This window comes from Triplophysa dalaica, chromosome 14, assembly GCF_015846415.1.
Source record: "Triplophysa dalaica isolate WHDGS20190420 chromosome 14, ASM1584641v1, whole genome shotgun sequence".
Taxonomy (NCBI): domain Eukaryota; kingdom Metazoa; phylum Chordata; class Actinopteri; order Cypriniformes; family Nemacheilidae; genus Triplophysa; species Triplophysa dalaica.
In genome coordinates, this window is record NC_079555.1 from 18,806,076 (window position 1) to 19,094,433 (window position 288,358).

A 288,358-nucleotide genomic window follows, 5' to 3' on the forward strand; every position below is an offset into this window, starting at 1 on the left:
ATTTGGCTTGCAGCTTCAGGATGAGACAAGTCTCTGTGGGTGGTAAACAAATTATTAATGTATATGCCCAGCAGGCTGCAATGTCTGTGCTAGGGAGGACACAAATTTTTTTCAAAAAAAGTTCATATGCAAAAGCCTCTAAGTGCCATCTGAAATATTATTCTAAAACGAGCATTTTAGCATGCTTGTAAATGTTGTTCCAATAATTTCACTCTAATAGCAATGAATAGGTTATTTTCGTTACCATTCAAGTGAAATAACTAAACATTAAGGGACTGTGTCTGTCAACCAAGATGTTTCTGCTGTCTTTTGCTGTTTTTTTTTTAATTGTTTCCAATGGAAACGCAGCGTTTAAAAAAATGGCAACAGCTGGCATTCTTTTCCGCAGGCTCAGCGCTGGTGCTCAGAGTACCATAGTATCCAACCGATCGCTTAGAAAAGAAACCCGGTTCAAGTGCCCACAACTGTTTTTTCAGTAGCATAAAAACACCTCTGTAGATTTGGAGCATCACATAGAATCCTGATAAAAACACCCATTTTAAAAGAAAGTTTTAAATGGTGCCTAGATGCTTTTGCATCTAGACTTAACTGATCATAACTTTTCTTCTCTAGTCTTTGTTTATGTGGATGAAAATAGGGGTATTTCCGTTTTCTAGCTGTAATATGGAGGGGATTACTGCAGTCTGCCCTTTTAGAACTGCTCTATGGCTGCCTGCAGAGCAATGATCCAGTATCTCTCTTTGACCAGGACCTCTATTCTTTAAAATGATTCACTTGCCACAAGGCAACTAGGACCTCATGATTGGATGCGCTTGTAACAGTCGACTGTAACTTTTGCGTGACTCAATTATCCCTGTGACTAGGATTCTGGACACCAGATATTAAGCTTTAGGGCTTCTTCAGGGTCGAACACTCAGACACAATCCTGTAGTGAGTATAGTAACAATCTTGTTGCGTTGCGTTTTTGCGTTTAACTTTGGCATGAAAATGTAGATACACAAATATGAACGCTATACCATACATACATAAACAATTTTGTTTAAAGGTCTCATGAACTGGCCTTGTTTATTGTTTTATACTTTTATATGAGGTCTAGTTATGACGTTTGTGTGATTTTTACATTAAAAAACATCAAAATAAAGAAGAGCAAGGGCCATTTTCTACACTGGATTTGAGGCCAGCTCTGCAAACGCTCAGTTTTAATGGGCGTGCCGCATTGAACACTTTATAAGTAAACTCCCACTGCTTTGATTGGATAGCAGTTTGCGTAGTGGGACTTATTTCCCGGATGTGATGGCAAGGCATTGCGTATAGTTTGTATAGCCTATAGTTGTATGGTGTTTAATGATATATGACCGTACCTGTCAGTATTTGAGACCCGTGATCGCGAACCGGACAAAAGATCACCGCAATCGTTGGTCTCAAATCTTACGAGAGTTTCCATGATAAATAAAATAACTTTTAAAATAACTTTTGGATATCAACCAGCACCCGAAATAATACCAAAACACTTTAAAACAGCCTCCATTATTCGCAAACGGTGGATAAACCTTGAAAATTGATATATGAGCCCGCCAAATCGCAGAGATGCCGATTCGCACGAGTTTACAATTACAGTTAACCTATGTAATTAATAGAAAATTACTTTTAGTAATACTAATAACGTGCTAATAGTAGTACGCAGATCTAGCGATCTCTAACAAAGCAATAGTATTGTATAGTACAACAATGTTTTACTCACATAAGATTGCTGCACCATTCCTATCGGATCCAATATTGACAACACAACACAGCACTGCTTATTAATTTTTGTCATTCTTCAAATCCAGTGTCGATTTCTGCCTTGTTCACGAAGGAATCCTCTGCGAAATGAAACAAACAAACGCTCCATGTTTTTCCCACATGAGCTGGAACGTCTTTAGCAATGCGTGGTTAAAGTTTATTTATAATGTCGGAATCCGAAGGAAGGTTATGCAGCGACTGTATTCTTCCACAACCATGGGTTGCACAATATGTAGCTATATTTATATATATATATATATTTTATTTTTTTTCTCTTCTGAAATGACTGTAACAATTGCATACAGCCGTGCTTTAAGTGCTACTTATGAGTTGCACGGTATTTGTCAAGTGCTGAAGTGTCACCTGACTATACAAAAGCTCGTAATTGTAACAACCACTTGTTTTCAACATGTTTAGGCTAATTATTTTCACCCAATGTTCACTATTGTTTAATCATATCTCACACGTTTTAATTATTTCTTGTGCTATAATATAATATGTTTTATAATATATACTATAATATGTTGTCCATCTGTAGATAGGACTTATGTAATTGTGCACTGTCTTTTACAAGTTCCAGGTGAAAAACAAATTAAAATCACCCAAAACTATTTTGATTCAATGTTTGAGAGGCAGTTTCATTTGCCACTGGAAGGAATGGAGAGTTATTTTGAAACCCTTTTAAAAAGGGCTAATATACGCGTTGCTCTTCGCACAGTATACACACTGCACACGGAGTATGAGTGAATCAGGCATTAAACTGGCACTGCACTACTGAAGTTTGACAACAAGCTTCATTATTAAGATGTCATTAATGAGAAGCGTTAGGGTATGTCTTTGTCTGCCAACACGACAAAGATACCGATTTTTCTTAGTTTCAAAGTTCATTTAAGTATTTTATTTAACTGTAACTTTAAATGTACACAATAGGTCCTTAGGCCAGCGGTTCCCAATCCTGGTGCTCGCGACCCCCTGCTCTGCATATTTTGTTTGCTTCTCCTACCGCTTCGGAGGTTTGTTTAATACGCCCATAAGAGCCCTGCGAAGTAAACATCACTAGATATTCTGCCATAAATCCCGTTCGAAATGTGGATAATGTTGCGCAAATCTCAAAATTACGGTTAAATTACCCTTCAATCTTCCGTAGTAAGTTTTGTTCTTCGTGTTCTTAAATTAACGTCAGCCGATTTCATGTGTGCAGGGAGTAGAGAGCAATGAACACAGTTCAGGGAACACGTCAATCGGAACGCGGTTCATTCATTAAGCTCTCTTCTAATGAGCTAGAGATTTAAATCAGGTGTGTTAAACAAGAGAGATACACAAAATATGCAGAGCGGTGGGTCGCGAGGACCAGGATTGAGAACCGCTGCCTTAGGCTATAATAACATACCAGGTTATAATAAGGGTATCAGCCCAGCACAGTTTTGAACCGTTTTTTTGACTGTGCAGGAACGCTTCATTGTCCAACACTTGCTAAAACGGAATGCAACTTCTTTAGCTAGCTTCGCTACCTATGTACAAAGTAGATGGGAACTAGAAAGGGGCAGTATAACGCCATATTAAGAGACTACGTTTATAACTCGAAGGTGACACAGTTTCAGGCTCAGATAGCCCATAACAACTTGGCTGCATGTTTCCTTTTCAACATTTCGATGTCCCCTTTAAGGAAGTACAGTACAGTGGTTTGGTTGCCTCACAAGGTAAAACTCCTGTTCAAGGCATGAGTGCCAATTTTAATTATTCAATATGTAATTTTTAATGTGCCATTTGTCACGTTTAATTAATAAACAATCAATTTATATATTTAATGTTTGCTATAGTGTGATTACTACTAGGCTACTAGGTTTAGTGTAATGGTGCATTAAGCTGAATTGTTTTGTTTGTGGTAAATTTTGTAAAAAATATACAAAAGGAGGATACAGGAGAGAGGATACGAGGAAGCATATTGACAAGCATGGACACCCCAGCAGATTGGGAAAGGTTTGGTTGAGTCGAAGTCTATCTGTCTGCATCCTAAGAGACGTCTCATTGCCCTATGTGGTTTTCTCTGACTCCACCTTTGGGACTGGACGCCATGGTACAGACATGGCCAAGACGGCATCTGTATGATTTTCCCCCAATCGCTCTGCTTCTGGGAGTTCTATAGAGGGTTCGACAGGAGTCTCGTACTAATTGGCCTTTTGAGGCTAGCCCTGGTATGTTTTTTTAGACTTTCTTACTCTCCTGGAAGGTCAACCATGTGAGATTCCCCTCAGGAGGGACCTTCTGACTCAAGCCGGGGGCACGATATATCACCCCGCCCAGAAGTATGGAAACTCTTGTCTTGGCCGACTAGGGGGTTGAATTGTTTAATCAGGGTCTCTCTACTGAAATTGTTAACACCATCCATAACTCTGGAGCTCACTCCACCAGTAAATTTTATGCCTTCAAGGGAAGATTGAGGATTAGGCCTCCTTTTCAGGTTAGAGTTCCAGAAAGGGATCTAGCCGTGGATTACCGGGGGGTCCTTTAAACCCATTGAGTCCAGCTCGGACAAACAGTTGTCCCTTGGGAGCCATTACCTCTCTTAGGAGGGTAGGCGACCTTCAAGCTTTATCGTTTTCTCTGCGTGTTTGGAGTTCGCTCCAGGCAGGAGTAAGGCACGGGTATGTTTCAAAGGTACTTAGTAATGTGGACAGGACCTGAGTTCTTCAGGCCTTTAATCCTCTCGGGTCAGCAGATACCAAATGTTTAATTTATTATGCCCTGTCAGGGCGTAAGAAGAGTATGTATGAAGATCTTCTTTAAGGTGAAAATCTGACCATCTGTTGGTATGTTTTGGACCTCAAAGTAGAGGTCTGCCGGCCTCAAAGCAGACCATTGGCAAATGGATCGTAATTTCTTTACCTTACGAGGTACATGGATGACCTTCACCTCTGCTAATTAGGGCACATTTAAACACACACTCAGCTTCCTCACAGGCCCTTCTGTCAGGGGCTTCTATACAGGATGTTTGTGAGGTTGCGGGCTGGTCTTCTCTGCATACTTTTATTAGGTACTACAGTCTGGACCTCTCTTCCTTACCTGGATCCCAGGTTCTTTTGAGCTGAGATGTGTGTAGACACATTCACACTTGGACAGACACCATTCATTATAGTGTAGTGGCCATTTCATTCCACATAGACTCATTCATTGATGCAGTATAGAGTTCCCTCGAAAGGGAACCTCTCAGGTTAGGACTGTTACTGTAAGTCCCTGAGATAGAGAACGAGACATTGCTCCTCCTTGCCATAACTCCTTGTGCCTGAAACATTTTCTTCTATTTGTTTTACAGAAGCTGATTTGCATTGCGTCCACATCCTATTTGTACCCTCCGGTATCCTTGTCTCTCGTGACGTCATCGCTGCGCGACTACAAATTGTTCAAGAAAAGCAGAACTTCAAATTAAAATACTGCATGCATTACATCTGGATTATGTTATTTTTTGTGATTGGTAATTTTATTTAATATTCTTGGTGCTGACATACTGTATATTGTCTTGGTAAGGTTAATTGTAAAAAAAAGTATGGATGAGTAGTGCATGTGGTTGAAATAACCACAACTCTAACATATACTAGAACAACTCTAAAACATCTAAGTGCCTAGTAGGCTTGTGTCTGAGTGTTTGTTCAGAGAGCCGGGCAAACTAGTAAATGATTTACTGAGATGTGTAAATCCCCTCTGACACCAGATAGAATTTTAGGAAAACCACCCAACACAATTTTGAATGCTGTTGGTTAATTGGAATGGCCCACTTCTCATTTCCCCTTGTGCTGGTATTTCTATCCAAAATGCTGCTATTTTAGTCTCTAAAACAACCAAACCTGTAAACCGTTTTTTTCTTTTGACTGGCCAATCGCTCTGAACAATTTCAGCTAAGCATAAGCATGCACCTTTCGATAGGTTTCCATTTTACATTATCCACAAAACCCAATTTGCATTTGTTTCCAGGAGTTGCTTCCATATTTCCTGCCTCTAGTAAGCTGTGGCTCCAGTGAGAGCATAATCAGTGTGGTCAAAGCATAATTTGCAGGGTGTGTGAGCTCATGCTAGTATACTGGCTTTGGCTGACTTGGTCTTTCATAGATTTGCAAATCCAAAAGTAGAGAAAGGTGTCAAGGGAATGGTCCTCCGACTATTTTTTGAGTTTTTCATGCATTTCATGCAACTTCAAGCTCACTTCATCCCTCGTTTTAACCCTGAAAGACAACACATTTGGTGACAGCTCAGTTGCAACTGACCAAGATGATTGAATTCCAATTGTTCTTAAAGAATAAAGAAATATTTCATAAAGAAATATAATATGCTCTTCCCTAAAATAACATATAATAATATATCTTCCCAAAAAAGGAAAAGTTTGCACAAAAATAATAATTTCTTATGTTCTTCCAGACCAGTGTGACTTCTATGATATACAAAATTGTATATTCTGAAGAAGATTCAGTCCTTATGACCCGTGCTCTATATTTTATGTATTCTAATGCCACTTGATAGCTTAATAACTAAAATACAAGGCATTGTTCACTAATAGAATATTAGTATAGAAATAAAGAAGTTGAAATAAAATTGTTCTCTCCTCCACAATCCCTGCAATTTATTTTTGTGTGTCTAATAATTAAATGATGCCAGGGAATTATACAAATTCAGAAATACAAATTGAAATTTGTGAGCTGTGGTGTCAGATATCTTCATGATAAATAAGAAAATAACTTTAGCAAATCTATTGTATGACTTGTAATATACAGTTAATAAGTCCTGTTTGCTACTAATAGTGTACACGTATGTTGCCACTTTTGACAAAAGCATAAGTACAGCATCTTAAAAATATTTTAATATATCTAGAGATATTTATACATGGCTTTTACTTTTAGTAATGTCTTATCATCTTTTACGTTTGAAAGTGGGGCAATCTTCACTAAATAAAATTGTACAGCCTTATCTTGAATAGCTGGCATCGTTATTCAGTTCTTTATATTGTTTCATTTTGCTGTATTTGTATGCATTGATAAGTGTTTATGGTTGTGTATTATGGTATAAACTAACTGTACATGCATAACCTAAGGTGCAAACATATTTTTCATTCCATAATATATGTCTCTGGCAAATTTACGATCCAGATCGATGGCTTGACACCAGCTGAAAATACACATATGAATGAAATTTGACCATAACACAAAGTATATGTGGTTGTGCTAATAAAAATGTTGTATATAATGGCTCAGATTATCAGGAGGATGTCACTTATTGTACATAGCTGCTGTGTGTAGCACAAGTGAATCAAAGTCACTAATGTACTGATCACGATAACATGCAATAACATGTCTTTCACCTGAAGAGAATAGATTGTTTCCAGTAGCAGAATAACATCCGTTTCACAAGATTGTCTTTTTCCTGATGTTGTTATTTGAAATGTTTATTAGTAGAAAATAGAAGCTACAATTGAGGAAAAAGGGGACTGTGAAAGAAATTGGCTATCAAGAACAGTGCCAGGGTCAACGGGGGAATTACTATGGATCTGTAGGATTCTCGTTGCATCTTCAGAAAATTTTAAATCTTGTGCTTTGTGGAAGGCCTTGTGCTGTGAGACGCCCTTCACCTGCCGCCATGATATCTGCAGTGAGAGAAAGAGAGGAAAACAAAACAAAAAAGAGAGATGTGATAGAAGTAGGGCATGGGTCATAGACTGATTCCTATGTTCCCCAAACAACCTAAGAAGTTTGTTTGTCTGTGATGTAAAGTGAGTCATGGCTGTTTCGGTGATGGTTTGTCCAGAAGACAAGAGATGGTGACCAACCTTTGAATTTGAACTGGCTGTCATAGATTAATAATGACAGCGATCTCCGCTTGGGGTAATACCATTTTCAGATTCAATTAAATCCATTGCAGAATGTTCATATGTGTATGAACCTATGAACATTCTCAGGTGGATTTAATTAATCATGTGAAAAATGTGGTCTTTACACTCCTGAGAGGTTATATGTTGGGCTTTCAAAAGGAATCCTTAAAATACACAGAACTGTATGTTGCAACAAAATGTTCCTTGTTCTTTATACTATACATAGTACATCAAAACCAAAAGCTGTTGTTTAAATGGCAAACACAAAAATCTTTGTGTGTACCTGAAACAACTTTTACAAACACCTCTCATACAACTAGCTTCAACCACTCTTTGGTTGTCTTGGCAATATGTTTTGGGTCTTTGTTATTTTATAGGCACATCCACGACCCATCTTCAGTGATCTTGTTAGGAGGAGAAGGTTCTCGTCCAAGATTTTACGGTGCATGGGCCTGTCCCTCAGCCCCCTCAATGCGGTAAAGTCATCATGTACCCGTAGCAAAGAAAAAGCCCTAAAGCATAATGTTTCCAACACTGTGCTTCTCTGTAGGGTTGGTGTTCTTCTGGTCATAGTCAGCATTTCTCTCCCTTCAAAAACAGGAGTTAATTTTGGTCTCACAGCAGTGCCAGCACTTTCGCCAAAGCCTTTTCTGAATTATTTTGATGTTTATTGTCAAACTTCAGATTAGCCAGGGCCCTCTTGGGCAGGAGGACCTTGTGGGTGCTTCAGGATTGTAGCAAACGAATGGTTTGCTTGCTAACTGTGGTCCTGTCTTGAAAACAAGCTTCTTCCATGTAGTTTTGGGCTGATCTTTAACCTTTCTCATGACCATCTTTACACCCCTGGGGAAACCTTGCAGGGAGCTCCAGTCCAAGGGCATTTGATAGTTATTTTGTATTTATTGTACTTCCAAATAATCGCACCAACAGTTGTCTCCTTCTCACCAAGCTTCATTCTGTAGCCAATTCAATTTTGTGCAGTTCTACAATCTTGTCGCTGACATCCTTTAAAACCTATTTGGTCTGGACCATGGTGGTGGAGAGGTTGAAATGAAAGATACAGATTCTGTTGGCTGGCATCTCTTATATACATATCAAGCTGACTTATATGTACTTCCTTAAAGTGACAGGACTAATCTGCGGTCCATATAGGGACATAACCAATCTGTGGAGCCAGAAATCTTGCTAGTTGGTAGGGGAATAAATACTTATTTTAGTGAATCAATTTATAACCTTTATAACATTTTTTCCTCAGTTTTTTTATATTCTGTCTCTTTCTGTTAAAATAAACCTACTATAAAAATTATAGACCCTTCATTTCTTCGAAAGCAGGCAAATAAAAATCAGCAGGGGATCAAATAATTATTTCTCACACTGTAACAGTAAACGTTATGATTGTCTTGTGCATTTCAACTCACTGCTCCCGTGTAACTGTAAAAACGTATGCAGCACCATTTGACTTCTAATGCCCAAGGAGAGGCAAGTGCATTGTGTTGGGTTGCTAAGACCTTTCTGGTCAGAGAAATAAATTCATGTTAGAAACTTGAATTAGTTTGTGCCAGAATAGTTTGTTCAGAAAATATCTGTTGAATATGTTTAAAAGATCAATAACTTAAAACTAACTGTAAAACATTGTGGCAGCCACCATTAAATAGACTTACAACTAAGTCATGTTTTATATCCTATATAAGCATTCATAAAACTGGGCTACAGTTCTCAGCAACCTCTTTGCAAAGGAGTTGTCAATGATTTTATGATACATGCCTGTCTGGTTGCCAAAGTAGTGCTGCAGCAATAGTGCATCATGACAGTAGGCATTGCATTGGAAAGGGACTGCACGAAGAATCACTTGTGTTAACTGTTTCTGCGCTCACTTGGATCAAATCCAGGGTCAGTTTTCAAACACTGGGAGTTATTTTTAGTGTCATAAAAGCCTATTAATCTTATTATGGTCACATGACTTTTTTGCCCATCCACAATGTTTACTTTGTAACCATCCGACTCAGATGCGGACTACAATAGCTTGTGCATGTGCTATTGGCTGTATCTCTCATATTATATGGAAGGAGGGTAAGATAATTCCTTTACCCAAAGACACAAAATCAACTTTCTGTGGTTCAAATAGTAGGCCTATAAGCATTTTGCCTATTCTAGGTAAATTATTGGAAAAGATTGTATTTGAGTAAGTGCGAGATTATTTTTCTAACAATGATTTGACTACGATGTTTCAGCATGCTTATAGGTATGGTCATTCCACCTGCACTGCAATGACACAAATGTCGGATAGCTGGCTAACATCAGTTGATAATTCAATGCTAGCGGGTACACTATTACTGGACTTTAGTGCGGCCTTCGATGTGATCGACCATGAAATTTTGATTTCCAAACTTATTAGTTATGGTTTCACTTCCTCAGCAATCAAGTGGTTTAAGAGCTATTTGTCGGAGAGGTCGCAAAGAGTTTATTTTAATGGTGCATTATCTTGTAGCAAGTCTTTGGATTGTGGTGTTCCTCAAGGAAGTTGCCTAGTACCTTTGTTATTTGCAATTTTTGTAAATGATATGCCGTATATACTCAGTAAGGCTACATTGACTATGTTTGCTGACGATACTACTCTTTATTATGCAGCTCCTACATGTTTAGAGCTTAATCAGGTTCTGTCTTGTGAGATTAGCAAATTGTATAACTGGATCAAAACAAATAAACTTGTTCTAAATATTTCAAAAACTATGAGTATAATATTTGGTTCTAAATATAGATTATCGGATAATCCTAAAATCACTTTACAAGTAAATGGTCAAAATATACAGCAAGTAAAAAAGGTAAAGCTTCTTGGACTTTGGTTGGATTCCACACTGTCATGGTCTGATCACATTAATACAGTTGTGGCTAAAATGGGTAGAGCTGTTGCAGTTGTGCGTAAATGTGCACAGTTTCTAAATCCACAGCTGTTTAGGCATGTTGTTTGTACATTGGTTTTGTGTCATTTAGATTACTGTTCTGTTGTATGGTCTGCTGCATCAAGTAGTCATTTAAAAAAAATACAAGTGGCTCAAAACAAGGCTGCAAGACTGGTTCTTGGTTGTGCTTCGAGAACCAATGTTGCAGAGATGCATGTACATCTTGCTTGGCTGATGGTCAAGCATAGACTATCTGTTAATATGTTAGTATATCCCAGCATCCACCACCAGTGTATCCTTGAGCAAGACACTTTACTCCATGTTGCTCCAGGGGGATTGTCCCTGTAATAAGTGCACTGTAAGTCGCTTTGGATAAAAGCATCTGCCAAACGACTAAATTATTAAATTAATTATAATTATAAATTATAGTATACCTTCATGGAATTATTACCATTCGGACTCCTAAATTTTTTTATGATAATATAATTTACTATTCAGATATGCATTTATATTATACAAGAGGGGCGAATAGTCGACAGATCTCTTTACCCCTACCTAAATCTGACTCCATGAAGAGGACCGTGTTTTAAAGGTCAATTGTGTTTTGGAACAATCTTCCAGTTTGGGTTTGGGAAATTAAGGGAAAAACTGGTTTTAAAAAAAGACTAAGAATGTATTTGTTGTTAACATCATAACATTGTTTGGATTGGTTAACTGTTTTCGGCCAATGACCCAGCATCAGAATGGACTGGTCTGAAGTCTGTAGAGATTCTGAATGTGTTTTACTGCCGATTTGAAAAGACCAGACTCACACTCCACACCCTCTATGATCTGCACTTCACACATTAACCCACCTGTGCAACGCCACCTCCTGCCTCCCCACCATTTAACCTACACTTAAGGTATGTGTAGAGGATGTGAACCGGGTCTTCAAGAAGCAGAAGATGAAGAAAGCTCCAGGCCCAGATGATGTTTCACCAGTCTATTTAAAAGTCTGCGCCAACCAACTGACCCCGATCTTCAACAGATCTCTGGAGCTGTGTGAAGTTTCCCACTGCTTCAAATGCTTCACTATCATTCCCCTCCCCAAAAATCCTAAATCACTGAACTTAACAACTACAGACTGTGGTTATGAAGTAATTTGAGAGACTGGTCCTGGCCTACCTGAAGGACATCACTTGACCCTTGCTGGATCCTCTTCAGTTTGCCCTGCATAGTCAACATGATATAGTCAACATGGGGCTGCATTATGTTCTACTACACCTTGATAGACCTTGGATTTATGCAAGGTTCTAAATTGTGGACTTCAGTTCGGTCTTTAATACCATCATGTCTGACCATCTCTCAGACAAACTGACCCAAACTCTCTGTGCCGACCCCAATCTGCCAAAGGATCACTAACTTCCTAACAGACAGGCAGCAAGTAGTGAAGCTGGGTAAACTCACATCCAGGACTCTCCCAATCAGCACTGGTGCCCCTAAGGGATGTGTGCTCTCCTCAAAGCTCTTCTCCCCCTACACAAACGATCGCACTGCAAAAGACATCTCTGTCAAGATCTTTTTGCAGATGACACTACCATAATTGGCCTCATCCACAATGGAAAATTGCTGTCTGGTGCAATCAGTTTCCTGGGCACTACCATCTCTCAGGACCTAAAGTGGAACACTCACATAGACCTCATCGCTAAAAAAAGGACAGCAGGGGTTGTATTTCCTTCACCAGCTAAGGAAATTCAACATGCCACAGGAGCTGCTCACACAGTTCTACTCAGTCATCATCAAGTCTGACCTGTGCTCATCCATAACTTTCTGGTTTTCGTTCAGCTACTAAATCAGACATTAAGAGACTACAACAAACAGTCAGGCTGCTGAGAGGATTATTGGTGTCCCTGCCCAACCTCCAAGATCTTTACACCTCCAGAAAGAGAAAAAGGGGTAAGAAAATTTTTTTGGACCCCACTCACACAGCTCACTCCCTGTTGCAATCTGGCGGGCGCTACAGCGCACTGCCTACCAGAACAGCCAAACACAAGAACAGTTTTTTCCTAAGGCTATACTCAGCCTGAACAAACAAAAGAGCTTACTACACACTTTGATTATGTGATACTTAATAGTTGAATAACTTCACATGTATTCTGGTGGTAATTTTTAAGTATATGGGAGGCTAATGTATATTCAGTGTGATATTCACTAGACTGTTTTTTTTTCTATATGAATGTCAGCCTCCATATGAATGTTAACCGTATTTTTTTGTATTTTATTTGTACTTTTCTTTTTTTGTCTTGATCAGATAATCCACACTGCTTTTGAGAAAATGACTATTACTTTGGAACTGTGAACATTTACTGTTTTTTTTCTTACTACCCCCTTTCACGCCAAATAAGGATAAAGGGAAATTTTTATTATCTTTTTTTGTAATTTCTTTACTCCCATCGACCGCTGTCCTTTCCTGAGATAGCAGTCAGAATAAATTCCCCACAGTAAATTGTATCCTGTGTTGTTCATACAACCCTTGGCCACAATTTTGTACCAGGAGTGGGGTATTTGACGTCAGGAGCATATAGCTTTTTAATAAAAAAAATACGGTAGAGGTGAAGATAGGTGCCTCTGGGCTCCGGAGTGTAGGCTGACTTCCTGAGTGCAGTTGTCCAGCATATGTCTGCTGGAGGTGACCTGGCATGGTGAAGGAAATTGCAAGAAAGGAAGAAGAGTGCCTTGTTTTCCCTGGATTCCACAGAGTTGCTGCTCGTGAAGCCATCTTTTAGGAGAAACAAGACACAGAAGTATTACACAAACACTTGAATACATACCTTGTGGCTGCCAAATAGACACAAACTGAGTGAAAGACGCAGTTTGTTGTTTGTTTAATACGACCTCATGAAGAGTTACTAAGCTGTCAAGGGTCTTACTTTTTTTATTTAAGTAACTTGTATATTGCAAATAAGTCACAGTCAGATGTCCCAGTTTTACAAGAGTATGATGACGTGAAAGAGGTGGTATGCGGAGCTAAACCGAAAGCATGAAGAAACAATGCAGCAATAGAAGAAGAGAAGAGCAGAGAACCAACAAAGTGTTATATTTCATCAACGAGAGAACGTCACATCCACCCATTCACTGGAGACAAAGATGGGAAGGATGTTGATGAGCTTATTGAAGAGGCAGAGAGGGTTATACTCGTTTGAAATCAGCCCACAGAGGACCAGTAAGACTTTGTCCTTTCACATCTAAAGGGTGCAGCTTCAGAAGTCGGATTACGAAGGGGAAATGAACCAAAACAACCATGCAAGCTTTTTGTGTATCTGAGAGCAGCATTCCGAGATAAGCACAGCATATTTCAGTTGTTGCAAACCTACTAAAGGTCTTTGGCTGATTTTGAGGCTTCGATTATGTTTTTTGAAACAAAAAACTTGTTATATTTCACATATTTCAACTCTATTGTTCATCGCTGTCCCACTTTTCACAAAACGCCTGGATTTCTTTTTCTAGATTTACTAGCAACGCTCTGATTGGTAAAGCTGAGCAGGTCTTTCGTGATTGGGTTCCGCTTCTCAGGCTGTTGTGATTGGTCGGTGACCCTCTCACGTGTATTCAAAAAATTTGGCAAATACCAATGGCTTCAACTTCACTTTATCAGTTAAAAACATGCGGATTGATCGAAGTGTAACGGAGGTCTATTTATGCATCAGAAAACGTCAATCAATGTTAAAGATTGCAATTTTTTTCCTTCTATGGCGAGGGAAATGATACCGGACCGAATGGTGTCAGACCGGTTATATTAAATAATGATAATACCGGTCCATGCTCCCGATATGCTCCATATCTCCGTGAGATATGCGGTGTGCGCACAGCTGATTCCAACTATCACTCAAGCCACCGGCACCGCCTCATGGCTCTCGTCCTGCCTTCCTCACCACACTGTTATTTGACCATTAGTTATCTTAGAATGTGTATAGCAAATTCTTATAATAGCTGTAGGACTGTGATGAAAGTGAAAGTTGTTTAGCATGTAGATCAATCAAATGTTTACAATCTCTGATAACCGAACACTACTCCAGCTGCTCTTCCTCTTCTCTAAAGAAGACATCACACTTTTTCTTGCCGTATTCCTTTGGGAAGAGGTTATTACAAGACCTCGGAATGGTGATATCATGTACCCGGGAAGAAGAGGGCTGTTGTCCGATCCAGCCATTCTCTGTAGTCCTTGAAAAGCGAATTCTGTTAAAGACAATATCTCGGCACTGAACATGGAGCTTTATCATTTTGCAGGTATTATGTATGCTCTTACAGCAAAATTACACACTAACTAAAGCTTGAAAAATGGGATCGCGGCGAACGTGCACTTTAAAGCCATTAACAAATGGAAGATGAGGATATTTGTCCCTTCTCTCATGCTTTGTCCCAGATTCGGAACACTATTCTGAAACAGTCACCAAACGCGAGCTTTGCGATTCTAGACCAATTCATTGAGGGCCTTAAAGGACCATGCCTTAGGAGAGAACTTCTTAAGCTGGTTGGAGACAAGCCAAAGTCTACACTTATTGAAGTTTGGAAGGAAGGCCTCGTGTGGTCTTTAGAAGATCCAATATCTCGTGTCACAAAAGCGGTCAATTGTCCAAATGTTATGTCTGAACTAGCTGAAGCTCAGTGCACTGCAAGATGTCTTGAAAATTGTAGGAAAACATGGAAAGGCTTTTGGTCTGTCCCCCGGATTAGCAAACATAAAATAATGCGGAAACCTCTTGAAAGTCATTACATAAAATTTAAACAAATTAAACATGAACAAAATTCAGATAATGAACTGTTACGACTCGGATTTCTTAATATTAGATCTCTCTCAAATAAAGCATTTTGTGAACTGTCATCCTCTGTTTGACAGAAACATGGCTAAAACCAGATGATAATATTACTTTAAATGAATCTGTCCCCCAAGATTATTATTATAAACATGAGCCTCAATTAAAAGGCTGAGGGGAAATGTTGCAGCACTTTACAATAATTATTTTAGCATTGACTCAACTCAACTTTATTTATATAGCGCTTTTTACCATTTTCATTGTTACAAATAGCTGTACACATTGACTATACATTGACACATTGACTATAAGTAAAACAACTAAGGTCATATAAATGTAAAAACAAGAAAAAGGTGAAAACACAAAAGACAGACATATAAATGCTCCACACACAGAATATGCATACATACTTACACACATTAACATAGACGCACACACGCAAACACACTCGCATACACGCACAGTAAAAGCACACATTTGAGATAACCACAGGTCAAATATTAAACGGACTATAAATTCCTACCTGCAATTTTAATTATGTAAAACTTCAGAATAATAAAGCAGCCCCCCCCTGGCTAGGCAAATAGTGCAAAACAGTATGCAAAACTCAGAGAACCCAAAACTGCAATCGAGAAAAAAAACTCAGGAGAACCCAGGCCCAACCAGGGGATTCCTGTTCCCCTCTGGCAAGCACAAGCTCAACAGTGCTTGCACAACAAGGCTAAATAAAAAATAAATAAACTTACTAATGAGGTCAATAATAGATTTAAGATTATCATTAACAGTCTTATAGCATTTGAAATTTTGTAGTGAAATCCTGTCAAGTCGCCGCGTCCTTTATCCAGCTCTATCATCTCAGCTCTTGTCAGGTGACCGCTTCCCATTCTCAGCACTGCCATCAGGTCTGGGTAACTTTTTTAACGCATTAACGCATTCACGTCATGTTTTACCCATATTTCAAACCCCGCCTCGTTCATTCCGCGTGGCTGACACTAGAGACCGAAGAAGGTGTCCGAAGAACCCGTTGGCCCTCTTGATGGACTGTTCGAGTATGAAAAAGACAAAGATGGAACAGTAAACAAACATGCTGTGGTTTGCTCACACTGCAGGCAGGACTTTTCGTTTCACCGAAGTAACTCATCTTAAGTATCATCTTAACGCCAAGCATTCGTTTTTGTGGCTTCAACTTAAGGTGTTAAGCCTGGCATGCGGCAGACCATGCCAAGATCTGATGGTTGAGCAGAGAATGGGAAGCGGCGACCTGACAAGAGCTGAGATGATAGAGTTGGATAAAGAAGGACACTGCGACTTGACACGTCCTCACTTCAAAATTTCAAATGCTATTAGATTATTAATGATAATCTTAAATCTAAGTCTAAAACAAGCCAGTAGGTACCGCTGAACAGTTTATGGAATTCAAATTGTGCTATGAATAGCGCTAATAATTCTTGAGGCTGCTGTTTAAAGGTCGCATTTCAGCAGGGTATGGTAACTGTAGAGAGATTAAAAGTAGGGAAGGAAGGAAGCGGGAACCGGCAGACATTTGAACATTTTAATCAAATAATAACAGCCGGCGGCCCCTCTCGAACCACGGTCTCGCCCCGCCTAGTCCACTACATACCCCATCACCCCTCACAGGCCGGGGGTACCCCCAAGACTGTGCATGCTCCCTCCCCCTCCCTCGGGGAGGGGGGAAGGGGGGTATGGAGCGACGAGACGAGACAACGGAGACGGGAGCCCTCGGAGTGAGCAGAAAGAGAGAGGGGAGAGAGGAAAAAAATATATATAGTCCGGTTCTCCTACATGCTGCCGCTCGGTCCTCAACCAGCCGGGGTACTCTCCTTCGCTGTGCCTTGCGGTGGCCCTGGGGCTTCGGTGGACGGCTTGACCGTCCACCCCCTGGCGGCCGGCGGTGGCTCCTCCTTTAACGAGGAGTAAGGGCGGGTTCCCCGTCCCCTGCTCCTCCCCCTTGGGCGGGCAGATGCAGGCTCCGGCCTCTGGCAGCCGTTGGCCACACTCGGCACTCCCGCCCCCTGCTCCTCCCCCTCGGGGGAAGGACGCAGGATCCGGCCTCTGGTAGACGGCGGCAACTCCCCCTCTCCCGATTGGACGAAAGACACCCCACCTCGACCCAGGGGCGCGGCAGCAAAGGTCGCCGTCACACCGTGCTTTGCCGGTGGCCGCACTGTCCGCGCTGCCCGGACTCTCCGGCACCGCGAGGCCACTCGGCGGTGAGGACTCTCCGACAGCATGTCTCTCCTTCCTCCCCGGGTTTCGGCACCCATGTAGAGAGATTCAAAGTAGGGAAGGAAGGGGGCAGGAACCGGCAGACACTTAAACATTTTAATCAAATAATAACAGCCGGCGGCCCCTCACGGCCAACCGCCGGCGAACAAAACAAATCACGGAAGTAAAACACAAGAACATAAATACAAACGTAAAACATGTTCGGGCCCGGGCCTCTCTCTTCGAAGGTCCAGTTGCTCGTTCTCTTTTATGCTCCCGATCTCCTACTACGTGATTCAAGACCGATGCGCGCACAGCTGGCGCTCATTTACAATTACTCACCGGTCTCGAACCACGGTCTCGCCCCTCCTACTCCACTACAGTAACATAATAAATAACGCGAGCGCTTTTGCCCTTCTTGATCAAGCAGTGTTACGCCACGTCTCATCGCGACTCAACAAAGACAATAAACCCAAAATAAATACCAACTAAAAAGACATTGTGAACACAACATTTGTTTCCTCTAGTTGGAACATTATTACTGATTAATAGGACTTGTACACCTGAGCAGTATACAGAGCTGAGAGATTTTCTAATGCAATATCTTGATGTGTTTGTGATTGAGGATGGACCTTGGTTTTACTGATAAGATGCAACATGAAATCCATTTGACTGATGACCTCCCAGTGACACATCGTTATAGACGTATCCCACCCACTTAATACAAGGAAGTAACTTATAAAAAAGGAGTGATCAAGGAAATCACCAGAGCCTATGCCTCACCCATCGTTCTACTAATGAAAAAAGATGTCAGCCTTCGAATATGTGTTGACTATAGACAGCTCAACTCCAAGATCAGCCAAGATGCTTTTACCTTAACTAGGATCGATTTGAGTTTTGACACACTCCAGGGAGCAAAATCTTACCATTAGGTTGCAGTTCATGATCGGGATAGGCATAAGACAGCCTTTACAACTCCACTTAGGATTTATGAATACTGTCTCATGAACTTCGGGGTCTGTAATGAGGTGGTGAAGCACTGGAAAGTCCAAACCTCAGTTAAGGAATTGCACTCTTTTTAAGGCTTCTATAGTTATTACAAACGAAATAACTGAACCCCTTCAAGAATATGTGTGTTACACAGCTTGGCAACGTGAAGAAGGAATTTAGGGCATTGTGGTCAACTGAATGTCAGTTGGAATTTGAGATGCTGATATACAAGATAACTTCTGCTTCCATGTTGGGGTATGCAGATTTTACCCCTCCGTTCATCCAAGAGACTGATGTTAGTCATAAAGGCCTGGGTGCAATCCTGTACTAACAGCAGGGGGAGGGTAAAGGCTGGGTTACACTCGACGCATCCGCTAGTCTGCTTGGGTGTGCGCGCCAAATATGACGTCATTGCGGTGTTAGCAGAAGTTCGCTTTGGTTGAGCGCATTTTGCGTGGCGGTGTGCACAACATTTTTTTGTGACTCCATCGAACAGTTCACGCGGCGCCGCAGTCAACATGAACAGCTTTGAAGAGATTTTGGCTGAACAGGTACACCTGTAAGTAGTACATTTAGCAGTCTGCATTATGCAGTGAAATGAAAGAGTGAACAAAAAGTTTGATGTAAAAATGTATTAAATCAACTAACAATAGTTTGAAATGCATTTCCTCGCCCATCACATGCATCTGCTTCACAAGAGCGATGTATTCCTCCATCTCAACGTTTTGGGGCATGCTGTGGGCGATCGTTCCATCTCCTTTTTCGCCATTTTTTTTATAGTAGCAACAACACAAAATCTCCTACGTTTCCTTGTCGAGCAGCTGCTCACGAGACGGCATCTAAAATTCCTACTTCTCTGCGGATTTTATAACGGGTATAATAACACCACTCGCGTCCTAAAAAGAGAAACGCGTAAACTGGAGCGAAAATGGAAACAAACCCAATTAGAGGTCTTTAAAATTGCATGGAAAGAGAGTGCAAGCTGTTACAAAAAGGCACTAAAAGCAGCAAAAGCCGAGCACTTCCGTAACCTCATAGAAAATATCAAAAACAATCCAAGGTTTTTATTTAGTACAATTGCTAAATTAACAAACAAACAGACTCCACCTGACCTGGGTATTCCGCCGCACCTTGGTAGCAATGAATTCATGAAATTTTTTACCGAGAAAATCGAAATAATACGAGACAACATAGCTAAAACCAAACCTCCAAGTTTGTCGGAAGAATTTCAATTTCAAATTTCAACCGTCACCCAAAAAGAAAAGCTAGAGTGTTTTTCTCCTATAAATCAGGAAGATTTAATTAAAATTATTGCAACATCCAAACCGACGACATGCTTATTAGACCCCATTCCGACTACTTTATTAAAAGAGTTACTACCTGCTGTAATTGAGCCCATTTGTAACATAATCAACTCGTCTATTAATCTAGGACATGTCCCAGGACCCTTTAAGATGGCTGTAATCAAGCCTCTTATCAAAAAAAACAAACTTAGACCCAAATGAACTTGGAAGCTATAGACCGATTTCAAATCTCCCGTACTTGTCTAAAATACTAGAAAAAGTAGTGTCAACTCAACTGTGTACCTTCCTACAAAATAATGACATGCACGAAAAGTTTCAGTCTGGCTTTAGACCGCATCACAGCACTGAAACTGCGCTCGTTAGAATTACAAATGACCTTCTTATTGCTTCAGATAAAGGTAACATCTCACTATTAGTCCTGCTTGACCTTAGTGCTGCTTTCGATACTGTAGATCATAAAATACTACTAGATCGTTTACACCATTATATCGGTATTCAGGGACAGGCACTGCAATGGTTCAGATCTTACTTAACAGACCGATATCAATACGTCCATTTAAATGGGAAATCGTCAAATCTTACGCAAGTCAATTATGGATTACCTCAGGGATCGGTTTTAGGACCCTTGCTTTTCTCCATATACATGCTGCCCCTCGGCAACATTATTAGAAAACATGGAATTAGCTTCCACTGTTATGCAGATGATACTCAGCTATATATCTCATCAAGACCAAATGATTCCTTTAAGCTATCCAAACTGGCAGAGTGCATCGAGGACATAAAACATTGGATGACTAGTAATTTCCTCCTTTTAAACTCTAGCAAAACAGAAATATTACTTATAGCACCAAAATCAAGTAAACAGAATATCTCCGATTACAGCCTGCAAATTGAAAGCTGCACTGTTACTCCAACAAATACAGTTAAAGACCTAGGCGTTATATTAGACGGCAACCTGTCATTTAAAAATCACATCTCAAATATCACAAAAACAGCCTTCTTCCACCTTAGAAATGTTGCCAAATTACGAAATAGTTTATGTGTTGCAGACGCAGAAAAGCTTATTCATGCATTTGTGACCTCACGGCTTGACTATTGTAATGCTCTACTTAGTGGTTGTCCTGTATCATCGATAAACAAACTACAGTTAGTTCAGAATGCAGCTGCCAGAGTTCTTACTAGGTCAAGAAAATACTCAACTCAACTCAACTCAACTTTATTTATATAGCGCTTTTTACAATTTTCATTGTTACAAAGCAGCTGTACATGAGACACATTTAATACAAGTATGAATTCTAAAGCAGCCCCCCCGGCCAGGCAGATAGTGCAAAACAATATGCAAACGGTGGTGAGGAACCCAAAACTCCCATCGAGAAAAAAAACCTCAGGGGAACCCAGGCCCAACCAGGGGATTCCAGTTCCCCTCTGGCAAAAGCTGCTGCCTCTGCACAAGCTCATCAGTGCTTGCACAACAAGGCTTAATAAAAATATAAAAATTAAAGATTATCATTAACAATCTAATAGCATTTGAAATGTTGTAGAAAAAAACAAAGTTGTCGCGTCCTTTATCCAGCTCTATCCTCTTAGCACTTGTCAGGTCACCGCTTCCCATTCTCAGCTCTGCCATCAGGTCTGGGCATGAACTGCATCCTGCGGTAACCTTGGAACAAAGAGACAAGACTGGCTGAGAGTAGAGTAGTGTTCTGCACTCTTTGATGCAACAAGTACATCATTTGTTGTTGGATGTGTTCCTGGTTCCGGTTGATCTAAATAATGCAGCCTAAATCCTCTGAGGATTAATATTATGGAGGTGTAGTGTATGCAAGATTAAAAAGATGAGTCTTTAGTCTAGATTTAAACTGACAGAGTGTGTCTGCCTCCCGGACCGTGCAGGGAAGAATATTCCAAAGTTTAGGCGCTAGATAAGAAAAGGATCTACCACCTGCACTTGATTTTGAAATTCTAGGTATTACCAACTGACAGGACCCCTTAGAACGTAATGTACGTGGTGGTCTGTAATACAATAGAAGTTCATTCAAATACTGCGGCGCTAGACCATGTAGGGCTTTATAGGTAATAAGCAAGATCTTAAAGTTAATGCGATGCTTTATAGGTAACCAGTGCAAGGTTGACAGAACCGGGGTTATATGCTCATACTTTTTTGTACGTGTAAGAACTCGAGCTGCCGCGTTTTGAACCAGTTGCAGTTTTTGTAATAGGCCCGCAGGGCAACCACCTAGAAGTGCATTACAGTAATCTAGTCTTGATGTCATGAATGCATGAATTAATTTCTCTGCATCTGACAGTGACAGCATATGACGTAATTTAGATATATTCTTAAGATGGAAAAATGCAATTTTACAGGTGTTTGCGACATGGCTTTCAAATGAGAGAGTACTGTCAAATACAACGCCAAGATTCTTAGCTGATGACGAGGATTTTATGGAGCATCCGTCAATCGTTAAGCAGTATTCTTGGTTGTTACGCATAGCAGTTTTCGGTCCAGTAAGTAACACTTCTGTTTTGTCCGAGTTTAGTAGTAAAAAATTGTTACTCATCCACATTTTTAAGTCAACTATGCAATCCTTTATTCGATGAAACTGCTGGGTTTCATGAGGCATCGAGGAAATATAAAGTTGAGTATCATCAGCATAACAGTGAAAGCTAATTCCGTGTCGCTTTATTATATCTCCTAGAGGTAGCATGTATAATGCGAAGAGCAGGGGTCCCAAGACTGAGCCCTGTGGTACACCGTACTGGACTTGTGATTTGCGGGACACCTCATTGTTTATTGCTACAAATTGAAAACGGTCGGATAAATAAGACTTAAACCATTTCAATGCTATTCCGTTAATGCCGACGTAATTTTCGAGTCTATGTAGAAGTATGCTGTGGTCAATGGTGTCAAATGCAGCACTGAGGTCTAGCAGCACCAATAACGAAATACAGCCACGGTCAGACGCTAAAAGCAGATCATTTGTAACTCTGATCAAAGCAGTCTCTGTACTGTGACATGCTCGAAATCCAGACTGGAATTCATCATTAATGTCATTCCTTTGGAGGAAGGAGCATAATTGAGTTGAAACTACTTTTTCCAGAACTTTAGATATAAAAGGTAAATTCGATATAGGCCTGTAATTCCCTAGTTCTTTGGGGTCGAGTTTGGTTTTTTTTAAAAGAGGCCTTATAACAGCCACCTTAAATGCTTTAGGCACATGTCCTAATGTCAGAGATGAGTTAATAATACTAAGAAGAGGATCTATAATTTCGGGGAGCATTTCTTTCAGTAGTTTTGTAGGTATAGGGTCTAGCATGCATGTTGATGATTTAGATGATTTAATGATTTTAGACAGTTCATCGTGATCTACTGTAGAAAATAATTGCAATTTCTCCTTAGGGGTGCTGTAGTTAGTTTGTTCAGCGGATTTCACTACAGGTTGCATTGTTATAATTTTTTCTCTTATATCTTGGATTTTACTTGTGAAGTAGTTCATAAATTCATCACTGTTATGCTGATAATCAGAATCTGACGTCGATGACGACTTATTTTTTGTTAATTTAGCCACGGTGTTAAATAAGAACCTAGGGTTGTGATGGTTTTCCTCTATTAGTGTTGAAAAGTAGGCGGATCTAGACGTTTTTATTGCATTCCTGTAATTTCGAGTACTATCCTTCCATGCTATACGAAATACCTCTAAATTCGTTTTCTTAAAGTTGCGCTCCATTTTACGGGATGCTTTTTTTAGAGTCTGAGTGTGTTCATTATACCACGGTGTTGGGCTGCTATTTTTAATTTTCTTTAAACGCAGAGGAGCAACTGTGTCTAATATTTCCGAGAAAGTAGAGTTAAAATTTTCAATAGTAGTGTCAAAATCGTCAACGTTATTACTCATGCTGGATATTTTAGACAATTCAGGCAGATTATCGAGAAACGCATCTTTGGTAGTTGAAGTAATCGTTCTACCATATTTGTAACAAGGAGTTTGATTTGCAGCCGTAGGCCATTGAAGCAAACATAATATCAGATAATGATCCGAAATATCTTCACTCTGCTGAACGATTTTAACATCGTCCACATTTATACCATAAGAAAGTATTAAATCTAAAGTATGATTACGAAGGTGAGTGGGTCCTGACACATGTTGACTAACGCCCATGGAGTTAAGAGTGTCTTTGAAAGCCAGTCCCAAGGCATCTGTATCATTGTCTACATGGATATTAAAGTCACCGACGACAAGGACTCTATCTGCGGCCAGTACTAGTTCTGATAAGAACCCACCAAAATCTTTAATAAAATCTGTGTGGTGCCCTGGAGGCCTATATACAATAGCTAGAATAAATTTTAAAAATGTTTTGTCCTTAGTATTAGGTGTCGATACGTGAAGTACCATGACTTCGAAAGAACTGTACTTAAAATTAGACTTCTGAGAGGTAATAAAAGAATTCTTGTAAAGTGCAGCGACACCTCCCCCTCTACCTTTTAGACGAGGCTCGTGTTTATAGTAATAATCATGGGGAACGGATTCATTTAGAGTAATAAAATCATCTGGCTTTAGCCATGTTTCTGTCAAACAAAGCATGTCTATTTTATGATCGGTTATCAAATCGTTAACAAAAAGTGCTTTATTTGAGAGAGATCTAATATTAAGCAATCCGAGTCGTAACAGCTGATTATCTGTATTTTGTTCATGTTTGATTTGTTTAACGTTTATTAAATTACTTTCAAGAGGTTTACGCAATATCTTATGTTTGCTAATCCGGGGGACAGACACAGTCTCTATTTTATGTTGTTTGTAAGAAGGGATTATTACATTAAATACGATCACATAACCCCAGTTTTATCATCGCTTCACTGGCTACCCATGAAGTATCGCATTGATTTTAAAATTATTTTAATTACTTACAAAGCCCTGAACGGTTTAGCACCTACTTACTTAACCGAGCTTTTATCACGTTACAACCCATCACGCTCGCTGAGATCTCAAAACTTAGGACTTTTGACAACACCTAGAATAACAAAATCCACCAAAGGTGGACGAGCTTTCTCATACGTAGCACCTAAACTCTGGAATAGCCTTCCTGATACTATTCGAGGGTCAGACACACTCTCCCAATTTAAATCTAGATTAAAGATACATCTTTTCAGCCAAGCTTTCACTTAATGCATAGTTAATGAACAGCAGCTACACTAATTATTCTCTTTATTCTCTTTCCGCCTCTGCCTCGGGATGCCCATCCCGAGGTAGGAAGAAGTTCCACCATGTCCAGGCGACCGACAGATGCCCATCCCCAATTTGAGATTACACCAGATACAACTGCAGACTGACTGACCCTCCCAGCTCCATCTAAGGCATTTCCACCAGCTGCCAAGAGAAATATGACCATCGGACCATCCCAGCTCAGACCACTACATCCCCAACCAAGAGCAAAGACGGACTATTGTCTTATTAATGCTGATGTTACAATATTTGGTATTAAATGCTAAACCTAAACCACACGTCAGCAGTCTGAGTGCAGTTATGACACGTCAGAGGGGATCTGGCCCTCCCGGTTGAGCCTGGTTTCTCCCGAGGTTTTTTTCTCCATTAATCAATCATTGGAGTTTGGGTTCCTCGCCACAGCAGGGCAGTGTTGGCCTGCTCACCGGGAGACTGCATTCATTCATTTATTTATTTATTTAGAAATTAGATGTTATTTATTAGAATGAACTTACTCGTTGTATAAATACCATGCACTGTGCTGTGTTTTAACTTTTCAGTTTTTCCTGTTTGCCCCTGTAAAGCTGCTTTGAAACAATACACATTGTGAAAAGCGCTATATAAATAAACTTGAATTGAATTGAATTTTCAGGATGCTTTTTTTTTTCGCCCCCTGTCGTTTCAAAGAATATCTCAACGCCAAACCCATCAAGCATAAATGCCTAGTCCATTTGGGGAGGTGCGCGTGCAGTCAGCGGAGGCTCGCGAAGCGGAAACAGGAAAACAGAGTATAGCGGAAGCGGAAACAGAGTATAAAAGAGGCTTAAGAGGGTTATTGCATTTGCTAGTAGGAGATTTTGGAAAGCTTAAAGGAACGATCGGAACTAAAGCAGCATGAAGCTTGAGCTGTTGGCCCTCAAGTGGGCTATTGCTGAATTTTTTTGTGGTTTTCCGGTAAGTTTCAATTTCGTGGATGTCACGGACAACGACCCTCTGTGCCTTCTCAAAACAGCCAAGCTAGGTGTAGTTGAGCAAAGGTGGGTTGACGGTGTTTGACTTTGAGGTGAAATACCGGGCAGGTCTACATACTGCAGCTGCGGATGCTCTCTCTCAACAGCCTTCAGCAGGGGAGCCTGGAATGTGGAGGTGAGTCAGGGAATAATCAAGGAAGTACACATACTCTGCCAGGTTATACTCTATCTGAACTGGCAAACTTCCAGAAGAACAATCCTAAGATTAGTTTGTTTAGAACCTGGGAGTTTAAAAGAATGCTTTCCCATGATGAAAGATCTCACCTCTCAAAGTCTACATTATCCGTGTTAAAACAGTGAAACTCATCTATGAGCTGGATGGTTTGCTTTATCGCAAAGTGAATGACCAAAATCATGGTGAAAGTCGCTACTGCTCTTACCTGCCTGTCTGAAGCAACCCGTCCTCGATAGTGTGCACGGAAATATGGGAAATCAGTTTGTTAAAGCGATGTTGCTTCTGGGTGGGTATGTACCATGAAGTGGGGCAGTGGTTCAAAAAATATCAGAGATGCAACTTAACAAATATACCATAGCCAAGGATACGCGCCCCTATGAAGCCCTTTCTAGCGTCAAGACCCCTTGAAGTCGTTGCGATTGACTTAACTGTGCTTGAACCTTCCTTTGATGGTCGGGAAAATTTGTTTATTTGTGAAGGATGTCTTTACAAAATTCACACAGGCATTTCCAGAGAGGATCAGAGAGCACACTATCACCAAACGTTTGTTTAGTGAATGGTTCTTGAAATATTCAGATACCTGAAAGATTCCATTGTGATCAGGTGAAAAGTTTTGAATGTGAAGTGATTGCTGAGCTATGCACATTGTGTGGTGTAAAGAAAACCCACACCCTAAAGGCCTCAGGGATATTCTCAATGTGAGCGTTTCAACCGTACAATCTATAATGTCCTACCTCTTTTTTCCTACTGAAAAGAAAAGGCGTTGGCCTGACCACCTGGTCAAGTTGCTTTATGCTTATAATGCCTCTCCAGATGCGACCACAGGGTACTTACCGTAATTGTTGATTTCTTAGCCAGAGATGGACGATATCTGTACACCTACAACACCAGAACAAGTGAAAGAGTCTGAGCGAATGGGAGTGTACTCTGGTCCTGATATTGTTGTGCTAGAGGAAGACAGAGATGAAGAAGAGAATGGGCTCTGCTGCAGAGGTTGGAACACAGATAGCTCTACCACAGCAAAGTTCAGAAAGTACTGAACAGCAGAATGGTGAATTTGAGCAGGTTGCTTCTGACATCAGTTCTGCTCTTAGATTGGAGGAAACAGTTTTGATGAGGCCTGTGCCTATCCCTAGCCGAACAAAAAGGGCCAAAGCTGCTGTACACACTAACCCTTTAAACAAGACCAGGTCAGTGTGTAATGCAGTCTCACTCAGTCCTGAAGTACTCTCGCAGGTGATAACCACTTTAGGGTGTTTTATTCAGGGAGGCTGTTAAAGAAGTAAAAAATATATATAAGGTCATTGCGGACAATGACATTTACCAGGGGAGTGTAGCAAAGTGAGATTAATTTATGTTAAATGGTATTAATCTGCCGAGATTGATTGTAAAAAAGAAATTGGTCACGGCCCCTATATGAATAGTGTTGCGTCATCTCCCTGTTCCAGCACCCTTGCATGTGAGTCGATTTGGGAGACAAGGGAGAGTGTTATGCACCTTAGAGCTCCAGATTGTATCATTGTCAAAGGTTTCTGGGGTAAATATACATTCTTTAGTAAACAAGTGGATGAAGGTATGTGTTTTAACATTATGTTAATATCAAAATTATTGCGTGAATCATCTTTCAGGATTCATGTGCTTGCATGTTTAGTGAATCTGGACTGATTTTGTGTTTGGACACGTGCCAGTATGCAGATATGTGGATTAAATATTAATTGCATTTTTTTCTATTCAAAGTCCAATGTGTCTCTCAGTTAGATTTAAATAATTTACACTTAAACTTAATGTGCCTGTTAAATGTATGCATTCTTTAAAGTTATATTCCTGCAGATAAAGGGGTTGTGGTGATGTGATACCTAATAGCTTTCCTGTAGCTCAGTGGTTAGAGCATTGCATTGGTCGTGGGTTCGATCCCAGGGGATTGCACAAATTTAGAAAAGAAAAATGTATATTATAATGCCATGTAAGCCGCTTTGGATAAAAGAATTTGTCAAATGCATAAATATAAATGATATAGTTTATTAACTTCACATGTATTCTGGTGGTAATTTTACAGTATATGGGAGTCTAATGTATATTCAGTGTGATATTCACTTGAATGTTTTTCTTTCCATTTGAATGTAATAATTAATATAATTTAGTCATTTTGCAGACGCTTTTATCCAAAGCGACTTACAGTGCACTTATTACATGTTAGCCTCTACCGTATTTATTTGTATTTAATTTGTACTTTTCTTTTTTTGTCTTGATTAGATTGTCAACTCTGCTTTTGAGCAAAGGACTGTTACTTATACCAATGGTCAGAACTGTTAACATTTACTGTTTTATGTTCTTACTAACCCCTTTTCATGCCAAACAAGGGAAAAGGGGAAATTTAATTGTCTTTTTTTGTAATTTCTTTACTCCTATCAACCCTGTCCTTTCCTGAGATAGTAGTTTGAATAATTTCCCCACAGCTTATTTTATCCTGTGTTGTTCCTGACAAGCCCTTGGCCACACGTATATAACAGTAAAAATGAGACATCAAACACAAGATCAGATATATAAATACACAGGGACAGTAGGTGACGGAATGTCCTCTTGACACAGCCAGTCTGTCTACCATAATAGCAGAATGCATTCATAAAGCGTTTGTTCAAGGTAAACATGCATTAAATTATAGCTTGAAAATACTGTCTTCAAGACTATTTAAGGCATCATCATCAACCATTATTGTATACTTTATACATTATGAGAGTATACTTATAAACACAATAAGATGCTTGCGGTTTTGGTAATTTATTCTATACTAGATCACTGAGGTAAATCAACATCAAAAAATCAAAATCTGGATGGAATGCATTTTATAATGGCTTAAAACATTGTGTATATATAAATTTGCAATAATTTTAGTTATTAATATGTATGTTTGTCTTGTTTCTGATCAACAATATTAAAATGTAGGAAAATACGCCAAATAGCATATTAATTTACTTTGTTTATTATTTTAGCATTATTTGTATATATTTTTTTATCATACAGCACCTTATATTCACTTAAGAACTGATTAGTGTTTTGGTGTTCAGTTTGGCTACCTGCGAGTGCAACCATTTTACATAATTGAACAAGAACATGGCCGTCTCCTTAGGTTAAAAGGAATATTACTTATTACTTCGTTTTTTTAAAGAAATTAAAAATTTGATGTGTTTCTAACGACAAATGATAGTAGTGTAAGGATGTAACAACGTATTAAGCCATACAACTCTCTATACCCTGGGTTTCTTTTAACGTACTGAAATATATAACCATGATGTGTATCTCTCTGATTTTATCTAAAACATCATTATTTGTTTTCTGAAGATCCTGGGAGGTCTTAAAACTTGTTAAACATCATGTGGGTCAGTAAAAAATAACCCAATTTTGATTTTGAGATTAAATTTTCCTTTGTTTCTACATAGAAGTTCATTATAAAGAAACCACATAATACGGCTAAAGGCAGCGACAAACTGAGATCATATAACGTTCCGTAATCATGTTTATGTTTGATATCAGTGATAAACAAATGTATTTGTTTAATTTTACAGTACTTTCATGTACACACTGAAATTAATAATTTATCTTATTTTACTTGTGCGACTCTAGATCTTAAGAATAGTTAAGAAGATACCTCAACATAGATTCAAAATGTATTCCCTGTATCAAGAGAGCCATCTTTGTGATGCTGATCTCAGTTATTGTCCCGTGTGACTATGAATCGAGTTGTTTTAATGTGACCCATGAACTGGATATTTCCATTAAATTAGGATTTTTGTTTTTAGAACTGGTGATAAGAAATGCACTGTAATGTAGAAAGGGTTCTTTGAGAGACTCCTAACCTAGCATCTGAGCTTGCTGTCTCATTAATAATTGACAACATCAAACCAATCGGAACAATTTGCTCCCCACAAAGTGAAGTGCTCGAGCAGGCTGGAAGTGCTTAATCATTAATGAGGCAATTAGCTGAAACTGTTACACCTGGACCGAGTCGTTTGCAGGAATGGCCCCTTGTTTGATGCTCCACCCCAGGACTCTGGGATATTAACTGACAGAGTCTTAGAAGGGTCATCTATTGACCAGCGGAATGGTGATGCCACAGAAAGTTTCACATAAAATCTGTGTGCTAATCTAAAGTTTCATAACTCCGTTGGAAGAGCATCATGTCAGTAGCACAAGAATAATTGGTACCAGAGACCTCAAATTATGATCAAATGTATACTATACCTTGAATGAACTGTAAGGGTGTTTTCACACTTGGGGCCTCTTTAAAATAACCAAACTCAGAACCCTTTAAGTGGACCAAGAGGTGGACTAAATGAAAAAGGGCCGTGTTCTTTCTATGTTCACACTGTCTCTGTCCCTGACAGATGACTTGGATACTTTTTGGTCCACTTAAGCAGTAATAGGTACTCAGACATCTTTATGTTCACTGTTTTTTGGGGACTGATTCGATTAACATTTACCCTGGTTTTATTATTGTAAATATAGTATAAATTAAAATACAGTACACGTTAGCAGTCAGTAAGAGTTTTATTTTTATCTTACTTATCTTATATATTTACTTTTGTACTGTGGTGATGCGATCGCCCGATCTACCTATGCTTGATGAAATGGTACGGTCCAGGAGTATAAAAGTAGGCAGCACTGGTAGGCCAGATAGGTGTGTCCTACAGGACTTCAGGAAGTGTCGTCATTTCCGGTGGGTTGGGCTACACGTCTAGCAGGTAAGAGCTACCAGTGGCAGTTAAAGTATAGAGATTTAATGTCGAACAGGGTAAATGGAGATTCATTTAATTACAGTGTGGCTGAGGAGTACTGCGGGCACTTTTGAATGGCTGGTTATTTTTCGGCGAGCTATTAGACAAGTTCCGCGTCCAGTGCGTGGTGCATTACGGGTTATTGGCTGCAGGTTTGTTACTCTCTTTCACGTGTGGGGTTATGGGAACGTATTTTCCCTCTAATTCATTCGTTTGTTATATTCTTGCAGTGACTTGGGGTGTTGGAGGTGTTGCAGCAGGCTGAACCGGCGCCATTTAAAGGTTGAATCTATGTCAGTTAAATGCTGAACCTACGCTATTAGAAGGCTGAACTGGCTTCATTTGAAGACTGTGATTCTCCCTTATGGAGTAGCGCTATCATATTATCTGCACGTACAATGACTGTCTGAACTGGAGTGTTTCTGGACGGGAGATCAACAGTGTCACCACTATCCGTGCTGCTTTGTTCATTTACCTTCCCTCTCGTCTAACTTCGTAGCGGATGCCTGAAGCGGGTTGTATTCCTGACTGGAGACAGACAGCGTTACGATTGTTTGCATGGATTTGTTCAATTTACCTGCTTTCTCATCTAGCTTCGTAGCGGATGCCTGAACCGGGTTATTCCCGGACGAAGTGGACAGTTCGCTGCTTTTCGGGTTGATTCACGTGATCTCTCTCTCTCTCTGCCGCGCCTGAGACCGTGTCTTTGTTCCGGGTTTTAGGCGAGTGATACTCTTACTTAAGGGACAGAAACTTCTAGAAATTACTAATTATTTTGTTTCCCTCGACGTGCCTATGTGAAGCGTTCCTCTTCTGGTAAGCCACCTGGTTACAGCTTAGAGCAGCCAATGGACTGGAAATCCCTTATATAGGGTATATGGAATTGGACGTGGAACTGTGTGATCGCGTGGTATCAGGGTGTGGCATATTGGTGGTGCGTGATCCACCTGGGGGTAATTCTAGTGTTCCCGGGATTTTGGGAATGAATGTTCTTGGTCGCTGTTATCGTGAGCTTTTCGGGCAGTATGGACCGACCTTATTTGAGCTCCCATTAGTGACCCAAGACATGGGAATCTCTCGGGCCTTTCAAGCTTGTCAAAAGGTAGATAGCGTTTTGACGTATGGGGGCAATGTAAGAGTCCGCGGGCATCGGGTTTGCCGCGTTCCAGGGGGCACTATGAAGTTTGTAACAGCCACATGCTCATCCATGTTTAGAGATAAGATTGTGTTATTCGAGCCCCTTGACACTGGTCTTCCAGCTGGCTTATTGGCCTCTCCGTCGTTAGTGTATGTCGACAGTGGTATGGTTTGGGTGCCTGTTGTCAATGTGGGTGTGCTCGATGCCGTTTTATACCCTAAAACCATCCTTGGGAAGTTGCGGGAAGTGTATCTCGTGGATTCACCTGCTGGACTGACCGAGATATCTGCGGTTCCTGCTATCACAGTGACCTGTGATATGATGGCAGCCTCTGAAGCAGAACAGGTCAAGAACATAAAACTGTCAGGGCTGTCGGACGAGGAACAGGGGAAGGTTAGGGCTCTCCTTCGGGAATTCCAGGTGGTGTTCTCTGCTGGGGAGGGAGACTTGGGTTGTACCGACCTCCTGTCCCACGAAATTCCTTTAGTAGACGAGACACCTGTTCGACAACGCTATAGACGGATTCCTCCATCTGAATATGAGTTGGTGAAGACTCATATTGGCCAGCTTTTAGACACCCAAGTGATCCGGGAAAGTTGTAGTCCGTATGCCTCCCCACTAGTATTGGTTAAGAAGAAAGACGGTGGCCTACGCATGTGCGTGGACTACCGTCAACTCAATGCTAAAACCCGAAAAGACTCATTTCCGCTGCCTCGAATCGACGAGACATTGGATTCATTGACAGGGGCTCGCTGGTTCACTACGTTAGATCTGGCCAGCGGATATAATCAAGTCCCTGTTGCAGAGGCTGATCGCTATAAAACGGCTTTTTGTACACCTTTTGGTTTGTATGAATGGAACCGTATGCCTTTCGGTTTATGTAATACACCAGGCACCTTCCAGAGGTTGATGCAGCGGCTCTTTGGCGACCAGCAACATCAGTCTCTGCTGCTGTATCTGGACGATATTATTGTCTATTCCTTATCGGTGCAACACCATTTACAGAGGTTGAGGATGGCGTTGGAACGTTTGCGGGCTGCTAATCTCAAGGTAAACTTGACCAAGTGTGCATTCTTTAGAGAAAAGGTACAGTACTTGGGACATGTAATATCCCCCCAAGGAGTGGCGACAGACCCAGGAAAGGTTGAGGTTGTAGCTCAGTGGCCACGCCCTAAGACTGTGTCTGAGCTACGGACCTTCCTTGGCTTTGGTAGTTACTATCGGCGATTTGTGGAAGGGTTTGCTCAGATGGCAGCACCGTTGCACCGGCTGGTAGCTGAGGTAGGACAAGGGAAGAAGAGAGCTAAGACACAGGAGTTGGAGGCGTTATGGTCCGAAAAGTGTGAACAGGCATTCCGGTCCCTGAAACAGAAGCTTGCCACCACGCCAGTCCTGGCATATGCTGATTTTAAGTTACCGTTTATCTTGGAGATCGATGCCAGCTATGTAGGGTTAGGCGCAGTACTGTCTCAAGAGATTGATGGCAAGCTGAGACCGGTGGCTTATGCCAGCCGGAGCCTGCGTCCAGCAGAGCGTAACACTGCTACCTATAGTTCTATGCGGCTTGAGTTTTTGGCTCTAAAATGGACCATGGCCGAAAAGTTTCGTGAGTACCTGTTGGGCCATCGTTGTATCGTTCGTACAGACAATAACCCTCTTAGTCACTTGGCGACCGCTAAGTTGGGTGCCACCGAACAGCGATGGGCGGCCGAACTAGCGGCCTTTGATTTCGAAGTACAGTACCGATCCGGGAGATCTAATCAGAATGCGGATGCGTTATCACGCATGACTTGTGAGGAACATTACGGGGAAAGGGATAACTCGTTGGGAACATTAGTTCCTGAACTGCTTAGGCGGGCTGGAGTGGTGGATCAGGCAGGCTCCACCACTGTGAGGGCCATGCAGGCGATGCCAAATCGATCTTACCCAGAGTTGGCGCGATTACAGGAAGAGGATCCCATTATTAGTACAGCTTTTAAGTTTTGGCGTCAAGGGCAAGGCCCAGGGCCCCAAGAACGACGACAGTTACCCAAGCCAGTGTTGGTGTTGCTCCGGCAATGGGAGCGGTTGGAGGAACTGGGGGGCCTATTATATCGACGGGTTTGTAGTCCTGATGGTGGTGCAAAGGTGTTGCAGCTGGTCCTGCCTGTTGTGTTACAGACTGAAGTGTGGACCCAATTGCATCAGTGTCATGGGCACCAAGGCACCGAGCGCACCCTGGAACTGGTACGACAGCGGTGCTACTGGCCTGGAATGTCGGCCGATGTAGCCCGTTGGATACAGCAATGTGAGCGGTGTCAGCAAGCCAAAGAGGCTGCCCCAGTCCCCAGAAGCTACATGGCTCACCTGTTGGCTTCCCGTCCAAATGAGATAGTGGCCATTGACTTTACGGTCCTAGAGCCTTCGCGTTCGGTGCACGAAAACGTGTTGATAATGACAGACATCTTTAGTAAATTCACAGTGGCAATCCCTACACGGGACCAGCAGGCGGCAACTGTGGCTCGCGTCCTAGTGGACGAATGGTTCTTTAAGTTTGGGGTCCCGGGCCGTATCCATTCGGACCAGGGCCGTAACTTCGAATCCCATCTTATCCAGCAGTTGTGTTCCCTTTACCAGGTCGGAAAGTCCCGTACTACCGCATACCATCCAGCTGGTAACGGTCAGTGCGAACGGTTTAACCGTACCCTGCACAATCTGTTGCGGACTTTGCCCACTGGAAGGAAGAGGGATTGGGCCTCTTGTTTGTCCCAGGTGGTATTTTGTTATAATACCACCCCCCATCAAGCCACCGGGGAGAGCCCTTATTTTTTGATGTTTGGGCAAGAGCCTAGACTGCCTGTGGATTTCCTGCTTGGTCGAGTGCGAGAGCCAGTGGCCGGTGAAGTCCATCACTGGATGGAAGAGCATCAGGCTCGCCTTAAAGTGGCCTTTGAAGGTGCCCACGAGCGGTTGCAGGCTGCAGCCCAGCATCGCAAGGCGAAGCATGATCAACGGGTAAAAGGGCAACCGCTAGAAGAGGGCCAACGGGTTTATTTGCGAGAACATGGGTTCTCCGGGCGGCATAAGATCCAGGATCTTTGGAGCTCGGTTGTCTATCAGGTAGTTCGAGTGCCACGAGAAGGGGGGTCGGTGTATACGGTAGCACCAGTGCACGATCTCACTAACGTCCGTAATGTTCATCGGTTGTCCTTAAAACCCAGAGTTCAACGGGAGCCCGTTTTGACCGAGTCCCTTAAGGATGGGCCGGTGTGGCCAGTACCTTCAGTGAGGGAGGAAGACTTGGAGGAGATGGAGGATGGGGATTTAGCCTTGGTGGTGACCCAGGCCCCATCAGCAATTCCAGAGGTAAGGGTGAGTCCCGAGGCACCGGGGGGTGCAATTGGGGGAAGTGAGAGGAGTGTAAGCTTACCTGTGGACTTGGGATCTGGTACTATCGGACCGTCTAGTATATCCGAAAGGATCGTTAGACCCAGACGTGCTAGGGCCGGGCAACATACGAATTTGCACCACTTACCACGGCCAGTAGGGGCTGAGGCTCATCAGATTTCTGCCAGGTTTACCTCAGAGCTTAACCATGCTATGGCTTGGTTCAGACCTTAAAATTACGTTGTCCATCGTCGGGACTACGATGACTGGTGGGGGGGTAGATTGTGGTGATGCGATCGCCCGATCTACCTATGCTTGATGAAATGGTACGGTCCAGGAGTATAAAAGTAGGCAGCACTGGTAGGCCAGATAGGTGTGTCCTACAGGACTTCAGGAAGTGTCGTCATTTCCGGTGGGTTGGGCTACACGTCTAGCAGGTAAGAGCTGCCAGTGGCAGTTAAAGTATAGAGATTTAATGTCGAACAGGGTAAATGGAGATTCATTTAATTACAGTGTGGCTGAGGAGTACTGCGGGCACTTTTGAATGGCTGGTTATTTTTCGGCGAGCTATTAGACAAGTTCCGGGTCCAGTGCGTGGTGCATTACGGGTTATTGGCTGCAGGTTTGTTACTCTCTTTCACGTGTGGGGTTATGGGAACGTATTTTCCCTCTAATTCATTCGTTTGTTATATTCTTGCAGTGACTTGGGGTGTTGGAGGTGTTGCAGCAGGCTGAACCGGCGCCATTTAAAGGTTGAATCTATGTCAGTTAAATGCTGAACCTACGCTATTAGAAGGCTGAACTGGCTTCATTTGAAGACTGTGATTCTCCCTTATGGAGTAGCGCTATCATATTATCTGCACGTACAATGACTGTCTGAACTGGAGTGTTTCTGGACGGGAGATCAACAGTGTCACCACTATCCGTGCTGCTTTGTTCATTTACCTTCCCTCTCGTCTAACTTCGTAGCGGATGCCTGAAGCGGGTTGTATTCCTGACCGGAGACAGACAGCGTTACGATTGTTTGCATGGATTTGTTCAATTTACCTGCTTTCTCATCTAGCTTCGTAGCGGATGCCTGAACCGGGTTATTCCCGGACGAAGTGGACAGTTCGCTGCTTTTCGGGTTGATTCACGTGATCTCTCTCTCTCTCTGCCGCCCCTGAGACCGTGTCTTTGTTCCGGGTTTTAGGCGAGTGATACTCTTACTTAAGGTACAGAAACTTCTAGAAATTACTAATTATTTTGTTTCCCTCGACGTGCCTATGTGAAGCGTTCCGCTTCTCGCTTCTGATAAGGCTATAGGTAACGACATTGAACTCTCTTTATTTTTCCTCCCTCTGAGGACTTCGAGAGGTGTGATTACCGGACTAGGGGTGATATGTGAATTATAATCTGCTATTTTGTGGTTAATTTGTTTTGTTTAAAGTGATTTTGTTTTGAATTTGTTTGTTTGTTTTTGTTTGTTTTATTAATTTTCTCCTGTCCTAGAATTGGGGAATTGGTCGCGGCCGAGATCCTCTGTGTGTGGTGCTGTGGTTGGTCTGGTTGCAGTGTTCACAACAGAGATGTTTTGGCGTGTGGTGACGTGAGTGAGCACAATGGTTGCTGAGTGTTTGGATCCATCGGACGCCTTTTTCCCAATTCTGGGCTGGAGGATTTATGTTTGAGTGTTTTTAGTATTAATAATTTGATGGCATGAGTTAAGGCTTTAAATTAAATGTTAACTGGTATTTTATATTGACTGTGAAATAAATGGTTTGCCATCTCCCTTTTTGTCTGTATCCGTCCCAGCCAATAATGAATCTGTGAGCTTTGTGGTGTTTATTACTTGTGGGTCCCTGGACCTGATCCGGGGTGGCGTAGTCATTTTTTTATTTATATCTCTTTGCATCGCATGCCCTCGTCACAGTACTTATCAGGAGAAAGAGAGCGAGAGAGAAAGAATTGAACAGGAACAGCAAGGGAGCCGAGAGCGGTTTGTGTTCACAAAGCATGTTTTTAGCGAGATGGTCTCGGTTCAGTTCTCCTCCAAGGGGTCTGAGATCATTTACAGTGTTCACATATGTGCCAAAAATGCAGCGAACCGTGCTCAGACCCTGAAAAGTGTAAAAACGTTCCTAGTCACATGTGTGTGCCAGATAAATGTAAAGCTAAATTTTTATCATTTAATTTAGAAAAAAGAGTGGGTGAGGTACCATGTGAAATTTCACATGTTACGTATTTCAAACACAGATTTTGATTGATTTTTTTACGTCAGCAAGAGGGTCCCATAATTTAAAACATAACTGTAATTCATAATAGCTGCTTGCACAAATTATATAAATTCATATGTTTATTCACGGTTACATTAACTTTCGCATGATCTTGGATTGTTTGTTTTTTAGACACCTATCCTGGACTTGCTGTATGTTTCTTAGCATATTTCATGTAAACAGGATTAGATAGCCCCCATGTCATGTCCACTTCATTCATAAAAAAGGAAATGGTTAAGCTCAAAAAAGTAGTCTCAAGCCAACTATGCACATTCAAATGAGTTATTTAAAACATAAATTCCAGTACTGGAATTAGTTTAGCTCAAAGGAAGATACGTACAATAATCGTTACATGTTACCGTGTGTATCTTAAGTTTAGTTTAGTGTTATACAAAGTGTTTATAGTTTAGTGAGTCTCGTGTCCCTGTTTGAGTTTATTGTTATCCTGTCTCGTTTTCCCCCTTGTGGGTTTTGTTTTGCCTTTTTGTTCAGTCTTTGTTCATTAAATACCCTGTTTAACCTCGTCCTTGTGTCCTGTCTGCACTTGGATCCTCCCGGTATAGTTCATGACAGCATGTACTCTTCAGGTACAAAAATGAACTTTTTAAAAGGATCCTTCACCAGTCACAGATGTTGTACCTTTTTTGCTGAGAGTGTTCTCGTATCCCATTTGTACGAACAACAAGAAACCTTGGAGTAGTCTTTGAAGACCAGCTGACCTTCAGGGATCACAAGACAATGCGGTCATGCTTTTAAAATGACATTAGGTTGAATAATTGATGACAGAATTTTCATTTTGGGGTAAACAATTATTTTAATACTGTAAGAATGGGCTGCTTTTAACAGAAAAAACATTTCTTTTTTTTAAAGAATTTGATGGGTTCTTATCTTTTCAGAACTAGTACTGGCCGCAGATAGAGTCCTTGTCGTTGGTGACTTTAACATCCATGTATATAACAATACAGATTAGGAATGGCCTTCAAAAACACAACATGTGTCAGGACCCACTCACCTTTGAAACCATACTTTAGAAATAATACTGTTTTACGGTATAAATGTGGAAATATCTTCAGCAGAATGAAGACATTTCGGATCATTATCTGGTGTTATGTTTGCTTCACTGGGCTACGGATGCTAATCAAACTCCATGTTACAAATATGGTAGAACATGTACTTCAACTACCAAAAATGCATTTCTTGATAATCTGCCAGAATTGTCTCAAATCTCTAGCATGAAAAATAATGGTGAAGATCTTGACATTACTATTGAAAATTTTAACTACACATTCTCAGAAACACTAGGCACAGTTTCTCCTCTGCATTTAAAGAAGATAAAAAAAGGCAGCCCAACACGTGGTATAATGAACACACTCAGGATCTACATAAAGCGACCCGGAAAATGGAGCGCAATTTTAAGAAAACCATTTTCTAGGTATTTCGTACAGCATGGAAGGATTGTACTCGAAAATACAGGAAAGCCAAGTTATAACAATGCAACTTGAAGTGAAACCCGATGAACAAACTAACTACAGCGCCCCTAAGGAGACATGGCAATTATTTTCTTAATCAACAACATGCATGCTAGACCCATTACCGACCAAAACTACTGAAAGAGATGCTCCCTGAAATTATGGATCCTCTTCTTAGTATTATTAACCCATCTCTGACATTAGGACATATGCCTAACGCATTTAAGGTGGCTGATATAAGGCCCCTTGTCAAAAAAAACCAACTCGATCCTAGAGAACTAGGGAATTACAGGCCTATATTGAATTTACCTTTCATATGTAAAGTTCTGGAAAAAGTAATTTCAACTCAATTATGATCCTTCCTCCAAATGAATGACATTAATGAAGAATTCCAGTTTGGATACGGGCATGTCACAGTAAAGAGACTGCTTTGATCAGAGTTACAAATTATCTGCTTTGATCAGAGTTACAAATAATCTGCTTTTTGCATCTGACCGAGGTTGTATATCGTTATTGGTGCTGCTAGACCTTAGTGCTGCATTGGACACCATTGACCACGGCACACTCCTACATATACTCGTAAATGATGTCAGCATTAATGGAATAGCATTGCAATGGTTTAAGTCTTATTAAACCGACCATTTTCAATTTGTAGCAATAAACAATGAGGTGTCACGCAAATCGCAAGTCCAGTATGGTGTACCACAGGGCTCAGTCTTAGGGCCTCTGCTTTTCGCATTATACATTTTACAACTAGGAGATGTAATAAAGTGAAACGGAATTAGCTTTCACTGTAATGCTGATGGTACTCAACTTTATGATTCCTCGAAGCCTCATGAAGCACAGCATATGGACGAAAATGTTGAAAATCATTTTAACAGATGTTTAAAAACCATTAGATAGCCTTCATAAATTTGTCAGACAACCTTTATTATTTATGGGATTATATTGAAAGAAATAAGACCTGCAACAAATGTTTCTTCCGTAATGTGACTGAAACAGACTATTCAACAAGAATGTATGAAACATTGGGTGGAAGAAATGGCTGTTACAAAACACAACAGACTCAAACCTACATAACATGTTCAGTACATTTGTTTCTACATTTTACTTGGGATGTTTGGCCCTGAACCTTTTCAAGCAGCCAGCGCTCCCCCTGAAACAATTTCAGAGGCTCCTCGGACACATGGCGTCCTCGGCGGGGGTGATACCCCTTGGGTTGATGCACATGAGAACGCTCCAACACTGTCTACAGAGTCAACTCCCATGGAGAGCGTGGCACATTGGCAGCAGGTGACAAGCCTCTCTGCACAATGCACCCTTACCCCTTGGTCTTTAATGACCTTTCTGCGGACAGGGATCCCCCTTGGGCAGGTTGCAAGGCATGTTGTGGTGTAAACAGACGCCTCCCTGCAGGGTTTGGATGCCGTATGCAATGGGGAGGCAGTGTCGGGGTGATAGACGGGCCCCCACCTGCGATGGCATATCAACTGAGGTTTTGACTGTGCTACTTGCACTGAAGAGGCTACGACCTCTCATGCAGGGCAATGCTACGTCGCACAGCACAACTGCCGTGGCGTATATCAACCACCATTCGCTGACAGCAGATAACACGACCGAGGCCTCCTCCTGTGGAGTCAACAAGTGATCAGCTCCCTGCGAGCCACACATATCCCAGACGACCTGAACCACACAGCCGACATGCTCTCTCGTTAGTCGACGCCTCACGGAGTGATGCTCCTTGTTCAAGGCTCTCCTCGGCATGGATGCTATAGTGCACAGCTGGCCGCAGGAAGTACGCCTCCCCCCAGTGAGCCTTATTTCACAGGTTCTGTGCAAGGTCATGGAAGAGGAGCATGAAGTCCTCCTAATTGGGCCATATTGGCCCAACTGGGTTTGGTTCTCGGAGCTAATACTCCTGACTGGCCGATTACACTGACGAAGGACTACGGTGGTTTAGTCGATCACTCAGACAAGGTCTAGATGAGCAGAGCAGCCCTGCCCCCTTAGGCTGGTTACTAGTTGAGTTACCTATTCATAGCTCTAACTGGACCTAGTACTCCAGACGTAGTAATCCCCCAGCAGGGCGGTTCCGTCTGATGTATCCTCATGATTGGTTCCCACCTTGGCAACCCATGATCTTCCCTAGGTGGACCTCCACCTTTCGGTAAACTCCTTCAATACGCACATTCCTCCCATGAGTTCCCCCCTTAAATGTCGAGACCATGTTGGTATCTATACTAAATTCCTCCCTATGTTAGGAAGTGCTCTCTGTAGCGTGTCCCCCATTTGAGGAAGTAACGCTTACCCAGTAGCCTTATGGTACCGGGCGGCATCTCGCTGTTAGAGAAACAAGGCCGCCGCCTGTGAGGGCCAAAGGCAGGGGCTTCCCACCTTTTCGAAAAGCTCTGGGACCCCCTACCTATCCACTGCTAGGTTGCAATTTCATGGTAGCGCTCATGTCAGACAGGTCTCAGGGTCCTCAGCCCAAAGGTGAATGAATGCAGCACGCCGTTTACGTTTTATACCCGGATATCCAGGGGCGGAGTCCGGCATGCAAATTTAATTCACCAATTTCATTGGCCTTTTCTAAACTAGTCAGAAGTTGATAGGTTCTTAAGACAAACCCCATTTGTCGATTCGACACAACGTCTCATTCCCTCCATCAGGGAACTTAGGTTACATCCATAACCAAGAGGTTATAAGCTTTATCAGTAAGGTAAAGATGTGTTTTGTAGCTATTTTCCATATAAATCTCCAAATTTGGTTATTAATAATTATTCTTTATTCATTAAATATCACCGCCTGAAAAGTAACGAGTAACTAGTACTCTTAGTAGTTTTTTAGGTTAAGAGAGAAATTTTTACTTTTACTCAATTACTTTTTTAACACCATTACTTTTACTTGTAATTGAGTACAATTTCAGAAATGTAACAGTACTTCTACTTAATTACACATTTCCAGTACTCTTTACTGCTTAAACACACCATCAGTCTATCAAAAGACAGCAATCTCGCTTGTTTTCTCGGTCAGTCTTTTAGAACAACTCACATGCCTTCAAGTAACCCACCCTCCCTAGGGCAAGAAAACACCCTTGACTGTACATTATACACAGACTCAACGTCCCCTGACAAAATGCTCCTGATCATTTTGACAGAATCACTGGATGAGCAGCAGGTAATACATCAATCCAGCATGCCAAAAACAAAGACAATGATTTGGGAAACTGTTATTAGATACACAGTACTTGTATGAGAGTTGAAATCTGTTAGAAAGAACAAACTGGAATGTGAACTTGTCATATAACATATGGGCGGTTTCCCAGACAGAGATGAGATTATGTCAGGACCAAGCCTTAGTTACATCTGGACGTTTAATAAAATGTCTGAGCCCTTTTTGAGCCTACACATTACAACGCATATTGGAACTAAAATGGCGGTTACTCATGAATTCTTTGGAATACAGAATACAATTGGTCTTGTTTGAAAAAAAGAAAAGTAGCTGATTATTGCTATAAAAAAATATCACACACACACAAATTTTTATTTAAAGGCATGTTGTTAGGTTTATTGTAAAAAACTAAAAAAATACATTAAAAAAATATGGGTCGCAAAAGGATAACAAAAAATCTAAGTACACTCTTTTATGTTGTACACTCATTTCTTTTATAAAAAAGAATCAATTACTCTCCCTACATAAACTATTTTAAAAAACACCAAAGAAATCTGTATTCTAGAATCCTATAAATTACCAATGATAAATAGTTTGTCATGGTTCAATTAGAAATTACATGCACAAGATTGACACAAACTTAGGTGTCCCGTATACAGAACGGGTAACAGTTAAAAGGCTACGTAGTTTTAGAAACATGCCTTATAAAAATAATTTCTTGCGTGCATTTTGAGACAAAACCATGGCACTGTATTTTAAGATGTGTCAGAGCAGGGGTGCATTTCCCAAAAGCATCGATAGCCAACTATGGTCGCAAGTTCTGTAGTTACAGTATAGTTCAATTGTTTATGTGTTTTCTGAAACCATCGTTCCAACAATCAATTGCAAGCAGCATGGCAAAGTCGCATGGTTGTAACTACAGGTCTAGAGCTGTGGTCAGAAGCATAGTTCCTTGATATTATGACATGTACATGCATAATGCTTTTGATCAAAGTAAGCAAGCAACATTCAGTGCATATAACATATCCGTCATTTTGAATATATACAAATTAAATACTACATCTTTTAGTTTGTCAAGAAAATCGAAGTCTTGTTTTTTGGAAAAGTGTAAGTGCTCAAGTAAGCTGGGGAATGACGGGGGGGGGGAACTTATGAATTCATTCAATATTGTGAAATAAAACAACAGAGAGAAAAAATGCGATAGCAAAAATAGTTTTCAGATGCAGTTTACGTTATATACAGCAAAAATGACATTAAATCATTCTGAACAGATTAATTAGTAGATTGTATTACTCCACCCCCTACAGTATGTGATATCATCAACTAACTTGTTTAACCAACTTGGTTCAAACGACAGAAGTGCGACAAAGTTCCTGTGTTTTCGGGAAACAGTCGTGCGTAGCTAGTTAGTTTCTCAAACGATGCATTGCACTTCGTTGGTTAACCAAGTTTTGTCGTTGTTCAGGCTGAATATACAATTAAAAAAGACTGCACAGAGGACCTGCATTACAAACATACACAGCATTCACATACATTTTGCTTCGGGTCTCTCACGCTGGTGCATCGGATGCGTGTTTTTGTGTGCAATCACATAAAGGCAATTTTATGTTGAATTACAGTAAGTTTAAAGACATTGTAAGAAAGGCATTGGTCACTGTGAAAAGGGACAGTCCCATGTTACCATGAGCGGACGTGACACTGATACCACACTTCCTGCTGTGGAACAGACTGTTTCAAACCGAATGTCATACTCTGTAAGCCAAATATTTTCAGCTTTTAACCAATTGCATTCATAGCATAACAAAGCTAAATGCTAAATTGTTTCTTGAGTTTTATCTTCAAAATGTAAATACAAAAATAGTTATGTAATGGGAAGTTTAATTCCAGATTACCTTCTGTTACAACTACGTTTTACAGCTCTCTGACGTGTTGGTAATGTCAAATGTGTGAGTGACAAACTGTCAGTCCCTGTGAGTTTTAATACATAATTCTGATGAAGACAGAACAAACTGCAAATTAGCATGAGATAATTTAGCATATGCACAGTGTTTAAGAACATCAACAGATACTATAGAAAACAGTACACTCACTGTGTTTGCATGTATTTATGATCAATATAAAGTATAATATACTGTAGAACTAACTCTTTTCTCACACTTTTAGTCAGTTTGCATAACTGGTCCCACTTTTATTTTTTACATGCATTTTTTTTAGATAGGTGATGTAAAGCATAATAAATTACGGTGAACATCATGTAATTATATACATATATATATATATATATATATATATATATATATATATATACACTCTTCAAACATATAACAACCAAAAAGTGCCCAAGAACTTTGGCCTTATTTTGCACTGTATATTGTGTTATCACTTGTTATCTACAGGATTTCAATGCATACATTTTCAAGCATTCAGAGTTTGGAAAGATTTAGAAAAGGAGAAAGAGTAAGATGACAGACATTTTCTTCCATAATTTTGTGTTATTTTAAAAGTGTGTCCTTAGAGATGTCTACTTTTGTTCCTGATCCACTCGTCCTGTGTCAGTTACCTTTAGAGACATGTATTTGCCAATTACATCCTGCATTTATAGAAAGGCATGTTTGCCATTGCAATTCATCTACAGTTAGAACCAAAACAAAGGCTATTAACAATATATACAGTTGAAAGAAAAAGTATGTGAACCCTTTGGGCTTACTTGGATTTCTTCATAAATTGGTCATAAAATGTGTTCTGATCTTCATCTAAGTCACAACAATAGAGAAACACAGTCTGCTTAAACTAATACCGCACAAACATTATACGTTTTCATGTTTTGATTGAACACAACATGTAAACATTCATAGTGCAGGGTGGAAAAAGTATGTGAAACCCTAGGCTAATGACTTCTCCAAGAGCTAATTGGAGCCAGGAGTCAGCCAACCTGGGGTCCAATCAATGTGATGAGATTGGATGTGTTGATTAAAGCTGGCCTGTCCAATAAAAAACACACCAGTTTTGAGTTTGCTGTTCTGAAGAAGCGTTGTCTGATGTGAACCATGCCTCGCACAAAAGAGCTCTCAGAAGACCTACGATCAAGAATTGTTGACTTACATAAAGCTGGAAAGGGCTACAAAAGTATATCTAAAAGCCTTAATGTCCATGTGTCCACGGTAAGACAGATTGTCTACAAATGCAGAAAGTTCAGCACTGTTGCTACACTCCCTAGGCGTGGTCGTCCTGAAAAGATGACTGCAAGAGCACAGCGCAGAATGCTCAATGAGGTGAAGAAGAATCTTAGAGTGTCAGCTAAACACTTACAGAAATCTCTGGCACATGCTAACATTTTTGTTGACAAATCTACAATAAGGAAAACATTAAACAAGAATGGACTTCATGGGAGGACACCATGGAGGAAGCCGCTGCTGTCCAAAAAAAACATTGCAGCACGTTTGAAGTTTGCAAAAGAGCACCTGGATGTTTCACAGCACTACTGGCAAAACATTCTGTGGACAGATGAAACAAAAATTGAGTTGTTTGGAAAGAACACACAACGCTATGTGTGGAGAACAAAAGGCAAAGCACACCAACATCAAAACCTCATCCCTACTATGAAATATGGTGGAGGGGGCATTTATGGTTTGGGGCTGCTTTGCCGCGGATGGATTACTGTCATCGATGGAAAAATGAATTCCAAAGTTTATCAAGACATTTTGCAGGAAAACTTAAGACCATCTGTCCGCCAACTGAAGTTTAACAGAGGATGGACGATGCAACAGGACAACGACCCAAAGCATAGAAGTAAATCAACAACAGAATGGCTTCAACAGAAGAAAATACCCCTTCTGGAGTGGCCCAGTCAGAGTCCTGACCTCAACCCGATTGAGATGCTGTGGCATGACTTCAAGAGAGCGATTCACACCAGACATCCCATGAATATTGCTGAACTGAAACACTTTTGTAAAGAGGAATGGTCCAAAATTTCTCCTGACCGTTGTGCAGGTCTGATCTGCAACTATAGGTAACGTTTGCTTGAGGTTATTGCTGCCAAAGGAAGGTCAACCAGTTATTAAACCCAAAGGTTTCACATACTTTTTCCACCCTGCACTCTGAATGTTTACATGTTGTGTTCAATAAAAACAAGAAAACGTATAATGTTTGTGCGGTATTAGTTTAAGCAGACTGTGTTTCTCTATTGTTGTGACTTAGATGAAGATCAGAACACATTTTATGACCAATTTATGAAGAAATCCAAGTAAGCCCAAAGGGTTCACATACTTTTTCTTTCAACTGTATATATATATAAATATATATATTAGTGGTGGGCATAGATTTTTTTTTTAATCTAGATTAATCTTGGAATTAATCTAGATTAAAATGGCTCATTTGAATTCTGCCGAAGGCATTCAGAATATGTGTGCTACCCAAATAATGACTAAAAGTAAGTCTTTGAGAATGGGTGTCTCAAGCCAGGTGGTGCATTAGACAAGGGGCTCATCTCCTGTTTCCAAAATGCATCACAAACTGCTTGAGAAAGCTGTTCTACTATGATAATTGGTGATGAAAATAAATTATGTTCAATAAGATGCACTTGTGTTTACTTCCGCATTAGCTAAGGGATGCTTTGTGTTTAGGTGGTAATTGAGACTGGAAGGGCTCCTACAGTACATTTACATTTAGCAGTCGATTTTATTCAAAGGAACTTACAAAGAGTTAGGGAGCAACAAGCGATAAGTCATACAGGAGCCATAATACATTAGGTGCCAATACAAATCTACTGGTTTAAACTACCTGTTGAGAGAAAGTTTTTTTTAAACCAATTCCGCATTGCACAAGGTGCAAACAACCTTAGTCTTGTCGATGCTTCCATTGGGAAGCTTCTTAAAAATAAATGTTCCCTGAAGCAACCCAGCGGCTTCAAAGCTGCATCCATGTTAGCACGTCACGTTTGATGTGGTAATTTCACAGTAACGTTATGTTGTGTTCAGACCAAACGCAAATGGCGCGTCAAGCGCGAGTGATTTACATGTTAAATCAATGCAAAGACGCGATAGACCTACTTGCGGCGCGATGAGGCTAGGTATACATCCGGGCTAAAATATCAAGGTGAAAGTCAGCATAGCTTGCGTAGTACAGACCCAGCTCCCAAACCCAACTTTGAGAATAGATTAACGGCGATAAGAGTCTCACGTTAACGGCCCACCACTAATATATATATATATATATATACGTTTTTTGTTATTATGCATTTATTCTTTTGTTGAAATAATTCAAAATGAACCCATTCAACTGTGACGGAACGAACCACACCTGCTCCAGGCGGGCTTCGAACCTGCACGGGAGTCGGGCGCTCTAGCGAGGAGGCTAAAGACCGCAGTCTCTAGCGTCTGTCGCTAGAGCGTCCTTGAGGCAGAGGAGTGAGGTTTACATACTTGCTCAGCACTTCACTGGCTTGACTCTGTTACACAACCACACCTTTAAATATGTATTTCATAATGAAACTCATTTCACACCATTTTCCAATGTAAGATTCTAGTAATGTGTCATTGGACACATGAGTCATGTATGATTCAGTCATTATCCGAGTGTCTCTATCTGTGACACTTAAAGCCGGCTAAACGTGAGTAAAGCACTTTCATTATGGTCAACACTCAAATGGCATGTTAATATAGTTTTGAATACATTTGTCATGTTTCAGTATCTTCATAAATTGATTTTAGCTGTTTATACTAAAAAGTTCTGTTGTTATGATAAGCAGCTTTTTTCTTCCCAGATGTTACCACATGAGAACATTTTGATATGAGGCGCCGTTTAGGGTCTAAATCAAACTGCGCTCATGAATACATATATAAAAGCGTGCATACACATATATACATTGCTCGCATATACATGTATACTTTTGAATGTTCAAGCAAACACATATGAAAATCATGTGCGCACAAATGTGAAATCCATACCAATACATCTTATGTTAATAATGCATGCATATAAACTTTTTCGCGCATACATATAAACTCTGCGTACATACACATCTATAAAACACTCGCACATACATACAAACTCTGCGTGCATACACATCTATAAAACACTCGCACATACATACAAACTCTGCGTGCATACACATCTATAAAACACTCGTACATACATACAAACTCTGCGTGCATACACATCTATAAAACACTCGTACATACATACAAACTCTGCGTGCATACACATCTATAAAACACTCGTACATACATACAAACTCTGCGTGCATACACATCTATAAAACACTCGTACATACATACAAACTCTGCGTGCATACACATCTATAAAACACTCGCACATACATACAAACTTTGCATGCGTAGTAATTTCATATGTGGATGTGCGTGAACTTTTCAGTGTAACCGGAAGGCATTTCACTGTAACCGGAAAGCATTTCACTGTAACCGGAAGGCATTTCAGTGTAACTGTGTCGCTACCAGATCCGTCCCGGAAACACGATTTGTTCCGCGTGTAACGGCAGGCCAGAGAGTTAGGGTCCAACGGTACCCGGAATTAAACCGCTGGCCGGAGGAGAAGAATGAACACGAGTCCATTAGATAGGCATTTCCAAAACCTTTAATAGCGGTGTTCACCCGCGCTCTTTGAATACACATACAAAAGGAGCGGGTACAGAAAAGGGAAACCAAAAACACTCTGGTACCGTCACAAACAAAGAAAATAATGTACACACGTGGTCAGCGGTAGAGCTAAACACAACCATCACTCTCCGTCACCTCTCTGCAACCACGCGTACTCGCACACGAGCCCGTGCATGCGCATCACAGCATCATCTTAAAGGCACATGCACACTAAAACATTAGGTGGCCGTTACACGCGCATGCGCGAAAGTGCGTCTACTTCCGGCCGAAATAATTTACGGCAAACATGATTTGTTCCGCGCATGCGTGAAACTCCGTCTACTTCTGTTCGAAACCATTTACGGCAGTTTTAATAAAAAAGTTGTTTGTCCATACCGGAAATATTTTTTTAAATAAACTAAAAAAGAGCAATTAACATCAAAAGACATCAAACATATTACAAATGATAATGGTTTGGTGAAACGTACGAGGGATACACAAGGAATCCTGTAAAGAGTGAAAAGAAGTTTTTCTCTAATAATCTTTGTTTCTTTTTATTATATTTTTTGATTCCAAGAAAATACAATATTACAAAATATTATATGTCAGGAGTGAGAAACTGATTTTTATATATAAAAATACTTCTTTATTTATAGAAAAACTATAAAACTTAAAATGAATATGTTTATTAGTGATTCTCTTAAAACCTTTTTTTTGGCAAAATATGTCAAGGTTAATATGTGGCACAAATTGATAACCTAATTAGATTATTGAAATCCTTACATGGTTGCCCTTGACAAGCAGGATTTTCAGAATTCATCCAATTTATTTTTACATTTGTTCCTTATTTTCTTTAGTCATTCACTAAATCTCAACCTCCCACCCAGCCTCTCTCAGTCACACAATCAAACATCTATTCATTTACTTAAATTGCTGATTAAGGAACAGGGCATTGACCTTACTTTTCTAATATTTTAACAAATGTCTGCATTTAAGAAACACACAGAAAAAGTTATTTATGTATTTATTACATTTATTTACACATTTGGTTATTCCAAACAACCACCCAAACCCCACCCACTCAGTCAACCTAACGACGCTCTGAAGGACAGTCAGGAATCTCTCCTTTTAAGATAAATTTCTGAAGTCGTTCATAAAACACAAACGAATCCATAGCGCTGTCAACCATTTTTGTACTCTCCAACATCGCCACTAACAGACTGTCGTAAAACATCTAAGATAACAGGAAGTGGCGCCAATTAGAACGCATCGAGTCGACTGTCGTGGAAATGGGAATTACCGGAAGTAGACGCACTTTCGCGCATGCGCGGAACAAATCGTGTTTCCGGCACGGATCGGGTAGCGACAAACTGGAAGGCATTTCACTGTAACCGGAAGGCATTTCACTGTAAATGGAAATATTCTTCATTTAGATCAGCATGAATCTGAGAGCGACAATAGCCTTGATGTTTATTAGTAGGGCTATTTGCTTGTGCAACCCCGCTAACAATTTTTGGTATTTTTGATATTTCCCTAACGTTAGTTTTTTGTTACCATTTTCTAAGGCTCGTTTTTGGTTCTTCAGGAAAGTTTTATTTACGTTAATAGAACGTAAGTTTATGGTTCCCATAACGTTCTGTTACGTTACTCTAACTTTATTTCCGTAGAGACAACCAAAAACAAAACTTTAAAAAACTTTCTGGGAGAGAAACGTTCCCAGAACGTTAACCTAAAATATTTTCTCGGGTCCGTTTGGCATAACTACACGTCTGTAATGAATAAATCCATGCTGTGTTTTTATCCATCGCTTGTCTAATCTAATTAAAATAAATCATCACACATAAAATGAAAGATCAAATCAATGCATTATATTATTCTTTTCGCCTATTAATTCCCTTTTCATTACTGAAGTAGCTGATTTAAACAGCGCAGTATATAATTTATAATAAAACCACACTGTGTGTAGGTCAACCTCAACATACATTTTAGATATTTAAATAAACTAACCAATGACTTCAACAGAATATTTAAAGCAGATTTTTATTGAGAATATAGAATAATTATTTAATTATCTTCGGTATAACAATATTCTTGTCTCACTAGAGAGGTATAGCGCGGCTCCGTCTTCATATATAACTATCAAAAGCTCCGAGTTTCAACCTTACATCAATTTTTTAAATAAATAATAAACCGCTAAACTAATGTGTTAGTGCGTGAGGTAAAACGAAATGACCACTAATTTTTAAATGACGGGAGTGCGCGGCAAAGCGGAGAATGCACGTGTTCAAGCACACATACATAGTAACAGACAACCACACTTAAGAAATACACAAGGATTTATATAATTGTATTTTCATTTAGCTTAACTAGTTTATTATTTTCAGCCATTAAAGGGCACATTTATTAATTTAATTTAATCAGTATAACATGTGTTAATGTGGTCTTATATTTTCTGTATTGCACATGTCATTGACGTTTATCAGCTTTGACTATTTTTACCATTAAAAATAAACAAAAAAAGAACCTCAAAAGAAATCAGAGAACGCTATTTTCTGGTTGCGTCCGGTGTGGACACCGGAGGCACTTTAAAACGCTATTAAAGAAATCGGCTATATCATCTTCATTGCAACTTGCACAAGCAAGCAAAGCATTAATAAACGTTAAGGAAAATATCGCTTTCAGATGTTGATCTGAATGAAGAAGACTTCCGTATACACTGAAACGCCTTCCGTTTACACTGAAAAGTTCACGCACATCAAATATGAAATTACAATGCATGCAAAGTTTGTATGTATGTGCGAGTGTTTTATAGATGTGTATGTACGCAGAGTTTATATGTATGCGCGAAAAAGTGTATATGCATGCATTATTAACATAAGATGTATTGGTATGGATTCCACATTAGTGCGCACATGATTATCATATGTGTTTGCTTGAACATTCAAAAGTATACATCCATGTATATGCGAGCAATGTATATATGTGTATGCACGCTTTTATATATGTATTCATGAGCGCAGTTTGATTTACACCCTAAACGGCGCCCTTTGAACATGGTTGCTGCTAGTAACAAGTTTAAATAAACCTTCCCATTTTCACTATTTCCTCCCCATGTAACATTTGACTATATTTTTGTGTTTAACTATCACATGTATTTATCATGTATTTTATTATAACAACAAACCATTCTTTCCTTGAATTTATCTTTGATAAGAAAACTAGCATTAGAAAGACATATTTTTATACCATAAGGTATTTAACATCTTACCTTTAAAATGGAATGGACAGTAGCGTCACTTTGTTGACCAGAGAGAGACAGTATTGTACATGTTTGAAACAGTTAATCTGTGGTTTAAGAACAAGTGAGTGGATTATTTGCCTTTTTACTACAATTCCATTATTATAATGATCATACCTAAAATGAATAGTAATATAAAGAAGCACTTTCACAATATATAGAAGACAAAAAAGTAAGAGGGAAAATACTTAAGAAAAATACTGTGTGTGTATGTTGTAACCAGTCAGAGGAGACATTGGTAATGTTACATTTAGAAAACGTCTGCTGAGCTCACCAAGCACTTGCTGTGATCGCTCAGGCGGGGTGAGCAGGAAGGGCAGTACATACAAAGCGCTCTAGTGTTAGCCAGTGTGTAAGAGGAACAGCAAAGGTCAAGGAGATTTCTCTTCCGACATGCACTCCTGACCTCAAGGTCTAAGGGTTAATATCAGAAAATTACTGAACTTACTGACGGTAAGAGTTCAGCGGAAAAATATCCGGTAAATCACGGTAAATGAAAGAGCACTTCAGCTCAGAATGACCATATCATGCTTTAGGTCAAGGTAAACCCCTAGGCAAGCATTAGCATGTTATGTCTATATTTCTTTTATTAAAATACTGTATTCATATTTCAACATAAACACAATTTCAAACATTAATAGAGATACACAATACACAGGTTAACCAGTCATTTGTTATGTTGACTAATAAATGGCAAATTTGTTTATGAAGGCAATCCAGATTAACCAAATTATTTTCTCATTAATTTATTATTCCTAATATAAATTATTTTCTTATTATGACACCTGGAAAATGAAATTAAATGTGAAAAGAATGTTGACCAATGCATTTACTAAATAAATGTAATGCTGTTTACATATATAAAACACACATTCTGCATTTCATAAACATTGAGCTGAACAGTATATGCTGTACATGTCAGATTTGTTCAGATTTAACAAACTGTCCACACATTAACATTATGTATCTATCAAATTTAAATACTAATGAGATAGGAAATCTGACAATCATATTTGGTATGTGAGGAAGACCATATCAGTCCTCACGCTCATCCTTTAACTGCTGCTTCGTTTTTAAAACATTTATTGTGTAATATATATCAGTCTTTGATAAATGCAATGACACTTTCAAGATTTCCTACTTTTACTATCCAGACCACTATGATGTCAAATTGTAGACCATTCATTAGGAGCTTCTCTAGCAAATGAAAATGAACAAATCTGAAATATTTTGATAAGTGAACAGGCAAAATGTGTTGTGGTTTTCAATTCAGTTTACATCAGATGTTGACATAAATTGTCACATAAAAAGTGACAAAAAGTTAAAACACGGATACATATTCACACATACACCCTCACAGCAAACTTCAGGGGCTTTTTCATGGTTTTTAGAAACCGAAATGCTGTTCATACGAGACATGCGTAAAGGCTAAATAATTTCCCCTCATTACCTGCTCTATAATCAGCACAAGAACAATCTACTGTGTCTAGGGTGACCACCTGCTAATAAGCCCAAGGGGGGACAAGGGGTATGTTTCTGAGTGACAATGTGGGACACTGCCTGGCGCGGCGGTGCCCCCACCCCCCGGACAGACTCACTGATAGTGGTTTACCCATTTCTAGCACATACCACCGTACATGGTATATTAATAATGCCCTATTCCCCTAAACATGTGTAATTGCTGATGTATGCTCATAAATAGGCCACCCAATGTATATATTTTTTTAAATTAAGATTCACAATATTTTGAACATTCAATGAATTGACAAATGCACTTCCACTTACGATTTACTTTAGCTATTTTATTTTCCCAGTCTTTCTTGTACCCACACCTTCTCTTTTTAATTAATGGCTCAGACCAGTGGCGTTGCTAGGCCCTTTTTAGGGGAGCTAAAGCCCCCCTAAAGTTCTAGCTCAGCCCCCCCTAAAATATTGTGTGTAATGTAATCTGTACAAGAATTCGAGATCGCTTTATAGCCCCCTTTAAAACTCTTATTATGAAAACGGCGTTAGGCTGCGTTATTTAGCGCATTCTTCAGTTCACACAGTAGCACATTGGAGTTAACGTCATTAGCAGTAACGTTATAAGGTGTGTTCATTAACATGACGTCTGCATTTTTGCCATTCTTTGTTATAAATGCATCTTAATATGATGTGGAAGCGATACAAGACCCTTTCCCATCCACTGTTTAAAAGTTTTATGTGCGTTCACCCCTCGTTAACTATTTGTTAACTTTACCTCAAGCCAAATGAAAGCACCAAACACCAATGACAGCATACTTCCACGATCAAGATGATATTGTAGCGCACAGAAAGTGTCATTAATGATGATGTGCTACAGTTATAGAGAGTTGACGGTAGTTTTGACAGCTCCGGAGAGAGGACGGGCAGAGTTACTGTAGATCAGCCCGGTGCGGCAGTGTTATTCATGGTTCTGAGTTCCGAGGAAATAAAAGTGTACAGAAGCTCTATGTCGTTTATCAGACGCTTCAGTATTTTTATCATTAATTGAAAACATATTGTGGAGGTAATAGATGAACACGCAGTCATGCAGAGAGTGACAGCGCTAGAATGAATTGCAGGGAAACATATTAAGTTATTCTTACTAAATAATAAATCAGCAGTTGATTGTGATATTTATTTTATGGATTTGTGGCTGTTGTCACTTTGAAATATAAATGTTGCAGATTGACCGATTAATGTGATATTCATTTGAATAACAATAATTTGTATTTATGCTTTTCTGCATATTCTTTCTTAATTATTTATTTTAGTAACGTATACAATATGTGGTGATTAGAGTGTGGCTTTCTCTCTATATATACATCCTCATTGGAGGCTGAGCCCCCCTCATATTGAAAACCTAGAATCGCCCCAGGCTCAGACTCATTCTCTTTCTCCATTTTTCAAAATTGGAGCGCGCATCTAAAAGTTCCTTCCCAGTGTGTGAATGTGCGCGCGCTGTCATGACAAAAACAACGGAACAACCTAGTCAGCAGTTCAACTGAGGGGTGGGTGTGGCAACAGTAGCGTGCTGAACTGTCAAGTAATGTTCGTTTGGCTCGAGGATATAGAGCGACCACCTTTTTTTGAGCAAGCTTTGATTATGCGTGACACGCCTCAATTTGCGGGACGCATGAATTGGGCTTCAAACGCTGTGCGCGCACGCGCTACGCGGGACGGGTGGTCACCCTACCTTTGGCTTATTAGCAGGTGGTCACCCTAGGCTCACTGAAGAACTCTGGTAAATTAATTGTAAATAAAAAGAATTTGTAAATAATTGTTTTTGCGTTACCTAATGTAGAAGTCAACGCGGAATCACAAAGGAATGGTATTATCTGGGGACCTCGTGTGATTTAGAAATTACCTCGATTTGGGTAGGGATAATAATTTCAAACAAACAATTGATCTACAGACATATTTATATCCTATGATATCCATCATGTGTTTTTTTACTTATTTTATGCAACATTGTTTATCAAGGAATAATTTAATTGAAATTAAACATATTTTACAACCGCGTGTTCTGTAATAGCGCATATTGTGGTACACAAATGGTTAAGATTCATTATCTTTAAAGAGTCCCGCCGCCGTAGATCACATCGCTTATAGGATTGGCTTCGCCTTTCTTGAGCCCGCCTCTGTAACCAAAGTCGCATTTTGTTTCGCTTTGCCTTCTGTCACTAACGTAAGGCTGCAGCTGATTCGGTTGTATGAACTAAGTGCCAAAGCTTATTTATATTATTAAAGCATCAAAGCTAAGCTATGTCAAGACGCGATGAGCAGGATTATGCAGGTTAAATTACCCGGTAAGAAAACTTTAGTACCAACAGTTTATTGACAAAAGTACGGGACAAGTTGCATCACATATTGATTCAGGAACAGTGTTTTTCCCAATGCATCACCATCCCCTATTAACTGGATGAATTGCAAACTTTAACGTTAGTGTGTCTGTACTTGTTTACCTATTAGGATAACTATATATAGTTGAATAAAATGACAATCGACTGTTTAATTAGCATTTTCCAATTTATGCTACTGTCTAACTGTTAGTTATTAGTTCAGTTGTCTACCAGCTACCAATCAGACGGCTCAACATTTTTTAATTGTGGTTTTAAAACAATAGAGCAGGGAATTTAATTGTACATTGGTTAATTTAGTGCTTGGGTCTGTGCACTAACACAGTTAATTTCAGTAATTAGTTGAAGTATAAAAAATGGACATGGACTTGAAACTCATAGGCTTGTGAACATGTCTGGTATAACGTTAAACACATTTCTGTTTTCTTCCTGCAGCAGCACTAGCAGATAGCAGTCATGAAACGGGTGGGTAGGAGGAGAGAGCTGTCACGATAAAGACCCCTGTAGTTTTCTGGTAAGTTAATTTATAACGCCTGTAGTTTTGCTTTATTGTCTGTAAAAAAGGATGGACGGAGGGTGAGTAGATTAAAAATCAAATTTTCATTTTTGGGTTAACTATACCTATACTAGATGAATTTAAGCGAAAAGACACCTTATCATTTTGATTAGAATTGTAGAAAAAACTACTTTTACAGTTTGTAATTTAAATATCTAACCTACTGATTTTGTTATTTTTATAGGTGACCTGTGGGACAACAATGTGGAATTGTAAATACTGCAGTTTTTGGTCTGAGAAAACAGGAGAAATCCTTAGACATAATTTCTAAAGAATATAGGCAATACAAAGATTGTCCCTTTTCCCTGGCCATACCAAGACTGCTTTGCATATTTCAAAAAAATTCCAAGTGCATCTTTCTAAAATTGTTAAAACGTATCTGAAAATGAGTGTGTGAGCTTACTGTTTTAAGCTTTGCTTCTGACAAACATGTTTATTGTTCTTTTTTTAAGTCTGGTTTAATTGTCATACGGGCAATTTCACTTTTAAATGGCTGATTTCTGAAGAAATCCTTCATCAATTATTTGATCTTAATCGACTTGTTTTAATGGTTTATTATTTAATAAAAGTAAACTCAAAAAAGGTTAATTGAGTTCAGTCTATTTGCCCTTTACGTTATCTGTACTTAAAATTTTAAGTTAACTTAATGTTAAGTCCACATTAACTAAAGTCAATTTAACTAGGTTGTTAATCTCCTCGTTACTCAAATAAAACTGAGAGAATCACTTTCCTCAAATCATTTGAGTAGTCTCAACTCATTGGGGTTTACAGTGTAGGTCTCCTCTCTCATGATCACATGGTTGGCTAATCAGGAGGGTTCCACAGTGAAACTTCCACCTACATAAGAGCTGCTGGCTTCCACTAAATGGTGTCACTCTACCCTCTACCTAGCAAGCTGGCCGCTGTCAACGTAGCAATCCACTTCAGTTTTCGATTCACGTTTGTTGACTTTGGTTATTAGATTACTCAATTCTTACCTCATTTCTCAGATGAGTTTGAGCGTACTCTTTAATGTGGTCTTTGATATTAAACCCTTTTTGTGAATCGTCTGGGGAAAGGAATTAGGCAAGAGTTTTTTTTGTACTAATTTAGTTTTCCATCTGTTAGAGTTAAGGGTAGAAGTGACGGCTACGGTTTTATTTGTGTTATTAATTAGTGTAGTTTATGTTGGGCGACCTATTCACTGAAGCTTTCGATTTTTGTTTCTACCTTTTTGTTTTCATAGTAAGATCATTTGGGAATAATTAGATATGGGGGATTTGCTTTTGATTGTTTCTTTTCTTTGTGGCGTCACAATTTGTTCCTTTCCCTTATGTTGTCCTTGAACATTTGGGAATTCATATTTCACGAAGACATCCCTAGTTACAACAGACAAATAAAACGCGTGAATTAAGCGAATTTAAAGTGCGAATGAGGTGAGTAAACTCAAAATGTTCAATCATCCAACTACGTGGAAATAGCGCGATTCATTTGCACAAGTCGCGTTTATATCGAAAGCCAACAGGATCGCAATAAACACAAAAGAAGATATTCGAAAGAAAGTTAGTAACAGAAAACCGTTCGTCCACATTGACTTTTCTTCATACAATAGAAGTCAATGTGGACCATTGGTAAAAGATGACAGAAATTTTGTTTTGGGGGTGAACTACGGTACCTTTAATCATGACTTGACTGAATTTGACACATTACATACTGCATTAGTTATATGATTTTGTTTTCAGCGGGTTTTTCTTTAATTTCTTTCCATTTTAGTTTTACCACAAAATTTAGCTGGATATGGATTTGAGATGAGACGGGCCTCCGACTTGCCGTAGAGCGCGCAAACCCAGAAGAGGTGGGGCTATGTATATTAGCTAATACATTTGCATTTTGAGTGACGTGTGACGTTAAGTTAACGTCGATCGGTGCACTGTTCTTGCACCGATCGACGTTTCTTAAACGCAGTGCGCCGATCGACGTTAATTTAGCACCCGGCGGCGTTAAGAAATCGCCGTTTTAATGTTAATACGGCGATCCAAAGCATGCTATTTGTGATCCTGTTGGCTTTCGATACATTTGGTGGGAACACTCTATTAGAGCGCCTGCTTCACATGTCGAGCTGATCCTCGATTTGAACCCCCCTCAGAGCAGATTCAGGTAGTACTGGTGACACATGTCGGCACAGTTAGTATTACTATTAGTTTTGCCACACACAACATTTATACAAAACCTTTACACACTATAGATCCTTTCCTTACGGTTTCCCCATTTGGAATCACTTGTAGCACTGACACTGTGTGCCGTTTTTTTTTTTTATTGGTTTCATCTTTGTAGTGAACTGCAAATTGTTTACTGGCACGGTGACTAGCCCATGCCATTTATTTTAGAAAATCCCAAATCATATACAACATATTTCCCTTTACAGTATTTACGCATAGGGTGACAAAATGTAAATAAAAAAAAATAACTTGCGTCACACACCCACTGCCATATGCTTTACATTGCCATACATTAACACTGAACGTGTGAAATGGAATTAAAAGGGGTTCAGATATTACAAGTTAAAGGTTTCCCGTAAGTCTCTGCCAAACTGTCAGCCAGAAGAGAAATGCAAAGGAGCCAATCTGTTTTTCTTTCTATGGGAGTGGAGAACAGAAGCTGGCTGGTGGAGAGGACCTGCCACCCTGTTCTGTCATATGGAAGTCACTCAGCCACAACCGAATACCTAATGACTCGATTTATACCAAACGATTCACCACTCCTCTTAATGATCCTTTCCATATGTACCTCAAACACACAAACATAGCCATCCTTATGTCATTCCAAAGGGCAGGAGGAGTCCGTCTGAGTAAGCTTTTTTGTGACATGTTTTACTATAAAACTTTTGGTATGCTCTAAAATAATTTCCAGTCAGTGCCAGAGCCCCACGATTAGTGCGCCGACATATAGCGCAAGTGCACTCGTGTCGACCTTTGTTCGATTTCTGTCTCGAAAGTCCTTTGATGGTCCCAATCAACTGTCTCTACTCAACGCTTTCCTTTCTATTCTTCACTGTCCTGTCCCAATGAAGGCAAAAAGCCCTTAAAAATATAACTTTAAAATAATTTCCTATCAGAACTAGAATGGTTATAGTCTTGAAATTATAAAACACATACTCTTAGCTACTGGTGCATCTAAAAAAATATATGTTGTGAAAAATAAATTCTCTTAATTTAATCCCAAAAGTGAACGCTTACATATTGCAGTCCTTATTTTTATTCATTTGATTACGGATTACAGGTCATAAAAATGCTGTACCTCAAAATATTAAAATATTTTATTTCAAGTTTAATTTAATACAGCATAGATAATGGGTATCTCATGGTCTAGCTCAATAGGCCTACTTTCAAACAATCATGAGAAGACTGCTGAACTGACAGTTGTCCAGATGAAAACTAAACCTTTCCTATATAAGTGAGAATACATTATTATACCATCACACTTACCACATGATAAATTTAAAATGCTACTCCACACTTGAAAAGCAACATCAGCAAGACATCACCACATACAATTAACTCTTTCACCACCATTGACGAGTTATCTTGTCATTTAAAAATAAACGGTTCCCCCCCAAAGACAAGGTATTACGGCAATCAGTGTTTGTACTGTTATACAGCAGGTGGCACTATTACACACCTTTGGGAAAAAGTACAGAATCCCATAACCTAGAACATGTTTTAGTGGTTTTTAATGATTGTTCTGAGTGTAATCTGGGCGGAATCTTTGACAAAAAACTTTATCTCAGCTGTTTAATCAAAATTATCCATTTTTGTAGAAACCTACCCTCATATATGGAGTGATAAAAAACGAATGAAAACAAATGAAGAAGACAAATGAAGATAGAAGAATACGGTTTCTTTTGTTTAAAAGCTGAGACTCCGTTCTTTCATTTGACATATTGTTTGTCCATATATTTTTTATAGAAATATACTGTAAGCCATTAAATTTGGGTGAAAATGTTAAAAAACGCTGGCGTAGGCTGGCAACTCCCATTGATTTACTGTACTGTCGGCCAGCAGTATTCTACTAGAATTGCCCCAACCCTGTATAAGCACATTTTCAACTTCTTGCAGCATGCGCAGGCTGTGCAGAAAGTGTATGACATCGCAGAAGTGCGACTGCTCCGTGATCTTGAATTACTCTCGTGAGACTTGGAAATCTCACTCGGATAGAGTCTGCATCGATCCAGGAAGTCAACTATACATATCTACTGTAATGGGGTAAACAGCAGACTTTCATTGAAAATATTATTTGAAAGTTTTTTTATGTCATATTTTACGATAGTTTAGGTCATCACAGAGGGCTTAGAGGGCCCTGAGGGTTCTCTACTTGTCAAGCAGGGCTGAACTTGAGAGGGCTTCACAAGGATTGAACTGAACCTGGAGTACGTGCATCAAGTGCAAGTAAATAGGCAACAATTGTCATATTTCTAGCTACTCCTGAACCAGGGCCACTCCTGAACCAGAGAGACTAAAGATACAAAGTGGACTGATCCCCTTTTAAGATGATAGTACATTTAGCATTTCATCCGTAAAACAGGATTCCCAGAATGTGAAGGAAGAGTGTAGAGGCCCAACATCTAAGATGCTTGTCCAGTGTGAAGTTCTTGCAGTCAATGGTGATTTGGGGTGCAATGTCATCTGCTGGTGTTGGTCTCATGTATCTAATCAAGTATAAAGTCAACATGGTCATCTATCAAGATATTTTAGAATGGCTTTTGCCTCTTTTTACTGACAACTTCATGGAGATGCTGATGTCTCCCCCTGATTTCCCTCCAGGACCTAACAGCTGTTTACTGTGCCAAAACTATTACCAACTGGTTTGATGACCATAACAGTCTAAAAGTGGTTAATTGCCCAGCCAACTCGCTTTACCTAATCTCCACAGATAATCTATGGGGTATTGTCAAGAGGTTGATATATTATAATTTTAAGAATCTTTATATATTTAATTTAGATTTAAGATTAAGATTTTTCTTAAAGAAAAACATTAGCAGCTATGTTAGGAGAAGTAAAGAAAGCATGCACTGTAACTTTTGCCTTTTCCAAAGATCAGGTCTAAATGATATGAAAGGGAAAGTGAAGGAAGGATATAAATAGTTTGGGGAAAGAAAGAATGTGCGTCCACAAGTTAAAAAGATTCCCACCTTTCAAATAGGAAACTCAAAGAAACATGAATTTGACACTGTAGATTTTCCATTAGCTGTAAAAAAATGCACTTGTAACTACTTTGCGGGGCTTACTGCTTTTACAAAACGGTTATTCCAAATGGGTAGCAAGGTTTCTTAAAAATAAAGTAAATATGATGTGATGTTAAGGTAACGTAATGCGGTCAGAAGTTATAAATGTTTTTTTTTAACGGCTTGGAACTTGGCTCAACCAATCATCAGAATCAAGCCCCAGAACTGACTGTTTTATAAGAAACAGTTTGGGACTGACCCTCCTGTCAGAAAAGGAAGTAAAATAAAACTCAATACTGTTACACAGTGGATAAATTGTGACCACTAGATTGTACCAGGGTGTGTCCTCCCATCTTTAACAATCTTTATAAAATATTGTCATACATATGTATTTATATATATATAACCATAAATATATACAGTATATATATATATAATATATATATATATATAGAGACATGCTCAAATTTGTTGGTACCCCTCCACAAAAAAAACAAAGAATGCACTTTTTTTCTCTGAAATAACTTGAAACTGACTAAAGTAATTGGCATCCACCATTGTTTATTCCATATTTAAATTTGAATTTGCTTTTGATTTTTTATTCAACATAATACTGTAAATAATTTTTTTTTAAATGATTGAACCCTTTACCTAATATTTTGTTGCACAACATTTAAAGGCAATCACTGCAAGCAAACGTTTTCTGTAGCTCTCAATGAGACTTCTGAACCTGATATCAGATAGTGTGGCCCACTCTTACTGAGCAAACTGCTCCAGCTGTCTCATGTTTGATAAGTGCCTTCTTGAGACTGCAAGTTTCAGCTCTTTCCATAGATGTTTGATAGGATTCAGATCAGGACTCATAGAAGGCCACTTCAGAATAACCCAATGTCTTGTTCTTATCCATTCTTGGGTGATTCTGTGTGTTTTGGGTCATTATCCTGTTGGAGGACCCATGACCTGCGACTGAGACAGAGCATTCTGAAACTGGGCAGTAGTTTTCGCTCCAGAATGTTCTTTGGTTCTTTTTCTACCATTCCCACCATCTTTCTGTTCAATCTGGGGTCGATTTTCCTCTTGCGGCCGTGCCCAGGGATTTTTTTTATTTATTCCATGGACCTTAAACTTCTTAATAATATGTGCAACTGTTGTCACAGGAACGTCGAGCTGCTTGGAGATGGTCTTGTAGCCTTTACCTTTACCATGCTTGTCTATTATTTTCTTTCTGAGCTCCTCAGACAACTCTATCCTTTGCTTTCTCTGGTCCATGTTCAGTGTGGTGCACACAATGACACCAAACAGCACAGTGACTACTTTTCTCCGTTTAAATAGGCTGAATCGCTGATTACAAGATTGTATACATGTGTGATACTTACTAAAGAGACTAATAGTTTAAAATATCACACTAATACACTTATGAATTATCTTTTCTAATGGGTTCAAATACATGTGTCCAGGCTATTTTAGAATTTCTTTGTAAATTAAGATTAATAAATAATTCATCTCTTTCCACAGCTTCTTTGCTTTATTCTATGACATACCATGTAAGTGTACAGTTGAAAGAAAAAGTATGTGAACCCTTTGGGCTTACTTGGATTTCTTCATAAATTGGTCATAAAATGTGTTATGATTAGTGGTGGGCATAGATTAATTTTTGTAATCTAGATTAATCTAGATTAATTTTGGAATTAATCTAGATTAATCTAGATTAAAATGGCTCATTTGAATTCTGCCGAAGGCATTCAGAATATGTGTGCTACCCAAATAATGACTAAAAGTAAGTCTTTGAGAATGGGTGTCTCAAGCCAGGTTGCGCATTAGACCAGGGGCTCATCTCCTGTTTCCAAAATGCATCTCAAATTGCTTGAGAAAGCAGTTCTACTATGATAATTGGTGATGAAAATTAAATTATGTTCAATAAGATGAACTTGTGTTTACTTCCGCATTAGCTAAGGGATGATTTGCGTTTAGGTGGTACTTGAGACTGGAAGAGCTCCTACAGTACATTTACATTTAGTCATTTAGCAGACGCTTTTATCCAAAGCGACTTACAAAGAGTGAGGGAGCAACAAGCGATATGTCATACAGGAGCCATAATACATTAGATCTCAATACAAAGTTACTGGTTTCAACTAAGGCTGGACCACTACCTGTTGAGAGAAAGTGTTTTTTTTTAAAACCAATTCCGCATTGCACAAGGTGCAAACAACCTTAGTCTTGTCGATGTTTCCATTGGGAAGCTTCTTAAAAATAAATATTCCCTGAAGCAAACCCGACCCATAGCTGCATCCATGTTAGCACGTCACGTTTGATGCGGTAATTTCACAGTAACGTTATGTTGTGTTCAGACCAAACGCGAATGGCGTGTCAAGCGCAAGTGCTTTATTTGTTAATGCAAAGAGCCAATAGACCTACCTGCTGCGCGAATCGCGCGAATGAAGCCCTGGTTATGAGATGATGAGGCGGCTTCTGCTTCCGCGAATGACGCAAATCACGCGAGTTGAAAAATCTCGTTCTCGCCCCGTACAGTGCAGTTAAGATGGTATACATCCGCGCTAAAATATCAAGGTGAAAGTCATCATAGCTTGCGTAGTATAGACCCAGCTCCCAACCCAACTTTGAGAATAGATTAACGGCGACATTGTTTTTATCGCGCGATAAAAGTCTCACTGCGTTAACGGCCCACCACTAGTTATGATCTTCATCTAAGTCACAACAATAGAGAAACACAGTCTGCTTAAACTAATACCGCACAAACATTATACGTTTTCATGTTTTTATTGAACACAACATGTAAACATTCATAGTGCAGGGTGGAAAAAGTATGTGAACCTTTGGGTTTAATAACTGGTTGACCCTCCTTTGGCATCAATAACCTCAACCAAACGTTTCCAATAGTTGCAGATCAGACCTGCACAACGGTAAGGAGAAATTTTGGACCATTCCTCTTTACAAAAGTGTTTCAGTTTAGCAATATTCTTGGGATGTCTGGTTTGAATCGGTCTCTTGAGGTCATGCCACAGCATCTCAATCGGGTTGAGGTCAGGACTCTGACTGGGCCACTCCAGAAGGTGTATTTTCTTCTGTTGAGGCCCTTCTGTTGATGATTTACTTCTATGCTTTGGGTCGTTGTCCTTTTGCATTGTCCATCCTCTGTTAAGCTTCAGTTGGCGGACAGATGGTCTTAAGTTTTCCTGCAAAATGTCTTGATAAACTTTGGAATTCATTTTTCCATCGATGACAGTAATCCGTCCAGGGCCTGAGGCAGCAAAGCAGCCACAAACAACTCAATTTTGGTTTCATCTGTCCACAGAATGTTTTGCCAGTAGTGCTGTGGAACATCCAGGTGCTCTCTTGCAAACTTCAAATGTGCTGCAATGTTTTTTTTGGACAGCAGTGGCTTCCTCCGTGGTGTCCTCCCATGAAGTCCATTCTTGTTTAATGTTTTCCTTATTGTAGATTTGTAAACAAAAATGTTAGCATGTGCCAGAGATTTCTGTAAGTGTTTAGCTGACACTCTAGGATTCTTCTTCACCTCATTGAGGATTCTGCGTTGTGCTCTTGCAGTCATCTTTACAGGACGACCACGCCTAGGGAGTGTAGACAATCTACAATCCATTTGTAGACAATCTGTCTTACCATGGACACATGAACATCAAGGCTTTTAGATATACTTTTGTAGCCCTTTCCAGCTTTATGTAAGTCAACAATTCTTGATCGTAGGTCTTCTGAGGGCTCTTTTGTGCGAGGCATGGTTCACATCAGACAACGCTTCTTCGGAACAGCAAACTCAAAACTGGTGTGTGTTTTTTATTGGACAGGCCAGCTTTAATCAACACATCCAATCTCATCACATTGATTGGACCCCAGGTTGGCTGACTCCTGGCTCCAATTAGCTCTTGGAGAAGTCATTAGCCTAGGGTTTCACATACTTTTTCCACCCTGCACTATGAATGTTTACATGTTGTGTTCAATAAAAACCTGAAAACGTATAATGTTTGTGCGGTATTAGTATAAGCAGACTGTGTTTCTCTATTGTTGTGACTTAGATGAAGATCAGAACACATTTTATGACCAATTTATGAAGAAATCCAAGTAAGCCCAAAGGGTTCACATACTTTTTCTTTCAACTGTATATGATACAATAGCATTAAATTTAATCACTCCTCAGGAGGAATGAAAAAAATGTTTAAATGAGCTGTAACCGTACAAACAAATTTGAGTATGTCTGTGTATATGTGTACATATAAGTATATATATATATATATATATATATATATATATATACTTATATGGCAGACAGTCACATGTAGACTTCTATTAGATAATTACAGCCCTTGTACCAATAAGGACAAGATGTCTAAAAGAACCTCTCAGTTACAATTGCAGAGAGAGAGAGAGAGAGAGAAAGAGAGAATCCAAAAAACAATGAAACACTGTTTCCCTTTGTAAACAAAAAGGACATTCGTCACTTACATTCGGATTAATGACGGATACAAATGCATTTACAGCTACAGCTACAATTCAGTGCTACAATGTCACTATACAAGACCCTGATCATGCTGATAAAACTAGAGCTGAAACCAAACGTGTGCACTTCCGACAAGTACTGATGTTGCACTCTGTCGAACACCTTTTCTTGATCTATCAGACCAAATTCACAGCCTAATGAGCTGTAGGTCCAAAACATCCCAAATTAAAAAAAATGTTGTCAGTTATCTTGCTGTCAGGTATGCAATACGTCTGATCAACATAAACTACTTGCTCAATTACTTTTTTCAACCTCATGGCTAAATCCTTTGACAGCGGTTTGTAGTCAGAGCTAAGCAGGGCCACTGGCCGGCAGTTCTTAATCTCCTGTAGGTCTCCTTTCTTAGGAAGGAGGGTGAGGACTGCCCTCCTGCAACTCAGTGGTAAAAGTCCTTTCCTCAAGCTGTCCCTAAGAACAAGCAGCAAATCGTTGCCAATGACAGGCCAGAAAGCCTTGTAAAAGTCCACAGGGAGTCCATCCATGCCTGGAGCCTTGCCACTCTCCAAACTCTGTAAAGCAGAGTGCAATTCAGCTGCTGAAATCACGGCATCTAGCTCTGTGTTAGCCTCATTGGAAACTGTAGGTAAACCCTCAAAGAAGGACTGTGCCACATTTTTAAACTGGGAATGAAATAAAGCACCTTGAGCAGAAAAACCTAACAAGTTAGATAGAGCTGACTTTTAAGATTTGAGAGCTTCAAAATGTTCTCTTTTTCGTGTGAAGCCTGCCAACTCTTGCAGCTTCACTATTTCACTCTCCAGATCCTTTATAGACCTGGTCATGTCTCTTGTGACATTCAGAATATACTGTAAGCATAACTGTTTTATCTTACTCTTCCCTATATCCCACCACTGTTGTAAGTAAATATATTCAGATTTTGTTCTTGCATAACCATTCCAAAAAACCTTAAAAGTATCCTTAAAAACAATGTCAGCAAGCAGGGCCACATTAAAATGCCAATAAGCACTGCTGCATTTCACATCCTTTAAAAATGGAACATTGAACAAGAAAATGATCAAAAATGCCAACAGGATGTATTGAACAGCTTTTAACAGCTTTTAAACATGACACTGATGTTTAAAACAATAAAACCTATCAAGTCTATCTAAAGATAAAGAATTGTCTTTAACATGGGACCAGGTATATTGTCGCTGAGTAGGGTGAAAAAAACTCCAAACATCACATAAATCATTTGATTCAATTAGTTTAATTAAGAACTTCTTATTGGCACCATTTGGTTCTATCAACAGTTGGATTTACAGTACAATTAAAATCACCTCCTATAACCAAATAACCATCACCAGTACAGTTACTTATAACAGAGTTTAAAGCATTTAAAAATATGACCCTTTCACTACCCAAAATTGGAGCATACACATTTAAGAAAGTTATTTTTACACTTTCAAACACTGCTTCAATTTTCAGCAAACGTCCCTTTATGATTTCCTCAGTAATATAAGAGATCGGTAAAAAATCTCTAGAAAATAATACACCAACTCCACTGCTTTTGCTGGTTTTATGACTGAGGACAACCTCCCCGTCCCATTCTTTTTCCAATCTACTTCATTTTCAACTGTACTGTGTGTTTTTTTAGGAAAACCACATTTAGTTTTCTAACTTTAAACAAATTGAAAAGAGAAGCCCTATTTTCGTCCCCTCTTGCACCATTGATGTTTAAAGAGCCTAGCATTATATCACACATATTGCATAAAAAGCTGCAGGTAAGCAAACAAGAGAGGTGAAAACAAAAGAAAAGGAAAGAGAGAGAAAACTTAAGTATTGTTCGCAAATTTTTCTCAAATTTTTGCCAACATTTTTTCTGAGACGGCTCACACTTCTTTCTCAGTAAAAGACATCTCACCAGTAGAGTCTATGAACAACTTCAAATCTGGAAAAAAATTCTCAACCTTAACCGCTCTCGTGCCTTTTGTGAGCTGTAAAAAAGCTTGAATTCTAGTACAAGAGTAAACACTCTCCACTTACACTACACTACCTGTGTATCCTGACTTGTGTCATATTCACTCTCCTGTGTGTCTATACTGTCATCTGAATCAGACAGGATGTCCGTTGGGGTTAACTTTGTCATTTTCGGGACTTGTTCTGTATTCACATTGAATTCCATTTCTTTTCTCTTAACTGCCACTTTGGTCAGATTGTTTTCACTCATGACATTTTCCTCATTAAACAATGCTGACTCTAACCGGAATTTGGCCTACCTTTGGATCGCTTGGTGCTTCCTGTTCGCGTTGTTCATCTGCTACGACCTCCATCAACTCTATCTCCTCATTGATTACATCTTAGTTCTTTTTCTCTTGCGTGCTTTGTGCGGTTTTCTGTGTTTTTTTCCGTAAAGATCCGCTAGTAGTTGGCGCCTCCACCGTACTAGCGTCAACCTGACGTTCAGCTAATCTCTCCGGGCATGAACGAATCAGATGCACTGCAGTTCCGCACCCGATACATTTCATCGTCTCTGATGTAACATGCACAGTATAATCATAGCCATCTATTTTAAACTTCAAAATCAAGTTCAACCCTTCGTTGGTGTTTTTGAGAATCATGAACAATTGTCTTCTGAAAGACATGACATGTTTAAGATGGGGAGACTTACAGCTAAAAGGAACTATCTTAAGTGGAGACACTAGCTGTCCGTGCCTCGCCAGCTCCTTCTCTAAGACTTCGTTCTTTAAGAACGGGGGCACATTAGAAATCATGATCTTTTTTGCCGGATTTACTAAGGCCAATACAGGTATAAATGTACCTCGAATCACAATTCCTTTCTCAATAAGCTCACTCACTTTGTCTACACTATCTAGAAAGATCACTACCACACTATTCATTCTGGAAGCAGATTTAATACTTTCGTATCAAACCAATTCTCCTACAGCAAGACTACAATCCTGAACTGAACATCCGTCCGGCGGAGAAAGTTTGATTGCATGTCAACGAGTCAGGCTAAATTGTTCGCCGGCAACCATCCTAATTGGCCTTGCCGGCACTGAGCCGCAGAGATGGGAACAAGTCACATATGGTCAAGTCCAAGTGTCACCGATGTTAGGGCCGAGGGTCAATAACCACACTCCGGAGGAGCAGACACCAGAGGACACCAAGAGGCGGACAACAAAAAGTGAATTTAAAAGGGTAAGTATTTTATTAATTTAAAACAATAAAAGCAGTGATGCGAATGTTCGTGGCTGGGGCCCAGCGAGGGAAGGGGAACGAGGGGGTTGCCGGTAAGTAATTCTTCGGGGGCTCTTCTTCTCACTGGTTCGAGGGTGAGACCGTGGCTTTCTTCGTCTCCTTGGATGTGCTCGTGAGACAGGCAGACGACAGTGCTCAGACTCGGCTGGTGTGTACGTTCACAGAACAGTCAATAGGAGGACAGCAACTTCTCCTCTTCCCCGAGGGACAGACAATGACGGTGCTCAGGCTCGGCTTGTGTGTACGTTCACAGGACAGTCAATAGGAGGACAGCAACTTCTCCTCTTCCCCGAGGGACAGACAATGACGGTGCTCAGGCTCGGCTTGTGTATGTTCGTAGAACAGTCGGTGGGAGGACAGCAGCTTCACCTCTTCTCCGAGGGACAGACAAATGACGGTGCTCGGGCTCGGCTTACATGTGTGTTCGTAGAACGGTTGGTGGGAGGACAGCAGCTTCAACTCTTCTCCGAGGGACAGACAAATGACGGTGCTCGGGCTCGGCTTGAGTCTCTCGCCACACCGGGCACAAAGGAAAACCTGGACACAGCTTTAGACAGATCAATTTAAAGGAATCTTCATATTCCGACGTCAATTCTCATTCATCTCAGTTTCGGAAGAAACAGTCGTTAGATCTCACCACACTCGTACATAAATCACTCTTAGAAATCCTCACGCGTGTACATTTCACTCTCTCAGACACTGCAAACTCACTTCATCTCCACAGTGATTAGTCGACCCGTTTCTCCTCTCGCTGTAGGGTGAATGACTCCAAGGATGGCGATTTCGGAAGATTGAAATGAAGGGTGCACTTAACTTTTCCTCGGGGTATTTTCTCCAATCCTGCGGTAGTTTCCTCTCCCCCTTTGGCCAGTCACTTCTCTTCTTCTTTGCTGTGTAATCTCCTCACTTACTCCATTGGGCTGCTGTTCATGGTTGCTTCCGAAAACTCACTTAATGAGCATGTCTCGGGAAAACTTCACAATAGCACACCGATCAGACATTCAACCTTCAGCTTTCTCTTGTTACGCCGCTGTCAAGACACACACTTGCCCAGATACACCACCACTGCTTCCCAGAGACACCACTCTTTTATGCACCCTTGTCCTGAGCGCGTGCTTCAATGAAGCGCAGCCTCATTCACTTCAGCTGCCGCTCGTTATGGCCAGCAATCAAGCACAGCCAGAGTTGGGACTAATGAGGGATTTTTGGAATCTCTAGGTTTTTCCACCCGGTGACACAAGCAAGTCTCAAGTCTTAACCATCAAGTCGAGTCCTGATAAGTTTCAAGTCAAGTCAAGTCGCAGTACTAAAATAAAGGTACATTTTTTAGATACATGTTTATTTTTGCACAGAAAAGATGAACTTATATACATACATTATGTATCTTATTCACATTGCTATATATGAATTATATGCATATCTGTGCAACATTAATATCTGAAAATAAAAGTGTTGTTTACACAAAAGAAATCCAGTCTGATATATAATATAATATAATACAATCTAATTCAATTTAATTGAAACGGTCTACACAGAAATGGAAATACTTGTATCTGACAGAATGACTTAAGACTTAAGCATTTATACTGGCTAAGAAGCTTATAAACTAAGAATTGTGACTGAAAATCTGCCTATTGTATGTTTTGAATATATGATGCTGTAATACTTGTGCTGTCCATTAAAGTGCACAGTAGGCCTATAGGGAATTTGCATCTAGTGATGGGAATCCCGTATCATTTTATTGACTTTGATCTTGAATCTTGTTCATCAAAATGAACGGATCTTTTTCATTTCGGCAGAATATAAATAAAATGTATGTTAATATAGCCCAGTGATTAAGTTATGATGCTTAATCGTCATCTCTGCGCTGGACGCGCAATATGCACGTTTCATACGTAATATATAATCTGAGAATATTTGTTTTCTATTTGAACTGGTTTCATTATTTTACAGCACAAAACGTTTTGTTGTTATTGTGAGTATAAAAAAAATGCAGACAGTTAACAGATTCGAACTATGAAATTATTCTCGTCAGTATGACCGAAAAGTTTTTAAAGAGTTTTTTAAGTTCAAGTGATCTTCACCGGCGCCTCCATGTCAGCCGGTCATGCAGTATATAAGCGAGCTGCTATTCAGCTTCCACACACAGTCCACACAAACACTTGAACATGCGCGCATTTAATATAGACATTAGCCTACATGTAATACAGAGAAGCCCTTCTTTATTTTAAGATGATTTTAATGTTTTAAGAACATAAAATTCGGGCTACGCCGTTATAGCCAGATTCCCCAATTCATCTTATTTTGAGGTAAGATGTAGGCCTATCAGTGATGATCGATGATCACATTTCTAATAATAAAAAAACAACATAGGCAAAATTATGACAAACAGAAACAATTAATTCATTACATTAGTAATCGTTTTATTACACTGACTATAAAGAAATTACTTTCTTACCTTTCCTTGTGGTTCTTGTAATGTCGGAGGAAATTCGACGTTGTGGATGTCGCGTCAGAATCCTCGCGTTGCATACTCTGCATCTGGCAAATCTTTTTTTATTTTCACGGTCCAGTTCAAAATCCTTTTAGCCAAACGTGCTCTATCTGTGGAGCTCAACAGCTAGACTGTTGTCTGCCATTGTAACGGCCACAACTGTTTCAAGCCGCCAGGGCATGAGCAGTTTCCTCTCCATCGTAACTGCTCTACAGTAATTGGCCGTTACACCTTTTTGACGCGGTTTGAGTTCGGCTGCGTTAAAGGCACAGGCGCTGTGGTGCTGCTGAGTCACAATAATTATTTTAACTAATTTCATTACTTTACTTTACTTTATTAAATGTTCAAGTCAATGTCGAGTCTTCCATTTAAAGTCAAGTCAAGTCTCAATTCACTTGCTCAAAAGTCAAAGTCAAGTCAATACCTTTTCTTACTTCAATCAAGCAAGTCGCAAGTCCTGAAAATTGTGATCCATCTCTGCTGAGCCGCCGCTCTACACACAAACACACACACACCAAACACTGTTTTGTAAAAAAAAAACACTCACCAATAATAAGAAAATATAATAATAGTGAGAAGAAAAAAAATAGAACTTTGAAAAGACTCGCTCCTAGCCACACTCACCACGCTCACTCCCAACACGCACTCGACAGAGAGAGAGTGAGTGAGTGAGAGAGAGAGAGAGAGGGAGAGAAAGACACTATTCAGATTCCAGTTTATTAAGTAGGCTTTCACCAGCCCTTCTAAATGCTAATATCAACAAAATCACAGTGCACAACCTACGCACGTGAGGATCAGGATAAAAAAGGAAAGTAAAAGGGTTCTGTCCAGACATTATGCCCACTGGGAGCAATTACAAGTTTCACTCGTGCCTCTCTACAAAAATTGCCCCTCCTGGCCCCCAGCCTGGAGTATAGCCGTGCAGCCATATTGGATGTTTCTGCATGGAGGGGTTGGAGCAGCTGCTTTCAGCGGAAAAACAAATAAACAATCGCACAAACATATAAAGAAAAAAAAAACTGGCTAACAAATGCTGTGACAAGACGTTTTTTGTTGCCATCTGCATAAATCAGACATGGATTTTGCCGGACTAGCATTGTGTTGTAAAGAGACGAAAACTTGTGTTGTGCAAATGCAAGTTAGAAAAATCGAGGTTGCTGATGTGAATAAAAGTAGACGTCTTAGATTTGTTTTTATTCAAAACAAGAATTGTCAGACATTTAACTATTCGGCAGATGTTACGCGAATAGTGGTGATATAAGCAGGGTGATGGCTAAAGTGCAAACCCTTTCTGTACCATCAAAGTTGCCTTGTGTGCAAGCAAGTGCCACTAATAGTGCGTATCAGAAATGTGAGCAAAGATAAATCATTTAAAACAATCACAGCAATATTGTGTAAAATACTTAGGATTTTCCTGTTTGTTTCATGGTGACTTTTACTGTCCAAAAATGTTATATAATATAATAATTATATTCAAAAGAGTAAATAGATTATTCCCCAAAAATTGTTTCTCTGTTGTGCTGTATGTTCACATACAGTACATCAGCTAATTTTAGTCTTCACTCCATCACGGTAGGTTCGATTTACATGCACAAATAAGAATAGAAAAATATTCTAAAGGTGACCTGCTGGATTTCATTTCTGAAGTTTGATCTGTCCAAGTAAAAGTGTCCCAAATGGTCAGGTCCGATACCAAACACCTTTCAGGGGGTGATCAGCGGAGGTGAGTGCCGTCCTGTCCTCTCTAACCTTACGGGCCTCCATCTGTGACCTCCACATCAGGGTGAAAAAAAGACTAAATTGACAACTAAATCCAAAAATAAGAATACAATCGCTGTAAAAACAATGTTAAAAAGGTTATACAGTTGAAAGAAAAAGTAAGTGAACCCTTTGGGCTTACTTGGATTTCTTCAAAAATTGGTCATAAAATGTGTTCTGATCTTCATCTAAGTCACAACAATAGAGAAACACAGTCTGCTTAAACTAATACCGCACAAACATTATAAGTTTTCATGTTTTTATTGAACACAACATGTAAACATTCAGAGTGCAGGGTGGAAAAAGTATGTGAAACCTTTGGGTTTAATAACTGGTTGACCCTCCTTTGGCAGCAATAACCTCAACCAAACGTTTCCTATAGTTGCAGATCAGACCTGCACAACGGTCAGGAGAAATTTTGGACCATTCCTCTTTACAAAAGTGTTTCAGTTCAGCAATATTCTTGGGATGTCTGGTTTGAATCGGTCTCTTGAGGTCATGCCACAGCATCTCAATCGGGTTGAGGTCAGGACTCTGACTGGGCCACTCCAGAAGGCGTATTTTCTTCGGTTGAAGCCATTCTGTTGTTGATTTACTTCTATGCTTTGGGTCGTTTTCCTGTTGCATCGTCCATCCTCTGTTAAGCTTCAGTTGGCGGACAGATGGTCTTAAGTTTTCCTGCAAAATGTCTTGATAAACTTTGGAATTCATTTTTCCATCGATGACAGTAATCCGTCCAGGGCCTGAGGCAGCCCCAAACCATGATGCCCCCTCCACCATATTTCACAGTTGGGATGAGGTTTTGATGTTGGTGTGCTGTGCCTTTTGTTCTCCACACATAGCGTTGTGTGTTCTTTCCAAATAACTCAATTTTGGTTTCATCTGTCCACAGAATGTTTTGCCAGTAGTGCTGTGGAACATCCAGGTGCTCTTTTGCAAACTTCAAACGTGCTGCAATGTTTTTTTTTGGACAGCAGTGGCTTCCTCCGTGGTGTCCTCCCATGAAGTTCATTCTTGTTTAATGTTTTCCTTATTGTAGATTTGTCAACAAAAATGTTAGCATGTGCCAGAGATTTCTGTAAGTGTTTAGCTGACACTCTAGGATTCTTCATCACCTCATTGAGCATTCTGCGCTGTGCCCTTGCAGTCATCTTTACAGGACGACCACGCCTAGGGAGTGTAGCAACAGTGCTGAACTTTCTCCATTTGTAGACAATCTGTCTTGCCGTGGACACATGGACATCAAGGCTTTTAGATATACTTTTGTAGCCCTTTCCAGCTTTATGTAAGTCAACAATTCTTGATCGTAGGTCTTCTGAGAGCTCTTTTGTGCGAGGCATGGTTCACATCAGACAACGCTTCTTCAGAACAGCAAACTCAAAACTGGTGTGTGTTTTTTTATTGGACAGGCCAGCTTTAATCAACACATCCAATCTCATCACATTGATTGGAAACCGGGTTGGCTGACTCCTGGCTCCAATTAGCTCTTGGAGAAGTCATTAGCCTAGGGTTTCACATACTTTTTCCACCCTGCACTATGAATGTTTACATGTTGTGTTCAATAAAAACATGAAAACGTATAATGTTTGTGCGGTATTAGTTTAAGCAGACTGTGTTTCTCTATTGTTGTGACTTAGATGAAGATCAGAACACATTTTATGACCAATTTATGAAGAAATCCAAGTAAGCCCAAAGGGTTCACATACTTTTTCTTTCAACTGTATATAATTATACTAATATTTAATTGACTAATTGGTGATTATATATACACTGTGAGAGTTAATTTGACCTTTTTTAACACTGGCGATTTTGCTGTGATATTATTTACAATTTTAAAGATTTTTACTATATATATTTTATTACTTCAGTATGATGCTGATGTATATTTAATTGTTTTGTTTAGTTTCTATAACACAAGAGTAAACACACAGTCTGAGCGCATATGCTTGCCTATGTTAAATGCAAGGCTGGATTTGACAAATTACCACAACACGTATCTGAGGGCTGCTCCGTCTAATTGGGGTGAACTTCAAGAAAAGAAAACAGCTAATTAATATGAACTTAACATTCATGTTTGTTTTGGTGTCAAATTATGAGGTCAGAATCTTCCTATTGCCTATTCCTCATGCAAGACCCCTGCATAGCATAACAAGAGCAAAGAAGCTCAACCTGAAGTGAACAAGAAGCTCCAAATGTCTAAACCAAATATCCAATAGTAATCTAAAATTAAATGAATAGCATCTTTCTTTTGAATATTTGGAAAAACACATACAATGTTGTAGTGCACAACGGTAAGCAGTGCCTGCCATTCGTTGGCCTGTTTTTCATCCATGTTCTGTTTTTGTAAAAGGTTTACTGTACCTAGAGCTACTTTGTGATCTTCATTCCTTTTGGGAGCTTACAGTCAGAAAACCAAACCACATAACGTTGTCTAAAATACAGGTTTTGAGCGATTTAAAGAGCTAGCCATGAGCTTGACTGCTGTGTGAAGGTTGATTGTGGTGCAACGTGTAAAGGTGAGCTCCTCTCATAGGGGATGACAGCTGTGAAATTACTATGGGAAGTGCAGTAAGCCATTTCCTCTCATTCATTTACATGGTCTCTCCAACATTAAATGTCTACAAGAGCACACATACCGAATGTGCCATGGCTGTTGTGAATCACAAATACTACTGACAAAACCTAAAATGTTTTAAGGAAACTTAAAAACAGTGTTGGGTTTGTGTCCCTTAACCTAGTGACCACATATCACAGCTTGTTTCTAGATTTTTGCTTAATGATGAGAAATCAGGTATCTGCATTAGTCTATGTATTATTATCAAATTATTATAAAAAATGGGGTGTGGAGTCAAAGGAAGCACACAGCATTACACTCTAAATAGCCTCCCTTAGATTAAAATCTGTTTAGCAATGCCATTACAACAACACCCTTGCTTTTTTTTCTTAAAACATAAAAATCTAGTTTGCCATTACTATGTATTCGGTAAGTATGAAAGTTTCCTCTTTTATAGCAAATGACAATGAAATTCACTCACTGAAGTTTGTCAGTATAAGGTCTATCAGATAAATGGGATTAAAACCTATTTGTGCTCTTAAACCAGATGTCAATAATAGGTTCTTCAAAGTTGAGCTGAATGAAATGAAGCACAAGCAACCAGTGTCATTGCAACATGCATTCATTCTATGTTATTCACCCTGCAATATTCTGCAACAGCAACACAAAGCATCTCCATTCATGTTCTGTAGAGCCTGATATGGGCTTTTAAAAGCCCTCACTGAATGTAAGAGTTACTTGTGAAAATAAATGTTAATATATTTTTGGTTCCAGCAGCAGGTGTTGTGAATTACTGCAGTGTTAGCAGTAAGGTGATGCCAGCTGTTGTGGCGAATCGGCCTTCCATCGCAGAAAGAAATCTCAGAGACAAGGGTTCCAGGTGCCAAGAGTTTAAACTTTATTTGCCCGGACAAACAAAGTGGGATATTCAGAGTTCATCTGAAGGGATCCAACGAATACATATCTGACTCCATCTTTTATACATTGTTTTCAAGTTGTTATCACAGTTTAAACCAATCATGTGTGCATGACATCGTCTTCTTCCAATCAGGTTTCATATGACATCACTTTTTCATTAGCCCGTCCCTCTGCGCGCATAGTTCCGGCCTACCATATTAGGATTTAATGGTTGCGTGCACCCCTCAAAAACAGGTGCCTCTTTATCTTGACACTTTCCTGGGGGTTTCGGACGATACATGATTTAACCATGTTTCTATCAAAGATGAGCTCATGGTTTAGCGATAATGAGCTACCGGTGTCCTCGGTTGTATGCGATTTAATTAAACTTCTCTACAAAAGTGTATGGGGAGTTCGTCTTAGTGTTATAAGATATTTGGTGTGTGTGCAGATGTTCAAGTGATCAGACTCATAACATTACTTTGTTAAAATGAGCTCACTGTTTTGAGATACCAGCGTCCTTGACTCTATAAGCAAAAAAACCTTATTAAAACTTATTTGTGGTGTACGTGCAGCTTAGATAAGATGCTTGTTGTTCATGCAGGTGTTCATGAGCTCATACTTATACACGAGGCCCAATATTGTTTCATAAGAATTCATGAAACCTATAACTAACTAAATGTATCATTTTATGTAAGAAAACTCAATACTATAATAGAAAAAGTACCATATAATCGCCCTTTGAGGCTGACAAGCCTCACACTGCAACAAAATGGTTTCCGTAAAAAGGAAATTATAGACTAATATAAATCGTAACATCTAAAAAAAATAAAAAATCAATAGTGCTCAAATTGATTAATAATTTGCGTGTGCATTCAGTTAATGATAAAATACTTAAGATAAAGTACAACGTGAGATGAAATGATACGTAGGTTCAAATAATACTTGGGTTACGAGCAAGCAATATATATAAAAATAAAAAATCCTTCTACCCTTCTGTAAATACGTCATAACATGAGTATTTCTGTTTTTAACCCTGTAATATGCATCAATTTTCTTGACCGTTTTTAGTCAATAGTAACTTATGAGTGATCCTTATTCATGCTATGTTGTGATACAACATAAACAATCATCTGACTGTGAATAGTGGCTGCAGCTGTTCGTTGAAATGACTTAATGCATAACGTCAATATAATGCATGCAATAAAGCAAGCCTCAATCAACATCAAATTTTTCATGTTAGTAAACACACTTGTCATCCAGTCCCAATTAAATTCTGAGTCAACCTCAGTTTTGGTGAAAGTCTCAATCATTAAAGAGATGATCTTCATTCCTTGCTGATGAGATGTTCCTTGTTCTCTGGAATATAGGTGCCACAGGTTTCTCCAATTACTGCACAAAGTCCTCCTTTCGCTGCTCTTAACTGGTCCAAGATCAGACGATTTTGCAAAACTGTCCGTCGTATTCCAGGTAGCCCCTCCTTGATGGCTTTCATTAAAATTTTTGTTGTCTTCATATATGATGTAAACTCAACTCTGGTGATCTCAACTCCGTTCATTAAAGAGCTGACTCCTAACATTGGACTAAAATCAGCCTAGACTTTCTCCTCCACAGTCCAGATGTGATGATTCTTTGGCACAGAGCTACCAGGAAAATCAAACAGTCCTCTTCGTGTCTTCTGTTGTCATGTCATTATTTCATGTGGTATGATGATAACTCCACCATGTAACTTTATTAGGGAACACAGTCCTGTCCAGTTCCTCTGTATAAGTACAATCAGTACCCACACAGCCAGTAGTTGTCTTCAATGATTCCAACGCCTTTTCGTCCGGAACATCTATATCATTTTTCTGCCCATCGCTCCTGTTCTTGCTCTTTTTCTCATCCATCTCAGACATGCCTCTCTGGTATTGCGGTTGGTTTTCGTCTCCTCATAGATATGTGAACACTTTTTTCACATGGTTCTTACCAAGTGATGACATCTTGTAGACTAGTTCCTGTAGATTCTTGCCGTTCGGTTCGTCAGTCTCCACCACATGTTTATTGCATGATGATTTTTCTAAGGTAGCGCTGAATTCATCGTTGATCTATCGTTTACTTCGAATTGTTGATCCTTTGCTCGGAACAGAAGTGTAGTGTCACTCAGTTTGTCAAAGTTCTTTCCGGTGTCAATCGTTTCATCAAGCTTCACAGTGTCATTTGGTGCAGTTCAATTCAGGGTTACATTGACCAGGTGTTTGCTAGTCGTGTCAGTAAATCTGGTTCTCTCTAAGATAGTAGCCATTTTCTGTTGTCGGAATAGTCATTCGATGTGGTCGGGAAGACTTGTCAAGATGCTTGGGTCCTTCGCGTTACATCGCCTTATGCATGCGCTGGGACCCACACTCGAACTGGTCCAGATGAAAACCGTCTGGACGATGCTGTCTTCAGATTTAACACTCACTGGCGCCACCACTTGCTGCTATTTAGATCAGGCTCTGCAGCTCACTTGGTTGGCAGCGTCTCATAATTCGGGAAGATACAATGACAAATACACATATGTGCACCAGGTGCATTTACGTAACAGGTTATATCAACAAAATAATAAATGAAAATAACATGTTATATGTTTTAGATGCAAAAACAATAAATAAAACTAAATAAAATACACACATGTGCACCAAGTGCACTCGCATAATAGTGTCTGATTATAGAGCACTAATGATTAACTGAAACATCAAACATTTATACGTGTTGATGTCAAAATAATAAAAAGTTAAACAGAAATCAATCTAACTACTTGCATAACAATGTCTAAGGTAATATCTAAAACTATTCCCACGTATGATTATACAATTCTAAGCTCTTCTCCATTGCTGTCCAAAAAACAATTAGTAATTCATGGGACACTTGTCTTTCTCATCGTATTCCTTACATTTGCTTATAACAGCTAACATATTCATCATGTTTTCTTCAGTATTGTAATATGTACTTAATTCCGTTCTCAATATCATCTGTTTGTCTGTAGCTTTCACCACCATAGCTCTTATAACTGGTAAAAGACAGCAAAATACTACAGAAAATATAGTAAATCCTATTGCTGCAAAAACTCATATCTTAATCAGCCATAAATTCCACGATCCAAAAAATGAGTCCAGCCTTGTTCCAATTTCTTTGTCTTAGCCATCATTGGCTGTTATTTCATTTCTTAAGTTTCTCAATTTTTCCATAGCTTTTGTGAACGACCCATCAGGGGCAGTGTTGTTTGAAATGTATGTACAACAGTCCTCTACAAACATTACGCATACGCCTCCTTTTTCTGCTAAAAGCCAATTCAGTGCTTGTCTATTTTGCCAGGCCATTTTACTTGTTTGTGCCAAACAGTGTTGGTCTTAAATTCTTATCCCCACATATTCAAAAATAATCTGCTCTGGGCACACCCTGCTTTTCATATGGTAAAATTATTTGATATGCTAATGTTTGATTCTCACACTTTGACATACCTATGATTTTTAATTGTCAGTTATTGTGTCTGAGGCAAACCTGTTATTCATATATCTTGCTGTTCCTTTTTCAGCAAACATTTCTTTATTAAGATGCCAAATCGTTACACAATTTCCTGGGAACATGCCCATCTGTGCCTCATTAGATTTACTTATTACTTATTTTATTCAACATTTATTTATCCAGAAATCATTTAATTGAAATTAAGAATCTTTTACAGTCGCATATGGTACACAAATGTTTAAGTTTCATTTTCTGCAATTTGTCGCCAATATGATTGGTTTTGCCTTCTCACTTAAACATTAGTTGTTAACTCTATAAGGATAGCTAAGTATAGTTTAATGTTATGACAACCGATTGTTTCATATTCATTTATTATATACATATTTTACATGCATTTTTCCAATTGATCTAAAGATATTGTCTCTGTCTAACCGTTAGTGATTAGTTCTGCTGTTTAGGGGAATATAAAATATATTTCAGGAACATGATATCAATTTAAAACTAACTAAAGTAAGTCACTTAAAAATGTTCTCAATTTCTTTTGTTTATATCATTTATAATGATTATAGTATGCTATATCTAAACCATAAATGTGCTCATATTGAATTTATCCATACTCTAGATGCCTTTAAACGTACAGTAATACTGAGTGGCTAATTGTATATTATTTTCTATTTCTATGTAAACTGATCTTGCTTTGGACAGCAATAGACAGTGTTTTTAATGTTTTCACTGTTATTGACACAGCGTACAAAACTATAAAAATTATTTGTGGGTGGGTTACTGTCTTTCATACTAGGTCAGTTCCCAACAGCATGTGTCAGTTTGGTGGTGTCCACTTGACAGTTGTGAAGCCGATTGATAGTAAAGCTGACTCAATTGGTCATGCAACCGTTCCAAAAAATGTCCTTCTTAAGAGCCTCTTAAATAACATAATTATCATTAGTCTCCCTGTTTAATACAGTGTCAAGTTTTAAATTTTGTTGGTTTACATATGATGATTCATTAAAGAGAGATTTAGAAAGCGCACCTCTCAGATACGTTTACATAATAGGTGTTTGATTATTATTTAGACCATAAGGTTTACTAAATATCGGCTGTGGAGATTATTTATAAAAATAAAAACAAAATGTTCTTTTCCTTTGCCTATGTTTGTGTTCAAATCCAACCCATTATTATTTCAGGTACACTTTACATTTCTTATTTATCCTAATATATAGTAGTTATACTTCAAAGATCATACAACTAGATCAACTAATTCAAAGATCATTATCACTAGTGAAGCCCATAATTCATTTTAGACTTAATATTAATCATATTAAGCATTATTCATTTATTCTATTATAATCTTATATCAATATATCTTGAGCAATATTTGGGTAATTATGATAATAACTGTGAACCATCTTTCCTGTTGGCCACATATAAATGAAAAGTTTTCGAATAATCTAGATTTGCTTAGTGCTGGAGCCCTTTTTTAGTTCAGTGTTACGGCCTGAAACTTCAGTGGCTCTATTTCTCTCTGCTCGTTGGTTGTAAACAATATCTTACTTTCTCAATTTACATATCTTATTTCTGCATAAACCTGTATTTCTAGGTGACTGATTAATCTGTAGTTTCTCCCTCCACCTCGTGGATAACCTTGTTTTACTCCTTGCAATAAATAGGGTTCTACCAGGTTGTGGATTGGGATTTTTATTTTCAATGAGACACGCTGTAACGCGGTGTCTAGATTGCCAAATCTATTAATTCTATGGAAGCAAACTCCTAAGTAGTTTCTCAATATTCCTACTTTACACAACCTGCCTACTATACCTCTCCAATTTACGTATGGCCACTCTTGCTCAATTTGTTCTAAATTCTGAACTCCCACTAATTCGTTCAAGAAATAATTTTTCTTTTCTTCTGTCAGTGGCTTCTTAATGCCTGCTAAGTCCCTATAAAATGATTCTCTCCAGAAGTGATCACTAACTCCCTTTGTCTCAGTCAATATTCTGGCTACTGTTACTCTCTCAAAATATGATTGTAAGCTTTCCTCATCTAGCAGTTCAATTCTAGCCATATGTTTTTAAAACATCAGTGGAACATGAAAATAATTCACAATCCAGCAATGCTTTTCACTTTTTACTCAATGTAATCCGCTTTTCACTCAATGTAAAATAGTTTTTCACATCAGCACTCTGGTCTCATAAGTCTCTGGTCTCATTCCAGCACACACACACTCAGGCCTTATGGTCTGAGATTTTGATTTTTTCTGGGTATATTCTAGCGACTTTATACCATAAAAGTATCTCACAATTTTTTAAACATATTTATAATCAGCAAAATATATCTTCTATTTTTCCGTTTAAAAATGCTCTTCGTGCTTTACTCAATGCATCTCTCTTTTTTTTTTTTCGGCTGCCGTTAAGTCTCATGTGCTCACAGTGAGCCAAACTCACACACACTCTCCGTCCTTCAAATCTTTATCTGACTCCTCTCCTATCTTTTACATACTCTTGCTTCTCTCATGTGCTCAAATAGTTTTTCTATTAAACCCAAATGCACACCTTATTTTGCATTCATCTTTTTTCTCAAATACTTTTATTACCACATGAAACTTTGACACAGACACACTGCAAATCCTTGCACCTAGTCTCGTAACGCATGCCTCTTTAAACATCAAGACACCTAAAACTCCTTCTTCTCATACATTTTACTGGACAAACATTATACAGCAATTTTTATTTGCTTCATGCACTCTCTCTCTCTCATTCGCTTTGTCAAACACACACATCTGGAGCCTCCTTGCCTCCCACTTTTGCACATACACACACACACAGAGTCTCACAGGCTGAGTTTTTTTTTTTATCTTTCTCCCTCACTCCTGGATTTTTCGATCGTCACAATACAATATACAAAAACATAAAAAATATATCACAACGCGTTCATAACCCCCACGTGACCTGTTTCCTAACAGGATTTTTCACGCTACCTAGCGTGCACACCGCACTTTCAGTGTGACTTGCCCCGAAAAGCAAGCTTTATATCCTCTTGATATCGTCTGCCCCACTGGCAGGAACTTATATACAATTTCTCAACGTACCTACGCGGCACACCGCACTTTGCACATGCACACTTACACTCTCTTATACACACAATCACACACACACATTTCTTGAGATCTGGATACCCTTAAGACTTCGCAAACAAGTGCAATTTCTAACATTAAATTTTGTTCAATTTAGGAGAGGCTTTAAGAGGACAAACGACATTCAGAGTTTACCTTTAGCTGACCGCACAAAACCTATACTATAAAGCAAATATGCTCACCTGTTTTTTCAGCCTCCAGCCCTCTAACCTGGATCACGTCGGGGTCCCCAAATATGTTGTGGCGAATCGGCCTTCCATCGCAGAAAGAAATCTCAGAGACAAGGGTTCCAGGTGCCAAGAGTTTAAACTTTATTTGCCCGGACAAACAAAGTGGGATATTCAGAGTTCATCTGAAGGGATCCAACGAATACATATCTGACTCCATCTTTTATACATTGTTTTCAAGTTGTTATCACAGTTTAAACCAATCATGTGTGCATGACATCGTCTTCTTCCAATCAGGTTTCATATGACATCACTTTTCATTAGCCCGTCCCTCTGCCCGCATAGTTCCGGCCTACCATATTTGGATTTAATGGTTGCGTGCACCCCTCAAAAACAGGTGCCTCTTTATCTTGACACTTTCCTGGGGGTTTCGGACGATACATGATTTAACCATGTTTCTATCAAAGATGAGCTCATGGTTTAGCGATAATGAGCTACCGGTGTCCTCGGTTGTATGCGATTTAATTAAACTTCTCTACAAAAGTGTGTGGGGAGTTTGTCTTAGTGTTAAAAGATATTTGGTGTGTGTGCAGATGTAAGCATTTTATGTAAGAAAACTCAATACTGTAATAGAAAAACCACCATACAGCTTGCAGAAAAAAATATGTTAGCTACTAGCTAGATGTTAGCAGTTTAACCTGCAGCAAGCCCTGGTTCATTCTCTGGGTCACCGTGACATTCTGTGACATTTAGGGATGTAGTTAAAGGATCGAACATCAGATTTACAGTTAGGTCAACCTTTTTTCAGCCAACTTTTCGTTTCCGTAAGTAAATTAAATTCAAAATTCCCAAAGTGTATGAATGGAAACTCCGAATGCTGAACCTGTCCAGATGAAAGCTGCTTTTGCTGTTTAAAAGTGTTGATCATGGAGTGACAAACAGCTAATAAAATATAGTCTGTCCTGGCTCATGTTAATATCTTGCAATTCACTGGATTAACTTCATATAAACCTTGATCATCAAAGAAGCCCATAGAGATGGGGTGCGTTCACCCCAGACAAAACATTGCAAAAAAAACATTGCATCACATATAATCTATATCGTCAATATAAAGTTTCTTGAAGCTTAATGTATTTAACACATCGTAATCCAAGCTTGTCATTTTATGCGCGCAGGTGGATCGACACTGCAGTGCGTTGTTCAAACGCTGCCTGCTGGTCTGTAGGACAATGGACAAACACTATACGAGCTTATGAAATAAACATTTCGTCAACGAATGCCACGATCACTCTTATTTATATTATACAGACATGAACAAGGCCACTGGAATTCTTCCCATACATAATAGACTATGCAGTAATAGTATTTGGCACCTAAGCTGTGTAATGAATTTAGGCTTTTAAAAGTTACTGCCTTCATGCATTAGTACACGTTGTGAATGTTTTACATCAAACGTTTTAAAATATCCCCTCCCAACTGCATAGACGTACCTATTAACTTCTATTTAATCTACATTTTATTTAAACTGGTGCCATCTAAGGCCTTTTTATGCATAACAGGCACACACTAAATCGTGAGCACGCAAAAAGTTTCTCGTGCTCACGCGAAACTTTCACGTGCGCAGGATAAAACTTTCGCGTGCTCACGAGAAACTTTCGCGTGCAAACGAGAAAGTCTTCTGTTTTTTTCCACCAATTTCCCTTCAACGGCTCCGTAGTTTTTCAATAAAAGTCTATATTTCTCCCATTGAATCTGGTCTCATTCATGACAAGAAATAACTTCTACTGCCGTCGCTTTATTAAATAAATGCATATTTACATTCATAAAACTACGTGAAATGTGAAATGGACTGTCAATCTGTTAATATTCATGTACATATCTGTGGTAGGAGTGAGATGTTCTAAAGTATACAGTACAAGAGATATGAATAGAACGTGCCATTATCTGTGGGAAAAATATACTTTTGTGCCTAAATGTTCTTGTACTCCATGTTTAGTACTGGCAAGAGGGCAACAGTTAAAAGAGGTTGTGGCCAATATATATATATATATATCTCACTTCATGTGCTGTGAGATGGTGGGGCTTATGATTTATACATTTTATATTAATTTAATTAGTCAACTAAGACATGCCTTTCACAATAGTGATATGCACAATTAGAAGTAGATGACATAAAAGATAATTTGTACATGTCAGAAGGGAAAATAACTGCATATAGGATAAAATTAGAAAGTACCTGGTAGATAATGTCAGATGATGAGGAGTTGGGAAAGGGTGTGGATTTTTAAGCTTGGCACGACAGAACAGCAGTAGAGGAGCTGTAAGTAGGCAACTTAAATGGGACACAACATATGTGATGGATCAAATTGGTTGGCACTAAGTAGCTGCACTCGATGAGATCAGAGCAAGATTGACTAACGTGGCCTGTCAGAACTTACACTATACGTACGCTTGATACGTGCTGATGTTTCAATGTAATGTAGAGCTTTAGAAAATGTGGAGTTTAAGGGAAATATGTGAACTGTACAGAGGGGCTCATTTTGACATTTCTATTTGTTACAGGATCAAGCAAATCTTTCAATTCAATTCAAGTGTATTGATATAGCGCTTTTCACAATGTGGATTGTTCCAAAGCAGCTTTAGAGAAACAAATAAGAAAAACTGAAAAACACAGAAATGTAAAACACTGCACCATGCCTGTTGTTTATAGAACAAGCAAGATCATTCTAATAAATAATATCTTAAAAAAATATATTTATAATTAATGCAGTCTCCCAGTGAGCGAGCCAACACTGCCCTGCTCTATCGAGGAACCCAAACTCCAATGATTGATTAATCGAGAAAAAAAATACTCTGGAGAAACTAGCCTCAGCCGGGAGGGCCAGATCCCATCTGACCTGTCATGGCTGCACTCGGTGACCCCGACCAAAAGCCACCGAGCAAACATCCACGAAGAAGAGGGAGAGCCCACCACCCGAGACCCATTAAGTCCAATTCGCCGAAACCATGCAGGTCCAGCCTGGTCCCACTCCGTGATCGTTATCAGAAAACAGAGGACAACCAAAAAAATTGTAAAGGCATACTGTAACTTTATTCCTCTTTTGTCCAACATCAACCAGAAGACAAGACCAAAACAGACCCACACAGCCCCAACAGATAAAATCCCCCAAACCACAACGAACGACAAACAACAAACTATTTCACATTAAAATGGTTTCAAAAGCTGCCTTTCTTTCTTTTGCCTGTGTAGACATAAACAGTGCCATTTTCACAAAACATTAATATAGATTAATATTTTAATCAGTGCTACCCTGTAATGGCTTAGTTTTTATTTAATATTTTATAACAGCAGAATTTGAATATTATCCAGTTATTGTTTACATCCAGTACTGGCCAAAAGTTTGGACAAAGATTTTTTTATTATTTCTTTTTACATTTACATTTATCAAGGAATTATAAAACGTATCACAATTTATTAAATTAAGCAGTACAACAGTTATGAACAGTACAACGGTGTCTATATAAATATTCTTGTAAAATCATAGGCATTCATAAGTGATACCTTCTTCATCCTGTATGCAGTGGATATTGTGATCAGACATTTGCCTTTGAAGCTGTATTTCCTTTTAGAATGTATTTGCACTTACATGCAATTTTTCACTTTTTATTTATTTAAATGGTTTATTGGTTATTTTTTTTATAATTTACCAAAATCAGAAAACTACTATCCAAATAGAATGAGCGGCTGCAGGTGACCCCCTAGGACTACAGTACTATATTTACATATATCCTTATTCAACGTGATTAAAGGTACTGATTTATGAAGTTAACAAATTATGAATGTATGTATCTATGGAGAGGGCGTAATACTGGCTAGAGGTTTTCTGAATCAAGTTTTGTTAAAGGAGGATTAGTCTTGGCCATGAGCGGGCTTCGATCCTACGTCGACCCAATCACTATAATATGATGCAGATGATCAGCGTCTCTAACCCTACACCACTGAAACTGATCCATTCCTAGCGTCTTTTATTAATTTATTGTCTCTGCTAAAACAGTCACTAACATGACCAGGCAATAAACAATAAAGATTATAAAACATCTATATCTAATAGTTTATTAGATAAATAGATACATACATAGATAAGTGGATCTTTCGCATGTTACATGCATTGTGATGGCAAGGAGTCAGACATGGAAGGCAACCCCCCTAGGCCTACAGTACTGGTTTAACCCTTCCGCTCAGCAGCCAATGGGAACTCATCATGCTTACACGTTCAAACTGGGAAAGTGGCCGGATGGCTCAAAAACACGCGAAATTGATGTCTGACGTCACGCGTCGAGAACGTGTTGTTTGCACGTCGAGAACGCGTTGTTTGTGCGTAGAGTACGCGTTTTTTGCGCGTAGAGTACGCATTGTTTGCACGTAGAGATCACGTCGATTTCCCACGCGTAGACTGCGCGTACTCTACGCGTTGTTGAGGTGTTAAAATTCGCACGTTTTTGACCCTCTTGGCTTTCCATAGGCAGGCAATAATCTTGGCAACAAACTACAGTGCCGTGTTCTGACGATGCTCACTAAATCATTGGGTGCATCAGAGCCAAATAGCGCATTTCAAAATTAAATTACTTAATCGGAAAATCGGCTTTTAAAATAATGCTGTCAATAATCGAAAAAATGCTTAATAGGCAAAGCAAGGCAAGTTTATTTATATAGCACATTTCATACACAAGGGCAATTCAAAGTGCTTTACATCAAATTATTTAAGATCACAAATACTTTAGATTTTAAGAAACAATAAAACAGCAATAAAATTGATTAAAAATGTGAGTGTATATATAGGAATAAGAGCAAAAATAAAATAAATTAGAAATAGAAGTGCAGTTGATGTAAACCAGCACAGTGCTCAGGTTGTGAATGCACAGCTAAATGAGTGTGTTTTTAATCTGGATTTAAAAGTAGCTACTGTTGGTGAACGTCTGATGTCTTCTGGAAGCAGATTCCATTTACGGGTGGCGTAATGACTAAACGCTGACTCCCCCTGTTTTGAATGAACCCTTGTTGTCTCTAACTGACTTGATCCTGATGATCTGAGAAGTCTGTTTTGTTTATATTCAATAAGCATATCTGAGATGTATTTAGGTCCTAGACCATTAAGTGATTTATAGACAGTTAATAATACTTTGAAGTTGTTTCTAAAACTAAATGGTAACCAGTGTAAGGACCTGAGGATTGGAGTGATATGCTCAGATATTTTGGTTCTGGTCAGAATCCTGGCAGCAGCGTTCTGTATGAGCTGCAGCTGTCTGATGGTCTTTTTGGGAAGACCTGTAAGGAGTCCATTACAGTAATCCACCCTGCTGGTGATGAAAGCATGAACTAGTTTCTCTAAATCTTGGCTTGAGACAAAACATCTGATTCTGGCTATATTTCTGAGATGGTAGTATGCTGATTTGCTTATTGCTTTGACATGACTGCTGAAACTAAGTTCAGACTCCAAAATGACCCCAAGATTTTTTACCTTGCTTTGTGTCTTTAGACCTCTTAAGTCAAGGTATGTGTTTACCTTGTTGGTTTCATCCTTGTTACCAAAAACAATGACTTCAGTTTTGTTTTTATTTACTGAAGTAAGTTTTGACACATCCAGCTGTTAATTTCATCAATGCATTGGCAAAGAGAGTCAATAGGCCTGTAGTCATTGGGTGAGAGGGCTAGATAGATCTGAGTGTCATCTGCATAGCTGTGGTAGGCAATTTGGTACTTTTTCATTATTTGGCCAAGTGGGAGCATATACAAATTGAAGAGGAGCGGAGCAAGAATTGAGCCCTGTGGAACACCACAAGTCATGGGTGTCCAGTCAGATTTATGGTTGCTTATGTTCACATAGTAACCTCTTCCTTTAAGGTATGACCCAAACCATTTAAGGACCAACCCAGAAAGCCCTACCCAGTTTTCGACGTTGATAGTCGGCCAGTTCGATAATCGGTCGACCCCTAGTGCGTAGACTGTATAAAATATGGAGGTAGTGTCTGTGACGTCACCTGTAGGTTTTGGAAGAGTAAAAATTAAGCCTTAAGTAGGCTTAAGAGCTCGTAGACATTTTGGCATTGTGCGTCACTCCAGTCACTCACCTAATTTGCTGAATTTTAAGGCTAAATATAAGTTAAACAGGTGAGTTTAAAAAAATTCGACCTCTTCACAGTGTCATGAAGGATAAAATTAGATATCTAGACCAAAATATTTTTTTGTGCCAGGCTGTTGGGCAATCGTGGCCTAATGGTTAGAGTGACCAGAAGGTTGCCCGTTCGACCTCAGGGCCCGCGGGTAACGATTAAGGTGCCCTTGAGCAAGGCACCTTACCCCTACTTGCTCCCCGGGCGCTGCAGTGATAGCTGCCCACTGCTCGGGGTGCATATGTGTTCACCACTTGCTGTGCGTTTGTTCACTACTCAGTGGATGGGTTAAAAGCAGAGGTCACATTTCGGGTATGGGTCACCATACCTGACAAATAGGTCACTTTCACAATTAGGTCACTTTCACTTAAACGTGTTTTTTACTGCTGTAAAGTTGCCAATTTTACTCTCTTTTGGAAGCAGCCTCTTTCGCCAAGTCGATAGATGTATTTTGTATTGTAACGCGGCATGATTTCAGCCTCTGAGCTCGAGGTCCGCTATTGGCCCCGCTCGATTCACAGTAAGTGTCAGTGTTGCCAAGGTCGCTGTTTTCCCACACCATTGGGCTATTTTGAAATTGCAGTTGCGGGAAAAATTATGGAGCCGCGTGCCGTGGGTTTTTTGGGCTACACAGTTGATTCTTCCAGCTTCCAAATATCACATTTGAGCAGCACTATACGCAGTCTAGAACAACTACAACATTGACGCGCTTGTACACATTATACATACGCAATAATATAACCATGATTATTTCTTGAAAACGCGTTTCTAGTCCATTACTGTGAGAATCTGGATTTCGTCCTGTCCTCTACAAATATTGCATCTGTGTTTAATACAAAGTTCATATATCATATGTATTCATTCCTATTAGTATAAGCTTCTATTCACATAAGATTTGCCTTACTTTCTAGTTGTTTAACCTCGTTAAAAGTTGTATCGTATCTTATGCTGTCTTATGTTCATATAAGTATCTGTTGTTCTCCATCTCAAGGTTCCTAATAATGTCTAGGGACAATTGTTTTGATATTGTAATATTAAATACATGATCATATCTGATTGTTCAGGAGGAATAAGACTAAATAGAAAGTCTGGTGATTTTCCACTCTGGTGGTTTTATATGACACCTCCTGTTTATAAAGCATATAAATATTAGTTCTTAAGTCCTTAATACAATAAACTTTGGACTCTGATTGAACAAGCACTTGTGTCTGTGTCAAACTTTGTCTCCAGGCCTGAAACTCTGTGTGTTCAGTCGATTAGACTCTTCAACCGTAGAATATTGTTTAGACAAGGGGACTTAAGAAGTTTACATTCTTTCAATTACCTTGCGTGGCCTCGAGCACAAATGGGATCTTTTTTAAAGGGACACCTCTAGTTCAAGAGTTCTCAACCTTTTGCAAGCTGGGCCCCCCAAAGCTGGTTCATTGCAGTTGATAGATAGATAGATAGATAGATAGATAGATAGATAGATAGATAGATAGATAGATAGATAGATAGATAGATAGATAGCAGGTAGGTGATGTTAATGTGAGACCTGAGCCTGCTTTGCCTTACAAAGATCCTTAATTCTTGGCTCAATTTTTGATAAACATAGCCTCAAATCATCCTTGATTTGTGCACAATTGCGGTATTTTGATTGCAGTCATTTTTGAGAATCCTGCCTCACACAAATCACCTCAAACAAAACACAAAGTTACAGAGATGCTATGAATCTGACAGCCTTTGAAAAATTCATTAATTCAAAGTAGTAGGCCTATATGTACAATTGTAAGCAAGCAGCTGTGTCCTTTAAAACTCCGTTGTCCATAAGAATGGCAATGTTCCAAAGACATTTTTTTTGTATAATTTGGAAAAACGTTTTATTGATTTGGTGACAAAAGGAAGATGACAGCCAGTGTTTTTTTCAAGTTGGTAAAAACTCTCTATTGTGGCCCTATCTCTCTCTCTCTCTGTCCTAGCATTTTTCACCATCATATCCCCAGCACAGGCATGAGTGCGGTCAAAGAAAGGACCACCACAGGTTCTCCTGCTGACGAGCAAATCAATAGCTGCCACTATCTCCACCCTGTTCAATGTTTGTTCATTTCGGTGAATTAATGCGTCATCTGAATGAAAGTAATACAGGCCGTGCATTTACTTTTAAAGGAGACAGTCTTTTGAACAGTACTGTGACACCGGATTGAATGGCATCAGACCAGTTATATTAATTAACCTTAATAACAGAAGCGTCAGTTTTGCCTTTTTATATTGGACCCGACTTGGATAATAAAACAAGGAGATTGACCAGGAGAAATTTGCAACCAGGACTTCAATGGACGTTTCATAGAAGTGTTTGAGTGTCATCCGCACACAAACACACACAATATAATTGATTTCAGAACAGCTTTCACACCTGATGTTAAAGTCATGCAAGCGGTTATTTGACCGTTGGTTATCTTAGAATGCGTGTAGCTCAATTCTTATTACCAGTTGTGGGATTGTGATGAAAGTGAAAGTAATTAGGCGCAGCTCAGTCAAATGTTTATAATCTCTATTAAACAAAGCAATTCTCCAGCGGCTCTTCTCTGAGGAAGGCCTCTCCCCTTTTTTGGCATATTCCTTTGGGCGGAGGTTATTAAAAACACTCAGAATAGTGACATGTACCCGGGAAGTAGAGGGCCGTAGTCTGATTCCAGCAGTTCTGTGTTGTCATTGAAAAGTGAATTCTATTAACAACAATATCTCGCTTGGCAGTGAACATTGAGCTTCTATAATTTTGCATTGTTTATGCTCTAACAGCAACATTACACATTAACTTAAGGTTGAAAAATTGGATCCCTGGAATGGGGTCTTTAATATTGGATGAGGCTTTGTAATTATGTGATAATTTTTTCTTAGGTCAATGTATGCAGCAATGCGTTGTCCCTTGCACATTTAAACAGTGTAATCTTTAAGCTACATGTGTTGAAACGTCTATAGAGCATTAATTGTTAAACACACTAGTAATGATTGAATCAACAATATACAAGATAAGCTGTAGAATTTGCACAACATAAGCGCAGACATTAAAATGTAAATATCAAGTTATGATAAATTATTAACATTAAAGTCATTATAAATACTTTGTTAATGTAAACAGCCAGTGCCTTACATGTGTAAGCAAATAAATGTGCAATAAAACTGACAGTATGGTTTTGTTGGGTTGCAGGTGTTAAACTTGCAACAAAATGTGTTTTGACATAGGAGGACATATGAATTTGAAAGCAGTGCGCATATCTGACGGTGTCCCTCATGGGTCAGGACCTGCAATGATACAATGGCTTTGTCTGACCTGGACATGTCACAGCAAAGTGGGACATCTGTTCCCAAAAGAGACTCATCCTCACAAAAGGTCAAGGAACAGCCAAAAACACTTTAAAACAGACTGGAAAAGAGGACAAGACAGGGTCAAAATATGAGTAATAATTTGAGATTTTTGGAATTCAATTATTTTCCTTTTGCCCTTTGAATGTTTAGTGTTCATGTCATAGTTTCTAATTTCTAGTCTTAATCTATTTGATTCATTTACAAATAATTTAAACATATTTTTATATATGGTTAGCAGTATTTCATAACATGATTAAAATTAATGTTTAGGTGGTGCAACTATCCAAGGGTTGTAAGAAAAGAAAAGTCAAAAGCAGGCTTACAAAGGTCACGTTTTAATTTGTGCAATAGTTGAACAGTACTGTATGGCGATTGGAAAATTTCTCTGCATACAACTCTACATTGTAGCTGTCTAACATTAACGTGAATGAAGACATGACTGCAGTGCATCCTTTCAGCTGTGTGCACAATTTATTTTGCTCGCACACTTGACATATTGTCAACACAGCTTCAGCCTTGCCAGAAACAACAAAGACAGCTGAGGCTGCACAGCATATTGGGAGTAATTTACATAAGGATAAAAAACTGGGCTGCTGACTCCTTTTCTGGACAGCTCTCACCAATATGAATCCATAATTTTAAATCTTAATTTTAAAACAATCTTTGGAGATTAAAAAGGTGAAGCATTTAAATTGATTTTGGCCTATCAAACTAAAGGCTGTCTGTTGTTGTCTTAAATATAGTTTAAGTTGTAGTGTAGAAGGAAAAAGCTCACAACATCCTATTTCTGCAAGATATTATCCATTATAATTTTTATCATCATAGTCTAAGTGACACTGACATTTCTGAACTTTTTTATGAGTTCATACATTTTAATCATACACATCTGCTTTCTTGCTAGTGATTAGTAGATTTAGCAGGGAGACTTAATTTTTCTTTTTTGGTAATTCTACATTTTTGAGGATTTTTTCACTTGCAGGGACAGCATAAACAACTTTTCCTGCTGCAAATGAAAGCTAATGGTATGGGGGGTGGAGGGATGCCTGAAGACTGTAGTGAGAATGCAGGTACGACAGCTTTGTCTATTTTTAGTGGTCTTCTTGATAATGTGGATGCTGAGATTGCTGATAGCGAAACAGATCAACTCCTCGTCTCGTAATTTGTTAATTAAACGTCATTCACTGAAACACGTCACGATCATGCGCAGTGATCCTCCTTCTGCTCATGTTATTCTCCTCCATCCATTCGCGTATGTGTTACCATTTGCTTTTTATTGGCTGTGAGATTTGTTTAGTTGGGCAGAGTCAGAGAGCCTGGAAGCTAGCGGGTGAGAGCTTACAACACTGAGCTCGTGATTGAGCAGACACCTGATGCTACGCGCTCTAGTGATAAAAAATCCAGAACAGAGAATTGTTGAAAAACTGTTTAACGGTTTACCTCCACAATTCAGTACTTCATCCTTCTGAGTCTTTGTAATGTGTTTCAGCAATTCATTTCCAACATCTATAATGTGTTTAGAAACAATTCTCATAATTATCCTTACCCGGACTTTAACAGACCTGGTTAGATATTTTATTATTTGTAACTAGGGCTGCAACAAATGATTATTTTATTGTCTACTAATCTAACATTTATTTTTTTGATTAGTCGACTAATCTAATAAAGATTTATTGGATAACTTTATTAATCCTTTGGCAAATGGCCGCTTTAATATTTATATTTAGCCAGAGATCTAAATACAGGTTAAAAAGTATAAGCAGTTTGTCCCTTCACTCATCCCATAGTTCAATTGTTTTAACTTTGTTTATTAGTTAGCACAATGTTTAAAAAATTACATGGACGGATTTAGCAGTGTTTTCATAATGCAGTTTTTATTTTCAAGAACCGCATATGGTCACAGTACAGCAAATATTAGAAATAAACTCTATTTCACTCAGTTTATTCAGAGTTGTCAGCAGAACACAACACTCTTTTCATAACACGTTGTTTTGTGAAGGCAGAAAGTGTAACAACAACAGCTAATTTTGGTGTTAAAATATGATTTCGGTTTTAAAAAAGTAATTAGGCAGACTTCCAAAAATACTGTTACATTAGACCAAAAGCAAAAACAATAGGCTACATTACTGACAGACATATGTAGTAGAGTAGGCGGGCGAGACCGTGGTTCGAGTCCGGTGAGTAATTGTGAATGAGCGCCAGCTGTGCGCACACCAGGCTCGAATCACGTAGGAGATAGGGAGCATATAAAAGGAACGAGCGACCGGACCGTCGAAGAGAGAGGACCGGGCCCGAACTTGTGTTATGTTTGTGTTTGTGTTTTGTTCGCCGGCGGTCATCCGTGAGGGGCCGCCGGCTGTTATTATTTGTATTAAATCTTTGTAAAAATGTCTTCCGGTTCCCGACTCCTTCCTTCCCTTTTATGGAGAATTATTACAACATACTTTAAGACTGCAGACCAAGCACTAGCTGTAATGTTGACTCTACTGCATCTAACGTTACCTATCGATGGATCCCTCGTCTCCAGTGAGCGCGTGTACACAAACTGTGAGAAGCAAGCGTTAAATGGAAGATGCAGAGTGGAATTTGCAGACCTTTAGCAGTGTACTCAACTCAACTTTATTTATATAGCGCTTTTTACAATTTTCATTGTTACAAAGCAGCTGTACATGAGACACATTGAAGTATGAATTCTAAAGTGTAGTAAGAGAAAGTTTTTAGAGGGGATGTGAATCCTCTCCATACTACTCCGCTTTGGCTTATTTAAAGAATCACAAACATATAGAAGTGGTAAGTTTGTTTATTATGAAAAAAATAGGAAAATATAAAAATGAAAAAATGTTGGAGAATCAATGAACTGTAAACAATTTACTACAGTTCTGTGAATAATATTTGATCATGTAGTCCATGAAAAAGTAACTAGTCAGATTACGAGTAGTCTAATTACAAATACTTGATATGATAAAATATTGTTACTGAGGTCTTGGAAGAATTGACAGTCGACACATCATCAGTACAACATCTTATCCAAAAATGAATGCAACTTTCAATGAGAACAAAAAAAATTGTAAAAATTACTTTGTAAATCATAATTATAGCTAATTATTTGAGTGTGTGACTGTTTAAGCGCGGCCAAATCAGAAAGGAACAGAATAACATACAAACCAGTATAAATGCAAAGATTACCTTTAGAAAAATGTAACAACTACATTTCAAAAGATTAATTATCAATATACCTAATTTGAATACAAAGAAATTGAAAAAATCTACTATCCACCTTGTGGGATGAGAGATCTTCAGTATTCTCTTTTTTTTCAGTGTTCCCATCTTAAAGGATTATTTAGGCATTTGCAAATTAAAGCCATATGCAACCATTAGAGTGCTCCCACATGAAGGACTGAGTCATATAAAGGTCTGCCTGGCAATTTTCACAAAACGATTTGATACTGATGCTATCATTTAAGGCACATCTAGGGCTGTGTTGGTTATTTGCTAGCAAAACTATGCAAAGCGACCGCAAACTACAATGACTGTCTAAATGTCACCCAACTACATTTAGTTGTATTCTTTCTCTCACTATCTCCTTTCACATTTAATTTTTTCATCCCGCTGTAATGGTCTGTAATGAGGTAGTCTTTATAGCATGTCCATTAGGCAGCTGAACAGCCGGATATTGGCAGGTATAGAGAAAGCATTTCTCAAGTGAAATACTGACCAGTTAAAATGATGGCATCCCTGACAGTAAGTGGCTGTTGTGCACTGCTGGCTAATGACAGGTAGCATGGAACAGTACTTTATAATGATTTATTACTTGACTTTACAAGGGCTTGACAAAATAATAGAAACAAACATTTTCCTAAGGAGTGACTGCCAATCTTGACAGCTCTTGAATTGTGCTATCTTGCACTCAGAAATTTGAAATTGTGTTTCTCACTCAGTAAATAGTAATATTTACAGAAAGAAAAACAGTAGGTTTATGTTCAAGATGGCTAAAAGTAAATGGACAAAAAATATGATGTTTTGTTGCTTTTTATAGTATTTGAACATACGTTTTTCCAAAATTGTATGACCTTCTTTCAGTCGTCAAACACAAGATGAGAAGTTAATGTATAATTAAAGTGGATGGCAGATTAGAGCCTTCAAGCTCCATAGAGCAGCATAAAAGTAAATTTGAGGCTTTGTGTAAATAACAAAATGATAAAAAAAGTTAATTGTCTTCTTATGTTTAAAGGGGTCATATGGCGTGAATCTTTGTTTTTCTGTGTCTTTAGTGTGCTATAAGTTGTCCATGCATGTATTAGACACTTAACATTGCAAAAATTAAAGTGTCAGAACAAAAGATGCATTCTAAATAAGTAAGGTGGGCGTACCTGTTAGTACAATTGCTTTGGAACCTGATATTTTGAATACGGTAAGAAGGGTTACATTTCCGTCACACGCTTGAAGTATTCAACAAATAACTACGCACTGGTTAACTGGCCAATCATAGCACTCCTTGCTTTTCTGAGCTATGAGCTTTGTAAAACATTTGAACATTTCAGAGAGGCAGGGCAAATGAGATAAAAAAATAGACGGTATGTGGAAAATACAGCGTTTTTAACCTTAAATTGTGTATACACATTGCATTACATCTAAAACAATCAATAATATTCGTATTAGCAGTGTCACATGACTCCTTTAACTGCTGAAGTCGCCATTATCTTTCTTTGTATTGAAAAACTGTATGTTCCTGTATGTTTTCCAAGAGTAATAATCCAAAGACACTAAAGCTGGAGATGTAACATTACTGTAGCATTGCAGGCCTTAAACTCTTGATCTACTCTCATATATGTTGAGTCTCAAAGATTCCATTTTCTTTTAAAATTCTCCATCATGTTAACGATTCCTTTCTCCTGGGTGCAATTTTCTGATTTGGCAAACTCTCAACAGATAGCTTGCCTTTCTTCAATAGACTGTCAAGGAAGAGCAATAAAAGCTCTCTGCATGGTAGAACCCTGAACAATGGTGTGCAGATAAACTAAATGGCTTTTTGAGGCATTCTAAGAGTAAGAAAAAAAGACTAAAAGAGAACAAGGAGCAAACAGATATGAGACAGAGTGAGACATCAGATTTATGTCAACTTTGTTACATGACAGTTTTCACCCATTCCACAAAGTCTTGTGCAACCTGACCAATAAATATTGGGAATAAGGTCTAGTCCACACTGCAGCTTAGTTGTCTTTTCTACTAAGCAATTAAAATAACAAGAAGCAAAAATTTGAACTGTAAAAAAAATGTAAACTACACTTACAGACACGAGGTAACAGGAACCAAAACACATCTTGGACAAGATACTGCTTACAACGAGGAATAGCGTACAAGAAACAAGGTAACACGAACAATGAACGAGAACAGGACAATGGACATGAGGATGTTTTAAAGGGGACAAACACAGAATAATTAACGAGGGGCAGGTGTGGGTAATAAAACACTAATGGGAAGGCTAACGAGACAAAAGGGTGGGAAACACCGACGAGATACGAGAAAGCACATGACAGCCAATATATAAGCAAAGCCATGTCTTTCTCACACAAAACCCAAGGCTATGCCATGACTCCACTGCAAGACCAAGAATACACATGACATGATAGCGGAATCATGACATGCCAGTCGAAGTCCAGGAAACAACAAGAGATTGACAGACTTGTGAAAGAAAGGAGGTGCCTTAGAAAGTGGTAGAAGTCCACTGTAGTGGAAAGGAATGGTCTAGACTCTAGAGGTACCACCGGGTGATATTAAACATCACCTTGCAATGCTGCACAAAGCATTAAAAAGCGAACCAGAACTGGCTACTATAGAGATCCTTACAAGTTTGTCAGTAGTCTCTTTAGTGAGGAGAAAACTGTACCCATAGTGGATATTGAGGAACACCGGAGGAAATTGTATTCTAACAATTAGAAACACGTGCCAATCTCTATTACAGAGGACATACCACCAATTCAACTATCAGAGCACCTGATGGACACAAGCCCCCCCAAATGGAGCAAAGTTGAGAGTGCAGTAAAGCGTGCAAGATCAGCATCTTCCGGGGTCTGTGAGAGAGCTGCAGAGAGAAGCAGCACATTAAGTACAAAGTACTGTGGAATTACGAGAATAAAAGAAAACAAACTCTGTTTCCAAAACTTGTCACTGTCATCGACTATTTAAAAAATATAAACATGAACAGTTCATCTGTAAATAAGCACATGTTCTGACTAGACAGAAGCTGTCATCTATCTTGGATCAATGTCAATGAAAATTGTTTTAGAATGTTGGTATTTGCGTTTGTTGGATCAGGTTGAATTAGTCTTTATACAGTAAGGGATTTTTTAATATTAGACTTAGTTTTTTTGATTGAGATTTGACTTTGGATTTCCTTGATAAAGTGTCCCTTACGGAAATTAACCATGTATTTTTGTGGAAAAAGTGTAGTTACCCTGGTTTTTACTACAGTAACCATGTTTTTTGTTTTAACTTTAGTAAAACCACTACTGCGTCTCAATTCACCTACTTATAATACGCATTATGTTTATATTTATTTATTATATTTATATATTTTATCCAAAGCGACTTACAGAGAGTTTAGATAGCAATAAGCGCTATATATATATTAGGTGTGTAACGATACTTCGTGAAACGATATTTCACGATACAAAATTTACGATTTGCATCATAGAGAGATGAGGATATTTTACGATATGATGTTTACTTCTATTCGATGAGCAGTCAAAACGCCACTTATTCTGAGCTAGCGATACTTTGCTTATCTCACATATGCGATAGAAAGAGAATTATTTGGGAGAAGGGGAAGCACAAGACACAATCTGTGTCTACACATTGTTTACAAGGCGTCTTATTTTCCTTCACATTCGCTGGTAAAACACAGCAAACTTGAACCATGACTGCAGGCAAGTCACCCTGAAACCCCGAAAGTCAAGAACAAATGTTTTAATATGTCAATGTTAATTTATCCGCTTACGTGAGCTGCTGCATAACATGATATTAAACATAAAGTCAAAAGAGACCAGCGCTGTTACAATCAGAGAGGTGATGAAGTGAGTCGTAATGTACAGTGGGTATGGAAAGTATTCAGACCCCCTTAAATTTTTCACTCTGTTATATTGCAGCCATTTGCTAAAATCATTTAAGTTCATTTTTTTCCTCATTAATGTACACACAGCACCCCACATTGACAGAAAAACACAGAATTTTTGACATTTTTGCAGATTTATTAAAAAAGAAAAACTGAATTATCACATGGTCCTAAGTATTCAGACCCTTTGCTGTGACACTCATATATTTAACTCAGGTGCTGTCCATTTCTTCTGATCATCCTTGAGATGGTTCTACAGCTTCATTTGAGTCTAGCTGTGTTTTATTATACTGATTGGATTTGATTAGGATTATAGGGATTATTATTAGGACCTGATAGACACACCTGTCTATATAAGACCTTACAGCTCACAGTGCATGTCAGAGCAAATGAGAATCATGAGGTCAAAGGAACTGCCTGAAGAGCTCAGACAGAATTGTGGCAAGGCACAGATCTGGCCAAGGTACAAAAAAATTCTGCTGCACTTAAGGTTCCTAAGAGCACAGTGGCTCCATAATCCTTAAATGGAAGACGTTTGGGACGACCAGAACCCTTCCTAGAGCTGGCCGTCCGGCCAAACTGAGCTATCAGGGGAGAAGAGCCTTGGTGAGAGGGGTAAAGAAAAACCCAAAGATCACTGTGGCAAGCTCCAGAGATGCATTCGGGAGATGGGAGAAAGTTGTAGAAAGTCAACCATCACTACAGCCCTCCACCAGTCGGGGCTTTATGGCAGAGTGGCCCAATGGAAGCCTCTCCTCAGTGAAAGACACGAAATCCCGCATGTAATTTGCTAAAAAACACCCGAAGGACTCTAAGATGGTGACAAATAAGAATCTCTGGTCTGATGAGACCAAGATAGAACTTTTTGGCCTTAATTCTAAGCGGTATGTGTGTATCATGGTGGTGGCAGCATCATGCTGTGGGGGTGTTTTTCAGCTGCAGGGACAGGACGACTGGTTGCAATCGAGGGAAAGATGAATGCGGCCAAGTACAGGGATATCCTGGACGAAAACCTTCTCCAGAGTGCTCCGGACCTCAGACTGGGTCAAAGGTTTACCTTCCAACAAGACAATGATCCTAAGCACACAGCTAAAATAACGAAGGAGTGGCTTCACAATAACTATGTGACTGTTCTTGAATGGCCCAGCCAGAGCCCTGACTTAAACCCAATTGAGCATCTCTGGAGAGACCTAAAGATAGCTGTCCACCAACGTTTACCATCCAACCTGACAGAACTGGAGAGGATCTGCATGGAGGAATGGCAGAGGATCCCCAAATCCAGGTGTGAAAAACTTGTTTCATCTTTCCCAAAAAGACTCATGGCTGTATTAAATCAAAAGGGTGCTTCTACTAAATACTGAGAAAAGGGTCTGAATACTTAAGACCATGTGATATTTCAGTTTTTTTTTTATAAATCTGCAAAAATGTCAACAATTCTGAGTTTTTCTGTGAGTGGAAAAAAATGAACTTAAATGATTTTAGCAAATGGCTGCAATATAACAAAGAGTGAAAAATGTAAGGGGTTCTGAATACTTTCCGTACCCACTGTATATTAAAATATTTAATAACATGCTAAAAACAAGAATGTGATTTGCATGATTTAAGAAATGTAATACCTTATATTTAATTTGTCTTTTTGAAAGATTAGATATTTCTCATTCATTACTGTCTCACGCAAAGGCCGTGCAGCTTCAAAGATACGTGAGCCAAAGCGTTTAAGTGTGAGCTCAGTCAGAGCGTTTAATTGGTTGGATGTACTGGTGACTAGTGGTTTAATTGATTGGTTGGACGCCCTTCACTAAACGAACGAGTCAATTGATTCAAAATGAGAATGATACATGTCGTTCATGGTCTAATATTCTTGGTGTTGCAAACAATGCATTTTATGCATATTAGCAGTAAAATTGACATTGATCTTAATTATAAATTCAGTTAAGATTTAAAATGCAAAATTCTTTAAGTTGTATGTGCAACCAAAAAAGTTACTAAACTGGTAATATTTTTAAAATAAATGTTATTGAATTTCAGTTTAATTTTCTATGTAATGCTTAATGTATACATATATTAATTCAGCAAAGTGTATTAAATTGTTTTAATGTAGTAGAGCATGACTAAACTCCACCCTCTCGCGATGAGTTGTGGGTTGTACCAGCCGTTAAGTGTCCATGGATTCACATTTCAAATTTTCACTGGAAATAGTGAACTATGAGGGTACTTTGAAAATACTAATTTAAGCACACTATGATTTGGGACATTTTAATTGTATTTTCCAATACGGTTTAGGACGGATTTGCAAATTGGGTCACAACCCTTTTTCTTAAACCTTGGTTATTTTTTGTACTGGATCTGTAAATGTCCTACTCTCTGAAAGTTTTGAAGCTCAGGAACCCATTTCTACTCCCTCCCCTCCTTGTCTCCATTTTTTTTTTGATAATCGGACACATTTTTTTTCCCACATGTTCACATTTGTACATATTTGCAAGTCTGCTTTAAAAGCCCTTTTAAGTGTTAATACAATAGACCCAAGGGATAGGGCAGTGGACTCCGACAATCCCTTCATCCAAGGAATGCCCCTGCAGCCCCAGCTTTTGACTCTTCCACCCGCCATAGCACTGGCTGCGCCCCTGCCAGCTAACCACAAAGCATTATAGACTGGATTTTTGTTAAGCTTAAATGGGTGTTCCACTGACGATCAATGATGGGGTCAGATAGAAACGATAGTGCAGCATCAGAGGAGATGGGTAATGCTATACCAGACCAGGAAACAGGCGGGAAGACTAAAGCCCCCGTGCCAAGCAGAAATGCCTAGCTAGAAAAAAGCTGGCTTGGCTGTGTTAAAGGAAACAATAAAATATTAAGGGACACTGGATACCTCGTCTCCTCAGGCTGTAGGCTAGAAAACATAGGGAGATAACTCTGGCCACATGTGTCTGGGGCATTTGTATATGTTTAAGATAAAGGAGAGGTCAGTATAGACTACTGAAGAGGACAGTGGCCATTGTTGCTGCTACTTCTCATTAATGACAAATTCATATTTGCTAGAACCCTTTTACTGGGGCATGACATCTATGTCCGTACGCATCTATGTGTTTCATTGCAACAACTACAGCAGCACACAGCTGCAATCTTATTTTGACTAGATCATTAATGGCCCCTATAGATGGACATAAGCATTTGTTTGCGCAAAGCAGGGAAATGGAAGCTGGTAAGGAGATGATGAGTTTGAGTGAAGTGAAGACTTGATAAACACTACTGTACATCCCCAGCCAGAACCCACTGTTCCCATAAAATAACAGCAATAGTGACAGAAGTTTACATTTAACAGACAGAGGGTTAGTTGTAACACTTGCTAAAAAATATTGTTTGAGAGGTGAATATTGTTTATACATCTGTCTACAATGGATAAATAAATATTCAAAAAACAAACTCTCCCTCATCTAACCTGTTATTGTTCAATACATATGGATATATGTATCCATATATATATATATTATAATAAAAAAAGCTAAATAATTACAATAAAAAATCATCATTGTCAATTTCTTCCCCCAATATTGTAAATTAAGTTATGATTTCAAATAAGGGAATTGACATATTTTTTATCTAATTGCTTTGTATGCATTTTTCACAAAGTCGGGTGGGTTGTAACATTGTGTTAGAACTAACCCCGTAAACTAACTATGTAAACCTCTTTTAACAGCTAACAGCTGTTAACAGCTGCTAGGTTTGGTTGACATGTTTCAATCTGGTGCTACGTATTTACGTAGCAAGACAGTGATTTAGATAATATAAGGTTGGATTTGGTGAATTGCACACCCAGTTTAGAAATCGGAAAAAAAACGTATGATGAAGAAATTTACTTTCTTGCTGCCAACACACGAAAACACATTTCAAAACGTATCACAAATTTACATATGATGTCATATGTCAATTCCTGCGATTCATTAAACATTCGTACGCCGCCACTAAGCTGTGACCCAGTGCGAGTCTTCCACCCCCAAGCGAACATCGAACAAATAAAAAATCATTAAATCATGTGTTTTGTCTGTTTTCATTAGGGTTTCGAGCACGAAGTGCTGAAAACCTATTGTTTTTGTAAGGATTTTTATTCTTCTTCTTATTATTATTTTTCCGCCATAGAACCGGTCGCCCAGCCCAAACCGTAAGTCGTAGAAACTTGAGGCTTGGTCAGTTGGTTGTATCTGTGCAGGCTACTCAGATACAGTGACCCAGCCAAATCGGCCCATAGGTGGCGCTACAGCGATGCTGAATGCGTTTGGGCTCGTTACTCCTAAACCGTTTGTCGCACACCCAAGTGTTTTATATCAGTGTAATCATTGGCTCAAAACTTAAAAAACGTATATCTCCGATTTCATTTCCCGTATGCAAATTTTCCCGCTAATTTGAATTTTATGAAAAAAAAAAAAAAATGAACTAGTCCCTGGATTTTTGCCCGATCGGAACCAAACCAATGCAAATGACTTCTGTGGAGTGTGAATGTAAATAATCATTGAAAAAAAGTTGAAATTTTCTTTCACCGTTGCTTAGGGACGCCAAAACTTAAAATGGGCTTAGCCTATCACATTAAAATGGCCATAAATCCAGAATGGCTTAACATATCATCATGGGGCTCGGAAGATATGTGTAGACCATCACTCCAAGGTCACCTACAAAAGAACGTTACGTTTGGACACTAGGTGGCGCTAAAACATTAAAAAAGGCAAAATGTACATGTATTTTGGTGGCCTAGACAACTTTGTGTCACGTGACATTTGACTAATACACAAACTGTAAGATAGATCTCCTCATTCATAACAACTTTGCCTCTTGAACCATTGATGTCTATCAAATGGTTTGTGAGTTATTGGTGATGATGTATAAAACCTACTTTTGCAAACTAGTTTTAGGACTTTCAAGCAATTAAACAAATTCCACCACAGTACATTTCTTTGGACTCTCTAGGTCAATAATCATCAAAAACATGTTGAGTTTTTTTAGGTTTGTGACCATAACAGGGTGCTTTATGATATTAGCTCGAAACGAGTATGTTGAAGGTCGCTACTCCTTAATAAATAATCCAAATGACTTGCCATTAAGTACTATTATACATAATATGACATATAACAAGCATGCAAAATGTGATTCTCATTGGAAGAGGCATGCCTTCACAGCAGTCAAAAAGGTGAAATATCATTCATTTAAATGACGTTGTTAAACATGTCTTCAAAAAATACATAATTTTCTAATCAAATTGCTAATCAGCCAGTCACATGGCAAAAAAAAGTGAGACACTTGCTGAAGTTCAAACCCAGCATCAAACTGGAGAAAAATAAGTTATTTTGAAGAATGTGCATTGGATTAACAAAAAAGATCTATATATGTGCAATAGAATGTGTTAAAGACACAGGAGTTGCTTTGTTTTACAAATGGCTTTGTTTTTTTATCAATAGACAGCTGCCAAGCCACGCCCATAGCAACCAAACAGATTATTTTAGCAATCGTCTGGCCAGTCCTACATCTCTGCAGTAGAATATCATAGAGACACAGGGCTTGGTTCGTTTCACTTGTGGCTTAGTGTGTTATCAATTGACAGGTGCCATGCCACACCCATAGAAACTAAACAAGTTAACTTAGTGACCATTAGGCTAGATCTATATCTCTGCAATTGAACATCATAGAGACACTGGGGTTGTTTCGTTTGACTTGTGGTTTGATGTGATATTAATTGGCAGGTGCTATTCTTCGCCCATGACATTTTACAGAAACTGTGTTATCCATGCATAATCCATACTATTAATTCATAATTAAATGAACTTGCTACACTTATTTAAGTCCTCAGTTCACATGCATGTAACATCCATACTGTTCAGCAGTTTCAAGGTAATCACGCATGCTCAATCTCATAAGCTTATAGGATCACAAATCAAACATGACCAAAATCCTGATTCACTGTATTGCTGATCCAAAAATTGTTACAACCGATTCTTGACTCAAGAGCAAAAACTGCTCTAACAGTGGCATGTACGTAAAATGCGCTGCAGATCTGTGTTCACAGTGCTAAGACGCAATTAAATTATACATTTTTTTCTAATTTTCTAATGTGTTTTATATTATCAGAATTCTTATATTTAATTAAATTTTCTGTCTTACAAGTGTTTTTATTCGCTTTAAAGTTATACACATTCTCAATATCACCTGCTCATCGTTTCTCAATCAAACACAACCAAAACAAACAACTCTTTCATCTCATCAATTCTAAATCACATGCATCCAAATAAGGGGCCCATTCTTAGTAACTTGCTAACTCAGTTAGCTGGATTTGATCATTGACGATTTTGCACGATCTTGGATCGTTAGGCTCTTCTGCGCTTATCCGGGACTTGATGTCATATTAACGGGTCCGTAAACTTAAACCTGCTCGGGAGCAGGCTAACTTCATGTTAGCAGGATTAGATTACGGCTTTATAAACGAAGGTAATATGGGAAGTTTGTCGCCATGTCCTGTCCATTTTTAGGAGAGCAACCTATTGCTAAAGGTGCAAGGATAATTCGGAGAGCTTTCAGGATTAATCACATATTGCGATATAGACAAGATCCTTCAGCGCAGCGGGACAGTATTAGAAAGATATGGTTTTTCACCTGAGGGTATAATTTATCTAGTTAATTTGTTGGATCCTTATGTGAAAAGTTTAACTCGTCGTAGCCAGGCTTTAACAACAGCACAAACTGTGTGTATTGCCTTGTGCTACTTTGCGAGTGACTCCTTCCTTTACATGGTTGGAGATGCAGAGAACATTGTGAAAAGTGCTGTCTGTCGTGCCATTCGCAAAGTTTACCTAGCACTCAAGCGGTTTTTGGGTGTTTTCTTGGTTTTTCCAAGCCCCTTAAGAGCCCAAATTGTAAAAGAGAGCTTTTTCTCTATTGCAAGTATAATTGATCATAGAGATTATGAAATGACCATGCCAGTAAATATGACACGATTGTCTCCAGGCTTCCCTAATGTGACTGGTGCCATAGACTGCACACACATTGCCATCAAGGCACCCCCAAGCACCAATGAAGGGGATTTTGTGGCACAAAATGGGGTTCACAGTATAAATGTGCAGGTGAGATTCATAACATTTAGTTTGATAATTATTCAAGGGAATGTATTCAATTATAAAACAAATCTCTTAGATGGTGTGTGACTATGTACCATATTATAAATGTGGTAGCGAAATGGCTGGCTCTGTGCACGACTCAAGTATCTTCAGAGAGTCAAGTCAAATGGACTTTACAAACTAACTGGATCACTAATTTTGGGCCTAACAGAACTGCATTTTTCTATTATACAGGTGACTATGATGGAATCCTGCTAGGGGACAAAGGCTATGCCTGCAGGCAGTATTTAATGACACCATTACCTGACACCAACCAACTTTGAATTGGTTTATTTTGTTGTTTTATAGAGAGAAAACAGCTAGTCATGAGTGTGTAAGCATGCAACGCTTCTTTGAGCTGATACTGATCATTTCTATCATTTTTCTGTGTGTGTGGGACTTTGATCCGTCGTGGGTTCGTTGGGGTTTGACTCCTTAGCCTGTTCGTGGATGCATGGCTGCATTGAATGGCGCAAATACTCGAAACCCGCTTAAAGGCTGCTTGCAGCTTTAATTAAAATGGATATTTGTCAAAGAAAGAAGCTATCATCTTGCAAATACGTAAACTAACCCATTGATTATAAATATATTGTTTAGGCATATTGTATTTGTTTAAATGTTTTACTTTTATTAGTGCATTAATCTGTTGTAAATGTGTTAATTAAAATTTAATTCAAGTTTTGTACACCAAAACACCCGTTAACCTTGTAATTTAATGCATTTAAATGATCATATAATTAGGCCTGAAAAGAAAATTTACTTTATTAATGTAATGAAAATAAGAAATTGCATTGCAATCTTTTTTTACATACTTAACGAAAAAAATCAAAAACCAATGTTTCATGTTGATGAAATGTGTATGTATGTGGAGCTGACACAGGAGCAGGCATTCACAACGTATGTGTAAGAAGTTTACGCAAGAGCCGGCATCAATGTCAGCACCACACACATGTGTTACGTGGTCTCATGGATGAATGTTAAAGACTGAAGACAGGAAATTGTTGAATAAAGTTGTGTTCGTTGGTTTCGATTCTGGTCTGCTTACAACGTAAAAATAATTATTGGCAATACATTAAGGTATAATGTGTCAGAGTGAACTATTCCAGAGCACCATGTCATAATGTTCTTTATTAGATGAAGCCATGTGTGTTGAAAATTGTGAGCTTATAACTATACTTAATCTTTCCATGCCATATTTTTTTTTCAAAAATTTCTTGCAATTTTTTCACCCATTGTTCGAAGGTCTAGGAAGTCTAGTGTCTAGTGTATCTATGCCAAACCAGATGGTTGGCTAACTTAAGCATAGAGTGCCTACAGTTCCCTTTCTGACGTAGTGTCGAGAACGACAGATGGGGTTCGCCCTTGAGAACCAATCAACTCTGACTACAATTTTTTCACCCATTGTTCGAAGGTCTAGGAAGTCTAGTGTCTAGTGTATCTATGCCAAACCAGATGGTTGGCTAACTTAAGCATAGAGTGCCTACAGTTCCCTTTCTGACGTAGTGTCGAGAACGACAGATGGGGTTCGCCCTTGAGAACCAATCAACTCTGACTACTATAGAAAAGGCCAATGAAATTTGGTGAATGAAATTTGCATGCCTGGCTCCGCCCCCGGATGTCCGGTATAAGAGGAAGCGACCTTCCCCTGGGCGTCTCGGCAGTTCCGGAGGTGTTAGAGATTTTTTCTAAAAAAGTCCTTTTCAGGACTGACTGAGCATTCTCCAGCGCGGCATGTCCCGCTGTTCTCTTGGGTGCGGCACCCTCATCGAGGAGGGGGATGGACACGATCGCTGCGTTAGGCGTCTGGGCGTCCAGCACGCTGAAGCAGCGTTCGTTGACACATCTGCCCGCACTGCGAGCAGATTGTCATTCAGCCACCATGTTGTCTGCTACCTGGGCTGTGACATCTGTGGCTACGGCCCCGATGACCACCCACGTTAGCAGCGTCAGTGATATGGGGAACTCTGCGAACGTAAACCCGCCAGCCAAGTGCTTACGGGCCAGCTTACGGGCTATTCTGAACGTTCCCCAACCGGCGGTGGTATACCGTCCGGATTCTCACGCACATTCTCGGAAACGATGTGTGACGTACATGAGATGTCACTCGCAGCATCGGAGGGAGACTGGCATCCGACTCTGACGGATCCGAGCTCCACCCCCAGCGGTCGAGTTCAGGAGGAAGCAGAAGTGATGTCATCCATGCTAACGCGGGGATGTGTGGTTCCTGAGGTCGGAGCGCGGTGCAAACCGCGCCCACCCCGGGTGCCATGTTTTTCCCGGAGTTGCATGAGGAGCTGTATAGAACTTGGAACGCTCCACTCACGGAGCGTTCCAGTGAAACCAGCTCCGGCTCCCTTACTTCCCTCGTTGGTGGGGCAGCCAAAGACTACATCGAGATCCCCCGGGTGGAACGGGCGCCTGCGGTGTACCTGTGCCGCAGGTGGCTACCTCCTGGGGGGAATTGCCAACGCCTACCGTCCAAAGCGTGTAGGACTTCAGCATCACTGGTGTTGAAGCCTTACACTGCCGCGGGCCAGGCTGCCTCCTCTCTCTATGCCATGGTCATCCTGCAGGTCCGCCAGGCCAGGGCGTGGAGAGAGCTCAGCGAGGGTAAGGCCGACCCGGGTATAATGCAGGATCTCCGTGCCGCCACTGACAGCGCTCTACGGGCGACTAAGGTGGCGGCGCGGGCCCTGGGTCGGACGATGTCCACGGTAGTGGTCCAGGAGAGACACCCCCGGCTATACCTTTTGCAGAAGAGTGACACCAAGGAAGTCCGCTTTCTTGATGCACTCATCTCGCAGGGTGGGTTGTTGGGAACACCGTCGAGGACTGCACTCAGCAGTTTTTGACGGTGAAGCAGACAGTGGCAATTGGCCAAATTTTTTCACGCTGCGACTCGGCCGCCTACAGGCCTCCGAGATCTCACGTGACGTCTGCTTCCCTGCAACCCAGGACCCCTTTGACATCGGCTCCGGTTCCTGTGCCCCCACAGGCGGCACCCCAGTAGCAGAGGTCGAGAGAGAAACGTCCTTCTCTCGAGAAGGGACACTGACGGGAAGACCCCAGAGAGAACAACATCGGGCCCGAACCCTCATAGCCACAGCTCTGATCTGTCGGTACGGGACGACTCCTGCCTCGTCACCAAAGCCGGGACCTTTTCTGGGCTTGGCGCCCACTTACTCGCAGAGTTTTCTGTTCTCCCCGGTTGTACTTGCAGCCTATCGCACACTCCTCTGGACTGTGCACGGCGAACCGACCTCACGCCCTGGCGAGGCGTGAGGTCGTACACATACGACAGCTGTCACCAGTCTCAAACCGACAGTGCGTGCCATTGTCCCGCCAGGCAGGTAAAAAGGCGGAGCCAACCTTCCCTCCGGGGACCCCCTCGACATGGTTAGCTCCACCAGCCGACGAACCCCCCCATGGGAATGATGAAGCAGACCGTCCCCTTGGTCACCCTGACACAGTCCCTGGGAGCTCGAGAGCTGCCCACACTGTCTCGCTGGCTAATGAGGGCGGTCCGTCTTGGTTACTCGATCCAGTTTGCCAGAGACTCTCCCAAGTTTCATGGCATCATCTCTCCCTCTGTCAGGGACTTCGGGTAGAGGTCACCACCCTTCTGGCAAAACAGGCATCGAGTTCGTCCCTCAAAACCAAGATGTTCAGTGGGTCACGACCCGCACTTTACCGTTCCCAAAGAAGACGGCTGGTTGCCCCCAAAGGTCTGCGTACCCTGAACAGAGCACCTTTACGAGCTGCCATTCAGGGTGCTCACACAGATGCGTCCTGACATCTATCAGGTGTAAGGATTTGTTCGTGGCAATCGACCTGAAGGGCGCTTACTTTCTTGTCTCGATCCACCTCGACACCGGCCGTTCCCACGGTTCGCGTGCGAGAGGCAGGCATATCAGTACAGACTCCTCCCTTTCGGTCTGTCCCTGTCTCCACGGTCTTCACGAAGATCGTGGAAACCGCACTTTCTCCCTGAGGGGAGGAAGGCGAGCGGGTACTAAACTATCTCGGCGACTGGCCTATCTTGGCACACTCGTGAGATCTGTTATGTCCCCAAAGGGACTTGGTGCTCCGGCACCTAGATCGATTGGCACTCGAGGTCAACTAAGAGAGGGGCAAGCTCTCCCCATTGCAGAGTATCCTCTTTCTCGTATGGAACTAAACTCTGTCACCATGTCGGCGCACCTGATGACGGGTGATGACGCCCTGCTTCCGACGCACCATAACCCCAAGTCTTCCATGACTTTTTCAGCGGACTCGGGTCCCTCTGGGCAGGTTATGAGACAGGTCGTGGTGACGACTGACGTCTCCCTGCAGGAGTGCGGTGTGTAACGAGAACGCAGGAGGGGCGTTGGACGAACCCCCGCCTGCGCTGGCATATCAATTGCCAAGAGTTGTGGACTGTGCTACTTGCACTGAGCAGGCTACTGGTCCGAGGACAGCACTACAGCTGTAGCGTACACAGATCGTCAGGGTGGCGTTCGCTCACAGCAGCTAAAACAACTTGCTCGACGCCTCCTCCGCCTCCTCCCGTTCCCTGCAGCCCACACACACCCCGGGCAAACTGAACTAGACAGCCGATGTGCTTTCTCGCCAGTTTATGCCTCATGGAAAGTGGCGACTCCACCCCCGCGCAGTCCAGCTCATTTGGAGGCTGTTCGGGTAGGCCCAGGTAAACCTGTTCGCCTCCCGTAACACCACCATTTGCCCGCTTGGTATTCCCTGCTCTCGGCACGGATATCCTGGCGCACAGCTGACCGTGGGATGGGCGGAAGCACACCTTCCCCCCCAGGAGCCTCCTTGCACAGACGCTGTGCAAGGTCAGGGAGCAGGAGCACCAAGTGTTATTGGTTACACCACACCGGTCTAACTCAATGAGAAAGACCCACTGAGGTGCTCGATCAGGATTGTGTTTTCCTTCTTACGAGACTGGAGACTAACATCTCCTCTCCACACTGAATGTGTATGTAGTCGATATTGAGAGAGAGCTAAGGCCCCGTCTGTGAAAGGTTACCGGTCAGGGCTGTACCCATCTTTCACCAAGAAAGCTCTGGAACCCCCCGACCACCACACTGGATGGTTACAGTTTCGCGAAAGCATCGAGCTGACAAGCCCAGGCTTGTTACCGTCGCTTCGCTAGAGATTGTGACGCTTTCCATAGGCAACCCCATCTGTCGTTCTAGACACAACGTCGAGAGACCGACAAAAAGGGAACATCTTGGTTACGTCTGTAACCTCAGTTCTCTGATGGAGGGAACGAGACGTTGTGTCCCTTATGCCACAAACACGTATCGTATTCTGCTGCAGTCGTGAGAGGCTCTCAGGCTCTTCAGAACAAGAGGTAAATGAATGCTGCACGCCGGCTTCCTTTTATACCGGACATCCAGGGAAGGAGCCCGGCATGCAAATTTCATTCGCCAAATTTCATTGGCCTTTTCTATAGTAATCAGAGTTGATTGGTTCTCAAGGGCGAACCCCATCTGTCGTTCTCGACACAACGTCTCGATCCCTCCATCAGGGAACTGAGGTTACATACGTAACCAAGACGTTTTTTTGTCATTGCCCACTGTTCCAGATGGCTTGACATGTGAGACACTTTTGGCCATTACATTTACATTTAGTCATTTGGCAGACGCTTTTATCCAAAGCGACTTACAGTGCACTTATTACAGGGACAATCCCCCTGGAGCAGCATGGAGTAAAGTGTCTTGCTCAAGGACACACTGGTGGTGGCTGCTGGGATCGAACCAGCAACCTTTGATTTACCAGTTCAGGGGTTTGACCCACTAGACCACCATCTCCAGACCACCATCTCTAGGCCATAAGGGAATACTTATTCAAATTGCCTTTGGAAATTGCCTATCAAGGAATGTACATGTTTTACACATTTCTATCATTATCATTCTCTTAGCAACACATTTAAATGTTTTGGGTTTTTATAATATTCTTGTAAAATGCAACTATTTTATGTCTCTAAAGCTGTATTTAAATGTTGGTAAGGAGGCCCAAGCAGAAACCGTTATACATAATAGTCATAGCTGCCTCTAAAACAAGTAAGAAATGATGAGGATTAATTCAAAATACTGGGTCAATATGGAAAAAAGCTACCAAATGCATGCATATGACATAATACAAATGTCAATCCATGGCATAGATTCAATAAAACAAATCCTGAGCTCTCAGACTAAATAATGCTCTCAAACACTGATTCAGGACAAAATGCCACAATTAGCAATTCTTTCCTGCGTTCATTGTGAAATGCAGTTATAAATAAGACCAAGCAGATTTTTCTACTTTAATTAATTTTTTCAATTAGATTAGGAACATTAAAGGTAATAATGATTTCAGTCTTTGGTCTGATCATTAACAGCACACTCATTCGTGGCTGATATACAGTTGAAAGAAAAAGTATGTGAACCCTTTGGGCTTACTTGGATTTCTTCATAAATTGGTCATAAAATGTGTTCTGATCTTCATCTAAGTCACAACAATAGAGAAACACAGTCTGCTTAAACTAATACCGCACAAACATTATACGTTTTCATGTTTTTATTGAACACAACATGTTAACATTCATAGTGCAGGGTGGAAAAAGTATGTTAACCTTTGGGTTTAATAACTGGTTGACCCTCCTTTGGCAGCATAACCTCAACCAAACGTTTCCTATAGTTGCAGATCAGACCTGCATAACGGTCAGGAGAAATTTTGGACCATTCCTCTTTACAAAAGTGTTTCAGTTCAGCAATATTCTTGGGATGTCTGGTGTGAATCGCTCTCTTGAGTTCATGCCACAGCATCTCAATTGGGTTGAGGTCAGGACTCTGACTGGGCCACTCCAGAAGGCTTATTTTCTTCTGTTGAAGCCATTCTGTTGTTGATTTACTTCTATGCTTTGGGTCGTTGTCCTGTTGCATCGTCCATCCTCTGTTAAGCTTCAGTTGGCAGACAGATGGTCTTAAGTTTTCCTGCAAAATGTCTTGATAAACTTTGGAATTCATTTTTCCATCGATGACAGTAATCCATCCAGGGCCTGAGGCAGCAAAGCAGCCCCAAACCATGATGCCCCCTCCACCATATTTCACAGTTGGGATGAGGTTTTCATGTTGGTGTGCTGTGCCTTTTGTTCTCCACACATAGCGTTGTGTGTTCTTTCCAAACAACTCAATTTTGGTTTTATCTTTTCCACAGAATGTTTTGCCAGTAGTGCTGTGGAACATCCAGGTGCTCTTTTGCAAACTTCAAACGTGCTGCAATGTTTTTTTTGGACAGCAGTGGCTTCCTCCGTGGTGTCCTCCCATGAAGTCCATTCTTGTTTAATGTCTTCCTTATTGTAGATTTGTCAACAAAAATGTTAGCATGTGCCAGAGATTTCTGTAAGTGTTTAGCTGACACTCTTCTTCACCTCATTGAGCATTCTGCGCTGTGCTCTTGCAGTCATCTTTACAGGACGACCACGCCTAGGGAGTGTAGCAACAGTGCTGAACTTTCTCCATTTGTAGAAAATCTGTCTTACCGTGGACACATGGACATCAAGGCTTTTAGATAAACTTTTGTAGCCCTTTCCAGCTTTATGCAAGTCAACAATTCTTGATCGTAGGTCTTCTGAGAGCTCTTTTGTGCGAGGCATGGTTCACATCAGACAACGCTTCTTCAGAACAGCAAACTCAAAACTGGTGTGTGTTTTTTATTGGACAGGCCAGCTTTAATCAACACATCCAATCTCATCACATTGATTGGACCCCAGGTTGGCTGACTCCTGGCTCCAATTAGCTCTTGGAGAAGTCATTAGCCTAGGGTTTCACATACTTTTTCCACCCTGCACTATGAATGTTTACATGTTGTGTTCAATCAAAACATGAAAACGTATAATGTTTGTGCGGTATTAGTTTAAGCAGACTGTGTTTCTCTATTGTTGTGTTTTAGATGAAGATCAGAACACATTTTATGACCAATATATGAAGAAATCCAAGTAAGCCCAAAGGGTTCACATACTTTTCTTTCAACTGTATTTGCGTGCTTCTGTAAATGTATTACACCAGATTAATGAGGGTTGTATCAAAATCTAATTCACCCTGCCAGATTATCCACTTAAGACCTTTATTGGAGACTACATTCTGTTTTAGCATTGTAATTTTGTATCTCAGTGCTCAGTGAGATGGCTTATGAATACAAGTTTGTATTTGCATTTTCTTTGCTGTTGAAGGATTTAATATAGTACAGTTTCAAGGGACAGATGACACAGTCTATAATATGAGAAAATCAAGACAGGCATTTCTGAGAGCTCCTCCGATACCCCAATAGACAGTATTTGAGAGCAGTTGAACTTTTGAAGATTGTATCACATTGTATGTTGCAATCCCAGATGAAATTAAAATGATACATAGGAGGTTTTATTATTGCAATATAGTCTGTTACAGTCACAGAGGCCTTTGGGCCTAATAATCCTTTACAGTGTAATCAATATTTACTTTGGACCTTATAGGGCTTGCCAGTGATGGCTGATATTGAACCACAACACGTCTTTGAAGACAAGTGACTGATCTCGCTTGAGAAACAACCAGTGTTTCCCCGTACGGGAAATGTTCCCTGTTCCAAAGTCGAAGCCCTCTGCATAAAACCAACCCAGTCTCATGTCAGGTTGTGGCATATACACGAAATATAGAATCTTTTGATTTGTGTTTATGGACACAAATGTCTCCCTTTCTTTGTGTCAGTCAGCACAATTTTCAAAATGTCACACAGCTTGACTTTTTTTCACGACTTTCAATACACATACCGCAGGTGTATATAAATGTATATGTTTATAACCTGATATCAATATCACGGTTTGCTCTGTTTCTCTCTGTGTTTTCCCCTGGACTGCATTTCCCATAACGTTCCATGCTCCTGCACCTGTTTCATGTCGGAAACAGTTGCACCTGTCAGCGATCCCCTCATCAAACAAACTGTATACATACTCACTGCACTTCAAGACTGCCCCTGGATTTCTCCGGGCCCAAGCTTCTCGGCCCCTCTGTTCGCAAGCTCGCCTGTCTCTCTGCCCCCGAGCACAGCTTGGTGGACGGGCTGCTGATGGACTTTTACCCCTTCTACCGACCCCTACTACCAGACTGCCACAGACCCCAAGCCCTCTCCAGTTGTCTCCGAGCCAGCTCCAGAGCTCCGGCCCTTCTTTCTTTAGTTTTCCCTCCCCTCAGTTCAGCCATCCCATGACTTCACTTGCGAGGCTTCCCCTGGCTCCTCCTCCGAGGCATTCCCTGGCTCCTCCTCCGAGGCTTCCCCTGTTCTGTTCACTGTGTCCATGTTCCTGTCAGCCTCCACCACACCTGTCATGGTTCCATCTCTTTCTCCCTGGACTGCATTTCCCATCACCTGTTTCATGTCGGCACATTAGGTTACACATAAGCACCATTCACAGTTTTCGCAGGGCATTAGAATTATCTGAAAACCTCCTGTGCTTTATCAGTATTTCATGTGTTGCACAGAATGATTTTACTCAAATTTACTGACTTATTTCCCTGATGTGATGGCAAAGCATTGTGTATAGTTTGTATAGCGGGTAGTTGTATTGTGTTTAATGATAAATGACCGTACCTGTCAGCATTTGAGACCCGTGATCGCAAACCAGACAAAAGATCACGCGGTCTCAAATGTTACTAGAGTTTTCATGATAAATAAACAAACGGGAGCACCCGAAAGAATATCAAAACACTCCGAAACAGCCTCCATTATTCGCAAATGGTGTATAAATCCTTGAAAAACGACATATGAGCCCACCAAATCACAGAGATCCCAATTCGCACAGGCTTAATATTACAGACAACTTCTGCAATTAATACAAATGACTAGAGGTCCCAAGGTGATACTAATCTTGCGCGTATAGTGCTCAGGGCACATCAAGCGTTCACTAACAAAGCAATAGTGACGCATAGTACAATTTTTTTTGCTCATATAAGATTGATGCACCATTCCTATCTGATCCAATATGACAGCACAGCACTGCTTTTTAATTCAACCCGAAAATTAAACAAACTAAGGGTCCATGTTTTTCTCACATGAAATGGAACATCTTTAAAATTAAACTTTAACCACGCATTCCTAATATCTGAATCCGAAAGAAGGTTATGCAGTGACTGTATTCTTCCACAATCAGGGATGGCACTATATTTAGCTATCTTTAATGGCATGTTTGTTTATTGCTTGCTCGCTCTATCTGGTTCCGCACCACTTGTGTTACTTCAATTCTGTCATGCGCGAACCAGTGGGCAGGGCTAGAGAAGTAGTCGTTGATATTTTTCTGTGGAGGCGGTGTTCAACCTATCAATGTCGTCATAAATAGGTGCATTCCAGAACCTGCGGTTCACTGGGCCTGGTGTAAATAATAGATGTAATCTTAGTAACAACAGCGTTTTCAGTTTCTTTTCAGTTATAACAAAAGCTTGGTTCAAAATTGTGATTTTAATTCATGCCTCCTCTAAAAATGCCATTCACCGCGATAGCATTTTTCAAACTTTAGTTAGTGGGTTATATTGCTATTATAGCATAAATAAAAACCTGCAAAAGGATAAAGCTCAAAGTTAAATGCCAAGCAAGATGTTGTCTTTAACAGAATTCCCTTTTCAAGGACTACAGAGAATGGCTGGAATTGACTACAGCCCTCTACTTCCCGGTTACATGATGTCACTATTCCGAGTGCTTTTAATAACCTCCGTCCAAAGGAATATGCCAAAAAAGGGGCGAGGCCTTCATTAGAGAAGAGGCAGAGCCACTGGAGTGGTGTTTGGTTATCAGAGATTGTAAACTTTTGACTGAGCTACGCGCTAAACTACTTTCACTTTCATCATAGTCATACAGGTGGTTATAAAAATTCAGGTACACACATTCTATGATAACCAACGGTCAAATAACAGGTTCCATGACTTTAACATTAGCTGTGAAAGCTGTTCTGTGTAATACACTGATATTGCTTGTGGGCGCATACCTCTAAAACACTTCTATGAAACGTCCCTGTAATGAGGTTCAATTAAAAGGGAGGAAGGAGACAGGAAACATTTAATGAACTAATAAACATTTAAACTAATACTAATAACTAATAACAAAGTAACAAGACAGCCGGCAGCCCCTCACGGACGACTGCCGGCGAATAACACAAATTAAAAGACAGGCCTGGTCCTCTCTCATTGACGGTGCGGTCGCTCGTCCTCTTATGCTCCCAATCTCCTCCGTGATACGAGACCGGTGCTCGTACAGCTGACGCTCATTATCACTCACCGGCCTCGACTTACGGTCTCGTCCTGCCTACTTAACTACATACCCCATCGCCCTCGGGGGGTCCCCCAGTCTCGGTGTAACTTTCCCCTGGGGGTATGCACCGTCGAGATGAGAGAACGGAGACGGGAGCCCTCGGAGCGACCGGAAAGAGAGAGGGGAGAGAGGAAAAAAAAATTATAGTCCGGTTCCCCGACATGCTGCTGCTCGGTCCTCAACCAGCCGGGGTACTCTCCTTGTGATGCCTTGCGGTGGTCCTGGGCACTCGGTGGACAGCTCGACCGTCCGCCCCCTGGCGGGCAGCGGTGGCTCCTCTTTAGCGAGAAGTCGGGGGCGAGTTCCCCGTCCCCTGCTCCTCCCCCTTGGGCGGACGGACGCAGGCTCCGGCCTCTGGCGGACGGTGGTGACTCCCCGCTCCCGCTTGGACGATAGCCACCCCACCTTGACCCAGGAGTGCGACAGCAAAGGTCGCCGTCCCCCCGAAGCTTTGGCGGCCCACGATGGCTCCTCCTCTTCTCCAGAACCACTGCTTCCCAAACTCTCCGGCACCACGAGGGCCGCTTGGCGGCGAGGACTCTCCGATAGCAAAAAGACAGCCGGCAGCCCCTCACGGACGACTGCCGGGGAATAACACAATCACCAACTAAAAGCAAGGCCTGGTCCTCTCTCATTGAAGGTCCGGTAGCTTGTCCTCTTATGCTCCCGATCTCCTCTGTGATATGAGACCGGTGCGCGTACAGCTGACGCTCATTATTACTCACTCACCGGCCTCGACTCACGGTCTCGTCCGGCTGCCGGTCTTTTACTTCTTTGTTATTATTTGTTTATTTCGATTAAACTTTGTTTGAATGTTCGCAGGTTCCTGCCTCCTTCTCCGTATCTCTCACAATGCTAAAGCTTCAAAATACCTGCGATGCATCTCTATTTTTGAAACAGCAGTATCATAGTTCGTTTGAACACTTACATCTACCTTTTTGCAGTGTTTATCTCCTAAATGAATGCGTGCTTTGAATGTCTCAACAAGTTAATGATTCAAAATGGCGAGTTGGCTAATGATTCACTAACTCAGTGGAAAATTGACGCCACCTACTGGCCGTTTTAGTTCTGCATTTAAAGTAAGCCTAATATTTCCCTTTATAAAGATTGCTGTATCAATTAAGTTTGTCCTACATTTGAATTAGTTCCTACGTGCAAAATGATCTAGTGTACTATAGTATTTACTATAGTAAACTACCAAAATTAAAACTAGTGTTTTTAGATACTACAGTATTTGCTACAATTTATCCAATTACTACAGTTAACACAACAACATATTCTAGTGCAAAGTATAATACAGTTTACTATGGTAAATACAAAATGTTTAATCTAAATCTGTGTTTTTTGTAAAAATTTGAATTATATGGCACAACATCGTGATACTACGTGGTATCGAGATACTTCAGCAGGTATAGTATCATAAGACATGTTTATGGTACTGTGTCAAACCTACTATGCACATGCAACATGTACTGCCGTTTGGGTTCGAAAATATTTTCAGAATTAGATTTTTAAGTGGAATGGCATGAATAAAAGTAATATAAGTATAGACATTACCAGCACACTATCGTAATAAAAAAAGACAATGGTGTATTTACTTTTAACTCATTTGAGACACACCTTGAACAGCTCACCTTCTTAAAAATACTACCGCCAGCAGTGCAGTGGGCACAACGATTTATGTGGTAAGTGATCTGACCGTAATTGATTTAAACTGTCAGCACTAACTGGACATCAACCTTGCTATCATATCATGTGCAGGTTTTGTAATTCAAGTGACCGCAGTCTCGTCTTGCTGGTCACCTCTAATCAGACCTGAAACACATGACCCTAGTGCACTATATGAAAATAGTTTTGTGCTTATTTCATTACTCAAAGTGAAGTGGTATCTCACAATGTAATTTTTGCTTTAAAAAAACAATAAATCCACATTGTAAAATATGATTCTGGAGGTTGGTAAATACCAACCATTATAATCAGTTAGATTTTACTGAAGTCTACTAGTTAGCAAGTTTAATAAATATGACATGGGAACATCTTACCCACATTTGTTTAGAGTAATAATTGTAGAATATTCCCGAAATAAGGTCCTTATAAAAACAACACACTAATCTCAGTTAGATTTTATTTAAGGATATCCGTTAAAGTGAAATGTATAAAAATGAAAAGTATATTCTACCTATTTGTTAACATTAATGCAAACTTAAAAATATTACGTAAAATTTACTCTAAATATTATCCCTGGAACTGTATGCATCAACTTAAAGATGATTCAAATCATCGTCTTTCTTTGTACTGGTGTGGGACATGAAAGTGTTGAGGTAACTTTTGTTCAACATGTTGATATTATTTAATGCAAATGTTAAATGTAAATGAATCTGTATATTCATTTAATTGTTGTGTCCAGCAAAAGATTTGTAATTGGCACGCTTCTGTGTTGTCTTGTCAGCACCTCAGCCTGACAGTGCGAGTTACTCTGGCGTAATGCGACACGACACGACACAACAAAAGACGTTAGAAACGCATTAGAAGAACCCATTATAATTTGTATTTTTGTCCACACTGGTAAAGTGTGGTGCGCGTCCGGTGTAGACAAGGTGTAATGGTGGATTCACGTGGTGATACGACACATCAGTAGACCGCAAGTAGCATTCACGTAGCAGTTTTGATCAACATAAATTCACATCAGACCTGAAACATTGTAATATTACAGGTGTGTTATCTTTTTATCTTATTATTAGAAATTATTTAACAGTAAAGAAATGAAACGTTTGTTACTTGTTCAATAAAAAGTAAATGATTCGATCTTCTGTGTCATTGGTAAATTCAACCTCCTCTTAATATGTAATAATACATAAAAAATAAAGTTACATTTTTATTTGGGATTATTTATTATTAATAATAATTAAGTAAATTAATGCTGCCTGGTGTTAAAGAGTTGAAATTAATCAATTTCATTAAGTTAGTTGTGTAATGTATTAGGTAGACTTATTAAATGTAGATACTCATTGCTCAGAGATATAGGGTACAAATTACTCTAACAAAGTTAGTGCAAATTGTTACCTAAATTTTTGTGATTAGATTCTATAGGTTGTTTTTACAATGCAAAATCAAAGCCTACAATTTTTTCCTGTAATCACACAGCAATTATTAAAATTGATTTGTTTCCTAACTCAAAATGTGTGGTGGTACAGTATATGTCTCAAAATGTCGTCTGGTTTATAAAATCAAATAAATCAAATTTCACAAGTCTACAATATTTATGTTATTACACAACAATTGCGAAAATAGTGTTGTGCTTATTTCCCAACTCAAAGTGAGTCTATATTTGTCAAAAAACGTTTTTGACAAATAAGTAGCTCAACATTTATCTCCAACTCAGGGTCTGCTCTGGGCCTGATTATTTTGGTCATTTTGGCCATTTGATTGCAACAGCCTTCACATTTGCCTGTTGAAAAGAAGAAATGGATGAAACTTCTCATGCAGAACATTTTCAAGAAGGGCATGTTTGTAAGTCACTCCATGTTCGTGTCACCGGGTGGCTTGATTGCTGGCCATAACAAGCGGCAGCTGAAGCGAATTAAGCTGCGCTTCATTGAAGCACGCGCTCAGGACGAGGGTGTATAAAAGAGTGGTGTTCTGGGCAAGCAAGGGGTGGTGTATCTGGGCTGGTGTGTGTCTTGACGGCGGCGTAACCGGAGAGAGCTGAAGGTTGGATGTCTGATCGGTGTTCTAGTGGGAAGAGATTACACAGCAGAGGGGAAGGTCGCTGATGTGTTCACGTCAAACTTCTGCAGTCGCCATCCTTGGAGTCATTCACCCTACAGTAAGAGGAGAAACAGGTCGACTAATCACTGTGGATGAAGTGAGTTTGCAGTGTCTGAGAGAGTGAATTACACACGCGTGAGGATTTCTAAGAGTGATTTATGCACGAGTGTGGTGAGGTCTAACGACTGTGTTTCTCCAGAAACTGAGATGAATGACAATTGACGTCTGCATATGAAGATCCTTTTGAATTGATCTGCCTAAAGCTGTGTTCAGGTTTTCCTTTGTGCCCGGAGTGGCGACGGACTCAAGCTGAGCTTGAACACCGCCATTGCCTGTCCCTCGGGGAAGAGGTGAAGCTGTTGTCCTTCCGCCGACTGGTCTACGAACTCACACACCAGCCGAGCCCGAACACCGTCGTTGTCTGTCCCTCGGGGAAGAGGAGAAGTTGCTATCCTCCCCTGGATTGTTCTGTGAACTTACACACCAGCCGAGCCCGAGCACCGTCGTTGTCTGTCCCTCGGGGAAGAGGAGAAGTTGCTGTTCTCCCCTGGATTGTTCTGTGAACTTACACACCAGCCGAGCCCGAACACCGTCGTTGTCTGTCCCTCGGGGAAGAAGAGAAGTTGCTATCCTCCCCTGGACTGTTCTGTGCACTTACACACCAGCTGAGTCTGAGCATTGTCGGCTGCCTGTCTCACGAACACTTCCGAGGAGACGAAGGAAGCCACTGTCTCACCCACGAACATTTGCATCACTGCTTTTATTGTTTTAAGTTAATAAAATACTTACCCTTTTAAATCCACTTCTTGTTGTCCGCCTCTTGGTGTCCTCGGGTGTCTGCTCCTCCGGAGTGTGGTTATTGGCCCTCGGCCCTAACATCGGTGACATCACTTTTGGCGTAGTCGGCAGGGTTACCACTCGGAGTTGAGCGGCCGGAGGACCCAGGATGGCGGACGAGGACTTGCCAGCCGTCCGGCAGCCGATGGCATCTATGTTCATGGGAGTTCCGTGGGCTCAAAAGTATGGTGGATCTGGCTCTGAGTTGAGTTTTTCGGACTGGAGGGCGCAAGTGGAGTACTTGGCCGGACTGCAAGGGCTCAGTGAAGCCCAGAAGATACAGTTTGTCTTGAATTCACTTGAAGGGGAGGCGAAGAGAGAAGTCCGAGCAGCACCTGAAGCCGTCCGAGCCACCACACGGGCCATATTCGAATTTCTGTCTGGGCAATACGGTGATTCGACTCCGGTGGCAGTGTTACGAACGCAGTTTTTCAATTGTAAGCAGGTACCTGGGCAGACACTGCGAGCATTCGCTCTGCGACTACGGGAACTGTTCTCCAGGCTGAAGAATCGAGAACATCATGGACTGGGAGAGGAAGAGACACTGTTAAGAGACCAGTTCCTGTTGGGGTTACGAGAAGGTCCAATACGACAGAGTCTGAGGTTACAGCTTCGAAGGGACGCCACCCTGACATTCGAAGATGTACGTAAGGAGGCCCTAGCCTTGGAACAAGATCACCATCAGACTGTAGAAACACCGGTGTGTATGGCTGCAAGTGGAATGAGTGCCCCAACACAGCCCGAACCGACCGACTGGAAGCGGACCCTACGTGCGGAGTTAATGAAAGACGTCCGAGAAGAAATGGCCGAACTCTCAAAATCCATTCTTGGAGAACTCCGCCGTGGACGGCCAGAGCCCCTGCCCCTACCTCGAGAACGTTCGTATTCTGACGGAGGGAGAGATCCGGGAAGACGCACCAGCCGTCCGTTCAGTTCCAGGTTCCAGTGGGATGAGCAGGGGCGCCCGATCTGCAACACCTGCGGAGAGCCCGGACACTACAGCCGCCAATGCGGTTCCCGACGTAGCTCGCAAGAGGGTTTTTAGAACGACCGGCCACTGTGGGTCAAGTGGTCGGGACCCCCCGGATAGACCCTTGTGTGGACTCAGCTCCACGAGACGGCCTAGTGGGACGCTGTCCCCTCCTGGAGATTAAGATCAATGGCGTTACTGTTCGGTGCCTGGTAGACACAGGGTCCCAGGTCACTATGTTGTCTGAGAGTTTGTCCAAAGATCTGTTTGATGCTCATCACTTACCCGAAGCTGAAGTCCCTTGGCTCACCCTGCGTGGGGCAAATGGCCTGCGCATCCCCTACATCGGATACCAGGTCACCAACTTCGAAATTCACGGCACCACAATCCCGAAGAAGGGGGTAGTGATCGTGCGAGACTCCTGTCTGGGAGAACATCGAGCCCTGTTAGGGATGAATGTCATCATGGACTGTTGGGAGGAACTGTTCCAGGCTGGACCTCTTCGTTACACCTCCACAGCCGAGAAGAAGGAGTGGGAGCGTGTTGTGACTGACTGTCGGCGGGTGCAGGTGGCGATTTTCCAACGCGACCGGGAGGACGTGGGTCGGGTGGCCTGCCGGTATGCTGTTTCTGTCCCTGCCCGGAGCGAAGCTGTGGTCTGGGTTCGGCTGCCAGGTCGGACCTATGGCCCTGAAGATTGCCTCCTTGTTGAACCCCACTGGGAGTGCCAGACTGTTGAAGTCGCTCGGGGGTTAACAGTAGCCCGTCGGGGCCGAGTCGCAGTTAAAGTAAGAAACCCGAATACTTACCCCGTCCATCTGTACCGTCACCAACGACTGACCCGTATCACGCCTGTAGACCCCCACCAGGTGAGGGAGGAGCAGGAGGTCCGCTTCTGCCAAGTGAGCGCCACAGTGGTCGAGGTTGGCCTGGCGGAGAAGGAGTCTCGTCCTGGTTCCACTGCACAGGGCATGCCGGGCTACCTTCAGAGCGAGTCCCTGGAAGGGGAGGGCCTAACGGAAGAACAAACCCGCAAACTCCAGAGTCTACTGGCCAAGTGGCAACACGTCTTCTCCACCCACGACGAAGACTATGGGTGCACCGACATAGTCAAGCACGCCATTCCTACTGGAGACGCCCCACCCAGTCGAGAACGATACCGCCCAGTCCCTCCGACTTTGTATACGGAAGTACGAGCCCTACTGAAAGGAATGTTGGGACGAGGAGTTATCCGGGAGAGCAGCAGCCCATGGGCCGCCCCAATTGTCCTGGTCCGCAAGAAGACAGGCTCTTGGAGGTTTTGTGTAGACTATCGGAAACTGAACTTGGTCACCAAGAAGGATGCCTTTCCCTTGCCCCGGATCGAGGATTCCCTTACGGGACTGACCGGCGCCAGCTGGTACTCTACCCTGGACTTAGCGAGTGGCTACTGGCAGGTGAGGATGGAGGAACAGGACCGCGAGAAGACTGCCTTTACCACCCCCTTCGGCCTATTTGAATGGGATCGTATGCCCTTCGGCCTCTGTAACGCTCCTGCGACCTTCCAGAGGCTCATGCAGCGATGCCTGGGAGGGCAGCTGATGGACTCCGCCTTGGTTTACTTAGACGATGTGATCGTGTACTCCCCTGACTTCAATGGTCACTTGTCACACTTGGAGCAAGTCTTCCGGGCAATGGAACGGTATGGACTGAAGCTCCAGCCCGGGAAATGCCAGCTCCTCAGAAGAGAGGTTCAGTTCCTGGGGCACCGGGTGAGCGCTGCAGGAGTGGCGGTTGATCCGGAGAAGGTGTCTGCAGTGCAGGGCTGGGTCCCTCCGAAGACCGTAAGGCAGGTACGGTCCTTTCTTGGATTCGTCGGCTACTACAGACGCTTCATAAAGGACTTCTCAAAAATTGCAAAACCCCTGAATCAGCTGCTGGCCGGTACCGGTACCTCGCGGAGCCGAAGTTCCCCTACCATCACCTGGAGTCAGGAGTGCGAGACCGCCTTCCACCGACTCAAGCAGGAGTTGTTGCAGGCCCCCATTCTGGCTTACGCCGATTTCACCCAGCCTTTCGTCCTCTACACTGACGCTAGCAATAGCGGGCTGGGAGCCGTACTGGCCCAACGACAAGACGGGACAGAAAGGGTCATTGCCTACGCCAGTCGGAGCCTCCACCCTGCTGAACGGAACGATGCCAATTACAGCTCTTTTAAAATTGAGCTGCTGGCCCTGAAGTGGGCTCTGTGCGAGAAGTTTAAGGATTACCTGTGGGGAGCCGAAGTGCTGGTAGTAACCGACAACAGTCCGCTGGTACACCTGCAGACCGCGAAGCTGGGAGCGGTGGAGCAGCGGTGGGTGGCCCAGCTCGCCAACTTCAACTATCGGCTACAATATCGACCAGGCCGAGAGCACATAAATGCCGATGTCCTGTCCCGATTACCACCAGCTAGGGAAGGGGGAACTTCAGGGCCAGAACCAGAAGAAGGGCTGATGGTGGGAGTGGTGGAAGCACCTGGAGCACGAGCGGAAGGCATACCAGCAAATTGGGGATGGGACCCCCATCGATGGAGGGAACGGCAAGAGCAGGATGAAGGGCTGGCTACCCTGTGGACTTACCTGGAGAGGAACAAATTCCCTGGGGTGGAGGAACGACAGGGACATCCGGTGAGGGTAAAGAAGCTTCTGGGGCAGTGGAAGAGGCTGAAGTTGCGAGATGGTGTGATCTGTAGGTCTGTTCTGGACTCGAGGACCCATGAGATGGTGTCTCAGGTGGTGGTGCCTGAAGCCCAAATTCAGCCGTTGCTCCAGGCCTATCATGACCAGTTAGGACATCAGGGCCAAGAACGGACAGTATCACTACTGCGTCGGCACTTCTTTTGGAGTGGTATGGAAGAGTCGGTGGGGAGGTATGTACAAGGATGCCCCCGTTGCACGCTGTTCAAGTCCCGACGAGACGTGAGGGCCCCTATGGTTCCGGTGCGACCCAGAGCCCCGTTACATATGGTGGCTATGGACTTCCTGACCTTAAGTCGCCCAGCAGACCGCTACCAGAACATCTTGGTAGTGACTGACTTGTTCACTAAGTACGCTTGGGCCATACCAACCTTGGACCAGACCGCCGCCACCACTGCCGGTGCCCAATGGAGACACGTCTTCCAGCCCTTTGGATGTCCCGAGACGCTCCATTCTGACCAAGGGCCGAACTTTGAGTCCCGTGTCATCCAGGAGCTATGCAGTCTGTACGGATGCCGGAAAACCCGCACCACGCCTTATCACCCACAGGGGAACGGAGGGTGCGAACGCTTCAATCAGACGCTCTTGAGTCTACTGGGAACACTAGATGCAGACCATCAAGGTTACTGGACGGACAGCCTGCCGGCTCTGGTGCAGGCCTATAATAACAGCATCCACAGCACAACGGGGTATGCCCCGACTTACCTGATGTTTGGGAGGCATGTGCGCCTGCCCACAGATCTGCTGTTAGGAGCAGTCCCGGCTGAAGCCCCCGCCACCACCACTGAATGGGTACACCGACACCATCGTCAACTCCACTCTGCCTATGACAAGGTAACCAAGCATCTGGAGGCAGCAGCAAAGAAGAACAAGAGATTGTACGACCGCACCGCTCGAGAGGCTCCTTTGTTACCCGGAGAACGGGTACTGGTGCGGGATAACCGGCGCCAGGGGAAGGGTAAACTCAGCGACCGGTGGGAAACCACCCCCTACGTAGTGGAGCAACAGCAAAGGCCTGACCAACCCGTGTACACCATCCGTCCCGAGGGTAAGTCAGGCCCTGTGAGAGTCCTGCACCGAAACCTGCTGCGTCCTTGTCCAAATTACCTGCGACAAGAGACTGCGGCGCCGCCAGCACCTGTGGCCCCTGTACCAACTTGGGTGGGCTGGCCTATGATCCGAAGGGCCCCCACTCCTGAGCCCAGGGAGGGGGAGGCCGAGGCCCCAGCTCGACGCTCCCAACGGGAGACTAGAGGAGTACCCCCTGCAAGATACGGAGAATGGGAGTCGGGACCCCGTTCTCGGGACTAGAACGGATCCGGTGGGGGAGGGTGTCACCGGGTGGCTTGATTGCTGGCCATAACAAGCGGCAGCTGAAGCGAATTAAGCTGCGCTTCATTGAAGCACGCGCTCAGGACGAGGGTGTATAAAAGAGTGGTGTTCTGGGCAAGCAAGGGGTGGTGTATCTGGGCTGGTGTGTGTCTTGACGGCGGCGTAACCGGAGAGAGCTGAAGGTTGGATGTCTGATCGGTGTTCTAGTGGGAAGAGATTACACAGCAGAGGGGAAGGTCGCTGATGTGTTCACGTCAAACTTCTGCAGTCGCCATCCTTGGAGTCATTCACCCTACAGTAAGAGGAGAAACAGGTCGACTAATCACTGTGGATGAAGTGAGTTTGCAGTGTCTGAGAGAGTGAATTACACACGCGTGAGGATTTCTAAGAGTGATTTATGCACGAGTGTGGTGAGGTCTAACGACTGTGTTTCTCCAGAAACTGAGATGAATGACAATTGACGTCTGCATATGAAGATCCTTTTGAATTGATCTGCCTAAAGCTGTGTTCAGGTTTTCCTTTGTGCCCGGAGTGGCGACGGACTCAAGCTGAGCTTGAACACCGCCATTGCCTGTCCCTCGGGGAAGAGGTGAAGCTGTTGTCCTTCCGCCGACTGGTCTACGAACTCACACACCAGCCGAGCCCGAACACCGTCGTTGTCTGTCCCTCGGGGAAGAGGAGAAGTTGCTATCCTCCCCTGGATTGTTCTGTGAACTTACACACCAGCCGAGCCCGAGCACCGTCGTTGTCTGTCCCTCGGGGAAGAGGAGAAGTTGCTGTTCTCCCCTGGATTGTTCTGTGAACTTACACACCAGCCGAGCCCGAACACCGTCGTTGTCTGTCCCTCGGGGAAGAAGAGAAGTTGCTATCCTCCCCTGGACTGTTCTGTGCACTTACACACCAGCTGAGTCTGAGCATTGTCGGCTGCCTGTCTCACGAACACTTCCGAGGAGACGAAGGAAGCCACTGTCTCACCCACGAACATTTGCATCACTGCTTTTATTGTTTTAAGTTAATAAAATACTTACCCTTTTAAATCCACTTCTTGTTGTCCGCCTCTTGGTGTCCTCGGGTGTCTGCTCCTCCGGAGTGTGGTTATTGGCCCTCGGCCCTAACATCGGTGACATTCGCAAGAAGTACATACATAAAACCTCTTGAACTGGGGCATGATAAAAAGACCCTTTGAAACCCAGACAAGTAAGGCCTTGGCAGATGTATAAAGGGGTGGGGGTTGGGCAAGGTTTGCAGTGCCACTTTCTGATAAGGATTGACTAGAACTTGTTTATATGCGGCAATTTGAAAGCTAATTGAAAATTCCTGGCTCGAAGCTGATGCATATCAAAACAGGATTATTTTAGAAATAATCGCCTGCCACCGTTGGTCAGCGGCTAATCTTCACTTTGTTGGAATTCAAATTACTTAGCCGTTTTTACATTGCTACGATAGTGGGGCCTGCGACCGGGGCTATGAAGGGCCTATTTTTTTAGAGTTTATACATTCCAAACAAAAATAATATATGCCAAGCTTCAACCCTACCACAACATTTTTTTTCCTGTATATCTTTCTTTCGTGAAAAATTAGCAGATTTTAACTAATTAAACTCTCTGCTACTTCGGCAGACAGAGGAGTACTGGAAGTCACCGGCACGTTGAGCTGAGAGGAAATGTTGCTGTTAATATTTGATGTTCCTTGTGTTTTGAAGCAGAGTGCATTAACTGTGCATTCTCAGGGCTCCTAGCCCTGCTCTCAGTGTCGCTCTGGCTCATATTCCTGGTGTTTATCACTTCAGCCTATGCTGGCTACAAAGATGACACACTATCCCTTTTCTAGAGCTGTCAATCAGCACAGCAGGGTGCTATAACTTTGCACAGGATGCAGGTATAGTCCTTACGCAGCAGTGACACAGACACTTATGTACACTCAAAACTATCTGGAGTGAGGTTTACTCAAAGAAAAGCTAGGAAACAATTATCACTCAATTTTTTTTTTTAATTTACCAGAACTGTCCAAGTAAAGGCAAACAAAAGTATTAGTAGTAATGGTTCAAGCTAATTTGACTCATCCTTCCTTTGTAAATTATATTTAAGTACTGCTTCTTAATAGAGGTGGGTAAAAATAACTATTCACATATGAATCTCGAATCAGTCCTCTAGGGATTTTTATCGATTCACAGTTTTCAAATAATCAATTTTCTAGTTAATGTAACTACTGTTGATGTGATCGGAAACAAAAAAGGCAGATTTTTTGCGAGAGCGGTACCCGTCCAGTCAAGTGACTGCACAGCTTCAGCTCAGCAACAGCAATGGAGGGGGTAAAAGAAACATACCAGGGCTCCAGACTATAGCTTGAGCTTTGAGGTTTCTCTAAATAACTCTGCTTTTACAGCCGGCTAATGAGAACTCTGCAAACTGCGTGTCTGTGTAAAAGGTGTTTTATTGTGTATGATCTGAATTTGAGGACTGCGCACTTGATATTACTTGCAAGCACATCTGTAGAGACCTTCACAAGGGGTTGTCTGGAGTAACTTTGACTTAAATGACAACAGGGGAGGTTCAAATCTGCGTATAAGTACGAAAAATTTACGCAATTATTTGTGAATGAGACCCAATGCTTTCATCTATTTGGCTGACTTGACTAAGTCTGCTACTGTGGCATAACAGATTACAAGCAGAGTACATTATTGTACTTTTTGAATATTTTGTGTTCATACTATCATATTTGGAAAGGTGGTCCTTGGAATGTTTTTAAACAGTCCTTGGTGGGCCATGAGTTGCAAAAGGTTGAGAACCTCTGCTCTAAAGGATGAGGTATACGGAGGATTCTCATCTTAGAATTAAACAAGACATCCTTCGTAGGACATACTGGCAGAAAAGGAAACAGGAAGTACCATGTTGCTATGACAATGGCTCTTAATAAATCCTTGGTGTTTCGAGTATGACGTCATCACCCAAACGTGAACACTCGTACACCCGAACCAGTGGGCAGCCATCACTGCAGCGCCCAGGTTGCAAGTAGGGGTAAGGTGCCTTGCTCAAGGGCCTTACTCGCTGGCTTTAGAATTGAACCAGCAACCTTCTGGTCATGAGCCCAAATCTCTCTAACCATTAGGCCACGACTGCCCCCTAAAGTAGTTATGTACTCTTTAACGCTTATATGGCTTTGTGGAGTATATGTTACTTGCATGTCAGTTATACAGTTGAAAGAAAAAGTATGTGAAACCCTTTAGGCTTACTTGGATTTCTTCATAAATTGGTCATAAAATGTGTTCTGATCTTCATCTAAGTCACAACAATAGAGAAACACAGTCTGCTTAAACTAATACCGCACAAACATTATACGTTTCATGTTTTTATTGAACACAACATGTAAACATTCATAGTGCAGGGTGGAAAAAGTATGTGAAACCCTAGGCTAATGACTTCTCCAAGAGCTAATTGGAACCAGGAGTCAGCCAACCTGGGGTCCAATCAATGTGATGAGATTGGATGTGTTGATTAAAGCTGGCCTGTCCAATAAAAAAACACACCAGTTTTGAGTTTGCTGTTCTGAAGAAGCGTTGTCTGATGTGAACCATGCCTCGCACAAAAGAGCTCTCAGAAGACCTACGATCAAGAATTGTTGACTGACATAAAGCTGGAAAGGGCTACAAAAGTATATCTAAAAGCCTTGATGTCCATGTGTCCACGGTAAGACAGATTGTCTACAAATGGAGAAAGTTCAGCACTGTTGCTACACTCCCTAGGCGTGGTCGTCCTGTAAAGATGACTGCAAGAGCACAGCGCAGAATGCCCAATGAGGTGAAGAAGAATCCTAGAGTGTCAGCTAAACTCTTACAGAAATCTCTGGCACATGCTAACATTTTTGTTGACAAATCTACAATAAGGAAAACATTAAACAAGAATGGACTTCATGGGAGGACACCACGGAGGAAGCCACTGCTGTCCAACTAAAACATTGCAGCACGTTTGAAGTTTGCAAAAGAGCACCTGGATGTTCCACAGCACTACTGGCAAAACATTCTGTGGACAGATGAAACCAAAATTGAGTTGTTTGGAAAGAACACACAACGCTATGTGTGGAGAACAAAAGGCACAGCACACCAACATCAAAACCTCATCCCAACTGTGAAATATGGTGGAGGGGGCATCATGGTTTGGGGCTGCTTTGCTGCCTCAGGCCCTGGACGGATTACTGTCATCGATGGAAAAATGAATTCCAAAGTTTATCAAGATATTTTGCAGGAAAACTTAAGACCATCTGTCCGCCAACTGAAGCTTAACAGAGGATGGACGATGCAACAGGACAACGACCCAAAGCATAGAAGTAAATCAACAACAGAATGGCTTCAACAGAAGAAAATACGCCTTCTGGAGTGGCCCAGTCAGAGTCCTGACCTCAACCCGATTGAGATGCTGTGGCATGACCTCAAGAGAGCGATTCACACCAGACATCCCAAGAATATTGCTGAACTGAAACCCTTTTGTAAAGAGGAATGGTCCAAAATTTCTCCTGACCGTTGTGCAGGTCTGATCTGCAGCTATAGGAAACGTTTGGTTGAGGTTATTGCTGCCAAAGGAGGGTCAACCAGTTATTAAACCCAAAGGTTCACATACTTTTTCCACCCTGCAGTATGAATGTTTACATGTTGTGTTCAATAAAAACATGAAAACGTATAATGCTTGTGCGGTATTAGTTTAAGCAGACTGTGTTTCTCTATTGTTGTGACTTAGATGAAGATCAGAACACATTTTATGACCAATTTATGAAGAAATCCAAGTAAGCCCAAAGGGTTCACTTACTTTTTCTTTCAACTGTATACGGATTCATTTAATGACAAAACACTAAGTTAATATTACTTGCCATTTTCATTTAAATGTAATTATGTAGTAGATCACACATAATTACAAAGTGACCTAAAGTAACACATTGAATTAAACAAATGAAACTTGTAAAACATACTCAAGTAATGCTAGCTTTATTTACAAGTTCAAAGGTTCATTTTTTTTAACAGTGTACCGGGGGTAAAATGAGTCACAAGACTGCGTTAAAAACCCAATCTAGAATCTAGAAATCAAAACATTACTGCAAAGAATGGTAAAGCCAGGTTTGTGTTTGAAGTAGTGAACACGCTTATGTCTTTTCATAATAATAATAATATATTATTACAATAATAGTATTCACAGATGTTGTTAAAACACTCCTGACAAAAATTTGAAATATCTGTGTCAATTTGTGTCTTTGATAATATTAAAAAGTCAGTATGTAAGAAAGTTAAAAATCAGCTTACAATTACAATTCAGAGTTTTGAAACCAGCTGTTCGTACATGCGATTTTTCTATTTATTTCCCTAAATTTAAACATTTAGATTAATAACAACAGATTAATAAATTAGGGGAACAATTTAGTAAATTGTGCTCACAAACTAGTAAATTGAATGAACAATTATTCTAACCTGCATGTCAGGTAGGAAGCTCCTTACCTCCCATATCTTCTTTATGTGGCTTTATGTGTGTTTTGGGGAGAAAATGTGAAATTATATGTTAATAAATCATAGTGTGCAATGCTTTGCTTATTTGTCATGGCAAACAACAGTACTGTACCTAAAGTATGATGAATCAAACCACAACAAAAGCCACATAAAACAACAAATGCAGGGCGTGAGAACATCAAAAACGCATACTTGTGAAAGATTCTTCACCGTGGTCATTGTAAAATTCAGCACAAATAAAATCCTGCTTGTATATGTTTAAACTCATTGCTAATAGTTGTAGTACTTTTTACCCTGCTGTTAAAAGAATACACATTCCCTATCTTTCTTTAGGTATATATATCTCTCGGGGACAATGACACAGTATTTGAACTTCCATGATACTCTGTTAAATACGATGAAACTAACTTACACAGCTGATGATGATTAATGTGTCTAGATCTATTTCTAAAATCTAAATATCTAAAAGCCCACGAAGTAAAACTTAATTAATTTATTTATTAGATTTCAAGTATAACAATGTGTTTAAATAGAAGATTTACCAAAAATGACCCTAAATTACAAATTATTAATCACGGCTGTGACATTGACAAATTGTCCATCGTCTAACCGAATAAACTCAAACTCCATATTTCAGTTGTTAAGCCATTTCATTGAGTCTGTAAAACACAGTTTCTCTGGCTGACCTCTATCCCTCTTCCTCTGAAAGCTAGAGGTGCAAACCATGATAAATGCTCTCGATGCGTGCTGCAGGCCTTGCTGATTCACAGCAGCTCTAACCACACGGAGGAGAACTGGGGAGTCAAGGCCGCAGTTGCATCACATCCTCTGACTGTGGGTGGCAGAAGGTCACTGCTCTGATACCAGTCATGTTCCTGAGAGCTTATGCAGCTCTCAGAATGACTGACAACTGGAGTCGACTTTGTTCCTGCTCTTTTAGAGCATGATTTGAAAAAAAAACCCACTAACAACAGAAGCAGTTAAAATAAAGCAATTTATGACATTTGTGGTATTTTGTAGATATATGCAGTGTTTATTTCATCATTGCGTGGTATTGTTAAAAGGCATAATATCGTTGTAAAATAAGTTGATTTTTTTAGAGCCGTTTTCAGTTAGTTAGCAGTGATGAAGTAAATTGTCGCATTGAATGTGAATTAGTGGGAGTACGAGGTGATGACGCATGATGTGCTGTAAGAGTAGTTCAGATTTTAGCATGTGTGAATAAGCCACTGGGTGGGAACTCGCGGAACAACACCATCCTACACACTTGTGGTCAAACAGGTACATGTTTACAGGAATTTCAGCCATATGTAAAATTGCGGAAAATAATTGTCTGTTGTTTTGGTGTGTCAGTTGTGACTTTTTCGGCATAGCTACAGCTCAACAAACCGATGTTGTTTTAGTGATCAGTGCATGATTTTTCTAAACTGCTTACTGAACATCCAACATATCATTATGAATTCATATATATATATATATATATATATATATATATATATATAATTAGTGCAATGTTTTTTTTATCTACATTTGCGATAAACAGTACACATGCTACATACCCACAAATAAATTTCCAAATACCCACAAACACTCATCGTTGAGATTTGCTATTTGAATTGTTTACAGTGGTACAAAAGTGTGTCAGCTTTAGTTTCAGTCTAAATGACAAAACAATTTATTGTTTGAAAGGTTTGTGAATGATGAAACATTATTAAAAATGAAAACACATTTGTGTGGACTTAACCTGTGGCTTTCTTGCTTGTGTCACTGTCACCTCCATATTAAGCTATAGGAGAGAAGAAGTACATATTAAAGTCTATCTCTGCTGCTTACTGATATGCATCATGGCTTGAGAGTTTCTTAGAAAATACTTTTGCATAAACAGTTTATGCGAACTGGAGGATGCAGTTTAAATGATATGCTATTTATGAATGAAATTATTTTAGAGAGGAAATGCATGGCAGTAGTGGAAGTATGCAGAAGTGTAGTTAACAGAAATTAAATCTGACCCTCTTTTGAGCAGATAGAGGATAAATTATATCATCAGTGAGCAGTTTCTACCCTGATTTTTAAGCTTACACGACACATACTTCTCACTGTTCAATTTGACAGTACAGCAGTATTATAAGTGTCTGAAGTTTTCAGGCCGCCATAGTATTTCTTGGTCTGTTTAGGGCTACACGCTGTACATGTTTTGTTGTGTTCCCCATAGCAGATGCAACTTTCTCCTCCCTGCCTCACTGTGTTCTCATTGTGTCGAGAGCTGTCTCTTCTGCTTAACCCAACCCTGCTTAATCTGCTCCAATTAATTCATTACACCCATAGAGAAATCAAAAGGTAACATAAAAATCATTCGGCTAAACCAGTGAGATTCATGAAGGTCTGGAAAATTTCTTCGCAGCAAACAGCCAAATAAACATATAATATACATTTCAAAATTGAATGTTGCCTCGCAATGTTTCTAGTAGATATACCTGGCTAATCTGCATGGGAAAACTGACACTTTACTATAAATGGCACGGAATACTATAATTGCATTCAGGGTTTAAAATAAACACTCGCCAACTGGTCAAATACAGGTAAAATTAACTTCTCAAGATATTTTATGCAAGTGTACAGTTGTGAATTGATATATACTGTATAAGGCAGCTTTACCTTGAAGCATCAGCACAAACCTATACACCAGTCACATCCAGGGCTTGACATTAACATGCCAAATGCGGGTAGATTTCATCTGCAGTAGATCGGACTGCCACTCGTCATTTTGGAGGGTAATTTTTTATGTGAAATAATAAACAATGGACAATGCAACTCCCATGAGTACCCCCTCCTCCCAGTGTTTGCTCATAGGAATACGCACTTTAGACATCCCTCGTGAAGTAAACTGAAAATCTGTTGATCATAGCGCCAGGATGTCGACTAAATGGGTGAAGACAGGTTCCCCAAGTTTATTCATGTGTGCTATTAGTATACTTCTTTTAAACTTAAAATAAGAAAGTATATGTTCAGTCTACTTTTTATGTACTTCTAAGAAATATACTTTATGCACTTCTCAAAAATGTACTTAGATTTACTCTCAATTATACTTGATTTTACTGAGAGAAAGGTTTTAGAAGGGCTATATTTGACCAACACTTGAACTTAATCTTTTGATTGAGATATACTCAAGTATACTTTTAAGTATACTTAGCTTTTGCTTGTGGTTACTATTTTGTTTAAGTAGCCTATTTAATACTTTTTTCATAAAGTTAGTGGTGCTATTCTTATTATTCTTTTTTTTTGTTCTGAGCAAAGCCAAGATGCACAACTTGTCCCACACTGTTTGTTGCAGACCCATAAATGAAGTGTAGAATCAAGTGGCTTATTAAAGAGAGGTATGCTATGACTTTTATAAGTGATTGTGTATACAATGATTGTCTTCTATGGGAAAAATTCCATGGAAAAGATCTATCAAGCACAATCATTTTAGCAATCACCCTAGCAACAAGTTCCATAGACTTTTATTCAAAGGGAGGGTGGACTCATTTTACTTAATGTAGCAAAAAGTCCTTTGACTTAATATAGCAAATAGTCAAACACAAACCACCTTTACTATTTTGTAGCCGTGCCCTATCAAGCAGTATCGAGCACCCTAGCAACTCAAGCTCAAAGTGGGATATCTTCAAATCCAAATGACTTTGGGGCTGGTTTATATCTGACAAGCAGCCTTTTGAGTGTCATCATTGGCTACAGCAAAGTAATGTTAATTTCGTTAATGAAAATAATGACGAAAAATATTTGTGAATGACTATTTTCCCTGGACGATGACGAGACGATGACGAAATGTAAAGTAAGACCATTAAACTACAATTAAGACTTTATTGCACGCAATATCGTTGATGAAAAATGATGAGACTAAAATGTAGCTATCAAAATAAAAACTTACACCAAAACTATTTTTTGTCAAAAAAAATATGATACATTTTACAGATATTTGTGAGAGCCTCTGCCTTGCGAGCGTTCATGTTTGTGGTCGCGAGATAACAGGAGTTCAGATTCCCCAAACAGGGATGAAAGGTTACAGAGGTATACATTTTCTACCAGCAGGTAAACTGGCAATCACACGCCAATGCTCACACTGTGGAAGTGCCATTGATGATCTCAAGTCAATAAACAAGGGTTTACCGATCTCCAGCCGATATGTTTTCTCTCATGAGCTGCTCAAGCTGCGTTAATCTCCACTACATTGTTTGTTTGCGATTGTGGTTGCTGAATGAAGACATTCAACCCTTGCGAAAAGTCTGTTCGTGAACAATTCCCGATGGTTCTCCTTCACAGTCAGTCGCGTTGTTTCCGGGGAATTGTCAATATTTTCCAGGCATCAGGAAGATGCCAGTAATTTGCGGGAGAATTAAGGGAGAGGTTGGATGTCTATGAATAGGCCATCTGTGTCATGGTTTCACCTCTCCTTGTCAGGTATTTCTTGGTTTTGAGGTGGAATCATACAGAATCCTTTGTTTCATGTGGGAGAGAGACGATTTTGGCGCTTATTTGCCGCCATACTCTCTCTCTCTCTAGTCTGCGTCATGGTTCCCTACCCTCCTGTTTCCTAGTTTGTGCTAATTATCTTCCCTATAAGAGTCCTCATGTTTCCTTGTCCTGTGCGCGTTCATTGTATGTGATACCTGGTCGTTGTAAGCTGTAGCTGTTTGATGTTGCTGTTTCATGCCTGTTCCATGCTAAGCTGTTGTTCCTGTTTCCTGTTCCCCATGTGTAGTAAGTCTATTTTAGTTAATGTTAGTGTTGTTCTAGTGTTTGCTTTCTTATAGTCTAGTAGGTCAGTGTTCTTGTCCTTATTTAAGATTATTATTTATCCTGTATTGTTTTCCCCATCGTGGGTTTTGTTTTGCCTTTTTGTTCTGTCTTATCTATATATTAAAATTCCTGTTAACCCCGTACCATCTTGTCCTGCCTGTCTCTGCCTAGCAATTGGGTTCTCCCTAGAGTTTCATAACAGAATGAACGCGGCAGACAGAACTCAGCAGGCAGAGAGTTCCACCTCCTTGGTGGCTCTACGTTGCCGCCAAGCGCACATGCTATACGGCCTCCGGCAGAAGGGCGCCGACATCAGGGACTTTGCCTGGGAGTTCCTAGCCTCTGCGGGCAATTCGGGGTTCACCGAGGCGGAACTCAAAGTCATTTTTAACGGCTGCCTCGATGAACCTCTCAAGCCCTCAGATGTAAGGATGCTGCGGTCCCTGGAATTCACCGACCTCCTCCGATATGCTATGCACCGGGAGGAAAGCCGGGACCCAATCTCGCCGGGCACTTCACCACCCCTGGTCCCCACCCCGGAGGACCAGGTCCTGCGGATCGGGTTCGTAGGTCTCTCCTCATCCTCTGCTTCCTCTCCGCCACCCACCAGCTCCGTTGGAAAGCGGGGGAGAAAGAAACTCCGGAGGGCGTCTCGAGTTCCGGAGGTCCCGATTCCGGAGCTATCCAGTCCGGAGCTATCCAGTCTGGAGCTATCCAGTCCGGAGCTATCCATTCCGGAGCCCCCGAGGCCGGAGCTATCCAGCTCGGATGTCCCGAGTCCGGAGCTATCCAGCCCCTAATATTTTTTGGGGGGGCGCCGTGGGGAGGTGACGGTCCGAGCGGCCGCTCCGGCCGCGGATTCCTTCCAGGACCCGGAACCAGGCCTGTTCCAGGAGCCGGAGCCAAGCCCGTTCCAGGAGCCGGAGCCAAGCCCGTTCCAGGAGCCGGAGCCAAGCCCGTTCCAGGAGCAGGAGCCAAGCCTGTTCCAGGAGCCGGAGCCAAGCCCGTTCCAGGAGCCGGAGCCAAGCCCGTTCCAGAAGCCGGAACCAAGCCGGCCGCCCAGCCGCCGTCAAGTCCGGCCGCCCAGCCGCCGATCCAGTCGGTTTTCCAGCCTTGGTCCAGCCCAGCGGTCCTGCAGGGGACTAGGACAGTTCCCCCCAGGACTACCCCTGTCAAGCCTCCTGGGGCTCCGCGCCCTGACGCGTCCCCAGGGGCTAGGACTTCCCCACCCTGCCCTACCCCTTCTGGACTTCCAATGTTTTCTTGTTTGCCCCCACCCCCCCTCCCTTGTTTTTTTTTATTTATTGAGTCACCCCAATCCCCTGATTGTTCTTGCCTGTCTGCCCCTAGTCCTGTTTTCCATGTTTTGTTTAGTCTTGTCTTTGTCCCAGTCTGCCTTGTCTTGTTCGTGCCTTTGAGGAGCATCAGGATGCTGCTCCTTAAGGCGGGGGTTCTGTCATGGTTTCACCTCTCCTTGTCAGGTATTTCTTGGTTTTGAGGTGGAATCATACAGAATCCTTTGTTTCATGTGGGAGAGAGACGATTTTGGCGCTTATTTGCCGTCATGGTTCCCTACCCTCCTGTTTCCTAGTTTGTGCTAATTATCTTCCCTATAAGAGTCCTCATGTTTCCTTGTCCTGTGCGCATTCATTGTATGTGATACCTGGTCGTTGTAAGCTGTAGCTGTTTGATGTTGCTGTTTCATGCCTGTTCCATGCTAAGCTGTTGTTCCTGTTTCCTGTTCCCTGTGTGTAGTAAGTCTAGTTTGGTTAATGTTAGTGTTGTTCTAGTGTTTGCAATTAATGCAATTAATTAACTAAAACCTGTATAGCCATGTTTTTCCATTTTAAGAATATTTCTATACTATGTCATATGCTGTCACAATCAGATGCAGAGAAACTTATTCATGCATTCATGACATCAAAACTAGATTATTGTAACGCACTTTGGCGCGGAGTTGAATGATTGGGCAACAAGAAAAAAGTGGCGCAATGGTGGAAAAGCGTGCTCCGTCAGTTTAAATATAGATTAAAGATGCATCTTGTCAATGTTGCATTCAGTACACTTCCATACTACAATCATCTGAGGGTTTAGGCTACATTTGTTGGATCAACCGGAACCAGGAACACTTCCCATAACAACTGATGTACTTTCTGCATCAAAGAGTGTAGAACAGTGCTCTTAACTAGTGCTCCATACATAGTGACTCCCCCAACTCGTCCCGTGTGATGTATACCTCACTCTACGATTCCCCTGTTGGTGAAAATGTGACCACCACCCGGTGAACTGATCCCTACCCACTTTGGGGCCCAGCACGCATTGTTCTTGTGAGCTCTCCCCCACTGGTGAGACCATCAGGCATCTCCACATGGTTACTTCCCTGTGGCAGGATGTGGTCACAGTAGCGCACTCCTTCAGCTGAAGGAGTAGTGGTTCTGAGTGTTCCCTTACGGTGCCTGGCAGCTGTCCCGCTGCTTGAGAAGGAAAATCACTGCCTGTGACAGCCGACAGTAAGAGCCCTTAAACCTTTTCACAAGCTGAAGCCTTGCTAAAGGCACTGGAAGGTTGCGATTTGTGGAAGCGCAAGTCAGTTTCGCTCCTCTGGAAGTTGTGACGTGGCTCAGCGCTGTGGCGTTTCGTATAGGGACCCCATTCTGTCGACACAATGTCGAGAGACAGACAGAAATTGAACGTTTTGGTAACGACTGTAACTGTCATACCAAGACGTTTCATATAAGCTGTAACTGTTACAGTATATACACTGTATGGGAAAAAAGTATTGGGTTGCCCCCTTTTAATAAACAGGTTTTACTACTTTTGTTATGTCTGTGAGCACAGATCTTAATACTATACAGCTGTAGCATATAATGATATTCTATAAAATTGTGAGGTTTTTAATTTTATAGCAACAGTTTGGGCAGGGTCATTTTCAAATACATCATGACAATACCGCTTTGCAGAAAGCAAGAAATGGTTAATTCAGTCACTAGACTGGTCTGCATAAAGTCCAGACCTGAACCTAACTGAACACCTTTTAGTCAAACACACATCAGCCAAACCCAGTGACTTGTACAGTATATAAAGGTTATAAATTGATTTGCACTTCAGTCAATGAAATAAGTATTCGATCCCCTATCAACCAGCAAGAATTCTGGCTACAATGTGCCTATATGGACAATAGATAGTAAGCAGACAAACTTACAAAATGAGCAGGGGATCAAATAATTATTTCCCTCACGGTATAGCAAGAGGTATTTACAATACTTTCTGAGTGTGTGTCTTGTTACATTGATAGTTTCCCTGTGTATATACCCCATTGTTTGTCATGTGTCTCTGTCCAGTATTGTTATATTGCGATTATGTGTATTCGTTGGTTTGGTGTCATTACAACAGATCATTAGAATTAACATAATTCAGTGCAAGCTTTGAGTTTAGCAGTTCTATACAGCATTATAAACCTCAAAATTAATGGATATATAAAAATCAATTAATTACCCTAAACCTTCCAAAAAGTATCAGCAGATCAGACAGTCTTTGAAATGACTGAACAAGAGATGATATTACATTATAACATTATAGCATTATAGTTTGTCCAAGCAAGCATTTTTTTTTAGTTCCTAATGTACAGATATCATCAAATAAAACATGCCCATCAAAACAACTTCCATAAATTTAACCATTAGACCATTTTCTAAAGATTTGAGCTGCAGTGAAGTACAGACAAGTAATGAATACAGAAAATAATTAGGCTAATATTTACTATGTTTTTCTTAAGACATGTTTGGCTCAGAGGGTATAAACTGTTACCATGCATGTGCACTCTTAATGTACCCGGTATCTGTAAAAACATTGATTGCTTCTTGCAGGGTTTCCTTTCCTATGCCAAATAGCCTGTCAGTCTGAACAAACACTGTGTCCCATATATCTGCCAAAGATTTTAACAGAAGTGAACAACTAGAAAAGCAAGCAATCTCCATCCTGTGGTGGAGATGTGCTCTCTTCACTTAGGAAGAAAGAAGCAGTCGAGAAAGGTAAACATTACATAACTTGAATGAGAAACAACAGGGTCAGTTTTGTACAAGAAAGTCTTACTGTAAAATAACCAGAACTACAGTTTAGAGACATGTTACCTTTAGGATAGGACTAATATTTCCTAAGATGAATACAATGTCTTGTGTTTTATGTGTTTCCTGTCCTTTTGAAATGTTAAATGCAATTATAGGTCTCCTGTGTCACTTTTACGACCATGTACGTTTTTTATTAACAATCTTGGCCGTCGCAGGATGCAGGCATCCTGGCCCTGGAGAACACATGTCAGCCCTGCGGCAGCAAGCCTCGTAAAAGTTTTTAGGTGCAAAGGCTTTGATGCTGTCCTTATGGAGTGTGGCCCATTGCTAGAAGAGATAACCAGAATGCCCCTTTTCTAACCCCCAGGCCTGTTTGCTGCTAACAGGAAGTCATTTATTTTCCATGCCCATTTTGAATAGAAAGACATAGGATTCTGCTGGTGGACTGATGTGGAAATAGGGAAACAATGTTTACTGTAGATGGTGTTCAGTTTCCAACTATAATACTACAAAGGCCTCCCAAACTTATTCCCATGTGACACATATTAATTTTAGTTCTCCAAGACAAGGTTAGCTTACTGATAACGAACCGTGATGTTTGAACCTTTGCCCAATGCGCATGCGCGACTAAATAACAAAGACTTCCTCCTTTCGTTTTGAGCAACATCACATGACATACAATTCCATTACTTTATTTACATTTCTCCTCATCCTCAACGTGACGTCTGACCTGCAACATAGGAGCTTCCGTACAGCAGTCCTTGTCTGCCTCGCTGCCTGTGGTTTCTTTGTATCCTTGCACTTGCACTTTGCTTTAACATAGGTGTATTTTATAAACGTTATTTATCACTGTCTTCGCTAACATATCCTGATATCTCAATAACCCTGTCCTTGTTATTTACTTGAAAATTCCAAACGAAAATTGATAGTTAAATTAATGCCGTCAGCATAGTATCATTCAGTTTACACTGTGGGACATCAGCTAGCCTTCTTGTTCGTCTTGTGTGCTAACTATTTATCTTTTAAGCGTATATAATACAATTCATTTAGCAACCTTGGTAGGTCAGGATTACTCTTTAAACCCGGTGAGTTCTGGCTTCCACTCCTATTATTGTTACTTGCACCTCATGTCATAAGTTAAGCTTAGCCTTCTCTGTCAGCGGCGAGGGTTTTACATATCATATAAATGCAGGGAAATAGTTTGGCTGACAGAGAAGATCTTAGTATCCTCAAATGAGGATTGGAAGTGAGACTTGAATTCTAAGAGTGTAAGGACCATAAAACACTTTGGATGCGAGCATTTTTTTTATTTTTTCGAACAGGTTTGCCCCACTGAGTGGGGCACCGACTGAGAAACCTACTGAAAGTGCCCTAGTTGTCGGTGATTCTATTGTTCCGAAAGTTCACATAGAGGCACCAGCCACCATAATCCAATGTTTATCAGGAGCCAGAGCACCTGACATCAAGTCAAATTTAGATGTGCTGGCTAAGGTTTATCCAAAATTCAGTAAGATTGTTATTCACGTCGGCACAAATGATGTTAGACTCCGTCAATCCGAGATCACAAAAGATCATATTAAAGAGGTGTGTAAGCTAACAAGCACAATGTCAGACAATACATCGACAATAATATTTTCTGCCCCCTCTCCTGCTTGTCGTGTTGATGATATATATAGCAGATTATCATCACTTAATGGCTGGTTGTCAGAGAGGTGCCTGCAGAATAATATAGTTTTTATACATAACTGGAAGAGTTTTTGGGGCAGACCTGGGGCCTCATTTATAAAATTGTGCGTAGAAACCTTCCTAAAAGTGGCCGTACGCTAGAATGCTGAAAAGAGTCTACGCAAACAAAAATTTTGATTTATATAACCATGCGCACGCACACCTGCATGCAATTTTCCCTTTAGAAATCACAGCCTACCTGATAATTTGCGAACGTGAAAAAGTCTCACATACCGCCCCATACTATTTTTTCCCATAAATAGTCAATGCAAAGCACCTCATGAATGCCGATTCGTATATTAATAAGCCTGGCATCCAATCCGCTTGTTAAGCCGGACATCACGCACCATAATGGATGTTTTCTCTTTCCGGGTCCAACTGCTATCAAATGCAATTAAAATATAACCAAAAAATATGTAAAACTGCCCAAAACACCGGATACCATTCTTTTTCTCCGTAACGAGATCATTAATGGCCTCACATGAGAATCACTGAGAGTTACAAATTAATAATTGTTATAATTATTCAAAATCTTTATTATTATAGTTATATTAAAGTTAAAGAAGGTCCCTGCAGCATTTAAATGTTAACAGCATTGATTGATAATTAACGCTGCATAATCCGCATTAAAATCACTTCATTCATTTGCGGTGTCCTTCACCTGAGATCAAATTTGAAGACATAATTATGAAAGACAAATGTTTCTACATTCCGGTTTAGTTATGAACATAATTAGCACTGATAACCAGGACATCAAGAGAAACGTTTGTATGAGAGCTTAATGGCTGTATTTCCAGACTTTGACATTTCAATTTGACATTCAATTTCATGCACTATCTAAGGAAAATATATTTAGTTATTTATTTACACTGTGTTCTGCAGTTATAATTTTTCCTGTAATCCATGCAGTCGGATCATCTCCTCCTCGTGCGGTCATAGTGTGATGGTAAGACAGGGCTTATAAAAATATTTAGATTTTTTACGTTTAAACTGGATTTCCAAGAAGGTGCATGAAACAAATATCACTCAATACAAGCGCAAATAACTCTGCAGATTTAATCTTCGCGATAATGTGGATCTCTAGGCTAAAATAAAATGTGTGTGAAGCATTAATGCTTATAATCGTTTTTATCACACTTACTTTCTGTAATCAAACTTGAGTTCACTAACTCACCATTGGTGTCACCAAACTGCTCTTACTCCAAAATGTCTGTACGCATGGTTCAGAGTTTGCGCGCAGTTGAGCAAATGTTTTCGTCAAGTTTTTTTTATAAATCCCATCTTTTGTGTGGGAAGTGGCGTACGCCTTTTTCAGGGCATGTTTTGTTCGTACGCAACGGTTATAAATGAGGCCCCAGACCTGTTGTAAAGTAAACCTGGGCTGGTGCTGTCCTCCTGTCTAGAAATATGGCACATAGTCTTAATGCTAAATCTTGACTCACTGAGGCCCAGGTCCAGTAGCAGACGGAATAGCATCACCAACTGTCTGCTTAACGTCGCAAAATGCACAATTTGCGATAATCCTTTCTCCCAAACATCATAAAGTAAGGTCTGTCCCCCGGATTAGCAAAAATAAAATAATGTGTAAACCTCTTAAAAGTAATTTAATAAACGTTAAACAAATTACACAAGAAAAAATACAGATAATCAACTGTTATGACTTGGATTGCTAAATATTAGATCTCTCTCTTATAAAGCACTTTTTGTCAACAATATTATAACAGATCTTAATTTTTTTTTTGTCATAATACAGATCATAATACAGACATGATCTGTTTGACAGATGATTATATTACTTTAAATGAGTCTGTCCCCCAAGATTATTATCATAAACATGAGCCTCTTCTAAAAGGCAGATGGGGAGGTGTCGTTGCACTTTACAATAACTCTTTTAGCATTTCCCAGAAGTCTAATTCTAAATACAATTCTTTTGAAGTCATGATACTTCATGAATCAACACCTAATACTAAGGATAAAACATTTTAAAACAGATTTTGTTAAAGAAAATTGGTGGGTTAGATCGATAAACCTCCATTTGTCCCACAGTGGGGAAATTTCGGTGCTATAGAAGCAAAAAAAGTGGAAAAATAGAAACAATAATGATAATAGTAATAATTCATCAAACAAATAGCAGACTAGCGCTAGGATTTACTAAGGGCAGCTCTAATTGTAGAGTCTAACTGCAGTTATGCTCCCTCAGACATTTGGGATGTAACAATCTGTTACTGAAGGAGCTTCTTAGAGATAAGACTGTTTCATAGAGTGGATGGGAGTCGTTCTTAATCAAGGATGCTAATTTATCAGAACTAGTACTGGCCTAAGACAGAGTCCTTGTCGATGTTTACTTAAACATCCATGTAGATAAAAATACAGATTTTTTAGGAATGGCTTTCAAAGACACTCTTAACTCCATGGGGGTTAGACAACATGTGTCAGGACCCAATCACATTCATAATCATACATAATTATTTCTGTCTTACAGTATAAATGTGGACGACGTTAAAATTCTTCAGCAGAGCAAAGACATTTTGGATCATTATCTGGTATTATATTTGCTTCACTAGGCGTAGGATGGCTGCTCGTGAACATCGCTAGGCTCAGCGTCTCTCCAGTTTTAGCAATTATATAGTGTTTTTCTTGCTCATCTCGGACCTGTTCTTTCAGAACAGTTGTGCATTCACATCGTACAACCGGCATGAGCTTTTGGATATCGGTTTGCGCATTCCCGGAAGTTATATCAGCAACATTCAACTCGTTCCTGAGATCGCCAAAACACCCGATGCTACGCACCCCACACGGCCGGGCGGAAGTGCACGCCGGCGGCATCGAGATCGTAAACAAAGGCGGGGGAAGCGCGGAGGGCTAAGAGCTAGGCTAAAGCTAACACCACACCGGCTCTCTTTACCGAGCATTTTCCTTGCTAATGTACGATCATTAGTGAACAAAATGGATGTGATACGACTCCGCATCATCAACAACAAAATACTTTTGAACTGCAATGTCATAATCTTCACGGAAACATTGCTACACAGCGGCATACCGGACAACGCTATTGAGCTAGTGGGCTACAACACACACCGCGCGGATAGAACGGCAGAGTAATCCGGTAAGACAAGAGGAGGTGGATTGTGCATTTATGTCAATAAAGCTTGGCGCACTAACTCTTTTATTGTCGGGAGACACTGCTCGGCTAACCTTGAGTTTTTCATGGTTAAATGTAGACCGTTTTATCTGCCACGGGAATTCACTTCCACCATTATAACGGCAGCTTATATTCCACCGGATGCTGATGCCAAGCTTGCTATGAAAGAACTTCTTGCAGCCATCAGTAAACAACAGACTGCTCACCTGGAGGCTGCATTTATTGTTGCGGGAGATTTTAATCACTCTAACTTAAAGACAGTGCTCCCTAAATTTCACCAGCATGTTTCCTGCCACACAAGAGGAAACAAAACTTTGGATCATGTCTATACAAACATGGCTGAAGCTTACACCGCGACCCCCCTCCCCCACCTGGGTCAATCTGATCACCTTTCTTTGTTCCTCACCCCAAAGTATTCACCTCTCATTAATCATGTGAAGCCATCAGTGAAGACCATCAAGGTGTGGCCTGCGGGGGCAGACTTTACACTCCAGGAAAGGTTTCTACACACAGACTGGAGTATGTTTTCTTCTCAGGCCACCATTGGCTCTCACATGGACATAGACACCTACACCTCCTCTGTATTGGACTACATCAATACCACCATTGATAGTGTCACAGCTCAAAAGCAGATCACCATATACCCGAATCAGAAGCCATGGATGAACAAGGAAGTGCGCCTCCTGTTGAAAGCACGCAACACCGCCTTCAGATCAGGTGATGCACAGGCCTATAGTACTTCCAGGGCAAATCTGAAGAGTGTCATCAAAAAGGCCAAGCACTGCTACAAACTGAAGTTAGAGGAGCATTTGACCAATTCTGACCCTCGACGCATGTGGCAGGGCATCCAGGCCATTAGTGACTACAAAGCCAACCACTCCATCCCCATAGCCACAGATGCTGCCTTTCTGAACGAGCTTAATGACTTTTATGCACACTTTGAGAGAGACAATAAGGAACCCGCCACCAGGCTCACACCTTCTATTGACCACCCAATCATCACACTAAACTCCACAGATGTTTACTTTGCACTAAGCCGGATAAACGCACGCAAGGCTGCTGGTCCTGATGGCATCCCTGGTCGCGTACTCAGGGCATGTGCGGAGCAGCTCGCTGGGTTCTTCACGGATATCTTCAACCTGTCCCTCGCCCAAGCAGTGGTTCCAGCATGTTTCAAATCCACCTCCATTGTGACCATTCCAAAACATTCCAGCCCGACATGCCTGAATGACTACCGCCCTGTAGCACTCACACCCATTGTTATGAAGTGCTTTGAGCGGCTGGTCCTGTCACAACTGAAAGACTCTTTACCATCCACACTGGACCAATACCAATTTGCCTACCGTAGCAATAGGAGCAGAGATGATGCGGTGTCCATGGCACTGCACTCCCTGCTCACACATCTGGATAATAAGGACACTTATGCACGCATGCTGTTTGTAGACTTCAGCTCTGCATTCAATACCGTCATCCCTTCCAAGCTAATCATCAATCTTGGAAACCTAGGCATTAACAATTCAACCTGCAACTGGATTATGGACTGCCTGACCAACAGGCCTCAGCTTGTTAGGTTAGGCCAGATCCGCTCCACCACCATCACCATCAACACTGGTGTACCACAGGGCTGCGTACTGAGCCCCTTTCTCTACTCCCTTTTCACACTCGAATGCAGACCTGTGAATGGACCTAACTCCTTCATCAAGTTCGCAGACGATACAACAGTGATTGGTCTCATCAGCAACAACGATGAGACTGCTTACAGGGAGGAGGTACGGCACCTGGCCACATGGTGCTAAAACAACAACCTGCTCCTTAACACCTCCAAGACAAAGGAGATCATTGTGGACTTCAGGAAGGCGAAAGGAGGCACACACGACCCCATCCACATTAACGGGACAGCTGTTGAACGTGTTTCCAGTTTTAAGTTCCTGGGGACCCATATTTCGGAGGACCTGTCCTGGACCACCAACACCTCATGCCTGGTCAAGAAGGCTCACCAGCGTCTCTTCTTTCTGAGGACACTGAAGAAGAACCAACTGTCTTCAACTATCCTGGTGAACTTCTATCGCTGCACGATAGAGAGCATCCTGACCAACTGTGTCACAGTCTGGTACGGGAACTGTTCTGTTGCTGAGCACAAGGCACTGCAGCGGGTGGTGAAAACAGCCCAGCGCATCACAGGGACTACACTCTCTTCCATTGAGGACATCCAAAAGAAACGCTGTCTGCGTCGAGCTCGCAGCATTCTCAAGGACTCCTCTCACCCCGCTCATAGACTGTTTACTCTCCTGCCTTCCGGTAGGCGCTTCAGGTGCCTCCGGACAAGAACCAGCAGACTAGGAAACAGCTTTTTTCCCAGAGCTGTTTCATTATTGAACTCTGCTCCCCACTGATTCCACTACCCCTCATAACTTTAACTGTAATGCTGCTATTACATTGTTTATATTGCACTACAGGGCTGCCATGCATGACTGAACTGTACACACCAGTACTTCTTGTTATCTGCTCTATCGGACTGTTTACACACACATAGCATCATTTGCACTCTATACTGCTCACTTGCACACCAGGAATATTACACTGAATGCTCATTTGCACTAATGGACTACTCTCATAACTGCATTACCTCATCTACTGCACTGTAACTTTCATAACTGCATTACCTCATCTACTGCACTGTAAATTTCATAACTGCATTACCTCATCTACTGCACTGTTACTTCAATAACTGCACCAACTTCTGTACTGTAACTCTCCACTGTAACTCATCTATTGCATTACTGCATCTATTGCATAACTAACTGCATCTACTCATCTATTGCGCTGTAACTTCAATAACTGCATTAACTCAACTGCTGCACTGTAACCTTAATAACCGCATTAACGCATCTACTGCACTGTAACTTCAATAACTGCACTAACTCATCTACTGCACTGTAACCTTAATAACCGCATTAACGCATCTACTGCACTGTAACTTCAATAACTGAATCAACTCATCTACTGCACTGTAACTTCATTAACTGCACTAACTCATCTACTGCACTGTAAATGTATAACTGCATTTAATCATGTCCTGCACCGTACCTTTAATAACCGCATCAACTCATCTATTGCACTGTAACTTTAATAGCTAATGTCTGTAACTAATGCACACTCAAGTAACTTGCACTATTGTATAGTCTATATTGTTATCTGTTCATAACCACCTGTACATTAATGTTCACAGTATATAGCCTTCTGTTTATATTGTTCATAGTACATACTGACTGTCATGTTTTCATAGTACATGCCCATTGTATAGTATTTTCCTAATATTGTATTCTGTATTTATTCACACTGTATATCCTGCACTTGCTAATTGCACTTCTGGCTAGACCTAAACTACATTTCATTACACTGTACTTGTATATGTGTAATGACAATAAAGTTGAATCTAATCTGAATCTAAAATCTAAACTGGCCAATGGCTGCAAATCAAACTCCTTGTTACAAATATGTTACAACAATAACTTCAACTACCAAAGGTGCATTTCTCGATTATCTGCCTGAATTGTCTCAAATCTCTAGCATGAGTTATAACGTTGAAGATCTTGACATTACCACTGAAAATTTTAACTCCACTTTTTCGGAAACGCTAGACACAGTTGTTCCTCTGCTCTTAAAGAAGATTAAAAATGACAGCCCATCACTGTGGTATAATCAAAACACTCAGACTTTAAAGGAAGCTGCCTGAAAAATGGAGCACATCTTTTAGAAAACTAAAATAGAGGTATTTCGATCAACTAAAATAACAACATGCATAATCGACCCAATACCTACAAATCTACTGAAAAATATGCTCTGAGAAATTGTAGATCCTCTTCTTAGCATTATTAACTCATCACTGACACTAGGACATGTGGCTAAAGCATATAAGGTGGCTGTTATAAAGGCCCCTTATCAAAAAAAAACTTGTCCCTAGAAAACTAGTTAACTACAGACCTATATCGAATCTACCTTTCATATCTAAAGTTCTGGGAAAAGTATTTTTAACTTAATTATGTTCCTTCTTCCAAAGGAATGACTTCAGCCGAATTCCAGTCTGGATTTAGAGCACATCACAGTTCAGAGACTGCAAGATAAGAGTTACAAATGATCTGCTTCTGCCCTATGTTGTATACTGTTATTGGTGCTACAAGATCTCCGTGCTGCATTCGACACCATTAACTACAGCATACTCCTACATAGACTCGAAAATTAGGTTGGCAATAAGGGAATAGCTTTGAAATGGTTAAATCTTATTTATCCAACTGTTTTCAATTTGTAGCAATAAACAATAAGGTGTCATGGAAATCGCAAAAACCAGTACAGTGCACCACAGGGCTCAGTCTTAGGGACTCTGCTCTTTTCATTATACATGCTACCTCTAGGAAATATTATAAAGCGACACAGAGTTCGCTTTCACTGTTATGCTGATGATACTCAACTTTATGTTTTCTTGACACCTCATGAAACACAGCCGTTCAATCGAATAATGAAACTTATAACCGATATAAAAAACTGGATGAGCAACAACTTTTTATAACTGAACTTTGACAAAACAGAAGTGTAAGTTATTGGACCGACAACCGCCAAAATATCAGGATGTGTATCGTATCTTGAACCCAGCATTGAGAAATGTATCGCTACACCCCTAGCTGTTACTATCAGATACAGAGAAGTTAATTCATGCATTCATGGCATCAATATTAGATTATTGTAATGCATTATTAGGTAGTTGCCCTGCAGGCTTTTTACAAAACTTCAACTGGTCCAAAACCCGGCAGCTCAAGTTCTAACACGTTAAAAAAAGATGATAGTATTATCCCGGTTCATTCAACATTGCACTGGTTACCTATTAAGCATTGCAATAACTATATAGGTATAAGCAAGATCGTACAAGCGGTACATAGTTTAGCTCCTCAGTACCTGAGTGAACATCTCTTGTCTTACAGTCCTTCACGTGCATTACGCTCTCAGGCGTCCGTTTATGTGGTAATACCTAGAATTTCAAAATCAAGTGCAGGTGGTAGATCCCTTTCCTATCTAACTCCTAAACTTTGGAACAGTCTTCCCTGTACTGTCTGGGAGGCAGTTTAAATCTAGAATAAAGATGTTTCTTTTAATCTTGCATACACTACACCACTACTACTTCCATAATATAAATCCTCTGAGGGTTTAGGCTGAAATTAGTTAGATCAACCGGAACCAAAAAACACTTCCAAAAACAAATTATGTACTTGTTGCATCAAAGAGTGCTGAACAGAACTCTACTCTAAGCTGTCTTGTCTCATTCTTCCGAGGTTTCAACAGCAAGCAGATTACCACAGTTCAGTTCAAGTTTATTTATATAGCGCTTTTCACAATGTGTATTGTTTCAAAGCAGCTTTACAGGGGCAAACAGGAAAAACAGAAAAGTAAAAAACACAGCACAGTGCATGGTATTTATACAACGAGTAAGTTCATTCTAATAAATAACATCTAATTTCTAAATAAATAAATGAATGAATGCAGTCTCCCGGTGAGCAGGCCAACACTGCCCTGCTGTGGCGAGGAACCCAAACTCCAATGATTGATTAATGGAGAAAAAAACCTCGGGAGAAACCAGGCTCAACCGGGAGGGCCAGATCCCCTCTGACGTGTCATAGCTGCACTCAGACTGGTGACATGTGATTTTAGTTTAGCATTTAATACCAAATATTGTAACTTCAGCATTAATAAGACAAATAGTCCGTCTTTGCTCTTGGTTGGGGATGTAGTGGTCTGAGCTGGGATGGTCCGATGGTCATATTTCTCTTGGCAGCTGGTGGAATTGCCTTAGATGGAGCTGGGATGGTCAGTCAGTCTGCAGCTGTATCTGGTGTAATCTCAAATTGGGGATGGGCATCTGTCGGTCGTCTGGACATGGTGGAACTTCTTCCTACCTCGGGATGGGCATCTGTCGGTCGTCTGGACATGGTGGAACTTCTTCCTACCTCGGGATGGGCATCCCGAGGCAGAGGCGGAAAGAGAATAAAGAGAATAATTAGCGTAGCTGCTGTTCATTAACTATGCATTAAGTGAAAGCTTGGCTGAAAAGATGTGTCTTTAATCTAGATTTAAATTGGGAGAGTGTGTCTGACCCTCGAATAGTATCAGGAAGGCTATTCCAGAGTTTAGGTGCTACGTATGAGAAAGCTCGTCCACCTTTGGTGGATTTTGTTATTCTAGGTATTGTCAAAAGTCCTAAGTTTTGAGATCTCAGCGAGCGTGATGGGTTGTAACGTGATAAAAGCTCGGTTAAGTAAGTAGGTGCTAAACCGTTCAGGGCTTTGTAAGTAATTAAAATAATTTTAAAATCAATGCGATACTTAATGGGTAGCCAGTGAAGCGATGATAAAACTGGGGTTATGTGATCGTATTTTCTTGACCTAGTAAGAACTCTGGCAGCTGCATTCTGAACTAACTGTAGTTTGTTTATCGATGATACAGGACAACCACTAAGTAGAGCATTACAATAGTCAAGCCGTGAGGTCACAAATGCATGAATAAGCTTTTCTGCGTCTGCAACACGTAAACTATTTCGTAATTTGGCAACATTTCTAAGGTGGAAGAAGGCTGTTTTTGTGATATTTGAGATGTGATTTTTAAATGACAGGTTGCCGTCTAATATAACGCCTAGGTCTTTAACTGTATTTGTTGGAGTAACAGTGCAGCTTTCAATTTGCAGGCTGTAATCGGAGATATTCGGTTTACTTAATTTTGGTGCTATAAGTAATATTTCTGTTTTGCTAGAGTTTAAAAGGAGGAAATTACTAGTCATCCAATGTTTTATATCTTCGATGCACTCTGCCAGTTTGGATAGCTTAAAGGAATCATCTGGTCTTGATGAGATATATAGCTGAGTATCATCTGCATAACAGTGGAAGCTAATTCCATGTTTTCTAATAATGTTGCCGAGGGGCAGCATGTATATGGAGAAAAGCAAGGGTCCTAAAACCGATCCCTGAGGTAATCCATAATTGACTTGCGTAAGATTTGACGATTTCCCATTTAAATGGACGTATTGATATCGGTCTGTTAAGTAAGATCTGAACCATTGCAGTGCCTGTCCCTGAATACCGATATAATGGTGTAAACGATCTAGTAGTATTTTATGGTCTACAGTATCGAAAGCAGCACTAAGGTCAAGCAGGACTAAGAGTGAGATGTTTCCTTTATCTGAAGCAATAAGAAGGTCATTTGTAATTCTAACGAGCGCAGTTTCAGTGCTGTGATGCGGTCTAAAGCCAGACTGAAACTTTTCGTGCATGTCATTATTTTGTAGGAAGGTACACAGTTGAGTTGACACTACTTTTTCTAGTATTTTAGACAAGTACGGGAGATTTGAAATCGGTCTATAGCTTCCAAGTTCATTTGGGTCTAAATTTGGTTTTTTGATAAGAGGCTTAATTACAGCCAGTTTAAAGGGTCCTGGGACATGTCCTAGATTAATAGACGAGTTGATTATGTTACAAATGGGCTCAATTACAGCAGGTAGTAACTCTTTTAATAAAGTAGTCGGAATGGGGTCTAATAAGCATGTCGTCGGTTTGGATGTTGCAATAATTTTAATTAAATCTTCCTGATTTATAGGAGAAAAACACTCTAGCTTTTCTTTTTGGGTGACGGTTGAAACTAATTCTTCCGACAAACTTGGAGGTTTGGTTTTAGCTATGTTGTCTCGTATTATTTCGATTTTCTCTGTAAAAAAATTCATGAATTCATTGCTACCAAGGTGCGGCGGAATACCCAGGTCAGGTGGAGTCTGTTTGTTTGTTAGTTTAGCAGTTGTACTAAATAAAAATCTTGGATTGTTTTTGTTATTTTCTATGAGGTTATGGAAGTGCTTGGCTTTTGCCGCTTTTAGTGCCTTTTTGTAACAGCTTGCACTCTCTTTCCATGCAATTTTAAAGACCTCTAATTGGGTTTGTTTCCATTTTTGCTCCAGTTTATGCGTTTCTCTTTTTAGGGCGCGAGTGGTGTTATCATACCATGGTGCTATGTTCTTTTCATTTATCCTTTTTGACTTCTTAGGTGCGACCGCTTCTAATGTATTAGAGAAAATAGTGCCCATGTTGCTGGTCATGTCATCGAGCAATTTTATATTCGTTGGAAAGGTTATTAGAGAAGTCAGATCTGGCAAGTTCTTTACGAAACTATCTTTAGTAGTTGAGGTGATTGTTCTACCTTGTCGATAACGAGATATACAACTGATTTCTGCAGTGCGCAGTGTACATATTATAAGATGGTGATCGGAAACATCGTCGCTTTGAGGTATAATATCGATATTGGTTAGATCGGCTCCGTGAGATATAATCAAGTCTAGGGTATGATTAAGGCGATGAGTAGGTCTATTGATGTATTGTGTTACACCACAAGAGTCTAGTAGTTCTTTAAACGCCACAGCTAATGGATCGTTAGCACTGTCTACGTGGATATTAAAATCTCCAACAATCAGTACTTTATCGACGTTAACCAATAGATCCGATAAGAAGTCTGCGAACTCTATCAGAAAATTAGTGTAAGGCCCAGGGGGTCTATACACAGTAACCAATGTAAGAGAGACCAATGATTTTTTACTTTTGTTTGGAACTGTTATGTTCAACGCAAGCATTTCAAATGATTTAAATGTATGCATTGTTCTCCGAGTAACGGTAAGAAAGTCTCTAAAGATTGTTGCGACACCACCACCTCGACCAACCGGACGTGGCTCATGAATATAACCGTAGCTTGGAGGAGTAGACTCATTTAGACCAAAATAATCATTTGGCTTAAGCCAGGTTTCAGTGAGGCAAAGTATATCAAAACTGTTGTCTGTGATCATTTCATTTACAATAACTGCTTTTGGATTTAGTGATCTAATATTAAGTAGCCCAAACTTTAGGCGTTGGTTTTGCTCATTAAATATATTGTCTTTTGGTTTAATCATGATAAGATTTTTTCTCTGACTTTTAAATAAATTATTATTTGGTTGTATTATTCGGGGGACAGACACAGTCTCTATGCATTTGAAAGCAGTAACATTCTTAACAGTTGGGTGAGAAGAACACAGACTGTAGTTATAATTTGTACTTACTAGTCAAATGGTGCGTAGCAGGTTGCAGTTCATTCCTAGACATTATGGTAGAGTGGAGAATGGGAAGCAGTGACCTGACAAGAGCTGAGATGATAGAGCTGGATAAAGAAGGATGCGGTGACTTGACACATCTTTACTACAAAATTTAAACTGCTACTAGTTGTAGTGACTGGATCATTGAGAAAAGCCTCACTCCCTTTTGTCCTGGTTTCTAGATACCATCATCAAAAGACCATAGCAAACATGGCTCCATGGGGTCTGGTTTAAGGTTTTGAACTCTCACAGAGAGGGTGATAACCATTTGGTTTCTCTGTAGGATATTTATGACTCATAGGCTTCAAATCATTGTTGATAAATTTCTGTGTCATCTCTAACTTAACATCTGAGGCTAACCAGAGAAACTTCTCTGACAAATAGGAACTTATGTGATTTAAACTATCATTTTCTCTAAATGTCTAGGTTGTGTGTTGGCGCTCATGCAATTTTAAGTACTCTGTAACTGTTGAATATACAAGTTTTGATTTAGGGTTCATTTGATGTATTCAAACATTGGAATGATTCACAGTTCAATGCCTTGCATGTTTCATATGTAACTACAACTCTCCGAATTCCCTATATGATGAGCTATGTTATAAAACCATAGCATACCTCATACTATGTCCATAACTAAGTTTAGGTATTAAATGCAAACTGACCATACTGTCAGAGCCATGCAAATGAGACGCCATGACAAACAAAGGAACCTTCTTTGGCCCCTTTATCACTTTCATGGCATTGGCCCGCAGACCATCTGGGGGCAGGGCAGGTATGCATTTACAACACAATCACCGATCCACTTCAGTTAGTTAGGCTCTTGAATTAGGTATTGGAAGGGGAAAGAAAGAGGACAATCTAACGGACACCCCAGCTTGGGTCTCCCCCCTGGGGAGGCCATAGAACCTTAAACTCAGCGTTTCAACAGGACTGCATTCTGAAACCATTCAAGATTTCCATCCACGCGCATACGGATATTGGTCCAACACCGAGATTGCAAGTATCCGTCTCTAAATATAGAGTAGCTGCGTTAAGAGCGTGCCTCTTTGTTAAAGATGATTTTATTGATTTTCAGACATGTTTTAGCTTTCCTGTAGCTCAGTGGTAAGAGCATTGCGTTAACAACGCAAGGTTGTGGGTTCGATCCCAGGGGATTGCAAATACCTATGTAAAATGTATAGGATAAAGCAATGTAAGTCGCTTTGGATAAAAGCGTCTGCCAGTGTCTAAATGTAAATGTAAATGTAAATGTTTTACCTGCCTTGCGGCCATGCCCTCTCACTCTCTCACTCACACTCTCTCTCTCTCTCTCTCTCTCTCTGCGCTTCCTAGCATGGATGTGTTTCATGTATTTGTTTGTTTCATTATGTTTACCATGTAGAGTAGAGTTTAATAAAACCATAAAGGCATTTGTGATGGGTTCTCTGTGTTCACGCTCACAAATGGGTCACTTAAACCGTGTTTCGATCTATGCTACCTCTGCTCTTAATTCTGTTTGGTAAAGTCACGTTACTTATGGTCATGAGATAACGTTAGTGTATAAATCATCAATGCATTTGCTGGACGAATATAGGATTTTTATCACTATACTGCTAATCAGAATTGTAAAATATGTATGTGTAATGACGATTATTATACGTATTTTCCTTTGAGTTGAACTAATTCCTTGACTGAAATTGACGTTTTAAATAACTAATTTCATGTATTTGATCTTGATAGATCTGGTGGAGAATCTTATTTTGGTGAGTTAAACTCATCCTTATTTTAACATGCAGCTAAAATCGTTACATAGTTTACTAATGATAATCTTAAACCGGTGATTTAACTTATTACTAAGTTTTTATTTTTTATTTAGCCTAGTTGTGCAAGCACTGTCGAGCTTGTGCAGAGGCAGCAGCTTTTGCCAGAGGGGAACTGGAATCCCCTGGTTGGGCCTGTGTTCTCCTGTTTTTTTTTTTTCTGTGGAGTTTTGGGTTCCTTGCCACCATTTGCATACTATTGTCGGGGTGCTGCTTAATTTAGCTTAAAGTTTTACTTAATTAATATTACATATAGAAATGTATATTCTGTTTAATATTTGAACTGTGTTTCTCCTTCCCTTATCTTAAATGTGTGCTTTAAATGTTTTGCTTATGTCAATATGTTTTATGTACAGCGGCTTTGTAACAATGTAAATCATAAAAAGCGCTATATAAACAAAGATGACTTGATTTGATTGACATCACAGAACTTTCTTGTCTCATTCTTCCGAGGTTACCACAGCGAGCAGGATGCAGTTCATGCCAAGACATTAGGGTAGAGTGTAGAATGGGAAGCGGCGACCTGCTCCGTCACTGTGATCTTGAATTACTCTATAGAGACTTTAAAATCTCACACGGATAGAGTCCAGGATCCAGGAAATCAAATATACATATCTTATAGGGAAAATTGGCCGACTTTTATTGAAAATAATATTTTAAAGTTTTTAAATTTAACATTTTAAAGTAGTTTAGGTCATGACAGAGGGCCTAGAGGCCCCTGACGGTTCGCTGAAATCATAAAACTCATTAAACTGCTGAAAAATTGTTGTGTAATGAAAAAGTGGTGTAATGGTTTATAAAGCTTGCCAACTTGTCTAACCAACAAGACTTATGTGTTCAAAAAGCTTCATTAGAACAACATTTCTGGTTGACCAGCTTATATTTATGCTGGTCAATACCATGCCTTTTTAGGTTTACCAGGGTTTGCCTCATCACCAGCCAAGCCTGGGGGGTGAGATATTACTATTATCTATATTAGAGATGATTGCCTCTTGAGTTAGACAAGCACTGTAATGGTACTCTAAACTCAACTTAACTAAACTTTATTTATATAGCGCTTTTTACAATTTTCATTGTTATAAAGCAGCTGTTCATGAGACACATTGAACACAAGTATGAATTCGAAAGCAGCCCCCCGGTTGTGAGGAACCCAAAACTCCCATCAAGAAAAAAAACCTCAGGGGAACCCGGGCCCAACCAGGGGATTCCAGTTCCCCTCTGGCAAAAGCTGCTGCCTCTGCACAAGCTCAACAGTGCTTGCAAAACAAGACTTAATAAAATATAAAAATTAAGGATTTAAGATTATCATTAACAATCTAATAGCATTTTAAATGTTTTAGGAAAAACAAAGTTGTCGCGTCCTTGCGCTAGATAAGAAAAGGATCTACCACCTGCACTCGATTTTGAAATTCTAGGTAATACAATAGAAGTTCATTCAAATACTGCGGCGCTAGACCATGTAGGGCTTTATAGGTAATCTATAGGTGATCTTAAAGTTAATGCGATGCTTTATAGGTAACCAGTGCAAGGTTGACAGAACCTGGGTTATATGCTCATACTTTTTTGTACGTGTAAGAACTCGAGCTACCGCGTTTTGAACCAGTTGCAGTTTTTGTAATAGGCCCGCAGGGCAACCACCTAGAAGTGCATTACAGTAATCTAGTCTTGATGTCATGAATGCATGAATTAATTTCTCTGCATTTTACAGTGACAGCATATGACGTAATTTAGATATATTCTTAAAATGGAAAAATGCAATTTTACAGGTGACATGGCTTTCAAATGACAGAGTACTATCGAATACAACACCAAGATTCTTAGCTGATGACGAGGATTTTATGGAGCATCCGTCAATCGTTAAGCAGTATTCTTGGTTGATACGCATTGCAGTTTTCGGTCAAGTAAGTAGCACTTCTGTTTTGTCCGAGTTTAGTAGTAAAAAATTGTTACCCATCCACATTTTTAAGTCAGCTATGCAATCCTTTATTCGATGAAACTGCTGAGTTTCATTAGGCTTAGCGGAAATATAAAGTTGAGTATCATCAGCATAACAGTGAAAGCTAATTCCGTGTCGCTTTATTATATCTCCTAGAGGTAGCATGTATAAAGCGAAGAGCAGAGGCCCCAAGACTGAGCCCTGTGGTACACCGTACTGGACTTGTGATTTGCGGGACACCTCATTGTTTATTGCTACAAATTGAAAACGGTCGGATAAATAAGACTTAAACCATTTCAATGCTATTCCGTTAATGCCGACGTAATTTTCGAGTCTATGTAGAAGAATGCTATGGTCAATGGTGTCAAATGCAGCACTGAGGTCTAGCAGCACCAATAACGAAATACAGCCACGGTCAGACGCTAAAAGCAGCATTCATTTACCTCTTGTTCTGAAGAGCCTGAGAGCCTCTCACAACTACAACAGAAACGATACAAGTTTGTGGCATAAGGGACACAACGTCTCGTTCCCTCCATCAGGGAACTGAGGTTACAGACGTAACCAAGACGTTCCCTTTCTGTCGGTCTCTCGACGTTGTGTCGAGAACGACAGATGGGGTTATCAATGGAAAACGCCACAAACGTGTATCGCGTCACAATCTCAGCGAAGCGACGGTAACAAGCCTGGGCGTGTCAGCTCGAAGCTTTCGTGAAGCTTGTAACCTTCCAGTGTGGTGGTCGGGGGGTTCCAGAGCTTTACGGAGAAAGATGGGAACAGCCCTGACCGGTAACCTATCACGGACGGGGCCTTAGCTCTCTACAGGCGAGAGGCCGTCCGGCTCGGTTTACACCGGGAAAGCGCAACTCTTAATCAGAGAAGCACTGCAGAGGCAACCTCCTACCCGTGGGGAGGAATATGGTGGGGATATATGTATGGTCTCGTCCTAGGAGGAGAACGCATGGAACGTGCGGACTGGATAGTTAACCGCGAGGTGGAGGTCCACCTGGGGAAGCTCATGGGTTACCAAGTGTGGGAACCATTGTCATGAGGGTATGGCAGACGGAACAGCCCTCGGTGGGGGTGTTACTGCGTCTGATTGCACAGGTCCGGTTAGAACTATGTGAGATAGGTCATAAGGTTTCCCGGCCTAAGGGGGAAGGCTGCTCTGCCCAGCCAACCCCCAGGAGTGCTTGCTTAGTGATGGAAGGAATGCCTGTTCTTAACCAGGGTGTGGGTAAGAAAGAAGGCTGGTGAGGTCCCAATTTTCTTAGCCAGAATGGGTAAGAAGAAAAGGGGGTAGATAGCACACTGACCCAACCTCGGGGAGGGTGGGAAGGTGCTTTCGCAGGCATACGCCCTCCCGGATGCCAATCCTACATGTCGCCACATAGGACGTGTGCTGATACCGGGTTTACGCGAAGATTGTAAAACCTTGCGAAGGTGGTGGGCGTAGCCCAACCCGCAGCTCTACAAATGTCTGCCAGAGACGCGCCTCTGGCCAGTGCCCATGAAGTGGCTATACCCCGAGTGGAGTGAGCCGTAACCGCCAATGGGCATGGCAAATTCTGTGATCGGTATGCGGTAGTAATGGCATCTACGATCCAGTGCGCTAGTCTCTGTTTGGAGACAGCCTTCCCCTTCTGCTGTCCTCCGAAACAGACAAAGAGCTGATCAGAACTGGGGAAGTTCTGTGTGCGGTCAAAGTAGAAGCGCAGTGCGCGTACTGGACACAACACGGACCGGGTTGGGTCTTGCTCCCCGGTGGGGAGCGCCTGCAAGTTCACCACTTGGTCCCGAAAGGGAGTAGTGGGAACTTTGGGCACGTATCCGGGCCTGGGTCTCAGGCGAACGTGAGAGTAGCCAGGGCCGAAATCAAGGCAGTCCGGGGACACAGAGAATGCATGGAGGTCCCCTATCCTCTTAAAGGATGCGAGCGCCACAAGAAGAACCGTCTTAGTTGTTAGGTGAGTAACATCGGAAGCTTCAAGGGGCTCAAAGGGAAGCTCGGCTAGGCCCCTCAAGACCACGATAAGGTCCCATGAGGGTATGGAGCGGAGACGAGGGGGGTTGCGTCGTCTTGCGCCCCTTAGGAACCTAGTGACCAGGTCGTGTTGCCCTAGAGACCTTCCGAGCACTGAATCGTGATGAGAGGGAATTGCGGCTACATACACTTTCAGTGTAGAAGGGGAGATGTTAGTCTCCAGTCTCTGTTGTAGAAAGGACAACACGATCCCGACCGAGCATCTCTGTGGGTCTTCTCCTTGGGAGAGACACCAGGATGAGAAGAGGCGCCATTTGTAGGTGTATAACCGCCTAGTGGATGGCGCCCGGGCCTGTAAGATGGTTTCAGTCACAGCGGGGTGTAACCTACTCAGGGTCTCCTCGTCCCGTCCAGAGACCAGACATGGAGGTTCCAGAGGTCTGGCCTGGGATGCCAGAACGTGCCCATCCCCTGAGAGAGCAGGTCCTCTGTCAGGGGAATGGGCCAGGGGGGAGTTGTTGTCAAGAGCATCAGCTCCGAGAACCAAGTGCGGTTGGGCCAGTAGGGCGCAACCATTAACACCTGTTGCTCCTCTTCCCTGACCTTGCACAATGGGTGGTGTCACGGGAGGCAAAGAGGTCTATCTGTGCCTGTCCGTACCGCACCCAAATAAGCTGGACTGCACGAGGGTGGAGTCGCCACTCTCCGCAGGGTGTGTACTGTCGAGAGAGCGCGTCGGCTGTCTCGTTCAGTACGCCTGGGATGTAGGTGGCACGCAGGGAGCGGATCACCTGCTGACTCCACAGGAGGAGGCGTCGGGCAAGTTGTGATAGTTGCCGTGAGCGCACGCCACCCTGGCGATTGATGTACGCTACGGCTGTGGTACTGTCCAGGCGAACCAGTACGTGCTGACCTTGCACTAGAGGCTGGAGCCTTCTCAGTGCAAGCAGTACAGTCCACAACTCTAGGCAATTGATGTGCCAGCGCAGTTGGGGGCCCGTCCAGCACCCCGCTTCCGCGTGCCCGTTGCACACTGCACCCCAACCCTGCAGCGAGGCGTCCGTCGTCACCACGACGTGCCTCGTGGGCAGCCCGAGGGGAACCCCAGCTCGGAGAAAGGTCATGGAAGACCAAGGGGTTAGGGTGCTTCGACATACAGGCGTTACAACCATACGCCTGCTGCCGGTGTGCCACGCCGTCCTCGGAACTCGACTCTGTAGCCAGTGTTGGAGCGGTCTCATGTGCATCAATCCGAGGGGAGTTATTGCCGCGGAAGATGCCATGTGTCCCAGGAGCCTCTGAAATAGTTTCAGGGGGACCGCCGATTGCTTGAACTGGTCCAAGTAATCCAAAACTGAGTGGGCGCGTGCTGCGGGCAGCTGCGCCAACATGGTGACAGAGTTGAGTTCCATACCGAGAAAGAGGATCGTCTGCACTGGGGAGACTTTGCTCTTTTCTCGGTTGACCTGAAGGCCCAATCGATCTAGGTGCCGGAGCACCATGTCCCTCTGTGTACACAACAGATCTCGCGAGTGTGCCAAGATAAGCCAGTCGTCGAGATAGTTGAGTATTCGCACACCTCTCTCCCGGAGTGGAGAGAGGGCGGCCTCCACGATCTTCGTGAAGACTCGTGGAGACAGGGACAGACCGAAGGGGAGGACTTTGTACTGATATGCTCGACCCTCGAAAGCGAACCGTAGGAACGGTCGGTGTCGAGGAAGAATCGAGACATGAAAGTAAGCGTCCTTTAGGTCGATTGCCACGAACCAATCCTGACACCTGATAGATGTCAGGATGCGCTTCTGGGTTAGCATCTTGAAGGGCAGCTTGTGAAGGTGCCTGTTCAGGATACGTAGGTCCAGAATGGGGCGCAACCCTCCGTCTTTCTTTGGAACGATGAAAACCGGGCTGTAAAACCCGCCGAAAACATCTCGGCTAGTGGGACGGACTCGATCGCCTGTTTCGCCAGGAGGGTGGATACCTCTGCCCGAAGCAAGGAGGCGTCTCTGCCTCTGAGAGAGGGGGAGATGATGCCCCGGAACTTGGGAGGGGCCCTGGCGAACTGGATAGAGTAGCCGAGACGGACCGTCCGCATTAGCCATCGAGACAGTGTGGGCAACTTTAGCCAAGCTCCCAGGGACTGTGACAGGGGGACCAAGGGGACGGCCTGTTTCACCATTCCCACGGAGGGTGGTTCGTTGGCGGGTGGAGTCAACCGTGTGTCGCCGGGGCTTCCCCGGAGGGATGGTTGTCTCCACCTGTTTTCCTGCCTGGCGGGACAACGGCACGCACTGTCGGGTCGAGAGTGGTGACAGCTGTCGGATGTGTGCGGCCTCACACCTCGCCAGGGTGTGAGGTCGGATCGCCGAGCACAGTCTGGGGGAGTGTGCGAATGGCTGGGATGAACGCGCGGGGGAAACAACTCTCTTTGTGAGCAAGTGGGCGCCAGGCCCTGATAAGTGCCCGGCTTTGGAAACGAGGCAGGATTCGTCCAATACCGACCTGTCAGAGGTGGAACTGTGACGGTCGGGCCAGATGTTGCTTTCCCTGGCGTCTTCTCGTCAGGGGCGCTTCCTGGAAGGCTGCTGGCGAGGAGGGGGCCTACCCTTCGGAGTCCTCTTCCGGGGTGCAGCCTGGGGGTGCGCCTTAACCGGTGTCGGGTTCGAAGAGGCCCTGGGCTGTCGGGGAGCAGGAGTTGCGCGGGAAGTCGAAGGCCGGGGGGCCGTCGATTCACGGCGCGGTAGAATGTGGCTTATCGCCTCAGTCTGCTCCTTGACCGCCGAGAACTGCTGTGCGAAGCTCTCGACGGTGTCCCCGAACAGCCCACCCTGCAAGATGGGTGCGTCGAGAAAGCGTACTTTTTCGGCGTCACTCATACTCGCAAGGTTAAGCCAGAGGTGTCTCTCCTGGACCACCAGAGTGGACATCGTCCGACCCAGGGCCCGCGCCGTCACTTTAGTCGCCCTTAGAGCGAGGTCAGTGGCGGCGCGGAGTTCCTGCATGACACCCGGGTCGGCCCTACCCTCGTGGAGTTCTCTCAACGCCTTGGCCTGATGGACCTGCAGGATGGCCATGGCGTGGAGAGAGGAGGCAGCCTGGCCCGCAGCACTGTAAGCCTTCACCACCAGGGAAGCAGAAGTTTTACAGGCTTTGGACGGGAGACGAGGTCGGGTCCTCCAGGTGGCAGCCGTTTGCGGGCATAGGTGCACAGCAATGGCACGCTCCACCTGGGGGACTTCGACGTAGCCCCTGGCTGCCCCACCATCGAGGGAGGTGAGGGAGGCGGAGCTGGTCTGCGAGGAACGAGCCGTGAGAGGGGCGCCCCAGGTCTGACACAGCTCCTCATGCACCTCCGGGAAAAATGGAACCGGGGGTGGGCGTGGCTTGACACCACGTTCCGACCCCGGGAACCAAGTATCCAACCGCGAGCGTTGGGGTAGAGGCAATGGCGTACATTGCAGCCCAATGCTGGCGGCAGCCCGGGTTAGCATGACCGACATCTCGACTTCTGCTTCCTCCTGAGCTCTACCCCCCGGGGGGGGAGCTCGGAATCTTCATTGTCGGATGTCGGCATCTCTCCCTCCGATGCTGCGATCGACATCTCATCCGCTCTGCGATCCGTTGCCGAATGCGCAGAGGAGGATCCAGACGGTGTGCCACCGCTGGGTGGGGAATGGTCAAAAGAGCGTGCTGGGGTGCGAGCGGCCCGTGAGCGCTTGGCTGGCGGGTTTGCGTCCGCAGAAGTCCCCAAATCACTAACGCCGCTAACCGGTCCGGAGATCTGGGTTTTAGCCACAGATGTCACGGCCCGGGTAGCAGACGAAATGTTGGCTGGTTCCTGTAGGAAGACAGCCAACCGTGACCGCAACTTTTGCATGACGATCTGCCCGCAGTGCGGGCAAGATGCGTCACTGAACGCTGCCTCGGCGTGCTGGACGCCCAGACACCTAATACAGTGCTCGTGTCTATCCCCCTCCTCGATGAGGGTATCGCACCCAAGAGAACAGCGGGACATGCCACGCTGTAGAGTTGTCAGTCCTGAAAAGGACTTTTGTAGAAATTTTAACTCTGACACCACTGGAGCCGCCGAGACACCCAGGGGAAGATCGCTGCAGGAGGGACGATCCGCTGGGACAGGTCTTAGATCTGGCAGTGTAGTTGTATGTAGAAGAAGATACTTCAGCTTTGTACTCATGAGTCGATGGCTCTGAAGAACAAAAGGTAAATGAATGCTGCACGCCGGCTTCCCTTTATACCGGATATCCGGGGGCGGAGCCCGGCATGCAAATTTCATTCGCCAAATTTCATTGGCCTTTTCTATAGTAGTCAGAGTTGATAGGTTCTCAGGAGCGAACCCCATCTGTCGTTCTCGACACAACGTCGAGAGACCGACAGAAAGGGAACTACTTTTTCCAGAACTTTAGATATAAAAGTAATTTACCAAAGTACATTACAGACATTTTGACAGTGATAGACATTAAGTTACTGTAGTCTATTTGGAACATGAGGAAATTAATGCCAGTCTGAAAAAGAAAATGAATATTTTTTATAGCAAAAGAAAAAAAAGTATTACCAACCAATAAAAGTTAACTAGAGTTAATTGTCTGTGTCTTTATTGTCTGTGTTTTGGGGCCAAATTTACTTACCGCTTGCACCAGTGCAAATGCCTCCTTTGGTGTTAAAAAACTAGGTCAGGATTTACTAAAGACACAGTGGATAAAATAGCACTGAAAATAGTTTTTTTTTTTATTTGCGCTGCTCTTGTTAGATGCGATATGAAAACAACATATAACGCCTGTTATGTGCGCAATGTCATTGTCAACATATAGGGCCTGTAATGTGCGCATTGTCAATAATCACTCCAATTTTTTACTCCTTTCAGCATCTTTTTTAAAATTGCGCTTTCATGCTAATTTCCCGTTTAGTAAATCTGGCCCATGGTGTCAAGAGAGATGTGAAAGTCTCTACTTATTTTGAAAGGGAGCTTTGGAAAAATATGTGTTTGAATAATGCTAAACAGTAGAATAGAAGCAAAAAAATGGCAATGATATTCAGTATTCAGCATAGTGACATCTGAACAATACTCCCCAGAAATGCAAAGCCTTCGGACAGTCTGTTATTATACCACTGGAGCTTTGCTCTCTACTGCCACAGAATGAGGTACTAATAGGCATTTCAAATACTGCTGGGAAAGCTACAAAGTGGCAATGACATGACATCTTGGACTGGAGGCCAACCTGATCACTTATTTTTTGATACGCTGAACAACGCCCCCACAAAAACATAAGATGCAGATAAATACAACTCATGGCAAAACTGTGAGTCTCATTAAAAAATGCAGAGTTGTAGCATCTTGCATGCTACTTTGTTGACGTTTCTATCAAGCCATTCTGCTGGCATCGGACGTTGTGTATACACATATTGAAACTGTTCCTGTGACTGTGGTCTGTATTCCTTGTATTCTCTATATTCTATATTCCTCAGATATTCCTTTAAGGATCGCTGAAGATAAAACTGATCCTCATTGATACAGCAATATCAGCCATGGTCCAATCTAAAGTCAAACTAGAGTTTGGATCGGACAGTCTGTTATTATACCACTGGAGCTTTGCTCTCTACTGCCACAGAATGAGGTACTAATAGGCATTTCAAATACTGCTGGGAAAGCTACAAAGTGGCAATGACATGACATCTTGGACTGGAGGCCAACCTGATCACTTATTTTTTGATACGCTGAACAACGCCCCCACAAAAACATAAGATGCAGATAAATACAACTCATGGCAAAACTGTGAGTCTCATTAAAAAATGCAGAGTTGTAGCATCTTGCATGCTACTTTGTTGACGTTTCTATCAAGCCATTCTTGTGGCATCGGACGTTGTGTATACACATATGGAAACTGTTCCTGTGACTGTGGTCTGTATTCCTTGTATTCTCTATATTCTATATTCCTCAGATATTCCTTTAAGGATCGCTGAAGATAAAACTGATCCTCATTGATACAGCAATATCAGCCATGGTCCAATCTAAAGTCAAACTAGAGTTTATGCTATTACTAGATATAATTATCAAATAAAAAGTAATGCTATTTAAATATTCAACAACGATATACCTATTACGGACCAAAAGAAGCTTGAAATACAGGTAGTACAGCACCATTTTTTTTTTAACAGATTAGTTTTATGTATAAAAACTGCTGCCACAACAGCATCTCCAGGGGCCCGAACAGAAGTCCACAGTGATTATGACTCAACTTTTTGCTGTTTCTTATGATTAACAGGGCTTTGACAGCTAGATCAGCAGTCTTTCGTCAGTCTTTCCGTTAGTGAGGTAAAATCATTGTAACCAATGAACAAAAATGTGAATTGATATTGTTTATTAAAATAATTCCTGGAGCTCTGAAGAGCAAAAGCGATCTTCACTCTACCTTGAGCTTTGTGGAAATAGGGCTCTTGATGAATATTGAGTTAGAAAAAAAGAATGGGCATCTTTAGCAAGAGAGCATCAATCCAGTAAAATAACTGGTCCCACCATTCAATTCATATTATTATGCATAATGTTAAAGTGTCAAATGCACACTGCATTAATTGAAAGACAATTTGGAGTCCCTGGCCTGTCCTTCGCATTATACAAAAATATTGATATCTGTGTGTTTGTATTTACAGGGCATCTAGTAAAAATTCCTTAACAGGAAAAACAATAGTGAAGTGAAAAGACTAAAGACTTTTATAGACTAATCAGAATAACACATAAAGCTGAGTAATTATAGGAAGTGATGATAATATTGTTAAAGCTCTTGTTCTTGTAGAAACATCAGATCTGTGTATTCATGACATATTATATTAATTGTATAGAAAGTGGACTCTTGAAACCATTATTAACTGTATGCAGTATATAACACATGGTGGCATCATACTGTATGCAGTCGATTACTGTATACCATGCATGCAGAAAGTTTACAAATGGTGAATACTGGATTTAAATGACTGTACACAGTCTAATTTCCAAAAATTTTGTCAATATACATTGTATTCACTCTTGAAAAATGTGCAACTATAACATGTATTATGTGTTTATATATTATTCATTATTGCATCTATCTATTATGATTGTATCATGCACATATTCATTTTTATTGTAATATAAAAAAAGGACAAATTCGGATACAGTTAAATAGAGAACCAAAGCCATGTTGACCACAGCATGAATATTCTCTGAATGTCTTAGGATGTGGTTGGCCAAGTAGGCTGTTATCAACAGTATGTGTATAGCCATGCATGTGTTTGTTTTTAATGTTTAAAGACAGTTTGGGTGAGCTGAAAACAGTGGGATATGAATGAAATTAGGCCATTGTAGTTGGCACTACGCTTAAATAATGCATGGATTCTTTTCCTTTATGTCTCCAAATGTTAGCCTATATGTAATGACCTCTGAGCTTTATATCTGAGGCGTCTCGACTGCTCTGTAGCTTTCTGTGTTTGAAGGTAAAAACAACAGGGGAAGGAAAAAGACAGAAGAAAGCTTGAACTGAAGCCTCAACCACATCCTTTAACACATTTGTCAGTAGCGACTGTGGTACCGAACTAAACACGCTCTCACACACACACACACACACACATTTCTTCCTGACAGAAAGTAGATATGTGAGTTCCGGGAAATCAAATTAACATAAGTGCGACTGTCAACAAGCAGAAGATAATCAGTCACCATCTCACACTGAGGGCTGAAAGGAATTGACAAGGTATTGATGAACTTTTGTCGTTGCATGCCATTAATGCACTTCCATACAGTTTGTGACCATAATGAAATAAGTGTTATCATGCAAAGAAGTGCCTCTGAACTGGTGGATCACAGCCTACAACTGGGTTGCAGGTCTGTTCAAAACAATGTGTTTTAGTTAAATTAACTCATGCTGGTGCATAGCTGGGATAGAAAATATTTATATACATATTGGGCCTCATTCATGACACATTGGGCGTAAAGCATACCTTTCCGAAAACTCTCCACTGGATTCACAGATACTTTGTGTGGTCATGTGATCATTCAAAAATAGGGTGTGCTTGCATGCTCATTCATAATAAGCATAATGATATACAGCTACACAAATTACGTGTCTATGAATGATGGAATCTTCTGGACTCAATTCTTAGGTATGACACGATGCATAAGAGACCAATAGGTTTAATCAATGGCGTAGCCAGAAAAGAGACTCTATCTGCCTCCATTTATTGTCAGATGAATGTGCAAAAAAAACAGACTCTGCGTATCACTAGCAATTTAGAATGGACTATTACTAATTACTATTATTAATATAATTGTTTTGTAATTATGATGCATGTAAATCTGCTTTGCAACAACTCAATTTTTTTCGCCACAAAAAACTGAAAGGTTCTTCAGATGTTAAAGGTTAAAGGCCTACAAGACCACCACAGGTTCGGCACACCATATCTTAACTCGCTAATACAGAATTTTGAGCTTGTGCAGCGGCAGCAGCTTTTGCCAGAGGGGAACTGGAATCCCCTGGTTGGGCCTGGGTTCCCCTGAGGTTTTTTTTCTCGATGGGAGTTTTGGGTTCCTCACCACCGTTTGCATATTGTTTTGCACTATCTGCCTGGCCGGGGGGGCTGCTTTAGAATTCATACTTGTATTAAATGTGTCTCATGTACAGCTGCTTTGTAACAATGAAAATTGTAAAAAGCGCTATATAAATAAAGTTGAGTTGAGTTGAGAATTTTGTGCCTGCCAGATCCCTACGCTCTTGCAAACGAACCAAGTCCTGTAGTGCCATCCCAAAAAGAAAAGAAAAAAATTCACACTCACGTACCTTCTCTGGGTCTGTTCCACAATTATAGAATGATCTGCCCGCTGCTACAAGATCGGCAGATTATGTAGCCATCTGAAGAATCGTCTGAAAACACATCTTTTCTGTCAGCACCTGACCGATTAGCTCCATTTTCTACTCTTTCTATCCTTTAAAAAAATTAATCCTTTGTATACTGTGGTAGGCTACACAAGAACTGTTTTTCTGCACTTATGCTATTTGTTGTCCTTATGTTGTTCCAATTGCTTCCATTGTTTACCTCATTTGTAAGTCGCTTTGGATAAAAGCGTCAGGTAATTGACTTAATGTAAATGTTTATGGAACCAAAAGGTTTTTCTATGGCACCCACCAATTTACTACTATTGCAGATAAAATAAATAGGCCTACTAGGGGAGTCAAATGGGGAATGAGTTCAGTTTGGTTTCTGACACTTTTCAAATGTCTTCTTTTGTGTTTAGCAGAACAAAGACATTTATACAGGTTTGAAACAACCTTGGGGTTAGTAAATTACGACAAATTTTCATTTTTGGATGAACTATCGCTTTAAAAAAACAGTACTCTATGAGTAATGTTGGAGATTACTAATGTATTTCTACTAATATACTCAAAATGAACAGATAAAACATTCTAATTTAGTTTTGTTTTTAACATTGTTAAACATTTGAGGTTGATGTCACTGTACACTTTTCAACTGTGCTGCAAGCGTGACAAAGGAAAATCAGCCAACTGTCAAGTGGGCTCTTCTGCATTCTTAAGTGGAAAACAGCTCTTCAAAGACATTGAAACTCCTTTTTGGGCTGGCAAGAACATGATGTCATAAAGGCCTCTAAAGCCTGTTTTACTGAAGCACTTTCACAGACAGACTGTCCTCTTTTGCCACACACTCACTTGAAAAGCAGACAACAACCTCTGTATGAAATGTTGCTTTAAATATGCTCACATCAATGATACTTTTTTGCTGCCTTCCAAGAGAGGTGGGTATCATGCAGGTGCATAAAGCACAATAATAGACAGACTTTATTGCCCGTTAGAGTCTACAGTGCAGTCATTGTTTGGTGCTGACTGCAGGCCAAGACTGGCTAGACACAAATGAATTTAAACTGCCACATTTAACTGCAGAAATCAGGCAAGGTACACACCAATATACTAATGTCTCAAATAGAGAGGCACAGTTGAATTATAGAGGCTGTGCATTAAACTAGAAAGATAGATGATAATAATGATAGGGCAGTGTACTTCATAGGTGATCTGTAATAGTGCACAATCAGAATGAGAATCTTCAGACAGTGCTCAGTATTTTTGTTCTGGTCTGATTCAGCAGAAAAATGACCATCTCAATGGTGTAGTCTAAGGTCTTACACAAACCAAGAACTTCTCACCTAGACGGAGATTGTTTGATCGACATGCAAAGCAACTAGCTGAATTTTTTTTTTTTTTTTTTCAGTTGGAAAACAGTTCAAATGTTACAAATTTTGCTCTAGTAGTTTTCACAGAAGTGTTTGTCAGTGACTGGTCAAGGTTGGCCTTGTGCATCTTATTTCTCATGTGTTTAACTCTGTTCAAGAATAGGCTGTGCATTCCAAATTTAAAAAAACATTCTACTCAGCTACTCGGATAGGTGATACAGGCAGTCATACAGACAAGCCACTGTCTCTGTTATCAGAACACAATTCATAGTTTTGCCTCTTTTGTACAGGAAAGTAATTTCTTTGTTATCCTTAGCCTTTTCCCTTAAAATGATTTGCAACTTTTTATTTAGTATTTAATGAATTGGTAAATTCCTATTAATTCGTACCATGTATGGTTTCACCCCAGTGATGGTTGGATTTAGGGGTAGGGTTACAGGAGTGGTTTCAATATTTCTTTTCGTATAATCCCATTAATTCTCTAGTAAACAAAGTAGCAATCTTTGTGAAATGAGTTTATTCATTCTTTTAAAATATCCTCTTTACTTTAATACATCCAGCTGAAGTAAAGATCCCGGTCAATACAACAGCAGTGACAATAGAGAAAGTCTGAAAGATTTGTATTCACACTTGTATTTAGACCTCTGTAATAAGCATTAACACAAGATTGACACTAATTTACGAAATATTTGAATTAAATCTAATTTGAGACACAGCAGCACACACTCACACTTCCGGCAAACCATCAGGGGCAAAGAGGGCACAGCTGGACAACACAGACAAGGCTTTTTATGACAAATATTGATTCTCTTGCCAGTGTGCGCCGCTAAAACTCTGCCCAGACAGACAACAAAAATAACTGTAACCATATCATAACTTCCTGCGTTAGGGAACTAATCTTCATATATGAGCCAGCGTGGAGGCTATTTCTGTCTATGACGGGCTGAACGCAGGAGATGTGAGCACAAGACCCTTTGCTGAAGGTGTATAAGTGTTTGTGGGAAAGTGTCAAGGCACTGCTGGTTACTGTAAAAAGAGTGTGTAAAGGTCTAGGGGTATGAGGCCAAGCGCTAGTACAAGTCTAATGGACTGCCAACAGGAGCGTGTGTCAGAAAACAGCAGTGTTGATGGATTACATGAAGCAAACAGGAGGGTCGCAGTCTGAAGGAACAGACGAGAAGATTATTGTAGAGAAGCCAAAGGGTTCTCTTATTGCACAGTGTGTCAGAACCTCTCAAAACGAGATAAACAGCTGAAACACAGCTCACACACCAGCCTAGACAACACCTCACATTTTTGGTTCAAGAAAACAGCCTTATGAGTAACTCAACATAATTTTATGCACTTAAAAGCTTTCACACTGATTATTTATAAGCATGGCCTCTACCCTGCCATATGCTACAGATTTCGTTTAATTACGATAATACTGGAGTTTTCATCCAACAAACTCCATTTAAGTAATAACATTTTCTTTCCTTATAATGTTCAGAACATTTTTTCCTCAGACCCATTTAATTAAGTCATGCGTCAGTTAAGCAGCTGTTTGAAATAATTAGTGCATCATGGAGAAATGGATTTGGTAGCCCACAATAAGAGTGGAAAGAATTTTAACCATAACATTATGTATTGACCAAGTTTGTTTGTGTAGAAAAATGAGTACAGATTGTATAAAACAACAATACGTATTCAATAAATATTCAACAAATATGCAGCATTAAGCAAATATCTATTACCTCCATAAAAGCAGAACATGCTTTGAAATGTATTGTTGAACGTTAAATCACCTTGGTTCTAGGTGGTCCTTAAAAAAGGTTCAGATTTTGTAGATGCCACTAGAGTTAATATGATATATAATATATACATATAACTCGGTTTCGAGTTTCTGGATTAAACTTTTTTTTTTAAATGTGTTAGTTCTGGAGCATCATTCCTGTCAAGAACATAGAAAACACTACCCAAACGTAGGTTATGGTTCAGGTAATGGTAGGGTTTTATAGAAATAACACTTTAACAGGAATAGTAGATTTTTCAAGGCCCTATCCCAGTCCGAAAATTAAATGTAACATTGCCCCTTATTCTAAAATCTAATGAGTCAGGTCCTGTTGACCATCAATTGACATGTGACCCACAATCATTATTAGTCAGGGAGATTTTGGCATTGATCAAAAGAACAAAGAGAAGTAAATTGCAGTAAATCTTATAAGAAGCCAAAATGTCACGGTAGGTTCAAATGAGCAAAAAAATTAACAGGTAAGGTTTTTTCTAGCCATAAATATTGGTTATTTTTATGATAAAGAGAGAATGAAACAACATGCTCAAGGTTCAGCCTGACCTTGAAAGCAAGATCAAGAAAAAGCAAAGAGACACAAAGGAACAGAGAAAGCTTTGAAGTGTATGCAAACTGTTCTTGTTATTGAATGTCAGAAAAATCCCTACGGCCTACTCATACCTAACGTACCTTTAACATCAGAGAAACATAATTCAATTGTCACACATCAGATTTAAAGCAAAAGCTTTAGTGACCACTGTGATTTCTGTGGACTGATGTGTGCATTTATTCTGAGGGCATTATTAGACTAAGCACGCTCTTAAAAGCTGCATCCTGTTGTAAACCGCAAAGTGGCCTCACAAAATAAGACTCATTTACGACTGAACATACTCACAGTGTAACAATGACTGTTTACCTTTTATATCAGCTAGAAAATTATATCAGAGGGTTTTCAACACTGTTGATTTATGAAGACACTGTCTGACTATCAAGGGAAACGCTAATTGACAATGTAACAAATTCTTTAAAAAGCTGTTTCGCTTTCATTTTTTAATTTTTTTTGTTAAGTTTAACATGCTATACACATTCTTTTTTTACCATCGACAGAACTCGCAAAACAACATTTTTGTTTATTTTACATTTATAGATTTCCATATTACTCATACGCAAAAATGACAAGGCATAACACTTAGCTCAAAACAACAACTTAACATAGTTACTAAAAATTAGTTGTTCAAAACTTCATAAGTGCACATTTGATCGTTTTTATCTTTCATGACTAATACTGTCCATACGAATCAAGTTTCAGACACAGTCATCCCACCTTCCCGGTGCTACATAAATTTAGAAAATTTTATGACAGTGACAATTGAAAAATACATTTTTAAATATGTGAAACTTTGTACAGCTTTTGTTTATTTGCAATACCGATATATCATAATTAATGATATGAGCTCAAAGTTTACTTTAGTTAAACATACACTAAAATATTGATACTACATGAAAATAAATATTAACACAATAATTAGAACCTATAACTATGAAAAGATTGGGCGAAACAAATTTGTTACAGTGTTGAGTTTATGCGTTATAAAAATTTACACTAGAGTTGTAGTCACAAAATTAACACAAAAACTCTCTCAAGACATGAAATATTAATTAAAAATGTTAATGTCATTTAAAAATCTGGTAACCTTGGTACTAGGAGGTCCTAAAAATGTCCAGCATTTTTTTTCAGACTCCATAGAGTTAATATCTAGTTATCTAGTTTGATATTTTTCATGGTGCTATAAACAAACAATTCACTTGCCAGTTTCTTGTATTGAGTACGCACTAGTGAGAGAGTAACCTGTCTTTGTGAGTCTCTTTTGACACTTGAAACAAGCTGTTATGCACTAGAAACACACGCACACACATAAACTCTGACGTTGGTAAGTATGGTATATGGATATGCATGTTAGGATTCACTAAGTGATTACATAACGTACTTAATCGTGGTATGAACTCCTACAGATAATTATTAGTGTAATATTGGTAATGTACATACAAGTATTTTGTATACACCTGCTTTGCAACATTGTAAACATGTGAAAGGAGCTGAAGAAATAAACTTAAATTCCACTACGTTAACACAATAAATACCTCAAATTTGCTGGTAATGTTTAACAGTGCTGATACACACAGAAACAATGTACTTTTTATGACGAAACCAACAAATAAGAAAAACAATTAGCAGGACTTTTTATGTGCATTAACATCAAAATATTAACATTTAACCAGCACCATGTGGCAGTTTCCAAGTGCTGGCAGAATGCATAAAAACAGAGCCAGGCATCGATTCAAGAAAATCCGATTGCATATTTAGTAGAATATGAAAAAAATATATGATTTCCTGTAAAGAAACATTAAGTAAGTGAAAATTTCTATATTTCTCCACATGTGCATACCTTGATGTATGATGTAGCAAATCCCTGAGATCACAAACGAGACATGATATGAATAAATATGTACGTGTCTTTTATTTGTGACATAAAAATATAAATATAGACTACTAGCAGTGAAATGTAAATCTGGCATAGATTTTTCAAACAATAAATCAAATAGAGAAAGGACATTGTCTATTACATAAAGATAAATCAATATTTTCATCTCTACCTGACAAAAAACAAAACATCTGCTATTGTTATTTTTCTTAAAAAAAATAATGACCAAAACAAGCCTGGAAAACGCCTATTCACTTACAGACCCTTATAACATCACATTGCATAGAGAGGGGCTGCTCTGACAGGTCTTTAAACTGTAGACGCTGGAGATACTCTCAGAGCAGGCTTGGTTATCGGTTTAATATCTGCACACTACAGTGGTGGTGAGCAGCCATCAACATGATTTGTGGTCTGCAGAATGGCATCTCTTTAACCACACTTCAAATTCCCCTGACCCCTTCTTAGAGTAACAAGAGATCACCAGGGCAGCTAAAATACATGGAAGAAATAGATATGATGGACATTATAATGAGCTGAGGAATGTGTTTTTATTGAGATGAAACAAATCTGCTTTCTCTCACTAAATCTCACCTGCTCGAGTGTTGCCAGATTTTCTGTGCTCTAATTATACAGAACACACCCCTATAGTCCTCACATGTGTACCTTTAAAGGGTTTTTGTGCACTGGGTATGCTTTTAAAGTGTTAGGGGGTATATGCACATGTAAATATGTGCTCTCTGCAGTCTTTGTGTGCAGGTTGCCTTGAGTCCTGCAAAAGTGCAATTAATATCTGTACTACGAAATGGTTCGTTACTGTCATGTGCTCATGTGTAAAAGATAAAATGACACTAAAAGGAAAAATCTACAACAAAATGTACAAGTAACATGACTAAGATACTGTACAAGAATTAGATAAACAGCAACAGGTTTTTTCCTGGAAATTTAAAAATATAGATTATAAAAGCAACTTTAGCCAGAAACATATAGTTATTTAGGATGCATTCCTGCATTCCCATTTACAGTAGATGCCTCATTGGCATCTGTCTCTATAGGCTTTATGTATGTCATCCACCCTACCGAGACATTCGGAACAACCACTTAAATGCAAATTGACTGTGCATCTGTAACCATAGCTATGTACATGCATGAATATCTAGTGTTATGCTTTGTTTTTTATTCATATACTGTTGCGCTTTTGACAAAGTTTCATTGTTTTAAAGCAGGTTTCATTCAAAGCAGTTCATTGTTCCAAAGCAGGTCATTGTATGCCCAAATATTCCAATCACTAAACGAACACAATAAAACAAGATAAAGGATAACACAACAATAAAAAGTATCACATATCTATGTGCAATCCCACATTTCTGTGTTAGTAACAAACCTATACACAAGGAAAAAGTTACCATCGAATGTCTCTATATTAAGCAATTTTTACTTTGCCAAGAATGCACACCATCATATGCTGTATAGTCTACCTGCCTTGAACGTGTTTGGAGTTGTGTGCGGTTAGTAGAATATTAATTTTCTATCACCAAAAAGAAGATCCCCTCAGGGAAGCAGGAGTTTCTGCACAGTCTGCAATACGCTGATCTGTGTCTTGAGGTGTTTCTCTGGGCTGCCGGTTGTTATGAAACTTCTGAAAATAAAAGAACTTCTAGATTGGGCTAGTCTTAGAGGATAATGCTAAAATAAAGCCCTGCTTAAATCAAGGAATGGTATAAAAACAACAAAGCACACGTTTTGGGGCATTTAAAAACTGTTTTGAAGAGTGACGCACATATATGTTGGTTCAATGCAGTGTTTTGTTCTTGTTTAATTAGGAAAAATACCTATGGTAGGTTGGTCTTGCTGTGTTAAAAACTGCAATAGTATTACGCAGAGTCGTTCAGGAAAATCCCCTGGGTCTTTTCACTTTCGATTTCTCCATATATCAAACAAAACAAGAAACGGTAGCCTACATATCAAAACATCAATAGCTGTGGATTATGATCCTCCCAAGATGGTTTTGCTTCTGGAGTTTGTCTTAATTGCATAATTTGGAGTCTGGGTTTGGACAATTATATAATGCATTTTAATTGGCATAAAAATAAATGAATGAAATCAAACCAGTATGACCATTCAGAGAAGTTTTACTGGTTTTTAGTTTATTGGCACCCATGAAATCAACATGCCACAAAAGTGTTGGGCTGTCTAGTTATGCACAAAATGGCTTAACTGTGTGTGTGTGTGTGTGTGTCAAAACATATCCTGAAAGAAAGTATAATTTTCCTAAGTAAAATTTACAATTAATGTGTGCTTTACAATTTAACTCCTGTAGCTGCTTCAGTCAAGATGGGAGAAGTATTTAAATCATCCTCGTATGTAACAGCTGCAAATACTCAAAGCCTTTAACTTTTGTGCCGTTTGTGCAAAAACTTGAAAGTTTCTGCTTTCAGCTGTCAAATTCTAATGCTGCTAATGCTCTAATTCTTGAGTTGTGTGACGTGCCATTTATTTTTTTAATATTAAAATAGTTACTGCTTACTAATAGCAGAGCTTCTGCCTGTCAACAGGCTATTTTGCTTGAGAGACTAAACAAATGTGTCAATGGTGGCTTACTGGGATCAAATCATACAGCTTGTTCTTACAGTATGTGCATAAGTCAAAGAGGAGAAGTGAGATGTTTATTTTGCCTGTAGTGTACAACTCACAATCATTCCCTATGCAAAACATGGTGGACAATGTTGGCTATTGGGAAAAACTGTCAACCTGTGAGAAAATACAGAATTAGCAAAACAACAATAAATGGCTCCCCTAACCGCACCCCTAAACGTAACGTCACAGGGGAAGTCAAAACATACCAATGAGGTCGTAGGAAATAGGAATTCACATGAATGAGCCACCTTGTAAAATACATGTGAATTCCCATCAGATTGCGTTGATGAATATTTATACATATGAAAGATATTGCATATTAAAATACAATAGACTGCAAGTCTTGCTGGGTGACACGAAAAAAGTTGTGCTGACTGACACGTAAAAAGGGGGAAATTCGTGTCATTAAATAAAAATTAAAAGATTACAGTTCATGACAATGTCATGAATTTCCATGAGACTATGTTGAACTACATGGGCTTTTTCAGATCTTTAAATAGGATGAAATATGCGCACACATACATATAAACATGACCAGAGATGATAGAAAAACATACCTAGAGCAGGGGTTTTCATTTATGATCTGATGGCCGTAAGACCGCACCGAACACTGTAAGTGTGTGCTAGAAATCTGGAAAGGTGAGAAAACAGTGCACTTGGTATCTTTTTGTCTTTAAACTAGGACTGTCAAAGTTAACGCGTTAAGGCATTCGATTAATATGTTCAGATTATGACATTTGAACACAATTAATGCATCCATTTTTTTCATCCTTTGTCTAGCGTTACATTGTATAATCACACTTTTATTTATGTAAAAGCCTTTAAACTATTTAAGCACAATTCAAATGTCTGCTTTGAAACATCCAGTATAAATAGACACCTTCTAGCTGTGGGATGCAGCACGACGCAACGTGACAGCGGTCCTATCCGGAATAAAGGCTGCATCAATGAATCTCTGCCAGAATATCCATCAGACACCGCACCAGTAGGTTATTAAGTTCTCTTTTGTGCTTGAATGAACTAAAATACACAAGATATTGCCAGAAATCCCATTTTGCCTAGTATTTTAGTATACACAGTCTTCAACGAGTTACAGTAAATCAAATCCTAAATGAATGCAAAGAGTTGTGAAAATGGGAAACGCATAAGATCTGCGTAGAGTGGCATGTCTTAAAGCACATTCTAAAAACCTGATGATGTGACTCTTGTCACCAATGTTAATCAAATAACAAAAGAAAAGTGGAAATCAATGTGTTTTGTACCTTTCATGAGGATTCTTTATTTAATTTTGCATTTAGCAGTAAAGCATGTAAACTGTTTGAGAATATTTAATTTCTGTATATAGTTAGACAGGTTGGTAGGGTAGATGTAAGTATGACATTATGGTGTCATAATAAAATATAAATATATCTACTATAATGTTTGATAGCTCTGTTAATATTGTTTAAAGGCGCGGTATATTACCCATTGTTAATGTTCAAATCACCGAAACAAACACATCCCTACCCCCATCTTTTGCTTTCGTCAGCGCTAGGCTCGACTAATGTCCATCCTGTGCACCTTACTGCTGATTGGCTACAATATCGCTTTTGTACTTGGCTCGACCTTGTCTAAACAAGAGTAATTTGGAAATCGGACACCCGCCTTTAAGTAATGCAAACTGACTATACATTAGTAAGGACAGCAAGTTAAATGGCGATGTGCAAGTGTTCGTAAAATCCTGAATTTTATAACAAAATTTTAAATGAGAGTTTTCATAACGGAATGACTTCATGGTGGCATGAGCTAAGGAATCAGAGGAAACAATAATTTCTATGACCTACAGTTCAAAAGGTATGAGAAAAAATGTGTGTGGAACTTTAAACTGGTGATGGCGCTATGGAGTTTAAGTTAGAGACTACAAATTTTCTGTGGTAAATGATTGTACTGTCCTCTATCATTATGCCACATTTTATAACTTCATTACAATGTATGGTTCTATAGGGTTCCCTAGACTTAATAATATGAAAGAATAATAATATGAAGGAAACTAACTACTACCATTGAGGACTCCGCCCCTTCGGTGTTTGACCCCTAGCTAAAACCTTATTGGTGTATAAAATGTACCAGCCATCTACAGAGACTCAGTGAGGCACAAGCTTTTCCTAACATTCTCTCTTAAATTTCATGAAAAGACAATTTCCTTCTAAATGTCATTACAGTGTTTTCGTACCAGTATTCCAGCAAAGTGGATCCATTAATTGTGGTTGGTTTTGGAGAGATTATTTCCCTCAGTTAAGCAGGCCGTAAAAACACATGGCTGAGAGTGTAATTACAGTCAGAGAGGCAGGAAAATGTATCTGTTGCTAAAACATATTATGAAGCTGGGTGTCGTGCAGAAATTCATTTTCCCTTTTGAAGAGCATTAAACACATGCCACGCGTCAGCTAGCTAAAACAGTGACTGATTTCTAAGTCTCCTCAGACATGGGCGACACATTCACACCGAATTAAAAGTGCATGAAGTGAATAATTAGGCTTAATGTTTCAAACAACAAAAAAAAATTGAGGATATAAAGCAAAGGCTGAGCAATAGGGACTTACATGGAGTTTAAAATTGAAGCAAATCTGCTCTCCACCGGTAAAAGTGCTTTTTCAATCCAAATAAATGCATTGACTGTAAAACTCCTATAATAAATTATTAAACAACAACCCAGAAGGACAATGATACCTAGAAAGAACTGTCCTTTAACAGTCACGTTCATCTCAAAGGCACATATGTATGGTGCAAGCAGTGCTGGAAGAACACACAAACATACATCAGAAGATAAACTTTTTTTAAGCTGCATATGCTATGCTTTATAAAACCTCCAAATGTGAGATGTTTTAGTGAAATGCATGTGAGAAGAAGACTAGACAGGGTGATAGATTCCCAGCAGGAAGCCACAGACAGCTTCAGGAACAGCCCTTGGCAATTAAATATAATACTGCAGGAGAATGTAAACATAACGGACATTATTCCCGCTACCTGTCATTGAATACAGTGGCATTTTAGAGAAGAACCTACAGAGATTTCTGTAAAATTATTACTGTCCTACTGTAGTCTATATGTCTTTATAAGTGTGGGTGTGTGCTATTAACAGTACATGAATATAGCTTATTTGGCATGACAGCGTGGCCAGTGGCCTGTTTTCCTGTATGCCGCTAAAAAGACTCTCACAGCAGACAGCCACTCAGACTCGGCTATTTACAGAACACACACACTGCGTATGTGCACTGGTGCCAGCAAAAGCTGTGCACACACTAGACACGATCATACCATCTGATATTGCAGCAAAATACACCACATCAGACATTGGATAGTCTTTTATTCTGTATAATTTGTGTAGTGTGTAGCCTACATTGTGTATGCATTGTTTTATATTTTATTATAAAGCTTAAACACTTATAATAGATATATTAATAATATAGAAGGGATACTGTGTGACAACTTAACATGCCAATAAACTAAAACATGTTTATTGTATCAGTTTACACATGGTATTGTCAGTAGTAATCATAAACCTGATTTGAAACTGCCCAAATGAGATAATGATGACCACACGTACGTAATATCAGCACCACTGACACATGCAATTTCAGAGCTAACTGTTAATAACACTTACAACCACAGATTGTCACGTTAATGTTGCAGCACATAGCAGCAGCAGAGAAACAGTTTCAAAATACATAAGCACAAGAACTTTTATTACTACTGTCTACTGTGGGCACTGACAGTAGTTTTTATGTTTGTTAGTTTGCTTATTACTTTTAAACAACTTTTACTGTACATACTACCTTACATAGTACAACTTTTGACATAAAAAGAATGACAGCATCACTTTTAAACACTTTGATAGATCGATATGTGTATTTTTGTGTATATGATAATATAATATATCATCAAAATATATATATTTCTCCTGTTAAACACAAAAGAAAATATATTAAAGAACATGGGAAGCTACAAAGTTCTGGGGCACTACTGACTACCATAGTAAAGAAAACAACTTGTCTCTCTCACTCAGTCTGCTGGATGTTTGTTTATCCCGCTGAACTGCGGCAGGCCTACGACTGGAAGGCTGAAACAAATCTTTCTCTGCGCCTATGTGTGGTGACTCGGCTGGAATTAGAAGGCATTTGTAAACATTAGCCAAAGAATATCACTAAAGTGTTTGAGAGCCGCACTGTAAGTGAACTACACTGCAGTGAGAGTAGGTGTTTTACTGCATGATAACCGTGAGGTTGATGGGAGGTTTTCATAGAAGAGCTGCAGTGAGGAGAGACAGACTGTCACATACTAGCAGGAGCAACTTCTTAAGCAGAAGTGTGCTAATAATGAGTTAAACTGCAGGGAGGGAACATCCTCCAACCGTGCAGGGGAGCACGGGCTTGTCTAACAGACCTCCTTTGGCACTCCTGTCAGTAGACCCCAAGATTTGACATGCACAATATATTTCTACTATACAGATTCAAGAGCAATTACCATCCGAACACATGGAAATATTGCAACAAAATGAAAGAAATGTCATATTTCCTAAAGTATGTCATAAAAAGAAGCTAAGCTGCATTTTAAGTCTATAGTTTTTGTAGTTGTTCATTATAAAGCTAATAATAATGAACATAGAAGTAAGCCTGCATTTTAGTTTTATGAAATAAAGAGCATCTACATCCATCCATAGGTATCTCACTGTAGTCCCAATCTGCACAGCTGTCATGGAAATTGATGGTAAAGGCAACTCCAAACTTTGTGGAGGAGCCTTGTAGGCTTCTGAACTGTATAGTATGCTACTTTCTAAAACTGGACTTTATTAAGTAACTCATTTGAACAACTTGACAAACGGTTGCTCACATACGTCACAAAAATAGGTCTCTTCACACGAAGTGCATGGGAGACTTGAGTAACACTCATAGTTTATTACAGTACAGTTTGCGGTTCAAATGTCCCTTAGCGCAGTATGTGATACTAGAATGAGCACATAAAATAAATGCATGACACACACAAGTATTAAAGGAAACAAACACTTTGTATTAATTAAGTGGCATTATTTTCTAGCAACTTACATTTCAGTATTTAAAAAGTTAATATGGGGATTGCCTTCTCTGTGAAGAATACATGAATACTGTAACAGTCTTCTTTCTGAAACAGCCCTTGCATGTGCACCAACGAACGGTCTTATTGCTGTTTAAGGAATAGTTCACTTTAAAATAAAAAATTATGATAATAAACTCACCCACACGTCGTTTAAGCGGTCTGTGTCTTTAATAATTCTGTCGAAAAACAAATTGAAGCATATGAGGCAAGCTTTCCAGGCTTATTATCCATATAAGTAATACTTCAACGGGAAGCTGTTGGTTAAGGTCCAAATTTTAGTTTCATCGTAGCTTCAAAAGGCTCTTCATGACACCAGCCGATGAATAAGGGACTTGTGTAACGAAACAATTAGTCATTGCAAGAAAACAATGAAATTATATACTTTTTAAACAGTGTCTGTCATCATTACTTGGATATAAGACTAGACTTGCAAACTCGGAAGAGGTGAAAAGGTGACACACATGCAATTTAAAGCCCTGTTGGTGGGTGTGTGGGAAACCTCACCTTTTTTTGTTTTTGGTGATTTTACATTCAATTTTTGCATTCTGATACACTTTGACTTGTCACACCAGCCACAATTTACTGGTGAAAATGTATCTGCTTGCACAAGTTTTTCAAGTGAACCAAATGACATCTACTGTAGCAGCAGCTAATCACATGAAGTATGACCAAGCTCATATGCAAATATTAAACATCAAATTGTTATTTTGCGAGTTAAATACAATTTAAGATTTTTTTACTACATTATATCCAGCAAACAAAATGATGTTAACACGTAACTATGGTCAGCACAGTCATTCATTAAAATACAGTGGTTGTTTTTTGCGTGTTCATAGAGAGCAGTTGGTTCCCGTAAAAATGAACAAGTGTTGTTAATTTACTTATCTGAGGCCATCAACTCCTTAGTTATTGAAAGTTCAAAAAGCAGATAAAGAAACATAAAAGTAATCCACACGGCTCCTGGTGAAATATGAATGTGTGATGAAGCAAATTTAAAGGTCTGTGAAATAAGTATTATATATTAGTGGTAATCTCTTTATCCCAGACGACACTTTAATTGTGTTGTGTCCCCTTAAGCACAACAATGACATTAATGCACTCTTAGTGACGCATCCACAGACCAATTGCCTGACGTTATGATGTTGCCTGTTTCTGGGTTCTGAAAGATAAAATATGGCACCTGAGGACTTAGATTTCATAAATCACCACCACCACTCTGCATGTTTCACAAGAATGGTATATTTGGTTTCAAAGGGGCCAATTTTGCAGAAAACTACTAATTCACAGTTATGAAGAATAGGCTAATAAAGGATGTGAAAAGATTAGTATAGACAAACTGTAATGTTTCATCAGTCAGTCGTGTAATCAATGCATTAACATTGTTTTACTGTGCTGTGTTTACTGTTTAGCTGTGGCTCTGATCGTTAACATAAGTGCCATTATCTTAATAACACAAATCAATGCCATTTTGTAACTATACAGTATCTCTGTACAAATCGTCTTCTTTGAGTTAGTTACAGAAATGAAATGTAGTTAAAAGTCTAGTGTTTGCAGAAAGACCAATCACAACTGATTGGGGTGGCCGATCAGTCAGAGCACAGTGGGTTCGTGGAAGGGAGGGGTTTAGAGAACTGAATCTTCGAACTTGGGGTTTTCTATTCCGTTTTTTTATTAGTCGACTCCGATTCCCGACTCCCACTGTTGGAATCGATGGAATAGACTCCTCAATTTCATCTAACGTAATTCAAACAGGGACAGGAACACGAACACGAATATCAAATAACTGAATGCTCAGGTAGGAAACTTTTTGGCAGCAACTAATCGGTGCTTGCTAACACACACATGTGTGCAATGAACACACCATCAACAAGAGTTTATAGTGCTGGATGGGATATTGTTGGCCTTTCTGTAACCAACGTCAATACTAAGGATGGATGCAAACATGTCCACTCCAGTCAGAGATAAAGGAGGTACGAAGTTTACATTAAACTTGATTGGTTTCTAAATGTCATTCGGTTTTATTTGTCTCCAATTAAAACCACCATTTAACCGATTAGAGCCAACGACATCATTAGAGTCTAAATGGAGAAATATAGGAGACTCCAAGGCAGGAGTTGATTTTTGTAACTGACAAAGCAGCATAACCAAAACTTGCTGCATCTAATCCCGTTTTAAAATAGCTATATATTTTTGTTATTGTAGTAATATTGTTCACTTTGTAATGTAATGTTTTCACACCGGTGAATGAAACATGATGTATTAAAACCGATGCAATTGCTTCTGGTCTGTGCATGCTCAAGTGTATTGGAGGAGGCGTGGCTTGGATTGACATTTGCAGGGAAGGGAATTGTATGATTTTTCTACTTCATGGCTGAAGTTAGTATTTTCCAAAAAGCCTACTCCACCTTAATATTGAAAGTGGTCTTTTTTTCCCTTAAAATAACTTCTTTGTAACTTGAATGTAATATAGAAATTGCGAGGTTGGAAGAAAAACCAAACTGGTGGACTACAATGGACTACCAAACTGAAGTTTTTAAAATGATTTATGATATTTCATCTCTATTCATCTCTTTCTTCCTTTTTTTTAATCTGAATAACATTTTTTCCACCACAAAGAACCGTTTATGAAACAGAAAGATGTTAAAGGTTCTTTATGGTCCCAAAAGGTTCTTCCGTGTCATCGAAGAACCTTATGAAGAACCAATTTTTGTTGTGTATTTGTGACTGTTAAAGCTGCCCAAAGTTGGTTTAATTCACACACACAGCTACTCTAATGGAGTTTTAAACACATCGTTTCTTTATTTATGTCACAGATACCCAAATAACCAGTACTATAAAGTTGGAAGCGATCACTTACATTGTTCTCCTCTATATTTGAGTCGGCCCTTTTAGAACACCAAAAGAGTAGGTTTGTAAGTTTGGGGATGTTTGAAGCACATCCTATTTCATTCACAGTTAAGCCTCCTCAACAAACCCTGCTGGGTTCGTGACCCAGAGAAAGCACAAAAGAGCTATTAAATACCAGAGACAGTATCAGAACTTACACTGGTTGCATGACTCCACAGTGTGGCTAACCGACATACACAGACAACAAGCCAATGAAAAGTATGGAGTGAGGGGCTCTGTCTCACTGTGCAAACATATGCCCTGTCCTGCTAAAAGAAAAACTTGACATGAATTTCTCAACTAATGGCTTTTTAGATGGGTGACATGGGGGATATCCTATAATTAAACATGGAAAGAACATTTTTTTGGCTGGCAAACTATTGCTATGAAAAGATAGTTGGAAAGAGAAGGCCAAGATATTATTTGTCCTCCCTTCATCTTACCAGCATACGCACATACACACATACCAGTCATTTAACAGTAAAGAGCCACTGAGCCTTGTAAACACTAGTTTTGTCTGGCCTTAAAACTTGAGGCAGACACTCAGACTCCAACCACTCTACTGCTCACTTTTTTGAGTTGGGAAATGGAAAAAAACAACCACAATTCACGACATGTATATGTGAAAAGCACACAATTCTGGGACAGGGAGACACAACTACATTTCTTACAGTAAAATTGTGAACAGAAAAATTTGATGCCAAGATGTTCTGGGGTGCTGCTTAGTGATTTCTATAGTAGGTTATGGGTCTAGCTTGCATTCCCTTACTGCAAATAGGTACTGGGGCACATTCATTCTTCTTAAAGGGATAATTCGCCCAAAAATTAAAATACTGTTATCATTTACCCATCCTCTTGTCATTTCAAACATGCAAGACTTACTTTCTTAAGCTGAACACAAATGAAGATATTGCGAAGAATGTTGCTAACCGGCACCCATTCACTCCCATTGGTGTTGTGTCCATACAATAGAAGTGAATGGGTGCAAGCACTGTTCGGTAACCAACTTTCTTCAAAATATCTTCTTTTGTGTTCTGCAGAAGAAAGGGAAAGTCATACAGGTGTACATTGACAAGAGGAGAAGTAAATTAGGACAAAATTTCATTTTCGGGTGAACTATCCCTTTAAAATTATAAAACTTTTGGTGGAAAGATTAAAATATTTTGATGAAATAATAAACAAAGCTTTGAAAAAATCTGACCACATTAAGTCTTGTAGAGTCTTACATTTAATTTTAGGAAAAACGTCCCATATGGGAACTGAGTAACACATGTCATTATAAATGATACAGTAGTACTCAATATGAGTAATGGGTATGGAGTAACCTTCATTACAATGAAGTAATTCAGTAATAGTAAATCCTAAGCATTTTATGCTCACTCAAATTTTGATTTGAGTGGCCATTACCTGTTGGTAGTTATTAAAAATGGATATGGTTGTGCTGGAAACATTAAATGTGGGCTTTAAGTAAGGTGCACTTACGCATTAAACAGCAGATGAAAGCCATTTATGAGGTCTGACAGCCTTGTGCACAACCATCAGCGGTATGAATAAATGCGAGGTCTGGGTTAATTGTTTGCAGTATGTATGTGAGTGTCTATGTGCTATGTGTCTGACTTTTACATCAGGTAAAATATATGATGCTAAATTCAATAACAATGCACACATATGCTCTTTGTAATTATCATTTCATAAAATTTGATAACATATAAATGCAAACGAGATATTGTCAAAATGATTTAATTACAAATATGCTATCGCTCTCATTCACATTTTGATATGGTTATGTTAAGAATACCATTAGACTTTAGATTCTTTCTGTAAGTGAATTTCTTTCTCTCTCTTTAGAAACCATGCATTTGTGTCTTCCATTCAAATAAAACAACCCAATATCATAACAGCATTCCTTTTTTGAACACAATCTGTAATTTCTGAATGGACCACAATCTTCACTGCTTTATTCTACTGGATTGAATAGTGCAGAGCCCTTGTAACTGAATAAAACAGTACGTTCAGTTTGTCTTCATTTGGTCACTGTGACATTACTTTGTGACCACGTTCTAAGCAGTCTTGGCAACGTTCCATTTCTTAGAATTGTTGCTTACGTTCAAGAAACGTCCTAGTCATGTAACGTTGTAGAGACGTGATGTACCGGTCCTCAGATAACAAGGACACTGGCTATTTGATTAATGAATCTGGTCATTTTTACTAATATACAAGAAACGACCTAGCCACGTCCTCAAATAACGTCGTGAATTAATCCCATGGAGCCGCGCGCTCTCATCAAACGTTAACGGTCATTTCTTTTTACCTCACTGCCTGATTTTACTTTCGCGGTTTAGGTTTATTAATATTCTTTCTTTACATGTGACAGTAAACACATATTTGAGTGATTTTAGATCGTTTTGGCGCTTTTAAATGAACGGACCCAAAACATAGAGAATTACTCTAATTATGCTTAAAATGTAATCTTTAACGCACAGATTAAATCACAAATTAATTGAATCCTCTTTGTGAGGGATGATAAGTGTTTAAATAAAAATAAATAAAAAAGATTTTAACAACGTGACGGTTTTGTCGTTAGGACATGCTCATCACGTCCCAGAAACGTTATTTGTTATGTCGCTGCGACGAATATGGTACGTTCCAGGTATGTTTTCAGGAGGTAATCACCATGTCCCAACAACGTCCAATGTTGCGTCGTCAGGACGATTATGGGAATCACAAAGTTACGTCGCTGGAACGTTATTATGCTACGTCGCGGCCAGTGGCGGAGCTAGAGTTTTTGACATGGGGTGTCCTCGAGGTGGCCAATGCAGTTCAGGGGGTCCATAGACCATGATAGAGAGTAATTGTGGTAAAGTGATGCGCGGATGGCGGTTAAATCCGCGGGCGCTGCGGATGATCCGCGGGACGGGTGTGTCGGTTAATTAAAAAATACATTCTGATTAATTGCGGGTGGATGATATCATATACAATATTAACTAAATTTCTAAAAAAATACGAATTTGCTTTAAATGCATTTTAAAGCAGGCGCTAATTTACAGTAATTTAAAAGAAATGCGCGCGTGGTGGCGGTAGAGGACGGTCTATTTCTTAAAGCAGATATGGGGGCAAAACAGATCCGAGAGAAATTTAAAAAGGGAGAAATAAAAACAAAACAAAAGGTAGGAAAGAAAAGTACCGTGTCGGAGCGTTTTAGCGAAGTGGTTAACAAGGATGAATCAAGTGCTGGGTATGTAATATGCAACGGCTGTGAGGCACTGTATGTATATGAAAGCCATAAGACTGGTACCTCTTATATGGTACATTATGTATGTGCTAAATCGAAAGATTAGATTTAAGCATTTACAGACAAAGACAGTGCTATAAAATTTACTGAGTAATTAAAGTGACGATCGGATTCGGGTCGGGTGCGGATATCTATATCAGAGAAAATTATACGTGCCGTCGGGTGGCGGGTCGATAATTTATTTGAAGCAGCGGATGCGGTTGACATTTTAGCTTATCTGTGCATCCGCGAAATTTCATTATTCTTCTGTTACTCCTATCACTTTCGTCCTTGATTAATTTGAAAGCTGCGCGCGGCACCGGACGCTTTTTCAGCAAGTGGTGAAATGAGATGTCAATCATCATTTAACTGCCCAATAAAGTTTGACACCCAGGACACCCCTCTGGCTCCGCCTCTGGTCGTGGCAACAAGTATGGTCCGGTCCAGGTACGTCGTCACAACGTTTTAGCTGGGTGGTTGACTGTTAATATGAATTGAGACAATTTACTGTGTTTTTCTTGCAGTATTCCAAAATAAGGAAAGCAGACTAAGATTATATGACGTGATGCTCTAACATTTCGTGAGTAAATACATTGATGTGTATAATGCAGTGCAATACAGTCAACCAAAAAAATTAACAGGAAAAATTACCAATACTTACACTTTACCGAAGTAAATTTATTTAAATTGTTGTTGAATATGTGTGACAATGGTATTTACAGTGTTTTAATTTAAACAAAAAGATATCATGATTGCATGAAATTGACACTGCAATGCAGTACTGGAATTAAAATTTACGTTTCAATGCAATGCAGTAAAGTGTATATTTTTGTTGTGTGTGTGTTCACATATAATCTATTGAAATGTAATTTCAAATAATGAGCTCATGGAATATATCTTTCTAAAAGAAGGTTAACCACAATGTTATAACACATGCCACAAAGCGGCTGACGAACCCACTGTTGAACGTTTATGGCTGTATCACTGTAATTGTGGTATACCGTGCAAGCAAAAGAGTACTCTATAATGGCCTCACAATTACTTTTTTTGCATATAAAATAGACATGATCATAATAATCACTCAAACAAAAGGTAGCATTTGAGAATATACTGTACCTTACAGAAGGACAGAATACTCTATGTGAGCTGCTCTCGATAAATTTACACTTAAGAACAGCTATAGTTAAAAAAGACACAATAATAGGCCCATTTTGTGAGGTGCAGGGTAGGGAGGAAAGGATCCACCGCAGGCTATGCTGAGAGAAACGGAGATGAAACTTCTCCTTGAATATGTTAATTAAATTCTGCTGATCAGCACATTTACATAGACCAAATGCATTTTAACATAGAACACATATGACGTGACATATGTAATAGTTGTTACAAATATTAACATAGTAGGACAAACTGCACCTCAACACTGCTACATAAAATAATGAATCACAAGCAAACACACGCACACACTAGCAATTTCGGGGATTTATTTTTAGTAATATATAACATTTAACATTTAACATGAACTAATTGTCTACCTAATGCCTGGTTTTAATCAAAAAATGTCACAAAATGTTCTCTATCTAAAGCTAAAGGCAAATGGTTATAACATAAAAAGACGCAGTTTAAATTACACAGTGATAAAGACACAGTTTAAAAGACAACTTGATTTCCTTAAATCAGCATTAATTAGTGTGCTTCACTACACACACGCGCACGCAACATGATCTCACTGGAAATCTGTGTGTTGGTGTAGAACTTTGTACTCCACAAAATTTGGCCCTGATGTGCATACTTACAGACAAGTGAATGTTTGCAGTTCTCTGACTAAAAAGCCATCTTGTTACTAATGACCTAAACTGAGAATAAATCGTCAAGAATGATCGTGAAGATTTTATTACCAGGACTGTACATATATCCATATTTTTAACCGTTAAGCCCAAATACAGAATCTGCTGCCTGCAATGGCTAAATTTAACCTCCCAGCCTCTGTCTCCAGTTTCCCTTCGACTGGAGCAGGTGTAGCCTAACCCCCCAGAAGTCTGAATGTTGCCATTTTTGCAATCAGGTAAAAATTGCTAATTTCACTATTAAGGGTTCTTTAAAAATAGGTAATTGACAAACCGTCTGTTAATGCATCAGAATTCAAATGAATGACACTTTCACTTTAAAATTAATGACCATAAGAAAATTGCATTTTATAGTGTCTAAAAGACACAAATTCAACAAAAGTTGGCATTTAACAATGATGATAGAAAAATGTGATTTAACTGATTTCCCAGTACACCCCAGTTGAAAGTATCAAAGTATCACCAAATTTCACCTTGCACTGATATACTGTACATGTGTTTGGTATAAATTTCACTAAAGTAAGCTCCATTTTGCTCTCACACCCATTGCTTCAACGTGTCCTATAGAAAAAGACAAAATGACAGCATTTTAATGTAAAATTATAAATGTTTAGCTGATAAGTGAAGTCAAAAACTGATCTGGGACGGCATGCAACTGCACGAATAATGAAATCCGTTAAGCTGCCAGTTTGACTGTGTTTTTCTGAGGCAGAGTTGTTGGAGAAATGCAGAAGTATGCCGGGTGTGATGTGTGGCCACCGTTACCAAACAACACTCCATCAGCATGTCTGACCACCCCAGAGCGAGAAAACTCTCAACTGCCAGCTATGCCTCACCTCACCCTCCCTCTGGCCGAAGTCAACACCCGACACGAGCAGTATCTATGTGTGTGTGTGTTCACGCTCTACTCCCAGGGATTCAGCTATTTCTTGCTTCATCAGCAGTTTTTGTGTCCTTTCTGTCCCCCCACTGGTGTCTGAACTATCACCACGTGCGATAGAGAAGTTCAGAAAGCCTGTAGGGTGTACTTTCTTCAACACACATATGTGTGCACACGCACAAACTAATACAACTCAACTCAACTTTATTTTTATATAGCGCTTTTTACAATTTTCATTGTTACAAAGCAGCTGTACCTGAGATATATTGACTACAAGAAAAACAACTAAAGGCATATACCTGTAAAAACAAGAAAAGGTGAAAACAACAAAAGACAGACATACAAATGCTCCACACACACAATATGCATACATACTTACACACATTGACATAGATGCACACACGCAAACACACTCGCACACACGCACACTGAAAGCACACATAGGATAGAGAACCACAGGTCATATATTAAACAGACTATAAATTCTTAAATGCAATATTAATTATGTCTAACTTCTAAATTCTAAAGCAGCCCCCCCGGCGAGGCGAAAAGTGCAAAACAATATGCAAACGGTGGCGAGGAACCCAAAACTCCAATTGAGAAAAAAAACCTCAGGAGAACCCAGGCCCAACCAGGGGATTCCAGTTCTCCCCTGGCAAAAGCTGCTGCCTCTGCACAAGCTCAACAGTGCTTGCACAACAAGGCTAAATAAAAAATAAATAAACTTACGAATAAGGTAAATTGTAGATTTAAGATTATCATTAACAATCAAAGGTTGCTAGTTCGATCCCAGCATCCACCACCAGTGTGTCCTTGAGCAAGACACTTTACTCCACGTTGCTCCAGGAGGATTGTCCCTGTAATAAGTGCACTGTAAGTCGCTTTGGATAAAAGCGTCTGCCAAATGACTAAATTTAAATGTAAATGTAAATGTAAATGCATTAACAATCTAATAGCATTTGAAGTGTTGTAGAAAAATCCTGTCAAGTTGCGCGTACTTTATCCAGCTCTATCATCTCAGCTCTTGTTAGGTCTTATAATACACACACTAATACACACACTCACACCAGTGTGTGCTTCTGTTTATGTAGGTTAACCAAATGTGTTGTTTTATTTGCCCCAAAAGCTAAAAATGCTGCCTGTACATAGAAGTTCCCCTTAAAACATCTGCTGGAAAAATGACCTATACAAGTCTTACAAATGTGAGAGTTTCGGAATACATCTCAGCAATGTCACAGACTGAGATCAGGTATTTCAAAGCCTATCAAAAGTCTAAAAGTTTAAATTTCTTAGCAAGTTTATCCATTATCAGATTTTCTTTATTCATGCCACACAATCTATGCTGTTGCCTTATTTGAATCTATTTTTTCTAATAAGCAATATTAGAAAAAAAACTTTAGAAACAACTGAGAACTCCGTAAAATCTTCTGAGCAACCTCTGAGTAATATATTTTGGCTCTGTGTACGAAGGCTTTAAAGCACATCCGACGTTTGTCTATCATTTGTCTACTAAGATGCCTTCATCCACTTGTGTTCAGTACTGTGGAAAGAATAAAGATGTGTCTAATCGAGTGGCTGAAATAATAACACAAAGTGTCTTTTTTATCTTATGATTCCATTTATGCTGAGAAAAAAAATCTAAAAAGTAATTTAACATTCACTTCAAGTGATTTCAATTAATTGTGTTCTAGGTCTTTTAATATTGCGGTGCCTTCATATGACAAGCTGTCTGTTAAGTCATTGACTGACTGGGAGAAAGTCAGCAAGTCAGTTTGGGACATGCTGTAGCTGTGTCATGAGCAGGTAACGGCTCATTGACCAGGAGTGTCATAGACTAGAATAGTGCATGTTCCTCAGCCGTTTCTAAAGGGCAGCAGCTGGAAACAACGGCACTTAAAGCACTTCATTGAAAGCTGATCTGTCCTTGTCATCTCCGACAGCGCCTTCTCCCTTTTCCCTGGCGGGGGAACGTGAGGCTGGAGCCCTGCCAGCCTGATTCTGTGCTCCACTTAAAAACAATGGGATGGGAACGCACAGCATAATGGGAAGGGCGGAATGACATTAACATCTCATACTCATTATGCAGATAAGGGAGAAAACCATAAGGGAGAAAGAAGAAAAGAACATTCTAAATAGACATTGGATTCGACAGAAAGGGAATTTCAAATGTGAACAGGGTAAACAATCATATCTGCAAATAAATAGTTTTCACAAAGTCGTTTGATGGGTCTGAAAGGTATAAACACTTCAATTCTGTTCACAATAATAAAATTAAACAACGTTCAATTATTAACACTATTTATGAATACAAATAGTCATAAAAGATGTTTGTTTTTCCCTGGAATGTAATATACTTCATTAACAGTAGGCCCCTTTAATGGTTTGTAGCAATTTGGTACATTAACATAAAATTAATAGCGGGCACAGGTGTTCGTGTCTTTTTATTTTTTTGTGGGGGGGTTGGTCTTCATATCGTTTTTATTGATATCATTTATATCATTTTTATTGACAGTGTTAGTAAACTGGAGACACAAAATGCTGCATAGACCTCCTTATGTGCACCACTGTGCAACATCTTGACGCACATACATTATCTGCCAGCCCATGACTTTCAGATATAAGCTTTTTTACAGCGGCTTTAAATTGGCTCAGATGTTCAGCTTCTATAGCAAAATCTATTCATTTCATTGTTTTCAAATAATAATGAAAGTGTGCTTTCCAAAACTTTGCATTATAAACAAACGCAAAGGACACAAGATCTCTTTGTCTTTTGTCTCACTTTAAAAGGCACAAAATATTATTCAATGAATCATGTTTGGTTGGGCAGCAGTGATCAGAACTTAAAGTCACTAAAATCCCTTGTGATCCAGCAAATATTTGAATGTCACTCACAGTGCCAAACTCACACAACACCAAACCATGGGTTAGGTGCACGAGGTTGTTCAATGAGAGGTTATACAATCTTACACAAGTTCACACTGAGCCTGGAGCTTCATCTAGGCTAGGCTCACAAACCCATCACCCCTGTACTTAAAGTTAAGCCCATAGGAAGGTGAATATACTATTTAAAGCTGCTTTCAGTGCAAAGCAAAATGTTTCATATATTACTTCAGGAAGCGTCCACTGTGTATGTGTAATTCAGGTATAGTATGATGAATTCAAACTATCATATTTACAAAACTATTATGAAAAAAATGGTGTTGTTTATTAATTTGCTGAAATCAAATAAAAATGTAATTTGTACCGTACCGTAGATTGCCTTAGCAAGGTGGTTCTCAAGCTTTTTGGTCACGCCCCCCTTTTAACCCATAAAAAATCTGGTGGCCCTCACTCAACAAGAAATGATATGTACAGTACAGAATATATATGCTGCGTACAGTACCACTGTGCTTGTCCGGTGTAGGTATGCCTTTTGACATTGAAAACATATTTTATGTTGTGACACCTGGCTTATCATAATAAGCGGTACAGTGTGTTCGACTTCATGTGGCACAGTGTAAACATCAATGTACCACGAGAGTGATTCTGAATAAGACTGATGCATTTGCTTTTATATCACGTGTTACTTTTATGTCATATGCTGAACAGTCTGCGCAGCCTGTATGAAACTTAACACACCTAATATATATGAAAAGGGAACCTATTCTGCAATTATTGCGAATTTTGGCAGTGTTCAATGCGATATTCACTTTTGTATGAAGGGTAGTTGTCACAGCTGTATTGTTTTCTTCTCCTGCTGGTGCACCCCATACCTTGAGAACCACTTAGTATCACTGGTCTCAACAAATAAATCTTGTATTTGCTATTAAAACTAGCTACTTGTTTTCCTTTGCCGTTCAATGCCAGATAAAAATGTAGAGGTATAGGTCTTTACAATAGAAATGTTTTAAATAATGATAAAAACAGATTTAGTGCCAGACTGACAGTTTACCACAGCGCAAATGCTTCTTTTGGCATTAATAAAGTACTTTCAGGAATTACTAAATACACGCAGTGAACAATTAGTGCTGTAAAGGCGTGGACAGGAGTGTTTTTTTCGGCTGACCTCATTGCGTATGAATTTGTATGAGTTTCTCTTGAGACACAAAATATATGGGAGGAGAGTATTTAAATGAAAGTATGATTTACTAAACATTTGCACCCGTGTGTTCACTGGCATTTGCTCTTGGTAAATTGCATTGGTCATTATGGAAATGAGATATTTGTTTTTAATGTGCATCTTTATAAGTAAATCACCTGCAAATATGTTCATTACTATTAGCGCCTTTTCACTAATTCGTCATGTTCTGTAATTTTGGCTTCTTAGTCAAGTGTGTGCAAACTTTTCTCTGATTGTGTATATTTACCAAAAAATATCCATATATAACACCTTAACAAATATTAAAATGTATGTAATTTTTCATGCATTTCAATTTTCTATACATTTTAGCTATAGTAAATATGCATATACTTTGTAGGTAATAATGCTTTTCCTGTCTTTTTAAACATTCTGATGAATCTGAGGCAATTTCATGGGTGGTATGTGTATAGTGTAAGAGAAGTGCATCAGAGATGAGAGCCAGAGGAGTGACAGGAGGTGTTTTACCTCACTCCTCTAGGCCAGGGTCCGGAAGATCACAGCTCCTCACAGTCACAGATGAAGAAACTTTCTGGTAGACCTAAGAAAAAGAGAGAGAATGTCAAACTAAATGAAGTTGCTGCTATTTATTATATTTTCATATAACACATTTACACATAAAAATTTGCCAATCAAACAATTCATATAAGTATTTTTGATAATTCAGACATTATGGAAATTAAGTCTTACTCTTGTCACACAGGCAGAACTCAAATCTGTGGAAAAATTCATAAATTATGTATGATGGTATGTATGATGGCCCTAAAGTTTTTTCTAAAAGGACCAACACAATGTTTATTTGCAATTTATATAATGTTAATTCCAAACTTAAATATAAATCATTATACAATTATGTATTTCAAATTTACCAACAAAAAAATGTTTTGTAAAGACGTATGTTAAATTTAAATTTTTCCAACAATTGGCTTGTTTGTTTGTTTATCCACGAAAAGCAATATCAAACATTTACCTTTTGTAAATACATACTTTTTGTATGATTTCAATTTCCTTATTTCTATACTATTTTTATGTCTCTATTCAGGGAAAAGATGAAAACATATAATAAATAAAACGATAGAGAAAAAAAATAAAACATACAGAAATAGATTTATATCTATATAATGTAGATAAAACATTACAATAAGTAATATAAATACAATAAACTGTAAATACTCACAGGTAAATTCAAGACTTTCAAAAATCATAAACACACTATATGTATAAGCATATACATTAAATTGACTAATTATAAAAACATACTGGTTGGTTGTAGATACTGTTTAGTCAGATGCTTTATTAAAATATATTGAGTGTAAAATTACAAGTCTATAAGGAGATATTAAAACAGTATATATTAAAGAGTAACTCAATACATTTTTATCTAATTATGCTATCTACCTACCTACCTACCTACCTACCTATCCATCCATCCATCCATCCATCCATCCATCCATCCATATAAATTCAATGGGTACTGAAAAAATATGTTGAGCAAATCTGATATTAGCTGATTTACAGAAGAAGACAGATGAAGAATAGCTGCATGTCTGGTGGAAGAGTATATAATATATGCTTGTGTGTGTGTGTGTGTGTAGGTGTGTGTGTGTGTGTGTGTGTGTGTGAAGGTGTGTTTACAGGAAATAAACACAGTATCCCATGAGGGCAAAGATCTGTGTAATGATTATAAAAGGCTTTGCTCACTGACCCCCACACATCCTTTGTGCATCACACAAAACACAAACCTGCTCTTAAAGATATGGACCATACCACAACTAATCATTGTGAAAGTCTGAATTACACAAAGACTATTTATAAATACTATATAACAGACAGCTTTTTTTACACCTTTGGGAGGTTGGCAATGTCATGAGATTTCTCCAAAACTTCAAACTACAAATTTATGATAAAATTACAAATTACATAAAATATAATATTACAAAATAAACAATAAATTAAAATACAGCCATATTTAATGCAGAGTGTAAATATGTGTGGTCAAATTCAGTTACAGTTTTTCTCAGTCGCTTTGGTGCATTTCTCGCATCACTATTAACATTTGCACAACATTTAGTTCAACCTCCACAACATTTAGTCATTTGTGCACATCATAGTAGCAGTTTCTCCTTACTTCCAACAAATTGCAAATGATTTTGGACACGCATCAATTGCTTTCATACAACTCTCTGCTGTTTTATAACATTATCATTTTCTTATGTCATGTCAGTCAAAATTAACTAAACTTGTGAATGCTTAATAGTCATTCCATGTAAAACTTAAAGTCCTCATTTCGTTGCTTGAGTCATTAAATACAAAAATGTTGAACTAGTTGTCGAGATAATATATATTTTTTTGAAAATACAGAGAGCAACCATTGATGTCCCAGGCCAACGAGGAGGGAATATTACTATGTGTGCAGCCATCTCAGAAAATGGCGTCCTCCCCCATATACCACGTCTTGGTCGATACAACACACAACATCTGCTGACTTTTTTAGACACTCTTTACAGGGACATAATCCCTGAAAATCAGAGGGGTCTAACTGGAGACCATCTGAATAAGCATGTTGTTGTTTGTGATAATGTGCGGTTTCACAACTAAGATGTTGTTAGACAGTGGTTTGCAGCACATGATAGGATGCTGGTGGAATATATATGACCGGCATCCACATACCCAAATGGCCCTGCTAGTGGCCATGGATGCAGCATGTGATGACATCACAGTAGAGTCCTGCAGAGGGTGGATTCGCCACTCGAGGAGATACTTTCCCTGTGCATTGCAAAAGATGATATTCGCTGTGATGTAGATGAAACTATGGGACCAGACAGAGAGGAACGTCTGAATTTGCATGAATAATTTGCAGTACTATGTATGTTGTATGTTCAGTTCCAATATGTACTGCAATATTGTTTACAGTTGTGCACAGCTCTACCCAAAGGGAGTTTCTGTTTATGGGGTCAGTTGTGGTCTAGTGGTTAGAGAGTTGGACTCGTAGCCAGAAGGTCACTGGTTCAATTCCCAGTGCCACCAGGAAATGACTGAAGTGCCCTTGAGCAAGGCACCTTACCCTTGTTTGCCCACTGCACCCTACTTGTAAGTCGCTTTGGATAAAAGTGTTTGCCAAATGAATAAATGTTTGTTGTAAATAAGGGTGTATTTTTTCTTTTGCACAATGCTGTGAACAAATTAGAATTGCAAAGAGCATATGCAGTAAAATTGTGAAGCATACATATTCAGTGTCCTGTATTCAGATACCTCACTAAATACAGTAATGTCTAACTTTACTGTAGTTTTCAAATGTCTGTGCAAATAGTATATAGTGCTGTCTTACGCATTTTCAGGAAGTGACACCAAAATCGGACTTTTTTGCATTGGAAAACCTTTACAGAGTAAACTGTCATAATGAAAACATGACAAAGCCATTTGACTATCTTGTTCATAAACAGTGGTGTCAGGACTTTTCATCTTGATGACATTGACACTTTCATTGACATGAATACTTGCTTTTTTAGGAATGAGCTATCCATTTTGAGCAAGTGACACGCTTTTGCAGGTTATCAACTATGTTTTGCAGTTTGTACTAATTGTTTTGAGAAATGCATTAACTGATGTGCAAATGTAAATAGTGATGTGAGAAATGCACAGAAAAACTGTAATGTCAAATTTGAAAAATGAGAAAATAATGTCAAAATGAGAAAAACTGTAATGTCAAATTTTCACTAACTTCAGTATAACAGTAACATTTCCCTATACACACAATCTCAAGATAGAAGAGATTTTTTACATGCATGCTAGAAGCCTAGTCTAGGCACAGCTGTGGCAATACAGGTTCATGATTTATCATTTCTACATGGCAAAAGCTGGCTCCTTTCTGAGTAATTAATTATCAGCAAAATAATTTCAACTCTGCAGCTACAGTATATGCTTTCTGTCGCCATGTCTTCTCTCATTTGTAGTCTCCTCTTAGCCAAATACTTTAACAAAACCACATACAGCGTGAATGTATATGTATATTCACTCATTTGGCTCCAGGAGCTGAGTGATAACAAAATAAAACTATAATCATTTGTTCATTGTGCCTAGAAAACAAAAAAGTCGAAGTCGAAAATTAAGCTGTATTTCTACATTTTGTAAAACAACAGAAGAAGTTTTTATGCACAATGTGTCAAAGGGTGTTTTCAATTTTGTCATGTTTTTGTGTGATATGTTTTTATTAGCATTATTTTTAAACCTTAAATCTGTCAGAACAGAATAGAACCACTGTAGTTGCACTGTTTTGGGTCTGAACTTGTATATCTCAGGTGCATACTGGTTTTTTTTTAAATAGCAAAAACGACTTAAGACTTTGCTGTAACTCAATTTTAATTTAGCAGATGTTCAGCAGAGTCAAAATTATTTTGTAAGAACATGTGCTTCAGCACGCATTTTGTCTTCCATAATCTGTTATTCCTATTGTGAGTCACTGCTAAAACAAATAAAAGCAGACAAGGTGACACTTATGATGCTATAACTTCAGTCAATACTTAAAGCGAAGTCCATCACATTGACATACATTTGAACTTTGGAATGTTCAAGTACTGTGTGCCATAAAAAAGACAATTGTGTGCTTTTGGTTTCTGCTGTAGTCTTTTCCAAAAGATATTTAAGATTAAAGGGAAATTCTGCTCTCCTTTATTAGTGGTGCTTTAATCTGAGTCAAATGCCTGTTTAACAAATATTTTATAAATATGAAATTAGTTTTGTTTATTTTTAATGTGTTATGTGCTGGATTTTTGAAACACGCAATGCATGGGGTGCATGAATCTAAAGTGAAATCTAAGCAAGAATTACGTTTAATTTTAGAAAATGTGATCACTGAATAATGCAAAACTTTAACAAACCACATCCAGAGAAGACTTTAGGAGAACCAAATTGCATTTTATTGCATATCATATATGTGTAGAAAATGAAAATAAGCACATATGAACATCACATATGGTTAGTGGATGAAATAATTTTGCACAGCAAAATATATATATGAAAAAGTTTGAATTACCTTAGTTAAAAAAATATTGATGAATGATATATCCTGAATTTATACAAACAAGGTATCAATCCCTGACTATAAACAATGTCCAGACATTTTTATATTGATTACTATATTATTGCCTTGTAAATAATGTATTGTTGATAGAAAAAAAAGAAAGAAAGAAAGAAAGAAAGAAATCATCGAGTCCTGCTTGACAATATAGATATCTTAATAAGAATTTATCCTTTAGGTTTCAGCAAAGCCATGATGGGTGTTCTTTAAATTAGCGTTCTGGATAGATTCCATTATCAAATACGTATATGATTTGCTACAAGCTACATTTAGTGCAACTCATTCCAAAATGGTTAGAAATGTATATGAGACAATCATTTTCCAAATGCATGATTTTCCATGTTGACTTAATATTCTAGTTGAACACTCTGGTTTCAAAATATAGCAAATGAGGCTAGAACATCTGTCAAACTGCTGTTTTCATTGCAAGCACATGCTGCTAAAAAAGAGTTTTGAATTATACAAATCCAGCTGTATGCAAACCTCACCAATATGAAAGACCATGAACAGGCAAAATTGAAACTCTAAGTCACTCTTATTTATAAGTGTCAACATGTGGCTACACAGCTACTTTCAACTGTTCTCATACGGCGAACAAAATGTGGAACATTCCATCAAAATGCTAGAGTTTATTATAAATGCACAAACCGCTTTTAGCAACAGCACTGCACTGTTTAAGTTCCAGAGAGAGGATAGAAACCAGGTCCATGTTAGCTCCCCCGAAACATTGCTTCCAAGTTGGCCCTCAACAATGCACAGGCTATATGAAAACTGTATGGTTCAATCTTTTCATGGGGTAGGACAGTGATATAATGCTCCTGTCATTTCATTATTCCGTATTCCGTTAAGAAAGTGATTGGGAAATGAAAGCAATGTATGAATGTCATGCTGATAGAAGTTCATTTCCAAGTAGTTCAAGTTCATGATTAAGCGCATAAAAAGGAAGGGGGATAAAGGAGGACGACCATACATGTCCAGCGTGCAGGTTCTTAAAATAACATGTCCTTTTACATAGCAATAAGTAGATTCTCATGTAGTCACAAAAAAAGCAAGCCCAAGGCATGAGATGGTCATGGGGGAAATGAGAAGAATCCTCTGACTTTGGTTAACCAAAAGGCTCAAAAAGAAAAAGAAAACATTATTTTATGGCATAATGGGAAAAAAGGCAAAAATGGGGGTAAAGGTCAACATTTTGAGTGTATATGCATATACATCAAAATATAAAATATGAATGCATATGAAGGGGAAAACACACACAAGCCAGACTCACAAGTTCAGTCTGGATGCAAAACAAGCCCCAAACACTGAAGGATTGAAAAAAAATGTTGTCAGCCTTGATACAACGACCCCCAAAACAAAGAAAAAAATTCCCGAGCTCTTTTTGTAATGAAAACTCACATGAAAAACTCAGGAGATGAGGGGTTGTTGTCGCTGCTCGACGAGTTTTCTCGAAAGCCGCTGCTCACCAGCTTTTCGTACTTCTCTTTGTACGCGTCTCTTTCGCGAACCAGTCTGGAAATCTCCTGCTTGAGGTGGTCCACTTGCTGCACGAGCTGGGTCTTCTCGCCCTCCAGGACGTGCTTCTGTTGGACCCGCTTAAAGCGACACGACTGCGCATAGCCTCTGTTTTTCAAGGTTCTCCTCTTCTGTTTGAGACGGATCACCTCCTCTTTGCTGACACCTCGCAGCTGGCGGTTCAACTCCCGCACGGTCATGCTGACCAACTGGTCGTCGGAGAAGCGGTCGTCCAGGTGTGCATACTGGTGATGGGCAGCGGGGTTGCCGGACAGGACCCCAGTAGTTTGGTGCGGCTGGTGACTATGGTGGTGATGGTGAAGATGGTGGTGATGAGGTGCCCCGTTCTGCGCTGCGGCGGCGGCAATGACTGCGGACACCACCGCGGCGGCGGAGCCCATCTCCTCCCCAGCCGCTGCGCCTCCTGCTCCGGTTGCGCCGGTGAATTGCTGAGCTCTCGCATAGCCGTCGAAACTCTGATGACCGCTGCTGATCAGCGCCTCCACCGCGTCCTCGGGACTAAAGCCCAGCGTCTCCGGGTTTAGCTGTTGTTGGTAACCGGTCATCCAGTAAAAATCCTCCAGGTGCGCCTTCTGCTCGCTCCCGGAGCCCGGGCTGGGCTCCGAGAAGCTCGGGGAAGGGGGAACCGAGCTGCAAGGCGTACTCATCGGGGTGGAAGACAGAGATCCCCCGGCGATTAGACGGCTGCACTGGCTGATGCTGCGATCGGGCTCCGGTGGCTCCTTCTTCACCTCAAACTTCATCAGATCGAAGTCATTAACATATTCCATAGCCAGGGGACTTGTGGGCAGGTCGGGGGCGCTCAGTGCCAGCTCTGATGCCATCCTCTTGGTGCTGACCGTTCTCCAGTGAGGCTGAAGGGTTGCTGTCAGGACAGGCTGGGTCGGGTGAGGGTGAGCCAGCTTGGTGATGTTTAAATGTTTCACCTTAAACAGGAACAAAAAAGTATTCGGTGCGCTCCAAACTCAAGATTACGCGCTCTCGTTGGCACTGTCCGCTGCGTGCACTCATCAGATCACTGTCTCCTTTCTGCGCAGGAAACTTTGGGTTTTAAACATAACACTTTAGTGACTCCAGAAGAGCGGACTGCATAGGGGCTTGACAGCTGGATGTATTGGTGAGGAAGTACACACAGATCGAGCAGAAGAGAGTTTTAAAAGTCGACTTGGTACACTAGAGATTAAAAGCACGACGGTGTATTACAGCCGCCGTGACGTCGGACGCGAAACCAGCCAATAGACGTTCCGGATCTCATGTTTATTAGAATGTAAATCGGAAAGTAAAACTTTTCTGGTCAGATGACTGTCACTTGAATGACTATGAGGAAAGAGTTAATGTTCACTGTCAACGTTTACCTCTCCCCACCTTTATTTTGTGTATCTTTTCATTCATTTAATTCACTAAGTTCAATAAGTTTTTGCTTCGTTGGTGTACTATTTTGTGTTTGTAATGCGTTTTAGCATTAACATTTTGAAGATCTTTTAAAATAATGTATTGTATGCTCGTATGTCAGAAAATTAACATATTTTGCATTTAAGAAAATAGTTCAAATACAATTCTAAAGAACAATTTAAAACATAATAAAAATCACATAAGCTCTCTGTAACTATTTATGATTGATGTAGGCTATATTAATAGATTAATCAGAGGGCATGACAAACCTAAATAACAACAAAATAAAATAAACAAAACAACTAAGTAATTTGTACATTTCAAGTGCCATTTTAAAATAAATAAAACTGTTTTTTTAAAGAATAACAGACAAAGCAAGTAATGTTTATTGAGTAGAACAGCAAGGGGCATTTTTCTAAACTCAACAGTGCCACCTTTCGGATAGTAAGATGATGTGTGAGTTTAACACGTGTGTGTGAGAGTGTATATTATGTTCTGTTAAAATGCGAATTTTAATAACAAAATTATTGCAATGTGATATAACATTTAACTCAAAAAAAGACTCATTAGAGTGTTTTTTTAGGGTATTAGCTGTATTTTCATGCATTCAGTTTAAGTTATATTCTTATATTCTATTTTAATTCTACTTCAAAGATAATGTCAGGCAACTTCTTTACATACAATTTGCAGCTGGGCTTTGGGCTCACGACAGGCTTTTGTTCAGTTATGAACCAAATGATCCAAGCTGAGATCAAGAGATTGGCTATAAAACTTGTTTCTCGGGATCTGCCAAATCTAGTCAAAAATTAAACTACTCTCTGTTCATTGCTCTTTTACTAGAGGTCAGGGGTCAATTACGGCAGTATGTCAATGAGATATTTCTCTCCTTTTCATTGTTCAAGTAATCACTATCAAGCAAGCCCTAAGGATAGTATATAAGCAAAGCCATTTCCCTACTTTGTATAAAATGCCTGTCTGATTAATTAATGTTCCTGTCTAGATCTTTAAGGTTGTTCTTCAGTTCCATAACTCTTGCCGTCTTGGCTTTCCTGAATTTTAATTAAAAGCCCTTTACTGAGCATTGTGGAAAAAATAAAAAACGATTAAAATCCACAAGGATGTTCCCATGTTTGGGTGAATTGCCCATTGGAGAAAGTGTCCCCAGTGGCCATGCCTAGCTTGTGTTAGAAACTTGAACCAGCAAATAGTGATTTCATGCGCCTCACATAGGCATGTAATCATTTACTTAGTATCTTTTCTGACAAAGTCTATAATCTCATACTTGCGATCTCTGGTATTTTTAGAGGCCGGAATGAGACAAGTGTAATAATAGGTGAAATCTCTCCTACCACTGGCCATGAACGATAACATCAGTTCCCTTTGCTCTATGTGTATATGCACTGTATTTGCATTGTACATTGTGAGAAAAAAAAAACAGAAAATAAAATAAATTTGAAAACAAATTATAAAAGGGAATAAACACAATGTTTTACTTTGCCTAATTTCTGTATAAAGGTCCAGTGTGTAATTTATTGGAGGATCGGTTGACCGAAATGCAATATAATATAATATACATAATGAAACATTATGTTTTTTTTAGGCTCCCAATGAGCAATTTCTATCTACATACACCGCAGGCTCCTTTGCATGTTTCTAAAGTATGCCTAAACGGACACACTGCTCTAGAAAGCATGTTTCGTAAATAGTTATCTCTTTCGGCAAAGAAGCGAAAATGTGACAACATTTTGGTCCTGTTCAGCCACCGTAGTGCTTCGAAAGGGAGGGGTGGAGTGAGCAGTTTGGTTACAATTCACAATCTCACCACTAGATGCCACTACATTTCATACACTGTAACTTTAATATATAAAGCAAGAATTTTTGAAGAGATCTTAAGATACATACTGTTGGGATTAGGGAGACCTTTGATTCTTGCATTTACAGTAATTACGATGTGGCTAGTTTAAATCAAAAAAAAATGTGGGGCTTTCTTCGCACCACATCTGTAAAGCTTTCTATTTCTTATATCTGACCAACACTTGGAGGTGTAACACTTAGTGTACTCACACCTGACATTCTTGCATTGTGAATGCACATTAATTTAGTTCCAGTTTTATTTATTTACATATTTATTGAGGTTTATACTATGGCTTGGGCTGTTTCTGAGTAAGTTACTGGAGTACAGCATGGCAGTTATGAGACAACGGATAGAAAAGGAGCTTTACAGAAGCCCACTAGTCAATACAATTTACACAGCATATCCAGGTGTTGTGGTTGTATTTAAGGTTGTGTTCTCGAGTTTTAGTTAGCCAAATTGGGTTGTGATCTGTTTCAGACAATGCTTGTGCTACACTGCATTGAAAAGCTTGCTTAAGTAAAAATTTGACATTGTTATTCTCTTTAAGACACTAAATACTTGTAAAATGTCATTAAATAGTAAATATGCATCCTTCTTTAAACATATTTATTAATTTCACAGACGTTATTAGAGCCTGTTTGCTTAACACTGCACTACGCCTTAGTAGCAAGTACTGTATATGATGGTACATTAAACTCAGTGCATTTCCAATGCAGCATAATCCAAGCAAACTATTCGTATAATATTATTTCACAGGCACACATGAAAGCTCAATGACCTCTAGTTTCTTCTAGTTTTCATTTGAGCAGGTTGCTGAAGTGAATTACAGAAAAGTTTCTTAAAGCCACACTACTACTGATCAAAGGCTTTACTTTGACCTTTAACCTCGCATCTGATCACAAATAAACAGAGCTCACATGTCAAATCAAAAATAGCTGTGCAATAGATGGATAAATCAATCTGTGTTATTTGGCTAACTGCATTACTCAATCCGACTGTGATTAATCTAGGCTCATGTGCATATTGGGCAAACCAGGGTGTTTGGTTGTTTTTTGCTTTTCATTGATTGAATAAACAAAGATAAACATAATCATGTTAAAATGTTAACCATGTCTTAAAACTAGCCAAAAACGAGACCAGCTGGTCACATTTAACCTTGCAGTGGAAAGTGCTATCCTTTTTTAAGATTAGTATGATTTGATGAATATAAGATTTGCAAATTGTCTTGAAAACAATGTCACAAAGCAAAACAATAATCATTTCTTAATAGCATTTCATCAGTTCTGTGATCTGAAAAACTTGACCAAATTATCAACGTGAGTTGCAGATTTATGAAAGTATATATATGCAGAAGGAAAATATATGTGCAAAAATTTCTAGTGAATGAGAGAGGAAACCTTTTTCAGGAAGTTGGAAAACACAAGTACGTGAGAGAGGACATGACAATCATGAAAGCATCTGAAGCTACTCTTGCATGCTCAGTGAAAAGGATGTGATGTGCACACGGACTATCTCTATAATCATATAGAGAAAGAGTTGTGGTTGCAAGATTTGCTCTGGTTTCGTGAAAACATATTTTGCAGCATAATGCACATATTTATGTCATCCAACCATAGACATAGGCTGTTTTAAATATTGCATTTAAAAAGCAATAGTTGACCGTTAAATTTCCTTTGCATTTGAAATTTCAAAAATTAGTATTACCAGAACAAACAGTATTGGACTAAATATTTAATTATGCAAATCAGATTTCAACACTCTGATAGTGAGAAGATTTTCAATAAATAACAATAATTTCTGTCTATATTTCAGCATCATACAGGGCATCATAGTAATGTTTTGCCATTTATATCTTTATGTGACATAGTAGTGATGTGTGACAGGCAGGGGCGGACGATTTGGTCGGTCAAACAGAACGTATTATAAATGCGAATATAGGCAACGCGAACACATACCCTTTTACACTATAATCTTGATACACCCACGTTTCACCTTAAGTTGTATGAATACTTTAGCGAAAGCGTTTTGAAGGCTTTGTCTATTGACTTTTTCTATTGATGAATCAGTTGATCTCAAAAGTGCCCAAAAATCCTTCAGAATGGTTGCTCTCTAAACAAGACTACTAACACAACACTTTATTAGCTTACCAGTTAAACATGGAAATGTAAGACCGCCATGTGACAAAACACATGCCATTACGAATCAAAGATCTTCCCTTGGAGTTTTCAGAAGAGAGGATGTTGCTACACTCAGATAAGCAAAAGGACCCTTGTGGAAGCTCAATTTTCACTCAGCTTCCAGAATCAGTGCTGTGAGAAATTACATTAATCCATTTATCATCCACTTCCCGGGCAACCCAGGAGACGACAGGAGGGCCAAAACCAGAGAGGCTGTGATATGGTGGGCCTGCTCCTCTGTTATTGACTTCCACTTTTGAAGGTTTTGGTTGGTCACCCACATTTTAAAGGTGCTAAATTTACATACACATGCAGCTGTTTCACCCAAAGTTTGAACCAATGACTGTGATCTGTCTGTCTGTCTATCTATCTATCTTAATAATTTTAGTGAGAAGAAATCATAATGCTACTGTATATAATGATATTTAACAGAATCGTTGGCTTCTACTTCTTTAAACCTAAATTTATAATAAATCTATAATGAATATATATATGAAATACACTGTAAACAACAATCTATAGAAACCACTTTATTAAAATTGAGGTAACAATTTCTACTCACTTTGTCAGAGTACATTCTACCCTATATCTTTGAGTAAAGAGTATAAATGTATGAGCTATAACAGACTACAAGAAATTGGGTAAAGTCTACCTAACTAATAACACAAATTGTTATTTAATAAAATTTAGTCATTTTAACCCATTGTCAGCAGGTAGCCTAACGGTCATCTACTTAATAATTATTAATGATTAATAATCAAAATTATTGTTGCCCAACCAGACAATACGAAAAGCCATAACATTTGAAAAAAGCTCTTTTTAAAGCGGTCTAGTCAAAGCGACTAGTACTGTTAGCTAGTGGGGCAAAACTTTAAATAACATTGAAAACATACCTTTTAAAACGTGTTGCAGTGTACAGATGTGACTGTTTGGGACACCATGTGAAATAGAACCTATAGGGCATCAACAGAATGACATTTTAAAGGGGTTATATGGTGCAAAGCAGTGTTTTTCTGTGTCTTTGGTGTGTTATAAGTTGCCCATGCATGTATTAGACACGTAAAATTAAAAAAAATAAAGTGTTGATACAAAAGAAGCAAATGCTCACCTAGACCTGCCTGAAAGGCCTTGTGTAACCACACCCCCACAAATCTACTTCAGTTCGTGGTATGAGTTAACTAAGACCATCCAACTGTATACACAGGTAAGGTGGGCGTACCTGTCAGTAAAATTGCTGTGAAACCTGATGTTTATATGTGTATATGGAGATGGTGGTCTAGTGGGTTAAACCACTGAACTGGTAAATCAAAGGTTGCTTGTTCGATCCCAGCAGCCACCACCAGTGTGTCCTTGAGCAGGACACTTTACTCCATGTTGCTCCAGGGGGACTGTAAGTCGCTTTGGATAAAAGCGTCTGCCAAATGACTAAATGTAAATGTAAATGTTTCAAATATGGTAAGATACGTTACATTTCCTTCACACACTTGCAGTATTCGACCAATCACTACACACTGGTTAACTTGCCGAGTGATGAGGCAAAGAAGAGCTACAAACATGCACTGTATAATACAGCGTTTGTTAACCTTAAATCGTGAATACACATAGCATTACATCGTAAACAAAAAATAATATTAGTTTGAGCCTTCATAAGATGCCTTTAACATTTATATTCCAGCTGTTTCTCTCCATAGACACTGTCTATTTTAGCAACGTCACTATCTCACTCGCACCGTCATCCTGTCAGAGGCGCTGACAAGACAACACAGAAGCTTGCCAATTACAAATCTTTTGCTAGCTATAACAATTAAACAAGTTAACATTTGCATTTATAAGAACATCAACATGTTAAAAAAAAGAACCTGTAGCTCAACACTTCCTCACTTTTGTGTCCCAACAAAAATTATGATTGAACATCTTGATTCCCAACGAAGTTGATGTATGCGCCCAATTCCATTGTTATTATTTTAGGGTAAATTTTACTTAACATTTTATTCTTGTCATTATTAATGTTAACATAGAGGCAGTCTGTACTCATTTTTTAACAATTTACCTATAACTAAAATCCTTTTATCGATCGCATAGATTTCTGTGTAGTTTCATAAAATCGACAATCATTTGTTTTCTTGTTTACTTTCAGCAAGATCCCCAGCATAGAGACTGTTATGATCATATTATTTTATTTTTTTATGTGGCGAATAATATATTTTGTCATCAACTTTTATGACCTGCCTGCTGACAACCGCAAATGAGAACAGCACAACCTTGCGAGTTGGTTTCACGGAAAGAACATAACCACATTAATTCTGAAAGAAGACCTAGTTGTAGTTATCAAAATGGGATTGTTCTTGGGCGCATGAAATAGTGTACTGAGTAAATATTAAGTAGTTACTATTTTACCAAGTCTTCCTGTGAAGCACGTACATGATCACAAAACTAGGTGCACACACACACACATGCACACACACACGCACGTACACGCACACACACACACACACACACAAGAACAAAAACACATACATGCCCTGTAATGAGGTATCCTCTGACCTTTCATTGTGCACCACAGGAGAACGGTGATGGTTCATCCTTTAAAAATAACCTTCTGTGTTGGGTCATTTAATGATTTACAGTTAATATACACATGTAATTATTAGATTCATTATTTGGTGTGGTGTTGTAATTACAAAGATTGAGAGAGCCTTTGGTTTGTACATCAGCACAAGACTCACAGTCTAAATGGGAAGCGTTGTTTTGTAAAGTTTTGTGTTTTTATTGAAATTAGAAAATGCTGTCTTTGTTGTCTTTTATCATATTTTTACTTAATTTAGTAGGAAATACAACAAAGTTATTGGTTTAGTGATATTTTAAATATATATATCTGATAAACAAAAAATAAATGGCATCAGAGATTTGGAGTGCCTTGCCAGATACGAAAACTTTTTTTTTGCAGAGGTTAATCATCAAAGTTGCATTTATAGTTTTATTATAACCCCAAATGTACCCAGGTGTTATTTCACTCTTCTATTACTGAATTGGCCTATAAGGATCCAATAACTCAACTGGAGCAAATTAATTAAGTGTAGAGCGTACTACAAAACTATATAACAATTTAAATAATTGCATCCTTTTTTTACTATTAAATGCAATAAAATCTTTGACTATTGCAGAGATTAATAGACCCTTTTGAAGACAGATTTGAAGCTCTACTGTATTTTACATGGCAAAATATTATCTTAATTTTACTGAAGTTGTGTCCCTAATGACATACAAATGACAACGCATTATCCACTCAACCATCTAGTGTATGAATTTTAGAAGAGTCGTATCGTCCCAAATGGCATACCAAACGGTTTTATACTAACCGGAAGTGTATACGGTTTCCCTGACGAGGGCAAATGAAGTAGATCTCAAAACGCAATGCATGCCAATAAAAATCTATTTGTACATTGAATATTAATGTAATTGAATCTGTTTTGCTCAGCATGACTTCAGTCAGCGTTAAAGTGAAACATAATCACTCTGAAGAAGAACTTTGCTTGAGCAGTGTCCGATAGCTCCACCTCACTCCCTGACTGCGACCTTTGAATGAGTGCATCGTCCTGTTACTTAAAGTGCACTTCTTTTTTGAGAAATTTTTATACATTATTTATACTACAAAATGGTGTAGAATAGTGCGTGATTTGGGACGCATCTTAACTATATCAATGTGTTCTTTTGACTATGGAGGATATGAATATGTAGCCATAAACATTCTTTAGGAAAGTAAAGTAAATTAAAAGAATAAATTACAGAACCATCTGCCGCTTCTCAAGCCTTTAACGTTTGATTGTTTGGTTTGTTTGTATAATAATAACACAAATTATGAATATTCACATGCACACACACATTTTGCTGAATAAAACATAGTTACAAAGATGAAGAACGACCACAGTTTGCTTATAGTTGAATGAAACGTTATTTGTACTGTTTACCAGTAATCCATCCAAGAAAGAAAATTGTTTGATTTTAAGTGGACTCCAAATTCTTTTGGTTGCTTGTGGAAATACCTGTTGTAAAATTTCAAACATTATAGGAATCTTCTTCTAACAAAGAAATGGGTGCTTTCTCCAAGGGCATTCTCTGGAAACATCACCAATTGAGTGCGGTGGATGTTAGTGAGCTGTACTTAGACCCTTTCCCTCCCTCTCATTTTGCATCTCAGTAAGGATGAGCAGCCAAGGGTGGATGGATGTTTGCGTCTGTAATCTGGGGCCCCATATTGGCCACAGAAGAGCAGTAATGTAAAGGCCTCTATCAAGTCTAGTATAGACAGGGCTTTTCTAACAATTCTGTGCTTCAATGAGGCTTCCTGACAAACATCGAGGCCTTCATGAGAGTGTGTTTCTTATAGAGATAGACAGAGACAGATTAGTATCATTCATTACTTTAACACAGAACTCTTGTATTGCCTACAAACCAAAAACTGTGGAAACATGCACATCTACTCACTCCATGTCTATGTCTTCCAGAGTAAAAGATAATTTCTCCACAGTTACTCAGTTACATGTTTTTCATTCAATCCTTAAAAACACACTTAAACATTACAAAGTAATTTATTAAATTTGTAACTAGCATTGTTCAGATAGTTCGACATGAAAGAATTCACCAGAGGTTGTGTGCTTCAGATCAGACAAGAAAGAAATGGCTCATGTGTGGACAGGTGGGTGGATGTCGTTAAAAAAGTCAACTTTTCTTAGAATCCCAGTGTCAAATTGGACTATTGTCATAATTTATACCAAATTTGGGGCATATCTTTGCACTTGTGTGTCGACTTGCACAACTTTAGGTGAGTAAAGTGCTTAGACTTGAAAGCATGATCATTTTCATTAACATGATTCTTGTATGTTTACATTTTATAACAAATGTTATTAACTTCGGACACATTCTTAACGATTCTTAGACACACAACCTAAACCTCATCACACACAACCACACCATTTATACACACAAATAATGCTGACTATTCCATTTCTGAGAAAACAAAAAAAAATAATATAATGAGCAGAATACGAAAGAAAAGGGGTCTTAATTCGAACAGTTCATCTAGTATGCAATTGCTGCATAGTTGTTTTTACATACACATAGAAATGAATGAACTACATCCTGTCAGTTGATCAATGGATGGAACTTATCTTGTCTTATTTATTTGATTTTGTTGCATATAATATACCCAGTTTCAATGTCACAAAAGAGGTGTTTCCATAGCAGTCAAGAAGGCTGAATCTTCTGGCTAACTCAAACAATGTTCTCCAGTTGTCAGAGTTATGCACCGTAAACCAACCAGCATTCCTGGCCACAATTACAGAACCAATCCACACGGGCCTGTCTAAAACACCTACTCATTGGAACAAAAGCTTGGACTGTTCGAAGACAAGGGCACACTCATTGCTGGCCTAGTCACCCCTGCAATCTCCTCCCCAAGTAGTGTTCAAATCATATTATCAAAGTTAACTCAAGCTAACTCAATAAACTGTAAAGACATTGCCACTTGTCCTTGGGTAATGAAATAGACATGATGTCAGAAAAGGGACAGTTATTGTTCCGCTAACTGTGACTGACCCTAAAACACTACAATAACTACTGTTCAGTTGCATTAAGTCTATATTTTCCTCAACTTGTTTCAAAACCAGAGCAGAGAAGATTATAGAGTCTCAAAGTGTTTTGATTGGCATTGACTTTTGCTGTAGAACAGAGAAGCTATTAATTGGGCAGCATGTTAAGAACGACACTACTGTCAACTAAACTCAGTTTGAGTTGCTCTACAGTTGTAAAGAACGGGTGCTGAATGTCCAACCGCTGACCAAATGCTTGTATTTGGCACAAACAGTCATATTCGCACAAAATAATTATGTGTTAATGGTCTGCACCAAGATTCTGTGGGGAGAAGCACTGGTCGTAATACAGTTTGGCATGAATTATTCCAGATGCAGGAACACATGTGCAGAGGGTTAGACATGGTTATACTGTATGTGATAAACTTGAAAAAATTAAAGTATTTTAAGGTGAGCTGTTGGGTACAGCACTTCCGTTCTGTAGTGACTATCCATCTTAAATTATATGTTTCAGTCCAATACGGCTTGGACTGAAAAAAAGGATTTTAGCTTCTTGTCAAATTTGATTATTTAAATAAGTTAAATCAACATTTTTTTTGTCAAATTTGGTCACAACAGTTATGTAACTTACTAGGCTGAGGATTTATAATTCCCAGCATGCATTGTGTAAGACTGCCTTTTGAGAGTTATTTTCTTAATTAAGCATTGATTTATGTGTTTTTCAGCAAAGAAATGTTTTAATGTTCACTTATCTTGGAGATTTAGATGATTTTGTTATATTTTTCAGTTTTGTGGTTACCATTGTTTAGAAAAGCGTTGCCTTTGCTCAGGTAGTGGGCTGTTACTCTGTCAGCTCTGTAAGCTGTGTTAACATATTATCTTGTTAGAGAAAAAATACAACTTTGTCACATTCAACCAAAACATATGTTGAGAATAATGAAATGTTAACATATAAAACTTTATAACTTTATATATATAACTTTATTATGGGAAACTGATTGAGACTGAGATGGCAATGCAAAGGCAAAAGTTAACATGCGTAGCGAAAAACACTGCCAAGTGGTGAGAAAATAATGCTACAAATTGATAATCATCACTCATCAGTCCCATGCATTCACTGTATGTTATAGTGCCACAGCACAATGAATGTTGAACATGACTCTATTGGCACCTCTGTTTATGATCCTCCTCATCCGTTCTCCCTATAAAAAGACAAAAGGAGTAGTGCTACTGAGAACCGTTAAAAGTAATCGCAACATACATTTATTTTCTTTTTGCTCTTGCCAGAGAAGGCAGTTGTGGTGACAGCCAGAGCTTTTCCTTTTCTGTCTGGTCTCATTCCAGAAAGCTGTTACACTCATTACCATGGATTCGTCTCGGGTTACTTGGCTGTAACCCTGTTCCCTGAAAAAGCGGGAACGAGATGCTGCGTTTTAAACGCTATGGGAGAACAGTCTTTGTTCGACCGGTTGTGAAGCACGTGTGTCAAACACGGCAAAAATTATTTTGGCTTTATATAACCTCGGCAGGTTAAGTGGCTAATTACACCTGCACCTGCCGGTTATAAATACGCGTGAATGCGGACGCGTCATCAGGTTCCAACTTTGTCTGAAAGGACGTCCGAGCACGCCTACAGTGCGGCATTGAGGCGCAGCATCTCGTTCCCGCTTTTTCAGGGAACAGGGTTACAGCCAAGTAACCCGAGACGTTCCCTATCAAAAGCTACACTCGATACAAAATCCGCACAATCCGAGAGGAGGTCTCAGATACGACTCTGGGATGTAGACTCCAGGACACGTGATCCAGGCATGGACATCCAGACTATAAAATTTAACAAATGTGTGCGGAGAGGACCAGCCCGCCGCATCACACTCTTGCTGCAAGGGGACACCTCTTGCTAAGGCCATAGAAGATGAAACCCCCTTTGTGGAATGAGTTCTGACTCCTAGAGGTGAAGCTTGACCGCGCGCCTCATAGGATAGAGCAATAGCATCCCTCACCCATTGTAATATTGTTTGCTTGGTTGCAGCCGCCCCTTTGTTGCGGCCCCCATAGCATATAAAAAGTTGCTCTGATTTACGCCACTAGCTAGTGCGGTGGACGTAAGTCTGAAGAGCACGTACTGGACACAGTAGGTGTAATTGTTCCTGCTCCGACGTCATGAACGGCGGAGAGCAAAAGGCCTCAAGAATAACCGGATGCACGGTGGAGAACGGAACTTTAGGTAAATAACTCGGATGAGGATGCAGAATAGCTTTGACCATCCGAGGGGCAAAATTTAAACAGGACGGCGAGGTTGAAAGCGCCTGCAAATCTCCGATTCTCTTAAGAGAGGTGATTGCCATTAGAAAAACCCTTTTAAAGGTCAGAAGCCTGACAGGCGCTGACTCCAAAGGTTCGAAGGGGGCGCTAACTAGACCCTCGAGCACTGTCGTTAAGTCCCATGGAAGGACTGTCCCTCTAGAAGGAGGCATGAGCCGCCTCGCTCCACAAATAAAGCGGGTGACTAAAGGGTGTTTACCACAGAAACCCCCACAATCAGGGCGTGGCAGGCCGAAATGGCGGCCACATAAACCTTGAGTACCGGGGCTTGTCCCTGAGGACAGTTTATCTTGCAGAAACTCCAACACTGAAATGATCTGGCAGTAATTGGGTCTGCATGGTTTGCCAATCACCATTTGTCAACATCGCTCCGTGTTGGGGAGTAGCTCCTTCTAGTGGAGGAAGTCCTAGCACTTAGAGTAGTCTCTACTACATCAGGCTGAAGCTCGACATCTCTCAGCTGGTGCCCTTCAGGGGCCAGGCATGGAGGGTCCAGAGCTCAGGATGGGGATCAAACACTGTCCCCTTCGCCTGAGAGAATACGTCTCTCCTGACTGGGATCGCCCATGGCGAGTCGTCAAGGAGGGATACTAGGTCTGAGAACCAGATTCTTGTTCGCCAACGGGGAGCCATCAATAAGAGGTGCGAGCCCTGTTGACAGACCTTTGCCAGGACTCCAGGGAGCAGAGCTATCGGAGGAAATGCGTAAAGACGCAGTCTGTGCAACGTATTGGCCATCGCGTCCAGACCCAGGGGAGCTGGTTGAGTCATAGAAGTAGAGGGAACTGTGTTACGTCTCCTGCATAGCAAAGAGTTCCATATCTGCTTCATAAAATCTTTCCGGATTTGTTTGACTATTTCAGGGTGGAGTTTCCATTCCCCGTTTGTCACAGCTTGTCTGGACAGCAAGTCTGCTCCCTCATTCCTATGCCCCAGGATGTGAATCGCTCTGAGGGACAAGAATTTGCCCTCTTCCCAGGGCAGGATTTGCGGGCCAAGTTTGTTCAGGTGGCGCAACCGCAGCCTGCCCTGTTGATTTATGTACGAGACTACTGAAGGGTTGTCCCCCCCGCACTAGGACATGGTAGCCTCGTAACTACCGGAGGAAGTATTTCAGGGCCAGAAATACAGCCATCATTTCGAGGCAATTGATGTGCCAATCGAGAAGATGACCTCTCCAGATCCCTTGGGCTGGACAGTCATTTAAGACCGCACCCCAACCCATAAGGGATGCGTCTGTCGTTAGCACCTTGCGACGACAACACGGACTGAGAGTGGGACCTAAAGTCTGAAACCGAGATCTGTACCACATAGTAAGGGTGAGAAGCCCCTGACGCATCACCCTTGTCTGCCTCTGGGGGTTGGCCCTTGAATAAAACCCCCTGGCTTTGAGCCACAACTGAAACGGTCTCTTGTGCAGGCATCCCAGAGGTATCACCGTGGAAGCCGCCACCATGAGACCTAAAACTCTTTGAAAGTGATGAGTAGCTTTCTGGCCTAGCCTGATGCTTCTCGGGGTGCTCAGGATGGATTCAACATGTGCAGGAGACAGTTGTGCCTGCATCGCGGTCAAGTCCCATATTGTCCCTAAATACATTGTATTTTACGTAGGGGAGAGAACGCTCTTTGTGGCGTTGAGTCTTAACCCGAGAGTTTTGAGATGAGATAGGACGACATCCTGATATCGAAGCGCTAACTCGCAAGACTGAGCTAAAATTCAGCCAGTCGTCTATGTAATTCAAATGCAGATGCCCTGGAGATGCAGGGTGCATTTTGTGTATGTGCGGGGTGACAAGGCAAGGCCGAATCGAAGAACCCGATATTGGTAAGCTTCGCCCCCGAAAGCGAACCTCAGGAATTTCCTGTGTTGTGGCAGGATCTCTTTATGAAAGTATGCATCTTTCAGATCGTTCTTCACGAACCAGTCGTGGGACTGAATGTAAGACATAATCATCTTGATTGTCAACATTTTGAACATGTGCGTCTTCGGACGCAATCCCCCATCCCTTTTTGGGATCTAAAATATACCAGCTTTAGTAGCCTAATTCTGTCTAGTAGGGGAACACATTCTGTGGCCCCTTTAACCAGCAGAGTTTGTAATTCTTGTGCCAACAGATTTGTTCGCTCCGGTTGCATGGACGTGAAGACCACGCCGTTCGCGGAGGGCGATATGCAAATTTTATCCTGTAGCCCTGGTCTACAGTTCTTTCAACCCATGGAGGGATACCTGGCAGTGGTTTCCACGCTGCCAGCTTTTCTCCGAAAGGGGTATCAATTCTGGCACTTCTCATTGGGGGGGATGCCAGATGTATGGCGGCCTGAGATATGGCAGGAGACAACCAAACATCTAGCATTCTTTTTGAGCCCGCTAATCCCCGAAACGCCCGATGGCGGCGGAGATTGCAAAGCAGCCCTTTTACGGTGCCGAACGGGAGCCTCCAATTACTCTTGGAATTTTAAGAACCCCTCCTCGGGGGGGCAAACACCCCCAGAGTCCCGGGCACACATCTTAGGATCTCGAGCTTTAACTGTCGACTGCCTTGGTTACCGCCCCGAGTAGATCCTCAACCGCTTTAATATCGCGAGAGGAACGCCCCGAGGCGGAGCTATCTAACCCCGCAGAAACAAGGGAAACCTCGTCCTCCGCCGGCTCAGAAGAAGTGCCGGGGCACGCTTCAGAAGCGGACGCGAGGACGCCGCGGTTCGGCGAATGCACGAGAGAAGCGGACGTGTCCGTCTCCCGTGCCTCAGCAAAAACAAACCGCGAACCACAGGGTGAGGAAGAGGTGCTTCGGTCTCGTTTAAAAAAGGCGAGCCGAACACGCAGAACTCTGAATTCAAAAACATCACAGAGTTCACACTCTCCCTCAAGTCCCTGGGCGGCATGGTCAACCCCCAAGGATTCAAAGCAAAATTCATGCTTATCGAAATCGGAGAGGATCCTCTCACAGGGAGGAACACATCTTCGATCCGAGTCAGTCATGGTTTTATTTTCCTTCTTTTTACACTAGGCTAAGTAACTCAGAGAGTGCTTGGTCACTAGTGTAAGAATCTTGGTTATATCTTTTTTATATTAAAGATTTTGAAAACAACAAAGAGGGAGACTTCTCCCTCACAACACACGCACACACAAAGCGGTCCTTGAAGACAAAAGAACCTGATGACGCGTCCGCATTCACGCGTATTTATAACCGGCAGGTGCAGGTGTAATTAGCCACGTCACCTGCTGAGGTTATCCATCCATCCATTTTCTACCGCTTATCCGAACTACCTCGGGTCACGGGGAGCCTGCGCCTATCTCAGGAGTCTTTGGGCATCAAGGCAGGATACACCCTGGATGGAGTGCCAACCCATCGCAGGGCACTGCTGAGGTTATATAAAGCCAAAATAATTTTTGCCGTGTTTGACACACGTGCTTCACAACCGGTCGAACAAAGACTGTTCTCCCATAGCGTTTGAAACGCAGCATTGAGTGTAGCTTTTGATAGGGAACAGACTCTATCCCAGCCATCAGTGTACTACCACTGACACACTACGAGACTCAGACACGTAGTGTGATGGGATCCAAGGCCAAAGAAACTTCTGTTGTGTTTAAAAACAACAAAATACGAAATATCTTTTTCATAAAACTACATTCTTATCAATCTATCATTTACCACTCATTTGAAAGTTAATCGTTAGGACTACCTTTAGGTGTATGGTTAGGTTTAGGAATATAATTAGGTCACAGGAATGTTGTTTCAGGACCGACAGCAAATGTTCACCCAGGAACAAAGTTTGCATGTTCCTGGGTTAACAACTTTGCTGGTCCTGGAACGACTTTATATCAACTTGATTTTATGTTTGGTCTATTTAAAACAGAGGGTTATCAGCTTGAACAAGGCCCATTCGCACCAAGGATTTGAATTTCTGGTCATTTCTATCTGTGGTCAAACCACTTCCCGTTTTTGTATCGTTTTTTACTCTTAAGAACATTTTAAAATATCTGAGCTTTACTTAGGAACATTTGTACTTCACTATACATTGCAAAGCATATCATACTTTTTACTCCACTAAATTTCATAAATAATTGTTACTTATTTACCGTTTTATACTTATGTAAAAAGTAAGAAGTAAAATAAGCCTACTAGATTTAAGCTTGTACTTACTGTAAGTATTATTTTTACTTAGAACATTTTATTCATGAAATGTAGTGAAGTAAAAGTAAGACGTAAAAAGCATTTTTTTCCAAAGTGAAAACACTCTCATAAAGGACGGATACTTGAAAAATGTACTTGAGTAAAGTAAAAATACTTAAATACTGTCCACCCCTGATGCCTTTGGTTCGTGTTGCATTCATATTTCAATCAGACCACCCCAGAGGTAGTTTAAAAGCAGTGCGCAACAGGGATCAGATGGCAACGTTCACACTTACACAAATAAACCACACTAACAGAGCAATCCCGCCATAGATCGTTCTATTCAAACCAAAAATGCAATGTACTGTACATACTGTATATGTTTCTGTATATGCCGTAATGCCAAAATACAGTATTTCAGAGAGAAAGGAGAATTTTTAAGTAAATAGAAAATGCCACAAAAATTGATAGCAAACATGCACTAGTTTAACAGTCTCTTTGAAAGACAAGGTCAAAGGTTTGAATTTGGAGGGTTGCAACAGCAGATTGTGAGCCAGAGTGATCAAGAATGAAGGCATGTTCATTTCTCACAGTTTCAAAAACAGCATATTTTTTATGACCCTGTTTTAAGGAAGATAATCGAGGTGACTGAATCTCATTTTAATAATACATGTTTACAATTAAATGTTTTGTTTCATTTTAATATTGGACAGTGGCTCAACACCTGCTTTTGACACCTTGATAAAGGTGAGTCCAATCAAATAGTGAGCTGTACTGGGCTGAGTCATGTTCACAAAGATAATGATTATAGCTTTAAAGCCCTGATCAGGTGTGCATGGTGACAGCAACGCCTCGGGTATATTTAGAGCATGCAGGGAGTAACCTCTCACTATCCAACCACAGGGCAATTTATCAGCTCTGTCAAGTCTGACAGTTTGTCCTGTGTCACACAGTATGTAGAATTGTTTTATGTTCATTAATTCAATTTTACATCTACTTACATCTACTTTCACTTTATTTGCTAAAATAAAAGTGTGTTAATGTTTGTCAAAGTTTTGTTATTGTTTATGACAGATACATAAGTAATTAAATAAGTGATTTTATAAGCTATAACAGTGCAAGAATAACATTGAGAAATCCAACCTAATGGATCACACATTAAGCATGAATTTAAAGGCTAAAGACCACTGAAGCCCCACACCTTAGCCCTGCCTCTTAACCTAACGTCACTGGCGCAAAAACAAATCATACTTCAATTTACAAATGAGATTATACGAATTCATGTGAATTAGCCAAAATTAGCCACATCGTAAAATAGTTACTCTATGTTTTTTGCTGTAAGATTGTGTCGGGATCTTTGTCAGACAGTGCACTTGAAAATTAAGGTTTCTTTTGTGCTTGATTGAACAAAAACAGATTCTTAACCTGCTGCTGTGACTCCTGTCATGAATGTTAATTGAAGAATGAGGACAAAGAAGAGTTTAATGATTTTATTAGCTCTAAAGCGTCATGGCACACTAAGTAACACTTTTTAAAATGTTTACAGAGTCGATTGTGTTGCACATCACAGAAATCAATGTTAGCAATTGTTAATTAAAACAGTAGAGAAAGGTAGTTCATTTTGGGCTTTTTTGAGACATTTTGATCTTCCGGGTTTGAAAATCAATATCTGGCCAACTTCATGTGTTGTGAGCTGGCGATGTACAGTCGTACATCAATGACGCGTTGGTGTCTCAAGATTATTCATGGGACTGCTCGTTCTTATCGAATGAGAAGACATTATCCTTAATTATTCATGACAGCATGTGGTTTGTTCATATCTGACCCTTCAGACACAGGTGTTCATAGCACATAATGGCAGATGAATAGATCAAGAAAACACAGAACACTTACCAGGAGTTGCAAAAATAGCTAATCCGAAAAACATTTGTAAAACATTTTCAAACTATATTGATTGTAATTATATACAATGTAAAAGTATATTTTTTATGTGAAAAACACTATACGCAGTATGTTATGTGTGGGGGAAGGGATTTTCCACAGAAAGTGATAAATACATGAGAGGCCCGGATGGCCAACTGGAACTCCGGGAGGTTTTTTCCGGGCGCCGAAGATCTTGTGGGCCAGTCCAGCTTGATGTGTCAGTAAATACTTAATATATACCAGGTTTCTGGATAGCTTAAACACATTTCTTGAAATTAACTCTAAACACAAATCAATAACTTCTCACCCAATTCCCTCAACATCCTATTTTCAGGTCAGAATTAAGCTCTCAACTGAAAACCATTCTAACTTGCTCAAAAAGCAAACTTTCTCCCAGACATGACAAACAAGCCCCCCAAAACATTTACACTACAACATAGTCTTAGACACATAGTCTTAGCAATTCAAAACTCTGTTACTAAAACCTCTTATTTCGATTGAAGAATAGAGTAATTTGATAGCTCGGTGTCTATTACAATATACCTAAAAGTGTGCAAATGGCAATGATGAGCTTTAGGAGAAAAATTATACTACTGTAAAGTAATCTTATAGATGAAAGTACAAAAAGAAAAGTTCAAAAAACAATTTCATTTTTTTTTGATTGCTTAAGCACGATTTTCAAAACAAGGCCCGTGTTTTCAAAACACTACACACAATTAGCACAACCACACACCCAATTAGCAAAACACTACAGATAATTTGCATAATTAAACACTCTTTTAAAAACTATACACTTCTGTTTAAAAAACACACTTTGTTACCATATGAAACAAACACGTTTCGTATTACTATACTCTGTTTGCACGAGTTACACTCTGCTATGATAAACCTATAACACTTTTAGCATTTCTACTTATCTATGATTAGAGTGGGCCAAGAATGTAAGTATGAGTGCTGTGTTGTAAGGGCCCATATGGGCATGGCGATGGAGGACCCCATTCTGTGTAATGGCTGCACAGAGTGTTATATTACCCCCATGTTGCGCTGTGACATTGACTATAGCCCTGTGGCCAATGATGTTTCTTCCCCTCCTTCGTGTTCTCGTCAGGTTGAACCCAGCCTCATCTATGTAAATGAACTCATGCTGGATCCCCTCTCTATCCATTCGTAAAACTCCCTGAAGAACAGTGTCAGGCAAAATTGTGTAGTTCAGTGTAGATCTAGTATACATATTACAGTACAGTAAAAGATTATGAGACAGTATGCAAGATCACACTGCTAAAGTGAATACATACCTCTGCATAATCATGCCGCAGTCGTTTCACCCTTTCGGAATTGCGCTCGAAAGGGACTCGATAAATTTGCTACATTTGAATATGTTTTTTTTAGGATGCGTGCCAGTGTTGATGTTGAGACCTGATGGTCTGATCTAATTTGTCAGATTCGGTCCTCTTTGAGCACCTTCTTGTGTTCCTCTACCTCTACCTCCAGCATGGCCTCCATCTCTTCATCCGTTGATTCCTCCTCTGTTGATTCCTCTTCCCCCCCTTCCTCCTCCTCCTTGTCCTCCTCCTCGTTCTCCTCCTTGTCTTACTCCTCGTTCTCCTCCTTGTCTTACTCTTTCTCTGACTCACCTGCTGCTTTTTATAGTGCTTATACACCTGATTGGTGTGTCTACAATTAAGCAAACAAGTGTTTGCACACCTGATGACTGTGTTGAACCAATTGGTTGGACGGTGCGGTAATTTCATAGTCATTGCTTTGATAATCCAATGAAGTGACTTCATGATAGTTTTTTGTGTGTAATGTATGTTAAGTGTGTTTAGTGTTTTGCAAATCACTGTGTGTAGAGTTTTGCAACAAGTGTGAGGTTGACAATGTGCTTATAGTGCAAATATGGACTGATGTTTTGCTTCTTGAGTGTAAGGTTTTGCTTATAGTGTACTACTTTTAATTTTAGTGTGTAAGCAATCCAAAAAAACTGTTACTATATAAACAGAGTATGCAACATAATTTCGTTACAGGATACTTCAGCAGTTTCTTGATTTTTTGTAAGTAGTCATCTCTTAGTTCTGCAAAAATAGAGAACATGGAAAAATGGTACAAATAAACTTGACGATCACAACTTCGAGGGTGTGGACCTGCTACAGTTTACTGGATTCAGAATAGTGAAATGGCCCTCAAATAGTTACGTGTGCACTGTAATTACACTATATGTTTAGATGGTTCTAGGATGCACAATTACCTGTGCTCCTATTGATATTATCCTGAGATTCTGATTGTTGAGTCATCCGTTTTGCTACTGAATGATTACTGATGGATACATGTGTGCTATTTAGGTTTACATCTTGACACTTCAGTTCATTATAGTTTTTGTTTTCTAAATGAAAACATGGTTAAACATTTGTAAAATGAAGACGTTTTTGTTTGTACAAGTTAGTGTATTGTTCTGATAAAGTGTTAATAATTGTGCGAAAATGGTGAATTGTTTCATGAATTGAGTGTTACCAATAAAAAAACTGAAAATTTAGTGGTTTCTGTAATACCACTGTTGTTCTGGATAGTATAATTCTTGTAATGACTAATATATTTTAAGGTATGTTTCACTTTCTCCTGTGCCCTTCCCACTCCCCCATATTTTTCACAGCATTCACGCCCATGTAAAATGTATTTTTTAAAACAACATTGAGGTAGACTGTAGCTGCAATAGGGGAAGGACTGGTGTGGGGTTCAAGGGATGGGGGGGGGGGGTTATGACCATTTAATCAGTTTCTTCTGTATTTAATGTAGAATTTGCCAGTCAATACTGTAAAGAGTCTAAAAACTTTCAAATTTTGTATATTTCAAATATTTGAAGGGCACAGATTTGAATTTATAATGTGCTTGTCAAGATTGTTTAAAGTTCACATACATAAAAATCTTTAAAGCTTAATAAATAAAAAAATTGATAGCTCTTAGTGTTAAATGGCTATAGTTAATGTTAACGTTACGTAAAAATAATTGTATAGATTCATTAGTAGTACTGATATCAGGGATGCAGGTTTTCCTTCACAAAATTATTGCATTTAAGAAATAGATTGTCTTTTAGATGTTTCTGCATTCATTTGGAGATTAAATGTGAAAGTATATTTTAAAACATCAATATAATTTGAGTTTGATTTTGATTCATCTTCATTACTGTAATTTGTTTTTTTAAGCGATTAACAGCAATAGTGGCCATGTTTTAAAGCAGGTAAAATTTCCTTCACTAGTTGCAGTGTTGGGCGGAGTTGTTTACTCCGAAAAAGTAATTTATCGCTAGTTACTAATTACATATTAAATAGTGTAATTAGATTACTGAACAAATTACTCTCTCCAAAAAGTATTTCATTACTTATTACTAACTACTTTCTATATCCAATATCAACCTTGATTAGTTGAGTGTTCAAGGATAGACATGAAAGGGCTCTTTTAATTAATTCAAATAAATAATATAAAACTACATAAAATATTATTATTAACTGTTGTGAGAATTATATATTTAACCCCAGATTTTAAAATTAGACTTTGAATTTCAATTCCGCTATTGCACACACATATATTACACACAGTTTTAGTTTAATTAGATCAGAAGTAACTGTAATTAAAAGAAAAAAAATATAAGAGTAATCCTTTACTTTACTTTTTCAAGGGAAAAGTTATCAAATTACAGTAACTAATTACTTAGTAACTAGTTACACCCAACACTGACTAGTAGAGGGGTGCCAACATTAACAGTGGACATGCTTAGAGGTCAGAAGTCATGCAGGGTAAAGCCTCCACCCACAGGATAACACATAAAACCCCAGGGCTCAGAGAATCAAGCATATACATGCGTACCTGCCGGACATGTCCTAATTATAGTGAACTTGAACATAAGACATAATTACAAACACCCTGGAGGAAAGAAATTTGGTACTTTAACCATAGCAAGAACAAAAAGAACTGTAAACTCAACCCATTTAGCCCTTTTTCATATATACCAAAGTGGGGAGTGACAGGAATTTTTTAGGGCAAACAGAATGTATCACTGTCATAACATGTCTTTACAAAAACAAGTATATTAAAATGTACTTTTAAACTTAAAATAAGTATACTTTAGATATTTTATGCACTTCCCAGAAAAAACATGAAAGTATTCACTAATGTTACTAATGCTACACCTGGTGTAATCAGGGCTGCCTAGAAGATGCAGCGTATCTGGTATGTGAAGACAATTACTCCCCTGCCAAAAACAGAATTAGACAGTTCTAATTAAACCATCTGATCGTCTCCTCTTCTTAGTTGACCACCACATACACAGAAAAGACAACTTTTTAGTCTAGCAGCCCGACGTCACCGCTGATAATTTGTTACGCAGCTGAGATCTTCTGCTCCATCGTGGATTTGATGGAGATGGTGGGTGGGGGACGTTCTTCGTGATTATTAACAGGATTTGCTTCAACTCAGTATATCAAAGTCTCCCACTGTGATAAAGAGTCAGCACTTCAGTAAATTAAAATGTGACCCATGGGTGTGTCCTCTCTCCATTTACTGACCAAACAATCAAGCTCTAATTGCTTTTAAATTCTGTTATAGGGCCATCAAATTAAAGGAAGCGGAGAGTAACCGTTTCACTGAGGGCCTAGGTGCTGTGCAAGACAGTTGTGTTATTGCTTTGACTCAAAGTGGACCAACCGAGCAAATGTGATTCAGAGGAATCAAGGACAGGAACAAAAATACAGTGTTTTTATCTAAATGACAAAAAAAGAAATATATAAAAATGCTGAGATGTTTAATTTTGCTTGATCTTTTGAAATAGTTTGAAACAAAGGAAGCCCAACGTTAAAAAGAATAGATTATTTTTAACAGTCTTGATCATCATAGACTGTTACAGTCAGTAACAGGACACGTTGTTTGTAAAACAGTTATAACGTCTTGCAGCGTTGCTGTACTGGACCTGGCAGCAAACCCACAATCTATTTAACAACAATGGAATTACTGATAAATAATAGGAATATTAAATGATATGATGCTTTCGATGTGCTGTATAGACAGTTCCTAGTATCATGACTAACCTGAAGTGAAGCAATGCATGGTGTGAAGGAGAAAAAAAGCTGAAAAGAGACAAAGAGCAAACTAGAAACCATGATATATTCCTTCAAAGCAACTGGAAGGAAGTGACATGCAAAGAGAAAACACCTCTGTACATTCCCCCAACAAGTAAACTAGAAATCATAGGCTTTGTGATCAACCGTAAGCACTGTGTGTGTGCGTGTGTTTTGTGTGTGTACTAGAGCAGGAGAAAAGCAGAAAATAAAAACATGTGTATGATGTGTACAGATTGCTGTCTATGTTTAGTTGTAAATGACAGGAATTTCAAACTGTGGTTGAGTAGTTGAATCATTTCTTGAATATTGTCTGTTCACTGGAATTCAGAATCAGACAGTTTTTATGGTGATTATAAATTGACTAAGATATCTTGGCATATCCATACAAGCACAACAGAAGATATGCAGTCCCCAGTGTGTGTGTGTGTAGGTGTGTGTGCGTGCGTGTGTGTGTGTGTGTGTGTGTGTGTAAAACCTAGACTCTCAAGAGGAGGAAAATGGCAGTTTAAGTGGGATGTGATAGTAATACACAGCTTTTTAGGAGGGGAGGCAGGGAAACATATAGACTCTTCTGTGTGTGACACAGCTCAGGTTGGAGAGTACACCTGCTTTTGAAAAATGTGACTGAAATACAAAACTTAACCCCTGCGGGCTACTGCAGTTACAGTCTATAATCATAGGCCCTTTGATGGAGCAGATGAAAAGTACAAATGTTTTTTTTTATGTTTCTCAATCGGGTATGCTTTAGTTATAGAATTTTAAAATCAAGTGCAGGTGGTAGATGCTTTTCCTATCCAGCGCCAAAACTTTGGAACAGTCCTCCGAGCTCTGTGTGGAAGGCAGACACACTCTGTCAGTTTAAATCTAGATTTAAGAGGTATCCATTGTGAGCAGGATGCAGTCCATACCCAGACCAGATGGTGGAGCTGAAAGAGGGAGGTGGCCTGGAATTAGTTATTTGAATATTAAGATAATGTTCATCTATTTTCTACCCTTTTACTTTGTTTATTTTCTTTTAGTTAACTAGTTGTGCAAGCACTGCCAAGCTTTTAGAGATGCAGCAGTATTGCCAGAGGATAACTGCTTCCCCTGGTTGGGTCTGGGTTCTCCCAAAGTATTTTTTCTCCACTGGAGTTTTGGGTTCCTCGCCACTGGAGTTCTGGGTTCCTCGCCACTGTTTGCACTGTTTTTCCCACCACAGGCGTTCTGACATCAGCTATAGAATTTAGAGTTCACCTAAAAATGAAAATTCTGTCATCATTTCTGTCACCCTCTTGTCATTTCAAACCTTTATGACTTTCCTTCTTTTGCAGAACACAAAAGAAGATATTTTTGAGAAAGTTGTTAACCAAACTGGTCCCCATTCACTTCAGTTGTATGAAGACAAAACCAATGCAAGTAAATGGGGTCCAATAACTGTAACAACATTTTTCGAAATATCTTCTTTTGTGTACTGTGGAAGAAAGAAAGTTTTGCAGGTTTGAAATGACAAGTGTCATGGTTAATGAGTCATGATTATATGGTGACCGAATTTTTTTTTTTTGGGGAACTATCTCTTTCATATAACTTTAAATGTAACATTCTGCTTAAATTATTAAAATAATCATATTTCATCAAACACAGCATTAGAATACAACCTATCATATAAAGTAAATAAAGTACTCACTGCTTAATGAGATGGATGTGCTTAAAATGATTTGCATAACTTTGAGATGTTTGGTTGTATCGGAGAAAGTCTAGAGTATCAAATCATTCTCTATGCAGAGTCTGTATAGATATTTGTTCTTTATGTGGACAAGTGCTGAAATCCCAATCTTGCAAAGGTACATTGTGGAGAAGGGCAGTAATGTTTTCAAAGGGTGATCGGCTCAGGCAAGATACTCTGCACGCAAGGCTATCCAGAAGTCTGTCAGTAATTTTTGTGTGAAGTCAACTCGCAAAAGCGCCACTCGTAGAGATTTCAATGAGACTCAGCGCTGGTGACAGAATGGATGTCAAATCCAGGTGTTTTTCATTTTGGGAAAGGACCGCACAACTGCTGAACCTGAGTTGATGCTGTAATCTACAATACATCGATATCTGTGTCGGTCGTTACAGGAGCGGGTGCTGGATTTACACCTGAAGCCGAAGTGTTGTTGGAGGGACCCAGGGTGAAGTCAAAGGACTGTTTGTTCACATACCCCCCCACCTGGCGTACCCCCAGGGTACATTTACCCCAGTATAGGAACAACTGATGTAGTGCTACAGTATATAATAATATTAGCATTATAACAATAACAGTTTTTCTCGATTACTTAAACACATTTCTTGAAAGTATACTCAAAACACAAATCCATAACATCTTACCCAATTCCCTCAACAACCTCTTTTCAGGTCAAAATGAAGCTCTCTTCTCAAATCCATTCAAACAGACATGATAAACAAGCCCTCAGTAACACTCACACTACAACATAATCTTAGCCACAGGTGAGATCAATTCAAAACACTATAACTAAAACCTCTTATTGGGATTCAAGAATAATTTGACTGCTTAGTGTTTATTAGAATATACTGTACAACAGAAAAGAGTGCATCTCGAGCAAAATGCAACAATGAGCTTTAAGAATAAAATGTAACATTACTGTTAAGTAGATGAAGTAGATCATCCTATAAGACAAGTGAAGTTAAGAAAAACAAAGGATAATATGAACTGGTCATGCAACACAATACAGTATAACTGCACAAATAACATTAACATTCAGGACTTTAGCAAGATGCTTTTATCCAAAGCGACTTACTGTGAAGATAAAGGAAACAATAAAGTGAAGCGATTTGTCAATAGGACGCAATAAAAAATATGGCATCCTCTGCACCTTTGACCCAATTTCGTAAAAGTATACTATAGTAGATTTTTTTTTAATTTGTCCTTTATTAAGCCTTGTTGTGCAAGCACTGTTGAGCTTGTGCAGAGGCAGCAGCTTTTGCCAGAGGGGAACTGGAATCCCCTGGTTGGGCCTGGGTTCCCCTGAGGTTTTTTTTCTCGATGGGAGTTTTGAGTTCCTCACCACCGTTTGCATATTGTTTTGCACTATCTGCCTGGCCGGGGGGGCTGCTTTAGAATTCATACTTGTATTCAATGTGTCTCATGTACAGCTGCTTTGTAACAATGAAAATTGTAAAAAGCGCTATATAAATAAAGTTGAGTTGAGTTGAGTTAAATTCACAAATACAATTATATTCACACTGTAACTAATGCTTTGTCAATAAATTGTATTATAAATGAGGAAATCCCAAATAGCCTTTTTCCAATGTAGCATTTCAAAACTGGTGATTTTTTTGCACCAATAGGGCAAAACCTTCTTCCACAAAGTAAAAAAAGAAGAAACAAAAGTAAAATCTTGAGTGAATTGTATAACAGTTGTAGACTGACAAGTAATAAAGTTGTTTTCCATTGACACTTTCCATATTCAATAAATGAACAAACAACACTGGCGAAAAAAAGTGAATAAACCCGAAGGTGTTTCGATAAGTTTATTGAAAAAGATGAGAAGTTAATATGAGAAGTAAACACATTAAAACAGAGAGTATCTTTGTAAAGCAAGATCTGGTCAATTAGGTTTCACTTTTTTGACCTCTCCCTTTTTACATTCATTTACATGTTGCATTTTTCTAAGCATATTTGGTGTAAGACTGTATATTTACCAATTGACAGGTTATTGATACTGTATGTTTATTGTATCAGCATGATACCTTCTTCACATGACTTTTCAGTTTTCAGTTCTTGACAGATGTTTTTAGACATTTATTTAACACTGCAGGACAGTGATCTATTAACAAGCGTTTGTTGTAACAAACCACGTGTGTCTCTACACCAGCTCTTAAACACAGTAAAAAGCTCCTGCTGTACAGAATGCAACACACCATTTATCCTGAAAAGAAAAAAATCCTTTTTACTATATGAAGGGCTGTAAACATTTTACTAGCAGTAACCATTTAATTTAAGTCATATAGTTTGTGGCTTCTATCCAAAGCGCTGCAGCATATTAATCATTTATAGCATCTGGGGAACACAAACTGCACTTCTGGAAGCTTCCAATCTCTCATTACCGCTCAACAAAGCCGCAATAATTGCATCCAGTTTGCTGCATGGAGACATGGTGTTACTAAAGCATAAAATACACAAACACTAAGCTCCATGTGTCTGTGAATACTATTCATGTACTATCTCTCACAACTTTTCTCTTTGCTTTGATGCAACTTTGCTTTGGTTTAGTTACAAATGTACAATGACTGCATTTTGGCAGTTGTCATGCTCACAGTCATAATATATTCATTAATCAACATATGCAAACTACAACAGCAGAATGATTTGTTTTTTCAAATTAAAGTTGTACAAATGTGGACTTTGTCTGACCTCTTCACACGTGTTTGCCACCACCCAGGCATATTTCTGTTGTGTTTGCTGGCTTTTCCATCTACATTTTTAGCCAGTTGTGAACAGTTTTTCCATTTGTGGACAGTTATAAGTGCAAACAATTTCTTTTTTTTTGCATTTTAGAGCATATAGTTTCAGGTCAATGCGCAGACTACGTTATTCTATGTTACTGTGTATACCCTATCAGATCCTTTAATTGAATCATTTTCAAATGTCTGTTTTTTTAAGACTTTATTGGCCCCTTACATACTGTAAAATGATGAGCAGCCAGGAGGACAGTGTTTGGTTTGGCAGTTAATTTATGCTGGTAGAAGCACTTACACACTAGCTGACACAGAACAAGATTTGCCTTCCCCTGTGTTGCTTTTGTTTTTTTAAACATGACTAGACTGACGTTTACACCATTACCGTAGCCTACATCTCACATCTTCCCAGTGTCTTATGCATAGCATTTTAAACATGACGAGTCAAGAATAGTGAAGCCATTCCTTATTTATATTAAAATACTCCATCAATCAAAAGATGGCAGAGGATCTGATGGCACCTTTTCATTCATTGCTTTTTATTGGCAACCATCAAAATATGTCACTTTGTGACACACAGGAATGTAGGAAAAATAAGTGTAAAATAAGTTTGCTCTGTTTCTAATTACGGCATACTGCAAAAGGTAACAAACAATTATTTATAACAGTGACTGGGTGGGACAAATTCCTGAACACTTAATAGATGTTGTTGACATAAACATACAGTAACATAAATGTGGAAGGCCATGTGGTAGTGGATTCATTATTAATTTAAAATATACAGGAACACTTGATTACTCATGACCCCTGTTACACTGACCCACTGTCTCTTCTCTCAAGCAATAAAAATCTGGAAAACATTTGCACCAGTATATGACCCCTGTTACATTGACCCACTGTCTATTATGTCAAGCAATAAAAATCTGGAAAAAAACTGCACCAGTGAATGTATCATCGGAATAATGTATCAGCTACACAGTCACCCTCTCATCTTCCGATTGCCTTGAAGATAGCAGATGTGAACTTAAGGCAAGTAAATCTGTGTCATTCTTTAACAAACAGATTTGGAAGTTCCAGTGGCGAGTTTGAAAGGGTCTGTTTTTTGTTGTTTTGACCATCATTCAAACATCTTACAGCAATATAATGCTTTTCTATATCTTAACGGTCTGGCAGATACTGGGCAGTTTTCTGGACTGAACACATTTGTCTTTTCACAAATTAAAAGATAAGAACATTTCTGTCCCCTTACTGATTTGGTCATTTCAAGTAAATCATATTATACGAGACTCGCATATGAGATTTAGTAAATGATCTGAAATTAAATTAAATTTAATTGTATTCTTCATTAAGTGATTTCTGCACACATGAAATCTATAACTGTCTTTGGCAATATTTGCAGTTCAATCTGTGTATTTGACAATACATTTATACAGTATATGTATATATATATATATATATATATATATATATATATACGTACATTGTATATATATATGCTTGCCTGATCAGAAAAGTAATCAAAACACTCTTCCTTTGTGTACCATATTTTTAGGTTGTGCAGCATTTTACAGTAAAGGGCAGCATTTAAGACCACGAGTTAAGCCTGGAACTTACACTGTTTTTGATATTCTGCTTACCCCAAAACATGTTCAGACTCTGGGGATGTGGGGCTCAGTGGGGGAGAGCCTTTTATAGACGGAAACATAAACCTTAATAACAACAAGATAAATCAAGAGAAACACACCAAATCCAAACTACAACACAGCATAACTCACTGCAGCATTATAATGCCTGGGTAATGTTACAGTTTTCATGACCAAGACCAATAAGTCTGATTGGCAAGAAGTCCCCTAACAGTAAGGGTAAGAACAGCACAACTGGACATGTTTGTACTTGCACACAAAATGTGTTACCCTTTGTGTTGATTGCTACTTTTTGAACTGTTCGGGAGGAGCTCACAATAAGTATATATCAGTAATATTCTTAAATGAGCAACAGGATATGAATCTGAACCCAGGGGCTGTTATAGGGTGAGAGGATATCCAGGGCTTAGCCAACAGAGACATGCAGCATCAAAATACATGCTGTATGCTTTAAAACGTATTGGGACACATTTTATGTCTAAAAAAGTGTAGAAAATGTGAACCACGCAGCATTATTGTTTTCTTTTCAAATGCTTGTAGCATTCTGAAAAGATAAAATATTTTCAACTCGCGGCATCTGGGAAAAAGAGTGCTTGACACACTTTGACATTTAAAATCAAAAACGTACATGATGAAAAATCTATATGGTTCCTAAGTGAATCGTGCAGGGCATGGTGATAAAAACTGAAAATATTTGGGCTTCAGCCCCCTTAGCCCACCCCTCGCTCCACCACGGACTGAATTCCTTTTTTTGCTAGTGTATCAAAGAGGAAACCAATGTTATTTACAACTTAAACAATTGATATTTAAAACGTAGAATATGTATACATGGTTCATTAGAAAATTAGAAGATTTTTAATATCTTCACAGAGTTAACACTAAAACGCATACTAATAAGCAATATAAAACGGTATTGTGTTTTCACAAAAAAAATACGGTCTGTGCATCATCTGATTACATACAAATGAGACGCTGGCCTCTCTGGCATCAGAAACTTCCTGTGGTAGGAAATGATTGATCTGAATAGGTTGAGTGCAAACACCAACTTCTCTAAGATGTGTTTCAATCATGTTTTAACCTTGCTTTTCACATCTTTGATAAATAAAAATTGTTGTTTGACTATTACCATGGGTAAAAAAGTTGTACATGCTATTTAAATACACAGTAAAGTGCCTAATAAATGTATTAGACCAATTGTCATAATAAAAAGAAAACACAAATATTTTAGGAAAAAACTTGTTTAAATCGAAAGTTGTATTGTCATTGTTTTAGGCAAATAACAAACTAAAACAACTTAAAAAGTCTTCTCAAATTTTTGAACCCAACTTTCAGCTGGTTCATTCAACTTCTCTCTGAAGTCACAGATTATTCAAGCATTAAGTATAACAATTGAAACTTTGTTCTATGATGAACTGTAAGTAAATAACTGTAATGAAAAAAATATATAAAGTTTCTTACTATTTTTCTGTCTTTCTCGTTAAACTGTGAATTAAGAAATTCCAACAATTTATAATTATATTTGAATATACAAACACAACTGCAATTTAAGAGCTTACACATTGCTTTAAAGAGGTCCTGTTATGCCCTTATTGATCAGAAGCACTTTTGCAAGGGCAATGGATATTGTTAAAGATCGCGACTATTCCTACTATGGAAGGAAAACAGTTTCACTTTACATAAAGAGCGGTTTGTTGTAGTCCTAAAAAGCGATTTCTATTAAAGAGAAGTTTGCAGTGAAGTTTAATTGTTGTAACTTTGAAGATTGTTTATGCTCAAACATCACAACAATATGCACAAAATTACACACCAACTAACACATGAAAACATATTAGAGACCCCCTTTAAGAATCTATACAACAATCTAACAAGAAATTGTGTGCAGTAAAATGTTGTAATGATCAGCCAGGCCCCCCTCCCCTAGTGTTGTAGTTCTCGGGTCTTTGTCTTTGGTCTCGGTCTTGTCTTGGTCTCAGACTTAGTGGTCTCAGGCAGTGCCATGTGCAAAGTGTGTGACCGCACAGGGCCTCTCGCCTCCACATGGCCTCGCACCTACCAGTAGTGATGGGTCTAATGAGTCTTTAGGCGGCATTAGTCTCAGGATTTTATTTCAAGACCTGTTGAGACAGCTGTTTGAATTGCACTAAATTGCTGGTGCATTGTCTGATTTATGTGTTAACATTATTAATGTGATATGATGAAAAAATTCTGTCTTCAAAAGAAAACACTGACTTTTTTCTTATTTAGTTTCTTTTATTACTGTTGTGCTGTTATGAGATGAATGGGGATTGTTTGAAATCTATCAACAAATTAACACAAATGGCCACAATATGCCAAATTATAATAATAACAAAAAATTATAATACAAACCCCTTGAAAAATGCACTTACAGTTTTTTCCAACTGCTTACACACAAAATCTTTTCATGTCACATGCTTTTTGAAACCTCTCACTCAAAGTGCAAAACTACACACCAAATCTCCAAAACCATAAGCTATTTCTCAGCCTTTGACTCAGTGTTTATTGCATAATACACTTTTTTCAAAACACTACACACAATTCTCTACCTAAAACACAAAAATCTAACAGGAAGTGATTTGCTTTCCTTTTCCAAACACAACCAATCAAAATGCTACACGTAATCACCAGGTCACACACACACTCCTCACATGTGGAAACACTAATTGCTTAACTGATCACTATCCAATCACTGCTTTATGGTAGTATTGGCCTATAAATAGATCGAAGGTCAGATTACCTGTTTTGAACAATGGATGCCAACAATGGACAGAGAGCAAGAGGAGTAGGAGGAGTAGGAGGAAGAGGAGGAAGAGAAGGAAGAAGAAGAGGAGGAAGAGGAGGAATAGAAGGAAGAAGAAGAGGAGGAAGAGGGCAAGGGCAAAGAAGAGAAGAGAAGGAAGAAGAAGAGGAGGAAGAGGGCGAGGGCAAAGAAGAGAACGAAGGAGAGCAATCTCTGATGAGATTAGGGCAACACTTGTTGATCATGTGATCAACCACGGTTTGACCATGAGAGAGGCTGGAATGAGAGTCCAGCCCAACTTGAGTCGATTTACAGTGGCGTCAATCATTCGAACTTTCAGAAATGAGAACAGGTGTGGAACTATCTAATGACTATTTTAGCTATAAAGTAATGTACAGTAAAAATACCCATTACTACATAGTATTGCATAAACATTTGTAATTCTAAACCATCCATTTACTGCACTGCATTGAATGAATGAGGTTTGTTATCATGCTGTACTACAGTTTGTGTTGTAAGTTGTTTGAAGTTCCTATGCTGAACACATACTGTGTTTCAATTCTGTACAGAGTGGAAAGGCAAAGATATCATGGAGGACGAAGACGCTTGTTTACAGATGTTTATGGTTTTGTTGAATTCTACTGTATAAAACAGTAATCTTTGGCCTAATAAATATTTTCTGTTGGTACATTGCAATTGTGTTTACAGTGTACTTGTTACCACTCTCAGCGGATTACTTTCACTGTTGAACATTGTATTGAAATATAGATATAAACCCATGAAAGACCAAAGAGCTTTAAATTAAGAACAACAGTGTTTACATGGTATATCGAAACTATTCAGTATTATGAAAGAAGTGTTTGCCATTTGATGCAAATGCTTCATTCTGACATGTGTTTATGGTATTTTGAATGCAGTGTTACATTTTGAAGGAGATGTGAGGCATTTTGCATTTTGTGTGTTCATTTTTGGGAATTGTGTTTAGAGTTTTGAGAAAAGGTGACATAGTTTTGAAAACGTGTGTAAGCCATAAGAAAAAACTGTAAAATGACTTGTATGATATCTTGTTTCTTTATATTATAATATCTGACATGATCTGAAAATGTGATATGGGTTTTATACAATCATTCAATAAACCATGAGTTAATGCGAGACTTAAAATTTAGACACAAATAATACACATGTTTTTATTCTATTTTGGCTAGTCCCATACAAATCTAGAACAAATCAGAAATTTTGTGCATTTATGAGCAACTCACAACCGTTTTGCTACTGAATAGGTAAAAGCGATTAGAACAAATTATTCTGTAATTATGAATTTTTAGTGTTATGTGTAATCTTTTAGATGAATTTTAGGAGTGCTTGTCTTTGTCTTGGTCTTGGTCTTGACTCTGTCTCTGCCTATCTTGGTCTTTTCTTGCTCTCGACACCCTTTGTTCTTGGTCTTGGCTTAAGTGGTCACTACCTTCCCCACATAGTGTGTCATTACTGTCATTTACACCTGCTGTCAGGAGACATGGTAATAAACAGGGGAAAAAAACTGTAGTGTGTTATTATCGGAAAGCTTGTCACTTGACCAATTAAAAGTGACTGTCACATCACAAATAAACATCCATCCAAGCAAACACAGTATGTTCTGAAGACAGTATGTCTTCATTTGGTCAGCATCATTATTTATGACCACGTTCTGAGGACGTAGAGATTTTTTAATTTTTCTCAATGTCCCATAAACGCTTTGGCCACATCCTTATATAACAGCATTAATGAATCCCACCAGGAACGTTGTAAGGATTTGGTCTCCAGAAAACCCCAGACACTGGTAAACTGTGTCATTTTATTTATGTCTCTGGTCATTTCTATTTAATATGTTATTATGGAAAATGTATGATCATAGTTCTTTTAATCTTTTAGAATGTCAAGACAAATTATGTAAATCTGACTTTTCAGAGCTGAAAAAAGTTAATCTGGCTCTCTTTTTGGCACTCTTTAAACTTAAAGCTGCTTCTCCTTCATCAATAAAAACGTATATTTTTGTCAGACACAAACACAAAATTATTAAAACATGATCATTTACAATATCAGACATTTTCGTTTATTATTAAAAAAGGAGATGCAGGTCTAACAAAATATAAATACAATAGAGACACATTGTGGTGAATACCAGTACATGATGATGTCAACAAAGTAGGAAGAAGCATAATATCAAGAAAAGGTGAGCAGACACATGTAATATTGGTTGCTGAAGCTCAGTTTTTGGGTCAATGCCAAGACAATGCAACGATCCCCCTCACCCACAGCGGCCACAGAAGCTCTCACATTACATCAGAGTAATATCTCAAACTCTAATCCCATTGCACACCCCTATCTTTCCACCAACTTCTCTCTCTCTTGCATTTTATCATTTGCTTCACAAGGCCAATTTGTTGTGGCAGGTCAGCATCTCCAAGTCCTCATCTTGTTATGTAAGCTTGGAATTCATTCAAGTGAGGGTTTTGGGACAAGTCCAGATGGCAGGCCAGAGAAGAGCTGAAAGAGCCTGAAACCATTAGTTAAAAATGCATAATTTGCACATAATAACATAACTTGTTTGGTTGTTTATTAAATTGTCAGCATAACTATTTGGTGGATTTAGACAAATTGAATGGAAATATATATATCTATATATAAAAGAAGAATTAAACATGGTTTATGTGGCAAATTTGTTTACCTCGTGCCCTGTAAACAGCTTTATTTGTAAGAAGTCATCACCGATCTGTGTCTTACCCTCATCCATCTTCTGATTCCCTTTGCAGCCTCCAGAGGCGTGTCCTGCGCTTTAAAAAGCAATGATGCACGTCAATATCAGGAGTGAGAACATGTTCCTGAGGAAACCAGAGGCTGCCAGTCCCGCTCTGGTTATAACCTCATGCTCATCCCAGTTCAGCAAGATATTCGTCCTCTAAACTGATGAAGCCATCTAACAGGTCCGGCTCTAGCCTGATGCTCATCCCAGTTCAGTGAGATGCTTGTCCTTCTATGGATAACCTGTGACCTACAGATAACCAGAACTTTAGCAACTAATTTAGACTGACTTAAATATCTTTAATTATTATTATTAGCAATTATCCTTCCAGTAGTCAGCCCAGCTTTTTACTTCCGTAGCACATCACAGCTTAAAAGCAGTGTTCTACTTGCAACATATTTATGTAAACATGCCAGAGGAGAACTGGTCCTCGTGGTTAGGCTTTTTTTCACTTTTATAAATATCCACATTTATAGAGGAGTTTTGGTTCCTTGCCACTGTTGCTCACTGGAGTTTATACTCCAAAACAGAATAAATATTAACTTATTACAAAACTAAGACACAACGTGAAAAAAAAGAAACATCAAGTCACGGGTCAAGGCAATTCAAAGGGTAGTTAATCCACAAGGTATGGTGGCACACTAAGCACACAGGGCAAGGCAAACACGCAAATACTAAAACATTCAAAACAAATGAGCACAGGACAATAGACACAAGGGCATTTTAAAGGGGAGAAAATCAACACTGATGAGACACGAGAAAGCACATGGCATGTCTAATACAAACAAAGCCATGTCTTTCTCACACTAGACACGCGGGTCATGATTCAAGACTCAAAAACTATGACTAGAAAAGGCAGAATCATGAGAGAACCCCCCTTTAAGAAATGCCCCCAGGCGTTTCCCAAGGGGAACTAGTGACAAGACAAGATAGACTGGGTAACAGACCACATCCAACAAAACATGGTAAAATCAATCAAGGGAGGGGGGAGGGGGAATCACAGGGGGAGGGTTGGGTAGGGAAGGAGTTCTTGGATGGGTTGGGGCAGTCTGTGGACAAGAGGGCGCTCGAGAGCACTGAGTCCGGGGGCACTTGAGAGGGGCAGTCTTGGTTGGGAATGAGGGAACAGTTCCTGGGAATGCACTCACCAAGGGCGAAGGCATTACTGGGGAACCAGGCTATTGTGGGGAGGTCCAGGGGTTACAGCGGGAGAAAACATGGAGAAACCAAAGCCTGGGGGAAATGCCGACCAGAATCCTGGCTGGGGTGCACCGGACTGGACGCCAGCTGCACCGGCTGTGGAGGACCCTTTGTTTCTGACTGGTGGTCGGCTGCAGGAACGAGGGTAAGGGCGCGGCTGGATCCGGGTTGGATCGCTCTGATGAGGACCCCCAGGACCCTCTCCTCCCTCGTTTGACACGAAGGCTAGCTGGTGGTAGGGAGGTTGCAATGGGCAAAGCGGATGGTGTGGCGATGCCGGCAACCCTGATCTGCAGGGCAAGACCCTACGGAATAGTGACCAGCAGAGAAGGGTAGCTGGGTTGAGCTGAGACCCTGGACTCCGGTCGGTTGGCGGAGTACCGCAAAACGACGTTGAAGTCCAGCAGTCTCAACGACCTCATCTCCGTACCTGTGACCGGCATTTAAGAGCACGGCCAGTTTCGCCTCCCCGAAGACCACCTCTTCGGTGTCTAGGAATCTGGCCACATAGTCCCCAAAGTCCACGTTCCCCTGGCGAACAGCACAGAGAAGACGAGGCTGGCGGGACCGCACAGCGGCAATTGCTGTCTGCTGGGTTCTATACTGGCTTGTTCATTACGTCATCAAACACGTAGAGAGAACCCAATTGCAGGCAGCGTGAGTGAACAAAAATACTTTTATTAATATTAACAAAAACACCCACTCTGGGGAGAAAACTAAACTAAGGCAGTATACAAAAACAAAGCAAATACTCAAACACTGAACTCAAAAACATGAACGAGCACAGGACAATAGAAACAAGACCATTTTAAAGGGGAGCAAATCAAGAGGCAACAGGTGCAGGGAATGAAATCATTAACAATACTAACGAGGAAACTGTCATGATTCTGCCACAAGACTCAAAAACTATGACTAGAAAAGGCAGAATCATGACAGGTCTGGGTGAACATTCGCTTTTAGATTGAATGCATATTTTGTTCCGACACTTTAATTTTTGCAATTTTACGTGTTCTATACATGCATGGGCAACTTATAGCGCACCAAAAAAAGAAAAATACGTATTTGCACCTTAATAACCCTTTAAGTGCTTTTGTGCGTATCCATGTGTAAGTGCAAGGTAGCATAAAGTAGTTTGCATAAAGGCCCATATCTCAGTGCAGTAAGTGCTGAGCTAATCACACCCATCCTCTGATAAGGATCTTTGAGTGGATGGCTGCAGACATAGGGATGAATAAACCAAAAACCTTAGCTAACCTTAGCTTCATCGCTTATTGTGTCAGGAGACAAAATTTAGCAGGATGTGGTTTTACTGTTTGCTAAGGTACAGATATTTCTAAGAGTTGTATCAAACTGAGTTCTAGCCAATGCATTATGAAGTGTTCTCTTAACGGAAATTGTAGTTATTCTCAAGATTCTTAAAGAAAAGTATCCTTCCTCTCACAAATCCTTTAAACCGTAAAAGTGAAATTATAATCCTAAACCTGGGGCAAATAGGTGCTATATATGATTCATTATCTTGAAAATGAAGTATGGAAAAAATTCAAAAGTGACTAAAAACATCCACCTTTTGCCAGTCAATTTGTTGTCATAATTTAAAACACGTTTTTGTAATGCAAACCATTAGTGTAGGCATGCAGGCATCCACAAAATCAACAACATGGACATTGTACATCTATAAAAATATTTGGATCAACGATCTAATGTACAATGATAAGATTAATACTTAATAATGGTCCAGGTATAAAGCATGGGTTCTGTCCTGGTTTCCAGCAGAGCGTGGGACAAAAGGGCCAAGACATGTCGCAAGAAAAGCCTCTTTTGAAAGTAAACAGATACATAATTGTGAAAACAAGGAAGATGAACTGTAGGCATCCAGAGCATGTGGGCATTTCTGGAATGCATCAGTCACAAAGCATCCGGACAAAGAGCAGCAGTGATGAGGATCCTGGACTGAGTGCAGGATTGACGGAAAAATACCAGATTGTGAATGGAGAATTTTTCTCACAGTGAAACGGGTCAGAGGACTCTAAAAGCCTCTTCTTTGGCTGCCCTTTTTCAACATGGGTGTTGTGGGGGGCAGCAAGACCACATTCTCAACTTCCTTTGTGTATTATTAAATGTTCTAAAACTAAATTGAAGGTTGATTCCATTGAATTATACTCTTTGAACTGACACACGGTCTGTGTAGCTCTGTGGCAACCGGAGGTAAAATGTTTCAACATATTCATAAAAACAGTACATTCAATTCAAAAGGAAACTTTACATTGACCTGCTCACTCTGTAGGATAGATTACTAGAACACTAAATGCATGATACAGCACTCATGTAATTTGTTTGTTTAGTACACCCTATAGAAAGGCAATTGCAATATGTATATAATGTATCTTCACAACGTAGTTGCAAACTTCAAGTGCATCTACATTATCAGTCAAAAGTTTGGAAACACTTTCAGTCTTTCTTTGTTATTTATTCTTTAATAATTAAATATTCTTTATTTTTATAGAATTGAATTTAACTACACAGTAACACAATTTTAAATTTTGTTTATCTAGATGCTTTTAGTCACAACAAAATTGAAAACTGTGCTACTGTGTAGTTTAAATTCTATTCTATAAAAAGAAATAAAAAAATATATATTTTAGCATCTTCAAAGTTGTCACTCTCTAGAATAGACTAGAAATTGCTAAAATAGATCTCTTTACATTTTATAATTTTGCTTCTTGATGTCTCACTTTCTTTTTTTTTTAGAGTATTTAAGGGGTTCACATCTATTCAGGACTCTTATTGGCTGCTTTTTCTTAATGATTTGGTCAAAGTGATCCCTTAAAAATTAATTATATAAACTTAAAACTTTTGTTGAAAGAAATTGTATATGTACTGTATATGGGTATTTACATATACTGTACATGTGTCCTATGTTGTGACATAGTATACATTTTAGTATTATTTATATTGTAAATACATATAATATAAAATAGCATAAGAGAGATTTATCTTCATTCTTTGTTTTTTTCCCTAAGTTTTTGCTGTCACACCAAATAGGACACATTTATGATATATTTGTCAACTACACATATAAAGATATACAAGAAACATTTCTGGCTAATAGTCTTTGAATGTACAAGAGGAATTGATGGTTTTGAAAACCCTTTAAGGATCTTGTGAGATCGAGTGCTTAATTCAGCCAACAGCTCCATGGAGATGGAGACCTTGTACAGCTATGATGGATGATTTTTCCTTAACAGTCTCACTCTCAAGGCACTGCACTAAACTCCAACTTATATGCCTTATCTCCAGCAGCTATAGAACAGAGCTCAAAAAGAGGACACTTACTGTTCAGCTAACAGAGGAAATCTAACCCTGAACTTTGCTTTGGGATTTGAGCAATCACATTTCCTTAAATTCCCAATGCTTTGGTTCTGGCTTGGTTTCCCAGCACATTCCCTGGCAGCTTAGCTAGTGGATGCTTTATGATATGAACCACAACTCTCGTAGTAGGTGTTTTAAAAAATTATGTGCATGTAGAAGTTATTTTCTCTCGCGAGCACAAAACCTCCCACCGCCTAATAAAATATGCAAGGACATGTGAAAAACCACAATAGTGCTGGCACAACATCTCACTCTGCTTTATGATGTCCATCCACAATATTTGAGGTTATCAGTGGATGCTGCAAAGCTATTGATTCCAATAAAGAATAACAACTTAAAGGTTTGCTAGTTCATATGACCCAATGTTTGGAGAATATTTGATCTTGCAACAATGTATTCAGATGAAGGCGTCTGCTGAACTGTCCATAGTAACATTCCTATTATCTGTTTTATTTCTTTGGTCTGGACAGAGGATTTAATCTGTGCTTGCATATTAAAGCCAATTTCTTCAGTGGGCACATTGACAGCTCCCTCACTCACCCAATCCTTGGCGAAGCCCACCAATTAAACACTTTCTCATTAACACACATCAGGACTTAAGACCATTTATCTGAAGTCAGTCTAATAACAGAAGTCCTGAGACAATCAGGTCAATTAGTAGTTTAAGTGCAGAAGTGCTGAGATGGCCAGCAGGAAAACACTTCTGCCAGAGGCACATTCTGCACATTCATCCCTTTGCCTTGTGTACCACACTTTAACTGCATTAACAGTTTAAAATATAAACCGTTTTTAACTTCTGCAATAATGGGCATAGTGATTATTTTCAGTACATTGTAACTTTTAGATTTTTGTAGTAAGGTGTGCTATTTGATGCGGTTATTGTGTTTACGGTGTATTGGTTATTGGATTATTCTCTTTGGATTTTCCAATTGATGTATGATTAAGTGATCAAATTGCCAATTTGAATCTTATTTTATGGCACATGCTCATTTGTTCTTCGAATATCCTTCTTTCAACCGCTGCATCCATGAAGTGATTAATTACTGCAGCGGAAGTCATTTGTATATGTGTTTAATGTATGAATTTGCGTATTTGTATAATTGTATTAATAATGCTTACAGGTAGATCTCACTGTTTTTTTAAAGACAGAGCTTCACTGTCTATTTCGTAACAGTCAAAGATGATTCTTTGCCTTTGCTGGTATAGGCAAACAGTGATTCTAGGTTAGGAAGTATAGAGTGGAAGATGATACAGTGGGGGTATTGTCCCTTTAATGTCTGCATTGATTATTTCACAGTGGCTTTAAATATGGCTTCTCCAATGTATGTTTATAATGTTCTAAGTTTGAGAGACTACAACACAAAGCCTATTTCGCAGTTTAAGCTGACACACTGTCATGACAATGCTCAAACCAAAGCACAGTAGAGTGACAAACACTTTTGCAGACACTGCAAAAATCTAACACAGATCCACCACTGAAACTATACTCATTACAAATCATAATATTAGGCTGACACAGAGAACACAGAGAACGTATGTAACAGACCTTGAAATTTTGGTAAAATGTCATTATTATTCAGAATAACAGCAACGTGAGCAATGATCTCTTTGTTAAATTGAAAGATTACTCATTAATATAAAGATAAACAATGCATAGGCCTACTGTACCATGACCTCTTGCTGTTTGGATGAGGTTTATTAGCTTTTTCCTCTCTTAAATAACTGTTGCAATACTTTGAAATCACGCTGATCCTTGAATAACTCTCACAATACTTTAAAATCATGCTGATCAGTGTGTGTGGTGCTGCAGGAAGTCGAAAAGACCTATTCTTTTAGGGAAAAGTGGACGGCTTTTAATTATATAAATAAAAATGTATAAAACATTAAAAGTTCTTCAACTTCATTTTTTTTAGCATGATTTAGGTCCTCTCAGGGGGCCAGAGGGCCCAGACAGTCTGCTACTGGTAAAATTTGGCCATTCTACCCATCTCTGGAGCTAAAGGTGAAACTAAAATGTTGCAGATAAGGGGGACATATAAAATGAATGTGTATTTAATTACTGTAAACAGAGGCTAGTTTGAATGTATTGTATATAAGATGATTGTGAAATGTAAAAGCTGGAAACCACTACAGGTAGACTTTGAATTTTGGAGATGGCAAACCATTTAGATTTGGTTCCAGCATTCCCTTCAGCAACACCATTAGCTAACAGCATTCTCAGATGCTTGTGGTCATGGAACATTGAATTCTGGCCATTTCCCTGTCAAGCAGAACCATGCAGACACTCACACAACTATTCATTTATCAACTAAAATCTTCTTCTTTTGTTGGTAGATTAATTTAACCTGGTTAATGAACATGTGTAATGTAAGATTAAAAATTGGTATTTGGTACTGCATGCAGGTATTTGGTTGGGCATATGTCTGCAGGATTTCATCTTGGTATATGCCTGGAAACCTGGCCACACCTGCAGTGAAAAGGGAGAAAGTGTTCAAAGCAGTACACATAAACGTTTTTAACAAAGACATGTTTGGCAAATTCATCGTTTCATATTTATTTGCAAAATTGACTATTATTTTAAAAGTTCAGATTTTATGATAATGAAACATAATTGCTGAAGTAGTGTCAATGAAAATCTTTCTTAGGTCAGTCTCTTTTCTAAACTGAAAGAGTAAAGGGATTATTGTGTTTTAATATATGCAGTCACATTAACATGACGATATTCACTTTCAGTAAAACAATAGCTCTGAGCAAAGCCATACAATGTTTATGATGAGGATGGCGATTTAGCTCAACCAGTTTTGTACAAGTATTGTTTATGAATGTTTACACATTTAAGGATACTTTAATAACAATGTAACAAATTAATAAAAAAATGTTTCGCTTTAATTTTCTTTGTAAAGTTTAATATGCTGAATACGAAAATCACATTATTATTTTTTTCCGTTGACGGTACTAACAAAAATATAATATATATTTTTTATACGTTTTGGTATGTTTACTCTTACGCAGAAATAACAAGGTACTGGCATAACAATGAGGTCAAAACAATGGTTTAACATAGCAGGTCCTAAAAATGTGTCTTCCAACATTTAAGATGTGTACATTTGATTATTTTTGTCTTTTATTACCAATACAGTCCTCACGAACCAGGTTCCAGATGAATCACCCATCATCGCTTCATCCCGCCTTCCCTGTGCTACAAAAAAATCGATAATTTCTATACATTTCTGACAGTGACAATTGGAAAATACAATAAAGTTTTTGTTCATTTGCAATATACTAATATCGGGGGTAATTAATACCATAACCTCAAAATTTACTTGAGCTAAATATACACTAAAACGTTGATTCTACATGAAAATAAAACTTTGGTTTTAATAAAAAAAAATGTTAATAAAACATTAATATATTATTGCCATATATATATATATAAGTATTGGTTACTTGTTAATAAGACACAGTCATTTCTAATGTAAACATTAAACAGACATGAAACATGAATTTACATTTCCTCAGTTTATTACATCTAGTTCAATTTAAGAACATTATTCTTTAGGAAACTTTCTTTAGGATAGTGACTCTTTGTGCATTTTTGTAGCATAGTGACTATAGCCTTAAAAAACAGATATAAATCGTTAAAAACGTAATACCCCATTGTCTGTGCCTTTAAGTGTATGCATTAACATTATATTCTGCTTATGGATTTTTTTGTTCTGATCCCAATTGTCATGCTTCACTGCATGAAACTGTGAAATGAAAAAGCAACGGTTAATTTATCATTACAATTCAACCTGTATCTATTATTGCATGTTATTGTGTTATTTACAAGTACAGCTACAGGTGTGTTTACTGTCTATTTTGGACTTTGAATAATTCCTTTTTTTAATCTAAATTCAATGTAAATTGTAAATTAAAGTTAATTAATACAACAAACTGTAAAATAGAATGACAGGAGGTGTGACAGTTCAACAAAAGGTAAAACCCTCAGCAGAGCAGGATCCATTTCCTATTATCTCTTTCATACGTCTCGGCCAAGAGATTGCAGACCAATTAGGTCCAGACGTCTGATCAATACAATGTTTATTCATAGAGCAGAAGGTAAAATAGTAGACCCATGAGAGCTGCAACTCCGATTACTCTACCATCAACCTAACCCTGTTCATTAACATGTGTCCTTTGCAGTCACATCGGACCACACTAGCTATCATTTTTACTATTTTAGGTGCATTAAATGGTTATCTTGATAAATGGTTTCTTGTTTTCGGAAAGGATCGTTATGTAAAGACCATGTAACATCTTCTTTTCCAATACTCCCTGTCTGGACAGAAAGGGCGTTAAAACATTATTTTTGAAATGATTCCTCCTATAACATGGCCTTGTAAACCAACAGTACTGTTTAGTGTGTTGACAAAATGTTATACTGTATACTCTCCTACTTGTAAGTTTCTTTTGAAAAAAGCTTCTTCAAAATGAATTAAAGTAAAAATTAAAATGTGATAAGTCCAATGTCTTTTGTAACACGCCATTCAAGGCAAGGTTTTCATACTAGAGTGTGTATTTGACTCTTTCAATTTCATTGTCACTGTAATGTTAAACTTTGTCAACATGCTGAGAAAACTGTGGTAGCCTAATGTCTTTGCCACTTTGCGTACAACCGAATAAAAAAAACATCAGACTATACTACAACCTTCATTTAACCTCTCTTTCCCTGTCCAGCAAATCATGTAGTACAAGTGTGGTCGTATTGCAACACATGTAAGCCAAGGCATTTCCTGAAAGAATAACATGTCAGGGCCATATCCTCACCCTCCTATTAAACAAACTATCCAGCCTTTCATAAGCGCCTGAAACAAATTAACACACTGAATAATTTAACACACAGATTTCGAACATATCCACGTTTTCCACCAGCCCACCAACTGGGAAATGAGCAATGTGGGAAGCCATAGATTCAGGTATCACAGTCTTGGAAATAGTGACAAATGTATTGGCTATAAATTACGAACTGCTGTAAATTTTATGGCAATGTAGAGCAGTGGTTCTCAAACTGTAGTACAGTTTGTGGTACCACTAGTGGTCCTTGGAGAGGTGGTACCGGTGGTACTTGACATGACAGAAAATTAAAAAGTCTATATATATTTATTTACATTTTGTGTTATAAAAACAATTTGAATTGTTTAATATAAAAATATGGAATACATCTCAGCCTATGTGCAATTTAATATACTTGTATGAATTATTGTTTATTTATCATTGGTCGATGTAACTCAGGTGCTTGACGGGCAGCTCAAATACAGAGCGGAAGCAAACAGGCGCTTGTGAGTCCTTAACTTTCTCACTCTTCTGATGAACTGTGTACAAATTTTTCTTATGTGTTTCTGCACTTGAACGGCTGTTTAGAGCTGTTTTTATTGCCGTAAATCGCTAATTTAACACTCGTCTGCATCTACTCAAGGTTAAATCAATGAAGCATGCATTGTGATTTGGTTTTGACGCACGGCTTTGACAAACGCTGCTGCAGTAAAGCGTGAGTCTCTGTTTGTTATTTACAGCTGTTCTCGTGATGTTTAAGTATACGCATATTTATCAATCTTCAGTGTTTAATATACTTTCCACATTGTTTGTCTTTAATATAAGTTTGTATTTAAACATGGTTTAAGTCTAGTCCCAGACTAACTTAAATGTTTGAGTTGTCTTGATCGAAACAACTTGCACAGACATATCTTAAAATACATCAGTGTGATTGTCTCAAGTAATGTTGTTTGTAAAATACAATTTGTTTTTTAAACTGATTAAATATGTCCTAGTCCTGCTTTAAGATAATCACTGTCCGGAAAACTGTCCCAATAATTCAGTATTTTACTGCTAAAATGTTTTGCCAGGTTACCTATAAATCTTTTAGGGGGAATACAAGTTTACAGTAGCAACAGCAGAAACAGGCTGCAAAAATACACTGTTTAATTAACCATTGTCTCAGGAATTTTTATTTTTGTCAAACTAAAGTTACTGTGCCACTGGGTCAAGTTTCTCTCCGTACAAAGTTTCACCAAACCAAGGATCGCTTATTTTGTCCTAATTCCCCCTTCCTTCTTTGGCCCGATTCCTCTGCTACCTGACTGCTGTATTTTGGTAATCGATACTTTAAGGAATTATTCAAATAACTTCCATATCAAAGCATGCTAATACGGAGCACAACTGGTTCAAGATAACATCTGTGGATAGATTATTCCTGTCTAATGTTCAGCTCAATCTGACATATCAGGGAAAGAGAGTTAGTGAAAGACTGAGGATGAAAGTAAGAGGTGGGCTCTTCTGAGCTGGTCATGTGCTTATCCTTAGCTGGTCATGTGCTGGTGACCAGCTGAAACCAGCAACCAGGCTTCAAAATCTACCAAACCAGCATATGCTGTTTTACATTTACATTTAAATTTTTTTAACAAATCAATGCAACGTTGCATTGTTGTAAATCAATTGCCATGCTAATGAAATTAATTTCTTGAGAAGAAATAATTTTTTTAACATCTGTAACAGGCCATTGGCTTCATACTGTATATAGAAAATTCAATGCAAAACAACAATGCATCTTTCAAAGTTGTATTAACGTAGTACTTGTCAAGCCTTGAATGTTGGATGCATGTATTTTTTCATGTTGTAGGCCTAATGAATTTTAAATAAACCGAATTTTGACATGGCCTGTCAATAGTGCTACGGATGTGTTATTTGGACCCACTAGCCATCTGTGGATTTAATTACTGTGTCATGTTTTTTTTGGATTGTGTATATTTTCAGTCTATGGTATTTGCAAGAAAAGGGCTCTGCTTTGGTTTGCCTTCCGAGACACTCTTTTCAGTCCACAGAGGGATTCAGGAGGACTGGAGGAAACACTTCAGTCTGGAGACCACACACACGCCACAAACCAGCTCAGTGCCAGACCCTTAGTTCAGACAGTTACCATGTTATTCCACTCCAGGGTTCAGAAATGGGATGCGCAATTCCCAGTTATAATTTTCCAAATTTAATGGAAGAAATTTGTATTGCATTATATGAGATACATGGACAATTATAGTTTTTACAGTACTGTTCAATTGATATTTTAGCTTTTATATAGATATGACACATATGTTGCAGGTTGGACATCAGTGACATCAAATGTCACTACTCGTTGCACGTTTTAAAAACTAAACTTTAAATTGAGAGGTAATCTTCTCCTTTGGGGTCCAACAAACAAAATCAGAACTTACCCAAACAATTGTTATTTGATTTGATTAAATGTAAAGTCCTGGTCGCTCCTTTACATCCTTCCCAACCGCATCACATCTGCTTTACTGAAGATGTTGCCAATGAACAGTGTAAAGCTCATTGGCTGTAGGGGTTTATGAAGGGGGGCTGTCTGTCTCTGGCTCATGGAGGGTGGCTCAGAGGCTGAAAGGGGGCATTGTGCTGTTATGGAGAGGCATGAGGAGAGGGGCCAGTGGGTAAGCTTAAATGCTCGTCTGCTTCACTCTAAATGGGCTGTGGTTTGGGGCCTGGCGCTGTGGTCTGGCCTGGCCCCCTTACAGTCGCCATAGAGACAATACCTGAGTTGCCTAGCTTAGAGAGAAAGAAAAAGCTGTTTATTCAACATTCTTTTCCTTTCGTCTCTTCACAGGCTGTTAATTTTGCACTTACTTTGTCCAGACGCAAACAGAGAGATGCAGACCTTCAATTCTCAACGAAAAACAAATTGTTTTACCAACCACTTCTTATCTGAGAAATGAATCATTTTATCAAATGACAAAAGCATTGTCTTAGAGAACTTTGAAGTCATGCATTATATTCACTGCTTCCATCTTCGAAAATATCTCTTAATGACTCGTAACTAAGATACATTCAATACTTATTCATAGAATGTTTATATTTCTGATTTATATTTCAATGTCTTAATCTGTTTTTATTGATTTTCTCGTCTGCAGTAAAATTTATTATTTTATAGGACTTCAAACTTAATTTACATTTACAATTAGGCATTTGGCAGACGCTTTTATCCAAAGCGACTTACAGTGCACTTATTACAGGGACTATCCCCCTGGAGCAACATGGAGTAAAGTGTCTTGCTCAAGGACACACTGGTGGTGGCTGCTGGGATCGAACCAACAACCTTTGATTTACCAGTTCAGTGGTTTAACCCACTAGACCACCATCTCCATATAAATTACGGTATGTGCAACTCAAGTTCAAGTAGCCTATTTCAAACAACTAAGTATATTTCTTTGGACTGAATAGTGGTGGGTTGCATTATAAACTTTAATACAATTTGTGTACTATATACGTGTGTGTTTTTACAATATCTCACAGGAGCCTTGGGGGCAATCGACTTTTCACCAGAGGTGTAAAGAGTACCTAAACCCCAATTAAGTAAAAGTACAGATATCGTGCAACGGAAATTACTACATTACATGTTACAAGTCACCAATTACAAAACGACTTCAGTAAAAGTCTTAGGGTATCTGATTTTTACAGGACTTGAGTATTTTACTTATTCTGAATGTAGGCTCAAAGAAGCACTTGTCCCCAACACTTAAGAGACAGGTCAGTGAATAACTAGAAACAGTTGATTGGAGAGCAATCCGATTTATTTTCTTAAATCATAATAAGACTGAACACCTCAAACCTACGTCTATTACAAACACTGAAGTCTCATTTAAGCTCAAATGCTCATAAGTAAACCAAACTCCTTCAAAAAGTTCTCTTCAATATAACGGATAAATACAATAATGTTATGAAAAATTAAAAAAGTCAAAGCCATTTTGCACAGGACATGGTGGTTTTGACATCATCGCAAGCTGCAGTCATGTCCTCATTTCACATATAAACTGCCAGCTGTTGACAACTACCTGATACTGCACTCATATTCACACAAAGAAGCCATGTTGACTAGTTTTAGTAAATAAGTACTAATGTAGTGGAGAAAAGAGTACATATACTGGTTCAAAAATGTAGTCAAGTAGAGAGTAAAAGTAATATCTTAAATACTCAGTACAACAACAAAGTAACCAAAAAGATACTTAAGTACAGTAAATGTTTACATTTACTTTTCGTGTCTTTTGTGCTCACAGAAAAAAAGAAATCAGCTCGGCTCTTGTCTTCTGCACGATTTTAGACGCAAAATCCGAATGACACCTTAGTGTTTCAGAAGCATGCCTGCTCTAAAGAGGTGTTTATTTAGGAATTCCATTATAGTTTGTCTTTGTCAGGTTTCATGTGTTTGGGTTGTTAAGATATATTCAGTGCAGGTGTCAGCTATACTGAGGGAGGTGAGAATTGATGTGGTGCATTCAAAAGCCATCAATCAACATTGTGCATTGGGATTTAAATAATCTGTTCCCCATCATGTTGTGCTGTTGGGTGGCGTGGCAACGACCCCTTTCTGTGCAACGCCACAGGCATGTACGCAAATCAATGCATGTAGTCAAGGTCAATGCCCTGTTGGAAAGCTGCTTAAGTTCTGATGGATGGATTTCACTCAAAGGAAAGTCAGTTTACAGAAAAAGCACAAGAACATAATATACCAACAAAGCACACTGAACATTCCCCACACAAAAAAAAACTAGCTTTGAGAAATCGCTACTGGAGGTGACAAGCACTCACTCTTTTAGATAAATATAACAACGTAGCAGCACCTTTCTCACCTGGAATATGTCTGCGCTACTCTTGTGTTTGTGTTTATGTTTATTTGAATTCACAAATGTATTTCAGGACACATTTAAATAACGCTATCAGCATAATTAATATTTTATTTTGTTTATTTTATTTTTACTTTTTGTCTAATAAATCATGTTCAAAATACAAGTGTATGTGTCAAGAAACACACAGACTGGACAAAGCAGTTTTTTGCAGGATAATTGCATGTAAATGTCAACAGTATGAATAAGCTGAAGAATGCAGAGGTTAGAATATTATCCACAGATAAGTCACACACATGTCTTGATAGTCACTGTTATGTGTAAAGTCCTATGTGTTTTCTTTCCTGGCAGCCAGTGGTGGTAGAGACAGATAACCAGGGAAACCAGGAGTCATTATGGAGGAGTGGCCTAATACAGATAAGTAAACCACAGGTAAGTGTAAATCAATATAGACAAACTTGGTACATACATATAATTGACAGTGATGACAGCTGGCGGTGATTAGAATTCTGGTGATGGTGACCAGTGAAACTGTGCGAGAGTGGAGCTTGGTGATACTGTCACAGAGACCCAAAGAGAATTTGCGTACATGGTTATTCGTAAGACAAAATGTGTTGAAAGGATGCAAAATCACCATTTACTATGTTGGATTTTCAAATACTTACAGGCACAAAAGTATTAACAATATTCTATAGTGCATTAAGTTTTAACCCAGTAATCCCAAATCTCATTAATGATATTGCAACACCCCTACTGTCATTAATACATCAGTGAATACCAATCTCTTTTCAGCTAATCTAGAAATGACATTACATAGATATCGCTGTGTTGTTGATTCTGTGTTGCTTGACCCTGCTACACATATGGGATAATCATTTTATAAAAGGAACGATTCCCGTGAAGCAGTAGGCACAGTGCATTTCCGTGATTAAAGGCGCAGTTTTTTTATTTACAGCGGCGACTAGCATTGTATAATAGATTTACAACGAATCGCTCAGTCCAAACACGACGGTGGGCACCATAGGACAAAAAAGCAGGAGAGAGGGGGAGGAGTTGTTTTGTGTGTTTAGGGCCGCTGTAAAAAACATGGCGGTGAATTCAATGTATGTAGGGCCCCTCTGTATGTAGATATAAATAGCTTATTCTAAGGTATTAGAAACATAATGGTTCAATACATAAGGTCACCTCTGAAGAAATAGTTTTGTATATTATATTGAATTTCTGTCAATAGATCCTCCAAAAACCTAATATTGTTACTTTAACAACGCCCCTTTTCTGATATAAAATGCATTGTAAATCCACTGCTTCACGGAGCTTCTTGCTTGAGTTTGAACTACCTCTGTTTACAACATCAGAACCCTGTAACCATCACGTTAACATATTTAATACATAGATATGTAAGGATGACGTTAAAACAATCACTGCTGATTGAATCGAAGTGGGACTAATTAGCTTATTCATGAATCTGCGTATACTAAGGGCAAGAGTGTGGAGTTAAATTCAAGTCATTTCAAGGCATGAATAAATTATTATTATAGGAAAAACACTTTTACATATTTTCATGCTTACAGATGAGTTTTAAGTGATACAATTAGGAAATGCATTGGGAGTGTAAAATAAAGTAATAGTCTAATTTTACAATAGCTTAATCTGTTTTTTTTCACTGGGTTCTCCCCATCATGCTTCACCAAAAATCCACTGAAGTGGCAAATGTCAATAGAAAAAATTGCAAGGACAAATACTTAATTTTTTCACTGCAGGATTGTTTGTTTTCTTTAGTGGTCAGAGTTACTTTCGAATTCATTGTAAGTGTGGGTAAGCCAGCACATGGGCGCCAGATCTGAATTCAATATGTCTGTCCTTGAGGTGAACAGATAATTCTAGCTGTAGCAGTGACGTGAACCCCATACAGCAAGCGTAAGATAATGATGCTTTAATGAAATGATAATTGAAATGAGCTAATCCTGATAGGTGGATAATTACCCCTTCCTGTGTGGACAAACCACAAATCACAAGAGACGTAAGTGCCAGACACCAGTGTCGTGGTTTTTATATGCCAGTGAATGTTTGAAACTCAAAATCCAATAGGATATAGGTTTAATGCCATGCTAAAACTGCATTAAATTCAATGTACATTTAATATTCTACCACACTCGCAATAGATCAACGGCCGACATCACACTAAACTCTCTTCTGCCCCCAAAAACTTAAGCCCTCATAACTCCTCTCTGGTCTGCGGGGACGATGGCATGTGTGTTTATGTGAGTGTGTCTGCATGCATAAGGGTACCATGAATAAGGGCGCTCATTTGGTCGAATTAGTGGGCAAACCTCGGCCTTGGAAGCACCATGGAGCAAAGCCACCAAGTCAGCATAGATCGCATTTCAGTTTCCGACCTCCACTTCTGCAGCCGGCCTCGGACTGTCACACTCGAGTCAGGTTTCCAGCTAGCGTCTTAATTACAGCTGCCTGCTTAAACAAGGTCAACGTGAATGCCTGCCAGGACTTATCTCTGGCTTCCTGTTCTGTACATCTTAACTAAGAATCAACAGTTTCATTTTTGCTTATGGAGGTTGAATACTCTGCTCTGTCGTACTAAATCTCACAAATTCATTTACTGCTGAAGACTTCAGATAGCACCCTTTTGTGCAAAAAATCACAGTTAGTTTTGTAGTAGGGCAGCATCAAAATTAAAATAATATTTCAATTCTTGAATCGCAAAAGGCTGCAATGTAAATATATACACCTGCACTAAAAGCTCTATAGTGACCTTACTTTAGCATAAAGTAGATCATCATCATGTAAAATAGTGCAGAGGGGTGGCGATGTAAATTAAGAGAAAAACAGCCCAACACCTCTAAATAAACTTTTTCATTAAATCATCCCTGTCTTTCATTATGTGAAATTAAAACATTATTTTGTCTTTCTACAAACACTAAATTAAAAACTGTAGCAGTCCTGACACTCCTCCTCTTATAAGAAAATGACAAAAACATATCAGAAGCACAAAACATTTTGTGAAGCCTTGTTTGAGTTTATTTGCTGACATAGATAAAGCTCAAAAGGTGAATTTCAACATGTTTTGTTTGCATAGTAACAGGAAACCAAATTTGCTTGGCTTGCTTTAAGAGCACCTCATTATGATCCTTGCATACATGTATCATGTTCATTTACTGCACTTCAAAACGCTTGCCTGTCAATCATCATAATGACACTAAACCTACTACACCGCTTACAGATCCGATCCTTCCGCAGAATCTCCCAGCTGTGTTTTTACCTACAGTAAGCCAGATAAAAAGCTTTGTCATGTATGAGAAACACACTTCCTGCTAGTGCTGCAGGATCCTCTGACACTATGACTACAAGCCCACAAGGTACTTTTAGTGTGGTCATGCTTGTTAGTAAATCAATAGAACAGGACATCAATCTTGACATCCTGTAGTTTGCAGAGTGAAGCTCTACGGAGAAAAAACAGTCAGAAAGACTCTGCTGATACACATATCACACCCATTAGCATACTGTCTACATCTCAAAGAGACCGCAGAAACCTGCTTATAGTTTTGGTATGATTGAGACTTTCTACATCCTGATGTTTGGTAAGTGGCTTAGCCAAGTGTGGAGTTTTACGTCCGAAGTTTGCTCTCAAAGTTCTTGTGAATTTAGTGCATTTATAAGAAATGTAACCACAACATGGGGTCAATTTTAATTTAAACATTTTAAAATGCAATCTTTTATGAAAATAAGTGTAATTATAATCAAAAACAACTTTTGTTAAAGGGTTATATCACCCCCCCCCGAAAAAAAATCTGTCATCCTTTACTCACCCTCATATTGTTCCCAGCCTGTTTACGATTTTTTATTCTGCTAAACACAAAGGAAAATATTTGTGTCAGTAACCAAACAGATTTCACCCACCCTTTACTCTCATGGCATTTATTTTCCTTACTATAGCACAGAACAAAGAAATTTGTGCAGGTTTAGAACAATCTGAGGGCCGTTTTTTCTCTCGCCTCTGAGCTTTCAAGTGCACAACAGATGTCACACAGTGTACAACAACTAATCCGAGCTAGGAATTTAGCATACAGATCCGGGGACCAGGAAGCATACAGCACAGCCAGGACTGCTCTGCGAAAAGGCATTAAAACTGCCAAGTGACAATACAGGAGGCAAGTTGAGGCCAGTTTTAACAACTAACAACCTTGAACAATTCTAGGGAGCTATGGGAGGGTATCAGGGACATTACGGGATATAGGACAAAACCAACATCTTCCTCAGCTGATAGTAGTGCCAATTTAGCCGAGGAGTTAAATGTTTTTTATGTCCGTTTTGAAAGGGAGAACACCGGCCCCATACTGCCTCCACTCTCCTCTACTGACTCTGCGCCAATCCTGAGCTCTTCCACAGCATTTCTACCAGGAAAACAGTTGGACCAGATGGAGTGCTGGGACGGGTGCTTAAAGACTGTGCAGCTGAATTAGCGGATGTCTTCCCCTTCATTTACAATACATCGCTGGCTACATCACGGGACCGGCCCTACTTTAAGTCAGCTACAATTGTTCCCATCCCCAAACAGTCTAAGGTTACATGTCATATTGACTGTAGACCAATAGCACTCACCTCCATTCCAGCCAAATGCCTAGAGAAGCTGGTTATTAAACACATTATAGGTGCAATACCATTAATTTGCATACAAGGAGAACCGGTCAACAGAGGACGCTATCGCCATTTTCGTCCACACATTGCTGGACCATCTGGAGCAAAAGAACACCTATGCGCAGCTCCTCTTTGTTGACTTTAGCCCGGCTTTTAATACAATTCGGCCATACAAACTCCGAGCTAAACAACAGCATCTTGGACTTAACATCTCACTACGCAATTGGATTGTGGATTTCTTAACAAATCGCACACAAAGAGTAAGAGTGTAATATATCTCCTCAACCCTTCTTACTAACGCCGAGGCTCCACAAGGGTGTGTGCTAAGTCCTACGCTTTATACTCTCTTCACACATGATTGCACCACCTCTTCCCATCTTCCAATCTCATTGTCAAATTTGCTAACGACTGCACAGTGCTCGGACTAATCAGCAACAATAATGAGATGGTATACAGGACAGCGGTACAACACCTTGCAACATGGTGTGACAGCAAAAACCTGGCCTTGAACATTAAAATGAACAAGGAAATTATTGTTGATATCCGCAAAAAGGGTACAACCACCTTCCACTCTATATGGGCAGCGAGAGGGTAGATCGCGTGACTAACTTTCATTTCCTGGGAGTTACTGTGACCAGGGACAAATCCTGGGGCATTAACACTGCCTCATTGGTAGGAAAGGCCCAACAACGCCTCTACTACTTTAGGAAACTGAGGAGCGCCAAAATCTCAAAACAGCTGATGGTAAAATTTCTACAATTTTGCCATCAGCAGTATTTTGACATATGGACTTTTTTTGGTGCGGTTCTCCGGCTGCACTAAGGCCGAGCAGCAGGCACTCCAGCAGGTGGTAAATACAGCGGCGAAGATTACTGGGACTACTCTCCCTGAGATCAGTACCATAACACCACCCGCTGTCTAACATCCTACGGGACCAACATGATCCTATTTACCAGCTGTTCCACTTGCTGCCCTCAGGTAGAAGGTACAGGTCCATCCGGGCCAGAACAACCACACTGACCCACAGCCTATTCCCTCAAGCAGTGTAGCTGCTGAACAGTACCCCCCCTTGAGCCACACCCATGCACACTAACCACCTCTAATCCCCACTATTAAAATACAGTTGAAAGAAAAAGTATGTGAACCCTTTGGGCTTACTTGGATTTCTTCATAAATTGGTCATAAAATGTGTTCTGATCTTTATCTAAGTCACATCAATAGAGAAACACATTCTGCTTAAACTAATACTGCACAAACATTATACGTTTTCATGTTTTTATTGAACACAACATGTAAACATTCATAGTGCAGGGTGGAAAAAGTATGTGAACCTTTGGGTTTAATAACAGGTTGACCCTCCTTTGGCAGCAATAACCTCAACCAAACGTTTCCTATAGTTGCAGATCAGACCTGCACAACGGTCAGGAGAAATTTTGGACCATTCCTCTTTACAAAAGTGTTTCAGTTCAGCAATATTCTTGGGATGTCTGGTGTGAATCGCTCTCTTGAGGTCATGCCACAGCATATCAATCGGGTTGAGGTCAGGACTCTGACTGGGCCACTCCAGAAGGCGTATTTTCTTCTGTTGAAGCCATTCTGTTGTTGATTTACTTCTATGCTTTGGGTCGTTGTCCTGTTGCATCGTCCATCCTCTGTTAAGCTTCAGTTGGCGGACAGATGGTCTTAAGTTTTCCTGCAAAATGCCTTGATAAACTTTGGAATTCATTTTTCCATCGATGACAGTAATCCGTCCAGGGCCTGAGGCAGCAAAGCAGCCCCAAACCATGATGCCCCATCCACCATATTTCACAGTTGGGATGAGGTTTTGATGTTGGTGTGCTGTGCCTTTTGTTCTCACACATAGCATTGTGTGTTCTTTCCAAACAACTCAATTTTGGTTTCATCTGTCCACAGAATGTTTTGCCAGTAGTGCTGTGGAACATCCAGGTGCTCTTTTGCAAACTTCAAACGTGCTGCAATGTTTTTTTTGGACAGCAGTGGCTTCCTCCGTGGTGTCCTCCCATGAAGTCCATTCTTGTTTAATGTTTTCCTCATTGTAGATTTGTCAACAAAAATGTTAGCATGTGCCAGAGATTTCTGTAAGTGTTTAGCTGACACTCTAGGATTCTTCTTCACCTCATTGAGCATTCTGAGCTGTGCTCTTGCAGTCATCTTTACAGGACTACCACGCCTAGGGAGTGTAGCAACAGTGCTGAACTTTCTCCATTTGTAGACAATCTGTTTTACCGTGGAGACATGGACATCAAGGCTTTTAGATATACTTTTGTAGCCCTTTCCAGCTTTATGTAAGTCAACAATTCTTGATCGTAGGTCTTCTGAGAGCTCTTTTGTGCGAGGCATGGTTCACATCAGACAACGCTTCTTCAGAACAGCAAACTCAAAACTGGTGTGTGTTTTTTATTGGACAGGCCAGCTTTAATCAACACATCCGATCTCATCACATTGATTGGACCCCAGGTTGGCTGACTCCTGGCTCCAATTAGCTCTTGGAGAAGTCATTAGCCTAGGGTTTCACATACTTTTTCCACCCTGCACTATGAATGTTTACATGTTGTGTTCAATTAAAACATGAAAACGTACAATGTTTGTGCGGTATTAGTTTAAGTAGACTGTGTTTCTCTATTGTCGTGACTTAGATGAAGATCAGAACACATTTTATGACCAATTTATTAAGAAATCCAAGTAAGCCCAAAGGGTTCACATACTTTTTCTTTCAACTGTAACTGTGAACTGGACTTTGCATTGTTGCAATATTACACTATACTTCTACAATTCTTTGAACACTATTATTATTTGTGCAATATGTTAACAAAGTGCTTATTTATTTATTATAATGTGATAGGATCTCTGCACTACAATTTGTGTTTCATTACTATGCAGTGTTTGATGCTCTAACAAAATTTCATTGTTATCTTGTATGCAAATTTCAATAATGTATTGAACAAGTTCATTTGGCTACAGGTTTATCGCCGAAGTAGTAGCAAAAGTCAAGACGGAACGATTCGAAACTGCAGTGACAGATTTGAGAGATTGTAGATGCCTATGTGTGTTTGAAATTCAAATCTAAATATATGCTTTTGCATTTGTCAATGTACTTCAAATTCAGAAGACACATTTCAAATCTCAACATTCAACTTCAGTTTTCTATTTTACAAGTTTTCACATTGGGCCTGTGAGTGTACATTTTATGTACATGTAAAAATATTTACTTCACAAGTTCCCAAATTAAAATCTACATGCTCTAAAATTTCCTCTGCTTTCCTGTAGCTCAGTGGTAAGAGCAAGGTTGTGGGTTTGATCCCAGGGGATTGCACATACCTATGTAAAAATGTATAGGATAATGAAATGTAAGTCGCTTTGGATAAAAGCGTCTGCCAAATGCATAAATGTAAATTTAAAATTAAAATTACTTTTAAATACAATATAAGTTCAGTACAGAAAAGAATAACAGTCCATCAATGTCTTAATCTTTATTTGTGATAAATACAATAAACACAGGACATCTGTTGATTTACAACTTTCCTTTATAATGTCTGCCGCAAATGCTGCTCTCTGAAGACTGAAGGTGCGCTCATCACATCATAGGAACGCAAAGTAATATCTTTCTCATACATGTAATGTGTAAGCAATATGTAAATAAGTGTTATTTTCCGCCTTAAAACACCGCTTCCTGGACGCTTCCGTCTTTAATTTGTACATTTATGATTCCAACAATATTGTGTCTCCTATCTGTGTTGGTATAGTGGTTATGTGAACTCTGCTATTCTGCTTCATTTTGAAGCTGGGTATATACTGTATCTATCTGTTTACATTAATTACAATAATTCAAAAGCATTTATTTCATATTAATCATATTAATCTTTTGATTGGTCGGTTTGCCTGTCAATCAAACTTGCGAAGGGTCAATTGAAGAGGAAAGTTTCAAAAAGTTAGAGGGACATACCCCCTTTGAGTTTGCACCCTCCTGGCGTCTGTCTTTGCCAAGCAACGATGGGCCGCACTATAGCCATTGATACGAGGAGGTATAAACAAAGGATATATGGATTATATGCACCAAAAAATATCTTGCAATAACTCTGCTATACTATATTTATTTATGCTGTGATCATCTGTTATGATTCTGCCTCATTATGTCATGTCTTTCTTGATCAAGTGGCAAGATCATGACAGAGCCTCGTGTTTTGTGTGGAGAGAGGCATGTTATTGTTGGTTCTGACATAACATGCGCTCTCTCCGGTCTCAACTTTAGCCACGCCCCTCTCGTTTCCTCGTTTAGCTTTCCATTAGTGTTTCATCCCCCACACCTGTCCATTATTAATTATCCTTTCTTAGAATCCCTATATAATGCTCTTGTGTTTTCTGTTCTGTGCTGGTTCGTTAAGATTGATTCCCCGTTGCCATGTCTGTCGTGTTCCTACCCAGTTCTAGTATTGTAGTACTATTATTTATTTAATTAAATCGCAGACGCGTTGCTCCCTGATTGAGCATGGCTGTTGCACAGTTTTTATTTTGTTCAAATAGGTTTTAGATAGACAGTTACAAATAGCAAGATGCTAAATATTTGCACATAATGAACTATTGGGGTCTCTCTTATGGTGGTCTACTTATTATAACCTCTTGATATTGATATTTGTGCAATTTATCATATTGTCTTCTCCTCTGTGCAGCTCCCAGTTCACATTCAAAGCTCAAAAATCCAGGCACACAAACTTAAAGGGACAATTCACCCAAAAGTGAACATTTTGTCATTTATTCACCCTTTGGTCATTTTTCATACTATGGTACGGTGTCCCAGAAGTGAATATTACTAACATTCTTCCAAATATCTTTCTCTGATGTGTCAAAGTAATTTATACTGGTATGAAATTACATGGGTAAGTAAACGATGACAGACTTTTCATTTTTGGGTGAACTATCCAATCAAACTGTTCTCAAAATTGAAAAGGCATAACTATGTTACCTTTTAAAAGCTTTTTTTTTAAACCCTTTTGCAATTGCTTTTTTTTTACATCCAGTTTCCACGTCTTGTGACTGAATATGGTTTTTATGTAATTTACAAGCAGCTTTAAGGACTTTAAATTATCATCCTCAAAACAGACATGGAGAAGGCAATGCGTAAGCTTCATCCGAAAAAAAGAAGAGATGGAGGAAGGAAAAAACATAAAAATTAGCTCTGCTCTCAGACAGTAGTTGTTATGTGGCTTTTCCTACGACCACAGGCTAAAGGAAGCGCCAGTCGGCTCGCTATCAACCCCGCAGGCTAGCTCTTGAACGAGAGAAAAAAGAGATTTCTTTGGAAGAAGTCGTCACGGGGAGAGACACTTGCAATTAATGGAGGGAGTTTGCGTATTCACTTAAACGGCGTCTGTCCAGTCAATTTTGTTTTATCCATGCCTGCTTCTCTCATCTCTGAAAAGATAATTTTACAACAGACAAACCAGTAACCAAAAGTACTTTAAATATATGTGCAGTTTAAATATGTAATTAACAAGAAAAAAAATGGAATTAAAATATAGTCATATAAAAAAAACACTCTAAGAGGTGTCAAGCATTTATTGGAAAGAGTTTGTTGTAGTAATATGTACACAAAGGTAAGTCCAATAAGACAGTGTCCAGGATACTTTTATGAAAGATAAAAACTTTTCTGAAAGCCAGTGATTTAAAGAGCCTTTAAGTCACTGGCTTTGTTTCAGTCTGTTTCTCTGCTGTCCACTGTCTACACACCTTCTCAGGCAGTACTCTAATCTCAAAAACAAATTAAACATTCTACATAGACAGAAACAAGTATGAGCTCACAAAAAATGTTTTCTTTTGTTTAATTGCTTTTAATTTGAAGTTCTCTATTGCAGTGGTCTGATCAAAGACAGGAGGAAACGAACTGTGGGAAAAACATTTTTTTTTTGTACATGTTCACAACCGAGGAAACTTTGGGATTTATCATCATTTCTTACAAACACTATACCAAAGAAGCAGAAAGAAAAACACAAAATTGTCATTGGTGCTACTTTATGACAGCACACAAAACCAATCTACTGATCATTAAAGACACACACCATCTACACTCTTCTAAAAGTTAAAGCATATATAACCAATATGCCAGTATAACCAAATGTTCTTAGGCAAAAAAGACAACAAGATATCATATCATGTAGTTTAACCGATGTTTCAATGTGCTAACACATTAAAGTTACAATGAAACAGGAGATGATTACATTTTTTTCCATATCGTGACGTATATCCGAGTGAAACGGCTTCTGAAATTTGAAAAAAATCTAGGCTTTATTTTGCCCTTTACTTTTTGATTGTTTTGTTGTAAGTTGTGCATGGAGGGAAGGGCAAAAAATGCATGGCCATTGGACAGTTAGCATAGTCCTACCTATTTTTTTTGTTAGTGACGTCATGTGGTGAAGAGTTGTTGTTGAGAGGGGGAGAGGAGCTTAATGATTTTGATTCTCAAGAGTAAATGAATTTTGAAAAAAAAAATGGTGTGCACAGATAGATAATTTGTAATAATCACAGCAACACTGTGATAAAAAACTTTCCTGTTTGATTTAATGGTGACTTTAAATTTAGCAAAGAATAAAAAACAAAGCAACTGACTGAGGAGACAAGAGTACTTAACTGAGTAAAATAATAAAACACTTAGATGTTAAACAGTTTGAGAATGGAGGATTTGTGAAAGAAATCTTAAAAAAACACACAAGGGAGTAAAACACCCATCGTATCTATTTAAAATTCTATGTAGCACCTCTTTATATTGAGTCTTAAAAACACTGCAACTGAAAACCCACGTCAGCACTTTCATACCCGTACTATTTAATATTGATGATTCTCACAGGATCAAATAAGTTAAGTCCAGATATGTTAATCCTTTTTATTTTGCTTGCTAAAGAAATTTCATATTCTCTGGGGTTTCAACGTGTGCTTCTGCCATTTTACACTTTATTATGTGGACTTCAAGGTCAAATGTATTAAAGTATCAAAGAATGTATGAAAGAACAGCACTAAAATTAAATCAGAAGCATTTTTAGCATGACAATTATTTTAAATCTACTTGTTATAAATGAATGCAGAGAAAAAGAAAATAAGAAAAAAATGAAAGAAAGTACATGGCTGACATCAAGGACATTGTGCATCACTTACTGTATTATTGAGACAAATGAGCCCAAAAATGGAAGACTAAAAGATTGTCATATTTATGCAGAACACAGTTTTAGGCAAATACAGTTCATCAAATGGTTTTATGTGCGGTGAAGTCATTCTATATTCTGTGATAAAATTGACATGCATTAATGTGATGTGTCCTTAGAAAACCTCATAATTCACATAATTCCGATTTGCATGAAAAAGAAATTCAACCCATTTATTTGGGCAGAATAGGAAATGCACAAAAGCTGCTATAAAACACTGATCTTTTAAGGTTCTTTCCCAACCACTGCAACTCAATGGTGAGTCAATATCGCTGGGAGTATCCCTTTCCAAGCCATGGAAACAGATTTGATGACGGACTATGTCTCGCTGGAGGGGACTTCCTGCTGGCTTGGCCACGCTGTGACAACCTCAATCCCACTGGAATTGAGCATCCAGGCATGAGCATCCAGGGCGAGTTTACAGAGGGAAGATGACGTCAATTGTTAGTGTCCAAATAACATGTCTGTCTGTGGATTTAGGCCGTATCTCTCAGTGGCCTGCTTTAACTGGGCCATCGTCAAAATGGCATCCAATCCGAGGCAGACCAAGCCACTCATGGCAACCACATACTTATTCCCATGCCCTTAAGGAACAGAGACTTCTGGTGCTGACCATGTCAGCCACAGGATTGCTTTAATGTGGTGCAAACATTTTTATTTTGTTTGCATTCCCATGTTCATTCTTTCTTTCATTCATTCATTCATTTTAAAATAAATTACTGCAGGTAGTTTATGACCGATTTACCTTTATATAAGTCTTCTGATGACCTCAACATTAATAATTATTACTTACATTCAATTATTCACGAAATTATTCAACAAATTATTCATAAACAGTATTGATTTATATAATGCGAAAAGCTGCTTTGTTTTTATGTTAAAATATTTTCAAATTCTGTGACACTGTATGAGCAAGCACCATCGACATGACAATAGTACAGTACGTTTGATTAATTAAATGGTGATAGATATGTACAGTAAGTCATGGAAACCTGTTTCATAATGTGAGACTCTGTTTGGTGCTACTAGGTGGGGAAGAGATACAATGCACTCTCACATAATGACCGTTTTGTTGATGTACAATACTACAATACCATCTTAGTTATGGCTCCTTAGGAATTTTTTTTTGTAAAATTGGCTTCTATCCTTTGGTAGAAACTGAAAACCAGTCAGACCATACCAAAGCCCCAAAACCTGCAAATCTCTCCTCCCCCGGGTTTTTCTTCTCTCGACTGAAAGTAGTGAATTAACAGCTCCTACAAAACATGCGACATGATGTTAAGGCAAATGCACTCAATTGAGACCAAGATCTAAAGACAACAAACCAAAATTAGTTTAGTGCTCCAGAAGTGAAGCAATATTTGTTTATCTCTCTTGCAGTTCACAACCTTCTGAAAATGGGTCAGCATTAAAAAGCATTAAAGCACAATAAAAATTGTTTAGATTGTGACAAAAAGCTGCCTGTTTTAGCTTGCTGTTGCCAGTACTATAATGTGCTTTGCCACGTTTCTCTGAAATAAAACCGCAGCGGTAAAGATGCTTCCTCACAAATAATAGCCCACATGTGTGTGTGTGTGTGTGTGTATGTGTGTAGTGGGAATGGTGTCCATTCATAGCACTGTCAGGCCTGTTATAAATGTACCCGCTTGTTTTTAAATTAATTGCAACTTATGGGCCAGATGTGCATATGGAGAAAGATAAACAACTCATTACAATATTTGTTTTCCTTACACTGCATTATAGGTTAACGTGCATGGCAGTACACATAGAGGAAATATTATCCTGTGGCTCAATTGGTAGAGGGCATTGTATAGCATCTCAATAGTCATGAATTTGATACCTACAGAACAAATAAAAAAGAATGCCCTTAATGCAATGTTAGTTTCTTTTGGGTAAAAACGACAGCCAATTGCATAATGGTAGGTACATCCATCCATCCATCCATCCATCCATTTTCTTCCTCTTATCCGGGGCCGGGTCGCGGGGGCATCAGTCTAAGCAGGGATGCCCAGACTTCCCTCTCCCTAGACACTTTCTCCAGCTCTTCCGGGGGGACACCCAGGCATTCCCAGGCCAGCCGGGAGACATAGTCCCTCCAGCGTGTCCTAGGTCTTCCCCGGGGTCTTCTCCCGGTGGGACATGCCCGGAACACCTTCCCGGGAAGGCGTCCAGGGGGCATCCGGAAAAGATGCCCGAGCCATCTCATCTGGCCCCTCTCGATGTGGAGGAGCAGCGGATCTACTCTGTGCTCCTCCCGAGTGACCGAGCTTCTCACCCTATCTCTAAGGGATCGCCTGGCCACCCTGCGGAGAAAGATCATTACGGCCGCCTGTATCCGGGATCTTGTCCTTTCAGTCATGACCCACAGCTCATGAACATAGGTGAGAGTAGGAACGTAGATTGACCGGTAAATCGAGAGCTTCGCCTTGCGGCTCAGCTCCTTCTTCACCACGACAGACCGGTACAGCGACCCCATTACTGCAGAAGCTGCACCGATCCGTCTGTCAATCTCCCGTTCTATCCTTCCCTCACTCGTGAAGTCCTACTCATCGCCTTAATCATACCCTAGACTTGATTATATCTCACGGAGCCGATCTAACCAATATCGATATTATACCTCAAAGCGACGATGTTTCCCATCACCATCTTATAACATGTACACTGCGCACTGCAGAAATCAGTTGTATATCTCGTTATCGACAGGGTAGAACAATCACCTCAACTACTAAAGATAGTTTCGTAAAGAACTTGCCAGATCTGACTCCTCTAATAACCTTTCCAACTAATATAGAATCGCTCGATGACATGACCAGCAACATGGGCACCATTTTCTCTAATGCATTAGAAGCGGTCGCACCTATGAAGTCAAAAAGGATAAATGAAAAGATCATAGCACCATGTTATAATAACACCACTCGCGCCTTAAAAAGAGAAACGCGTAAACTAGAGCGCAAATGGAAACAAACCCAATTAGAGGTCTTTAAAATTGCATGGAAAGAGAGTGCAAGCTGTTACAAAAAGGCACTAAAAGCGGCAAAAGCCAAGCACTTCCATAACCTCATAGAAAATAACAAAAACAATCCAAGATTTTTATTTAGTACAACTGCTAAACTAACAAACAAACAGACTCCACCTGACCTGGGTATTCCGCCGCACCTTGGTAGCAATGAATTCATGAAGTTTTTTACTGAGAAAATCGAAATAATACGAGACAACATAGCTAAAACCAAACCTCCAAGTGTGTCGGAAGAATTAGTTTCAACCGTCACCCAAAAAGAAAAGCTAGAGTGTTTTTCTCCTATAAATCAGGAAGATTTAATTAAAATAATTGCAACATCCAAACCGACGACATGCTTATTAGACCCCATTCCGACTACTTTATTAAAAGAGTTACTACCTGCTGTAATTGAGCCCATTTGTAACATAATCAACTCGTCAATTAATCTAGGACATGTCCCAGGGCCCTTTAAGATGGCTGTAATCAGGCCTCTCATCAAAAAACCAAACTTAGACCCCAATGAACTTGTAAGCTATAGACCAATTTCAAATCTACCGTACTTGTCTAAAATACTAGAAAAAGTAGTGTCAACTCAACTGTGTACCTTCCTACAAAATAATGACATGAACGAAAAGTTTCAGTCTGGCTTTTGACCGCATCACAGCACTGAAACTGCGCTCGTTAGAATTACAAATGACCTCCTTATTGCTTCAGATAAAGGTAACATCTCACTCTTAGTCCTGCTTGACCTTAGTGCTGCTTTCGATACTGTAGAGCATAAAATACTACTAGATCGCTTACACAGTTATATCGGTATTCAGGGACAGGCACTGCTATGGTTCAGATCTTACTTAACAGACCGATATCAATACGTCCATTTAAATGGGAAATCATCAAATCTTATGCAAGTAAATTACGGATTACCTCAGGGATCGGTCTTAGGACCCTTGCTTTTCTCCATATACATGCTGCCCCTCGGCAACATTATTAGAAAACATGGAATTAGCTTCCACTGTTATGCAGATGATACTCAGCTATATATCTCATCAAGACCAGATGATTCCTTTAAGCTATCCAAACTGGCAGAGTGCATCGAGGACATAAAACATTGGATGACTAGTAATTTCTCCTTTTAAACTCTAGCAAAACAGAAATATTACTTATAGCACCAAAATCAAGTAAACAGAATATCTCCGACTACAGCCTGCAAATTGAAAGCTGCACTGTTTCTCCAACAAATACAGTTAAAGACCTAGGCGTTATATTAGACGGCAAACTGTCATTTAAAAATCACATCTCAAATATTACAAAAACAGCCTTCTTCCACCTTAGAAATGTTGCCAAATTACGAAATAGTTTATGTGTTGCAGACGCAGAAAAGCTTATTCATGCATTTGTGACCTCACGGCTTGACTATTGTAATGCTCTACTTAGTGGTTGTCCTGTATCATCGATAAACAAACTACAGTTAGTTCAGAATGCAGCTGCCAGAGTTCTTACTAGGTCAAGAAAATACGATCACATAACCCCAGTTTTATCATCGCTTCCCTGGCTACCCATTAAGTATCGTATTGATTTTAAAATTCTTTTAATTACTTACAAAGCCCTGAACGGTTTAGCACCTACTTACTTGACCGAGCTTTTATCACGTTACAACCCATCACGCTCTCTAAGATCTCAAAACTTAGGACTTTTGATAACACCTAGAATAACAAAATCCACCAAAGGGGGACGAGCTTTCTCAAACGTAGCACCTAAACTCTGGAATAGCCTTCCTGATACTATTCGAGGGTCAGACACACTCTCCCAATTTAAATCTAAATTTCAGCCAAGCTTTCACTTAATGCATAGTTAATGAACAGCAGCTACGCTAATTATTCTCTTTCCGCCTCTGCCTTGGGATGCCCATCCCGAGGTAAGAAGAAGTTCCACCGTGTCCAGACGACTGACAGATGCCCATCCCCAAATTAAGATTACGCCAGCTACAGCTGCAGACTGACTGACCATCCCAGCTCCATCTAAGGCAATTCCACCACCAGCCAAGAGAAATATGACCATCAGACCATCCCAGCTCAGACCACTACATCCCCAACCAAGAGCAAAGACGGATTATTTGTCTTATTAATGCTGAAGTTACAATATTTGGTATTAAATGCTAAACTAAAATCACATGTCACCAGTTTGAGTGCAGCCATGACACGTCAGAGGGGATCTGGCCCTCCCGGTTGAGCCTGGTTTCTCCCGAGGTTTTTTTCTCCATTAATCAATCATTGGAGTTTGTGTTCCTCGCCACAGCAGGGCAGTGTTGGCCTGCTCACCGGGAGACTGCATTCATTCATTTATTTATTTATAAATTAGATATTATTATTAGAATGATCTTACTCGTTGTATAAACACCATGCACTGTGCTGTGTTCTAACTTATCTGTTTTTCCTGTTTGCCCCTGTAAAGCTGCTTTGAAACAATACACATTGTGAAAAGCGCTATATAAATAAATAAACTTGAACTTGAACCAGACCCCCAGATACTTGAACTCCTCCACTTGAGGCAGGAACTCTCCACCTACCTGAAGTGAGCGAGCCACCCTTTTCCGACTGAGAACCATGGCCTCAGATTTCGAGGTGCTGATTCTCATCCCAGCCGCTTCACACTCCGCTGCAAACCATCCCAGTGCATGCTGAAGGTCCTGGTCTGATGGGGCCAGCACGATGACATCATCCGCAAAGAGCAGAGATGAAATCGTGTGGTCCCCAAATCCGACGCCCTCCGGCCCCTGGCTGCGCGTAGAAATTCTGTCCATAAAAATTATGAACAGAACCGGCGACAAAGGGCAGCCCTGCCGGAGTCCAACATGCACCGGGAACAAGTCTGACTTACTGCCGGCAATGCGAACCAAGCTCCTGCTCCGGTCGTACAGGGACCGGATAGCCCTTAGCAAAGTATCCCGAATCCCATACTCCCGGAGCACCCTCCACAAGATGCCGCGAGGGACACAGTCGAATGCCTTCTCCAAATCCACAAAACACATGTGGACTGGTTGGGCAAACTCCCATGAACCCTCCAGCACCCTGGAGAGGGTATAGAGCTAGTCCAGTGTTCCACGACCGGGACGGAAACCACACTGTTCCTCCTGAATCCGAGGTTCTACCATATGCCAGTACCCTTGCATAGACTTTCCCGGGGAGGCTGAGAAGTGTGATCCCCGATAGTTGGAGCATACCCTCCGGTCCCCCTTCTTAAAAACACTGTAAACAGCATTGGTAGGGCACAGCTTCCCCCTCCTGAGGCGCCGGACGGTTTGTCAGAATCTCTTCGAGGCTGACCGATAGTCTTTCTCCATGGCCTCACCGAACTCCTCCCAGGCCCGAGTTTTTGCCTCCCCAACCACCTGGGCTGCAGTCCGCTTGGCCTGTCGGTACCTGTTAGCTGCCTCGGGAGTCCCACAAGCCAGCCAGGCCCGATAGGACTCCTTCTTCAGCTTGACGGCATCCCTTACTTCCGGTGTCCACCACCGGGTTCGGGGATTGCCGCCTCGACAGGCACCGGAGACCTTACGGCCACAGCTCCGAGTGGCTGCATTGACAATGGAGGTGGAGAACATGGTCCACTCGGACTCAAAATCTCCAGACTCCCTTGGGATCTGGTCGAAGCTCTGCCGGAGGTGGAAGTTGAAGATCTCTCTGACAGGCGATTCGGCCAAACGTTCCCAACAGACCCTCACAGTACATTTGGGTCTGCCGAGTCTGTCCAGCTTCCTCCCCCGCCATCGGATCCAACTCTCCACCAGATGGTGATCGGTTGACAGCTCCCCCCCTCTCTTCACCAGAGTGTCCAAGACATACGGCCGTAGGTCAGATGAAAACAAAGTCGATCATCGACCTCCGGCCAAGGGTGTCCTGGTGCCATGTGCACTGATGGACACCCTTATGCTTGAACATGGTGTTTGTTATGGCCAAACTATGACTAGCACAGAAGTCCAATAACAGAACACCACTCGGGTTCAGATCAGCGGGGCCGCTCCTCCCAATCACGCCCCTCCAGGTGTCACTGTCGTTGCCCACGTGGGCGTTGAAGTCCCCCAGCAGAACGACGGAGTCCCCAGTCGGGGCGCTTTCCAGCACCCCTCCCAGAGTCTCCAAGTACTCTACACTGCCATTTGGCCCATAGGCACAAACGACAGTGAGAGACCTATCCCCGACCCGAAGGCGCAGGGAAGCGACCCTCTCGTTCACCGGGGTAAACTCCAATACATGGCGGCTGAGCTGGGGGGCTAGAAGCAAACCCACACCAGCCCGCCGCCTCTCACCCTGGGCAACTCCAGAGTGGTGAAGAGTCCATCCTCCCTCCAGGAGTGTGGTTCCAGAGCCCAAGCTGTGCGTAGAGGTGATCCTGACTATCTCTAGTCGGAATCTCTGAACCTCACGCACAATCTCCGGCTCCTTCCCCGTCAGACAGGTGACGTTCCATGTCCCTAGAGCTAGATTCTGCGTCCAGGGATCGGGTTGTCGAGGCCCCCGCCTTCAACTACCACCCGATCCACTTTGCACCGGCCCCTTACGGTCCCTCCTGTAGGTGGTGGGTCCACGAGAGTGTGGCTCCACGTCGCTCCTTTGGGCTGAGCCCGGCCGGACCCCATGGGGGAAGGCCCGACCACCAGGTGCTCGCATACGAGCCCCAACCCTGGGCCTAGCTCCAGGGTGGGGCCCCGGCTGCGTCATGCCGGGCGACGTCACGGTCCTCGAATTTGTCGTCATCATAAGTGTTTTTTGAACCGCTCTTGGTCTGACCCGTTGCCTAGGACCTGTTTGCCTTGGGAGACCCTACCAGGGGCATATAGCCCCAGACAACATAGCTCCTAGGGTCATTCAGGTACTCAAACCGCTCCACCACGGTAAGGTGGCAGTTCAAGGAGAGGTAGATACATATTTATAAATAATGCTCAATTGGATTTTCGGTATTTCCGCTAACTGCAGAAAGGATAGTATTCAGATGTGCATTTTTGTGAGGTGTGCCAAATAAATAACTGCCATTGAATTTAATAGGGATTTTAATGGACATCGTTTTTCAAGGTATAATGAACCTCAATGGTCAATAGGAATGGTGGATAAAAGTGAAGCTGGAGTAAGTTAGGTGGAATTGGGCTTTCTCTTCATAGGTCATGGAGATATTATCCAGAGTGGGGTTGGCAGGTCCCTTTCCAGAACCCTGTTGTCCAGCTCATGCACAATGCCGCTAATGGCATAATGCAACATATTAGTTAGGACACTTTGTCCTTCCATGAAGCTTTTGTGAGACTGCAGAGAGAATTTAATACAGGGATTAACTTGTATGTTAAAGTGTCTTTTAGGTGAAAGGGAACAGGCATATGCAGAATGTTAATCAATGACACAGTATGCTACATCAGATAATAATAATCCCCCATAATGTAAAGGTTACTGTTAAGATGTTTTATCATAATTTTTTTGTCTTTCATCCATTTTTACAAGAATTTGTTGTTTTATACATCAGTAATGTCATTCCTAAAAATCAAATAACTGCAGGTTAACGTTGAGCACCACATCAATGCTTTGCACTTTACTTGTTGTGTTTATTCAGTTTTACTAGATGAGAGATGAACTTGAACCAAAAGACCAGAGGATGTCATCGGATGGATCGTTAGCATCAAAATAATTATTTTGTTACATTCCCATGTTTACGTGGCTACTTACGTTTTCTTATTTGCATTCAACATAGCTTTTTCCTTTTTAGGTCTTTGATTCTGTTCAAAAAGACCTGCAATCCATTAGTTGAAAGCCACTGCTGGTAGATAGTTAGGGAACATCTAAGCTACAAAGAATGGTGTTATGCTGCTCTAATAAATACAAGCTTTTTAGTTTCACTCATCTCAGTGGGACACCGGTGTGTCCACACCACAATCTCATGAAAGAATAAATGTTTTATGTGTTTTTGTGTAAACGCGTACGTGCACATGTATATATGTGTGTGTATCGCCAGAGCATGTGTGGGCCACACAGAGAGAGACTGCAGGCGCTTTCACCTCCCTCTTCATTACAGCCTGTCTGTCCTGTGGAGCTGCTTTTATTCCACATATTCTGCTTATAGTGGCAACACTAATATTAGACCCCTGTCGACAGAAAATAGTTCTGCTTGTTAAAATAATTGCGTTTGGTTGTGCCAGCCATTAAGTTTAGGTCTCAACACTTCTACTCGTCCAGTCAGCCAGTGATTCAAATTTTACTGCTTTTTTTCTGTGCTGAAAATGTTTACTGGCCCCACCACAAAAAATATAAATAAATAATATTGTTATTACAGTTTTATTTTGAAAAAGAAGGATAATACTTTTTCGGATCGCAAGGTTTTCATTTAAAATGAAATAAATCAGTGTTTAGGCATAATAATCCTTATTTTTGAGCGATGCTTGATTATAAAGTATATCCTGGTTCTGTTTTCAGTGATGACTCACATGAGCCACCTGGGGCCCGTTTCAGAAAGAAGGTGTAGTGAAAACTCTGAGTATATTAATCCTGAAATGAGAGAAACTCTGGGTTTTCCGTTTCAGAACGCGAGAAAGCGGGGAGAAAGCGGGGTAAATCACGCCCGTTTCTTACTTATACTCAGAGTCAGTAACCATAGTAACTTACTCTGTGAACCTAACCTGGTCGGAAGCAGGTTTTCTTTGGATAACCCAAGTTTATTTCGATCCCCTCTCCCTTTTAAAGAGCAAGTGGTGTAACTCATTCATTCATTAATACAGTCATTCATGGCACACATTTTGATCACACAGAGACCATCTCAGTAACTGATATGTAATATGTGCTTTTATTGAGGGTTTGAACAGGTAGCATTAATTCATTGGGATGTGCATTGATTTCAGGAGAGCAATTTTCAGAATTTTGTCATTTCCCTGTGCATTTTTATTAAAACTTTACCATTTTTCTTTACATAGATATATAAAAATATATCTCATCCATCCTTACATCAATAACATTAGCCACCATATGTGTATTACATCAGAGCATAATTTTCAATGGAGTATAAGAAATTACTTAATAAAGTGTATATTTGTATAAATTTATAAAATATATTTTGCACCAAATATTTTACATTTTGGACTAAATCCTTAATAAATGCAAGTTGTTTTAAAAACAAAAAACTTCTTAATTGTATTTATATATGTGACCTTGAAGGAATCCAAAAGTAATCAGATTAGATTACTTTTATATGTTTGTGATTGGATTAAGTTACTGAATAATATATTTATGTAACTGTAACAAACACATTTTAAAGTATTAAGCCTCCCGAGTCTGTGTGTCATTTCTGTCAGGCGTTCATTTACTTTTAGACTTGTCACGACAATGTATAGTAAAGCTATTGAGTAACACAAGAAAATTTTAATAAAAAAATTGCTTGCACTCATAACAAAAAGCCATTTTTAGTCTCAACACTGGATGAGTTTGAGTAATCTGCACACTAGAAACAGACAAAAAGACTAGAAAAAGTCTTTAAAAAACTTTTTTTATTTTATACGCAGGTGTATAAAAATGACCAAAATGTTCTAGAAGTATTGCATATTCTTTGTTCATGTTAGCTAAGTCATTAACTATGTTACAAAATATAAACTTATTGGACCCCTTTCTTTTAATATGTAATCAATAAGTCAGCAATGATTAAGTCACCAATTAGGACGTTTGCCCTATTTGATTTAATCGATTAAAACATGTCTAATAAAATATATATATATATATATATATATATATATATATATATACAGTATATGAAATATATGATTCATGCTATAACATTGACATTTTGTTCTGAACATTTAGTTTTATTTTATTTTATTGCAATCAAATCAAGAATGCAGGCTTCTTTAAGCATCACTGACTTTAGTCTGGATTTAATCTGTATGTCATTTTGGGGGATGCAAATACTAACGTGCCTACGACTTTTGCACATAACTGAATATAAATCTTTAAACCCCCTCTTTCTCTCCCTTTCTGTTTTCTGCACCCTGTAGATTGATATACAAAACTCAATCTCTCTTTAGCAGATCTTAATTTAGTGAGGTGCCAGTGGGACTCGGGAAATGTCTGTCACCAAAGAAACTGTACCATGGTGACAGAGACCCTCCCAGGTCATAATCCACTAATTCTACGGGCTGGGTGGTCAGGGCACTGCATGTCACTTTCCACAGGACTTTAATGAATGTACAGAGGGGTTTTGTAGATGGAGGGAGACTGACTGAAGGGTTAGAGGAAGGTTCTTTCAGAATAAAGGTTGTTTTTCCCTGCAGATTATTTGACGCCCTTCGAGCACTGACATCGATCACAGCAGTTTATCTATATTATTCAATTCAAAATAACTTTAGATTATAGAATTAAGACAGACTTAGATGGAATTGTGTTTTTTATAAATTCTAATGTGTTGTGGTTAATAATATCCAAGGCAAAAATGAGCCATATTATTTTGTTTCTATTACATGAAATAGATCAGATTAAATGAGATCAAGTTAAATCAGATTTCACCAGGATGTATATTTGTTAGGTTATCTAGCATTTGCATTGCATTGCATTTAATAGTGTCTGTTTATTATTGTGTATGACATTGATCAGTCTGAGACGGTCTGAATTTAGGATAATGACTGAGATCTTTTTATACTTATTTGCACTGTCGGAGCAAAATACACAAACATTTCCACATTCACCATGATATGGAATATCAAGTGTTCGCTGATGAGTCTTCATGCTTAACATCCCCATTATTCATTATCTTCCATTGATCTTTAAGGTCAGATTACAAGATCAACACCCTGAGAGTGGACCTTGTATCTAAACAGTTATAAAATTAACTAGTTAGGGGTAAAAGGTCAATGTGTATGTTTCAAAGGTAAAAAGAAACCGTAATGGAAAAAGTTACTCAAGGAGAAAGTAGATATTTCCCTCAGATATGATGTTTTTATGGTCGCATCACTTTTAAACCTGCACATATAAGGATATCAAACACAGATGTACTGATCATAACTCTATTATAAAATCTATAACTGTGTGTTAGGCTTCATATCTACGTAAGGCTTGTTTCTTATGTGATAATCATGCTGCAGACACACACGTTTTCTACAACATTACATGCATGACAGTCAGTCTGGACAGGGCTTTTAGTGGATTTAATACCAAGTACACACTAAAGGGTTCATATGTCTGGCCTTTATATCATAGAGCAAGAGTATTTTATCAGACAGGATGTCCTGTCAATTTAGGTCTTATTCCTGAATTAAATGTTTGACTGTAGCGTTGCTGCAGGTGAGAAAATCAGTTGACTCAATGAGAATTCTGTCACTATTTTTTGACCCTCGTCATAATTCCAAAAGTGGTCGAATTTCTCTTTTAAGCACAAGCATGGATGAGTAGTTATCTTTTTTTTGGTCTTTTGTATCCCCTCTTACAGTTGTGTGATGGGTATATGTGGGGTTTTGTGTCACACCGTAGCTGGGGCTGCATTACATTTTCTATATTAGCATGGCTGGAAATCCGTATTGACCAATTTTATCCAAAAAAGATATGAAAGAAACTCCAAACGCCGTATGGCAACCAATGTGATAAGGTTAAAGTTTCCGAAGGCACACATTTAGACATAATTAGACATAATGACCTGTACAAATAAGCCCTTTAGGCAAAGACACCAAGAGGGACAGAAGTACTTTTCTAAAATTTGAGTAAGATGTTCAAAGAAACGAGAGTATTAACAATCTGACAGAAACAAAAGTAAGACAGATTGTAGAGGATTCTCTACTTAAACTGTCTCATTTGCACCGCAAAGGAATAGAAATGAAACCTGAATTAAGATCATTGTTAATTTTACAGTGGCCAGCACTACAGTCTTTCCACTAGATTTTAAAAACCAAATCAACTTCAAACGCTCTCATTATACTGGAAGCAGAATTTTTTTACATTTGATTTTGCATATAACCACATACAATTTGAAACTCATTTCTGTATTTTTTTGCTTTTTATTTTACAGTTTTTCTCAATTGTTTACACACAAATTCTGGTACTTGAGACACAATGACCACAACATGTAACTAATTCACCAACCCCATGAACCAATTCTGCTAAACTACAAGCACAGTTCCTTCTTTACACTCAAATTGCAGTTCTAAAACACACTTTTTTCAAAACACTACACACAATTCTCTGCTTTTGGCACAATTTTCATGCAGAAAATATCTTGTTTTCATAAGGAACACACTGCCATTCAAATATGCACACTGACTTATCACAAGGGCAAACACCCGTCACACAGATTTACAATTAGCAATCAGAGCTTTAGCATAAAAGGGCAATATGTGCGCTCTTCTGTTTTGGAGCAATGGATACCAACATTGGAAACAGAGTCAGAGCCTGAGGAGTAAGAGTAAGAGGAGGAGGAGGAGGACGGGGAGTACAAGTACGAGGATGAAGAAGGCCAATGACCGTAATCTCTGATGAGATCCGAGCCACTTTGGTTGATCATGTGGTCAACCATGGTCTAACAATGAGGGAGGCTGGGCGAAGAGAACAGTCACATTTGAGCAGGTACACTGTAGCATCAATCATATGGACCATGTCTTGCGCAGAAATCATCTCAGGATGAAGCAGGTATACAGGGTGCCATTTGAATGCAATTCATAAAGAGACAAAGAATTGCGATATAACTATGTGCAAGTGAGTCCCACAATTGATGCATACTCTCAACACTGTATACAGTAAATTCTTCTGTTGTTTTGTATGTAGTGTGTGTGCAACTTTATGTTGGTCGGGAATGGGACGAACTGTGTACATTGTTTTTGCGGGACAAATAAACTACAATTTTACCGTGTATTTGTGTGTTCTGAGTATAAAAACAATATTCTCAATATTTTACAACACACTTATGTTTGTACTGTCTGCAGTAAGTGTAACACTATACCAAAAGAAGGGCTAAGTCATTATGTTGAATGGAGAAGAAGTGTTTTAAATTCATCATAGTGTTTTACATTGAGCACATCAGTGTTCAGCTGGTTCTTATAAATGTCTATACATATGATGGTTTGTGTGTGTCATTTGAAAACAAACTCCCATTTTGAGAAGAAATAACATTGTTTTGAATGTAAAGTTTCATTTTGCAGGAGAATTGAGGGGTTTTAGCCATTGTGTGTGTTTTTTTGGATTTGTGTGTAGAGTTCTGAGAATATGAGGCATGCTTTCAGAAAATGTGTGTAAACAATTGAGAAAAACTGTAATGCTTTTGTATTTTTTTACGTTTCAGTACAAAATATAATTTGTAAAGAGAATAAAGAGAGCACAGAACTGATCTGAAGTGACTTCACAAACATGAAAGATCTTCCATTAACACATTAATTAACAAGCATTAAAGTGTGTGAATAGTTTCAGGTTAAGAGAAAGATGAGAATATTCCCACAGCGCTCAAATGGGATTACATTGTTAATCTCTGCTGTCACAGTCAGTGACGGCCCAAATCTCCCTCCAGCTCTGAGGAGGTGTTGGGCCTGTCAGTGTGTGTCAGACGGATGGAAACAATGAGAACATTTACTTTCACCCTCATTTTCAGCCCCATTTCTCAGCGTATTTAATATGGGGATTGAGTTCGGGAAATCTCCATTCCATGAGCCAGACCTATTTATGCAGACTGGAAAGCACATTTAGAAGATTTTTTTACTATTGTATTAAACATTTTAGAATATAAGGATTGTTTTATTTACTAAAATAAGGTTTATAAAATGTTGATGGTCAAGGTCAGCAAGTCAAAATAAATAATATATGAACTAAATGTGTCAATACCTATGTCAGAAACTTTACACATTTTAAAGAGAGAGAAACAAGCTGTAACAGGGTTGCTAAAAACGGCTGCTAAAAAATACATTTTGTATTCAGTTGGTACTTTTAACACACCATGTGTTGTCTATTTCATTTATTTCTCACAAAATCAACAGAAAATATGTTAAAATAAGACAATGTGATGCATAACACAAACAGTGTGTCAAAATCTCACAAAATAGACAAAATATGAGACTTAGAAAATCCTTTTATCTATTTGTTGATATGTTTTGTTTTATTTCGTCAAAATTATAAAGCATGATATTTGGATATGAAAGAAAAAAATAAAAACACATACTGGAAAGTGACACGTTTTATTTATAATATCTGTTAGACCATTTCGCAAGATTTAAAAACTCGCCCAACAGCGCTTCCGGTTTCCTTTTTTTTTTACATATGTATGCATCTCAAAAATAATTGTTTAACAATTTTATTTAGTTGTAAATGTTTTTTTGTTTGTTATTTGTTCAAACGTTTTTGCAGTTTTAAAAATTGTGGTTCTCTGGTGCAGCATTGGAGCAGTGTTGTTGTTATCTATACAGTACATATATTGTAGATATAGTATATTCCTATATTGTACTGTGCACATGTTTGATTTTCTTTTTTCTAAATGCCATATTATATTTGTCATTTTCTAAAGAAAATGTGAGTGATGATTGCCGATGTAAAACTCCGCACAAATCCAGGGGAGTTGTGACTAGTTGTTTGCCAGGGTGTTGCTGACTAGTATTTCTAAGGAGTCCCTAAATATGGCTCGGGTCCTTCAATAGAAAACTATTGGTATTATTTTTTAACCTGCACGGTTGATTACTTGTAACAATAGTTAACTCTCCTCGATAAAAGGTTAAATTTAAGATCATCCTATGTTGAGCACACTATAAATAACTTGTCAGCAAAAGAACACAATCTGCAATTCAAAGTAGCTTCTACACATAAAACCCAGTACTTTAACGCAGATTATTTAAGATAATCATCACACTTAAAATAGATAATAATATAGAATTTAAAAAGGTTTGACCTAATTATTGATGGGGTCATTGTACCCTGTAGGTAACTCCCATGTGGGTTTAGTGCTTGGGAAATATGTTGCATATCTTTTGCTTAATCATAAATCATTTTGTTTAGTTATTCAATACCACAGCATCCCCTAGGGTTTTAATCTATTATAATGGTGCTACCGTTTGTTAGGTAGTACCTTCAAATCTATACAAAATGCACTTTAATTGCCATGAAAATAACAAACGTTATACAAATTGAAAAAATAATTTTGTATCATGGTAATGAAATTATAATGGCATCCAAAATAAACTGAAATGTTATTGTTATTTCATGTCAAATGCAGGATTTTTAAAAGGTTCTTTAATAATGTTACCTTTCATATCATAGCAAGTCTACCTTGATTTAACATTGAAATGACAAATGTTGACCTGACTTTAACCTGACAAGTATTTGAGACCATTATACCATGTGAGGTAGGTATAAGGAGAATGTGTGTAAATTGTATAATTTGTTTTTATTTTCTGTTTTTGATTAACTGTCAACAAAGGAATGATTTGATAATTGCATTCTACATAATTATATTTCCAAAAAAAAATCTTTACCAAAAAAAGTTACTATAACTGAGTCCTGCTACTGCTACTGAATTGCTTTAAAAAAATTCTCATTATACCTATAACTCATTTCAGTAGATTGTAAAAGTTATATTATAAAATAGCTCATCTAGACTAAAGTCATTGACACCTTGACTTCTGAGGAAGGAAACACAAAGCCATCTTGGTTTATGGAGCTATTAAATGTCATTTTATAACCAAGGATGATGATTTGTCATGATGTCCAGTGACATGAGACTTGTTACTTGAGTTTTATGAGTCAAATGTGAATTCCTGTCAAAGCAGAAGTAGAATGATGGACTCTCACTTATTTTAAAGTTTCCATACCATTTAACACATTTTGACTACCATTTAATTTCTGTAAAAGGTACTGGTACCTCTGTCCATTATTAAAGGTGCTATGCATTTTAGCCCCAGGCCTAAATGAACCATAATTAGAAGAACTTGATCGTAGGCACCTTGTTAAGCAACCGCCTGTCAAAGCCCAAGATACAAAATTGCAACAATTTTAGATGCAACAGTAGATGACCAAAAAACAAGATACCCATAAGGAAAGTCATATACACTTATATAAACATGTACACTAGAATCTGAGTCAATGCTTTCATTGAAATTGATACAGTATTGGCCATCATAGTTTGATTTTGAGTTTCCGATAATAAATTACCTTTAATACTGCTGCAAGAGTTGCTTTAGGTAGCCAGGTCAGTCGTGGCATAATCGGGCAGTCGTGGCCTAATGGTTAGAGACTCGGACTTGTAACCCAAACGTTGCCGGTACAAGCCTCAGTACCATTAGGGATTGCAGATGCGGGGAGTGAATGATCAGCGTTCTCCTCCAACTTCAAAACCATGACTGAGGTGAGACTCTTGAGCAAGGCACCGTTTCCCTGGGCACCGCAGCAATGGCTGCTCACTGCTCTGGGTGTGTGTTCACGGTGTGTGTGTTACTCTCTGCTGCATGCGTGCACTTGGATGGGTAAAATGCAGAGCACAAATTAGTATGGAACACTTGGCCCAACATCACCTTTTTACCAACAAATCTTATGGGACAAGGGTGTGTGTGTGCGTGTGTGTTTGTTGAAAACAAAAATGTGTAGTTGCACGTAGTCCTGGATGTAAACAAACCTTACATAAAATAACTTCATACTCCGTGCATGTTAATGCATGCAGAGAGCAGCTCACGTTCAAACATAAACCAGAACTTTTGCAATACGCAGTCTATCACAGGAGCCGTTTAACATTCAAAGCAGATGTAATGACGCGATCGGTCAGAAGACACACAACAGCCAATCTTCATATGAAGCTGGCGTAATGCTTCTTCTACCTGAAGTGTTTGAACGTCTGTTCTCCTGATCTGAGATGTATGGTGGAAGCTTGGTGATTGCTTTCACATCCAATCCTTGTAAAAATGCAATTATAAACTTTAAGAGCTGAAGACATACTGTATACTGTATACACATGGATATAAGTTATAGACAAATTGGTATAGTGTTGCTTGTCGTCAGACATATATGATTGTATGGGTTAAGTGAAGGTTAACATAAACATTACATTTCCTGTTGATTTACCTATTCTCAGGCCATCCAAGATGTGTGTGAAATCGTTTCTTCTGTGGAGCAGTCCAGAAGATATTTACCTTAGACGTTGCTTTGGATTCATAACACGCAAGTCCTCTGTTGCCATGTATTTGAAACTTAAAAAATCAAATACTGTAGGGCAGGTCATATGAAAATTATTTTGCCCATGTGATGTCACAAAACCTGGAATATCAGAAACAGTTTTTGTTTTGTTTTATAGAGTGTCATTTTTAGAACTTGCTATTGTAAAGACTTGAGGACCATTCACATTAATAATGATAACTATAAAGATGACTATAATGATGACTATATTAGGATCCACAGCAATGGATGGTAACGCTATGCTTATTCTAAGCTTGCAGGCTGTAGTTTCATATTTTTGATATGCGGGCCCTTTACATTGAAATGGATTTTGATGTCTTTGAATGTTTGATAATTTATTACATGTAATTATTGCTTTATTATTTAGTAGTGTGGACTTTGCTATTCTCTAAAATTAGAATGGTTCATAAAGGTGACTTTTTTTTTTCAATTAGTTGAAAAGGGGTGGGGTCAGCAGTAGCTTATTTTAATTTAAAGAGATATGCTCAGAAGAAGGTTGTTGTGAACAGAGCTTTACTTGGCACTGCAAAGACATTTTATCAAGACCCTAAGAATCATACCAATTTAGAAAATGGTCATCCAATAAGAAAAGGTTTTTGTCTTGTTTTTTTAGTAAAGTGCCAATTTGTTTTATACTTTTTTTTGATCCCAGCTCAAACATCCACCTTTCAATTCAGTCATTCATGAAAACGTACTTCTCTGTTATCAGTCAGTCGCTATTTTAATCTGCTTGCTGGTAGGCATGCTAGCTGTAACGCTCTGTTAATGATTTTTAAACATACTGTGAGTAGGTCTGAAATGTGACTTGAGAGCGAGTGTTATTAAAGTAATGAAGGTGATAGAGTTCAGGGTGAAATCACATGTAAAATCACATGTTAACACTCCTTCATCCGGACAGCTGGACTGAACCATAACAAAATCAATCATCTACCTTATCTGCCAGTCTGAGCTGGTAGGTAATGACATCATGTACACACACACACACATCCTGTATATACAGTATATATATATATATAAACTACTTTCCATTAAGTTCCTCAAGAGGACCCTCAAGCAGTGGTATGGGTAACCTACGATAAAACAGTGAATAAAAAAGACCCAGAAACTATAAAGACACCATCAACGGTGACGGCCGCTGTATCGTGGATTTAATGTTAGTACATCAGAATTTATTCAGATTAGGGTTTATCAATTCAAAATCTGGCATTTACATCATTTGTTTCTGATACAATTAACATTTACATCTAGCATTTGGCAGCTGCTTTTATCCAAAGCGACTTACATTGCATAATACTATGCATTTGTGTCTAAGTATGTGCAATCCACTGGGATCGAACCCACGACCTTGAAGTTGTTGGCGCCATGCTCTTGTCACTGAGCTAAAAGAAAACTATGTGATATAAAATAATGTGCAAACAACTAGGGTGATAAAAACTATGGCACATGCTGTTAATGGCAGATGACATCACAGAAAGTTGATTCATGCAGTCATGCAATGCTTTAAGCGGCATGCACACCACCAGTGACTGGCAGAGGCAGAATGACGCAATGGAAGCTTGGGTAGTTCCAGACACAAGCGTTGGTGACCATTGGCAACAGGAAGTGTGCACATCTAGCAACACTACAAAGTTGACAATTGTTCAATTTCTATTGTTAAAAAAAACCTACTACCACTGGGAGTAAGGCTGTGGAGCTTACGTCATCCGTCTCTCGTCAGACAATGTTTGTTCATAACTGTTACTAGACTAAAACCTCTACCGACCTCATTGCAAGAGACAGACATCACACAGCAACAAAGTCTCGCTCAAAATTCTGGGAAGCACACTCTGTCAGTTTAAATCTGAATGAAAAACTCATCTGACACTATATGATCTATACCAGAGGCCAGTTTGAAAGAAACAACTTGAGGCCTTAACAACATTTCATTTCACATGTATTCTATTAAGAAGCATTAAATTTGTTTAAACAGAACTATTTTGTCGGCCGTTAGCTTCGTTAACAGTTATCAATTGTTTTTACAGAATGTGATGATGTATTTTCGCAAAAACAGTTTATAAATGTTAAACTCTCAGTAATGCATAGGCTACATGTTTTTACTAAATTGTCATAAATATTATTATTATTATTATTATTATTTAATATTATAATATATTATTCTATTTAAATGACATTAAACCTGCAGTTAAGGTTCCACCAAGTCTATTTTTATTTATTCTTTCAATTTGTTTGATTTGTTCAAATGAACTTGAAACTAAATTTGAATCATTGACTACATTTAATCCCTAAAGAAATAGCGCTGTCTGTTTCTCAAAGACGTGCAACTGTTCAGCTGCTGGTTTTGCCGATTTTTGTCAATGAAAAGAATCTCCTCACAATGTATAGCACAGACTTGACTACTTGTTACAACTATTTTGAGGGTGTTCTTATATAATTTTGTCGCAACCTGGTGTGTGTGGAATGTGATGAGAGAGGTGGGACCCTTTTTCAAGCACAAACGGAGGCCCCACATGTTGTGAGGGTGAAACATTGTTGTGAGGCCGCTACTGATACACATGATTATTGTTGCACACTCCAAATCCCTTACAGGATTGGTAAACTGCTAGTTATTCTGAACGGAACTTTCTACTTTCATTAGGCCGATGTCTGTATTTTTTTCTGAGGTAACCAAAGCTAGATACGACTTGCATTCAGACTGATGGTGAATCCAAAAGATGCACATCTACTATGATGCCATGCAAATTGTAAAAAGCGCATTATAAATGGACTTGACTGACTTTTTAAAAGGGTAACATCCCAATGAGGGCATTAGTATTTTATTTATGTAGATTAATAAAAAAAATTACAATGACCTGACCTATACCTGATACCTGATTTAGACTTCTAAAATAGTTCTCACTGGCCCAAGTATCCAAATGAAACCTGAATAAATCCGGTAAGATTTGGTTTTCATATTGATTTAGGTACAAAGTTGAAATGAGTTTGTTATTTCAGGGTAATAGAAGAGACATGCAGATAGTCATTTTACAGCATTCTAAAGATCGCCAGTAGTTGCCCCAAGCTTTATGGCTTTATAGCATGTTTTTTCTTCAATTAAAAGTTGCTATCTTACATGCCATAAACACAGGAGGAAAATAAAGTTTTAGAACATTAAGAAATATTTAACTGGGAACAATAACAGAGTCCAAGAGCCAGTGTGACCCAAACTCCTGCTGCACTGCTCATTACAAACAGTTAAAAAAACGTCT

General features: G+C 39.7%; 1 protein-coding gene across 7 annotated transcripts; it reads right to left on the reverse strand.

Moving 5' to 3' along the window:
* Window positions 1–7,303: 7,303 nt before the first annotated feature.
* mafa (MAF bZIP transcription factor a) lies at window positions 7,304–207,589 on the reverse strand. 7 transcript variants are annotated; one of them, XR_008908782.1, is made up of 4 exons: window positions 204,634–207,589; window positions 198,627–198,699; window positions 171,761–171,844; window positions 153,415–157,284 (listed from the first exon to the last, which is right to left on the reverse strand). XR_008908782.1 is itself a non-coding variant. In XM_056765577.1 (3 exons), the coding sequence occupies exons 1-2, from the start codon at window positions 205,593–205,595 to the stop codon at window positions 198,672–198,674; spliced, it is 990 nt and encodes a 329-aa protein (XP_056621555.1). In that variant the 5' UTR covers window positions 205,596–207,589; the 3' UTR covers window positions 7,304–7,411; window positions 198,627–198,671. The 7 variants fall into 7 exon arrangements, 5 of the variants coding, with proteins under 5 accessions (XP_056621555.1, XP_056621556.1, XP_056621552.1 ...); XR_008908783.1 differs by lacking the exon at window positions 171,761–171,844 and adding an exon at window positions 185,300–185,336 and having other exon boundaries at window positions 157,266–157,284; XM_056765577.1 differs by lacking the exons at window positions 153,415–157,284; window positions 171,761–171,844 and adding an exon at window positions 7,304–7,411.
* Window positions 207,590–288,358: the final 80,769 nt, after the last annotated feature.

What these genes read in the sequence shown, in the direction of transcription:
- mafa (XM_056765577.1), bottom strand. Translation starts at nt 205,595, where the DNA reads ATGGCATCAGAGCTGGCACTGAGCGCCCCCGACCTGCCCACAAGTCCC. An exon ending in TCATCTCCTGAGTTTTTCAT is followed by an intron (nt 198,700 to 204,633) that starts GTGAGTTTTCAT and finishes TCTTTTTCTTAG; the next exon opens with GTCTACCAGAAAGTTTCTTC.